The 286,519-nt window shown below is 46.8% G+C and overlaps 5 protein-coding genes, 2 long non-coding RNA genes and 1 pseudogene across 22 annotated transcripts in view; 6 read left to right on the forward strand and 2 right to left on the reverse strand.

Annotated features, from left to right (window-relative positions):
* Positions 1 to 24,882: 24,882 nt before the first annotated feature.
* IL15RA (interleukin 15 receptor subunit alpha) lies at positions 24,883 to 79,873 on the forward strand. Of its 3 annotated transcripts, XR_004287218.1 has the most exons (8): positions 25,080 to 25,422; positions 54,619 to 54,813; positions 58,836 to 58,928; positions 61,078 to 61,272; positions 62,858 to 62,890; positions 69,307 to 69,379; positions 71,978 to 72,251; positions 78,226 to 79,873. XR_004287218.1 is itself a non-coding variant. In XM_032349827.1 (7 exons), the coding sequence occupies exons 1-7, from the start codon at positions 25,311 to 25,313 to the stop codon at positions 72,147 to 72,149; spliced, it is 873 nt and encodes a 290-aa protein (XP_032205718.1). In that variant the 5' UTR covers positions 24,883 to 25,310; the 3' UTR covers positions 72,150 to 72,856. The 3 variants fall into 3 exon arrangements, 2 of the variants coding, with proteins under 2 accessions (XP_032205718.1, XP_032205717.1); XM_032349827.1 differs by lacking the exon at positions 78,226 to 79,873 and having other exon boundaries at positions 24,883 to 25,422; positions 71,978 to 72,856; XM_032349826.1 differs by lacking the exons at positions 58,836 to 58,928; positions 78,226 to 79,873 and having other exon boundaries at positions 25,076 to 25,422; positions 71,978 to 72,856.
* A 7,154-nt stretch (positions 79,874 to 87,027) lies between these two features.
* Positions 87,028 to 135,538, reverse strand: FBH1 (F-box DNA helicase 1). 6 transcript variants are annotated; one of them, XM_032349829.1, is made up of 21 exons: positions 135,373 to 135,538; positions 124,841 to 124,996; positions 122,295 to 122,896; positions 118,326 to 118,456; positions 118,085 to 118,220; positions 115,965 to 116,155; positions 113,073 to 113,165; positions 112,639 to 112,730; positions 110,530 to 110,698; positions 109,619 to 109,841; positions 108,850 to 108,937; positions 108,681 to 108,767; positions 107,828 to 107,964; positions 105,833 to 105,932; positions 105,618 to 105,739; positions 103,615 to 103,690; positions 102,821 to 103,018; positions 102,161 to 102,286; positions 100,223 to 100,329; positions 87,851 to 87,982; positions 87,028 to 87,514 (listed from the first exon to the last, which is right to left on the reverse strand). In XM_032349829.1, coding segments are annotated over exons 1-21 (3,138 nt in total). In that variant the 5' UTR covers positions 135,374 to 135,538; the 3' UTR covers positions 87,028 to 87,343. The 6 variants fall into 6 exon arrangements, with proteins under 6 accessions (XP_032205720.1, XP_032205722.1, XP_032205721.1 ...); XM_032349831.1 differs by lacking the exon at positions 135,373 to 135,538 and adding an exon at positions 135,263 to 135,350; XM_032349830.1 differs by lacking the exon at positions 135,373 to 135,538 and adding an exon at positions 126,736 to 127,320.
* A 655-nt stretch (positions 135,539 to 136,193) lies between these two features.
* Positions 136,194 to 146,365, forward strand: ANKRD16 (ankyrin repeat domain 16). Its single transcript, XM_032349835.1, has 7 exons — positions 136,194 to 136,534; positions 138,876 to 139,096; positions 140,485 to 140,527; positions 142,978 to 143,086; positions 143,382 to 143,543; positions 144,360 to 144,438; positions 145,748 to 146,365. Exons 1-7 carry the CDS (start codon positions 136,215 to 136,217, stop codon positions 145,903 to 145,905), a joined length of 1,092 nt encoding a protein of 363 aa, XP_032205726.1. The 5' UTR covers positions 136,194 to 136,214; the 3' UTR covers positions 145,906 to 146,365.
* Positions 146,366 to 146,495: 130 nt separating this feature from the next.
* On the forward strand, positions 146,496 to 149,177 carry LOC116594437. Its single transcript, XR_004287221.1, has 2 exons — positions 146,496 to 147,072; positions 148,825 to 149,177. It is a non-coding gene; the product is annotated as an uncharacterized LOC116594437 (long non-coding RNA).
* A 1,239-nt stretch (positions 149,178 to 150,416) lies between these two features.
* On the forward strand, positions 150,417 to 151,841 carry LOC116593645 (annotated as a pseudogene).
* Positions 151,842 to 165,880: 14,039 nt separating this feature from the next.
* Positions 165,881 to 170,277, forward strand: LOC116594436. 2 transcript variants are annotated; one of them, XR_004287219.1, is made up of 4 exons: positions 165,881 to 165,899; positions 166,524 to 166,698; positions 166,913 to 167,522; positions 169,425 to 170,277. It is a non-coding gene; the product is annotated as an uncharacterized LOC116594436 (long non-coding RNA). The 2 variants fall into 2 exon arrangements; XR_004287220.1 differs by having other exon boundaries at positions 165,882 to 165,899; positions 166,913 to 167,079.
* An 11,116-nt stretch (positions 170,278 to 181,393) lies between these two features.
* Positions 181,394 to 210,067, forward strand: GDI2 (GDP dissociation inhibitor 2). The gene is made up of 11 exons (XM_032349845.1): positions 181,394 to 181,651; positions 189,574 to 189,681; positions 191,331 to 191,430; positions 194,780 to 194,914; positions 200,046 to 200,244; positions 200,478 to 200,609; positions 206,005 to 206,104; positions 207,407 to 207,578; positions 208,693 to 208,837; positions 209,010 to 209,064; positions 209,150 to 210,067. The coding sequence occupies exons 1-11, from the start codon at positions 181,607 to 181,609 to the stop codon at positions 209,294 to 209,296; spliced, it is 1,338 nt and encodes a 445-aa protein (XP_032205736.1). The 5' UTR covers positions 181,394 to 181,606; the 3' UTR covers positions 209,297 to 210,067.
* A 901-nt stretch (positions 210,068 to 210,968) lies between these two features.
* Positions 210,969 to 286,519, reverse strand: part of TASOR2 (transcription activation suppressor family member 2) — a 76,855-nt gene continuing 1,304 nt past the window's right edge. Inside the window, exons 1-25 of one of the 8 annotated variants that reach the window (XM_032349836.1) lie at positions 277,252 to 278,903; positions 262,440 to 262,573; positions 258,358 to 258,503; positions 257,977 to 258,072; positions 256,880 to 256,952; positions 253,208 to 253,299; positions 251,207 to 251,344; positions 250,934 to 251,058; positions 250,835 to 250,854; positions 250,645 to 250,744; positions 248,620 to 248,720; positions 247,829 to 247,932; positions 244,458 to 244,530; positions 244,301 to 244,363; positions 239,505 to 240,224; positions 235,723 to 235,965; positions 231,655 to 232,534; positions 229,621 to 230,050; positions 222,516 to 226,364; positions 216,501 to 216,626; positions 215,759 to 215,912; positions 214,947 to 215,052; positions 212,543 to 212,724; positions 212,030 to 212,144; positions 210,969 to 211,898 (exon numbers count right to left, since the gene is read on the reverse strand). In XM_032349836.1, coding sequence (XP_032205727.1) covers positions 211,871 to 211,898; positions 212,030 to 212,144; positions 212,543 to 212,724; positions 214,947 to 215,052; positions 215,759 to 215,912; positions 216,501 to 216,626; positions 222,516 to 226,364; positions 229,621 to 230,050; positions 231,655 to 232,534; positions 235,723 to 235,965; positions 239,505 to 240,224; positions 244,301 to 244,363; positions 244,458 to 244,530; positions 247,829 to 247,932; positions 248,620 to 248,720; positions 250,645 to 250,744; positions 250,835 to 250,854; positions 250,934 to 251,058; positions 251,207 to 251,344; positions 253,208 to 253,299; positions 256,880 to 256,952; positions 257,977 to 258,072; positions 258,358 to 258,503; positions 262,440 to 262,573; positions 277,252 to 277,448 — 8,295 coding nt within the window. In that variant the 5' untranslated portion in view covers positions 277,449 to 278,903 and the 3' untranslated portion in view covers positions 210,969 to 211,870. Of the gene's footprint in view, positions 212,145 to 212,542; positions 212,725 to 214,946; positions 215,053 to 215,758; positions 215,913 to 216,500; positions 216,627 to 222,515; positions 226,365 to 229,620; positions 230,051 to 231,654; positions 232,535 to 235,722; positions 235,966 to 239,504; positions 240,225 to 244,300; positions 244,364 to 244,457; positions 244,531 to 247,828; positions 247,933 to 248,619; positions 248,721 to 250,644; positions 250,745 to 250,834; positions 250,855 to 250,933; positions 251,059 to 251,206; positions 251,345 to 253,207; positions 253,300 to 256,412; positions 256,518 to 256,879; positions 256,953 to 257,976; positions 258,073 to 258,357; positions 258,504 to 262,439; positions 262,574 to 265,430; positions 265,526 to 277,251; positions 278,905 to 286,519 lie in introns of those variants that run through there. The other 7 variants (XM_032349838.1, XM_032349837.1, XM_032349840.1 and 4 more) reach the window with 7 other exon arrangements.

The raw sequence follows: 286,519 nt of genomic DNA on the forward strand, positions 1-286,519 counted from the left end.
ACAGAAATACAAGGGATTCGAAGAGAATATCATAAAAGATTACACGCCAACAAACTGGACAACCTAGAAGAAATGGATAAATTCTAAAAACACATAACCTCCCTACATGGAATCAGGAAGAAATAGAAAATTTAAACATACCAATGATCAGTGATGAAATTGAATCAATAATCAAAAAACCCCTAATAAACCCCTAAAAAACAAAAGCCAGATGGCTTCATGGGTGAATTCTATCAAACATTCAAAGAAGAGTTAATAGCTATTCTCAAGCTACTCCAGAAATAGAAGAGGAAGGAAAGCTTCCAGATTCATTCTGGGAGGCCAGCATTATCCTGATACCAAAACCTGAAAAAGACACTAAAGAGAAAAAGAGAACTACAGGCTGATACTTTTGGGATGCAGAAGTCCTTGACATATATTAGCAAACTGAATCCAACCATACAATAAAAGTATCATTCACCAGGGGTGCCTGGGTGGTTCAGTGGGTTAAAGCCTCTGCCTTCAGCTCAAGTTATGATCCCAGGGTCCTGGGATCAAGCCCCGCATCAGGTTCTCTACTCAGCGGGGAGCCTGCTTCCTCCTCTCTCTCTGCCTGCGTCTCTGCCTGCTTGTGATCTCTGTCTGTCAAATAAATAAATAAAATCCTTAAAAAGTATCATTCACCAAATATGTGTGTGTGTGTGTGTGTGTGTGTGTGTGTGTGTGTGTGTGTATACATATATATATATAATATTCACCATGATCAAGTGGGATTTATTCCTGGGATGCAAGGGTAGTTCAACATTTGCAACACCATCAATGTGATTTAACACATCAAAAGAAAAAAAAGGTTAAAAAAACATATGATCATCTCCATAGATGCCAAAAAAAAACCATCTGACAAAGTAAAACATCCAGTCAGGAAAAAAAAAAAAAAAATCCAGACACCCAAAAAAGTCAGTTTAGAGGGAACATACCTCAACATAATAAAGGCCATATATAAAAACCCCACAGCTATCATCAGATACTCAGTGGCGAAAAACTGAGAACTTTTCCCCTAAGGCCGGAAACAAAACAAGGATGTCCACTCTTAACATTTTTATTCTTCATAATACTGGAAGTCCTAACCACAGCAATCAAACAAACAAAGAAAAGGAAATAAAAGACATCTAAATTGGTAAAGAAGAAGTAAAACTTCCACTATTTGCACATGACATGATATTATAAATAGGAAAGCTTAAAGACTCCACCAAAAAAACTACTAGTGCCAATAAATGGATTCATTTAGGGGATAGGATATAAAATCATTACACAAAAATCTGTTGCATTCCTATACACTAATAACAAAGTAGCAGAAAGAGAAATGAAGAAAAGAGTCCCATTTACAATGCACCAAAAAAAATAAAGATACCTAGGAATAAACCCAACAAAGGAGGTGAGAGACTTGCACTCTGCAAACTACAGAACACTGATGAAATAAATTGAAAATGACGCGAACAAATGAAAATATACCCCATGCTTACGGACCGGAAGAACAATTGTTAAAACATCTATACTAGTGCTCGCTTCCGCAGCACATATACTAAAACGTCTATACTAACCAAACAATGAGCTTAATTTAATGAGATCTTTATCAAAATTCCAACAGCATCTTTCTTTTTTTTTTTTTAAGAGAGAAAAAGAGACACCACCAGGGGAAGAGCAGAAGGAGAGGGACAGAGAGAATCCTTAAGCAGGCTCCATGCATCCAGCATGGAGCCCAACACAGGGCTCAATGTCATGACCCGAAATAATGACCTGAACTGAAATCAAGAGTTGGACACTTCACTGACCAACCCACACAGGCACCACCAAGAGCACTTTTCATGGAACTAGAACATATAATCCTAAAATGTGTATGGAATCACAAAAGACCAAATAGTCAAAGCAATCTTATAAAAGAAAAACGAAAAGTGGAGGTATCCCAATATATTTCAAGATATACTACGAATCTGTGGCAATCAAAACAGTATGGTGTTGGCACGAAAACAGAAACATAGATCAACAGAACTGAATAGAAAGTCCAGAAAAAAACCCATGATTATCTGGTCAATTAATCTTCAACAAAGGAAGCAGAAAAGGATGGTCTCTTCAACAAATGGGGTTAGAAAACTGGACAGCTACATGCAGAAGAATGACACTGGACCACTTTCTTACACCACACACAGAAGTAAACTCAAAATGGATTAAGAACTTAAATGTAAGACCTGAAACCATAAAAATCCTAGAAAAGGGCACAGATAGTCATTCATCTGACGTTGGCCATAGCAACATTTTCTAGAGATGTCTCCTGAAGCGAGGAAAACAAAAGCAGAAATAAACTATTGGGACTATATCAAAATAAAAAGCTTCTGCACAGCAAAGGAAATAATCAACAAAACTAAAAGACAAACTACTGAATAGGAAAAGATATTTGCAAATGACATATCCCAAAAAGGGTTAGTATCTAAAACATATAAAAGAATTTATACACCTCAACATCAAAAAAACAAATAATCCGACTTAAAAATGGGCAGAAGATATGAACAGACATTTCTCCAAAAAAGACATACACGTGGCCAAGAGACACAAGAAAAGATGTTCAACACCACTAATCATCAGGGAAATGCAAACTGAACCACAATGAGATCTTGCCCCACACCTGTCAGAATGGCTAAAATCAAAATTACAAGAAACAAAAAGTATTGATGAGCATCTGGGGCAAAAGGAACCCTCGTGCACTGTTGGTGGGAATGCAAACAGTGCAGAACAGGGAAGCCACAGTGCAGAAACAGTATGCAGCTTCCTCAAAAGGTGAAGGATTTCTTCAAAAAATATAGGATTACCCTACAATCCAGTAATTCCACTACTGGGGATTTACCCCCTCAAAATATGAAAACACTAATTAGAAAAGATAGATGCACTCCTATGTTTATTGTAGCGTTATTTACAATAGCTGGATTGTGGAAGCCACCCAGTGTCTATTGATAGATGAATGGATAAGGAAGGAAAGAAGGTGTGGTATAGACAATCGTTAGATAGATCAAATAGGTGACAGGGATTAAGAAGATACTGATCATGATGAACACTGATAATGTAGAGAACTGTTGAATCACTATATGGTACACCTGAAACTAATATCACACTGTAAGTCAACTATATTGGAATTTTTAAAAAGGGGGGGGGGGGTTCCTGGCTGGCTCAGTTAAGTGTCTGACTCTTGATCTCAGCTCACATCTTGATCTCAAGGTCGTGAGTTCAAGCCCCACATTGGGGGGGGGGGGCATAGAGCCTACTTTAAAAAAGAGAGAAGAAGAAGTAACATGTATCATGTGTCATCTCCATGCTGAATGAAACTTTAAGAGAGAGCACATGCCTTACCACAGAAAATTTCCAGACAGAAGTTTCTCTGTTGGCCTGGATTGCGTTGTGAAATCCCAGAACAGAGTCTTGGGCAAACTGTGATTAATGTCGCATGAAAAAGAAACAAACTTGTGTTGTTACAAGACACTACTATGTAAGGGCTGTTTGTCACTGAAGGCTGACCTGTCTGATTCTGACTGATACACTACCATTTGGAGATGCACAGAAATTGTAGCTTTGTATTTAATCGATAACAAATCAGGCCTTACCCACCAGTTGGCAGGAAAATTAAAATGAAGGAAACAAAATATCCTCTCCAATTTGAACAATTCCTGTAGGCAATGTTCAGTCTCCCTTTAATAAAAATGCTCAGTGTCTCAAATATCCTCATTCTCTCTCTGCTTCCTGCCCAAAGATGGCAGTGCGGAGGGGCTGGGGAGAAGTAAAGCTCATTCAGCTTCACAGCCATGGGAAAGAATCAAGAACCCCAAAATCCATCCTCTGCTTTCTCCAGATACTGATACTGATTGCCCAGCTGGAATTTTCAGCAGCAGCTATAACAGTAACAAGTTGTACCCCTAACTTTTTTAGGTCTGACCACCATCCCTGATAGCCCTTCCCTACTGACCCGGATTTATCTGTTCCAACAGGCTTCCAAGATCATTCTGGGGGTTCTGAGACCCACTCAAGCCACCTAGGCTTCCCTCACTACACTCAGCCAGATGCAAAGTTTCCCAGCCAGGCTTCCAATGATTTTCTGTGTCCCAATGACAGAGTCTCTTCCCTCCTGAACACACGGCAGCCTAGGGGGCCACATGGCTGTGCCTCATGGTGGTGTGGGGACAGAGTAAGAGGTGTATCTTATGTAAGTCCCAACAGAACGGCAGAAAGCAGTCATCTTTCTTTCCACAGAGCCCCGCACATCTGACCCCATCATGCACCTGCCTCTTTCTCTGTCTTTCTCACCATCTTCTGATTTAAAAATCATCCCTTTTCCTGGGACAAGAAAAGGGCAAACATTCCCCCCAGATCATGGTGTCTGGACTCCATATATAAAACCCTAAAAAGCTAGCAATCAAACCTAGCAATGTGCTAGACCAGATGATAATTCTTTCTCAAGAACATAACCTGGGGCACCTGGGTGGCTTATGTGGTTAAGTGTGTGCCTTTGGCTGAAGTCATGATCCTGGAGTCCTGGGATCAAGCCCCGCATTGTGCTCCCTGCATACTCTCTCTCTCTCTCTCTTTCAAATAAATAAATAAAATCTTAAAAAGAAAAAAAAAAAAAAAGAACATAACCTGCCCCAAAACCTATGTAATCTTTTGCTCCAAAATCTTAAACTTTGAGATAGTTTGTGAAGCACATGAGAAAAAGCATTTAATGTCATGCTGGGAAGTTCAAACCTACTCTGTCACTAACTAGCTAATGACCTTGGAAAATTTATGTAGCCTCCCCCATGTTCCATGTCGTCATTGGTAAAGTGTGGTTATTAATTTCTTTGATGCCTCAACAAAATGTTTATATGCAAAAAAGTTGATATCTTTGCTATCCAGAAAGTATTCAATAAGTGTTGGCTAAATTGTTGGCTAAAAATTGGCTAAAAATTATCATCAGCATTAGTGACAATAATAATGAATCAAGATCAGCCATTTAAAAGCTTGAATACATTCCTGCCACATAACTCAGCAATTTTACTCCTAGAACAATTTTCAAAGAAACATATACACATGTGCTATATATATACAAATTTATATAGGGAGACATATACATATGTATGTACACACATATGTTAATATATAGGTATGCACACATAATTTATATAAAGATATGTATATTAACATACACAACACACTTACATGTGTACATACATATACGTATATTTACACACACACACAATGTCCATACAAAAATGTTCATAGCAGCTTTATTCAGAGTTGCCCCAAACTGGAAACAACTTCATGTCCATCAGCAAACAGGAAAAAGATGAGCAGATCTGCATATTACAACAATCCTCCCTCTCAAGAAAAAGAAACAGACTACTGATACACACAAAATAAACTTTAAAAACCATTATACTGAGCAAAAGAAGCCAGACATAAAATACCACACACTGTATGGTTCTACTTATATGACTTCAGAATGGGTCAATTTAATCTATGATGAAAGGAATCAGAACAGGGGTGGCAGGGACTAGTGTGGGAACTGATTGGGGAGGGTCACCAGGGAGCTTTCCCGGGTGATGGAAACGGCCCATGACTTGATAGGGATTTGGGTGCACGTGTTTGTCAAAATTTGTTATGCAAAGTCTATCTCAGCTAAAAATGTTAATCTTATGCTGGATATCAGGAACTATCACTGTTTTTCATTCAATCCAAGATGCTATCAGTTGTAAGCCTCATCATTATTTTATGTGCAAGAAAGAGAGAGAGAGAAAGAGAAAAAGAGAGAGGAAGAGAGGAAGAAAGAGCAAGATCACTAAAACTACGACAGCTGTAAATGTTAGGGGACACCTGGGTGGCTTAGTAAATTAAGCCTCTGCCTTTGGCTCAGGTCTTGATCTCAGGGTGCTGGGATTGAGTCCTGCATTGGGAGCAGGGAGCCTGCTCCTTTCTCTCTCCCTCTGCCGTTCCCCTACTTGTGCTCTCTATCACACACATTCACTTGCTCTCTCTCTCTCAAATAAATAATTTTTAAAAATATTTAAAATGTGGGGCAAGGGGCGCCTGGGTGGCTCAGTGGGTTAAGCCTCTGCCTTCGGCTCAGGTCATGATCTCAGGGTCCTGGGATCGAGCCCCACATTGGGCTCTCTGCTCTGCAGGGAGCCTGCTTCCTCCTTTCTCTCTGCCTGCCTCTCTGCCTACCTGTGATCTCTGTCTGTTAAATAAATAAAATATTAAAAAAATAAAATAAAATAAAATGTGGGGCAAAATGTATATTTTAGAATCAGTGACCTTTGGTTGCTTAGTCTTTCTTGGCATTTCTCCTGTAACAATCCTAAACTCTCCTCTCCCCACGAAGCATGTGGATACCCCAGGCCAACAACAGTAAAGATCGTGGTTTCAAAAGACAAAATGGAAAAGCACATTAATTATTTTCCAAATATTATTGTTGTCAAACAGGCATTCTGACCCATGTTCTTAACTTGTCTAAGTTCAAAGTCCTTAATTAATGGCTAAATGATATGGGTTTTTTTTTCTTCTTTTTCCTTTTTCTTTTGTTTAAAAAGGCAAGGTCAAAGTTGTTGTCCTCACTGCAAACTGAATTCCACAATGATGGCATTTAGATTCTACTTGTGGAAATCTCTTTAAATGGGTTTCCTTCCCAGAATAGAAGTCTTCCAGTTACAGTGGCTTGTAAATCAACAGTTTATCTGGAAGGAAGTTGGCATTTGGAACTCAAAATTCATGTTTCCCCATACTTAGGTTTAAATATATTTAATTTTATTTAAAATTATTAAATAAAATTTATTTAAATTTAATAAGATGGGGTTTAAATTTATTTAAGCTTTGGACTCAATCTCTCCCTGGGTGGATATTGCTGGTTGCCTTGGAACAGAGCTCCTCTTCCCCATTTTGAGCCGTTGCCCCCTTTGTTGTACAAAGATGAGGCAAAGCCTCAACTCTGACCCTGGGAAAGTCTATGACAAGACCTCTAATCAATTGGGAAAGGCTTCCCTCCCAACCCATTCAGCTTGTAGAACTGCTGATAGATGGAACGTATATTTCTAAAGGAGCTTTCTGGAAAGAGGAAGCTGGATGTTTTCTCTTGTGGAGTTCAGTGTGTATAGAAAACTGCTCTACTATGTTAAGATGATCCAAACGAAGTACGCGTATGGGAATAGACAGCACAAGCTCCCGCACACCAATGAGGGAATCTGTACCAGGGACCCATGCCCCAAGCTGGGCGTCAGATATTTATGGCAATGCCTGGACCTAGCACAGCAAACAAGGCAGTTAGCTTTGCAATTTCCATCAGTCAGTATCCAGCCTGGAGAACAGATGGCTCTCTATGGATTTCAGACACAGGAGATTTAATATAGGGACTTGTTTGCAAGAGTTTTAGAATGCTTAGCACAGCAGAAGGTGGGTTACCCATGGTTCAGTTACTGTCTCCAGGACTGGAGTTACAGAAGGTATTACCCAGAGCCCATGCGCACATGCTTGCCACTGCTCCTACACTACTCCTGCTGTTAGGGCCACCACTGCTGATGGTGGGGGTGCCTGGAATTCTATATTCCTTCTGAATTGGTTCCCACGAGCAAAATGACTCATGCATTCCTCCTATTTACAACCTTGTACCACTGGGCAGAACCTAACTGGACTCAGTGGGCAAGGGAGTTTAAGAAATGTAATACCCAGGCTTCTAGCCCAAACAGTACAAGAGAGTGTATGGACGGGTGATGACGGAGCTTCGTCCCAGCAGTCATCATCATGATCGTAACACACAGAGATGGGCATGGGCAGATCAGACCATGTTGAAATTATTTTCAACTGTGACCTTATATGATAACATCAGAAGCAACAGAAGTAGGGAACTAATTATCCTCTCAAATTCTCTGCCTCTGCTGCCTAAGAAGTAAGTCAGCGGTATTATAATAACATTGTATGGTGACAGCAGCTACACTTGCTGTGAGCCGCACAGCCACTAAGGCACAGACTTGTCCAATCACTATGTTGTTCATCTGAACCTGTGTGCCAACGATACAAAAAAAATTTTTTTAATTCTCTGCCTCTGTTTTTTGTACGCAAAACCCACTGCCTTTGAATTAAGCCCCTGATGGTCTTGGGAAATTTTCAGGAAGCAGGGAGTAGGTAAGTCTCAAGAAATGGTTAGGGATGCCTGGGTGGCTCAGTTGGTTAAGCAGCTGCCTTCAGCTCAGGTCATGATTCCAGCACCCTGGGATCGAGTCCCACATCGGGCTCCTTGCTCGGCAGGGAGCCTGCTTCTCCCTCTGCCTCTGCCTGCCATTCTGTCTGCCTGTGCTTGCTCGCTCTCTCTCTCTCTGACAAATAAATAAATAAAATCTTAAAAAAAAAAAGAAATGGTTACTTGATTTCCTCCAGGGATGGGCAGTGGAAACTTAGATGATGACATTAGAAAAGTAAATCAAAGTCACACACTCAGATAAAATCCTAGTTAGATTTCTAGCCCACTCATTTTAACCTACTTGTAGCAAAAATGTTGTATATCTCAATTTCAAAAGGATTTAAATAAAAATAAACTAATACTGGTATATTAACAAATCGTATAATTATCCCTACCCCCCAAAATGTCTTTGCTTATCTACAGTGTTGGTACATAAGGAAAAACAGACTTTAATAAAGAAAAATGAGGTGGTAGTACATATTTTTATGGAGATTCTAAAGGGGAATTCTGGAAACTTCTAAGGATATTGGCAGTTGGAAAAAATCTTTATTATGTCAATTATCAGTACAAATTACCTTGCTGTCATTTCAGTGTGTGTGCCTAAGTTCTAGCTGTAATAGACAGGATAATGGTCCCCCCCCAAAACATCTGCATCCTAATTCCTGAAACGTACAAGTAAATATGTTACCATACAAGGCAAAAGAGAATTGAGTTTGTAGATGCAAAGAGAGTCATGAATCAGCTGACCTTACGACGGCAAGACTATCCAGTGGACTCAATGTAATCATGAGAGTCTTGAAAGTGGAGTAGGAAAGAAGAGTCGCAGGGGAGAATGAAAGATGGTGGAAGAAGGGCCAGAAAGACACAGTGCTGCTGGCTTTGAAGATGAAGCAGTTGGACCATCAGCCCAAGAACATAGGCAGCCTCTATAAGCTGGAAAAGATGAGCAAACAGGTTCTCCCCTGGAGCTCTATCAACACCTTGATTTTAAGCCAGTGAGACCCATGTCTGACTTCTTACCTCCAGAACAATAAGATACTAAATTTGTGTTTGTTTAAAGCCACGAAGTTTGTTGTCAAATATTAGAGCAACAAGAGAAAATGGATACACCAGTTCTCCCGGTGTTCCTCGATTCCTCTCTCCTCCACTAAGGTATTATGTTGTAGCTACTAAGTATGCACAGGATAAACACTTTGTGTCAAAATGAATGTACTAGAGGGCACCGGGGTGGCTCAGTCTGTTGAGCTTCTGAATCTTGATTTCAGCTCAGGTCATGATCTCGGGGTCATGAGATTGAGCCCCACACTGGGCTCTGTGCTCAGCGGGAGTCTGCTTGAGATTCTCTCTCTCCCTCTGCCCCACCCCTCCTCATGTTCTCTCCTCTCTCTTTCTCTCTCTCTCTCTCTCCTCTCTTTCAAAAAAAGGAAGAAGAAACAAAGAAAGAGCAAGAAAGAAAGAAAGAAAACTATGATTAAACAAATGGAACTAGAGGAAGCTTCTGGTCTGTAAAGTGGAGGTTTAGATGGCCTCTGAAGAGTAGATCAATCTGTGAACTGCCCTAAAATCTGAAATAGATTTCTTTAAAAGATTAAGTTCTAATGAACAATGAAAAGTAACATGAAAATCAGGGGCACCTGGATGGCTCAGTCGTTGGAGTATCCAACTTGGCTTTTGGCTCCCGAGAAATAGAAGCAGTAGGATATTATGAAGCCCCAAGATCTCTAGTCGGGAAGCTGGACACCCAGGAGAGCCAATGGTGTAGTCCCAGCTCCAGTTAGTGTTGAAGGTGTAAGACTGATGTCCCTGATCAAACATAGGCAGGAAGAGTTCTTTACTCAGCCTTCTTATTCCATTCAGGTCGCTCTGATTGGATGAAGTTCACCCACATCAGGGAGGACCACCTGCTTTTCTCAGTCTATGGGATTCAAATGCTAATCTCATCCAAAAACACCCTCACACACACACACAAGAATAATGTTTGACCAAATGTCTGAGCACCCGATGGTCAAGTTGATACATAAAATTAACCATCACATCTACAATAATTTTTTAAAGAACTTGTAGATTCCTTAGGATTTTCTACATAGACAATGTCATCCATGAAAAAAGACACTTTGCTATTTTCTTTCCAAACCCTATGCCTTTCACTCATTTATTTTTACCTCATTGCATTGGCTAGGACCACCAGGATAATGCTTCACAGTGGTCATGCGAGCATCTTTTTATCCGTTGCTCCTGAACTTCAGCGGGAAAGCACCAAGACTTTGGTGCTCATACCATCAAGTATGAGGTCAGGTGAAGGTTTCCCATACACGCCCTTCATCAGATTCAGGAACTTCCTCTCTATTCCTAGCTACTGAGTAAAAGAAGAAGAAAAGTTTGAAGCTCATGGAGGTTGGCTCATGCACTTCAAAGAAAGAAGCCATCTCCAGAACACAAGAGTGCAAACTGAAACAGTTGTCCAGAAGATGTGGAAAAGATAATTACTGAAAGTTGCTACACTAAACAACAGATCCTCAATGTGGACAAAACAGCCTTAGTGTGGAAAGAGAGCCCATCTAGGACTTTCCCAGTTGGAGAAGAGAAGTCAGTGCCTGATTCAGAGGAATCAAAAAAAGGGCTGACTGTCTTGTTAGGGGCTAATGCAGCTGATGATTTTAAGCTGAAGCCAGTGCTTACTGACCATTCAGAAAAATCCCAGGAACCTTAAGAATGATGCCAAATCTACTCTGCCTGTGCCCTATGAAGGGAGCAACAAAGCCTGGATGACAGCACATCTGTTTACAACATGGTTTACTGAATTTTTTAAGGCCATTGTTGAGAACCACTTCTCAGAAAAAAAGGGTTCCTTTCAAAATATGACTGCTCATTGACAATGCACCTGGTCACCCAAGAGCTCTGATGGAGATGAAAACGAAATTAATATTGTTCTCATGCCCGCTAAAAGAATATCCCTTATGCAGTCCCTGGATCAAGGAGTCATTCCAACTTTCAAGTCTTCGTATTTAAGAAATACATCCCATAAGTCTATGGTTGCCAGAGAGAGTGATTCTTCTGATGGATCTGGGCAAAGGAAATTAAGAACCTTCTGGAAAGGAGTCACCATTCCAGATGCCATTAAGAGCATTCATGATTCATGGGAAGAGGTCAAAATACACACCTTCACAGGAACTTTGGAGAAGCTGATTCCAGCCCTCATGGATGACTTTGAGGGGCTCAAGGCTTCCGTGGAGCAAGTCACCACAGAGGAGGCAGAAACAGCCAGAGACCCAGAATTAGAAGTGTAGCCGGAGGATGGGACTGAACCGCTGTGATCTCATGATCAAACTCAAGCAGATGAGGAGTTGCTTCTTACGGACAAGCAAAGAAATTGGGTTCTTGAGATGGAGTCTACTCCTGGTTAAGTTAACAACAAAGGATTTAGAATATCACATGAACTCAGGTGATAAAGCAGAGTTGAGAAGGAAGACTCCAATTTTGAAAGAAGTCCTTCTGTGGGTGAAATGCTATCAAACAGCACCACCTGCTACAGAGAACTCCTTTGTGAAAGGCAGAGTCCATCACTGAAGCAAACCTCATTGTTGTAGGAGTGTACCTGAGTTATGGGGTACAGACAATCAGGTGAGCAACTTTATCCAGCTGACAAGAGTGGCCTTCAGAATCTAAGATCTGATCTAGAAATGGTATGTTATAGGCCACTGATAGAACCAGAGGTTGCCTCAAAGACCTAAATCATGTAATATTATAAATCAGGTTAGGTAGGTAACATGACCAGTCAGAATTTTTCCCTAAACTTGAACTCACCAGGTTAAATGAAGAAATGACCAGGGTTAATATGCCTTTATAGACAGACTAATTAGAATAATCTTATAAACCTTCTAACCTTAAATTGTTCTTGCAATTGTATTATAAGTTCAATTATTTAGTTTATATATAATAATAGCAGGCTTCTTGGGGAGGAAGCCAGATGGCGGAGTACCAGACTGAAATAGCAATAGGTCGCAGGGGTTCAGCTAGACGGTTATCAAACCGTTCCCAACACCGACAAACTCAACAGGAGATGAAAGAGAGGAAGAGCAGCAATTCTAGGAACAAAGAATCGACCACTTTCGGGAAGGAAGGACGTGCAGAGAAGCGAATCCAAGGCAACGGGAAGATAAACCACGGCGGGAGGGGCCGGCTCCTGGCGAGGGCAGAGCAACGGAGCACACAATCGGGACTTCTAGAAGTCTGCTCCTCTGAGGGACGTCGCCCAGAGGCTAAGCGGGGGTGGAACCCACGTGGGGACAGTGTGGTCTCGGGACATGCAGGGTCACAGAAAGACCGGGGTGTCTGAGTGTGGCAGAGCTCGCAGGTGTCGGAGCAGGGAAGCCGGTTCCACAGACGGAGCCAAGTGGAGGCCTCTCAGCCGGGGCTTACCTTAAACTGTGATCTGAGGAACACTTGGGCCACTGCTCTTCCAGGAGGGACCCCACGTGGCAGATCCGGGGAGACCCCCCCCCCCCCACTCCTCCTCTGGGAAGAGTAGCAAAGGAGCATGCGGTGGGAATCTGCTGGGTTTGGAGACTCCGCACGGGGCTGAGCCCCAGAGATAGAAACGCTCGGTCACAGGCCGGGTGAGCTCGGAGCAGGCCGGAGACCAGGGGAGGGGAGGGACTGACTGCTTTTCCCCAAGGGCGCACTGAGCAGTGGGGCCTGAGCTCTCGGCTCCTCCAGCCGGAGACTGGGCAGCGCCATCTTCAATCCCGTCCTCCAGAGCTCTACGGAGAGCGGTCAGGGAACAAAAGCTCCGAGCGCGAACCTGAGCAGATGACTTAGCCCGGCCCCTGGCAAGGGTGGTGCGGTTCGCCTCCAGCAAAGACATTTGAGAATCACGGCAACAGGTCCCTCCCCCAGAAGATCAGCAAGAACATCCAGCCTAGACCAAGTTCACAGATCCACGAGAACAGCAGGACTCCAGAGGTAGGGGAAAGCAAGGCCTAGAATTCATGGCTTTTTCCCATGATCCTTTAAGTCTTGCAAAGTTACATTTTTTTAATTTTACTTTTTCTTATTCTATTTTTTTTACTTTTCCTCTTTCCTCTTTTAACATTTTTAACTATTTTATCTTGTCAATACCTTTTTTAAAAATCTTTTTAGGGACGCCTAGGTGGCTCAGTTGGCTAAGCAGCTGCCTTCGGCTCAGGTCATGATCCCAGCGTCCTGGAATCGAGTCCCACATCGGGCTCCTTGCTCCGCAGGGAGCCTGCTTCTCCCTCTGCCTCTGCCTGCCACTCTGCCTGTGCTCGCTCTTGCTCTCTCTCTCTCTCTCTGACAAATAAATAAATAAAATCTTAAAAAAAAATCTTTTAAAATTTTCATTGTTATAGTCATATTTTATCCCTTTATTGTATTTAATCTTATTTTTTTTAAGATTTTATTTATTTATTTGACAGAGAGAGATCACAAGTAGGCAGAGAGGCAGGCAGAGAGAGAGGAGGAAGCAGGCTCCCCGCTGAGCAGAGAGCCCGATGCGGGACTCGATCCCAGGACCCTGAGATCATGACCTGAGCCGAAGGCAGCGGCTTAACCCACTGAGCCACCCAGGCGTCCCTAATCTTATTTTTGTATATAGTTTTTTTTTTCTTTAAAATATTGGGATATAATTTCTTTTAACAGATCAAAATATACCTTAAATCTAGCTCCAGCCGGATCACATTCTCTCCTCTTTTTTTTTCTCCACCAACTTATCAACTCCTTTTTTAGAATCTTTTTAAACTTTCATCTTTACAGTCATTTTCCATTCCTTCATCATGTTTACCCTTGTTTTGGTGTATACATAAGTTTTTCTTTCTTCTTTAATATTTTGGGAGGTAGTTTATTTTAAGACACCAGAATACACCCAAAACAAGTGGGTGTCTCTATTTTATTCACCAGTTTAATTATATATATATATATATATATATGTAATTTTTTAAAAAGAGGGGGACCAGAATACACCCAAAATCAAGTGGGTGGCTCTGTTTTATTCACCAGTTTAATTACATATACATGTATATAATTTAAAATATATATATATATATATATATATATTTTTTTTTTTTTTTCTTATTCCTCCTTTCTCCATCTGGATGTCTTCTTTGAAGAAATATCTGTTCATGTCTCCTGCCCATTCCTTGATTGGATTATTTGTTCTTTGGGTGTTGAGTTGAAAATAGAGCTGTCCTATGACCCAGCAATCACACTACTAGGTATTTGCCCTAAAGATACAAATGTAGGGATCTGAAGGGGCACGTGCACCCCAATGTTTATAGAAGCAACGTCTACAATAGCCAAACTATGCAAAGAACCTAGATGTCCATCAACAGATGAATGGATAAAGAAGAGGTGGTATAGGAGCACCTGGGTGGCTCAGTGGGTTAAAGCCTCTGCCTTCGGCTCAGGTCATGATCCCAGGGTCCTGGGATTAAGCCCCACATTGGGCTCTCTGCTAGGCAGGGAGCCTGCTTCCCTTCCTCTCTCTCTGCCTGCTGCTCTGCCTACTTGTGATCTCTCTCTCTCTGTGTCAAATAAATAAATAAATAATCTTAAAAAAAAAAAGAAGATGTGGTATATATACATAGATAGATAGATACACACACACACACACACACACACACACACACAATGGAATACTATGCAGCCATCAAAAGAAATGAAATCTTGCCATTTGCAATGACATGGATGGAACTAGAAGGTATTATGCTGAGCGAAATAAGTCAATCAGTGAAAGACAATTATCATATGATCTCCCTGATATGAGGAATTTGAGAGGCAGGGCAGCGGGGGCCTGTGAGGGAGCCAAACCATAAGACTCTTAATCTCACAAAACAAACTGAGGGTTGCTAGGGGTTAGGGGAGTAGAGAGATAGGGTGGCTGGGTGATGGGCATTGGGGAGGGTATGTGCTATGGTGAGTGCTGTGATTCACAGACCTGTACTCCTGGGGCAAATAATACATTATCTGTTAATAAAAATAATTTTAAAAAATAATAACATCTCTTTTTCTTTAAAAGTACAACATAATTGTATGCATTTTATAAATGAAATATAACAAAATTTATTCTAAGCCACTAACGAAGATATGAGAACAGGCTTAATAGTACCTCAAAATTGATGAAAATAATGAGTATATTATATATTTTTCCATTGCAGAAATGAAAATAACATGGCTAATAAAAGGAAAATCTATAAGGGAAAAAACACAAGTCTATCTGAAATGTAATTTCTCTTTTTAAGTGTGTTGTTACAATAACAGTTAGTTGTTAGTAAGAGAGAAACCAAAAATAATCATGACAAATCAGATAGGTATTTAATATCCCTCAAATTCAAGAGGTCAAAGGAAGATAGTCCAGGCTGATGTGGTTCTCATTGTGTCAGGGACCCAGACTTTTCTATCTTGTTTCTACTATATGGGTGGTTTGTACTTGGATTATCAGGAATCCTCGTGGTCCAATAGGACTGCTGGTGCTCCAGTCATTTTGTCTGCATTTCTGCCAGAAAGGAAGAGAAAGAGTAAAAAAGGCATATCCCCTCCTTTTAAAGCTGTTCGAAATGAGTCACGAGGTATAAAGCACACCTCTGTTTTCAAATTTCTTTTGCAACTAAAACAGCAAACAAAAATTGTCCATTTGTTTTGGAAGAGTGTGTAAAGAGAGTGTCTGGAACATATGAACTATCTTTTAGGTATGCAACAGCTTTGCCTAACTGAGTCTCCCAGTCTACCAGCATGCTAGACTTTAAATCTCTTATTAGTTAATTATTTTGGAAACATTTTATATTTTCATTTTGTTGGAAACATTTTCATTTTAGAAGCTTGTTTAGTTTAGGTATATTATTTATTTAAAACAGCTACTTTAGGGATGCCTGGGTGGCTCAATTGGTTGGGCCACTGCCTTAGGCTCAGGTCATGATCCCAGGGTCCTGGGATCAAGTCCCACATCGGGCTCCTTGCTCAGAGGGGAGTGTGCTATTCTCTCTGCTTCTACCTGCTTGTGCACATACTCTCTCTCTCTCTCTCTCTCTCTGACAAATAAATAAATAAATAAAATCTTTTAAAACAGCTACTTTATACTAAACATCTTCCTAATAAAACGGTCAAAGTTAATTTCACTGGAAAACATACCTGGAAAACTGCATTACAGCTGTTGGCTTGCCATGTTTTAATTTTTAAAAATCACCCATGAATTAAAAGTACTACTTTAAAAATAAGATGTTTGGGCACCTGGGTGGCTCAGTGGGTTAAGCTGCTGCCTTCGGCTCGGGTAATGATCTCAGGGTCCTGGGATCGAGCCCCGCATCGGGCTCTCTGCTCAGCGGGGAGCCTGCTTTCCTCTCTCTCTCTGCCTGCCTCTCTGTCTACTGTGATCTCTGTCAAATAAATAAATAAAATCTTTAAAAAAAAATAAAAATAAGATGTTTAATGTTCTCATGAGAATTTTTGTATTTTTAAAGTAGGTGATACAACATGGTTCAAAACTTTTAAAAAGGAGATTAATATTCAAAAAATATAAAGAACTTACACAACTTAATATAAAAAAAAAACAATTAAAAAATGGGCAGAAGACATGAACAGAAGACATCTAGATGGCCAAAAGACACATGAAGAGATGATCAACATCATTCATCATCAGGAAAATGCGAATAAAAACCACAATGAGATACCACCTCACACCTGGCAGAATAACTAAAATCAACAACACAAGAAACAACACATGTGGCGAGGCTTGGAGAAAGGGGAGCCTCCTGCACTGTTTTGGTGGGAATGCAAACTGGTGCAGCCACTCTGGAAGACAGCATGGAGGTTCCTCAAAAATTAAGACTAGAACTATCAGAATTCCAGGAACTCCTTGTCCAGGTGTTCACGTGAAGAAAATGAAAACACCAGCTCACAAAGACATATGCACCCCCATGTTCACAGCTGCATTATTTCCAATAGCCAAGATATGGAAACAAGCTAAGTGTCCATCTGTAGATGAATAATGTGTTGTATATGTACACAATGGAATATTACTCAGCCGTAGAAAAGAAAGAGATCTTGCCATTTGCAACAACGTGAATGGGACTAGAAGATATTATGCCCTCCAGTGAGGTGAAGTGAAGTCAGAGGGAGTCTGACAAAGACAAAGACCATATGGGGGAACCAAAAAAAAACAGAAGAAGCAAATGAACAAAACAAAATGGAAACAGACTCATAGACACAGGAAATACCTTTGGTTACCAAAGGAAAGGTGGGTGGTGAAGAAATGGGAAAAAAAAAGTTGAAGGATATTGATTAAAAGGTACCAGCTTCTGGTTATAAGGTAAATAAGTCACGGGGATGTAATGTACACACAGGGAGTATATTCAGTATTGTGATAGCTTTGTATGGTGACAGGGGAACTACACTTACCATGGGGACCATTTCATAATGTAGAAAACTATCAAATGACTTTGACGTACCCCTGAAACAAACAGGATCTTGTATGTCAATTATGCTTTAAGAAAAAAAAGAGGGACGCCTGGGTGGCTCAGTCAGTTACGTGACTGTCTTAGGCTCAGGTCATGATCTGAGAGTCCTGACATGGAGCCCACTTCTCTCTCTCTGCCCACCCCCCACCCCTGCTGATGCTCTCTCACACTCTTTCTCTCTCTCTCTCTCAAATAAATGAATAAAATCTTTAACCAAAAAAAAAAAAAAGAGAGACCAAAAAATTTTTTATGACTGGATGGTATTTTCTTATATTCATGTTACATATCCATCCATCCACTCATTTCCCATTAATGGACATTTGGATTCTTTCCAGTCTTCACAAATATTAGGATTTTTAAAATTATTATGCTCTGTTGGTCATTGTATAGTACATTATTAGTTCTTCATGTAGTGTTCAATGATTCATTAGTTACTTATAACACCTAGTGCTCATCACAACAAATGCCTTCCTCAATAACCATCACCCTGTTGCCCCCTCCCCTCTGAAACCCTCAGTTTGTTTTCCTGGGTCCAGTCTCTCGTGGTTTTTAACACATTGTTTATGACATAGCTGTAGAAATCCTTTGAAAGAAAAGAGAGAGATGACTCTAACCACAATTCTAACCCCAGAGAAATAAAGTAATTTTAAGTTCATAAATAGCTTGTGTTTCAACTCAAAATCTGTAAGTTCTCACATTTAAAAAATTATAATGTTTAGGGACGCCTGGGTGGCTCAGTTGGTTGGACAACTGCCTTCGGCTCAGGTCATGATCCCGGAGTCCCGAGATCGAGTCCCACGTCAGGCTCCCAGCTCCACGGGGAGTCTGCTTCTCCTTCTGACCTTCTCCTCGCTCATGCTCTCTCTCACAGTCTCTCTCTCAAATAAATAAATAAAATCTTTAAAATAAATAAATAAATAAATAGATAAATAAATAATTATAATGTTTATGATTTGTAGACATTTTATTCTTAACTGGTTAGGTCAAGGATTCTTTTGAAAAAGCTGATGAAAATTATGGATCCTTCATGCAAAAAAGACACACACACACACACACACACACACACACACACACACACTTTTTGCAAAATGTTCCAAGAGGTGGTCGGCTATCTATTGTGATTGGTCATGGATCTAAGATTTCAAAACTCAAGACTCAAACTCATGTCAGTAAATTACTATTTCTGATTTCTCACATGGTAAAGGAAGAGAAATGCTCTTATTTTATTTTATTTTTATTTTTAGAGAGGGAGGAGGGAAGGAGCAGAAGGGAGTGAGAGAGAGAATCTTAAGCAGACACCACACCCAGCATGGAGCCTGCCATGGGGCTCGATCTCACAACCCTACTATTATGACCTGAGCCAAAATCAAAATGGAAACTCCAATGCTTAACCAACTGAGCCACCCAGGGAGGCCTGGGAAACACTTTGAATGGTTGTCTGAATCTGGGCGCCTGAGTGGCTCAGAGGGTTTTAAGACTCTGCCTTCAGCTCAGGTCATGGTCTTGGGCTCCTGGGATCAAGCCCCGCATTGGGCTGTCTGCTTGGCAGGGACCCTGCTTCCCCCCCCTCCTCTCTCTGCCTCCCTCTCTGCCTACTTTTGATCTCTCTCTCTCTCTCTCTGTGTCAAATAAATAAATAAAATCTTTAAAAAAATAGTTGTCTGAATAAAAAGATTACTATATATTAGATGTTGCAAAACCTGTAGATGGGCTTTGTTTGACTTGTGTCGTGTTTTTCATTGTTTTTTTTTTTTCTAAGACAACATTCACTATTTGTAAACTGGAAGATTTCACAGAAGGATCTATATTTTTAAAGTTTCTTCAAAAATTAAAAATCTGGTGGCACTGGCCACACATTGCCTCCTCACAGTCTACAAGGACTTTCTTCCCACTCTGTCTTGTCTCCTACCCACCAACCCTGCTGTCTGGCCCTTCTAGGCATTTGGGTTTGAGATTCCCACAAAAGTCCTGGGCTTTCAGTCCTGAGACCCTTAGGTTCTGTCCTTTGCTTCCTCGGTTTTATCCTATTTAGGGATGAATCAAAAAAAAAACAAAGCTGAAAGCAGGAGATTCTTTAAAGGTTTTTCTCTTTTTCCAAGTTCTCTTCAGAAGGAGATAAGATCAGGAAGGTAGGTGAGAGTTTGGGAGTGGAAGAGAACGGGGCGACCATCAAGAACCCCACGGGGGAGGGACAAGTTGGGCTCCTAGGTAGATGAGGGTCAGTAGGGGATTCTCATAGTGGGAGATGAAGCTGAATTATCTTGGGGCAGTTCAGTTTATGAGTTTATCATTCAGTTGGGTGTAGTCTCGATGTCAAAAGTGATAGTGGGAACACTGGGAACATTGGTTCCAGCTGTTGGAACATACCTAGGGTGGAGTTTCTCTTACCATCTGCTCATGGAGCCTCCCTGTCTGCCTTCCTGGTGCTCTGGCACCCAGCCTTGACAGATGGCTCTGGCTCAGTATCATAGATAGTTCTAGTATTTCTCTCAACACCCTCAACCCCTAACTTGCAGTTAACATTTTTAGCTGATACCCTTCTGTACAACCATCTTAGGTAGTTTACAAAGAATAAACCCATACCCATGTGTGCTGGAGTAGTGGTAGGAAAAAGAGGTCTGGGTCCACCAAGTGGGAAAGCCACCAGTAAAAACCACAATAAACAAAGAGATCATTACAACGCAGTGAGATAAAGAGCAGAGAGGGGCTGACCCCACACGAGGAAAGGGGGTCAAGGATTGTCTTCTGAAGGAGGTTCTTGAGCTGTATTACAAAGAGCAGGCCAATCCTAGTAGATGTAGAGACAGATATTCCCAGGAAAGGGGACAGTCCAAAGGCTCGACATGCTTGTGATTAAAACGAGTACAGCAGTAATAAGAGACACGACGTGCGTGAGGGAAGAAGGGACCAGGCCAGGAATCTTCCACTCATCACCACGCCGGGGACTTTGGATTTTATACCGAAGTCTATGGAGAGCCACTGAAGGAGGCAGAAATGATGAAATTTAATTTCATTTTTTAAACTTTTTACTGTTTCTTACCTTACATACTTATTTGTGGATCAGTGCAGGAGCCCTCTAATCGGCCTCCTGGCTCCCACCAGCCCCCTGTCTATTCTATAGGAGCCAGAGTGATCCTTTAAAGAAACAAGTCCAAATGCCTCACTCCTGTTTTTAAAACCATACAATGGCTCCCCATATCACACAGGGTAAAAGCCAAAGTCCTTACAGAGACCCCACATAGCCTTGTTCCACGATACCTCCAATTTCTTCCCCTAACACCCTCCCCTTGCTCACTGTTCTCCAGCCAGCCAGGCTCTGGAACTCACCAAGCATACCGATCCTGCCTTAGGGAGCCCATATGGGCTGTCTACTCTGTCTAGAACATTCCTCCTCCCCCCAGTTATCCACCTGCCAAATGCCCTTGTCTCCTTCATGTCTTGGCTTAAATGTCATCTTCTCAATGAGAACATGCCTAAAGTGGCACCTTCCCCATAAAGCATTCTTGGTCCACCTTACCCTTCTTTTTCTTTCTATGTGTATTTTACACCGTCCTATAGAATCTGTCTTTACTAATGTACACACAAGTGTTCTGCATAGTAACAAGCAATTACTTTGTCTTCAGAAAACTATTTTACATTCCATTTTTCTTCTATAATGTCTTTTCATACAAATAATAATGTTACTTTATATCCATCAAGATGGGCCCCAGAGCTGTGGTTTCAAATAGTGTTTTTGTATCGAATTTCTTTTCCTTTCTTTCTTTCTTTCTTTCTTTCTTTCTTTCTTTCTTTCTTTCTTTCTTTTACTTTCTAGTTTCTATAGATAAGAAAGATCATACATTATTTGTCTTTCTCTATCATTTTCCTAAACACAATGCTCTTGAGGTGCATTCATGTTGTCACAAATAGCAAGATTTCATTCACCTTTTTACGGCTGAATAATATTCATGTCCGTGTGTGTGTGTGTGTGTGTGTGTGTGTGTGTGTGTGTGTGTAAGACAATTTCCTTATCCACTCATCCATCAATGGACACTCAGGTTATTGATATATCTTGGCTATTATAAATAATGTTGCAGTGAAGATGGAGGATCAGGTGTCTTTTTCCAGTTAGTGTTTTTGTTTTCTTTGGATAAATACCCAGAAATGGAATGGCTGGATCTTATGGTACTTCTATTTTTAATTTTTTTAAAAAGATTTTATTTGTTTATTTGTTAGAGAGAGATCACAAGTAGGCAGAAAGGCAGGCAGAGAGGGAGAAAGGAGGAAGCAGGCTCCCCACCCAGCAGAGAGCCCGATGCGGGGCTCCATCCCAGGACCCCAAGATCATGACCCGAGCTGAAGGCAGAGGCTTTAACCCACTGAACCACCCAGGTGCCCCATATTTTTAATTTTTAAAAGAAACTTCATACTTTTCTGCATGCCAGCTGCTCCAGTTTATGTTCCCAGCAACTGTGCACAAGGGTTCCTACTTCTCCACATCTTCACCAACACTTGTTATTTCTTGTCCTTTGATAATAGCTACTCTGAAGATGGAAACAGCTATTCTTACAGGTGTAAGGGAATAGCTCATCACGGTCTTGAGATACACACACACACACACACACACATCCTTTCAGCATCATAATTCTCACCCATAAGCTCAAAAGCAGATATCCACAGGACTCCTGCAGGGGAGGAACAGGCAGGTTATTGACAAAATAACAGGTGGCAAACAGTGGTATTTAACAAGTGTGTGTCTGGCGGAATGTAATTCAGCTTTTCTTGAAGACTTGGAAGAGGTCTGAGAACTATTCAATGCTGCTGTTTTATCGGTGTGGCATCCATTCATTGTTGTCTTTTCTGTGTGTACAAGTGCTAAGAAAAGAGATACCTGGTCAATAAAATACAGAACTGGAGAGAATACTGCTTCAAAGTCAATTAAACAATAAACTACCTGTTGACTTTGGCGATTATAACTGGTGTCAGGTGGTATCTCAATGTGGTTTTCATTTGAATCTCCCTGATGGCTAATGATGATGAACATTTTTTCATGTGTCTGATAGCCATTTGCATGTCTTCTTTGGCGAAGTGTCTGTTCATGTCTTCTGCCCATTTTTCAACATGACTATCTGTATTTTAGGTGTTGAGTTTGAGGAGTTCTTTATAAATCTTGGATATCAGCCCTTTGTAGTGTCATTTGCAAATATCTTCTCCCATTCTGTGGGCTACCTTTTTGTTTTGTTGACTGTTTCCTTTGCTGTGCAGAAGCTTTTGATCTTGAGGAAATCCCACAAATTCATTTTCGCTTTTGTTTCCTTTGCCTTTGGAGACATATCCTGAAAGAAGTTGCTGTGGCCGATGACGAAGAGATTACTGCCTATGTTCTCCTCTAGGATTTTGATAGATTCCTGCCTCGCGTTAAGGTCTTTCATCCATATGGTATGAGACAACAGTTGAGTTTCATTTTTCTACACATAGCTGTCCAATTTCTCCAGCACCATTTGTTGAAGAGACTGTCTTTTTTCCACTGTATATTTTTTCCTGCTTTGTGGAAGATTATTTGACCATAGAGTTGAGGGTCCATATCTGGGCTCTCTACTCTGTTCCGCAGGTCTATGTGGGTACCATGCTGTCTTGGTGATCACAGCTTTGTAGTAAAATTTGAAATCAGGCAACATGATGCCCCCAGTTTTGTTTTTCTTTTTCAATATTTCCTTAGCAATTCAGGGTCTTTTCTGATTCCATACAAATTTTAGGATTGTTTATCAACAGGACAGGAAAAAACATGTGTTGGAGAGGATGTGGAGAAAGGGGAACCCTCTTACACTGTTGGTGGGAATGCAAGTCAGTGTAGCCACTTTGGAAAACAGTGTGGCGATTCCTTAGGAAATTAAAAATAGAGCTTCCCTATGCCCCTGCAATTGCACTATTGGGTACTTTGTTACAACAGGTCTAGGAAACTAATGTGTGTGTAAAGGGGGTTACTGGAGTGTAGATGGCAGAGATGCCTACATTTTAGAAAAAGAAACTATCAGTGCTCCTTATAAATGGAACAAGCCACTGACAGGACAGCCCCAAGGGATCTCCAGGGGATTTCACTGGGAGGAAAAAAGTCCACCTCTAAAGGTTACGAACTGCACAGTTTCACTTAAAGCATTCTTCAAGGGACCAAATCCTAGAGACGGAGCATAGGTCCGCGGTTGCCAGGGTGCAGAGCGAGGCTGAGAGAGCAAGGCCACCGTGGCTGGAACAGAGGAGAAGGAGGGACCCTCGAGAAGGTCCTATGCTCAGTCTTGACAGTGTGGTCGCCGACGGATCCGTGTGTGACAGACCTTTGCAGAGCTAAATTCGGAAGTGTGTGAGTGCATGGAAAGCCCACAAAATTTGCTGTAGGCCTGAGGATCTTCATGAAGGTCGATTTCCTGGTTGTGACACTGTATTGTAGTGATTCTGGGTATCACCCCTGGGGAAACAGACTGTAGCCCAGAGATGGCTCGTCTTCCCTAATTTCCTTCTATAACTGGGAATTTCTGACTGGGCGCGCAGAGCTCTCTCATCACAGACCGGGTCTCCAATAATGTCAGGCTTCACTTGAGGAAGAAAGAAAGAAGAAAGAAAGAAAGAAAGAAAGAAAGAAAGAAAGAAAGAAAGAAAGAAAGAAAGAAAAGAAAGAGAGAAAGAAAGAAAGAAAGAAAGAAAGAAAGAAAGAAAGAGGAAGGGAGGGAGGGAGGGAGGGAGGAAGGAAGGAAGAAAGAAAAAGAAAGAAAGAAAGAATATCAAAAACCCACTTGCAAAAGAGGAAGACGGCAGAGTAGATCTCATCGAAAGAGAAGCACCACGGCGCGGAGAGGAGGCCTTCGACCTGCTCCTGCCTCCCACGCCCCCTTCAACTGTCTCGACATTTTCTTGGGGGAAGACATTCGCGACCGGATTCAGACAAAGTGCTGCTCCGGAGACGCAGCAGGCATGAGCAGGTGGCACAGGCGGCAGGACACCCGACAGCCACAGCGCGGCGACACCGCCGCGGTCACCCGGACCGCAGGCAGCCGCGGAGCCCAGGGCCACTCGCCCGCCTGCCGGGCAGCGCCGGGACACTTGTTGCACTGAGGTCGGAGCGACCGGCGGGGACGCGCGCGGGAGGTGACCGGCGCCGCAGACACGGGCTGTCAACGCCCGCCAGCCGCGCTCCCCGATAAGCGTTCGCTTCCCGACGGCGCCGACTCCCTCTGCGACGGGACGCAAGACCAAACGGACTTCTGGGGTCCCCAGGGGCGAGGAGACAGGCGGAGGGGGAGGACCCCAGGCCCCGGCAGGGGACGGTCCCCGCCCCGCGCAGCCAGCGGCGCTCGGGGGACGCGGGCGGCGGCGCGGGGGGCACGGCGGCGGCCGGGGCTTTCTCCAGAGGAGGGGGTGGGGATGCTGAGTCACGGAGCCGTCGCGGCTCCTCACCTCTCCCCGGCCCTCCGGGGGCTAAAGCAAAAGCGAAAGCGAATGCCACTCGCGGGGCGGCCGGTCGCGGCAGCTGCGCCCGCCACCTCCTCCGGGACGGTCCGGCGTCTGCCCGCGCGGCCGGCGGGGCGTCCGGGCCGCTGCGAGCCCAGGGCCCGGCGGGCGGGAGAGCGGCCCAGCGTCCGGCCATGGCCCCGCGGCCGCCCTGGGGCTGCAGGGTCCGCGCGCTGCCCGCGCCGCCGCTGCTGCTGTCGCTGTCGCTGCTGCTGCTGCTGCTGCTGCTCCAGCCCGCGACGCCGGGTAGGGAGAGGCGCGCGCCCCTGGCGGGGCGGGGGGCGGGGGGCAGCGCGCGCCGCACCTCCCCGGCCGCCGCTCGGTGCCGGCGGAAGGGGCGCAGCGCCCGCGGGGAGGGGGACGGGGACACCTGCAGGCAGCGGTCGGGAGGGCAGCGCCGACCGCCCACCGGCCCCAGCTCGCGGGCTCCCGCGGGGCAGCGGCACCGGCGGCCGCGCTTTGAATCCCACGCCTTCCCCATTCGCGGGGCAAAGGCAAGAAGCTGCGTTTGCACTGGGGGCTCCGGGGGTTCCGGCGGCTCCGGGGCGGGGGTGAGGGGTTGTTGCACAGCAATTTCGGGAAACGCGTGAAGGCGGTTCTCCGAGCCCCGCCGGGAAAGCCGCGCACTTGCCGCACGGCGAGCGGTGCCCGCGGGGGTGCGCGGAAAACGACCCGGTCTCTACCCTCGACCAAAAGCAAATACTACGAGTGGGTGGCGGCAGGACAGGACGCGGTAGAGACTGCGTCCCTGGGGACAGAAAACGTGTTGGGCAGGTTGCACTCGGGAGGCAGCGGGAGCCGCTCCACATGCTTGAGCCGCAGGAAGCCGTGCGAGGGCGCGGGCGCTCTGGGGCTGGCGGAGGGCGCGCTCCCGCAGGGGGAAGGAGTCACGGCGGTGGTGGCTCGCGTATTCCAGACGAACGTAGGTCGCAGAGATGTAATCTCGGCAGGAAGAACCGAAGTAGTGACTCATCGGTTTTCTTCCCGGGGAGCTAGGAGGGAGGAGACAGGAGCGATGGACTGGCTTTCCTCTTGTTGGCCCTTCCTACCGTCAGGGAGCTCCGCAGTGTCCGATGAAAGCCAGGAACCCTCTCCCCAGAAAAATGCATGAATGCACAGGATCTAATTTGGGGGCCGGGGACCCATTAAAGCCCATTTATAGATTCTCCAAGAGTTAGTTCACCCCATGTTATGGGGGGTTGGGGTGGAGGGGCGTGTTTTAAGGCAAGACTCCCAGTACTTTACATCCAGTCGGGCCAGTCTGCCTACCCAGGACTTGCCCAGAGGTTCCATCCACAGTGGCCGCCAGCTGGCTTGGTGTGATCTCGGTAACTCTGCCATGTTTCCTTAACCTTTATTTTCTTGAGACTATGGATTCCCTGCGCCGCATCTGAGAATCGGACTTACGCTGGTGACCTGGTCAGTTCCTCTTGTCTCCCTAGCCAGTGTGCCCCGTAGCCAGCGACTAGGGCAGCTGGACCAGGACAGTGTGAAAGCGGCATGAGCTGTATTCAGAGCCCAGGAGGTGCAGAGAACTCTGCAGGCAGGACCTCCAAAGCCCATCACCTACAGCCTCGTTTTTGACCTCACAAAGGTACTGCTGCTGTTCAGCAGCTCCTCGTGTTCCTTAGTAGTTTCCTGAGCCGGTTGGGCGAGATGTAATAGATAATAAACTTCATACATTTAATTACGTGATTTGATACGTTTCGAGGTAAATGACTCCACTCACGAAACCATCATGATCATGAAGGTAAACATACCCCTACTACCAAAATTTCCTCTTGTCCTGAGTAACCCTTACCTCCCACCCAGCCCTATCCCCCAGGCCACCTCCCTGGGATTTCTTCCTCTTGACTTGCTGTCATTTCTAGAATGTTACATAAATGAAGTCATACAAAACGTACTCTTTCTTGTCTGGCTACTTTCCCTCCGTCTTATCATTTGTATCAATGGTTCATTCCTTTTTATTGCTGAGAAGTATTTCATTGCATGGGTATCACACCGTTCCTTCATCCATTTGGTTGTTACAGGACGTCTGGGTTGTTTCTGGTTTGGGGCTGTTATGCTTAAAGCTGTTATGAACATTCATATGTCAGTTTTGTGACAGTTTTGAGACTATGGATTCCCTGCGCAGGGACACAGGCTTGGATTTCTTTTGGGTGGAGACAGTGGGTGCAGAATGGCTGAATCATATGACATGTGTGTGTTTTTTATATTCCCACCAGCGATGTGTGAATTCCAGTTTCTCCACATCCTTGTCAGCACTTGGGAGGGCCAGTCTTTTTTCTTTTTCCCCCTTGGAAATTTTTTTCCAGCTTTATTGAGATGCAATTGATGTATAACATTGTGTAAGCTTAAGATATACAACACGATGATTTAATATATGTCCATCTTGTGAAACGATGATCACAATAAAGTGAACACATTCAATCACCTCATTTGTTTACCAAACTGTGTGTGTGTGTGTGTGTGTGTGGTTGGTCAGTCTCTTTAATTGTATCCATTCTAATAGATGTGTAGTGGATTCTCATATTTTTTTTCTCATAGTTTTAAATTTGTATTTTCCTAATAACTGGTGATGTTGAGCATCTTTCCATTTGCTTATTTGCCATCAAATACATCTTCTTTGGTAAAACGTCTGGTTACACATTTTGCTCTTTTAAAAATTGAGTTGTTGAATTATTACTGAATTTCAAAAGCTCTTTATATATTTGGGACACAAGACCTTTATCAAATACAATCTGCAAATATTTTCTCAGAGTCTGTGTCTTGTCCTTTCATTCTCTTAACAGTGTCTGATGAGGAACAGAAAATTTTCATTTCGAAGTTCAGTTTCTTTCTTTTATGTATTATGCTTTCAGTGTCCTCTCTAAGAAATCTTTGCTAACTCAAGGTCACAAAGGTTTAAGTCTAGACGTTTTATAGCCTTAAGATTTTATATTTCTGTCTGTGAATCATTTTGAGTTAATTTTTTATATAATACAAAGTGCGGCTTTAAAGTTCCGTATTGGCTTGGTTTTGGGATTTTTGCATATCCAATCGTCCCAGTACAGTTTGTTGAAAGATGATCTCAACTGAATTGCTCTTACACTTATTTTGAACATCAGATGTTCATATAAGTGTTGGTCGCCATAGACAAAACATCAGTCCATGAAAATCAATTATATCTCTATCCATTAGCAATTGGTTGAAATTTGAAAATATATGTATCATTTGCAATAGCATCAAAATGTATGAACCACTTATGGATAAATGTGACAAAAGATGAGAAAGACCTGTATGCTAAAAACCACAAACCACTGCTGAGAGAAAATAAAGCAGACCTAAACAAATGGAGATACATACCATGCTCATGGACAGGACAAAGCAGTATTGCTAAGGTAGCCATATTCCTCCCCCACATCCAAATTTCTTGCAAAAACTAACAAACTGATTCCAAAATTCGCATGGAAATGCCTAAGACCCAGTATAGCCAAAATAACTTTGAAAAGCGACTTTCTCTAAGTTGGAGAAGTAACACTTCTGATTTTGAGACTTATTATAAGGATACAATAAACCGGACAAGGTGGTTATAGAGTAAAGATGAACAAAGGGCTAGCAGAAGAGCCTGCACCTAATGTTTTTAAATGAGCTTGGAAGGGAGGTGGATACAAATTATTAAATTTGCTACTTGGTGCTAAGATCCTGATCAGAAATTACAGAGAGAAGCCCATTTCTTCTCATGAGCAGAACAAATAGTGAAGTCTCAGGTAGTTTACAGTGCTAACAGATATAACAAATTGCTGTTACCTGTTCTTAGTCAAAAGGCATTAATTGCAGGGAAAACCGATCATCTTGGGCAGGAAGGAATTTACTTCTTAAAGAGCCTCACAACCTGAAAAGCTGCAGATGATTTGCCAAAAGTAGCTAAAGATGAGGAATTGTTTGAAGATAAATATACCATCTTGGGTTCTGTTACACAGGGTATTGTATGCTTTGAGGTGGTTTTATAATTTTTGTGTAAAACCATTTTTCAGAATTCTGGGGAGTTTTGCCCAAACCTTTCATTTTCGGTTTCAGATCAATTTTATCTAGTTATTATTGTTTTGTACTGCTACTCACAGCAAAAAGAAAAAAAAAAGTAAGTCATAAAAACTTAAATGCACAAAATATGGGATTTATTGAACTCAACCTGTGGAGGATTGCAGAAATTAAATGCAGTTGTTTTCAAGTAATATACATCATATTATTCCATTTTTACCAGAAGATCTAGAAGTAGCTATCACTGAGTAGGGAGACACTATGAGTTGTTAGTGTGTGTGTATATGTCTATAGTTGTCTGCCTTTTCTCATTTTTGTCATAATTTGAAATGACTTTGTAAAAAGAAAATAAAACTACAAAAGAAGTAGCTCAAAAAGGCTATAGAATTTGGAGGTTTTTTTCAGAATCATTTTTAAGTAATTACAGCAGATCTTGTTTGGTAATGTTTCCATGACTTTATAAATTGGAACCAATTTTGGGTTATAGAACTATAAAGTCACCATAGATAACATTTGTGCATACATTTTATACATTTTATATTTTATGCATACATTTTACAATATTTTACAATTTGTTTAAACGGTTCCTTACAAAGCGTAGACTGGATATTTAGGTTGTTTCAAAATGTTTGATATTCTAAAAAGCACAGAGTAGGAACAATTGGATGAAAATAAGCTATATAGAGCAAAAAGGACAAGGGAGAACTCAAAGTCTAAAATAAAGTGGCAGAAATGCTTCTGGGGATATTCTTTTTTTAATCAAATCATCACTTCAACTAATTTGTCTTGGGCTAAAGCACTTTTGCCAAATTGATTTTATTATATAGTGTGTAACCGTGTAAATAAATGTATAAAAATCCCCGAACATGTACACTTGGAGTCATACCCGTTACTCATCATGCACGGTTGATGTAATCTGAATGTTTTCTACTAGGAAAGACTTGATTTTCCTCTGAGAAGTAGGAAGCCCCTGAAGGTCTCTGGGCAGGAGGGACATTCCTGGACCGGCATGGGGGAAAGATGACTGTGGTAAAGCATGTGAAGAGTGGACTGTAGTCAGGAGGGTCTGGGGGCAGGCAGCCAAGTTAGAGACTTTTGCAACAGTTCTTGTAAATGGTGAAATTCTGAACCGAGACTGTCTCAATAAGGGAGAGAAGAGGGGGCGGATCTCCTCTCGAGCCCTGCAGGCACGGACTGGATTTCCACTTTCCCTTTTGCCTGCCCTTCAGCCTATGACCACGCAGCTGTTTCAGGCCCTCGCGAATCCATCTTTAAGGACCCCAACCAAGATGAATTAATCTACAGCACAAAATGTGGGCTGGGAATTTCAGTTAAGGAGCCTGAGAGAGAAAGAACAGACTTGATGAGTCAAAGATAATGACCTGGGAAGAGCGCGTACTGACAGCGAGTGCCAAAAGGAAATGAACGTGTTGGCTTGGCTTGGCTGGCCTTTCGGCTAGAAAAATAATGAAGGCAAATGCATTGCTGTGAACATAGAGGCCTTTATGTTTTCGACGCCTCAGTGTCACAGTGAGCTTCGTGAGGGAGAACTTACATCTGATACTTCCTACCACACTGAGAATACTGTAGACATATGAATGGATGGTAGAATAAGACCCAAAAAAATATTGGAATGGATTTTGAATTCCAGATATGAAACTAGGCCAAGGAATCTCATTATATTAGACTACGTAAGCCACCTTGATAAAGAAGTCTGATTCATGAGTTCTACAAAGTAGAGAAAGCTGTGACCCAGCACGCTATTTTGGTGACTTCATTTATGATCACTAGGACTTGTATATGATTTTTTTTTTTTTTTGGCTACTTAAGAGTTTCTAAAATCCCAGAATCTTGTATTTATAACTATTGACATTACTTCATCCATTCCTGTCTGATATTCATAAGCCACTAGCCCCAGAAGGCACCTATCACGTACTAGGCTTAGCACTGTGGGAGCACCAGAGAATGCTGAGAGACATTCACCGCTTCCAAAGAGCTCACAAGATTGCAAATAAGGCAAATAAGGCACTTGCTTATGTGGAATATCTAAGGAATAACGTTATGGGAAAATATATAGAGAAATGATCACTGGAGTGTCAAAAGACGTGATCAGGGTCTCTAGGAAGAAAGGCTACTGATACAATCAAATGTACTGTCTCCAGTGCCCTCTTTTATTTTTTAAGATTTTATTTATTTATTTGACAGAAAGAGAGAGAGATCACAAGTAGGCAGAGAGGCAGGCAGAGAGAGATGGAGAAGTAGGCTCCCTTCTGAGCAGAGAGCCCGATACGGGGCTCGATCCCAGAACCCTGGGATCATGACCTGAGCCTAAGGCAGAGGCTTCAACCCACTGAGCCACCCAGGCACCCACTTCAGTGCCCTTTTGGAGAGCCCAGCTTTGCAGGGTAAATAAGGGGCCATCATGTGACTGAGGGGGCTGGCTTCAGTATATGGACATCCTTGTGCATTCATATATCAATTATTATTATCAATTATTATCGTTCTTTGAGGCCTGTTCACAATCTATTAGACCACTAGTAGATTTCCTTTTTCAGCAGAAAGATAGATACTCTGAATTGCCACAAAACACCTGGAAATGATGAGTAATAGAGAGTAAATATCTATTAAAATACAGACCCAATAAAGTATGTAATCAAGTATTTAAAGCAAAAAAAAAAGTCTATTTTGGTGTTTATAATATACGTAGAAGCAAAATGTATGACCACAAGAGCACAAAGGCTGTAAGAAGAGAAATGGAAGGATAGTGCTTAAGGTTCATATACTGTATATGTGAAGCATATAATGTCACTTGAAGGTGAACTGTGATGAGATAAAGACATATACCATGAACCCTAAAGCAACCACCAAAATCGTATGATCGAAAGAATCACAGTTAGTGGGCCAACAGAGTGGATAGAATGGAATCATGAAATATACTCAAATAATCACATGACATGATCATCTCCATAGAAAATCCTATGGAATCTATAAAAATGCTCTTAGAATAAGTGAGTTTAGCAAAATTGCAGAATACACAATTAACTTACAAATATCAATATATAATATACCAGCAACAAGCAGTCAGAAATTGAAAAAAATTGGAAAAAAATTGAAAAAAAAAAAACCATTTGGGTTGACATAAAAAAAAAAAAACCAGGAAATATTTAGGAATATATCTGGCAAAAAAATGTATAAAACCAGTAACCAAAAACTATAAAACATTTCTGAGATGAATTACTGAAGATTTAAATAAACTGAGAGAGATACTGTGTTTATAGATATTGAGAAGATTCAATATTATTAAGATATCACTTCTTCCCCAACTTGATCTATAGATTTAATGCAATTTCAATCAAACTTTCAACAGGTTTTTTTTTTTTTAATAGAAACTGATATACTGATTCTGAAATTCAGTAAGGGACCAAACTCTGAAAAAGATTAACAGATTTATTATAAAGCTACAGTAATCAGGACAGTGTGGTGTTGGGGTCAGATTAACAAACAGACAAATATATTGATGGAACAGAATAGTAAGTCCAGAAATAAGCCCTCTCATACTTAGTCCTGGCTCAGGATCTTATCCCAATACTGCTGGAGGTCCACTACAAGGGGAAGGAGGCTTTTTCCTACACAAAACCTGTAAAGATACAGGGGAGAAGTTGATGACAAGGAAGTAAGGAGCAATATGACTGACAGCTCCAAGTCCAAGAGCCAGATACACAGGGCCTGCCTGAGTTAGCTGATGGGACACAGACAGCAGAAAACTTCTCTTGACTCCAGGCCAGCACGCACCGACTACCAGCACAGCAGTCAACCCCTGAGAGTGTGGTGGGCGAGAGTGTGGAGATACCCTCTTGGGGTTTAGATACACAGAGAACGATGAGAGAGGAGGGTGAATTAGGAACACAGAAGATCCCTCGGGCCCTCCAGCACCCACCCTATGCCCAAGATAACACTAGAGGAATTTGAACCCGGTGGTGTTCTTTTATACATTTTTTAAAAGATTTTATTTATTTATTTGACAGACAGAGATCACAAGTAGGCAGAGGCAGGCAGAGAGAGAGAGGAGGTAGCCGGTTCCCCGCTGAGTGGAAAGCCTGATGTGGGGCTCGATCCCAGGACCCTGAGATCATAACCCGAGCTGAAGGCAGAGACTTTAACCCACTGAGCCACTCAGGTGCCCCTTTTTATACTTTTTTAAAAAAAGATTTTAAGAACCCAGTGGTGTTCTGAAGGCAACCTCAGCACAACAAAATCCGAACCTAATTCAACAACTGACTAGCCCAACTCAGTTCCCCCACACCATCAGTCTAGCCAAAGAAGTTTTCCCATTTTCAGGTATAAATACTGTTTTACCTCAGTTCTATACACATAGTCCAGCAGTCAATCAAAAATTAAGTGACACACAAAAACACAACAACACCACAATCCCATTATCAAGGGACAAGAAATAAAAAGATTCAAAGATGACCCAAAAATCAGAACTATGAGACTGGAAGTTAAAATAAATATCACTAACCTGTTAAAGGCTCTGGTGGAAAGGATGGACGGTATTTCTGAACAAATGGGGAATTTTAGCTGAGAGGTAGAAACCATAGGAAAGTGTCAAATGGAAATGTTAGAAATTAGAAAGAAACCAAACAAACAGTAATAGACATGAAGAAAGGTTTCAACAGGCTTACTGGAACACCGGATGCATCCAAGGAAAGAATCAGTAAATTGGAATACAGGTCAGTAGAAATTACTCTAACAGAAACACAACAAGAAAAAATGAGAGAGAAAAAAATGTGAGACAATGTATCCAAGAGCTATCGGACAACAGAAAATGATCTAATGTATGTGTAACGAGAATTCCAGAAAAAAAGAGAGTGGAGCAGAACAAGTATTTGAAGAGGTAGCAGTTGAGAATGTAAGATATTAGATCCAGGAAGCTCAGAGAACATTAAGCAGGATAAACACCCACCCCTCTCCCATCCAAGACACCCTCACATCTAAACACATTGTATTCAAATCACTGAAAAGCAAAGATGAAGAAAAACTCTGACAAAAGTTGCTAAAGATACATTACACACAGAAGAATGAATATAAGAATTAGAGCAGACTTCTTACCAGAAATTATTCAAGCCATAAGAAAATGGATCAACATCCTTAAAATGCTAAAGTAAAACAAACCATAAACACCCCATCAAGCCAGGGTTCTATAGCCAGAATAACCAGTTATCTTTTGAAAACCAAAAGCAAAAGAAAGACTCTGACAAACAAAAAGTGAAAGAATTCATCACCTGCAGACCTACACTCTAAGAAACACTGGAAAACATTCTGTAGGCAAAACGCATAGAATCCTAAACAGAAACTTGGCTCTCTAAAAAGAAAAACACTGGAAATGGTCAAAATGGAAGCCAATAAAACATATTTGTTCTTTAAAATCACTCTAAAAAATCTTTGACTCTCTAAAGCAAAAATAGCAAAGTATTGCTTTTATAAAATATGTAACAGTAAAATGTATGACCGCAAAAAGTGAGAGAGTGATTCTAAGTATGCTTTGGTAGAGTTCTTAACTATATGTGAGTTGATACAGTATTATGTGAAAATAGCCTTTGATAAAATAAAGATGTATTGTGTACCTCAGCGAAACCTCTAAAAATAATCTGAAGTGGTACATAAAATAAGCAATGGGATAAATAATAGTCAATCCAAAGCAATCAAGAAAGAAGAAAATGAGCAAAGAGCAGACGGAACAAATAGAAAACAGCTAGCAAAATGGTAGGCTTACAACCAGCCACATCAATAATTACATTAAATATAAGTGATCTAACCATACCAATTAAAAAACAGAGATTCTTCAATTAAATTTTTTAAAAAGCTCCACTATATGCTGACTACAAAGTAGCAACTTGGAGTACACAGATAAAGATAGGTTAGAAGAAAAAGGATGGGAAAAGATATAACATGCAAACAGTAATCAGAAGAAATCTGGAGTATTTGTATTCATAGCAAACAAAGGAGACATCACAAGAAGGAATAGTACCAGGGATAAAGAGGGACATTACATAATAAGGGGGTTAATTCACCACGAAGACATAAAAATCCTAATTGTGTTTGCATCCACACAAAGGAACTTCAAAATTCATAAAACAAATCTGGTAGAATTGAAAGAAGTAAAATATAAATCCAGGATTATAGTCAGAGACTTTAACATTATTCCTTCAGTAATTTAAAAAATTAAAAAAAAAACTAATAGGAAAAAAACCCAGTAAATATATAGAAGATCAAAACTTTCATCTAAGTGGCATTTACAGAAGACCCCTGTCCAACAAACAGGCGACCCATTCTTTTCAAATACATATGGAACATTCACCAAAAGAGACCATACTGTGGGCCATTAAGCAAGCCTCAACAAATTCCAGATCAATGAAATTACACAAAATATGTTCTGTAACCACAATGGAATTAAATTAGAATGCCTTAACAGAGAAATATCTGGGGCGCCTGGGTGGCTCAGTGGGTTAAGCCGCTGCCTTCGGCTCAGGTCATGATCTCAGGGTCCTGGGATCGAGTCCCGCATCGGGCTCTCTGCTCAGCAGGGAGCCTGCTTCCTTCTCTCTCTCTCTCTCTGCCTGCCTCTCAGTGTACTTGTAATTTCTCTCTGTCAAATAAATAAATAAAATATTAAAAAAAAAACAGAGAAATATCTGGAAAATCCTCAGGTATATAAAAATTCAACAAAGCACTTATAAATAACCTGTGGGTCAAAGAAGAAATTATAAGAGGAAAATAGAAAATGTCTTTAGTTGAATGAGAATAAAAATACACTTAAACAAGTTATAATTTGTGGAATCAGTTAAAAGAGATCTTAGAAAGAAATTAATCATATTAAGTGCTTGTATTAGAGAAGAAGTCTCAAATCAATGATGTAAGCTTCTACCTGAAGAAACCAGACAACAATGAGCAAATTTACCCCAAGCAGAAGGAAGGAAATAGTAATGATAAGAGCAGAAATCAATGAAACTGAATACAGAAAAATAACAGAGAATAGCAATTAAACTAAAGATCAACTTTAGTTGATCAAACTAAAAAATCAGCAACATTGTAAATCTCCAGCCAGACTGATCAAGAAGAAAAATGAATAAACATGAATTACACTGGGAATGAAAAGGAACATCACTGCAGGTCCTAGAAATATCTGATAGGTCATAAAGATTTATTATGCATTACTTTATGGCTATGAATATGACAACTTAGATAAAATGGACAAATTCATTGAAACAATATGAAAGCCCATTCAGGAATAACCTGAGTTGTCTTATACCTTAGAGAGTTAGAGTTGTAGTGTAAAACAACTCAGCAAAAAATTCCAGACCCAGATGGCCTCATTGGCTAATTCTTTAAAAAAAAAAAAAAATCAATAAAGGTATGCAAATTCGAGTGATGGCTAAATCCTCAACAACAGCAGGGGACTATGGAAGGAAGGTATAACTTCTTGCTAACACAGAAGTCCATGCTGCACAAAACTGTCATTTAAGAAAGACAGTGAAATAAAGACTCAAAGGAAGAGAAAATAACAGGTGATGGCATTGAAGTATCTCTAAGGTTCTTGTATAGCTGGGGAGAAGGCTGTAGATTTCGATCCCCTTTTCCATGTTATTAAGGACACACGTTAAAAAGGTCTGACCACTACCCAGAGACAGGCTGCTTAACATGGGATGGTAGCAATTCTAAAGATTTTTTTTTTTTTAATTTGAGAGAGAGACAGTGAGAGAGAGCATGAGCGAGGAGAAGGTCAGAGGGAGAAGCAGACTCCCCATGGAGCTGGGAGCCTGAAGTGGGAGTCGATCCCAGGACTCCGGGATCATGACCTGAGCTGAAGGCAGTCGTCCAACCAGCTGAGCCACCCAGGTGTCCCCGGATGGTAGCAATTCTAAAACACAGTCTCGAACTATATGAGTCAAAGCACTGGGTGTGGTGCATAAACAGTGAATCCTGGAACACTGAAAAAATTAAATTAAATTTTTAAAAAAGAAAATAAAGTAAAAATTAAATTAAAAATTAAAAATTTAAAAATAAAATAAATAAAGTAAAAAATAAAAGAATTATATTTGAGGACAAAAAAAGAAACAAAGGAAAGTATGTGAGAGTGTTAACATCATACAGGGAATATCAAGAAAGACACAGAAATTATTTTGAAAAAGAAAAAATGGTCAGAACTATTATATATAATATATATTAGCAAGTATACAATCATGATGGAAAATTTTAACATACCTCTAAGTATTTGATGGCTCAAATGTGAAAATAAATCAGTAAAAATATAAAAGTGAAAACAATTAACAGGCTTATCAAATTGTCTAAGAAGTGAATAACACAGATTCTTTTCCAACACAGAGAGAACATTTATAAAAAGACTATGTGTTTCCCAGGCCATAAAATCAGCCTTAATACATTTCAAATGATAGTTATCATGTAGATCAACGTCTCTGACCACAAGGAATACAAGTCAGAAAAAAAAAAAATTTGACTTGGACAAAACAACACAAAAGCACCAAACACCATCATCTGGAAACTTAGAGCCATAAGTGCCTACATTAGAAAATAAGGAAAGCTTCACATTATGAGGTAAGCATCCTATAAAGCAGAATAGGGGTAGTGCCTGGGTGGCTCAGTCAGTCAAGTGTCTGCCTTTGGCTCAGGTCATGATCCCAGAGTCCTTTATTTGAGTCCTGCACTGGGCTCCCTGCTCAACAGGGAGTCTGCGTCTCACTCTGCCTCTGGCCCTTCCCCCCGCCCCGCCCCACAACTCAGGTTATCTCTCCCTCCCTCTCTCTCTCTCTCTCTGTGTCAAATAAGTAAATAAAATCTTTTTTTTTTTAAGCAGACTAGGTCCAAAAGAAGTAGAAAAAGAAAAAATAAGGATAAAAGCAGCTATAAATAATACTGAAAAAGATGTACATTAGAGAGATGGCAAGAAATCCAAAAGTTGGATTTTGAAAAATCTACTAAAATGAATAAACCTCTAGCAGAATTAATTGAGAATAAGAGAGAATGCATAAACAAACAAAATTAGGCATGTAAAAGAGGTCATAAATACAACATTTAAAATACTTTCATGCTAAAAAGTTTGCAGTATAGATGACAAATCCTTACCTTTTTTTTTTTTTTTTTTTGACAAATCCTTATTTAAAAACAATTTACTGAGATGCTTGGGTAGCTAAGTGTCCAACTCGTGATTTCCACTCATCATGATGAAGCCTGCATTGGGCTCCAGGCCCATCATGGAGCCTACTTAAGGTTCTCTCTCCTCCCTCTGCCCCTCCCCCTCTAAAAACAAACAAACAATCAAACAAAAAACAATTTAGCAAAAATAACTCAAGAAAAAGTAGGATAGATTCCTGAAGATTCCCTTTCAAAACATGAACAAGGCAAAGTTTCACAGGATAACCCCTCCTCTTCAACCTTATACAAGAAGTCCCAACCAATATAGTAAGACAAGAAAAACAAACATTGTACAGATTGAAAGAGAACTTTTCAAGCTCTCTTTATTTTCAGACATATGATTGTTATTCCATTATAATAATTTGCATATAAAATAGTAAGGATTGAGCTAGATCACTGAATTAAAAGTCAATATTCAAGAATCAATATTCTTTGTGCACACAGATAAAAGGAATTTTGATAATACATATTTCTAAAAGATGACATTTACAAAGCACACCTTCCTGCCCCAAATTAATTATCGAGGAATAAATCAACAAAAGATACATCACTCCCTTATACAGAAAATCATAAAACTTTTTGAAAGAAACCTAAATAAGTAGAAAGAGAAACAAAAAGAAATCCATTCGAAGAACCACTGTGATGAATCTGCAGAGCACCAAAACAGAGATCTTAAGTATCTTGAGAGAAAAGACAAATTGGTTAAAAAATTGCTAACAAAAAAACCCAATAATTTGGCTTTTTAGTAAAACATCAACATTAAAAGCTTCAAAGCATCAAAGTTCTGAGGACAAAAACCATCTGCATAGAGTTGTATACCCAGAGAAACATTTATTCCTAACAGTAGGCTGAAGTAGGATTCAGGGAAGGTGTAGAGTAGGAAGTATGAGGAATCTGTTTACTGTCCTGGACAATAGTTGCACTGGCAGAATCTGTCTGATAGAACTATTTTGGAACTCTGGGGTATACTGAAAGCTTGCAACTTCCAGGGGAGACTTGGAAGGTGAACAGTGGTCAGTTTCAGCTCTAAGGAGCTGCCACCCATCTGCCACCACCAGCTACATGACAGGCAGCTGTGTGTGTGTTCCTGGAGCAGCCTGCACACAGCTTGCAGGAGCCAGGGTAGGGCAAAAGGGAACCTGTCCTATAAATACCAGGGATCTGTGCTGTGACTGCTGATGGTGCTTCTGAGCACAGACTTGCTGCCAAAGAGGTGGAAAACCATTGTTCTGCACCTCTCTCTGTTGTTGCAAGCCCTTCCCAAACCAGTTGATATGACTTCCAGGGGAATTTAGAGAGCCAGCATCCTTTTCCCTCACCACTTCTTTTTCCTATTCCTTCCTTTTGGGAGCCAGACATTAAAGACTAAGACATTCATAAACAACTACATATTCAGGGAACATTAGAAAGTGAGCATACAAGCTCAGAGGAAAAATTTAGAAAGGATGTGAGAAGACCTTAAGATCACATCTCAGGATGACCCCTGGCAAAATCACAGCCTGCAACAGTCGAAAGAATAAACAAATAAATAACAGCAAACCATGCGATATGGGCAAAACTGGAGAAAGTCAAAGAAAATGTATGAGCAAAATGGAAATATTAATAAAGAGAGGGAAAACCTATAAAGAAACCAAAAATAAATTCTGGAGCTGAAAAATACAATAACTCAAATAACAAGTTCATAGATTCAAAGGCAGATTTGAACAGTTAGAAAAAAGAATTAACTAATTTGAAGACAAACCACAGAAATGACCAAGTCTGAGAAACAGAAAGAAAAAAATTGAAAAAAGGTAAACAGAGCCTGAGGAGCCTGTGGGACACCATCAAGAAACCCACATTGTGTGAGTCTTAAAAGAAGTAAGAGAGAAAGAAGCAGAGAGAATATTTGAAGAAATAAAGGTTGTAAATTTCCCAAATTTGATGAAAGACATGAATATAAACCTCCAGGAAACTCAAGTAACTTCAAGCAAGATGAACTCAGAGAGCTTCACCGAGACACAATAGAACCCAACTTTCAAAAGCCAGAGCCAAAGAGAAAATCTTGAAAGCAGCAAGCGAGAAGGAAATTATCATTTACAAGGGTTTCCCCAATAAGATAATCAGTATATTTCTCATCAAAAACTTTAGAGGCTAGGAGGCAGTAGGCCAATATATTCACAATGCTAAAAGAAAAGAACTGCCAACTAAGAATCCTGTATCCAGAAAAACTGTCCTTCAAAAGTCAGAGAGAAATTAAGACATTATAGATCAGCAAAAGCTGAGGGAGTTCACTACCACTGAACCCAACCTTCAGTATATGTTCGGAGTCCTCCAAGGCAAAACAAAAGGACACTGGGACATACCTTGAAGCTGTGTGGAGAAACAAATATCTCAATAAAGGTAAATTCATGGACAATTACTGAAGCTGGTATTACTGAACAATGGTTTGTAACCGTACTTTTTGTTTTCTACATGATTTAAGAGACTAATATATTTAAAGAAAAAAAACTCATGTAAAAGGTAACATTAGTGTAACTTTGGTTTAAAACTCCAAATCTTGTTTTCTGCATAATTTAAGAGACTAATGCATTTTGAAGAATTATTAGCTTATGTCTTGGGGCACCCAATGTATAAAGATATGATTTTGTGACACTAACAATAGTGATAGAGCTATAAAAGAGCAGAGTTTTTATGTCATTGAAGTTAAGTTGGTGTGAATGCAAATTAGAGTGTGATAACTTTAGGATGTTAAGTGTAATCCCCATGGTACCCACAAATAAAATAGCTATAGAATAGACATAAAAGAAATTAAGAAACTTAAACATTTCATGACATCAAATAGGCTAAACATTAAAAAAGACAGTAATGCAGAAAATGAGGGGCAAAAAAGCTATAAGGCACAGAGAAAACAAAGAACAAATGACAGAAGTCAGTCCCTCCTTATTGGTATTACTTTAAATGTAAATGGATTAAACTTTTTAATGGAAATGGAGATTGGCAAAACACCCTTACACACACACACATGATCTGATTATATACTGTCTGTAAGAGACAAACTTAAGATCCTAAGACACAAATAGATTAAAAGTGAAAAGATGTAAAAAGATATTCTATGAAAATAGTAATCAAAAGAGAGTAGGGATGGCTGTACTAACTAATACCAGGCAAAATAGACTTTAAATCAAAAAAGTTTAGACACAAAAAAGGACATTATAGGGGTGCCTGGGTGGCTCAGTGGTTTAAAGCCTCTGCCTTCAGCTCAGGTCATGATCCTGGGATCCTAGGATCGAGACCCGCATCAGGCTCTCCGCTCAGTGGGGAGCCTGCTTCCTCCTCTCTCTCTGCCTGCCTCTCTGCCTACTTGTGATCTCTGTCTGTCAAAAAATTAAATAAAATCTTAAAAAAAAGGACATTATATATTAATAAAAAGTTTGAGATAGCAAGAAGATAAGTAATTATGTATCTAATAAAAGACCACCAAAATATACATTCTTTTCAATCCACATAGGACATTTTGCAGGATGGACCATATATTAGGCCACAAGTTAAGTCTCAATAGATTTAAAAAGACAGATATCATACAAAGTATCTAATTTGATCATAGCAGGACAAAGTAAGAAATCAGTAACAGAAAGAAAACTAGAAAACTTGTGAAAATTAGGCAACACACTTTTTTTAAAGATTTTATTTATTTATTTACTTGTTAGAGAGAGAGAGAGAGCACAGGCAGACAGAGTGGCAGGCAGAGAGAGAGAGAGAAGCAAGCTCCCTGCCAAGCAAGGAGCCCAATGTGGGACTCAATCCCAGGACACTGGGATCATGACGTGAGCCGAAGGCAGCCGCTTAACCAACTGAGCCACCCAGGTGACCCAGACAACACACTTTTAAACAACCAAAGATCAAAGAAGAAATCATAGGGAAATTAGAAAATACTTAGAGATGAATGAAAATGAAAACATGCGTACCAAAACTTATGGGACATAGTGAAAATGGAGCTAAGGGGGAAATTTATAGCTACCCATGCTTACATTAAAAAGTAAGAAAGATCTAAAGTCAACAACTTAACTTTATACATCAGGGCACTAGAAAAAGAACAAATGAAACCCAAAGTAAGCAAAAGGAAGGAAATAACAAAGATTAGAGCAGAGATAAATGAACTAGAGAACAGAAATACAAGAAAATCAATAAAACCAAAAGTTGGTTCTTCAAAAAGATAAAACCAAAAGTTGGTTCATCAAAAAGATCAACCAAAATGACTAACTTTTAGCTAGATGAACTAAGAAAAAAAGAGAGATAACTTATATTATGCAATCAGAAATGAAAGTGTAGACATTACTACCAATTCTATATAACTGAAAAGGATTATAAGAGAGTACTATGGATAATTTTGTACAAATAATTGGACAACCTAGATGAAACAGACAAATCCCTAGAGAAACAAAACCTACCAGAAGGTAGAAAAAAATTAAAGAAGAGAGAACATTTCCTAACTTAGCCTGAGGCCAGTATTACCCTGATAACAAGGCCAGATAAGGAATGTAAGAACAGAACATTACAGACAGAATATTGATGTAAAAATCCTTAACAAAATACTAGCAAACTGAATTCAACAACATTTTTAAAGGATCATACACCATGACCAAGTGGGATTTATTCCGGGAATGCAAAGATGGTTCAACATATGAAAATTGATCAGTGTAATATACCCCATTAACAGCATGAAGGGGGGAAAACACATGAGCATCTCAACTGATACAGAAAAAGCATCTGACAAAAGTTCAACAACCTTTCATGATTAGAGAAAAATACTCAAAATACTAGGAATAGAAGGAAACGTCATTAACATAATAAAAGTCATACATTAAAAACAGTGAACATGACATTCAGTGGTGAAAGACTGAAAAGTTTTCCTCTAAGATCAGGAACAAGGCAAGGATGTCTGCTTTCACCATGTGGACTCAACATAGCACTGAAATTTCTAGCATAGCAGGTAGGCAAGGAAAAGAAATAAAGAGCACCCAAATCAGAAAGGAAGAAGTAAAATCACCTCTGGTAATTTTACCAGATGGTACAGTCTTTAAAATTCCACCAAAAAACAGTTAGAACTAATGAATGAATTCAGAAAAGTAGCAGGACACAAAGTCAACCTACAAAAATCAGATGCATTTCTATATAATTACAGTGAATAATCTAAAAGAAGATTACAAAAACAATTCCATTTTCGATAGCATCAAAAAAATTAAAATACTTAGGAATACACTTAACCACGGAGCTGAAAGACCTGTACAGTAAAAAACTAACAATCACTGCAGACAGAAATGAAAGAAGACACAAATCATTGGAAACGCATCCCATGGTCACGGATTGAAAGATTTAATGTTATTAAAATGTCAATACTACCCAAAGTGGTCTACAGATTGAATGCAATTCCTACCGAAATCCCAATGATGTCTTTTACCAAAATAGAAAAGCCCATCCTAAAATTCATATGGAATCACAAGAACCCCAAATAGTCAAAACAATTTTGAAAAACAAAACTGGAGGACTCACACACATGGATTTCAAAACTTACTACAAAGCAATAGTAATCACAACAGTGTGGTATGAGCATTAAGAAAGACATACAAATGAATGAAATAGAATAGAAAGGGGACGCCTGGGTGGCTCAGTTGGTTGAGCAGCTGCCTTCGGCTCGGGTCATGATCCCAGCGTCCTGGGATCGAGTCCCATATCGGGCTCCTTGCTGAGCAGGGAGCCTGCTTCTCCCTCTGCCTCTGCCTGCCATTCTGTCTGCCTGTGCTCGCTCTCTCCCCCCTCTCTCTCTCTGATAAATAAATAAAATCTTTAAAAAAAAAAAAAAAAAAAAAGAAATAGAATAGAAAGCCCCCAAATAAACCACCACGTGTATGACAAAATGATTTTTGACAAGGGTGTCAAGACGATTCACTCGGGAAAGGACAGTCTTTTGAACACACAGTGCTGGGGAAGCTGGACATCCACATGCAAAACAATGAGGTTGGTGGGGCACCTGGGTGGCTCAGTGGGTTAAAGCCTCTGCCTTCGGCTCAGGTCCTGGTCCCAGGGTCCTGGGATGGAGCCCTGCATCGGGCTCTCTGCTCCACGGGGAGCCTGCTTCCCCTCCCCCCTGCCTGCCTCTCTGCCTACTTGTGATCCTGTCAAATAAATAGATAAAATCTTAAAAAAAAAAAAATAATGAGGTTGGTACCTTACATAATACCATATAAAAAAATTAACAAAAATCAATAAATGATGGAAATATAAGACCTAAAATAAATAAAACTCTTAGAAGAAAACATAGGACTAAAGCTTCATGACATTGGTTTTGCAACGGTTACCTGGATATGACACCAAAGGCACAGGAAACAAGAAAAAAGCAGACAAATTGGACTTCATGAAAATTTTAAAATTTCGTGCACCAGAAGACCCTATTCAGAGAGTAAAATCAAGCCACAGAATGGGAGAAAACATCGGCAAGTCATATATCTGATAAAAGATTAAGGATCATATAAGATATATGTTAAGTCATATATCTGATAAAGGATTAACATCCAGAATGTAGGGAAAACCCCTAACACTCAACAAGAAAAACCAAACACCCCAATTCAAAAATGGGCAAAGAGCTTCTTATATCCCCAAAGATATAAAAATGGAGCTAGGTAGATGAAAAGATTCTAATCACTAGGGGGATGCAGGTCCAAACTGCCGTGAGATACATCTACCCACTAAGATGACGACTGTCAACAACAAAAACAAGAGGATGTAGAGAAAAGGAACCTTTGTGCACCGTTGGTGGGAGTGCAACCTGGTGCAGCCACTGTGGGAAACAGGATGACAGTTCCTCAAAAAGTTAAAAACAGAATTACCCTATGATCCAGCAATTCCACCTTGGGTATACACCCAAACAATTTAAAAGTAGGGTCTCAGGGAGGTATTTGTACATCCATGTTAATAGCAGCCTTATTCACAACAGCTAAAACATGTTATCAAGCCAAGTACCCATCAACAAATGAATGGTGGATAACCAAAATATGATATATACATAACAATGGAATATTACTCAGCTTTTAAAAGAGAGGAAATTATGTAATACCTGTGGTATATATGAATTGCGCTAAGGACAATATTCTGAAGTGAAATAATCAGGTACAAAAAAGACAAATATAGTTTCATGCCAGATGTCTTTGCAATCCTCCCCAAAATGGACTGGTCTTGGAAGTAACTGTATGTGTGGTGATTGGGGTGAGGTAAGGGTTCTTAGATTGTCCCTCCCTTCCAAAGTTTCAGAATAACCCATGGTAGGGGCCAAGGCTGAGAGCTTGACTCTGTGATCTCACAAGTTCCTCCAGACCCAAGACAATGATGTTGTCAGCATCGAAGAGCAAACTCGGCATAAGGAAAGAAAGGGGTAGGTAAGAAAAAACCAGTGAAGTACACTCCTACCAGCTAAATCCAGTCTTTGCCTAGCCTTCCCCTCTGGGGACTTCTTGTCTCTCGTGTCCTCTGGCATCACTGATTTGTGGCTGAATGGAGACTGTCCGGTCACCAATGATGTAATATTACCTGAGAGGTCCAAAGGTCTATGGTCGATCCAGACTTCCTCAGGAGGAAGGAACATTTTATCATAGAGCAGAGTCTAGTGTTTTTACGGGACTATGTGCTCCGGTCTCCTGTTAAATATTACTAGAGTGGAGTGTATTACGATCATTCCTACCTGTTCCACCCCACCCTCCAGCTCTAAGTATTTTCCCATCTATGTTAACATAGAGCAAAGCATCAAAGACACAAATTTAAGATTTTTGGCCGCATGGAGCCAAACCCATGGTACTACCAAACTAAACACATGCCTGTACATGCATGTGCACGGTGGATGGGTACTTTTTTAAGATGGAGGTGGGGGAATTGGGTCAGGACTAGATATTCAGGAGAGCACATCAGGAGCAACCTGTAAAAGAAATCTTCATTGATGGTATCGATACCAACGAAAGGTATGAACAAGCAGTGATTCTTAAGTTCAAGAGAAGCTTTAAATCCACACTAGAAAGTAACTTGATGTGATGCTGGGAGACTCTGCACCTGTGAATGCCAGATATTTTATATGGGGGCACAGGGCACGCTTCCCGCAGCATCACCAGCACGTGGAACTGGTTAGAAATGCAGATTCTCAGGCCCAGCCCCAGACCTATTGACTCAGGAGCTCTGGGAGGGGGTTCCAGCCCTCTGGGTTTTAACAAACCCTCCAGGTGGTTCTACTGTACGCTCACATTTGGGAATCGCTGACATAGAGGGCCCAAGACGAAGATGAAGGCAGTAAGGAGCAGAGTGGATGTAGCAGAACAAGGACTCAAACATGGCCATCAGGAACTCACACACCAAACCAAAGCCGCAGTCAGAATACCGAATGTGGCAAGAGCGCAAATCCTACTGTAGACCCTGGAAATGGAAGGAGGAACACGAAACAGCGTGACTAGGGGACAAGGCAAGAGGGAAAGTCAGCACTTTGGAAATCCCAAGTAGGGAAATAATTCAAGAACGTTTTCCTGACTAAACTGTAATCTTGGCTTGAGTTGTCCAAGGCTCTTAGAGTTTCCTTCAAGAGCAATCCTCGGAACCCGGGTGGCTCAGTCGGTTAGGCGTCTGCCTTCAGCTCAGCTCAGCTCAGCAGGGAGCCTGCTTCTCCCTCTCCCTCTGCCTGCAGCTCCCCTTGCTTGTGCCTCTCCTCTCTCTTAATCTCTTTCTCTTTCTGTCAAATAAATAAATAAAATATTTTTTTAAAAGAGCAGTCCTCAAAGGACCAAAGCACCATTCACCAAGTGGTTTTTGTTTAGTTACTTACTTTGCTTATTTTTTTAACTTATTTATTCTGATGCAACCTCAAACTTAGAGTAAAACCACAAAAACAGAAGAGACCTCTTAATATACTTGACCCAGATTCACCACCTGTTTACACATTGCCCAAGTGCTTTAACATCCCCATCTCTAACCACAGATACTTACTACACATGTGCCTTTTCTTCTACAGCATTTGAAGGTAAGTTGGAGACGTTATGCCCCTTTATGCCTAAACCCACAGTATATATTTCCTAAGAATACATTCTCTAGCATAACTTCCTAAAAACACAACACTCTCACGTAATCACAGAACAATTATCAAAATTCAGAAAATTTAATTTTGACACAATATTATTATCTAACACTCCGGTCATAGTCAGATATTGTCCGTTGTCCCCAAAATGCCCTTGCTCACCATTTTCTCCCTAATTCTGGATCTAATCCAGGGCCACATGGGGCATTTCAATGCCATGTCATGTCTCTTTAGTCTCTCTCAGTCTGGAATAGAGCCTCTGCCTTTCCTTATCTTTCTTTTTTCTTTTTCTCTTTTTTTCTTTTTCTTTCTTTCTTGAGAGAGTGAGCCTGCACGCCCGTGAGTGGGGGAGGGGAGGGGCAGAGGCACAGGGAGAGAGAAAATCCCAAGCAGGCTCCACACCCAACATGGAGCCTGACATGGCGCTTAGTCCTGCAACCCTGAGATCATGACCCAGATGAAATCAAGAGTCAGACACTTGGGGTGTCTGGGTGGCTCAGTCAGTTAAGTGTCTGACTCTTGGTTTCAGCTCAGGTCATGATCTCAGGTCCCGAGATTAAGCCCCAGGTCCAGCTCCATGCTCAGTGAGGAGTCGGCTTGTCCCTCTCCCTCTGTTCCTCCCCCAACCTTCTCGAACTTCTCTCCTCTTTCCCTCTCCCTCTCTCATAAATCAGTAAAATCTTTAAAAAAAAAAAAAAAAGAGCCAGACATAACTGATGCAGCCACCCAGGCGCCCTGCCTTACCTTTCTTGATCTCGAGTACAGGCTGTTTTTCAGAATGTCCCTCAATTTAGATTCATCTAGTATTTCCTCATGATTAGATTCCGATTTTGGATCTGGGGGAGAAATACCACAGGTGTGATGTTGTGTCCTCCTCAGTGAATCGTATCAGGAGGCACATGAGATTAACTTGTCCCAAGATCACTGGTTGTACCACAGGTTAACTGGACACCATGCAGGGAAGGGGATTCAGGGAATGTGTGTCCAGCTTAGCTAAACTGACCTGGTGCAGTCTGCCCCTGTATAAACATCTGTCCCTTATCAACTTCAGTCTGCTCATTCTAGCTTCCGTTGTTTCTTCTCTTACTCCGCCATTCCTTCTATATTAATTAGCTTTATACTGTAAGCGACCTGGAAGGAGAGCTTTCTCTTCTCCCCTGCGTACTTACTTATTCAGTTACTTATTTATATTAGTATAGACTTACGGAATTTTGTTTTATTTTGTTCCATAATCTGTTAGTCTCTTTATTTGCTTTGATACTCAAATGGTCCCAGATGTGGCCAGTGAGAGCCAGTTCAGACGTCCCACTATATCCTTCTGATGATGTTGCCATCTTCCTTTGACTATTTCCTTACTTTCTGGTACAACAAGATATTTAGGCTCATCTTTTGATCTTTTAAAAGATCAAAATGCGGGGCCCCTGGGTGGCTCAATCAGTTAAGCATCTGGCTCTTGATTTAAGCTCAGGTCATGATCTCAGGGCCATGAGATTGAGCCCCAGGTCAGGCTCTATGCTGGGCATGAGACCTGCTTAAGATTCTCTCTCTCTATCTCCTTCTGCTCCTCCCCATGTGCGGTCTCTCTCTCAGTAAATACAATCTTTAAAAATAAAGAAAGAAATTTAAAAAATATTGGACACCTGGTGGCTCAGTTGGTTGGGCAACTAACGGCCTTTGGCTCAGGTCATGATCCTAGAGTCCTGGGATCGAGTCCCTTATTGGGCTCCCTGCTCGGCGGGGCGTCTGCGTCTCCCTCTGCCCCTCCCCCCCTCATGCTTTCTCTCTCAATCTCTCTCTCTCTTAAATAAATAAATAAAATCCTTTTAAAAAAGAAATTTAAAAAGATAAATAATAACATTATTAAAAATTATTTTAAAAATAAAAGAGTAAAAACTGTTTTTCCCCATCCTATCCCTGGAATCGGCCTTTTTTCCAAGTAGTCATGGTTTCTTTCGGCGAAGACCAAGATCTGGGCACCAAGTATGCTCACGGTTAATGTGTCATTGCTTCTAGGTATCGTTAGAGGACGGAGGAGCTAGAGCACGCACACAGTCACACACAGACACACACACACACTTGCATGTCACATTGCCACGTACAGACATATGTGCCCACACACGAACACACACAGATGATCACATACGGATACCTCCGACCCGCTCTCTTCTAACACCACAGGGTACATTGTAGTCATCCTTTCCCCGTTCCATAGTCACAACTTCTTCCTCCGATGGCGAGAAACCTGGACTGAATTCGTCTTTCTCATTGATGACAACTGATTCCTACAGAATATCAAGAAGAAGGGAAGCGTTGACAGTGACTTTGGACCTTTGCCCTCAGATTTAACAGCAGAAATGGACTTCGTTGGAGAATCTGCAGTAGCTTTAAGCTTGTCACTGTTTACTGAGTATCTGTCCCAGCTTGCTTTTCCTTCTAAAACAGTGGTTCCCAACTGTGCAGACAGCATGCCTCCTGTGAACCCTTTCCTGTTTGGTGTGTCACCTTCACTGTCACAAACGTGAATACACCTGCAAGGACACAGTGTTTGGCGGGGTGGGGCGGTGTTGGGCTGAGAGGGGTACTATGTGCTGTGAATCTGAGCCGGGGGAGTAAGTCACGCTACCACAGAGAAGGCTACAGAGTCACTGAAACGTGCAAGAACTCTGAGTTCTCATGTACTCAGCAGACTGTCCCCCACACACAGCCACCAGCTCCAAAGGACGGCCTCACGAGTCACATGTTAGCACGGCTGCCTTCTGCGGTAGCCATGATTCTTTATAACTCTGGCTGACACAGTTGCCGTGTCAGTCCTCCTGAGTGACAGGTCACAAGTGTTTTAACTCAAAGTGTGCCACAAACGCTGAAAGCTGAAAACCACCATTCTAAATGGAGGAGAGTGTTTTCAAGACTTAGGAGAGGTAGAAGAATTTGCTGATGAAAATCCCAAATCCAGAAACAACACAGAAAACAGCAGAGACTGGGGGCAGGTGGGGGTGGGGGAGGTGACAGAAAGAGAAGATAAATAGATTCAGAACATTATTTGAAATTAAAATGGAGCTCGAGCACTACCTGGTGAATGAAAATGTTTTGGAAGGGATTCGGGCAAACAGGACACAACCCCAAGACCAGGCCGATGGGAGAGAGAGAGGCAGAGACGGTGAAGGGCGTAAGTCTCAGCAGATAGATTTCTTCTGTCTTCTATTGACTCTGCTTCTAGAAATAGTAAGAAAATAATGCTTCCAGAAAACTGGTAAGTGAGAATGAAGATTCTCTTATGACCTCACTGAAGAGGAAATGTTCGTGTCCGCTCTCGAGGCCACGTGAGTGAGGAGAGAACACTGACTATTAGAACAGCACAGTGGTATACTGTATCGTGCAAAATGGAAGATTCTATGCCAATGGGATTTGAAAAGAAAAGTCACTGACTGGATTAAGAACAAAAAATCAAACAATCCCTTTCCCTTTCTTGAGACCAGGAAGACGAAAGTAAGGCCTGGGCTTTCCTCACCCAAGGGGCTGTCATAGCTCAGTGGGCTCAGGTGGGAGACATGGTGGGACCTCAGCCAGGAGAGCCCACAGGGAGGCCTTCCTGAAGGAGGAGGGGGCAGTCTGGCCGCTGACCCGCCGGTGGGCTGGACATCTGTAGGCTGCCAGGCCCTTCCAGGAGATTGTTCTGACCACATTCTGAATCTGCAGGGGGATCCCTCTGATTCTAGTATCTGAGGAAGCCCACCTGGCCAGGGGGACATTGCATTAGGGGTCCAGGGGGTGAGTCTGTGTCCTGGCCAATTCCAGTAGCTGTTCTTGGACATCCAAACCGAAGCCAGCAGCTGGGCCGTGTGACAATCCAGGGACTGCTCTCTGGAGGAAAAGATGGGCAAGACCTGGGCGGTCAGGGCCCGAGTCCTGAAAGCCAGGGTTTCTAGGCAGAGACAGGCCAACCCACAGGGAGCCATTTGGAGAAAGGAGAAAGCTGCCATTTGGGGGCCCATAGCCAGCCAGGGCGGACCCCAGATCCTGCCCAACCCAAAGAAGGCTCAGCTTGCTGGAAAGCAGTCACAGGGACGATTTGAGTAAATCAGACAAGAGTGGCTCACTTGGGGAAGACAGAAGGAAACCAGCCCCACTTAGAACACCCAGCTTAAGATCAGAAACATCACATTTGCCAGGACGGGTGGGGATTCATGTTCTGGAAGCCAGAATCCTCACTGGGACATGCGGAGCTGTACAAGTCACGTTTTCCAGAATCCGTCCCCCGGAGACCTAGCACCAAGGTCGAATCCGGGTAGTGACTGAGCTCACCTCAACCACTTGGGGTCCGGACACTATACAGCCCACGCAGGTAGCTCGGTCGTCAGACGTTCAGACTAGAACTCTCTGCTCCTGGTACATTCCAAAACCCAGACGTGAGGATAGAGAACTTCACCAGGTGTCAAGCCCCCAAGCCATGACACCAGCTTATCCTGCAGATCTACCGAGCACCTGTCTGTAGAAACGCCACCAAAATGAGATGAATGTGCACGAGCAGGCACGTCCCAGGACGCTGCCTGCAGCCAGGGAGTTTCATAGTGAGGAAAGTCGTGGGGTCTGAATTTGCTCAAATCTTTCGGATTCTAAATATAAGAGGGACATTTTTCACACAGCTGTACAAGTTAGAGAAAATGCGAATCGTTCTAGCTCTGGCTCTTACCTTCCTTTGGTGACATTCGCCTGAGAAAGGGTATCACTTGACATGCACTTTGTCAGGCTCACTGGGAGTGACTGGGGTGGGGGGCGGGGGGTGCGGGCTGTCTCCCAAAGCGGTCCAGAATCCTCCCAGATGACCTTGCCTTCAAGGTCTTCTCGCCTCAGTTTTTCCCCAAGCTGCCTTCACTTGCTCAGAGAAAGGCAAAAGGAAAGGAAAAATGTCCCTCTTATATTTAGAATCCGAAAGATTTGAGCAAATTCAGACCCCACGACTTTCCTCACTATGAAACTCCCTGGCTGCAGGAATTAGGAAATTCCAGAATCTCCTGCGTTTCTCACATTCATGTAGCAGGCAACGTGGTATGGCCAAGGCACTGAACACCCCCACTCGGCAGGACTTTTCCCTCTCCTGTCCTAGCTCACCCAAGATTTCGGAGTTCCTCTGGCGGCGTCCTTTAAAATCTCCCATCCTGGGGTGCCTGGGTGGCTCAGTGGGTTAAGCCTCTGCCTTCGGCTCAGGTCATGATCTCAGGGTCCTGGGATGGAGCCCCACGTCGGGCTCTCTGCTCAGCAGGGAGCCTGCTTCCCTTCCTCTCTCTGCCTGCCTCTCTGCCTACTTGTGATCTCTGTCAAATAAATAAAATCTTAAAAAAAAAAAATCTCCCATCCCCTGCCTTTCTATTATGCAGTATTTCGTGTATTTAAAACAGTGTATAACATACAGGCACAAGTAATATTCTGCCAGCCTCCTCCGTGTGGCCTTTCATCTGGGGCCAGTGGTCATCCCCCCCACCCCCAGTCCCAATTATCACCCGCAACTGTTCTGACCGGTCAGCATCTGCTTGTTAAATACAAGAGAGAGCACAAGCAGGGAGGGGAGGGGAGGCAGAGAGGGAGAAGCAGGCTCCCCGGCTGAGCCGAGAGCCCAATGCGGGGCTCGATCCCAGGACCCTGGGATCATGACCTGAGCTGAAGGCAGACGTTAACCAACTGAGCCACCCAGGTGCCCTTCGGAAGCATTTTTAACAGGTAAAACCTCTGCACCATGCAAAATTCAGGAAGTATGAAAAGGCCTTCAGTAACAAGTTTTTCGCAGTGTATTCCCAGCTCCCTCATCTCCTGTGTTAGCGGTCTCTTGCGTCCTTCCAGAGATGTTACGTATAGACAAACACTGTGTACAGGAACCATTTCTTCTTTCTTCACTGAGTGTACCATGTAAAACATAGGGTTCTGCCCCTTTTCTTCCTAACTTAAGCACGCATCTTGGAGGTCTTTCCACTCCGGCGCACAGAGAGGTTTCTTCCTCTATGTAAAGAGCTGGTGGTACTTCTTTGCAGGGGTAGCTGTATTGTAATTTATGAGTGAGTCTCCACTGACCACGTACAAGGCAATTTACAGGTACTGGCTATTGTGATTGTCCTGGCTATTACTTTGTACTCTCTCCATAAATACACCAGTGTATCCGTAAGCTAAATTCCTAGAAATGAAATTGCTGGGGCAAAGGGCACATGCAAAACAAGCATCATTGACTGAACAACTCTTTCTTGAACACCTTCGCTTGCCAGCTATTGTACAAGGCTCAGAGAATCCAGTGTTGGGCGAGACAGATGTGGTCCCCGCCCTCCACCGCTCAAAGGGCCAATGATGGGACACAGCCACCACAGCATCTCGTTGTCTTCAAACGCAACCACGAGAGTGGCTGACTGCGCAGGGAGAGAACGCAGAGCTCTGGGACCTGGCTGACTGGGTGGGGAGGGGAGGGGAGGGAAGGCTTTCCTGAGCAAGTCATGTTCACGTTCGGAAGGATGACAGGAGATGGGCTGGGGAGGGCAGTGGGCGTGGTGAGCGGCACGGGTGGCGGGGAGGGGGGCACTGAAGACCAGAGTGACCAGGGGAAGAGTAGCTGGGGGGCGGGGGCAGGTCCAGCAGAGCCTTGAAGACTTCTTGAGCATTTTAGCTTTTATGCTAAGAGCAGCAGGCAACCAGGAAGGAGTGAGTCACCCAGTGCCCATTTCTGAAGATGACTGGCTATATTAAGGAAGTAAATCAAAGGCTTTGGGGAGAACAGGCAGGGAGACCAATTCAAAGGCTACTGCTGCTTTCAGGCCAGAGAGTGCAGAAGCCGGGCTGGAGGGCGCCAAAGAGATAGAGATGGTGAGAGACTGGGGCGGGGGCGGGGGGGGCGGTTTCCACGGATGGCTGCACAGTCCCTAGCTGTGTTGGATGGTGAGCACTTAAGATAAGGCTCCTGGAAGGCTTCTAAATGATGAGAGCCCCTACTGAACATTTTCTACATGCTTAGAATCTGGGGTGTATCCTAAGGGGCACCTCACAAAGCCAGACCCTGGCTACAAAGGCACCGAGTGCCACCCAGGTTGCCCTGGAGAGCGCCCTCTGAATGAGCTGAGATGTGCTCATCCCCCGTCTTATCTGCACCTTTGCAGGCGTCACGTGCCCTCCTCCCAAGTCGGTCGAACATGCAGACATCCGGGTCAGGAGTTACAGCCCGAAATCCAGGGAGCGGTACACGTGTAACTCCGGCTTCAAGCGTAAAGCAGGAACATCCAGCCTGACAGAATGCGTGTTAAACGAGACCACGAACATTGCCCACTGGACAATTCCCAATCTCAAGTGCATCAGTAAGTAGCTATCCCTGAAAGCCTCTCCATACCCCTTCCCAAAGCCACACAGAGCCCAACTGTAGTGTGGGAAGCCCAGTAAGCCCATCTCTGGGGGACAAGATATTTGTGTTAAGGTCTGAAACTAAACAGACCTCTAAACAACTCGAAATATTGTGTAGCCTCTAAACAACATCCCTGGGAGCTGGACATACATAGGCTTTAGGGTCACACCATTTTGGCTTCCTTGAGCAAGGGTCTTACCATCTTGGAAGTCTCTGTCCCTCATCTAGAAAATGAACCCAACATGAACACTGTATAAAGTGAAACCTGGTCAATATTAAGTCCGGCCATTCCTCATTTTGTTGCATTTTGCTTTATTGTACTTTACAGATAATTGTGTTTTTTATGAATTGAAGGTCGGTGGCAATCCTGCCTCATGCAAGTCTACATACGCCATTTTCCCAATAGTATTTGCTCACTTTGTGTCTCTGTGTCACATTTTAGTAATTCTCACAGCATTTAAAACTTTCTCATATTTGTTGTGGAAGCTGGGATCAGTGACCTTTGATGTTACTGCTGTCATTCCCTTAGGGTACCACAAACCCACATAAGACGGTTAATTGAATCAATGGATGTTGTATGGCTGTCCCCCTGTCTCTCTCTCTCTCTCTCCTCGGATCTCCCTATCCCCTGAGACAGAACAATATTGAAATTAGGCTAATTCATAGCCTTACGATGGCTTCTAAAGGTTCGTGTGAAAGGAAGAATCCCATCTTCCTCTTCAAATCAAAACTACAAATGATTAGGTTAGTGAAAAAAGCATGTCAAGCCAAGACAGGCCAAAAAATGGGCCTCTTATGCCAAGTTATGACTACAAAGGAAAAGTCCTTGAAGAAAATTGAAGGTGCTACTCTAGAGACAACACAAAAGGTAAGTAAGCAAAACAGACTTGCTGGTGATATGGAGAAAGTTTGAGTGGTCGGATAGAAGATCAAACCAGCCACGACACTCCCACAGGCCAATGCCTTATCCAGAGCAAGGCCCTCTCCTCAATACCACGAAGGCTGAGAGAGGTAGAGGAGATGCAGAAGAAGCTCTTGAAGCTCATGGCGGTTGGCTCATGCACTGCAAGGAAAGAAGCCATCTCCATAACATGAGTGCAAAGTGAAATAGTCAGTTGTCCAGAAGATCTGGCTAAGGTAATTGGTAAAAGTTGCTACACTAAACAACAGATCCTCAATGTAGACAAAACAGCCTTAGTGTGGAAGAAGAGCCCATCTAGGACTTTCCCAGATGGAGAAGAGAAGTCAGTGCCTGACTCAGAGGAATCAAAAAAAGGGATGACTGTCTTGTTAGGGGCTAATGCAGCTGTTGACTTTAAGCTGAAGCCAGGGCTCACTGACCATTCAGAAAATCCCAGGAACCTTAAGAATGATGCCAAGTCTACTCAGCCTGTGCCCTATGAAGGGAGCAACAAAGCCTGGATGACAGCACATCTGTTTACAACATGGTTTACTGAATATTTTAAGGCCATTGTTGAGAACCACTGCTCAGAAAAAAGGGTTCCTTTCAAAATATGGCTGCTCACTGACAATGCACCTGGTCACCCAAGAGCTCTGATGGAGATGAAAACGAAATTAATATTGTTCTCATGCCCGCTAAAAGAATATCCCTTCTGCAGTAGATCAAGGAGTAATTCCAACTTTCAAATCTTCGTATTTAAGAAATACATCCCATAAGTCTATGGTTGCCAGAGAGAGTGATTCTTCTGATGGATCTGGGCAAAGGAAATTAAGAACCTTCTGGAAAGGAGTCACCATTCCAGATGCCATTAAGAGCATTCATGATTCATGGGAAGAGGTCAAAATACACACCTTCACAGGAACTTTGGAGAAGCTGATTCCAGCCCTCATGGATGACTTTGAGGGGCTCAAGGCTTCCGTGGAGCAAGTCACCGCAGAGGAGGCAGAAACAGCCAGAGACCCAGAATTAGAAGTGGAGTCTGAGGATGGGACTGAACCGCTGTGATCTCATGATCAAACTCAAGCAGATGAGGAGTTGCTTCTTACGGACAAGCAAAGAAATTGGGTTCTTGAGATGGAGTCTACTCCTGGTTAAGTTAACAACAAAGGATTTAGAATATCACATGAACTCAGGTGATAAAGCAGAGACAGGGTCTTAGAGGATGGACTCCAGCCCCAAGAGAAGTCCTGCTGTGGGTGAAATGCTATCAAACAGCACTACCTGCTACACAGAACTCCTTTGTGAAAGGGATACAGTCACTGCAACAAACTTCATCAGTGTCTTATTTAAAGGAATTGTCCCAACCACCCCCAGTTTCAGTGGCCACTCCCCTCATCTGTCAGCGGCCATCAATATCAAGGCAAGACCCTCCACCAGCAAAGATTATGATTCACTGAAAGCTCAAATGATGGTTCGCGGTTTTTAGCAGTATTTTTAAATTAAGGTATATATATTGATTTTTTTTTAGACACTAGGCTATTGCCCACTTCATAGACTACAGTATGGTGCAAACATAACTTTTCTATGCACTGAGAAATAAAAATATTCATTCGACTTGCTTTATTGCCACGTTTACTTTATTGTGGTGGTCTAGAACTGCACGCACAATATCTCTGAAGTATGCCTTTAAGATTATGGTAGCAAGAATTTGGCTACAAAGGGTGTGTGCTCACAGCATGCTTGCTTCCCAGAGAGCTTCCCAGTTTCTCCCTAGAAGACTGTACGGAAATTATTAGTGTTCTTTGTTGTTATCTACCCCGGGGAATGTGGGCTACCTAACTTGGTCACCCATGTCTGGTGTCCAGCCAGCCCTCCAGAGCCCATGTGAGGGATGGTTTTCAGAATCTATTTTTTCTTTGAACCATCCACAACTGGATGACTATGTCAGAAGCCAGCAATCTTGGAGTGGAAGTCAATAGTTATTTCCAGGAATACTAAGCCCCTTAGTCTAGTAAAATAAAGATTAACTCATGGTTTATTGTATATTTGGTTCGGTCCAACTGCAAGCTAGATACTTTCTCATATATGTGAAAATTCTCAACTCCTCACTGGGGAAGTGGACGAAAGGGGTTGTTCTAGAGCAAACTCACTCTGCTGTAAGATTCCTCGAAGAGCCAGACTTTCTCATTGATTTTGTGCACCTGTCTCCCGCACCTGGATGACTTCATGCAGACATCAGAGGCAGGGCAAGGAAGAAGCCTTCTGTTTGTTGCAAAGGAATCGCTCAGCTGGGGAACATAGAGCCACATGACATCAAGTGGGATCGAAGTGATGAGCTAGCCGGGTGAGGACAGGTATGAGCAAGAACACTCTGGCAAAGACACACAGTGGACATCTTATTCTTTCCAGTCTGGACACCCACTGGTACCTGTAATCCAGGGGCAAAAATAAGGACTTTCCAGCAGCAGCAAAGTGACTGTTTCTTCAAAGTCCCAATTCCTTTGGGTGAATGAATCCAAAATAAAGAAGAGTTGGGGGCTCTGAACAAGTTGGGGAGGGGGGAAGCAAGGGGGAGAGACCTTGGGTCATGGATTTTTAGAACCTAAAGACTGGAGATCTTTAGGTTTTGTGTAGTCCAAAGATTCTTCACCTTCTACCATTTATAACTCCCTCCATTACTTTTCCTAACCTCCTGTGCTTGGAATGCATTTTTTTTCCCCCTTACGAAACAACGGAATGTACTGAGTAATCATTTATTTTCCCATGTAAAAGACAGTATCCTAAAACTGAGTTCATCTCATTGATATCATTCTAACCGAAAATAACAAGACATTTGATATGTGTCTTTTTGACAATCTTTTTGAAAGGCTAGAAAAAGTTTGCTGTGTGTTTGCATTTTCATGGGAATTGCAGATTGGGAAACACTGTTTCTTACTTCTTGTGCTTCTGACCTATCCTGGGAAGCCAGATAGCTCTGTTTTAAATTTACATATTTTCTTTTTATTTACATATGGCTTTGAGGCACTCCAGGTTCCACGCCCAGGCTCATGAGTGCCATATGGTTATCCTCTCTCTAGGAGACCCCTCCCTGACTCACCTAAGGCCGTCCTCCACAGAAGTGCCGGCAGGGGTGACCCCAGAGCCAGAGAGCACCTCCCTTTCTGGAAAAGGTAGGGATGTTGGAAACTTTTTAAGGACTCCCATTCCCTGTGATCACACGGGTCCCTCTGAGTCCCTCAGATTCTTGGACCACTGCTGGAGTTCCATGGCCAACTTAAGCAACAGAACCCACTTTTTATTAGCATCAACATTAAATTTTACGATAGCTTAATTTTCTCTTTTAAATCAAAGTTGCTTGATAGCTAGGTTTCAGTTGCACACAATTAATGATGACTCAAAATCCACTCCAAATATGCCGGATCAGCCTCAGACGCACTTCCTCATCAACACTGGGTAGGATCTGTAGATTCGCCTGCCCTGCACGTTAGCCTGCCGACATTCATGGGAGCCAGTGGAAAACAGGGCATTCCTCCTCCAGAGACCAAGGATGTTCTTACTTGCTTGCTTACTGACTTAGTCGGCATGTTTGCCTCAATTCCCTCATCTCTGTGCCCCACAGGGGTAGGTCCCCAAGATGCCCACACATCCAACGGGCTGCTTCATAGAAGAAGAAGGCTGAGTTCAAGGAACTCGTGTCTTTTTCTTTTTAAAGAATTATTTACTTATTTATTTATTTGAGAGAGAAAAAGCTCCTGAGTGGGGGAGAGGCAGTGGGAGAGAGAGAATCTCAAGTAGACTCCATGCTGAGCAAAGAGCCCAATGTTGGGCTCCACCCCAGGACCCCGAGGTCACCACCTGGGCCAAAAATCAAGAGTCAGACACTTAAACCACCTGAGCCACCCAGCTGCCCCAAGACACTGGAGTCTTTTATAACTAACTGACCACGTCTGCCCTTTGCTCCAAGGAGAGGCGCTGTCTCCACGTTCCAAGGCTGTAGGAGCATCTTTGAAAAGATAGTCCCAGGAAGGGCTGCCAGTGCCTCTGCTAACAAGGTGTACAGAAGCATGAGAGACCCACACAGAACTGTTCCCCGAATGGTCCCAACTGTGATCGCTCTGGTACAGAAGCATTGGGCAATGCTGCCAACGTTACCCATTTCCAGGGTCTTAGCTAATCTTCTATCCCCACTTCCTCAGCACTGACCTCATGTTAAGAAAATTTGAAATCGTAGATGCTAATATCTTGGGACAGTGTGCCTTACATCCTAGAAAACCCTTACTTCACACTGACCTCCTGATCTTTTGTGTCCCATTATCCAGTGTGGCGCTTCTGCGCCCTGTCTTCCCCTTCCTGTGCAGTCAGTCACCCTGTGGCCACGGGCTGCACTGCTCCCGCTCACCTTCCCTACGGCACGGCTTCCGAACCGTGGACGCACACGGGGATCTCCCTGGAACTCTGGCGATCTGGGGAGCAGTCTGGGAATTAGGGTTCTAGAAGCTCCCCAAGTAACTCTTAGGGAGCCAAAGCTGAGAACCAATACTGAAGGGGAGATGGCGAGGCCTGAAGGAGGTTTCCTCCTGCTTAGTTAGGTAGTTCGTTGACTACAGACAGGAAGATGTGGTCGAGCGCTGGCTACATTTAAGTTTGGGGTAATTCCAAAACCCCTTTGACCCAAGTCACGGCTCTTTCACCAACTGATGAGAATGACCAAGTGGTCTCTCCAGCCTTGCCTTCGTGCATCGAACACTTGATCAGGTGAAAGTGTGCAGTCAGGATCTCAGGCGTGGGAGTGTCGTCTCCGACACGGGGTGACATGGCCAGGGGCACATGGGTAGAAATGCTCTGAAGGACCCTTCCTTCAAGTGTGCTAAGATTCGGTCAGGCCGCACCTCGGGCTTCCCCTTATTCCAGAAGTCGTGTGCAAACATGCAAAAAAATAAAGAAAATCAGCACGCCGGATGTCTTTGGCAAATAGTTACACTCGGGTTTTGAGAACAGCCTCTCACGGCGCCTCCGGAGCCTTCTCTACAACACAAGCCCGGATCTACTCAAACCCGTGGCGTCTTTAACTCAGGTGCACCACAATAAACAGCTGTAGAGCCTCTAGCATTCTGGAAAGCCCTGTGGCCATTCCAGGAGGATGAGTAGGTTTTACCCACATAAGGGATTTTTCCCAAAAAGCCACGGAGGAGTGCGCTGGGGGAGGGCTGGCCCATGAAGGACTTCACTAGAACAAGTATTAAGCCCGCTCTCTTCTGGAGCTGAGCAGAGACACGATTCTAAACATTTCTGTTCTCCATATCTTGCACTTTCCTACAGAGCCCGCTTTCACTTCCAAGTCAGACACCACAGTGGCCACAAAGTCCACTATGGTGCCGGGCTCCAGGCTGACGCCATCAGAGCCTCCTGCTGCAGGAACCACAGGGCCGATCAGTCAGGAGCCCTCCCAAGCCCCACCTCAGACAACAGCAAAGGCCTTGGAGCACACTCCTTCTGCCTCCCCGGAGACGCCAGGTTAGCACTGGCTTTGCGTGCACTAGGAGAAGTCAGCCGGCCACGGGCTGCTTCTGAGAGGCGGGTGGAGACCTGGAAGGCGCGGACTGCATGGCATTATACCATCGGATCCAAAGTCCGGACCACTCAGTTAACCCTCTGCCTGCTGCTCTGCTCTCTAACCTCTGTGCTCTGCCTGGCTCCGCCCAGCTGGAACAGAAAGTCCATCTCCCGGATGGGACAAGTCTCACCGTCTTGACCTACATGGCAGAGGCTTTGCCAATCTGAGTAGTACCTGCTTCCTCCCAGTATGGTGGGGGGGGGGACAGCGGAAGCCTTCTGCAATCTGGAGTCACAGTCTGTGGGATGGAGAAGCTCTCGGTAATCCGCATCTTCCCGCAAGGCCTATCGGATTCTTTGTGGCGTGTTTTTCTCTACTGCGATACCACTGATCTGTCACCCATGCTGTACCTTTCATCCCCGTGCCTGGATCATTCCGTCCCTGGAAGCCTGCACCTCCCACCCTCCTTCCCCCGTTTTGCCCACCCCCCCACTCCCTGCCCCTCTCGGGCTGTCTCACTTTGTTCTCTGCGTTTCTGGGTCTGTTTCTGCTTTCGTCTGTTTGTCCATCGATTTCATATTTTAGATGCCACCTCGAAGTGAAATCATGTGGCATTTGTCTTTCTCTGTTGGACTCATTTCACTCCACATAATACACTCTGTGTCCGTCCATTGTTATCTCAAGGGGCGAGACTTCATTCTTTCTTGTGGCCGAGTAATACCGTGTACAGACTCACCGCATCTTTACCCGTTCACCTCCTGATGTTCACCTGGGCTGCTTCCATGTCTTGCCTACTATAAATAATGCTGCCGTAAACAGAGAGGGCATGTATCTGTTCAGATTCGTGTTTTTGTTTTCTTTTGGGTAAGTACCCAGCGGAATTACTGAATCTATAGCTATTTCCATTTTTAGTATTTCGAGGAGCCCCCATACTGTTCTCAGCGGCAGCACCAGCTTGCACTCCCACCAATAGTGCACGAGGCTCCCTTTTCTCCACATCCTCCCTAACAATTGCTGTTTCTTGTCTTTTTGATTCTAGACATTCTCACAGGTGTAAGGTAATAAGTATCTCATTGTGGTTTGACATTTGCCTTCCCCTGATGTTTCGTGTGCCTGTTGGCCATCTGCGTGTCTTCTTTGGAAAAATGTCTATCTGGTCCTCTGCCCATTTTTCATTGGATTATTTGCTTGTGTGTGTGTGTGTTCATGTGTGTTGAGTTGTATAAGTTCTTTATACATTTTGGATATTAACCCCTTATCAGATATGTCACTTGCAAATATCTTCTCCCATATAGTAGGTCGCTTTTTTGTTTTGTTGATGGTTTCCTTCGCTATGCAAAGAAAGGGCCTATTTGCTTCTTAAGCATGACCCAGCATCTAAATAAATTACCTTTGTTCTCTGCTAAAGGGAATTCGGTTTTGCCAACCATGAATCTCTCAAGGCTTTAGGATGGAAGCCAAACTGCCCAAAATTCTTCCTGCTTAAGGAGAAATTAATGCCTTTAGGACTACAGCAATAACTGAGCTGTAATCTCTTCTCTGCAGGTACATATTCATACCATTCTGAAGCTATGACTGGTAAGTATGCTTGTTCGTTTGTTTTCTTGTCCTAGCAGTGTTTATGCCCAGAGGACCTCCATTGCAGGGGGTGGGACCGTCCTGGTTTATGTGCTGCCCCAGCCCGGCAGCATCTCCTTCCACTCTAAAGGGTGTCTTGGTGTAGGTAGTAAGTTATAGGATCCCCCTACGTACGGGATTCTAACATGACTGCTTATCTCACTGTTGGGAGCTCTTCACGGTCAGGCTGCTGATGTGGGAACCAGACAGCTGGCGCATCACAAAAGGGTCTCCTTCCACAAAGCCCGGCTAGACTTGCATCCCACACTTACCAGAAAGCCACGAGCACATACTGCTGTCATTGCAAGGATGCTGTCATTCTGTCATAAATGGCATTCAGCTTTCACATGGTGTTAGCACGACACGCTTCAAGCAAGACTGTCAGAGCTCTCAGTCGAACAAGCTTTTTACAGAAGATGCACACAACACTAAGGCTTGGAGAGAGGGTGAATGACCAGGGAGTGTGAGGAGGATTCGCAAGAATTAGAGAAAGAGAGGAAGAGAGGGGAGGACAGAGAAAGGAAGAGAAAGAAGGGGAAGAGAAATGCAATCATAAGAAAGAATCTAAGACTTTGGTCTGATAAGTTTTCAATAAGCAAACAAAACAAAAAAACCACCATAACTCTGTACAGACAAAAGTCATTTCTATTGTCTATTTACTAGTTTTCCTATGGGAGAATAACTCATTTTGTGGCTATATTTTATCTGCATCATGTGTCATCTAGGGGCACCTGGGTGGCTCAGTTGGTTAAGCGTCCGACTGTTTCAGCTCAAGTCATGATCTCAGGGCCACGGGAAGGAGCCCCGCATCAGGCTTTGTGCAGAGCATGGAGCCTGCTCAACATTCTCTCCCTCTTCCTCTGCACCGCGTCCTCCCCCCGCATGTGCAGGTTCATGCTCTCACGCACTCTCGCTCTCTCTCTCTAAAAAAAAAAAAAAGTCAACACAAGTGGGTTCGGTCATTTCAGCAGCTAGTTGATTAGAATGGTTTTAAAATGATCAAAATGTATATGCAAAGGCAAGACATTAAAAAAAAAAAAAGCCCCTCTGGTGAGTATTTTCATGGAGAAACTGTGGGATTTAATGACAAGGACACTGAAACTCTAATATGTTTATCACTTGAGAGGCAACCAGCGAATACGGTAGCTGACCTAATTTTTCTCCTTATGTCGCATATTACATTCAGCTTTCTACAAAGCTTTGCATTTTTTATTCATTTTTTTGAATTGGTAGTATTTGCACAGGGTTTAAAAATTACAGATTACAAAAAGATACAGAGCGAAAAGCCCCATCTCAGACTGAAAATCCGCTTGCAGGCAGAAAGCAACCTCTGCTACCGGATTTCTGTGTATCCTTTCAAGGAGTCAAGCAGCAAACAGCTCACAGAGGACACATGACGCTAGAGGGATTGTGTGTTCACTGTTTTGTACCTTGTTCATTTTCACCTAGTGGTAGCTCTTGGAAATCCTTCCTTATTGATACATTAAAACAACCTCGTTCTTTAAAACAGCTACAAAATATCCTACCAGATGGATTTGCCACAATTTATGTAACCCCCTCTTTGGACATGTGACTCTTTATATTCTGTGTAAACATACAGACATACAGACTATGTTCCAGTGATTAACTGGAAAACCCATCATTTTGCTGTGTGCAAGTATATCTGTAGGATAAAATTCTCCACCTAAAATCTGGAGGGCCACATTTTCTAAATAGATTTATTTTATTTTTTTTAAAAAATTTTATTTATTTATTTGACAAAGAGAGATCACGAGTAGGCAGAGAGGCAGGCAGAGAGAGAGAGAGGAGGAAGCAGGCTCCTGTCGAGCAGAGAGCCCGATGCGGGGCTCGATCCCAGGACCCCGAGATCATGACCTGAGACAAAGGCAGCGGCTTAACCCACTGAGCCACCCAGGCGCCCTCTAAATAGATTTAAACAACGACTTTATTACGGGATATCATCTTATCATGTTTCTCCAGTTCATGACTTTCACTAGATTAAAATATCAGAAACTCCCGGGGCACCTGGGTGGCTCAGTGGTTAAGCCTCTGCCTTCGGCTCAGGTCATGATCCCAGGGTCCTGGGATCGAGCCCCGCATCTGGCTCTCTGCTCAGCGGGGAGCCTGCTTCCTCCTCTCTCTCTGTCTGCCTCTCTGCCTACTTGTGGTCTCTGTCTGTCAAATAAATAAATAAAATCTTTAAAAAAAATATTAGAAACTCCCAAATTCTGAAGTATGATGTCATAAACATTAACTCAACACCTGCAGTAGGCAAAGATAGTTCTGTGCAAGAAACTAGAAATACGAAGATTAAAAAACAAACGAAAAACTTTAAATCTTTCCTGTTACATAAATAAGATTTCCTTCCTCCACGGTGCTTCAAGATAAACATGTTAGCACCCACCTTAAAAGACCGATCAAGTCATTATTAGCAAAGAAATAAAAAATAAATCTGAGTTATATTTCATTAGGTGTTATTTTAAGTTTTATCAGCAAGGAAGGTGTAAACTGAAATTAAAATCATGCTCGTTGTCTACAAACACTTAGTGATGGTGTCTGCCAACGATGTCACAACAGTCCTGGCTACCTGAGACCCAAGAGTTTGCCCCTGTTGGGTACAAGCAGCAGAGATACTGGCTGGCTCCTCGGCCATCTGCAAGTGCTGCCGTTTCTGCGTAAATAAGCAAGCAGTGGACCATGTTTGTAAGCAAATATAGATACTTTACCATAGTGATCACTCAGCAAATGTTAATTAACTTAATATTTTCATCAGCCCATTGATAACTACTGATGTAATTTCTTAAAATGAGTCACATGAATGATTATTGCAACTTCTAAAAGTTGGGGGTTTTTTTGGTTCAACAGAAAATGGTATATAGTAGATGCTCAATAAATAGTAAACGAGCATACGAATGAATACATCAATTTGGGGACTTCAACATTTTGATAAAGGTTTAAGAAGTGTGATTCATCATTTCGGTGTCTTCAGTATCTACAGGCTTGCTTGGCAGGCTTTTTTTTCTTGAAGATTTTATTTATTTATTTTAGAGAGCAAGAGCATGAGCAGGGGGAGGGACAGAGAGGGGAGGGAGCGGGAAAGAATCGGAAGCAGACTCCCACAGAGTGCGGAGACCCACACAGGGCTCGAACTCGTGACCCTGAGATCATGACCTGAGCCAAAACCGAGAGTCAGATGCCTAACCAACCAAGCCACCCATTGCCCCTGGCAGCCCCTTAAATCAATAATTTCATTCCGCGATTCCAATATCCACTCTCTGATCTTTGACTAGGCTAGGCTACTCCTGAGGACTCCTGGCTGTAAAGTAAAAGGCTAGAAGGTCACCTATGACAGTATTTACATTGCCATGTTCATTTAAGACACTAGGAAAGGAAAGTTGATTCTTCAAACTGTGTTATACTTCCCATCTTTCATATCTGAAATGAATTCGCTGCAGTTGATATGCTCAGTCTTTAATAGGAGCTAGCTCTATATTATATCATTCATCTGTTTATTCAATAGATTGAGTTCTCACTGTGGGCCAGGTTGGTTCTAAATTGCAACAAAATGAAGATTTCTCATTGAGAAGCAAACAGCACATCAAATGTACTTTAACTTATGGACTGTGAATGGTTTCGTTCAGTCAGTTAGGTATTTACCAAGTACCTACTCAGAACCCAGCACTTACGATGTGCTTAGTGCTGTAAGAGACAGGCGAGAAACACTGCCCGGCAACAGCAATACTCTTACTTCAAAACCGATTTCATCGGAGGCAGGCACTCCAGCACTCAGAAACAGCACTCCCTGGCTGACCTAGTTTACAGGTACTGCTAAGAAATGATCACCAACCCCCACCCAACTCCACCCCCGCCGCCATGTTCTCAGAGGACCTTTTCATCTTTCACACTGAACAGTGGCCACTGGCTGACTTGGCCACTTTCTTTGCTTTAGACCCAACACATACGGCGGGTTGAAGTCAAGGTGGGGAGCTACTGGCCTTTCTCGCCCTCCTGAGCAATAATCCATTTTTTCTCCTTTCTCCGCCCAGACTAGTTTCCTCTGGCTCACCAAACCTCTCTCTCTTCCTCCTTCTCCAACCCACACCTCCCCTGGGAAACACAAAGCGGTGGGGAACTTGCCAGTTGATTTGTTCAGCTGGCATCTTAGTGATTTTGGTTTCAGTGTCTTTAACTCAGTTTGCCTGGAGGTAATGAAGGAAGAGGCCAAGGTATGAGTTCGTCCCTGGGTTCAAAGTGCTCCATCACATCATTGGCTCAGGAACCCTCCTCTCTCTGGAGTCAGGAGCCTGCAGGCTTGGTTCTCATTCAGGAGAAACAGGAAGAGGCATTATGAAAGCAAAACTATAGTTGACACGAACTGTCCTTTTCCAATAAATCCCTCCAAGGACAGTAAACGCATGCCAAGCTGATTAGTCCATGGAAGAGACTGTTTACCCAAGGGTACACCATTCCTAGGAAGTATTTCTGGTTTTTAGTCATAATGATCACTAATGTTAAGTCTGAAAACTCAAAAACTTTCTTCACTAATTTGCCATGCTTCCCTGTTATTTCCTTTGGGACTTTTCTATTCGTGTTTATATTTTCTTAGGCACAGGTAGTTTCGTCTTGCAACTCTACTCTTTCCTCTGGTGACAGGACCACGTCAAAAATATCAGGGAAAAAGCAAACGTTCTAAAAGAGAAAATAAGGATTATCTACAAGCCCACCATTATTTAATACCTTGGTATCTATTCTTCAAGGCTGCCCTGTGCTACAGGCACACGCATGGCTTACTGGAGATTATTTTTTGGTTCATGTTTATCTCAGTCAGTTTTGTTTTTTTTTTTTCCACTTAAGATATTGGAGACATCTGTCTGTGGTAATATAGATTCATTTTATAATTTTAAAAAGTTGGATGATAGTCCCATGTATGGGCAGACTACAGTTTAATTAATTTTCTATTAATAAGAGATTGAGATTAATATTTTAAGAATTGTTTGAAACAATACTTCCGTGAAAACGCCTGGTGTATTTGCCCATTTCCTTGGAATCAATCCCTAGAAGTGGGACTAGAGAGTCAATGGGTGTGGCTTCTCGGAAGCTGAGAAAAACTCTACCACAGTCCGACCGGAGCCCCCAGATGTTCAGGGTCCTCATCTCTCCTGTAGAGCAGGTGGCTGTTTATCTGCAAGGAGATTTCACAATAGGGAGGCAAATTGGCCAACTCTGCCTGGAGCTCATTAGGATGCAAATGTTTTCGAAATATGTTCGCCCTGCCTGCAGGCTAGCCCTCTGGCTTCCACTCAGAGGTCGCATGCTTCCTGTCCTGTCTAATCTCAAATGCCCTGCAGCTGCTGGCCTCCTACATGCAAGTACTCCCTCCAGGCTGTTCCTTTCTTCCTTTTTTTTTTTTTTTTTTTTTTTTAAGATTTTATTTATTTGACAGAAAGAGAGAGAGAGAGATCACAAATAGGCAGAGAGAGGGGGAAGTGGCTCCCTGCTGAGCAGAGAGCCGGATGCAGGGCTCGATCCCAGGACCCTGAGAGGATGACCTCAGCTGAAGGCAGAGGCTTAACCCACTGAGCCACCCAGGCACCCCCAGGCTGTTCCTTTCAACTGAACCCAGACAGAATCTTTCCCCTCTCCTACGCCACCCTGCCTTACTCTTATCCCTAACACCTTTTACCTCCTCTCTCTTCTTACCACTCTTCCTCTGCCATAAAAAGTTGCCAGTAAAAAAACCAATCATGATGGGGATGCCTGGGTGGCTCAGTCGGGTTAGGCGTCCTACCCTTGATCTCAGCTAAGGTCTTGATCTCAGAGTCATGAGTTCAAGCCCTGCATGGGGCTCCATGCTGGGCATGAAGCCTACTTAAAAACAAAACCAAACAAAACAAAAAAGATGAAATTGGAAGAAACATGGCACCGAATGCTATTGTTTCTCAATCGAGACTCTGTGAAGTTGAAGGAAACGGAGAGGCTGACCCACGGACAACTATTTTCTGACTTGGGACTTAGCGGCGGACCTGGTTTCCCATCCACATACTCCCAACCCCAGCCTGTGAACTCCGAGGCCTTTGCTTTCCCCTCCTGTCCCGTCCCCGGGTCACCCTGGCCAGGAAGGATGGATTAGGAGGGGGGGGTGTGAAAGGGGACGGTTTGACCTGGCGGGAGCGGTGGGAGAAGAACGAGCTTTCTGCCCAGCAGTAGTGAGTGGGGCCGTGCGGACCTCCAGAAATGTTAGTAACAGTCCGCTGGCTGCGAGGGCCTGCCGATCGCTGGGCAAGACTGTCGGCGGTGAAGAGTTTTCAGACTCTTAGACATTCTCACTCCGGCTGCTGGGACTCTCCACGTGACAACTCAGTTCTGTTCTCTTGCAGCGGTGATGGGGAGCGTACTCCCTGTGGTCTGTGTGGTGCTGGTGGGAATTCTGGTCTGTTACCGAAAATCGAGGTGAGTAGCGCGAGAAGCACATTGCATGGGAGTCTTCCTTCCTTCCCAGAAAAGAGCATCATCATGATTCCGCTGTCCCATCGAAGCAAGACGCTCTTCCCTGGCTTCTGAGGCTGGCTGTCAGGCTCGCCCACTCCTGTACTGACCAAAGGGAGAGCCGGCCCAGGGAGACCCCCCAAGGCCACCCCCCGGAGACAGGGCAGCCAGAACCTAACTGGTGACAAGGGGCTGCTCTACCTCCAGGAAAGAAAAGAATGAACCAAATTGTCTTTCCTTTTCAGAAGGAAAGAACCTACCCAATAACCAATCTGATGGATATGCAATTGCTACAGAACAACCATGAATATATTTTCTTGAACGTACTCATTAAAGATAGGGATACTTTCTTATTTATGCACTCATTAAATGTCAGCCTGACTTTTGTATTTCTAATCGTGGAAATTCTTCCTTCACCATTGGTGATGAGAAGACCATTTCCACCACTTGCTAAAATTTCAGTTTTTGTTATTTTTCTAATCTTGAGGCATTTTTATCATTTTCATTAAAGCCTTAAATGACATATTAGCCTTAATTTCATGCTTGTACCAATTAGAAACCAGTAACCAGCATTCTGTGTTCATATGGCTGTTCCGGATCCGTTCTCAGCATCGAACAATGAACAGCAGAAATCCGATTTGCTGAAACAAAACTTTTAGTTGCTAGTTATAAAGTTTTTTCTAAATATACCAGTATAAGGATGATACCCTTCTTCAAGCCTCGCTTTGGCAAAACGAATGTTCCATGAAATGCCACTGTGAAGCTGCAATGAAAGTCATCTAAAAATCACATCCATCTTTGGGAAAGCTGTTAATACCATCCCAACTGAAAGACACGCTATAAACCTCATAGATCATTTAGAAACAAACACACTAAGGTTGATGTGTGACTTGGAAATCTGTCAAAACAGTTCCCCAAAGGCTAAAATGTTGGCAAAATTTAAAAAATGGCTTTTATAAGAACTTTCAAAGTGTCCTTTTAACTAAATTTCCACATGAGATGTTGTATTTGGAGTTATGTTCTTAACAGATTACAGTGACTATATTCATCGATGTTAAAAAAACGCACACCATCTTTCTTAAGCATGAGATGTTAAAAGTAGAATCTTACAAGACTTTGTAAATTTGGTATGTTTGGCCAATAAATATGCTGATAAGATGAAAATAACAATATTCACTGATTATAGTAAAGAAATATTGATAAATATATCTTTTAAGAATTCATAAACCTGAGAAGCAGTACTTGGTCATTTCGTGAATCGATTGTTTGCTGTAAACTTCTTTTTTACAGATGGGTTATTAGGTAGGTTGGTCATTCAACAGCCTGGCTTTCAGCGAATCATTTTCAGTCCACTGGCCTAGAGTCCTGACTATAGCTTCTCTCTCCCTCCACAGAGCTCAACGCGTTTACGTACTTGGTAACGGAAGGGGGCTGACACCAAGGAGCCTATTAGTTTCAGGTGTAAATCCCACTGATTCAGCATTTTCATGCATCACGAAATGATCCCCATGAGAAGGCTAATTACTGCCAGATGCCACCCAAAGTTAATACCCCATGACCGACTCTATTCCCTATGCCGTACGTGACAGCCCCGTGACTTAGTTATTTTGCAACCAGAAGTTTGTGCCTCTGAATCCCCTCCCCCATTTCACCTGCCCCCCAGCCCCGTCCCTCTAGCAATCACCAGTTTGTTCTCTGTATGGCTTGTTTTCTTTGTTCATTTTTCTTTTTTAGTTCCACAAATGAGTGAGATCATATGCTATCTGTCTTTCTCTGTCTGACTTATTTAACTTAGCACTCTACCCTCTAGGTCAATTCATGTTGTTGCAAGTGGCAAGATCGCATTATTTTTTATGGCTGAGTAATATTCTATCTTGTATATATACATCTTTTTTTAATCCATTTCTCTATCAATGGACACTTAGTTTGCTTCCACATCTCGGCTGGGACAAATAACTCTGCAGTGAACCTGGGGAGCAGCTCTCTCTTCCAACTGGTGTTTTTGTTTTCTTTGGCTTCAAAGTATTTACTTTGAAATGTCTTAAAGAGTTGTCTGTCCTCAAGAGGTAGATGACAAAACCCATGGAAGAAACTGCTGACCCAGATACTCGGGGTCTAAAAGCACGAGTCCTTCAGTGACAGGGAGACACGTGGGATTAAGATGTTCTGCCTTCACCATCTTGGTTGCTCAGGGACCGGTTTCTTTAAACACATACCAGGTACCAAGAACTGTTTTGAAAGCTTTGTGCCCATTGCATCATTTTTAGCAAGATGATCGTGTCTGGCTTTGCCGGGCTCCAGGTTACTCTCTCCTTTTTGTTGCCGCCGTCTGAACTACTGCTTTTTAGCAGAGGATTGGAAAAAAGGGGGTATGCTGCTCCGACAGCACGGGGAATCTCTGACGGATGAGTGGCGTAAAATACCAAAGTCATATTTCAATGCCAGCCCTGAATGGAGGTGAGCTAGGCTTTCCCCCATCTGAGTGTTCAACAGGAACCGTCTGTTCACTCGTGTTGAGGGCGACCCTCTCTTTTCAAAACCTGTGAATGATCTGCTTTACAGGCACACTGCGCAGACACCCGGTGTTGAAATGGAAAGCATGGAAGAGATGCCAATGAATAGGGGAACCAGTGGCAGAGCGGAGGACGCAGAAAACTACCCACACGACCTAGGACACTCCAGGGAGAGACTGAGGGCAGCAGAGGCTCGAGCGAAGGCACCGACCCTGCCCTAGCCAAGGAGGACCTGGAAATGACTCAAGATCTTGGGTGCCAGCAGAGAGCCCGTCGGGATGATAAGGCAGACGTCTCGGCGTCATTGTATCGATGGCTCCCAGGTAAGACACCTCCTCTGCTGTCCGGTCTCAGGATGGATGCTCAGGACCCTCCCGGCCCAGCCTCGGGTGCAGGGCTGACTTCCCCAGATCCCAGCAGCTGAAGCTCTCCTGGCAGTGGCTGAAAGTCTCGGCTTTCCTTTTATTTCATGTGACGTTTATGCAGGATAGCTTAGCAGCCTGACCATTCTGCCCCTCGTCCGGACTTGAAGTTTACAAAGAAAAGAAAAATGCCTGAGACGCTAAGACAGTTAGGTCCCTTCTGCTGGCTTAAGGGATGTCTACAAGGATGACAAGAGTGTTGGCAGCTCCGAAACGCTATCCCCCTATGGAGGTGCGAGCATGGACTGGAAGGAAGCAGGGAGGTATCGTGCTGCGTGAATCGGCTCGGCGTAAGGATCCAGAAGGAAGGACATGGAGCGCGGGGACATTTCTCATGTATATGCATTTCTATTTATACTCCCTATGCATCATATCTACATATTTTATGTAACTGTTATTTTGAAACTCTGCCTTGTATAAACAAAATATCTATTTTCAATACAAAAAAAAAAAATCACTGAGAAGAAATGTGCCACAAATAGAAGAAAGAGTGGGAATGCAGAGTCCCAAATGGTTGAGTTTGGCTTTTTATTTTCCTAAAAGAAAAATAATTTAAAAAATAAAAAAAATAAAAATAAAAACCTTCCCTAAAACTGGATCCGATCACAGGTTTGGAGAATCTCTCAAAAGATTTCCCCGTGAGAAGCAACAAGTGGCAGGGTATGGCCCAGGGGTGCCTCGCACACACACCGTCTCTTTCCCTGCACTGTTCTTTCTTTTTTTAATTAACATTTATTTACAAAATCGGGGCCTCATCCCACCTCCTCATTTTATAGATGAGGAAGCTGAGGTCTCTGGAGGTTGACTTGCCCAAGGTCACACGGCTCAGTTAGTGCGGGGCTGGGCAACACTTAGGAAGGGCGACGGGGCAGGAGAGGCGCAGCCCCAGCCAGAACCCAGCCGGGGGCGGCGGCATGGTCAGGCCACCTTCATGGGCCTATGGAAAGTGGGACCCCGGCTCGGCGACCATCCACGGGCCGCCAGCAGGCTCAGCTCGCCAAGGGCCATTCCCTACTAACTTCTTCACATCACCAATCTCTACGGTTTCACCAAAATTGAAGGAAGGCTACGAATTTCCCGCGGCCGGTGTTGGGCGTTTAGAACGACGCCCGCTTTCCCAGCCTGCAAATTCTTGCCCAACGAGAGGAAACTCATTGCTGACACATGAGCGGAGCCGCTGTATTTGTGGGTTTAATCACTCCACTATCCTGAACCTGCCTGCTGAGCTAAATGTTCTGCTTCTCTCTTCAGCTGTTTGCTCCTACGTTTCTTGAGTTGACCATTAACTGGATCCATTTTGTTCTTTATACGTTTTAAAAGTTTGACCCTTGTGATTTCCAAAACTAATTTCACAGAAGACACAACTCGGCACACACACACACACACACACACACAAATGCATCCAGTAAAACCAGAACTTTGCAAGGCTTCTCCTGGGTGTCAAAGTGTTAAGTCATAGGGGTACTTCACGGACTCAGGCTTCTGGTTCACCATCATCTTTGGAAAACTAATATGACGACCTCGGGGTGGGGGGGCGGCCCATTTCGGGGCTGCCTTGACAATTCCAAGCACTACCTCGCATTCGGTCCCCATTTTACCTGAAAATAGTACTTGCTGATGCCAGAGGGTCTCGTTGGTGGGGGGTGGGGGGGACACAGGGACCGGAAGTGAGGAGGAGGGCGCGGAGAGCAGGGACAAGCCACAGGAGGAAGGTGGTGTGAGTTCCACGGGCAGCGAGCAGCAGGCGGGGTGGGGGGGGAGGCACCGGCTCCTGCTGCACCCCGGCCCCTTCCTAGTCCCTCCCGTCTGCCCGCTCTCAGGAGGCCGCACGCCAGAGTTTCCGAATCACCACCTTCCCCTCTCCTACCTGAAAGCCTCTGATTCTTCAGCCTGGGGCAGGGTCCTGCCGACTGAGCTGGAACGGCGCTCCTTGCTCTAGTTATCTGCCGCTGCAGACCCCACCATGGAAACAGCAGCTTGAAACTCCGCTGTTGAGGGTCTCGGCGGGCCAGCGGGGCTCAGCCAGGCGGCTGTGTCTTATCTGGCAGCAAACAGGCGCTGCGTTCAGGGCCGCTGGGCTGAGCCGGAAGGTCTGAGAAGGTTTCCCCGGCTCTTCCCATGGCTCAGCAGCCTCTGAGCGAGCCTGGGCTTCCCGACAGCATGGCGGCTCGGACGCATCCGAAGAAACTGCCAGGCCCCTTGAAGGCTAGGGGAGGGACCGCCACAGGTCACTTCTGTTGCATTTGCTTGGTCAGCACAAGTCCCCAGGCAGCCAGATAAGGGGAGGGGAACAACAAAAGGCATCAGTGGAAACTATCTTTGGAGACTCTCTACCGCAATACTTTCTGGGGCCATCAGAGACACGGAATCTGGGTTCCGATCTTTGGCACTCGGTACATCCCGACAGCTGAATGATCCAGGGGTGCCTGCCGTGGGGACTGGGTCCATCTTTTTATTTTTTTGGTGGAAGAGGATTTGAAAGTTCTTCAACGGACACACCTTTAGCCCGCATCTGTCAGCTGGCTGAGAGCTCCGTAATTCACAGTTTTCTCCACTTTCGTTTCCCGTCGTCTGCAACATCTGCCACAGAGAAAACGGATCGCGCTTTGTCTTTTTGGTCTGCTTTTTCCCTTGCCTCATAAGTAACAATTATCGTCTTCTTTTTCGATCTTTCGGACATTAGGAAAGGAGCAGACACCAAAGAGACGCGTTTAAGGGTCTCTCCGTGTTTCCAACCATCCAATCCATTTTCTTCCTCAAGGAAGGACCGTTTACTATTAGCCTCAGCATGTCGAGAATGTGACAGAGAATCCCGGGTTTGTTTGTTTTCCCACAAACCTATGCTCCTTGAAGACCAGGCCAGATTCAAACCGTACAGGAATTCAACGTGCAGCTCTTTTCCTAGAATTTATAAAGTGACAACACTCCCTTTATAGGGAATTCTGGCTCCTTTCTCCCCTGAGAGCCGGTCTGTAAATCCAGCCCTTCTGCTCTCTCGTTATTTGTAGCTCCCCAGAAGGCAGCATCCTTCTTCTCCCATTTTGGGGACCTACTGTGGCGCTGGATTGCCTCAGTGCCCCCTCACCTAGAAAGGCAGATATCCCGTCTCCTGCTCCCAGCCGGGTGTGGGGCCCTGACCGGGGCCCGTCAGATACCCTCACCCAGTTAGAACTCAGAAGCTATGCGGACCTGCTACGGCGGCAGCCAGCCATGCTTCAAGACCATCAGAAGCTCGTCGTACTGTTTCTTGGCTCTGGTTTGTCTCCGTCCTCCACACCGAATCCTCCAACTTCCCACGATTCTGTGAGCTCCCAACATTCTTTCAGAATAGTTTCTTTTTTCCTTAGAACAGACCCAGTTTCCATTACTTGTCGCTGAAAAGTTCCCAACTGGCAGGGACTCTGGAGCGAGAGCATATTGCAAATGAGAGAAGTAGAGAAATGGGGACGAGCCGTGACAGGCTGAGGGAGAGGGTAGGAAGCAGTGACAGTCCCCCTAATACTCCGAGATGCGAACCCAGCAGCCCACGGCAGGCAGGGAATTAGTTCCCGAAAGTTACCGGGAACGGCACGCCCACTGTGAGGGCCCAGCTCTGGGGGACAGCACTGCGCCATCCTGAAAGACCACGGGGTCAGGAAAGTCCAGGCCGTAGACGGTGGCTGCTGTTAGCGGCAGGGAACAATTTAGAAAACAGAGTAACAAGCTCAAATCCTGAAGGTCTCCATTCGAGCCACAGATGGAAGCCTAGAGACTTCTAAGCCCAGGCTGAAGCTCATCCTTCGGAGAGCAGAGCCAGGAGGGCTGCAAACCCAGACTGAGAGTCTGCGTCCTCCTGCTGTTGAGTCACGTTAGCGAGTTCACAGCCTGCCAGGTTTCGTAGCTGACGCGGACCGGGCAATATTGGAATGAAGGTCCGGGGGAAGTGTGCAGGGCTCCCAAGGATCCCCTCTCCCGCATTTACCCCACCTTGTCCTCAGAATCAGCCCCCAGTTTTGTCTGGTAACGCAGCTCCTCACTTCGAGGTAATACTATTTCCTGAGCTCAGGAGTAATCTCGCAAGAGGAAGCCTGTTCTCCTGGTGACCCACCTCCGGACTCGGGGTCCGCAAGGGAAGAAAGAGACTCGGCTCCCACAGAGGCCGTCCGGAGCCTCGCTCCGTGCTGCCGCCCTCACTGCGCTTGCCTTTGCCTCCCGGGAACTGTCCTGTTGTCTTCCGCGGGCCAGGCACGTTGCTCCTGATCAGCTCATGGTCATTCCTGGGCCATCCTCTCCACACCCAGTCTACTCTCCAAGAGGCAGCCTGGTTTCTACCTTCTCCGGGCGGCCTTCAGTAACTATTCCAAACTACAAAATCCTCTGGCTCTGAGCTCCCGGAACATTCGCTGCGCGCCCTGGAACTGTGGCATTTGCTTACGACTACTTTTGTGCAGCGGAAGGAGCGCAGGACTTAGAAGACCTGGGAAAGCTTAGAAGCTTTCCTTCTGGCCTTGTCAGCTTGGAAGAATCCCTGAAGTCACACACCCTGGTATTCCGTCTTTAAAGAGGAAGTGACAGATGGACGGTCCCTCCCACCGAGGTGAGGAACAAGAGGGATACTTGAAAGTGCTCCATGACTGGCATGTGTCTCTCCTCTCTCTCTAGGCACTGGAGATGCGGAAACTGAAGACCTGGGACTTATCCTTGAGGTGCTTACAGCCCGGCCAAAAAAAGAACCTTCAAAACAAAGAGCTCTTAAGACCAGTCTAGTCAATACCAATGCCACCGGGGTCATGAACAAAGGAATGTCGCAGAAGTGCGGGAAAGGAGGAAAGAAACCGCTAAACGGCCTAGATATGTGGGGAGTCCTTTCTGATGTGGTGGGACTTATGAAGAAGCATGGCTGAGATCGAAGCAAACAGAAACAGGCAGCGGGGGGGTCTCCAAGGGCCAATGATAGAGGTGGGGACACAGAGAGAAGAGTAAGGCAGATGGCACCTGTGAGCCGGGGCCCCAGCATGACTGCTGGGTAACCGCATGTCGAACAGATCAAAATGAGCGAGACTTCAAGAGCAAAGGTCTCACAGGAACTGGACCTAGGGTCTTCTGCTGCATCCCTGGCTCCAACCAACAGCCCGGTAGATGCCATCACCACGAACCGAGATGGTCACCTTTCCAGGGCTCTTTCTTCAGTCCTTAGGCAGAGGACCAAAAGCACAAAGTACAAAAGAAGCGTGTCATCTTCAAAATCGCCTTTGAGAGAAAGGGGATCTAGAAGGCACGCAAGTGGCTCTGCACCCAGTGGTCCGGGGCCGCCTGGCTGTATGTGGCTGTCCATGTTGCCAGCGTGTTCCGAGAAGCCTTCGCTCCCAGAAGCGCCTTGGGTGCTATCCAGGGTGGGGAGCTGAGAAGGATCTCTAGTTGCTGCCCTGAGTCCTGACTAATTAGAGCTGCCTCGCTCTTGTATTAGGAGTCATGTCTGAAGAATGTCAAGGCTAAGAACATCTGAAAGCCTCCTATGCACTCAGTTCCTAAAAAATGCTGTTGTTTTTTGTTTATTTGCACAGTCGTTGTTCCAAGGGTTCCCATGGGGACAGTGCAAATACCGTGGGTTTGGAGATGGCCTGGGAGGTGGAGTCCGAGCTCTGATCTATGTGCTGCTGAGCACAGTGGCCTGGGCCCACCACTCTAGAGCCTTCTACTACCTGCTTTTCCAGCTTTGTTGGGGGAACCACATGGAGTAAGCGACACGAAGTCCTAAGTGTGTCTACTGTGTAGGAGGCATTTCCAAAATGAGATCTGTTTATATGCTGGAGAATCAGCCACCGGCGGCTACCTAACCCTCCCCTTCCTTCTCAAACAAGTCCCAACACTTGGGTGTTTCTTCTCTTCCACACAGCCATGCACATCAGAGGAAGTGGACAACCCAAGCTCCAGGAAAGGAGACTCTGAGTAACTGAACCCATGCCCTCACCAGCGCCTGGCTTAGGAATGGACAGATGACCCAGTTGTCACCATGGAGGTGGGGAAGCTTCTAGGAAAGTGTCCTGGCTCTTAAGAGCCGCAGAAGACGGGCTTCTCACTGCCCCTGCGCGTCTGGATGCCCTGCCCCAAACTTCTGCAAACAGCCTGTAGCAGGGAAGTCAGCCCGGGCAAAGGGCAGAGGCAAAAGAACCCAGCTTCTCCTCAGCAGTGCTGAGCGGCTTCTGTCACCGCCCTACACTCTGTCCCCCTCTGCACTCCTAGGGGAAATCATAGCGTTTATCGTTCAATGCCCTTTGGAGTTTTTGTTTTGGGTTACGGCCAAAAAAGTGATACAAAATCTGATACTGAATTTGTTAAGAGAAAATGGGAGACATCCTAACAGACCCTAAAATGGGGAACTGGCTGCGCAGAGGCAGTAGAACAGAGGGCAGGGGGGAAGGTCCCTACTACTTTCGGCTAGGAAGCCAGGGCCCCTCTATTATGTGGTTGTAAAGCAACGGATTAAAATGTCACCTGTTTTTTGGGGGGTCCAGATTAGGAAAACATACTGTGAGGAAAGTGATGACTTAAAAAGATCCAGAACCGCTGAGCTGGACATTTAGGAAGGGAACACGAAACTGGGGTGCTGATATTGTGTTGGGTACTTCTCGGGCCTTCAGTAAGGCCCTTAGAACATGAGCTTCAGTTGAAGGTAGACCAGACGTCTCTTCTGCCCGAGGTGCAAGTTTGAAAGAAGCCCCGGGGGGTTTTAAGCAGGAGGCTGACGAAACGTCACCTTCTTGCAAGAAGACACTGCGCTTCCTTCGTGGACAGAAGATGAACTGGCAAAAGCACAGAGCGGCCACAGGCCGGGCCAGACGGGAGCGCCGGTTCAAGAGCGCAGGTGATGGAGAGAAATGCGGGGACTTGAGATTCATGGGAGGTCAGGTCAAAAGGATGTGCGCGCTGGTTCTTTCCTGACGTGGGGAAGGGCGCAGGGAGGAGCCAGCCGGGCGGGGGAGGAAATCTAGAGCCGCCTTTGGATGTTTGAGACAGAACCAAACCGTCCCTGGGGTCCGCAGGCCGAGGCAGTTAGGGTTCAAACTGCTCTCCTCACCTCTCAGTCCAAACCGCTAGGAACGGGAAACACATGGAATCACGGGTGGTGGGGAATGTGGGGCAACACCACCGGGCTCACTCGGAGAATCTGCAATTAAGCAGCCCAGGGAGGAAGGCAGCTCCCTCCAGAGGCTCCGAAGGCCCTCGCAGCCCAAGGGGAAGGCCTTTATTGAAAGACCTCAGGTGAGGTCTTCATCTGTCGGGGGCAGGGTCTGGAGGGACTCCAGCCACCTCATTTGGGGCCGGTTCTACCGCACCCATTCGCTGGCAATGCAAAGCAGCCGGCTCGCAGCCCCCTCCCCTCAGTGTACCCCGCACTCCCCAAGCCCAGCGGGGCAGGGGGGCTGGGAAGGATGGGTGGCAAAGACCCGGCTGGAGGAAAAGCATCAGACAGCAAGGGGTCTCGAGGGGCGTCCAAGCCCCTTCCCATGCAGGTGGCCGGCCCAGAGGCAGACCAGTCCCACCACAGGACAGTAGGGCCTGCCACACAGGCTGCGGATGGGGCTTTCCGCGCAGGGGGAACCCCCCCACCCCCCAACCCCCGCCCCAGGCCCTGGTACTGGTGTGTTCAGGGTCTAGTAACTGCATGTGGGCCTAACCGTTGGCCTTCTCTGCGGTCGCGCAGGCAGCTGGGGAAGGGTACGCAGCCACTAGAAGCGTGGTGTTGAGGTCGAGCCTGTGCTGTCCGCCTCCGCGTGTCACCCCCACATCAGCCTCAAACCTTCCACACTCTCTGGGGGACCCGCATGGCGACTTCACGACAAACATGCTAAGATGACTGAGTGACAGCACCTGAAACTTCCTCCTTAGCCATTAGAGGGGCTTTCCTGTCTCCCTCCAACCCCGCCCTCCCCGCCACCCCCCCCAGCCACCCCCCACCGGGGTCCTCCCCCCACTGGCCCCTCTGCTATCTCCCACCCAACACGGAGGCACGCTCACGAGTTTCGCACTTTCGAGACGACCTGCCCTGATGCCACGTCACCCCCATCCACCGTCCTCCCGTTCCCAGCCTCCCTGGAGCCCCGTCTATGTGCACAGTGTCTGGCTTTCACTTCCCGCCCCGACTCTAAAGGTCGGTCATACGGGCAGAGTCCACGCCAATCGCCACATGAGAGACCTTTCGGGAAAGGCACCCCCCGCGGGGAGGACGCTGTTTTGAGAATCTCTGAGCTGATGTCTGCTGTGTGTCCTGCATCTCTAGATAAGCCCTGAGTGACATCTACTTCCATTTCTCCGTTCCAGGCACGGTAGCCAACGTCCTACAACGGAAGCTGAAGGTCAAACACACCCCCCTCTGAACCCGCGGCTCCCCACCTTGGACCCCCGCGGAGGCGAAGAAGCCTGTGCAAACACACCCCTGTGCTAATGCGCCAGGCAGTGAACGACCTGCCTTCCTTATTCCCGTCTACACAACCTGCTGCTTTAATTAGTAGAGTTAATCGTGTCCTTGTTCCTCTGCCCCACAGGCTTAGTTTTTGGTCCGTTTCTGTGAAGTACTTCCCAAGGTTCCAGAACAGGAGGGGTGCCCTCTGCTCCCTTTCGCCTCCGATGGCTTGTTTCCTGGAGGGGAGCCCTCCTCCTGCTTGGTTTGCTCTTGACGTTGTACAATTCAATCTTCTAGAAGCTTCTTGGTAGACAAAATGTCTGTGCCAACGTGCCTCTACGCTACTGCTCATTTGGCTCGGTTCAGAACTCTGCGCTGGAAATGGTTTCCCCTCAGTTGTGCGGGGTGATGAGCTCCGTGTGCTGCTGGCCGTGCAATCGGAAGACATTGGATTTGCAGATGACTTTTTTCTTTCTGGGAGCTTGGAGGATCTTTGCCTCTGCTGTTCCTAAAATCTCACTATAACAAAACTCACTGTAGGTCTGTTTTTCATCCATTTTGGCGACCATTTACTGAGCACGTGAATCTGGAAACTCGTGTATTTGGCTGTGGGCAATTTTGATGATTTTTTTAAAAACTTCCCAACCTCTGTCTCTTTCTTCCTGAAACTTCTATTATTCAGACGCTCAACTGCTTCAACTGGTTCTGACTACGTATTTCCTGTTTTTTCAGTTTGTTTTTGCTCTGCTTTCTGGATATTTTCTCTATCTTTCCAACAATTCTATTGGGGTTTTTTACACTTTCAATGATGTTCAAATATTCACAGATGTCTGTGTGTGTGTGTGTGTGTGTGTGTGTGTATCTTGAGCCTATTATTTCATGGTTGCACTGTCTTCTTTTATTCTCTAAATACACTTAAGAAATTTAGCTGGTTCCTTTTCCCAGCGTGGGCTGTTTTCTCCAAGCTGACTCAGCTTGTTTTGATATGAAAGTTGGATATCAAAACAAACTAAATGTAACCTTCACCTTAGAAATTTTCAGATGTTTGGCAAGTCTTGGCTTATTACTATATGAGTGAGACACTAAAAAATGTGTTTGAAGATCTGAGGACTTGGGTGGTTTGAAGACCATATGCTCTTGGCACTGGGTAATCTGGCTGGCCAATGTCCTTAGGGAGCCCTGATGTCACCGTCAGCATCTCTGCTCAAGCGGGTTACACGCCCCAGCGAAGGAACCGGCCCCCTCCCACAGAGCCTAGGTGTGCCCGCACGTGCGTGTTTTCGTGTGTGTGTAAACTTCATATGTTGAGATTCTAACCCCAAAGGGGATGGTATTAGGAGCTGGGAGGTCATTAGGTCATGATGGCGGGGCCCTCACGAACGGGGTTAGTATTTATAAGAGACCCCGGAGAGCGCCCTTGCCCCTCCCACCAGATGAGGGCACAGCAAGAAGATGGACATCTGTGAACCAAGAAGCAGGAGGTCACCAGACCTGGGATCTGCTGACACCTGGATCTCGGACCTCCAGCCTCCAGAACCCTGAGGAATATGCATCTGTTCATGAGCCTCCCATGAGGGCCTCCTGCTATCGGAGCCCCAGCACAGTCAGGCAACGGCCTTGTTTTCACTCCGGCCCTGCCCTCAGCTACTCTGAGTCTCTTACGTGACAACCGTCCACCTAGAGGTGAAGCCTCTGCCCTTCTGCTACGGTCGAGCATGAAAAGCTGCCCAGAAATCTGAGGCCTTAAACGATTTTTATTTCTTCTTCTTTTTTAAAAACGAGGCTCCATTCCCAGAGTAGAGCCCAACACAGGGCTCTAACCTATGACCCTGAGATCAAGACCTGAGCTGAGATCAAGAGTTGGACACTTAACCAACTGAGCCACCCAGGTGCCCCTTAGCTGGCTTTTAGAAATTCTTTTTTTTTTTTTTTTTTTTTAAAGATTTTATTTATTAATTTGACAGAGAGAAATCACAAGTAGACGGAGAGGCAGCCAGAGAGAGAGAGAGAGGGAAGCAGGCTCTCTGCTGAGCAGAGAGCCCGATGCGGGACTCGATCCCAGGACTCTGAGATCATGACCTGAGCCGAAGGCAGCGGCTTAACCCACTGAGCCACCCAGGCGCCCCTAGAAATTCTTTTTTAAAATACTTTTTATTATTTGAGAGACAGCATGAGTAGGGGGAGGAGGAGAAGGAGAGGGAGAAGCAGACTCTGTGCTGAGCAGGGAGCCCCACACAGGGCTCGGTCCCAGGACCCTGGGATCATGATCTGAGCCGAAGGCAGATGCTTAACCGCCTGAGCCACCCAGGTGAACTTAAATAAACTTTTCTACCAGTCTTCCTGGTTTTCGCTCCGCCTTTATACTCTCCTTCCAGAAAAACCCAGCGCCATCAGTGCCATCAGTGCCCATCAGTGCCCATCAGTGCCCATCAGTGCCCACAACTTCTGAGAGTTCTTGGGCTTAGGACTCCATTTACTCGATGAGCTAAGTCAGTCACCACTCACTTACCTCTTTCCAACTGCCAAAATTTTATAACTTTTATAAAATGTTATAATTTTACCTCCTTTTTGTTTTCTTTGCCCTTACAGGTTTATGCCTTTAAAAAATATATATCCTTTTACTGCCACTTTGGTGTGGTTTCAGAAGACATGTCTTGTCCACCCAGTCCCCTGGAGTCCCCCCCCACCCCCGACCGCCCGGTGGCTTCTGGCCTCACTGAACCAGCGCACGCTAAGCGGCCGCAGACTTTACTGGACCTTCACTTGACCAGGTGCTGACGCGCACTTCCGTTTAAGCGCCGTCCTCGCCTCCTCGTGGCAACTCGGTCTCCGGGAACCAGGTGTCACTCGCTTCACGAGTCCTCCCCCTTACCTCACCCCAAGTCTGGGCTTCCGGCACCTTCTTACGCCTCTGCCCTTCTCATTCCTGTCATTCTGCTGGAATAAGCACAAGACCCTTAAACTGAACGACCTTAACCGCCACTTACAAACTCGCAACCCTAAGACCTCTATTTCCAGCCCGAAGCAGCGTGCTGAAGTATGGATCCGTTTCCCGAATAGCCTCCGGGACTAATCTACTTGGAATTAAGTGCCCCAAATTCAACACACCACACTGAAACCCCACATTCAACATGCTAAACACTGAGGTCATCCCTGCATTCACAAGTCTATGAAATCTCCCCTGGTCTGCCTCTGTGGAGGGTGTCCTCACCCACCCTGCAGGAAGCCAGACCACAGAAGCCCCATGCAGACCCTGTGGCCGACAAGCCACACGACCGGGGGTCCCGCTGAGACCCTGCCACTGTCCACCCTCATCTCAGCACTTTCACGGTCTCGTTGGTTCCACCTTAACATCAAGAACAGGAGTTCTCAAAATTTTCGCGTGCCACGGGATCGCTTGTGGGGCTTATCAAACACCAACGGCTGGGCCTCGATGTCAGTGTGCGACCCAGGCTGAGAATCTGCGTTTCTGACACGTTCCCAGGTGACTCGGTGCAGCTCATCTGGGGACCACACTCCGAGAACCACTTGTCTAGTCACCAGCGCTCCTAACCGTCCACTGCAGTTTCCCTGGTCCGGCAACACACCCTCCGTGCAGAGCTACACCCCCTGCATAGATGGCAGGACGTTACCGCCATGCTCTCTTTCCCAAAAGACAATCTGAGGTCTTAAAACCTTCAGTGACTCCTCAGAGTTTTTCCAAATCACACTCAGATCCCTGGCCTGCTGTTCGAGGCCCTAGACGGCCGGCCTGGCCCCCTGCGAGCCCGCGGCTACTGTGCGCGCACTGGACCCCAGCCACACACCCTCTCCTCTTGACCCAAGCACGTCCCACGGCCTCACACCTTCAGTGGGCACATCCAGCTGTTGGTATGATGTGATATTTGAAAACACCTACCAAGAGGTGTTATAGGTTGCCCCAATACCATCACCTCATTATCTTCTTAGAAATTTAAAATCTGATTTACGTCTTGAGAGTAATTACAAGAAGGAACAAATTAACGCCCGGTCTAGGATACACTGAGGCATCTCGACACTTATACTGCAAGAATAATTTTTATTTTATTTCAAATACCTTCCACACATGACAGCATTCGTGTTTATATCGGCAACTGCATCAGAATCTCTACACACACACACGGTCAACACAGAGAAGGTGGAGGCCAATCGGAAGCTTTCTTTGAAATGAAAAGCCAGAGCTGGCTAGCAATAGACTGAAAATTCTTAAAGAACCAAAAAGATCTCCCCGAGTAGCAAATAAGAGAAATTAATAAAAAATTAATGAGCCAAAATAAAAATTCAGAACTAGCTTGTAACTATTTTCTTACTCTTCCCCCGTTATTGTGGGTCAACAATTAAAAAAAAAAAGACTACAGAAAACCTTGCACAAAAAACCATTCACAACTCAATAAAATCATGAAAGCCTCTTATTTTAAAGACTCACTTTTAAAGAGACTGAACATATTTTCATTTTCATGTGGTGTTTATGTTTTTGAGTAATGCATTTATTTTTCTCATCCAATCGCTCCTATTAAAATGATGATGGATAGTTAACTTATTTTTTAAACTTATATTTTTACTGCCATGTAAAAATTCTTTTTCTATTTGAAACACACCAAATATTCAGCTTCACTCCTTTTTAAAAAATTCTTAACACTTGAGAAGCGCCTGGGTGGCACAGTCACTTGACTCTTAATTTCGGCTCAGGTCATGATCTCAAGGTCATGAGATGGAGGCCCTTAATGGGGCCCCACACTCAGCAGGCAGCCTGCTTAGGATCCTCTCCCCCCTCCACGCTCAGACACTCTCTCAAAACAAACAAACTTAACACTTGAAAAATGAAATCATCAGTATTAATATTCCTAGATTCTGTTATTTTTTAAAACTAGTGCCAAAATGCTAGTCCTGACACGGTGTCCTGGCCGCGCCATCCTTCTGTCCTTCCTGCTGTCCCTTCCTCCTAGAAAAGCTTCCCAGTCTCGAACAGCCAGCTAGCCGCCTGTCCTGTGGGTAAACGCAGCTCCAGCATCACTCCGGTCCGCAGCCCTCCCACCTGCCCTGTGGCTCGCACGCCCGGCCGCCCCAGCGACGGTGCAGCCCTCCCCCCCGCAGCCGGTTCATCTCCGCTACCATTGCACTTGCATTTGCGTCTCTGGGAGCGGTGCCACACGCAGCACGTGCCCCGCCGCTGGCACTCCGGGACAGTTCGGAGACCTGATGATTCTGCAGCAAATGCACGGCTTCCCCTCTGGCAGGCACAACTTCATTTCCAGAAAACACGTGGGTGAACTCTTGCTGACTGCCCCTCCCCCCACGCCCGCTCTGGAAGGACAGTGAAAACTGTGACTAACCCAGATCCACAGTCCTCCCGCGTGCTCTCTTACTCTGGGCCACCCACCGAGCATTACGTAAGGCGAGGCCGGGAATCCGGGCCAGCGGACGAAACAGCCCCGTCCCACGGCCATTAAAGCCTCCCACGTCCGCCTTCGGATTCCCATCGTGTGAACGCTCCTCACTCTTCGATGTGCGGACCTGAACCTGGCCTTCGCCCTTGAGAGCACCCCTGGGCCCCCCCGACAGCGCTGCTCTACTCACCGGCCGGCACTCTGAGCTCCACCAGCCGGAGGAGGCTAAGGGGAGGCTGCGACAACGGCAGCTACGAAGCCCGCTCCAGACGCCGCGTGGTGGGCTCAGGGCCTAGGTGTGCCGAGCTCTTTGGGCAATGCCGCGCCAACTCCCCCACCTGCCGTCTGCGTCCCTGACGTGCTGTGTGGCAAAAACGTACAAATACCAGATCCATGTACATCTGGACGATGGCAGTTCTGTCATCGGTTTCTGTAAGAATTGTCTTACTACCTGCGCCCGGCATCCCCAGGCAGCGAACCAGGTTCAAAGCCCCCATGTCTCCCTAGGCCCCACCCACCCCCACAGGGGCCAGACAGCTCCACTTCTCTGTCAAGCATTTCTGACCCCCAGTTCTACGGCTGGGAAACACAGAAGTCTGGCTCCTGTCACTCTGCACTTGTCATCTCGTGTACTATGCTGCTCCCCCATTGAGACTGTGCCCCCCGTGTAACGAGGAAGGCACACGCTATGTCTCTTCATGTGTGATTCCCCACGGCACAAAAACCCCTTGTGTTTCCAGCCGTCACTCATGGCCCGGCCATGAAGTCTCACACTCTGCTTGGTGCGCCACGTGAGCAGGGACCCAGGTGTGGGAGAGTGAGCAGGAAAGACAGAAAGTCGGAGAAGGTTCAAAAAACCACAGGGCTGCGGCCAGGGGTCACACAGAGGTACGCCAGTGCTACAGTGCCTGTTTAATTGAAACCTTGTAATAAAAGTTTAAATACATAAAATGTTTTTTTATCAAAAGAACATCCCCCGTGCCCCAGCCTGATGTGCACAGAGCAGGGGCAGCGGAAACTGGCTACCTACAGGGAATGGAGAAACGGCACGTCCAACTCTCGTCGGCTTCGTCCTCCTCCGAAGATGCCCTGTGCGTGAATTCAGAGTCCCGGGTGAGTGACGACCCTACCCTGCACGGGCTTTCTTCAGGCAACTCGAGTCCACACAAGGCATTCGGTACCAGGGAGAAAGCGCCTCTCGGCTGTCAGAAGACCAGGAAGAGCAGGGCTTCGTGTCTGGGAAGCACTATGTTCTCGACGGTGCGTTCCATGGCGTGCACCTGCTCGGGGGAGGCCGTCAAGAAGGCCAAGGGCCCGATGCGCTGCTCCGCACACGAGTGGCAGAGGTAGCCTCCCTTGTTTTCCTTCCTGTTGCTCTGCAGGGAGGGGGAAGAGAAAGAGGTCAGGTGGACGATCAGACAGCAGAACTCTCGAGACCCCAAGAGACGAAGCGTTAGCGTTCTGATGTTTGCAGACATGCAACACGGCCATCCAGGGTCAACTCGACTATCAGATTCCCGGGGGGGCAGCAACCTTAACCGATCGAGGCACGGGGAGGAGGACCGAGGGGAACCGGAGCGGGCCCTCCAGGGAAACTGTGGTCCTGTAAGCGCCGGGCCACAGCCCAACCCGCCAGGCCATGCTCGCGCCTGAGCCGCCGCCCACGACCAAATGGAACGCGACAGAAAGCCCAGGCTGCCGAGGCCACATACGTAAGTGATGGGGAGCTTCCTCATGGTGAGCACAGTGTCCACGGGGATGGCGTTGTTGCACTGGCCCACGCAGCAGCGCACCACTCCGGTCTTCAAAACGGCGCTGGTCAGCTCCGCCTGCAGGAAGTACTCCTGCGCACAAACGGGGAGTCGGGGGAAGAGGGTCACCGCGGACCCTGCGCACAGAGGGGGAAGAGGGTCCCCACCACGTCTCCACTGCACTCAGCTCGGAAACTCCGCCGGTGCCGGAGCAGAAAACGCTCTTTGGACATGGCAGAGTCCTCACGGGAGACAAGCACTGACTGTCCGAGCGCCCTTGGCTCTTTGGCGGCCCCCAACCAGTCAGGCCGTCAGCAAGACAGGATGCTTAGAGCGGCTCGGCCAGAGTCTTGACAGAATGGACAGTTTGAAAAAAAGGGCTTAATGGGCAAACTGGAAATAACGATATTTCAGGACTGCGTCTGGATTTTTATCTCACGCCCACCTGTCCCAGAACCATTAAAAATCATCTGCATGCTGCCTTTTCAAGCCAGGCGAGCTGAACCGGAGGCCTTGAAAGATGTGCCCACATGGACCAGCCTGTCCCCTCCTCCCGGGCTTGTGGCTAAGCGAGTGAGCAAACGCTTGGGCTATTCGAGCCTCTCAGTCTCTTCACCTGTCAGATGAGACAGAAGCGCCCGGTTGGTCTGACTGTTGGGAAGAGGAGACACTCACACACGCTAAGTGCTCAGAGCCCGGCACGCAGGGAACACCAAGCCAAATGCTAACAACCTCCCAGACTAGAAAAGTCAGAGGCACAGGGACCAGTGTCTGGTCTGCTGTGCCTGGAATTTAACACAGCTGTGGCAGACGAGAAAACCACAAATACCTGCTGACCGAGGAATTATGATTTCCTGTTTTCTGGATTACAACAGGCTATGGATCTAATTGTGGAAAAACCTGTATCTAGTATCTGGACTGATCTGGCTTTCTCTCTCACAGGATCTGCCTGCCTGCTGCAGAACAGAACAGAAAATACATAAGCACTCGTGTTCCCACCAATAACTGAGGGACAATGAAACCAGGAAATCCTTCCAAAATAGGACAACGGGTCTTGCTGTAATCCCCTTCGTGTCGTCTCTACTCCCCTCCCCGGGGGGGGGGGGGGGGGGGGGGGGGCAGGGCCGTGAACCGGGCGTGCACCCTTTCTGATCCGTCCTAAAAGGGCTTTAAGTCTACACATACGCCCCAGAAGGCTAGGTATCATTTAACAGGTATTTGTTGACATAAATGTTGTACGTTGGGCTGCTTCCCATCTAGTTCACGGAAGTGCCACACCGGGTAGGACCGCATTGCTCTTTTCACGTCTGATTCAAGCCGTTCCCTCCGAGCGGACACTCAGGTTGTTTCCAAATTACTGTCCACAAAGCAGCGACAAACCTGCTTGTACACAGCTTCCCACCCACACATGCAAGGGTTTCTGCATTTACAAACTTTCTGAGCACAATGCACACCAAGAAACTCACTTCGCGTTACAATTCCAGACGCACGTACGTGCGTACATCAAAGGCTCAAAGAACGGTTTCATAAAACAGTATTTAACCGTAAGTGCAGTGTCGTCTTTCTCTTTCAGATTTTATTTCTACCTTGCTTTTTTTTTTTTTAAGATTTTATTTATTTATCAGAGAGAGAGGGGGAGAGAGCGAGCACAGGCAGACAGAGTGGCAGGCAGAGACAGAGGGAGAAGCAGGCTCCCCGCTGAGCAAGGAGCCCAATGTGGGACTCGATCCCAGGACGCCGGGATCACAACCTGAGCCGAAGGCAGCTGCTTAACCAACTGAGCCACCCAGGCGTCCCTTGCTTTTTAAAAAACTTGTCATAGCCCGCTAAATTCGTTTCATTAATCATGAATGGCTTGAGACCGACACTTGGAAAAGCACAGCTCCAAAGCAGCGGTTCTCAAACACGTTGGTCTTGGAACCCCTTGACACTACTAAACATGACAGGTTCCAAAGGAGGTTTGTTTACGTGAGTCTTATCTGTTACTATTTACTACATAAGAAAGGGGCGCCTGGGTGGCTCAGTGGGTTAAAACCTCTGCCTTCGGCTCAGGTCATGATCTCAGGTCCTGGGATGGAGCCCCGCGCTGGGCTCTCTGTTCAGCGGCGAGCCTGCTTCCTCCTCTCTCTCTGCCTACCTGTGATCTCTACCTGTCAAATAAGTAAATAAAATCTTTAAAAAAAAAAAAAAGAGAAATTTAAGCCAAGAAATTCTAGAAAGCTTCTCTTTTTTTTATTGTTATGTTAGTCACCATACAGTAGCAGACCACTAGTTTCTGATGTAGTGTTCCATGATTCATTGTGTGTGTATAACATACCCATTACCAGGTACCTCATCCTCCCCGCCCCCTCCCCTCTGAAACCCTCAGATTCTTTCCCGGAGTCCATAGTCTCTCGTGGTTCATCTCCCCCTCCAATTTCCCCTTCAGTTCTCCCCTCCTTCTCCTAGTCCTCCGTGCTATTCCTTATGCTCCACATATGACTGAAACCATATAATAATTGCCATTCTCTACTTGACTTCTTTCACTCAGCACAATCCCCTCCAGTTCCATCCATGTTGACGCAAATGGTGGGTATTCATCTTTTCTGATGGTTGCGTAATATTCCATTGTATATATGGACCATATCTTCTTTAGCCATTTGTCTGTTGAAGGGCATCTTAGCTACTTCCAGTTTGGCTATTGGGGACACTGCTGCTCTGAACACTGGGGTGCACATGACCCCTCTTTTCACTACATCTGTATCTTTGGGGTAAATACCCAGCAGTGCAATTATAGGGTCATAGGGAAGCTCTGTTTTTAATTTCTTAAGGAATCTCCACACTGTTTTCCAAAGTGGCTGCACCAACTTGGATTCCCACCAACAGTGTAAGAGGGTTCCCTTTCTCCACATCCTCCCTAAACATGTTGTTTACTGTCTTGTTGATTTTGGCCATTCTAACTGGTGTAAGTTGGTATCTCAATGTGGTTTTGATTTGAATCTTCCTGATGGCTAGTGATGATGAACATTTTTTCATGTGTCTGTTAGCCATTTGTATGTGTTCTTTGGAGAAGTGTCTGTTCATATCATCTGCCCATTTTTTGACTTATTTGTTTTTTGGGTGTTGAGTTTGAGAAGTTCTTTACAAATCTTGGGTATCAGCCTTTTATCCGTAGTGTCATTTGCGACTATCTTCTCCCTATAAAACAGGTGCATCTTGCTTGGGTCATGGTTAATACTTTGGCATCTGTACATTCCCTCAACCACCCCTCAATAGATTGACTAAGAGGAAGAACCCCCAATAAAGAAAACAATCAGAGACAAGGCCTCTGACACAGACCTAAGGGGATATGGATATAAGCAAGATGTAAGAGGTAGACTTTAGAGTAGCAATTATGAAGCTGATCTCTAGACTTGAGAAAAATATTAGTGACAATACAGAGTCTCTAAGGGCAGAAATGAGATCAAATCAGGCCGAACTTAAAAATGGTATCAAGGAAATGCAGTCTAAACTAGATACTGCCAGGGTAAAGGAGGCAGGAGAACAAATTAGTGAGAAGACGACAGAAAAGAAGGAAACCGAGGAGGCATGGGAAAAACAGCTTAAAGCCCAAGAGCTCAGACTGAGAGAGAGAAATGATTCCATGAAATATTCCAATGTCTGAATTATTGGGATCCCTGAGGGGGTGGGGGTGGGGGTCCAGAAGATATAGTTGAGCAATTCATGGCTGAGAACTTCCCTATCTGGGAAAGGAAACGCATTCGTGTACAAGAGGCAGAGAGGACCCCTCCCAAGATCAATGACAACAGACTGATGCCCTGACATACAATAGTATGTCAACAAACAAATCTTAGAACTAAAACACTTACTCGTCTTAATAACAATTAAACCTATCACATGTTAATGTTTTTATCAAAAACAACTGTATTTTCAGAAAAAAAAAACAGAACTTGGAAGAGTGACATTGCTTTCATGTCTGGCTTAATGGAAGACAGCTGATTCTGCGTTCAGTCTGTGGTGAGAACACATGTCCCGTGGCCTCTGGAAAACTCCCCCGTGCGCTTGTCAGAGCACTGAGTGAGAAGGGCAGACGACACCCTGATGTCCTACACAGCACAGCGCACGGCAGCCAAGGTCTTACCAGGACTCATAAACACAGCTGCAACTCTTTACCCGGGCTTTTTTCATGCACCCTTCAACTGGTCTGACTCTCCTTCCGGGAGGTGGATCTGAGGCTTGCTCCCAACAAACCCTTTCCTTGTAGCATAAACTTGATCATACTTGATGTCTTGGTCTTCGCTGTGCACTGGGCAGACGAGCTCGGTTCGGCTTCGGATCTGGTGAGCCAGCCAGGGGTTCCTTCCTGAGGGCTTGTGGTCAGTCCCAACCAGCAGCCCCACGAGTCCAAGCAGCTGCCTGGGCTCTCTGTCCTAGGGTCTGTCCCTGGAGCCCCTTTCTGCTTGGGTGCGGCCAACCTTCGGGGCTTAATTTTACTCCTGTGGCAGGAAACAGTTTTAGGGTTCGATTGGGGCAGACGTCTCTTGGTGAGTAGCTACCTGATGGCACAAGAGCTCGTTTCTTCCTCCCATTTGGTTTGGATCTTAGATTTCTTCCTCCTGTTCAGCTGCCTCTTAGCCTCTTTTCCTGCTTCAGAAAAGACTGGCAAGGAAGCAGTTTGGTTCAGTCAGTGGGGCTCTGACTTACAGAGGAACTAGAAACAAGGAAGCTGTTTGGTTCAGCCCGTGAAGCAACCCCACCCCCACCCCCACAACTCCCCGCCCTGACTTCCAGGGAGGAACCAATGGTCACAGAGTCACTCTTGGCTTAGTTTGGTTTGTCTGTTCCTATAGCTTTTGATATCTTTGAATAAAACCAGACATGTTCTACTTGGAAACTTGGAAATGACACTTTGATTCTCCCACATGCAACCTTCTGGGCCATTCTCCAAACCTGGGCAATCACTTTTGGCAACACTGCTTGGCCACAACAGTCAACAGACTCTGGACAGAAATGACCAACTAACAAATCCATAAATTAGACAATACCATCTTGCAATTGGGTTTTGTAAAAGGGGGATCTTTGGAAGTTGGGCATTTAAGATTTTGTCTGCATCTTGTTTGTGTGGTATTGCTAAAGTTAATTTATAAAAGAGCTCTAATTTAAAGGCAAGAACTTGTAAAAACTGGGCATTCTAAAACTCAGAAAGATAGGGCGCCTGGGTGGCTCAGTTGGTTAAGCGTCTTCTTTGGCTCAGGTCATGATCCCGGGGTCCTGGGATTGAGCCCCTCTACCCACCCACCACTTGTGATCTCTCACTCACGCTGTCTCACAAATACATAAAATCTTTTACAAAGATAAAATTCAGAAAGATAGGAATCCAAATGTTTAAGTTCCTGTGACCTTGGAAAATACTTGGAATTAAAAGCTAATTTATGGCTGTTGGTTTACTAGAAATAAGGGAACCAAGTCTGTAAAGCTGTAGAAGTTTTGTGAGAAGGGAATCTTCAGAAAGGAGTTTTGTGCGTGGTCAGGACTAAGATTACGAAGACATACTATATAAAGAGTCTTACTATATAGAGTGCGCAGGATCAGACACGAGTTGAACAGTGACTCAGTATCAACAGGAACCTCAGCTGGTTCTATGCGGAGTTCCAAAAGTTGGATTACTCTTCAGGGCATGCTACACGGGGGCAAGAGTCCTGGTTTGGGGCCATGAGCGTCGAGGGCATGCCCTTGGCAAGGCAGCTGTGTTCGGCCAAGGCAATCCCTGATGGTCCTGCAAGCCAGGACCATGGGCAGTGCTCCTGCCGCTGGGAGTCCCTCATTCCTGATGAAGACTTTCAACTAAGGTGAAGAGTGCATTCCAACAGATTCTTGCTTGAACCATCCCTGGTTCTCTGTTTGCTCTTCCAGATTTAAGGCTATGACTTAGAGAAATTTGGTAAAATATTCCTTTGGAAACAAATATGGAACACTTACCTTCTTCTCCCAATCTGATCCCTCCAGAATTCAGAAACTCTGACTATTCTTATTTTTATAGAAATGTATGTATTTGTATAAGTTTGATGAGAATCTGTTCTTATACAGAACACAACTGGAAACAGTGGTTATATTACCAAGGCTTTGACAGGATCAGACACGAGTTTGTCCTATTTGAGGGACATGTGCATAGGCTCAGATATGACCAGACAGTTTTAAGGAACTAAGGATGACTTTATGGATCCAACAAAACCCCTTGGAAAAATCGGTCTGGTCCCTTGCTTGTAGGGTTCCCAGCAGCCTTACCAGAGGAGTAAAGAAGATCACCTCCCAGCACGTACAGGAACCTCAAGATATTTGGGGGACCTCGAAGATAGGAATTCACCGAAATCTATAGTATTGTAGGTAATGTCTGATGCCAAGTGTTTGGTTTGTCTTCTTAGCCTTAAGAGGCTGTTAGAAGTTGAATGTGAAATTCCTTATGAAAATTTCCAGCAGAGCAAATTTATCCAAAAAAAGGCGGTGGGGGGGGGGGCAATTACTACTCTTGCCATGCTTATGCGAACAAGTAGGCCAACTTTGTTAAAACTGGCCTTATTTTACAAACAAAGGAGTCTTCATTTGGCTACCTTTGAAAATGATTTTAGAAAAACTGTTCCAGTAACACACCTTCGTGGGTGTTAGATTCTAGTTCTGAATGAACAGTCTTTGAGCGATCAGTTTGCCTGTTCAGCCAGACTGAAGCCGTGCCAGCCGCTCTGCCTCCGGTAAGAGTGGCCCTTGGAGGGGCTCTGCTTAAGGCCCCATGCTATAACTAGGATCTTTAAGATGCGGACGGATTCCCACTGGGCAAATGAATCATTTCACGGTCTAACAGTTTCTGAAAGCTAAAAACAAACCAACTAACCACACCTTTAAAACCCCAAACATCATGGGAAAAATAAGTTTTCCTTTACAATTAGCTTGAAGACAATCAGGCACTGTACAGTGAGAGAACAGTGCCCCGGCCATCGAGACGACCAGCCCCCTGGCCCAAGGCACGGTTATACAGCACGTGTCAAAGTGGCAGACTCTCCCCGTCCCCAAAACCCTACCGGTGGATCCAAAACTGCCTAACAGCTTCTCCCCTAGAGTCTAAATTCCACAAGGCCATGGAGTGTGTTACTTGTCTAGTCACCTGTACTCCCCAGCGCGAACTACAGTGCTAGGCACGGCACAGGGGCTGCCAACGGAGGGAACAGTCAATTAATCCAGCCACCTCCACTCTTCCCTGACATCCTGGGGGTCCGCTAGTGCCCCAGCGGCTCCTGGGAAACACCATCGTCCAGGGAACTGCCAAGGGGTTCATGTCATAGTCAAGTGCGAGCAGGAGGACCCGCATAGCCGTGGCAAACGCTATCCCAAGGAAGGAAAACAAAACCTACCCCAAAGCTTTGCTTGAACCCTCAGGCTTCAGGAACCCAAAGGCACCTGACACCACTACCTCTGCATCCCTTCCTTAAATGTTTCCAGGCTGCTTTGGTCCTCGCTAGCGGTTGGGTCCCCAGCTCCTAAGTCCTCACGCACCACCTCCTGGGGGCGATTCTGTCCTCGTCCCCGTTGTAGAGAGGCGGGCACGAGAGTTGAGAAAGGAGGTCACTTATGCAAACGTTGGAGAGATGGGACCACAGGAGATACGGGGCTCCAACCTGGGTCTAAGTCCAGAACCTGTACTCGCTCACCGCCAAGCAACAGTGAGGCTCCCTCTCTCCTGCGATCTGCAGACACAAAGCTCCAGGACAAGGAGGCACATGACGACAGAGCTTCGCCACCAGAGCTGCCGAATGAATGAGTGCATGCGAGCCAAGACCTCCACATCTTCCTCGGATGCCAGTCCCTCTCCCCCATACCTTCCTTCTGGAGCCGAACGTCTTGACGACCAGTAACCTCGAGATCAGTAACCACCTCAGAGGACCCGCAGCCCGCACTCTCCCGAAGCACCGACAGTTACCCCGTCAAGCCACCCAGACCCTTCCCTAACCCCCTCCTCTCGGTGCAGGTGCAGCCCTGGGCCAGCTTCACAGATGAGGACACGGGCGCACAGAGTGATGAGTGACCTGTCCACAGACTGTCTGGCCAGGAGAACTGAGCTGAGAATCGGGCCTGGCCCAGTCCCAGGCTGGGACAGGGGCCGCCCTCATCCAGGGACAAACCCTTCCCGAGCGCCAACAGTGTGCCAGGCGCCGTGCTGAGGATACACCTGTGCCAAGTGGATTAAGACTCGCGGATTCTGGGAGGCCGAGAAGCTATCCCTGAGAAACCACATGACTTCCCCACGCTGCATTCAACAATGTGGTGATTCTCCTCACTTCCTCAAAACTTAAGGAAACAAAGGAACCAAAGGGCTTCTGGGGATTCGCTAGATGTTCTAAGGGGGTGAGAGAGAAGGAGGCTGCCTGACCTGCTCCTGGTCACAGACACCACGGTGGCTTCTCACTCTGGGTCGCAGGAACAATGGCTTCCTTTTGTTCGAAAGCCTGAGCATGCAGGGCTGCCCCGTTCACGTGTTTTCATGTTCTCCACTTCATTATCTTAGTCCCCTGCCCGGAGCCTTCAACACCCCACAGCCTTCCTCTCCGAGCGGAGCAGGGGCTTGGCCACTTCCAAAGAGGATGTCTCCAAACAGAGGCCTCGGCCGTGACAAAAAGCAGAAGTATTTCCTCTCACGGAAGGGCGTTCGGACCCAAACTTCAGCTCACACGGACGGGCCACGTTTCCGGGGCTCCCTCAGGGCCCTTCTGGGAGCAACAGATGTTTTCCAACCCAGCCTCAGCAAGGCGGAAGTATTTCTCTTGATTCCATAACCCTTTCTACATGGGGGAAAATTCACGTTCCCCATAAAATGTAGGTGATCACCAACTGACGAGCTTCCGACTAGCTTTAAAAAGCCTTTCAGACGCTTCTGTGTAACTGGTGGGCTGGGACTCTCAGGTAGACAATCTCTGTGGAAAACCTGGCAGCATCTAGAAAGATCACACACCCATTTATCCTCTACCTAGGAACTAAGATTCGCACTGGCAAACCAGAAAACGATTTGTGCCTTGTGATGCCTCGTGGCATTACTCCTCAAGGCAAGAGACTGGAGAGAACCCAGTGGCCATCAGCGAGGGGCTACACCAGCCATGATACACAGACCCAGTGACGACTCCACAGCGGTCCCAAGGGATGAGAAAGAGCTGCACGCGAGACTAACAGTGAGTGATCTCCACACACATTTCCCAGCGACAAAGCGAGGTTCAGAACGCTAGCTCGGGGAATGTCACCTTTCACGAAAAAGGAAAATAGGAAAATTCATATGTATCTGCTGATACTTGCAAAAAGAAATATCAAAGGATACACTGAACACAAATTTTTAAAAAACAGTTATCAATGGTGCAGAGAGAGAGTCTGAAGGGGACAATGACAGAATGAGATACAAAGTTCTGATGTTGAAAACATAAATGTCTTATACATTCAAAAAAGATAATTAAGTCACAAAGAAGCAAAGCAATCCCTGTAGAGGGACAAACAAACAGATCTATCTTCTTGTAATCACGCTGGCGGATCTAACCCCAGAGGAAAAAGAGGAAAAAGAACTTCCTTCGAGAGCCCTCAGAACACGGCACTCGCACAACACGTCCTAGCGGAACAAGGAGAAGCGGGGCTGTCGGGAGATCTCAAACCGCACTCAGTACTCCGCGGACAGGAGTGCTGGTACTACTCTGTGACTAGTTCTTCAGTAGGACTGTAAATAAGTGAGCAATAAGTACCCTTAGGAACCGAGATCTACACACCCACGTAAGAAAGCAAATCTAGCGAGGCACATTCTGCAGCACACTCACTCTACCACGAGCGCATCCGAAGGAAGGAGGGGGTCTTACACTGCTCTCTACTAAGAAACTTACAAGACTTCACAACCCCGAATTCTGTTTGGACCCTGACAAAACAACTCAAAAAAGGCATTTTTGAGACAATCACAAAAGTACGAATATGGACTGGGTAGCAGAGGCCACGTGGAACTATTATAAATTTTACAACATAACGGCACTATAACTATGGGGGGGTCCACTTTTTTTAAAGAGATATGTATTCCAACTGTATATAGGTATAATTTGCATGTAGTAATTCAATTTATTACTTTCTTGACTTTTAAATATCTCATAATTTTCCTAAGTTAGGAAAAATCCCATTGAGCCGAGCGGAATGTTGCTCCGCAATACCTCGGCTACAAGTCACCAACACGGCAGCTCGGTTCTGTGATGAATCCAGCCTCCAGAGCAGCACCAAGTCTAGAGAAAACCACACTCCAGCTTCTAAAAAGATACTTGTGGTCCAAGTTTATACAAAACTCATATAATCTCTACCTAGAGATTATTTGTACATAAAAATTATAGTTGACCCTCAATTTTGAAATGCACGGGTCTACTTACACACGGATTTGTTTTTTTTATAGTGCAATGCTGTAAATGTATTTTCTCTTCCTTATGATTTTCCCTTTCTAGCTTATTTTATCATAATAATCCCATACAGAATACATCCAACATACGGAACATGTGTTAACCGACTGTTTATGCTATCGGTGAGGCTTCTGGTCAATAGTCAGCTACTAGTTAAGTTTTAGGGGAGTCAAGAGCTACTGGCTGTCAATGGTGAGGGGTACAGGTGGAGGGGAGTGTGGTTCTGTGCCCCTCACCCCCTGAAGTTCAACGTTCAACTGTATTTCTACTTCCCCTGCCCCGGGGTCCTAGCTCAGAGATTAAGAACAGCTGTTCTTATCTCTAAACCACGGGGCCAAGTCCAGACCAGCCCCTGCCACTGTCAGTAAAGTTTTTTAGGGACACCGCCACACTGACGCATTAACGACTTGCCTGCGGCTGCTCTCACACTCTTGGGGCAGAGTTAAGCCAATGCACCAGGGGCCCTAAGGCCTGCAACAGAGACCTGACACATTTACTGTCTGGCCCTTTCAAGAAAAAGCGTGCAAAACTCTGCTCTAAGTCCTCTCTGGAAACCGCTGGGTGACCCACGTGCCAGTAAGGACACAACCCAAAGAAGGGGCTCTGGCTCTGGGATCTGACACACAAGCCATCGCCCATGGTGAGGCCCCAGCAAAGCAAAGATTCCTGGTGAAAAATGCAGCTGATTTCAAATTCCAGAAACAATCTATGGCCAGATGGGCCCGTCTAATAGACGCTTAGAAGAGAAAAGTGCTACCAACACGCAACGAGTCAGTCTCATGCAAGAAGCTTTTGCTTTGGGACAGGTCCTGGAGTACTGGTCTGCAAAGCTTCCTCCTGGGAGGCTCTCACACCATCTTCCTCAAATATGGGACGAGAAATCCTGTGTGTTGTCTTGGTCATCATCCAGCTCTGCGCCTGGAATGGAGGCTGGGGGAGGGCAGGCGTTCTGTTGCCACCATGTCACCTCTGGGGCCTAGAAACGGGCGCTGTTCCGTTCTGAGCATCAGGTTCTGTGTCACCACCACTGAACAACACTAGGACTTCCAGACCATGTACTAAAAACCGATTACTGCCCCACACCACCGGCCCGCCCCGAGGTGCAAAGCCGTTGGCGTTCACAGCTCAGACTCCACAGCTCCCAATAGTCCCAGCTTCTTGAGAGAGCACGAAATATGGTGCTTCGGCTGCACAGTCTTTTCTGTGCTCGAGACAACAAAGGAAGAAAGAGTATTTACAGTAACTTTTACACTGACGTTTTTGGTTTTTGGCTTAAGTATTTTTGGTTCAGGGAAAGATGGACCAAGTAGCCACTGTGAGCTTCTGTTCTCGTTTTCAACAAAACTGACCGGCTTACACCCCGACCTGTGAAGGGCCGGAGAGGACTGGATATAAGCGGGGAGCAGGTTGGTTTGTAGGGTATAAAGCGTGAGCACCGACACTTCCCTGTATCTTAGCTCTTGACCAGACGCCTGGTGCCTGAATATTCCTTCTCCCCTCCCCAAGGACATTTTCCTTGGAAGAAGTCTGTTGGCGGTAGCAGCAGTTGCCGGTTCAAATGAACTGGGGAAAGGGAGGGAGGGAAGCAGACGCAGGACACATTCTGGCTGGTGTCTCCCCAAGACTGTTCAGCACAAAGTGAGCAATTAAGAAACACATCAACAGTGGAGATTTCTAAAAGAACTTGTAAAACTGAATCAGGAAAGAATTAAGAGAACCCGCATTTTTGTCTCTCTGATTACAGCACTTCCTGCAGCAGCCACGGGCCCCAAAAGAAGCCCTTCTCTGCCAGCCCGGGATCCTGAACCAAAGGCCTTCCCAGGTCACAGACTGATCCCTTACTCAAACCCAGCGAACTCTGAATGTTGCCGAAGTAACTTGTGCTACTGATTCCTCTTACCCCAGCTAAAGTCAGAATGTTCTCCAAGGATTTGGTCATGATGAGACGCTTCTTGGCACGGGTTACTGCAACATACAGTAAATTCCATTCATCCTCAGAAAACGACTCTAAAGAAAGTGAAGGGAAGAAAGGTGTCAGCTCAGAGCCTGCTGATGAAATGTGTGTTCGCCTCTACACGTTCACTACCCCTCCCGCCCCGCCTCCCCCACCAAGACCTGCTGGCTGCACACACAAACTCTTCCTCCAAACACCAACTCCAAAAACACACGAAACCCAACAGACTAGTGGCATGAAATACTGAGTTTCAACCTTTGCTGTGACTGGTACACCCCGGGAGCCCGGTCACAGGTTGTCTGACACCTGGGAGGGTCTCGTTCATCCTCAGACCTCCTCATGACAGCTGTGGGGGACTGACAGGGACACTGAGGCTCACAGAGGCCACGTCACAAGGACACATGGGCCGAGGCTGAGCAAGGGTCTGTGAGCAGAAGCCAAGGCTACTTGCCTCCAAAGCCACGTTCTTCCCTTTGCCTGACACTGTCTCTGTCTCTCTCTCTGGAAATGTCTTGGGCTGACATATGACAAGCAGAGAAGACACACACATCCCTCTACTGTGTCCTGGAAGCCTGGCCCCGACAGTCACCACACCCAGCATGGCGGGGAGAACATGGCCCTGAGCCACTCATCGGTGACCACGGTAAAAGCCACCAGACTGTGCAGTTTAAATGGACAGATTTTATGGTATGTGAATCAGACCCTGATAAAACGGTTATAAAACAAAATATAAAAATATGTAAACATGCAATGGCCAGCAAGGAAAAAAAAAGGGTAGTAATATATTAAATAAACTTTTCTTCTCCAATATGGAGCCGCTGTTGCCTTGGGCCACTCCGCTGCCCCACTCTGCTCTAACCTACCTTCAGCACCACGTCTCTCTCTGTTAGGAATACATTCATCAGAGACCAGGAGTTTGTACCATTTCTACTCACAGCCTGCCAATGTAGGCTACACCCCAAATTCTGAGTCCGTAGTCAGCAGAATGTTTGTTTGTTTGCAGAAAAACTTTACATGGTTTAATTCTAAGATTCAAAACCAAAATGACTACACAGATGCTCAGAACATAACAACTTGCCTTGAGTATAAACTTACATAAAAGCAAACAAATGACACAAAGTGCTTACTTTTTTATGAATTTCTGGCCTCTTTAAGTAAAAAGGAGATTTAATTTTAAAAAACTACACTTTGGGGGGGGACACCTGGGCGGCTCAGTGGGTTAAAGCCTCTGCCTTCGGCTCAGGTCATGATCTCAGGGTCCTGAGATCGAGCCTCGCATCGGGCTCTCTGCTCAGCGGGGGGCCTGCTTCCCCGCCCCCCCCAGTTATAATCTCTGTCAAATAAATAAAATCTTTTAAAAATTAATTAATTAATTTAAAACTACACTTTGGGGATGCCTGGGTAGCTCAGTCGGTTAAACGTCTGATTCTTAACTTCAGTTCAGGTCACAATCTCAGGGTCCTGGGGTCGAGTCCCGAGTCAGGGGCTGTGCTCAGCGGGGAGTCTGCTCGAGATTCTGTCCCTGCACTCCTACCGGCCCCCACATGTGCCGGCACACTCCCTGTCTCTCTCTCAGATAAATAAAGTCTGAACAGCAGCACCTGTGGGGAGCAGGTGAATTGTTTCAAAGCTCCGTGAGGCTGGGCAGCCGGCATCTGTGGTAAAAACCCGGAGCTGGAACGGGGCCGCCGCACCCGCACCCGGGGAGGAGCGGACCCAGAAGACTCGCTTTCCTCAAACACGCAGTGTGACGATAAAAAACTGGGAGCTAGGAGGTGTCTTTGCTTTCCTTCTAGAAGGGTCATGCCAAGAGGCCACCACACCCGGCAGAAAGCAGACGACAAGGGGAGCCCCGCGGGCAGGCGGCGCACGGACGTGTCTCACCGACTCGGAAGTGGGGCAGCTGCGCGAGGTTGTGCCTGGCACACGGCACTTTCACAAAATCATCCAACACGTGCACGGTGTCAAACTCCAAGCCTTTGGCCTTGTGCACAGTGCCCAAAATGTACTCTGGGTTCAAAAGAGAGCGCACGGTTAGGTGGGGGCGCGGCAGGGGAGGGAAGGAGAGGGGAAGAGAAAAGCGAGCTCTTCCCGCCACGCTCCTAAAAGCAATGGTGCTGCCAGGACCCTTCCTTGCCCACGTGTTGCTCAGGGGACAGCGGTGGGGGTAGGGAGACAGGAAACGACAGGCGACCAGAAAAGAGAGGGAGAGAAACATGAAAAGACGGGGAAGGAGCAACTTCCGCGCAGACGGGCCCCTACCTGGGAATCATGTTCCAGAGCTGGCGGGGACTGGCCCAGCCTGCACTCTGCAGGCAAAGGGACAGAGCCACGGGAGCCCTGAGCCGCTTGCCCGCAGTCCCTCCCGGAGCAGACCCCACGACAGAACCGAAGGCCCGTAAGGAAGAGCACCAGCTCTGCTCCCCGTCCCCCAGGCTCTGAGGCGGGGGTGCCACAGAGCCCCGCTGGGCCCCCCGGAGACCCAGGAAGAGGACCGTCGGACCGCCCTCCCGCCGGGAGGTGAGGAACCCCCGTCCTCCTCACCTGCGAAGTCCAGGTCTTCTATGTGGCACCTCTCGATCCTTCGCACGAGGTCTGGGACCCTGGTGTTGTATTTCTCCACCACCGCAATCTTGGCCTCCAGCTCCTTGTCCTCGGCCGCCGTCACGTACCTCTTGAAACCACTAAAGCCTTCTTTGTGCACCCACCTTCTAATGAATCTGTCCTTAATAACGAGGTTCTCTGAGGAGAACACACTCGGGTTAACACTACAGGCCACACGAGGCTACGCGGCAGCAGCTCCACATTCCTAGCCAACAGCAGCACAAACCCGGGGGGATCCAGGTTCTAGTCCCGACTGCATCACTAACGTGCTGTGTGACCCTGGGCAAGTCAGAAAGGACCTGTGCTTTAGCCTCTCCGTCTCCAAACTTAGGATCGAGGGCCCGACACTCGACAGCCTCCCCTCCTTCACAGGGCTGTGAAACAGCGCAGTGCGGAAAAGAACTACGCTACAGGATGTTAGAAATGACCGTCTGAGCCCATGCGGAGGTTTCGGCGGGTGAAGGTGCCCAGGCAGACAGAAAGATGGTGAGGGAAGACAGCCTAAGGGACCGACAATAGGAAGAAACGCAGACTCCTGAGAGAAGGGTCTGGAAAGTGCTCTCAGGATCTCTGAGAGGCAGCCTCGGGCATCCCACTCTTGATGGGAAGGAGCCGCCCTGGTCCCCCTCCTCCAGGAGGAAAGTAAGATCGCTGACGCAGGGCGAGCCCGAGCCTTCTCCCGTCCCTGTCCCCGGCACGCTTCTGGCCACTGCACCGGCCTGGAGGCTACTCACGTTTCTTCCGCTCTTCCTCCGGCTGAAGAAGGATCCAGATATCAATGATTCTGTCCAATCCAAATGATTTAATCCCCTGAAAAAGTTTTTTGGTGGGATTTTTGGTTTTTTTTTTTTTTGTTTCCCATTTTGTTTTGTTACTGTTGTTTTAACAAAACAAAGTAAAGCAAACGTAGAGATGGAATTCTGAAATGAGGTGTTTTCGTGGAAACGGACCTCAATCGCACCCAAAGCACACAGCGGGCGACCTCCTCGAGCACGAAAGCACTAGCCACCACGTGGCCTGAGCACTCAGGAACCTCAGACGCTAAGTCTTGGCTGCTACCTCAAACTCTTCTTCCATTTAAACGTTTCTTTTCTTTTCTTTTAAATTTATTTGACACAAAGAGAGCACAAATGGGCAGAGAGACAGGCAGAGAGAGGGGGGAAGCAGGCTCCCTGCTGAGCAGAGAGCCCAATGTGGGGCTCGATCCCAGAACCCTGAGATCATGACCTGAGCCGAACGTAGAGGTTTAACCCACTGAGCCACCCAGGCACCCCCTTCCTCTATTTAAAAAAAAGGGGGGGGCAAGAACCCGCTGCACGCTGCTTTCTTGCCCGAAAGGGGCAACTGAAACCATCCACCTTCCAGAGACAGAAAGATGGCCACGATGGAGGCCATGAGGACACCTGAACACAACATGCGGCATGTGATACTTACCGCTGTGTCCCTGGAGGAAAGGACTACGCTAGAAAATGTCTACAGGTCCAGACTGTTGTATGTTCTGGAAGGTTAGCTCCTGCAGGAGGGGGCCCGCCTGGGTCACAGTGTAGCCCTTTCTACCCAGAAGCACACGTGAACACGGCCTGGGGCCACGGAGCCACGGTGCCACACTCCAAGGATTTGTCCTCATTTGGGCAAGAGACACGTAAACCGTTAACATGAAACAGAGACCAAAATGAGCCCACACGTGTTAGTGCTGGAAAGCAGAAGTGATCCTGAGTGTGGACACATGCTTCAGATGACACGTGGCGTGACGGAGGGACAACTGCCTACGGTGCCATGCCTGGCGCAGGCCATACCCAAGAGTGCTATCTTCTTACAATGACAAAGGTCCCCGCATTACACTACGGTCACTACATGAAATACTGCAGTCATCAATGCAGCGAAAGGGAAGACGCTTACATGTTGAGTAAAAATTGCACAAGTGTGTGTGCCGTTACTGCGATGATGCAGAGATGTGTGTCTGTAAGAACACAGATATAAATAGCAAAAGGGAAAATTATTATCTGAAATCCTGAGATTAAGGGTGATTTTTTTTTCCTTTTAATTTCCAGAACTTTGGGAACTCGGCTGTAGAATCTCTATCGGTAAGAAAAAGAAAACCCCGACCGCCTTCTGATTCCAGTTCACTGGCTGTGCTCACTGGGTGCCCACACAGAGCGAGCCCCCAGAGCCCACTGTTTTTCATAAAAGGAGTGATTGTCTTTTGGTCGTGTCGCTTTGCTCTGAAGAGTTAGAAGTGTCATACACATGTCACTTCCTCCTAACTTCCCCGTGAACCAGGTAAAGGAAAGGCATTATTTTTGTCTTAGAGATGGAGGGAATGAGGCACACGGATGCTGTGACTTGCCGCAAGCCACACAAAGTTAGTGACAGAACCAGATCTAGAACCCAGGTGTGCACACCCTGCATGCGAGCAGCTCCCTCGTCCCTACACTAACGAGCACCGCACACCACCACACTCGCAGGCAGCCAGCCGGCAGCCTCGCGGGGAGAGCCAAAGAGGAGAAGGGCGCTAGTGCTTTTGAAGAGTGGAAGAAGATCCTCAGTCCTCGCTGGGTCTTTGTAGGGACGTTGGGCTAACGTCAGCAGAACGGCCAGGACAACGCCTTCAGCCACGGAGCAGATGACGCCTAAGACCCCAAACGCTTGCTTGCGTCACAACCCGAATGCAGCCGACTATGGTCACCGGCTAGGTCTGTGTCTGTGCGGGAAGCAGCCGACAGAAATGTGCTCTTACCCCGATCAGATGGATCCTTGCTGGGACTTCCCCTTCCGTCACCCGCACAGCCTCATCAAACACGTTGGCATTGGTCCGGGACAACAGGGCCACCTGACCCTTGGCATCACCTCTAATGCCACCTTTTGGGAGAGAGCGCACACTCTGAGGCCAATCCCAATAAACAGGAGAACTAATTTTGGAACAAATAAATGAAGAGGAACCGAAAGCCTTACTCTGATGGTTTCCTCCAACCAAAGTCTTTTTCCTCACTCGCTTGCAGACATCCAAGATGGTAGCTCCCACGTACGCTATTTCCACGCCAAATCGGAAACTCTGTGGGAAAACGACAAAACAAACGGAGTCAACAACCCCTCCCTGAAGCAGGTTAGCACGTTTCTGCCCCCACGAGGTCCCAGCCTTGCCAAACCCCACTGCTGATCCCTGACTCACCCTATCTGGAGAGGGGATTTGCAAAGCCCCCACTGTAAACCCGCTCACAATCCAATGACCACTGGCTTGACTCCTAAGCTTTCGAAACTGCAGCTGCCTTCCCGGAACCTTCGGGATACCTACCTTCCTTTACCCCTTACCCCCAGATCCCAATCTGGGCAATTCTGCCACCGCGGGACCTAGACTGGTTTTCTCACCGCTGCTACCAGCCCAGCTCAGCAACCCGACCTCCACGCCTCACCCACTCGGTCTCCCCCTCCCACTGCCAGATGCGTCTCTGCACCTCTGTCCGACTCTTTCCCACAAAACTTTCATGGGGCCGCACCCTTGCTACAAGACAGGAAGAGCAGCACAGAGGGAAACAGGTGACACACGCCTTCCAAACAGGCCTCACAGCCCGGACAGCCTCGTTTCCCTCCTGCCCCAAGACCAACGGAAGACTTCTGTTTTAAGCAAAGCTACCCTTCCTTCTCAATCAAACCTAATGAAAAAGTGTAAATTATACGGGGGGGGGGGGCACCTGGGGTTTTCTCCCCTCACCTCAGAGACCTCCCTCAACATTAATTTAAAACCGCTGCCCACACGGCCAGCCCCAAGCATCCTTCCTGAACATTCCCTGCCCTCCCCAGCCTCGGCACAGGGCCAAACAGTCTCCTACCCTTCACAGAATGGCCCCACACCCTACTTCTTTGATCAGTGCAGCTGGAAAGACACCATTTGTCTCCAAACTCATGGTACTTACTGCCCTTTCCATGCATTTATGACTTAAAGTAATAAACTACCATGTGCTTTGGTGAACATCAATAAAACTCAGGAAAACACAAGACTTTGGATGAACAGTACTGTGAGGTTATAGCATCACTCCGAGTGAGCTGTAACCCAAAACATAAAATAAAATATCCATGAGTCCACACTGATATAAACAAATGGTTGAGTAAGAAGTAAGTGGGAGAGAAGATACAAATCTTCTTTGCAGAGGATTTCTCCATAATTTATGCAGCTACCCCGGCAGCCTCCCACAGACAGGTACTGGGAAAGGGAGGAGCGTGACAGCTTTCTCAGACAGCCGAGGACGCCCCGAGCTGTCGCGCTCCTAGCGGCAGACACAAGTTTTCCAAATTCTCGTTTCACTCGAAAGCAAGAATTTTATCTTTGGCAACAAACATTTGTCGGTTGTTTTCCTTGAAGTCACAGCTCACTCCCTTCATTTCTGAGAAAATGCCAAAGACCGGAGCCTGTCAGCTGTTCCTTCACGTACCAACAGGAACGACACACAAGCGCGGCGGGCTGAGCTCCCAGCTCAAACCCAAGAGTGCCCTCGGTCCGGGAGCCCGCACGCTTCCGTGCGCAGCCGGGCCTCCGCCACTCTGGCCGCTTCCTCACAAGGATCCCAGAGACGCACCCAAGGGCCAGCAGTCCATGCTGTCCGAATGCTGTCACCGCAGGACGTCCCGGAGCGAACCGCCCTTGTCTGTCTATCTGACCCCGCCGGGTCGCAGGAAGAGCACGATGACGGCCACGCCACGCGGTGCCGCGACCCCCACCCCCGGGAAGGCGCCAGCGGTGCAAAGGCGAGCACAGGACGACGGCACGCGCAGGTGTTGTGAACACAGAGGTGACTCTGCAGACCCCGAGAACCACAGAGAACCAGTGCTTAGAAGCAAGGATCTGCTCCGTACTGGGCGCCCGGCACAGGGGACCCGCGGGAAAGCGAGGGCGGGGAAGCGCAAAGCTTGCTTCTACGGTTCTGGGGACTCGGAAGCAGAGGGAGCTCTTACCTGTGTGAGATAGAAGACGTGCGTGTGAGGGACTGTAAACAGAGCATTGACTGCACCACGGAAGGTATAGATCTGCTGATGTGGGTCCCCTACAAAGATTTTCCCACATGGCTGAGACAGAACTATGTTCATGATAGCTGCAACCAATAAGAGGGACAGTGAAAGAGCTGAAGGAACGCCGACTCAGAGCACAAAGAACCCATATTTACGACCGAAAAAGATGAAAACGCTTCATGAAACGAAGCCAGGGCACGCTGGACAACGCACTTGTCTTTCCCTGCGGCATACGCAGGCAACGCAAAGAAACAACTGTGTAAGGGACAAGAGAAACCACTTCTGAGCCTAGGAATGCAGATTATTTTTAGTCCCGGATAAATGATGGAGTCTTTAAAAAAAAAAACCACATAAGCAAATAAAAAATGAGGCAAATTGTCTTCTCTAACATTGTAACTCAAAGCTGAAAAGGGACCCCCGAGAGGCACGCTAGTTTCTAACAGCCACTTGGAAAACACGCACACACTGTCCGCTCTAAGTTGACTAGCTTTTCCCACTCAGCCTGAGTCCAGGGCCCAGTCGCCGGATGGACTGTGCTTAGTCAACATTTTAAGAGTAACCGAAGCAAAACATTAACAGAAAAATAAATCTGCTTTGAGTTGAGGGGCGGGGTGAGAAGGACAACTGCTGAAATCCACAGTCGAGTAACAACGGATTTCTGTGTGACTAAATTATCATCTGTGCCTCTTCCTTACGACAAGTAAGAATAATCAGCTCGTGTCACATGTGTGTCCTCTTCCATAATCATGGTGCTGCTTCTACGTGTTTGAGACTACTGATGTCCGGAAGAGTTTATCACCTGGGGTACAGTCTTGGGCCTCGTCCACAAAGATGGCGTCAAAAGAGGCAAGCAGAGGCTTGCTCAGCTGCCAGAGTTTCAAGTAGCCTAAAAGAGGGGAGCGGCAAGTCAGAACTCGCAGGCAGAGCAGTCACACTGAACGGGAGTCAAGCAGGGGGTACGGGCATACCATCGTGAGTCATTTGGTAAGCCTCTTCTTTGCATTCCCCCAACTTCCGCATGTTGTCCCAGAGTCGGCTGGCTTCAAGGACACCGTTCTAGAAAGCAAGTGATACGGCAAGTCACAGTTTAAGACCCTGGATAAGACCCCTCCTCAAATCACGTTCACTCTCACATACAGACGTCCGAACAAAGGCGCCGTCACAACACGGTGAGGCGCAGTCACCTCCCTAACCTTCCTTCGGCTCCGCGACAGCCCTAGCACAATGTCAAGTGCAGAGATGAGTAAGAAGCTGGGGCCGTACCAAGCCCAGGGACAGACCATCGCTCAAAGAGTACAAGATCTGGGGCGGGGGTGGGGAGGGCGGGGAGGGGAGGGGGAAAAGCACAAGATATGATGAGCCAGAAAAGCTGGATTAGCTCTCTAGACTTGCGACTGACGACTAAGCCATACAAAGAATGGCCAATGACTGAAAAGACAAGAAAAATCCACAAAGAGATTCCTTCTTTTTAGATTCGAACCCAATGACAAGCTCCTATAAGCCTTGGGTAGGAGGAGCCTCATCTGTTGAATTAGGAGGACCAGCGTGCAAATTAAGTAGAAGGTCTGTGAGTCCGCTTCACAGAAAACACGCCAGCTCACAGCCAGCACGACGGGCCTGCGGTCGGGGAGTCCGACGTGCCGGCAGTTTGGAGGAAGGCAAGGCGAGCAGGACAGAGTATCACGCCAGCTCTCCTCCAGCCTCCGTCCCTGACCTTGAGGAGACTTAGATACTCACCAGCTTTTCACTCTGTTCAACCATGACTCTCTGTCCTTGGCTGTTCCTGCACCAGATCGGCACGTGATCGATAGTGAGCTCTTCGTCGGCCGAGGCGAAGAAGTTCTCTAAGGTCTTACATACGAGCTTGGCCCGTATGAATCCGCCTTTCCCTTCAGCAAGGACAGAATTGACCATGAAGGGCGTCAACTTGAAGAGATTCAGTTTCTTCTTTAATTGGTACCTGTAACACGCAGCCCAAACGAACGGTATTTGACTGTCAGCACGCGGTATTTCGGTCTCCCCCGACTGGAACCCCCTTCCCTACAGTGACACCACCTGGCCACGTTAAATGTCACAAAAGGTTAGGGGAAAGCAAAAGCCAGACAGGTTGAGCAAGGTCCATGCAGGATGTGAAACGGCTTCATCCGGCTTTCAGGGACTCTCAGACAACAGCCCAGAAGAGGAAGTGGCTCACGGCAGATGCCACTGCTCCACGGTGTGGACTAGACTCCAAGAGGTCCCTGAGGGGACACTCGAGTTCCCTGAAGACCTCCCATCCCAGGGACCGCTCAGAGGCCCCAGCGGCCCTGGGCAAGTGCACGACCGCCGAGTCTCCCCCACCTCGTCCCAGGGAAGCCCATCCGTCAGACTGCGGAGAGCCTGTGCGCCAGACCAGTCCTTCGGACTCTCTGCGCCTCAGTTCCGGAGAAATGAGAACGCCCCCTCAGTACGACACTACCATCTGCAAACAACGCATCTTTACAGGGTAGAAGTGCAAATCACTACGCATCTTTCCGTTCCCTGCCTGTAAGCGGAGCAGGAAGCACTCCACATTCCCAGCATTGCTGTGTCTGAGTTTCTATGGAATCATGACGCTCACGACAGGAAAACCAGGAACTGGACAAAGACGGCGGCAGCACAATGCTCACTTCCGCCCGACGTGCCCATAGGCCATGGAATGGAAGGTCTTGCAGATGACGTTGGCGGGAAAGACGAGCTCGGCCTGCTTTGCGATGCTCTTGTTGAACGTCACGTACAGAAACCTGCTCTGGGACCACTTTTCAGCATACTTGACCAGCGTAGAGGTCTTCCCGGTGCCTGGGGAAGCCAAGAGGAAAGGAGGTGACCCTCTGCCCGGGAAAAGCTGTTCTAAAGGATGCCCTAATGAGGTCTTACCCGTGTTTATCTTATCTTCCGCTAGAGACCAGACCAGTGACAGGTTTCTCAATGCTGATAAGGGGCTGTGAAAAGAGCACGAGATTCTAAGCCCGATTAACCTGGGCTTGGCTCTCGGCTCTAGCCAGCTCCGGCTGAGCAGGGAAGGACGGGCCTCCGGACCTCACTGACCATGGGTGTGCCCCTCAGCCATGCCTGGGTAACGCTGACCTTGCAGGTCTGGCAGGATAAAGCCTGCAGGGGAACTCAGTAAGAGCAGCTGCCGCTGTCCTACGCATCAGTCACGATGCAAAGGCAAGAGCGTGCAGGTGAGATTCAAGGATGCTTCTGGTCCATTCTGAGCTCTCCGGCACGCCCTGCCTCTCCACCGTTCGTTTCCTCCGTTACCATTCACTGAACAAATACTCACGAGCACTACTCCACGCTCAGCTGGATGCTAAGCACTGGGAGTATGCTAAAAACAAAACAAAAAAATAAAAACAAAACAAAAAACCCCATAAAGCAAGATTCCTTTACGACAATCTCCTCGGGAATACAATACCAACACAGCTGAAACAGTGAGAACACAATGAGAGCATAATTAAAACGCAGAAAACCAAAAAAAGAATGAGTTTGGAAACAAAAAAATCACCTGTAAAAGTAGAAAAATGGTATCTCTTTCCCTCCCTAACAGGGCTACTGTGAAGTCTAATGACACAGTGCGGAAGTGTTTATGAAATGTGTGTGTTGTCTATACTTATTAAATAATCAGATGCCAAAGAGTTTGTACAGACGATCAGTTACAGCGAGAGTTCAGAGGTTATACAGGGCTCTAACGGCTCAAGAAGCCTCCGCTAGGAAAAAGCCGCAGCGATGCGAGTCGGGGACAGCATGTCGAGGAGGGGGATGGGGGTGGGGGCTGCTCTTGGAGAGAAACAGACCCAGCTGTGGATTCTACCTCCTCCACTTCTGTGCTCATCTAACCTGGGCAAGTCATCGCAACTTCTCTGAGCGTCAAATCCTTATCCATAAAACAGAGATAACCAACCAACCTTCCAGAATGTCCTTAGGACTCAGCACCGCGCCAGGTACTGAACAAATCCTTGCTGTTGTTTATAGCAGGATATTTAGGCAGAAAAGAAAGAGGAAGGAATTCCGGGTAGGAAAGAGTATGAGCAAAGGCTCAGACAAAAGGATAACCAAGTGCTTTGGGAGGCTGCGGGTGCAATGAGCTGACTGGGGCAGGAGAACCACAGCTGGCCTCACGGAGGAATGTAGGTTAGAACCCAGTGCTGGGACAGACTCCCGGACTTTACGCAACAGAAATCGGAGAGCTACGGAAACCTGGCCCGCCCCTGTAAGTGATCCGTGCCTGAGCATTTACAATGATAAATGACCAGCCGGGTCAGTCCTGGTATCATCCCACAAACAAATGCCTAAGAACCATCTGTCCAACCAGGAACGCCATGTGGATGCTCCCTGGAGTGGCGAAAAACAAACAAACAAACAAAAAAACAAGCATTCCTTAACTGCTTTTAAAATTATTTAATTGGGATGCCTGGGTGGCTCAGTCGGTTAAGTATCTGCCGCCTTCCGCCCAGGTCATGATCCCAGGTCCAGGGATCGCGTCCCGCATGGGGCTCCCTGCTCAGCGGGGACCTGGTTTCCCTCTGCTGCTCCCCCTCCTTGTGCACTCTCTCTCTCTCTCTCTGACAAATAAATAAAAATAAAATCTTTTAAAAAAAATAAAAATAAATTATTTAACTGCAGTAGTTGGACAATAGACCAAGGTAAAGAAATTCTGGCAGGGCGCAGGGAAAAGGGAAGCAGGGATGAGAGGCACAAACCCGACGCCCCAGTGCAGGAACGGTGAGCTCCCTCACCTGCAAACGCCATGATCTTTACCACCTGGAGAGGTTCCATCTTGTGGCTCAGAATCAGCTGTTGTTCATGTGTAAGCTGGATAGTTTTCTTGCTGTAATCATTATAGAAGAGAAATCAGAAAAACAAAGGAATTCCAAAGACCAGGTGACGGACTATCACAAAGCAAACAGGCAGACTGGATGAAATTAACCCAACAAAAGGCCTCGCCTTGGGGTGATAAACATGTTCCAAAGCTAGTTTATGATGTTGGTTGCACACGCAATAGATGTACCAAAAATCACTGGACTGTACAATTAAAATGGGTGAATTTTATGTCATGTAAATTATACCTCAATGAACTATTAAGACAAAACACCCCTCCTCTGTAAGTATAAGGAGGAACTGAGAATAGAAGACAAAACACACACACACACACAAGTCCCTATACACATACCCTGGCCAAACCGATGGTTCCTCTTTAACTTCTCTGGCCTGAGGACAGGAATTCTCCTGAAGATACAGGCAATAGAAAATGTTGTAGTGAATCCTAATAGGGAAAAAGCAGATTTAGAGATTTTCAAATTAATTAACAATCTCTATCCTGTTTTCTCTCAGATGTATTTGGACTCCTTACCATTTCTAAAAAGAAAATAGCTACCACCATTTTATAGGGGAAAAAGAAAAAAAGAAAGAAAGAAAAGATGTTAAATACACCTAGAGCTGACCAAAGCCCCCTCGGAAAGTCCAGCTCTGGGAAGGTGCCTGGCTCCAGTGTGTAACGGCGAAGGAGAGAGACCAGGACATGCTGTCTGGCGACCAAAGCACTAACTGTAACCCGAAGAGACAAACAATCACAAAAGCAGCAAAACCGGCTGAAAACAACTGCAAATTCTACTCAGAGCAGTGCGGTCCTTGTGCGAAACCACCTTAATGTCACCGCGTCTTTCTCCGACTCCTTTGCTCTGCTCCCTGCTTCCTGGAAGGTGATGACTGGAGTAGAAGCATCAAGAACATTCAGTCTTTAAAGGTCCCAAAGGAAGGGTGTTACACAGAGAGCAAGATGCGATTACCAAGGACTGGAAACAGAATGGCCTCCAAGCCACCGCGAGGGGCCCATGACGACACGAAGCACTCAGCAGAGGCCCCGGAAATGGGCAAGCAGCCCGCTACAAGCCACTTCGAAGCTCTCTGTGTTCACACTGACCCCAAACTCTTCCCCTCCATCACCAATCACCATCACCCTCCATCACCTGCCCACATTTAGCGCACGGCTTCCCATCCCCAGAGGGAAAGTGATCTCTGAGCACCATCAAATACCTTTAATGACACAATATTCTGTCTCTGGTCATATTACCTCCCAGGTAAAGCAGGAAGAAATTCATCAACACAACAAAACCCAATAGATCGTGCCCTCCATTCCTCTTCTCTCAATGGAGAGAACCTGCAGGTTCGGAATCTGCATGTAAGAACGTTATTCACCATGTGTGTACTGTGTTGTACCAGTTAATCCTAAATCTCCTTGTCCTGTGCCTCAATGCCACAGTAGGGATACAACGTGACTGGCATTTAATAAACTGAAATGTAACTCAGAAACACAGCAAATACTCTGACATTTCTGGAGCACGCGTGTTCCATCCTTGAACTCCAGCAAGGATGCCTCGGCCACAGCTCATGGGGTCTCCCCAGCCATGCATCTCCCCCAGGGCTTACGGATTCCAGAGAAAGGAAATCCTCCCCGGGACTTCTGCTTCCCAGGACCAGCTGTAGTAGCACACCGCCCATCTCCAGGCAGGGGATTAGGGCGCCCTGACAGCTGCCCTCCACAGCCTGGACTTCATGCTGACCTCTCGCCATGGTCCACGTCAGCTTTCCTCGTCTGGCCGCTGCTGGCCTCACGTAACTGTGGATCGTCTCCCTCTTCTTCACCAGTCTCGCCACAACAGACCGCTTCGCCTCCTTGGACATATTACATTCATCCCTGTCTTTGGACCCTGAACTTATCTACTCCTTCTGCTAAAGTGCTCTCCCCTCAAATCTTAAAATGTCATTTTATTTATCTTTTTAAGATTTTATTTATTTGAGAGAGAGAGAGCGACAGACAGCACAAGTGAGCACGAGGGAGGAGCCAAGCAGGGAGCCCGACGTGGGATCACAACCTGAGCCGAAGGCAGCCGCGTAACCGACTGAGCCACCCAGGTGCCCCTTCCTCCCCCAATCTAAGGCCGCGCTCCCCACCTCCCTTGCCCACTTCCCCCTTCTTTCTCTCTGAACCACTTGTCACTCACTACAATGTTCTTTTGAATTTTTTTTTAAGATTTTATTCATTTATTTGACAGAGAAAGATCTCAAGTAGACAGAGAGGCAGGCAGAGAGAGAGGAGGAAACAGGCTCCCCGCCAAGCAGAGAACCTGAGGTAGAGCTCGATCCCAGGACCCTGAGATCATAACCGGACCTGAAGGCAGAGGCTTAACCCACTGAGCCACCCAGGCGCCCCTCTCTCCTTTTTTTTTTTAAGATTTTATTTATTTATTTATTTGACAGAGAGATCACAAGTAGGCAGAGAGGCAGGCAGAGAAAGAGGAGGAAGCAGGCTCCCTGCTGAGCAGAGAGCCCGATGTGGGGCTCGATCCCAGGACCCTGAGATCATGACCCGAGCTGAAGGCAAAGGCTTAACCCACTGAGCCTCCCAGGCGCCCCACTCACTAGAATGTTCTTATTCAGCGTGCTCACTTTCGCAGTCCCTGTCTGCTCTCTCTGGAACACAGTGCTCGAGGCCTGGACCAGCGGCTGACACGCAGCCTCAGATCTGACCCTCCACCAGCTGCCCTGTGCACACATGCTGGCAAGTGTGAACGAACGAACCACCTCCATCTTAGAGACAGTGAGGCAGGCGAGACTCTGAACGAACCACCTCCGTCTTAGAGACGGTGAGGCAGGCGAGACGGTCACTCTGAACGAACCACCTCCGTCTTAGAGACGGTGAGGCAGGCGAGACTCGGCCACAGTGCTTAGCTTCCCCCCAAAACAGAAAAGGAGGAACCGAATCTTAATGCTTCCCTAGGAAAATGAGGCCACACAGCAAGGCGGAAGGCTCCTTTTAGCCAGGGGACTTCACGTCGGGCTTCAGTAGCCTCGAGCGCCCACCGGCCTCAGTGCTATTTCCCAGCGGGGTGGCACTTCGCATCCGCAGAGCATGTCCGACCCTCCCAGCACCTGCCGTTCACCGTGTGGACTTGGGGTGGGGGGCCCCGGGAGAGCCACGGCGTGCCCGGGGCTAGAGCTGGGCGGCGCAGACAGCGCGGGCCGTTGCCTCGCCCGGGCCTGGCTCTTCCTCCCCACGCTTTACCGGTTGCTGATGTTGATCCCCTTCTCCCTCATGGCGTAGAGGAGCACGGCGAGGCAGTACAGCGTCTCCGTGATGTCCGGCACCGTCACGGTGGAGCTGGGTCTCCGGAGGCAGAAGAGCAGCTGCCGGATGTCGTTCACGCTGCTGGACAGGAGGACGATGGCCGCCACCAGAGCCCACACGTTGACACCCTGTGGAGGGCGGCAGACCGGGCAGGGAGAAAGGAACACGGTGAATGAAAACCCATCGCACAACCAGCGAGAAAGCCCGGGCTCGGGCGGCCTGGGCCGAGTGCCAACTGCCCACGCGACCTTCAGAAACGTCAGCCTTTCCCTGCACCCTGGATTCCTTTCTTTCATCGCTTCTGGGTTGGAGTCCTTAGTGTCTTCAGTTAAAAAACATTGATGAAGGATCTAACAGAGCACCGGCCTAGAGGAACACCTAGCTCCCAACGTTCGTCTCCGAGTCGGGGTGAGCTCTCCTGTCCACAGCGACTCGACGGGGTCCGAGAAGCTCACTGGGCAACTGTGCCGGCCCGGGAGGCCAACGGAGGGGCGACACAAAAGACGACAGTGGTCTTTCAGGGACAAAACCAAGACTGACAATTCCCTGGCATTAAGACGTTAATCTACTACTTACTTCGTGTTATTATTATTTGTTAATTGATGTTTTAATTAATACAAATTCGATGTTTTAACTAACATTACGTAAATGACAGCAAATGTCTTATTATGGATCTGCTTAGCATACTCCGTTTAGTAGTATCTAAGAAAATGTTCAGGAGCACAGAAATAGTCCAATACTGGAAAAGTATCTTTCTCATTCTTCACTTGACTACGAGCGTCCCGGTTATAATTTCAGGGTCCTCTCACTCCAACCATCCTGTGAAAGAAATGACTCCCCACCACCACCAGCAATCACGTCACTAAAGGCAGAAAGAGCAAAACACACGGCTGGATTGCCAGCTTTCTGCAGGCTGCAGCCGGGCGGAGGCTGTACGGAGCTTCCAAGACAAAACGGAAGAATCCCTGATCTAGATAAGCCACAAGACCCAGTGAGGTACAACTGACGAGTCACTGAACCTTACCTCTGAAGCTATTATCACACTTTGTTAATTAATTGAATCTAAATAAAATAAAATTTAATTTAAAATAAATAAATAAAACTTTAAAAGAATAAAAGGTCATCTGTCATATCAACACCCGAAGATACAGAAATGGTGAGCATTTCAGCGTCTTTTCATCCTATTATATATAAACGGTATATTTTGTAAAAAAAAAAAAAAAGGAGGCTGAGTCAGGAAACTGAAGACTATTTCTAGCTTCCCACTGACTCATGAGTGTCTGCAGGAGAACCTTCATTTCTCTGATTCTTTCCAATAACCCACTTATTGACAATGGAATGGGCTCCCGTATAAAGAAATCCTTATTAATCAAAGCTTTTAGAGACCAGACAACCATCCTCTGTTGAAGATTCCTCCACAGAATGGGAAATTGGATTAAATGCTTTTTAAAATCCCTTGCACACTGAAGAATCTGTAACAACATGGCCTGTTATTTGCATAACGGGACCAATGATGAAGCTAAGGCTTCAAAGCAGAGATTAAAGGAAGACTTTGAGGAGCGCCTGATGGCACAGTCCGTTAAGCCTCCAGACTCTTGATTTTGGCTCAGGTCGGGACTTCAGGGCGGGGAGATGGAGGCTGGCGTCCAGCTCTCTGCTGGGCATGGAGCCTGGTTAAGATTCTCTCCCTCTCCCCCCAACTCCCTCTCAAAAAAAAGGGAAAGAATTTGAAAATAGATCTAAAATGACCTTCAGCCATGGGACGCCTGGGTGGCTCAGTTGGTTAAGCAGCTGCCTTCGGCTCAGGTCATGATCCCAGGGTCCTGGGATCGAGTCCCACATCGGGCTCCTTGCTCGGCAGGGAGCCTGCTTCTCCCTCTGCCTCTGCCTGCCTCTCTGTCTGCCTGTGCTCGCTCGCGCTCTCTCCCTCTGTCTCTGAAAAATAAATAAAATCTTTAAAAAAAAAAAAAAAAAAAAAAAATGACCTTCAGCCAGACTTCATCTCCACTAGGCTTTCTGGAAGAGAAAGGGAGTGGCGTTGGCCTGCAGTCACTCACCGTGGCCGCCACGTAGAGATCCGGGAGGTGCTGACGCACGCAGGCCTCTGCCTCAGGAAGGAGGAGGTGATCCCTCAGACTCCACAGGGCCCGTCCAGGGTCCACACTGGGGGAGCATTTACTGGTGGCTGCATAGCTGTACGACAGTCACAGCAGAGTCCGTGAGAAAGCTGACCCCGAGGGCTAACAGGCGGGAAAGGACTGGAAACTCCGTCTTCCGCCCCGGAGAAAAGCCACTCACCGAATGAGGTTCAGCACACACAAGTCGGACTCTTTCTCTATCCCGTAGCTCAGCAGGATGCCGTCCACTTTGCTCACAGCTTGTTCCTCATTCATCAGGTAGCGATGATACAGCTTTTTCCAAGGAATGAACTGAAGGGGTTTTAAAAAAAAAAAACAGAATAACATGCAGGCAGCGGCTGTGAGAGCAGATTAAGCCACTACTTATGGATGACCTTCTGACACTTGAAACGCACTTACAGCTCACAATTCCAAAGCTGGGCAAGGAGGGTAGAAACATTACACACGTTTTGGCTGGAAATGAGGAGAACTGGGTCTTGGTTTTGGTTCCAACACTAACTTGACACAGAATCTGGGAAAAACTAGTGCGATTTCCCTGGTCAGGACACTGACAGCTCAGCGTTTCAATGAAGATCAAATAATAGGAGAACTGTAGCTGGGGCACCTGGGGGGCTCAGTCAGTTAATTGTCTGCCTTCAGCCCAGGTCACGATCTTGGGGTCCTGGGATCAAGCCCCACATCAGGCTCCCTGCATAGCAGGGAGTCTGCTTCTCCCTCTCCCTCTGCCCCTCCCCGCTGGTTTAGGCTCTCTTCTCGCTTTCAAAAAAAAAAAAAAAAACAACCCTGTGGCTATACTAGCATCAGACAAAAAAAGGCTCTACATCGAAAACTATTCCAAGAGAAAGAAGATTATATAATAATAAATGGGCCAACGCACCAAGAAGGTCTAATAATCATAAGTATAAATGTACCAAGTATCAGAGCTCCTCAATGAGGGAAGCAGACACGAAACCAAATGGAGGAACAGACAGAAACACGAAGTCCCAGGAGATTTCAGTGCTCCACTTTGAAGAATGAACAGAGCCATCAGACAGAAGATCAATCAGGAAGCAGAGGATAGAAACAACAGTGGACCAAGGGGACCTGACAGACAGATCCGGAACATTTCAGCGCACAGCAGCAGCATATACAGCCTTCTCCAGTAAACATGGAACACCCTCCAGGACAGATAACATGCTAGGCCACAAAAACAAGATGAAATCAGAGGGAGACGAACCGTAAGAGACTCTTGACTCTAGGAAACAAACTGAGGGCTGCTGGAGGGGAAGTCGTTGGGGAGATGGGATAACTGGGTGAGGGGCATGTGCTGGAGTGAGCACTGGCTAGTACTTAAGACTGATGAGTCACTGACCTCCACCTCTGAGACCAATAATGCATCCTATGTCAACTGAATTTAAGTAAAAATTTTTTAAAAGAAAAAAACAAATTTTAAGACATTAAAATTGTAGAAAGTATCCTTTTTGATCACTATCCCACAAGTATGTGGAAATTAAATAATGCTCTTAAAACCAGTGGGTCAAAAAAGAAATTAGAAAAGACCATGAAACAAATGAAAACAAGAAACACAGCACACCAAAACTTAATGGGATGAAGTGAAAGCCATGCTCAGAGACAAGTTTATAGTTGTAAACACCTATATTAAAGAAGAAGAAAGACCACAAATCAACAGCCTAACTTTGTTAGGTCCCTAGGTCTTAACTAGGTCCCTAACTAGTTAGGGACTAGAAAAAAAAGCTAGCAGAAGGAAAGAAATAATAAAGACCAGAGCAGAGATAAATGAAATCAAGAAGAGAGAAGCAGAAAGAAAAAACAAAAAAACAAAAAAACAATGAAACTAAGAGTTGGTTTTCTTAAAAGATCAACGAAACTGACAACCCTTTTGGTAGACTAAGAAAAAAACAAGGAGATTCAAATAACTGAAATCAGAAATGAAAGGTGGGACATTACAACTGATATCAGAAATAAAGGACATGAACCAACTGGACAACCTAGAAGAAAAGACAACCTACCAAGGCTGACTCACGAAGAAACAGAAAATCTGAACACACCAATAATAAGTGACTTGAGTTGGTAACCAAAGGCCTCCCAACCAAGGAAAGTCCAGGACCAGACGGCTTCACTGGAGAATTCCACTGAGCATTAATTCTTTCAGAAGAATGAGTATCATTCCTTCTTAAACACTCCAAAAAAACTGAAGAGGATGGAGGACCTCCAAACTGATTCTAGGAAGCCAGCATAACCTTAGACCAAAGTTAGAGAAAGATACTAGAGCAACGAAAGGGAAAGGAGAGCTACAACAGATCACCGGAAATACGTACGTCGCATCCTTGTTAAGCGATGATGAAAAACAGCCTCAGTCTAACATTTCAGGAGGTAAATATGAGCTGGAAAAACTTGCCCCAGATCTTCTCAAGCAGAATGGAGAAAACTCACTATCCCCATCTGTGACTACTCAGGTCACACAGGATGCATCTCAGTTTGGTGGGTAGAAATACTATGACACAAAACAGAGGTCACACCCAAAGGCAGAAAGGCAGTTCTCAGAAAGTACAAAACAAGACCTCAAGCAAAGAATGAAGCAAGAGTGATATGAAATTTCATCCAAAACCCTTCATTTTTGTAAGAAAAATGTATTGTCTTCATATGTCCATCTTGCCCTCCATCCCTAAATTTTTTAAAAAGATTTTATTTATTTGAGAAAGAAAGAGCATGTAAGAGAGGAGCAGAGCGGGAAGGAGCAAGAGATAGAATCCCAAGAAGACTCTGGGCTGAGTGCAGAGCCCAGTGTGCGGCTAGATCCCATGACTTCGAAACCACAATCTGAGCCAGAACCAGGAGTCTCAGACACCCAACCAACCAAGCCACCTAGGCGCCCGTCCATCCCTAAATTTCTAAACTTCACCATATCTGAAGGGAGAGTTTATCTTCATTTCTAGGGTTTATCCCCAATGGCTAGTTTAAGGGATATCGTAAGCCAAGCAGAACATGCTCCCAGCCCGTGGGTTTACCCTTGAGCCCGCAGCTGGGAGGGAAGATATGTAATCGAAGACCAACAGAAGGGCAGGGTGCCAGAGCAGTGAGGGAATGGACTCAACACCAGGAAGTCTCTCTCTCTTTTTTTTTTGGAAGATTTTGTTTTTTTAATGGACAGAGGGAAAGAAACAGTGAGAGAAGGAACACAAGCAAGGGGAGTGGGAGAAGGAGAAACAGTGCTAAGCAGGGAGCCCAGTGCAGGGCTTGATCCCAGGACCCTGGGATCATGACCTGAGCCAAAGACAGATGCTTAATGACTGGGCCACCCAGGCGCCCCAGGAAGTCTCTTCCAAGAGCATGGGCTGCCCACTGTATCAACGGCCAAGAGGGAAACCTAGGGTGATTCCATGGAAGACTCATTTATGAATCACCTACTGTATATAAAAGATCATGAGGCACAATGGAGAGCTCGGCAGCCTTCTGTCCGTGAGCCAGTAATTTCAAAGGAGAAGGAAGGTGGGCACCTGGATGGCTCAGTCAGCTAAGGGTCCAACTCTCGGTTTCAGCTCAGGTCATGATCTCAGGGCCATGAGATCAAGATCCTGCTCAAGATTCTTTCCCCTTCCCTCCGACACACACTGTCTCCCTTTCTCTCTCTCAAATAAATAAAACCTTTAAAAGGAGGCGGAAGGTTCTCCAAACTGTAATACGGAATGGGATAAGCTTCAAACAGAGGGAGAAATCGCTACAAAAGCACAAGGAAGAGAAAGGGAGAGATTCTACTTCACTGCCCGAGGAATAGAGCGAAGCCTTGAAGACATGAGCCGTCAAGAGAGATACGGAGGGCCCTTTACATGGGGTGGGGTGGGGAGGGGGCTAGGCCAGCCTAGACAAGGGGTATGCGGCCTACGGTCGGGACACAGAAAATCCCTTGTGGTGGGCAGAGTACAGGGATATGCTGGGGAGTGGGCAGTGAGGCTCTCGGCAAATCCTCGGGCAAACACGGAAAGCCGTAAGGGCCTCCAGGGAACTCAGGTATTATTCCCGAGGCGAACGGAAACTACCATTTCTGGAGGAACGTTAAGGTCTGTTGGGAGCGAAGCTAACCTGTGTGCTCTCCGAGAAAGCACCGCGGAGCCACGAGCGGTCTACATACCAGTGGGTCACTGATGATATCTCTCCAAAGGTGGCACACGAGGCTCACGTTCCAGTAGAGATCCTCCACGGGGAGGAAGGCGAAGATGTGCCGGAGGACCTCACTGGGCAGGCTCCCAATGTGGCTCTGGGCTTCCTGGCCAGGCAAGGTCCCCAGAAGCCCATAGTAAGAGTCGGGAATGGGATCAGGCCCAACGTCCTCCACTTCCTGGCTGGGTTCTCCGGACTCCGCAGAGCGCCATGACAGAGAGTCCTCAGTTTCTTGCCTGGCTTCCCTGGATCTTGCGCCCGACGGGGACAAACGATGCCGTGCAGTCTTTCTAGAAACGCCATCCCGCTGACTGGTCCCTGTAGCTTGATTCCTGTCGTCCTCAAAGGACCGGGACCGCTTCCTTGCAGGCAGAGCGGACCCTGCCACGCCCAGTCTTGCTTCTCCACCACCCTCCTGAGGCAGGGCGCAGTGGTTCTCTGCAGCAAAGATCATGTCCCCCTCCGAGTCCTTAGAGGTGTCCTGGCCCACAGAACTGCTTCTGGCCATGTCATTGATGCACCGCTGCCGGGCGGCTGGGAAGAACTCAGTGTTGTACCCTTGACATCCTTGACCTGCACGGAGAACCCAAACACAGGGAACAAGATAGGAAGGACCGCGGACCCACCGCTGAGCCACAGGAGGGACGCTGATTTTAATTATGTACATTAACAGAGAACAGAGACAAGGACATAGCTACCAGTCAACCAATTTCATATACAGATCTTAATCCAAAAAGTATTTCTATTTGGCTCTATCACGTACTCAGACACATGCATGAAGAGACAGACACCAGTCTCCAGATGGTCCGAGGAGCACGGTCTACTTTGCGGTATGTACAAACTGAACACCCGGATGGACAGACAGAAGGTCAACAACTCCTCACACAGACACACCCACTTAGAAGAACTCACTTCTCCTGCCTCACTCGTACAACACAAAATCTAAACCCGACAATGCTTCGGGTTCTCAGGATTCAGGAAAACCTACTCTTTGCCTCAGTTAAAACCCTTGTGACTTATTTTTATCTCCTCCTGTGAAGCTGACACAGTCACTGATTTTAAAATAAGAAGAAGGGAGTCAGAATTCTCTTCATAGGATGCGGGTGGTACCTAACCCGTCCACACATTCCTTCAATGGGCCTTCCTTCGGCACCCGGGATTCTGAGACAAACTGAAAGTGAAACGGCCTGTGTGGTCCCTGATCTCAGACTTCCAGGCACTTAAGGGAGTTCAAGTGGTGATTTCACACAACACCACTGTATTCTTACGCCCTACTGTACAATGCCAGTCAAGTGTTTAAGCGCCTTATCAATATATAACAAAAGACACGGCTCCTGCCCGAAGTGGCTACAGCTGGAATTCTTACTGTGGAAAATAAGAGAGGGGAACAAGACTAGGATTAGCCTCTAATAGAATTCATAGGATTCAGGATTTTTTCTATGTTAGAGGGAAAAACTGTAACTGGTTCTAGGGCAATCTGATAGAAACCCAGGGCTTGGAGGCAGGAGGCGGGGTGAGATCCTGATACTCTCTAACTGTGGCACTCGATGGCTCCGACACCCAGGGAGCCTGCATGTCCTCCGGGCCGGGACTCCACACGGAAACGTGCACACGCTGACCAAGTCCTTGTCAACGAACTCACGACACAGAGAAGCTGCCTTCTACACACAGAACAAACAAAACCCTACCACGGAGTTTAAAACTGCCTCATACATGGGTTACAGTAGTTCCAAAAAGTGACAAACACGTATTACGATAGTTACAGATGACTAGGTAAGATTTGAGTTGGATTCTGCAATTAAATATATCGAAGGGAACTAAGGCAATCGGGACTCTCCTGATGGGTATTACTAACAAAAGGAGGAATTCGTTTGGCACCTAAATGGGTAATAAGAAAAACCGAAGTCCCAGAAGTAGAATTTGCATGTAATTAATAATAAATACCACATGACAGCAAGTCCAAGCTTGCGTCCCTAACAGTAACAGGGAAACTTTTCACGGCACGTGCCTGAGTGATGGGTCAGAAAACGGAACTCAAGGATATTAACTTGACGCTGGATGTTCCAGCTGGTTTGGAAGAAGTCACACCTGAAGGCAAGGAGAAGGGTTCCTGCAACAGGTGGGCACAAGGTGACACAGGGCACAGTCGGCCGTGAAAGCACGGCATGGGGGCATTCTGGAGAAAACTAATGGCACGGAAAACTAATGGGCTCAGTGACAGACCACTGGAGTAGGGGCATCACACAGCTCTAGGGCGGACCATGACACTGGTGCGGGTCTCCCAGCGCACTGTGGTAAAGCCAGCCAATGCAACTCGTTCTGCCACGTTTCCCTGGGGCTTTGGCCAACCGCGATCAGGGATGCCATTTTCACGGAAACTCACACGTCATGAAAAACGTGTCCAACTGTGGCAAGAGGACTAAAAATCACAGCAGCAATATTTACAAATACCAGGAGAGAGTCAAAGGTCACACACACTACAGATTCAGAAATGCAAGGTATTTTTGGAAGACATACCCCTAGTCCCTCTTTTTGTTCTGGGTCTAGGATAGAGACCATGGTTCGGGTCTCTGTTGGTCCATCTTTGACAGAAGGGCTGGGTCACAGCCAAGTGACTCCGAGCCAAATGCTGGCAGTCGATGGCTGTAAGGTGCTTCCGCTTAAACCGTCTCACTGTTTGGTACCAACGGGCAGAAGAAATGGGACACTCGTTAGTCATGACCAACTCTCCAAGGGAGCCAACAGCTTATACTTCATTTTCAGGAATCTACTGACTGTGGACCACCCCAGCCAGCCCTTTCCTTCTTCCCTAAATTCCTACCCACTTTTAGTCATTTCCTAGTCTCTTAGCATTTCCTCCTTAGAATTTAAAAATCCTAAAATAAGATACCAAAATGATTGTTTTTCTTTACTAAATCTCCTGGAAGCCCTGATCATGAACGTTTATTCAAAAAGGGTTACCACTAATGCTTAAGTTGGGATCCAGGATCTTTTCTCTGACTTTACCCAGGCCATTTATGTTCCCACAATAACCGTAAGTATTTCAGGGTTGGCTTAGCTTTGCAAAAATAAACTCATTCATCATCCCCGGTATATACTAGCTTCTCCAGGTCTCAGAAGCACAACGCAGTGACTAATGAACAGTCCCTATAAAATCCCAGAGGGCCCCCCCATGTACGCATCTCAGATCCCAGGGCATCTCTGTACCGGCACTGATGTAAGCGGACAGGACTGATGCCCCCAAGTAAAAGAGAATCAAATCCACTCTCGAGGATCTTCAAGAGGAGGAATTTTCATACCCTCCCTTGGCAACGCATCAGAGCAGCAACTGTACCTAGAATTCTGTCTCAAGAGTACCGACATATGTAGTTTTATATTCATCATTTTCTATCAGGTAATTCCTTTTCATATTTAACCAAGACTTCATGTTTCTGTATCTGGGAACACATGTACGGTCTAGCTACCTCCTTATGGCACTGAACAGAACGGTTACACTACATGTTCAACATTCTGAACAGTCCCACTGAAAAAAGAAAGCAAAAGTAAAGAAAGGACAAGAACGGCTCCGACAGAGTCCGAGTCCTCCTTTACAGAAGGCGGTCAAGAAAGAGTAAAATCCACTCCTGTCAGTACCACGTTTTCACAAGTCCTAAAAATACCGGAGCCAACGCTAGTGTCAGATGCCGGAATCTCACGCAGCATTTCAGCACGAAAATGTCTAAAACCAAGTCATGGATGAGCATAACCAGCACAATTTACTTTTTTTTTTTTTAAACCATGAACCCCCTCGGCCCTTAGTTTCTTCAGAAATGCTCCTTCCAAATTTCAGCTCATTCTTTCAAGGTTTAAACAGAAGTTGTAGAGAAAAAAAAAAGTCTTCATGATATTTTAAGACTTTAAAATAATGATGCCTACATGCAAAAATAATTGTACAAGCCCCTCTAAAAGGATGCTAGAGACCCTTCTACTACGTGAATTTAGAAACTAGAGGCAGACAGAACCGTGCAGGGCCAGAGCTGTTTCTAAAAACACGGCCAGAGGGATCAAGGCAGCAAGCGAAGCGGGAGGAAGGGGCCCTGGTGTGAGCCCTTCACCCGCCACACGGCACCTGCTGTACCCACCAGCTCACTCACTTCTCCAAGACTCGGCGGCACTACAACGCTTAAGTGAGAAAATACACCCAACAGTCCCTGAACTATAGAACCCCACCCAAATACACCCCTCTGCTCACTCTGCTTAACAAAGCTTAGATATGACCAGTTTACGGAAAACACTGAAGTAACTTTCAAATTATAAAGATGCCACCTAATGGGAAGACATGAAATGCGTCAGCAATCCAATCTCACAGCCACGTCTGTATTCCCCGGAACGTCTTTAAAAAAAAAAAAAGGTAATATATCTTAATTACTTACTATGAACTGAAAATATCCCCTCCAGTGTAATGGTTGGTAACTGATTTTTCTGTTGCTGTTGAACACATTCCTTGACCCTAAAAACGAAGTCTTATTCACACTTAAAGGGCAAAAAATGAATGTGCACTCTGTTTACACTAGAAAAATAAAATGTATTTGAAATTTTCTACATTGAAAAAAATAAGCTTAAACTCTATATAAAAGACACAACTTTACCACTTCTGCTCCAAACCCCTCATATTACAAAGTCAACAACCTATTTTGCCTGAATGGGGACCGGCAGTCAGAATGGCAAAAAGTTATAAGGTAGAGCTACAGTGACCCTTCCAGAATGCCGACAAATCCTGGCCCCTAATTCGGGTGCTCCAAGTGCACGCGGTTCAGCTTACAGCAGCAGCTGCAGGATTCCAACCAATGAACCCACTAACACTGTAGATCCCAAATACGTGCCTGGTCTTTGCTTCTCTGGCTCTTCAAATATCCCCAACTATTTCAGAACTGGCAAACAGAACATCTAGAATTAGAACAGGAGATAGGCGCAAAAAGCTACTAACAGGCACTTATTTAAGGAAGATGAAGGTCTAGAGACGCCGAGGTGGGGCTCAGGTCATGACCCAGGCTCCTGAGATCGAGTCCCTCGTTGGGCTCCCTGCTCAGTGGGGAGCCTACTTCTCCCTCTCCCGCTCCCCCTGCTTATGCTTTCTCTGTCAAATAAATAAATAAACTCTTTAAAAAAAAAAAAAAGAAGAAAAAAGGTGAAGGTCTCTTGCCAAACTGGCCTGGAGAGGAAATCCCATCCTGGATAAAAATCACAAAGGAATAGGATTAACATCAAACCCCTCAAATTCATACGATCCCAGGGCCTTGGGGCCAGGGCAGACCTGCTTAGCTTACTGGGATGAGTCAGGTAACACAAGATGTCTAAAAGGCAATAGAGACATAGAACCAATGGGAACACTGGGGTCAGTCAAGGTTTTAGATGCCCACCCAAATCTACAATATAGCTCTAAGTTTGGCTGTGGCAAACTGTTAAACAGGACAGTGGCTGACAGCAGATGTGTACAGAAGAAGTACTTCTTCATAGAGTTGCCACGCGCCCTAGAACTTTTTCTGTGAAAAGTACGTAAGAATGGCTTGATCCCACCCAATCCCAGCCCTCCTCAGCCAACCATCCGCCAGGCCGATGCGTAATGCAAACGTGGGCGGCCCTGATAACGACCACCAACTGGGTGGGAATGTCTTGACCACGCGCCCAGCAGTCGGCAGGCCCGCGTCCTCCAAGCAGATAAGGTACTATTCTGTCTTTCTGACTGCACCCTGTGAACACAGCACAGTACTGGACACACGGCACCTGCGGAGCCAACACTGAGCGGAGAAGAGAGCAGAGAGCGTGGCAAGGCTGGGTGGCACGGGACCCCGAGCTCCAGACTGCTAGGAATTTGCTGTAGAACTCCTTTCAAGGGCAGACCACACGAGAGAGAACATCAAAAACACCCAAAGGAATTATTTTTGGAAAAGTAATTATATGGACAGGGTAGATTCTTAACTTACATATTTATTTTGCAAATACATCAGAATCTTAAATCTCTGTTGAGAAGATGCAATGTTTGCAGAAATCTTACAAAGACACAAGAGCGGAAGAAAGGCGTTACGGGAGTGAGCGGAACTCAGTACTCGGCTTCCAGAGAGTTCGAGTAAATTCCCACGGGTCCCGGCATGCAGCCATCGCGGAAGGAACTAAGGGTAAGAGCGGAAGGAGGGGCCCCTAGGCTGAGCGATCTGGCTTCTGGGTATTGTCGCCTGAAGCGGTGTCACCTCGGCCACCTGTGACTGCTGACCTGGGAGGCAAAGCTACCATTTTCATTGGATTTCCATACCAAAAATTACTTTTCCGACTGCAGCAAGAGATCAGAAAAACTAGACTGCATTTTATCTGACTCTCAGACCTCTGAGAGATGAAGTGCTTCGTTCACTCAACTGGGAGCCAGAGCCCTGCGTCCATCTGCCTCCGGAGTCACACAAACCACGGAACTGTGGTTCGATTCGTTCTCTGCTCGGCAGATGTATTCAACCCTTAAAGCCTTGATTCCCTTTTCATTAAAGATGGGGACGACCATAACCCACCACACTGAACTCACAGGACAGCCGAGGCTCAAATGAGACGATACAGAAGAAGATACTCCGTGACATCCGTATCGAGGCTGACAGAATCGCCGGGCTACGCTGTCAGAACGACACGTCCGCCCCACCAGGCTCGGTGTCTCCTTGAAGGCGCATGAGTTTTATCTTAACAGCACGAATGCTCCAGTAAAATTTTTTAAAAATAGTACAGCAAAATGCTAACCACCCTTCTATTCTCATGAACATCCTTTTCAACCAACAGTTCCAGTGTCATGTCATCGAAACAAAGATGCGCAAATGCGACGTCCTCCTCCCCAGTCACCCGGACCACGCAGCATCCCTCCCTCCCCTAAATGGCAAGCGCACGGAGTCTCACGGGGCACACCTGTCGCCGCTGGAAGCTCTCGGGACCCCTTCGGGAGCAAAGGGGAAGCGGGCTCCGTGGTCAGCGTGCAGTGAAAGGGACGACGAGAGGGCAGGGTCCCTCGTGCGCTGAGCCGCGTGAGGCCCGGAGGGGTCAGTGTCCTCTGTACCCACGCAGGTGCTCTGTACCCTCTAAGAGACTGTCCCATGGTGACTAACGGAAATGTGTCATCCCCCTCATGTGTCAGCCTGGAAAAAACTGAGGATGCATGAAAGCCATTTGGCCAAGCAGAACTGTGCCCGCTATCACACTGCTTTCCCCGTGACGGCTTTCTCACAGCAGGATGTCCCTGCAACCCCCGCTCTGCTCGGCCCCCTTTCAAAAACCCATAGCTCGGCCCCCTTTCAAAAACCCATAGCTCGGCAGCCCAGCAGAGCCTCAGGTTCCCGCCCTGTCTGACTTCAAATGGTGACCGCCTGCAGTGATCATTACCTGGGACACATCATCGAGTCTTCCCCTCGAAGACCAGCGGATGAGCGGCCGTCCCATGCAGCCCCCGCCTCCAGGCCACCCTGCCTTGGCAGGCCCTCGGGCCCAGGACTCCCCTGAGCCACAGCTATTCTCAAGCGCTCCTGGACCAGAAGGCCCTAGAAGGCTGGGAATGTGTCTCACCACGTTATCCCCCAAAGCTCTTAAGATAACACTTTGCAAGTCACAGAGCCTGAGGCACCTGTTGAGTGGGAAGCACAGTCAGGATTCCTTGACTCTGTTCTCACCAGTCAGCTTCATTCCAGAATCGTTACTGCAAAACAACTTACAAAACAAGTCACAGAAAGTGAAACGGAGCGCTCTAGGTTTTGTGGCAAAGACACACAGCAGGCCTACATGTCTCTGGCCTGACGAGTTAGGAGGTCACTGACAGAGCTCGAGCCAGTGGCATGCGAACAAACAGACTACTGCCGCTTGCAGGCCTGGCCCACACGTCCTCTCGGGCTTGTTCCTCCATCCTCTGACCCCCTTCCAGTTAACAGGAACTTGACCCCCCCTGGCATCCTTAGAGGCCCCACATTCAAAAAGGAAGCACCTCCAGCTGCCTGGGTCCTTGGATTACTGCTTCAAAGAGGGTCACTCCCCCCCCCCCCCCCCCAGCCACACACACAACCTGGAGCCACCTTAGATTGTCCTGACCTGGAGACATGAACTTTGATGGTCGTTACATGTTTGACTCTATCTGCTACTGTAGCCAAACCTTCTCCAAGCATTCCAGGATCACTGGAAATTGGTACCAAGTTAATGTCTTTCTTCCCCTCTCATTGCTAATCAGAATTTCTAACGAAACGTCCTCTAAAACTTACAGGTTACAGACCTAAACAGACAGGATGAAGACAGTAAGAACAAACAGTTCCTAGACAGAAAGACTGTTAAGTAACTGCTTAAAAAAAAAAGAAATCGGGGCGCCTGGGGGGCTCAGTCCAGTAAGCATCTTCCTTTGGCTCAGGTCATGATCCCAGGGTCCCGGGATGAGCCCCCCAGCAGGTTCCCTGCTCAGCTGGGGGTCTGCCTCTCCCCCCGCCTGCCATTCCGCCTGCTTGTGCTAGCTCTCTCTGTGTCAAATAAATAAATCTTAAAAGGAAAGAAAGCAAGAAGGAAGAAATCAAGGTTAACTGTCTAGGACAAAGTACCTGACCAGACAGACTGCTCCTAGTAAGAACCTCAAAGGGCAGTTTTGCTAACTCACTTCCTGAGTCACCTAACCTCATCTTGTTAGTTCTCCACAAGCCTCCCGCTGTTCTCGGAGGGGCTCTGCGAAGACAGATGGTGGGCACTTTCCCTCTAGAGTTTCCTATGGAGACTGCAGTGCGGGGCAATGTGGTCCAACACCGCAAGGATCCAGGTGCTTCACAGGCCGTAAGACCTAAGGGCCCAGTTTAACCAGTTAATGTGTTATTTCCCAACTTTAGCCCTGCAGAAAGTACTCATCAATCCGGGAAGCCCTCTGCGGTAATAAAACACCCTGCCTGGCTCTGAGATGCTTGTAAACAATTACCTGCAAAACTGTGTATTTAATATGCGTCATATGCAAATTATATTCCTAGAGTGTATTTTGCTGTTATTATATTATCGTCAACTGTCTGTGTGGGTATTCACATGTCTTCCGCTCTGGACTGAAAGCTCTGTCATCCGGCAGGAGTGAAGGACTCACTCAGCCCAGCACCCAACACACACGGTTCTGTGGGTCACTGGTATTCAGACAGACAAGCGAGCGCCACACTGCTCCCCCACTTCCCTCCACAGAAGCTGGGTTCTTCCTTGGCCTCAAAACCCTATACGACCTAACAGCTCCTTAGTGCCTCGTGGCTCCAGGAGCTCCTGCACACATCCTCCCTGGAACCTACAGGATCCCATGACTGGGCCACGTTAGAACCACGGCTCATCGGAGGTTTGCTTGGGGGTGATGGCACTCAGAGTTTCTGACTCCCCACAGGCAGAGTTCTTTCTCCTGGAACATTCCGCCTTCCATATCCAGAAAGCTTTAACGCAGCCTCTGAAAACGTCAGGCTTCATTTCTAGGTCACTTTTTCTCATTGCTGTGAAATGTCATAACCGAAGACTTAATAACAAGCCAGTATTTAGAAACTGTCACCGCGAGGAAAATCATCACTAACTCCAATAAGCTCAAAATGGAAAAACTTCAAAATATCGCGTCCCCATTAGCACTGCAAGAAATAAACGCAGAACAAAGACGCTGTGGTTCCAGCTCCCTTGATGGAGGTGCCTCCCACGGCCACATCCTGCTTGTCTAAAAAGCCCAAAGGCCTGGCCTCGCAGGCCTGATTGATGCTCCTCAGATCGTCTCACCCCTGCAAACGCCAGCTCCTCCTGAAGACACAGCATTCACTTAGAGCACACAAGGACGGAGGTGCGGGCTTCTCACAAGGATAAGAATGATGAAAAGAAAGGAAAAACAAGAAAACGTTACTTACAACCTAGAGTATATTTTTATATATTTGAAAGGCTTGTCCTTCTGTCAATTCCACATTCCACTTTTAAGTTGTTACGATATCGCAGATTCATTATAAACACCATGAGGGCTTCCTCTCTTGGTATCTCTGATGTCATATGCTGAACACTCACTAGCACACCAAACGGCAAAGATTTTGCCTGCCCATGAGGCGGCAAGCAAAACATTCACAAATCACCAAAGATCAGGCAATCTATATGCTACACAGATACACACAGAAAGTGCTGAGAGTAAAGACAACAGATTAGGGACGTTGAAAAAGACTTCATGAGGAGTTTAGCCTCAGAAGACGAGTAGGGTTCAGTAAGGCAAAAGAAACACTAAGTACAAAATACAGAGAACTAGCACAGCACTGGTGCACTGGAAAGTCGAATTTCATTAGAACAAGAGGTTCACAGATCGGGGACAAGGCTGGAAAAGGGATCTGAAGGCACAGACTGTAAAGGTCCTTAAACAGAGCACTACAGACATCGTGGGCTTTACCATGTAGGCGACTCGGGGCATCATCTAGCTTACCAGCAGTGCTGACACAGGAGTCAGACTCACTCCGCAGCGGTCTCCCTGGGAGCTGGGTAGGGGATGGGTAGACGCAGAGGCCGCGAGGAAAATCAGACAGAAAGTCACTTCCCAGACCAAAACAAGAGTTGGGAAAGGTCTGAGAGCCGCAGCAGCAGCAGAAATAGAGAGAAAGGAACAGGAAGCTCAACACATCTTCTTCTTCAAGACTGAAAAGGACGACGAAGAGCAGTGACAAAGGTAAGTGACATTTCTTGCGGGAACCCAGAGGTCACGTCATTAACCACATGAAGGAGTCAAAGAGACAGCGTTTTTGTTTTACTTGCTCTTTCCTGGAAGGGGAAAATGAACACTTCTGTGTTTTGAAAGCAGCTGTTTGTTTTGCTTCATTTTAAATTTATCTGTGGGATGCCGGGTTAAGCTCCAAGAAGAACTCTGAAATAGGAGACTGGTCCTCAAAAAGCACATGAGTGACAGGTGAAGCTGTAAGATGCTGGGAGAATAAATTTCTAGGAGTCAGTGACTTCCATGCCAGAAGGGCCAAGACAGACTCCAATTCAGTTTTCAAATAAAATCCACCTATGGAGGGTAGAGGGATATGATAAGCAGAGAAAAGAGGACAGCAGCAAAACTGAACTCACAGTCCTATGACCGATACCAACAGTGTTCACACACTCCCAGACCACAAAACACACCAACAATCAGGACACCGACAACCGTAGCTGAATGCTGCAGGAAGACAAAATACAGTGTATGAGAAAGGAGAGAACACAGCCACGTAGCAAATCTCAATGCCAATACTGACTACCCGAGCCACGAGACACTAAACGGCAGACCACAAATTCCAAAAGCCTGCAGAAAAGAAAGAGGCAGCCCAACTGGGAAATCAGCAAGACCCAAGCACAGCTCCATCTGTCAGCTCACTGTACAGATTCCTCCCCTCCACACCAAGCTTTTGATCTAGAAAAACCACAAGGGCCATGGTCAGATGCGTATATGTTACCATCTAGTTATCTAAAAGGGGATACAGAAGCTACGTTCCTAAAGAACTCTGGAGAGGATTTTCACAGAGGGTACCAGGTAAGTAACCAAGCACCTGGATTTGAAGTATCCTTATCGTGCACCCATGTGTCCCCGTTTTCTTTTTAAAAACAGGGGAACTTCGGGGATGCCTGGGTGGCTCAGTGGGTTGGGCCGCTGCCTTCGGCTCAGGTCATGATCCCGGCGTCCTGGGATCGAGTCCCACATCGGGCTCCTTGCTTGGCGGGGAGCCTGCTTCTCCCTCTGCCTCTGTCTGCCATTCTGTCCGCCTGTGCTCGCTCTCTCTCCCTCTCTCTCTGACAAATAAATAAATAAAATATTAAAAAAAAAAATTTAAAAACAGGAGAACTTGAGACATAAGGCAAAAAAAAAAGGCGGGGTCTTTTGTAATTAGGATGGGGCTGGGGGCATGAGCAGCAAAAAAAAAAAAAAAAAAAAAAAGTTACAAGATGCTCAGCTTCCACTGGCACCAAACGAACAGCCACAGTAAGAGCAACGTTGGGCATGTTCTAAAACTCCACGCATTTCGAAATACCTTTATGCCTACCCTTCGCTGAAGTGGCAAGATATAATGGAACAATAACTCGGGCAAAGCTGATATTGGACCCAGTTCTGTCTCCAGTGCCTACCTATATTACTCAGTAAATTAGCCAAATCCAGTCCGCTCATTAGTGAAATGAGCTTGTTTGCATGGGTCCACACCAGAGGCCTCCTTTCCTTTTATCTCCCCTAATTTACAGGCGTGCAGTGCCAGGCCCCAGCAGGCACACACACTAGGTGCCACCGTCCTTTGTTCCAGAGGACTCTATTACCTCTAGCTCCATGGGAAAATCCCTAACTTCTGGAGGCATCCATTTCCCTGCCGGTAATGATGCCTCGCAGAGCCGTTTGCAGATTAATGAACGACTCTGTAAACCGTACGGCGCAACACAAAATGTACAGCCCAACTGCTTCCCGGCCTGGTCAACAGTAGCAACTTCGGGACTGAAACCACCAGGGGGTCTGAACGACTCGCACCCGGTGAGACCGGGCTAAGAATTCAGCACCTGCCCTGGTCCCTCCCATCACCCCATTCAGCTTGCTGAGATCTCAACGTTCTCTGCACAAGCCAAGCTCAAGGCCTTCCCACGTCACCCTGATTTTCTGAATAGTCAGAGAAGGGGGGACTCCGATGAGGGAGTCGGAAGAGGACACGATCAAATGACTCGCCCAAGGTCAAAACACCGGGGTAGAAAAGGAAATGCCGGCTTGTCAGCCACCGGAGGCCACGTCCCCCGCGCCTCCTTCTGCCACCGACGGGGAACGACCCGCTCCCCGCTTCCCCGGCCGCAGGACCCCGTGCGGGGCCGCCCCCCGCCCTCCTCCGTGCACGCCCCGCCGAGCCCCTCCCGCCCGGCCGCCCGCGGCGGACCCGAGCCCCTGCCCCGCTGCGCTCGCCCCGCGCCCTCACGCCCCCCGCGGACCTGCTCCCGCCGCGCGAGGCCGGACCCCCGCTCAGGACCCCAAGAGCTTAAGTGTCCACACGGCAGGGCCCCGCCCGCGCGCTCCCTGCCACGTCCGCGGCCTCACGCACTATGGCGCTCCGAACCGGGCCTCCCGCCGCCGCCGCCGCCGCCGCCGCCGCCGTCTCCGCCACCGCCGCCGCCGCCGCAGGGCCCGGGCCGCCCGGCCTCCCAGTCCCAGCGTCCCCAGGGCAGCGCCCGCCGGAGCAGGCCGCGGACTTCCTCCGCCAGCTCCGCCCTCGCCGCAGCCCCGGGAAGAGCCCGCCGCCAGGGCCGACGGACTGCTCGCACGTCCAATCGGAACGGCACGCGCAGGGGGCGTGCTGACGGACTGCTTCAGCGACCAATAGGAGCGCGCGCGCCCAGGGGGCGCGGCCACCGCCGGCGGACCGCGCCCCGCCCGCGCTTCCGCTGGGGCCGAGGAGGCGAGTGGAAACTTTCCCAGAGTTCCTCCGAGCTCCCGCGGACCCGAGCAGGGGTCGCGGCGGGGCGGAGGGGGCCGGCGGAGGTTGGGCGGGGGAGGGGCGGAGGGTGGGGACGCGCGGGGCCCCACCCCCTCCCTGAGAGCCGGCGGCTGCCCGGAGACTTGAGGGCGGCGGTCCCGGCCCCCTCGGGTGCCGCCCGGCGCCGGCTCCCCCTCCTCCTCGTCCTCCCCGCGGCGGGCGTCTGTCGGGGCCGGGCGGATCGTGCCGCCGCGCGGAGCGGACGCGGCCCGGGGCAGGCCGGGCGGCAGCACCCCTCACCCCTGGTGTGGCGCCCGCAGACGCAGCCCCGGCGGGCGGCCGCCTGCGGACGAGTAGTCAGCTGGAGGGCCGCCCCCGCACGGGGCCGCGGGCGTCGGGGCGTCCCGGGGGCCGCGGGGGGCAGGGCTGGCGGCCCGCACGCCCCCGCCCCCCCACCCGCGCCCGCGCCCATGGCTGAGCGCGGGGCCCCGCGGCGGCTGCACCGGCTGGTGCGGGAGGGCCGGCTGTGCGCCCTGCGGGAAGAGCTGCGGGGAGCCGGGCGCGCGGGCTGCGCGGGGCCTGCCGGGGACACCCTCCTGCACTGCGCCGCCCGCCACGGGCACCGGGACGTGCTGGCCTATCTGGTCGAGACCTGGGACATGGACATCGAGGCCGCCGACCGAGACTACAAGCGGCCGCTGCACGAGGCCGCCTCGCAGGGCCACCGGGACTGCGTGCTCTACCTGCTGGGCAGAGGAGCCGCGGTGGACTGCCTCAAGAAAGCCGACTGGTAGGTGGCCGGGTTCCCCAAAGACACCCCCCGCCCCGTTCCCCGCAGAGTCACGGATCCCCGTGGACTTTTCCGCCTTGACACCGGAGCGTCTGAACCTGGCCCTGGAGGACAGATCAGCCTCTGCGAACAGCGGGGTACCCTTGGGGAGTTAACTGTTCCCAGTCCTGTCCAAACCCTTTCTTTCCCTTTAGAGAACAGTCTGGAACGCGATCGCACCGCGAATCGTCTGTGCTGCCTGCAGCAGGGCCACGCCGGGCTGGGTCATGACTCCGCCAGTAACGTTGTTCTGGCTCGTCCCTCTGGAGCAGAGGCTCACAGAAGGCCGCGAAGAAATGTTCAGGGAAGCCCCGTGAGCCCCTCCCTCAGTCTCCCCCAAAGTTACGGTCTCACACTGCTGCAGTGCAGTACCAAGACGAAGGAACCGACATCGCCACAACCCGTGTATTTTACCGCTTCCAGGACGTGTGTGTGGTTTTATCTCACAGATAGCCTTGCGTGAGCAGGTCCACAGACCAGACGTTCCGTGGTTACCATCACGCACACCAACTGCTCTTTGTTAGACGGACATAGTTTCCAGTACCTCTGTGTGGGGCTCCTGGAAGTGATGACATCCTAAGAGTCGTAACCTAATGAAGTTCCTGCCTGCGGGTGATTTCTGATCTGATGTCACTTTGAACCCCACTGGCTACACGGATAGTTAAGTAATGTGCTGTCTTGCCTGCTGGAAATGGGGGGTCAGCCCGCTTGATTGAGCACAAGACTAGTTTTCTTCTGCTGCTGGCCAACTGGTCTAAAGACCACTCCAACAGACGTAAGACCTCATACATGGCTCAGAACAATTCTGTGGCTAGTGGACTGGCCTCTCTGCAAAAAACCATTAAAGAGGCAACGTTCATTGGAGTCTGTATGTGGGAGGTATAATTGCAGTGAGTTGTTTTTTTTTTTTTAAGATTTTATTTATTTATTTGACAGATAGATCACAAGTAGGCGGGGGGGGGGGGGGGGCGGGGGGAGCAGGCTCCCTGCTGAGCAGAGAGCCTGATGTGGGGCCGATCCCAGGACCCTGAGATCGTGACCTGAGCTGAAGGCAGAGGCTTAAGCCACTGAGCCACCCAGGTGCCCCGAGGTGAGATATTTTTGCCCGTTCTCACCTTTCTGGCTTTGCAATACCTTCCTGCTTTTTTAACCATCCTGCCTTGCTCAGGATTTATTCCCTCTGTGATGTCCTTCTGGAAGATTCCAGCCTTCATTTATCTGGGTTCCTCCCTCTTAATTTCGTATTCACTCTTCTTACTACATCCCCCTGCCAAAAATATTGGTAATTAGTTAATATCATAGAAATCTTAGAAGACAGATCCTAGATGCAGCCTGTGAGGTATCCTCGGTATAGTGAGTTCCTGCTGTGTGCCTGACACAGGTCCTAACCCCAGGAATCAGGAGGTAAATAAGACCTGCCCTTGCTTTCTGGGAGTTATGTCTCCCATGTTTTGCACATGAGAAACCAGAAGCTCATGGTATAGAAATGTCTCACCCAAGAACATTTATGAAAAAAGGAAGGCTAGAATCACTTTCCTTCTTATTAACGTAGTTTATTCCCGTAATTGTGGACACAAGACTGTTCAGAAACTTGTTATAATCACTCTGTTCCATTTGTGTCTCCAAGGTATGCTCCGCGTGGGTAGGCACTGTATCACATGTTCTTTTTTAGCCTTTTTTTCAGCACACTTTAACTAATAAACAATTACTGATTAAAGTGAATGGAGTAAGTGCAGCAGAGTACCTTTAACACAAATATTATTCAAGACGGGGCGCCTGGGGGCTCAGCCGGTGAAGCGTCTGCCTTCCGCTCAGGTCATGTTCCCAGGGTCCTTGAATAGAGCCCCACCTCGGGCTCCCTGCTCAGCGGGGAGCCTGCTTCTCCCTCTACCCCTCCTTCTGCTTGTGCCTGCTTTCTCTTTCTCTTTCTCCCAAATAAATAAATAAAATCTTTAAAAAATACATTATTCTAGACAAACTGCCAATGGTTTTCATTAACTCAGTTTGTCTCTGTCTCAGTTTGGTCCCACAGTTTAAACTGGCCCGGAAGCAGGTTTGCCTCCTCAGTAATCCCCTCCTGCAGGCACACCTACATCCTAGTTTCTTTCCCTTTCTATTTCTCCCAGAGCCTCACGGTGGCCAGAAAAGTTGCCGCTCCACGCAGATTTGCTGCTTCTCAGACCCCTGAGTCCTCTAGGTTTTCCACCCCTGCCAAGGGCATGTGCCTTTCGGAACACCCAGCCGCGCACTTGTAATGTCTCAGCTGCCCTTCCGTCTGACAGTTTCTCCTGATTGGCCTTAGGACTCCTTTGATGATGGCCTGCACAAGGAAGAATCTGGAGGTGGTCCAGGACCTCGTGGAACATGGCGCCGACCCACTGCTGAAGAACAAAGACGGCTGGAACAGTCTCCACATCGCCAGCCGAGAGGGCGACCCTCTGATCCTCCAGTACTTGCTCTCCGTGTGCCCCACCGCTTGGGAGACGGAGAGCAAAATCGGGAGAACGCCGCTGCACACGGCAGGTATGGCCGGCAGCTCTGCAGGGGCGCAGGCACAGGTGCGCAGGCCGCTCCCCCGAGCCCGCAGAACACCTTCTGGTTAGGGGCCCCCACAGGGCTGCAGGGGTCTGTGAACTCGCGGGCCAGGAATAAGAGCAGCGTTGGGGTATTTCGGCACAGAATTTGTTCCTGCGGCTAATGGAATGTGGCCCATAACATGCCCTTTCTCGTATTCGTGTGTATCTGTCCTGTCCACCCCAGTTTGTCGGAAAGCTCATTCTGTTCTTCACTGTCTTTGACCTTGGGCAGGGGACTGAGTCTCTTAAGCAAATTTCCTCATCCCCAAAATAATGATGCTAATGATGCCCACGTCACAGGGTTGTTGTAGAGGTTAAGGAACACGATGTATCTAAGTCCCTTGACACACACTGAGCGCAGAACACACAGGCATGGCTATTTTCAGGATTATGTTTACGTTGTCACTGTTACCCGCAGGAGGAAAAGAGACAATATTTCCCTATATCTTCATCGATACCTACCACAGTGCTAATCTGTTTAAATAAATCCAGGAACTTGTAATTGAGTGCCTGCCTGAGTGTCTTTGACTTATCTAGTGATGATGTCAATAAAGATGTGGGATACAACTAATAATCCTTAAATCTGAATTATCTAGTCATAGATCATTTTAAATTACTGGAAAGCAGAAAGTGCTGTGATGGAAGACCCCATAGATAAAGACCTCAGGAGTCCAGGTCAAGAAATATGAAAAATGATCTGTAGCCTTCTGGATAGTACGTTGAATTAGAGTACAGGGCCTTGGTTTCTCAAAGCATCACTACTTGTGACATGATATAGTTTAGGAAATATTGTAGCTTCAGGGAGCAGTTAGGGACCAAGGAATTCTTTTTAAATCTTGATGGGTCAGTAGAAGAACTTTTCTCTGCTACGAATTGTTTGACTAGTTCCCCTAGAAATGATCAGCCCCTAGCCATTCACAGAAGAGAGTGGAGAACAGATAGTTGAAATCTTTATTACTGAGTGTCATTCTCTTTAGTAGGAGAATTACATTCCTCCTTATTTTCTCATGGATCATTATTAATATGTTTTACATTCCCTGGGCAAAAACTGACCGGCCCTAAGGATTTGCAGCACAACATTGGAGGAAAGTTTAGGACTGAGAATTCGCCATGGACGTGCTCACAAAGAGTGAGTTTGGCTAAGTGCCTGTTAAGTGAAAACATCGTCGTTACCAGTTACCTAGCTAAATTTTTCTTTTTCTGGGATGGTAACAGTGTCCTTGATTTAATTACTGTTTCCCATCAGTCCTAGCTAAAAGGCTGGGGCAGAGAGAGACGGAAGGAGGAGTTTTATACCTGCTCTGAACGCTCTGACTCTCTGCTCTCCTCTCCCAGCGATGCATGGCTGTTTAGACGCGGTGAAGGTGCTTCTCCAGAGGTAAGAACAAAACAGCAAATGGAGGAAAGGATTCACTAATTGTAACGGTTAATGTCGATGCTACAGGAAAAGCTCAGAAAAATAGCACAGAAAGAAACTCAAGCACCCAAAGAGAGACGAACAAAGGACATAACTCAAAGAATATAAAACAAAAATCGCTGAGTAACATGAGACAAGAAAAAATCACCCGTGTATCTGCTCGTTCAGCCAGTTTTCATAGGCTCAGTGCCTCAGCACCCACTAAGCACTATGCCAGATGCACGGGCCGCAAGAGAGGCTGGCCGGCACGGGTCCCCTCGGGGAGCTCGCACGCTGGCAGACGGGAGTCCCCGTTCACACCCTGCGAGCCCGAGGAGAACAAGGAGTCACGGGCTCCCTCCAGGAACATATGCCAGGATGACCCAACTGGGAGGGAGGAATCTTGGCCCCAGGGACAGTCAAGCTATGATCTGAAGAAGGCTGAGAGGGGGAGGCAGGGCCCCTTTCCAGACAGAGGTGACAGTCCCCGTGAATGCTCAGAGCCAAGGGAGAGCCTGGTGCTGTAGCAAACTGAAGGTCCGCGTGTGCGGGCGCGTCCGGAACAATGGGGGGAACAGGGCGCCGTGAGCAAAGGCCGGCGGTGGGCGGGCGGACCCGCACGATGCGAGGACTTGAGACTTTGTTGAGAGTACGCCGGGCCACGGAAGGGCTTTAAGCAGAGTGCAGAGCGGACAGTAATCAGTTTGCATTCTTCAGAGATCCTCGGGTTGGAAAAGAGGGAGTGGGTTGGGGGGGAGCAGGGGTGGGTGTCGCGAACAGCAGGAGGCCGCTGCCGTTCCCCGGGCGAGAGAGGGCGGCAGCTGGGCTGAGACACCGACTGCAGGGGTGAGGAGAAGGCCGCGGAGGTCCTTAGGAACCGAGTCAGTGGGTTCAGGTGAATCATTGGTCACGGGAATGAGGGAAGAGACGTCCAGGATGACAGGCTTCTCGCTGAGCCACTAGGGATGCCATTCGCTGGGACAGAGAGCACTGGAGGAGCAGCAGGTTTGCTGGGGGGTGATCATTTCCCTTCTGGATGCGATGAGTTGCGTGTCCCTGTGAGGCCCCCACGTAGAGATGTCGAGTGCCCAGCTGCCGACAAGATCCAGAGCCCACGGGAGGGGGATGAGCTGAGAAGCAGATGCGGGCATCATCGACCTAGAAATGACGACTGAACTCACGAGAGCGGAAGAGGTTATCTGAGCAGATACTGAGTAGTAAGAAGAGAACAGGACTTCACTGTGAGGTAGCAAAGGTCCTACTGTGGGTGGAGAGAAGACAGGCCTCCATGAGGTCATATCAAAGCTGTAATTGAAGTGAAGAAGGGAGAACCAGGGGCGCCTGGGAGGCTCAGTGGGTTAAGCCGCTGCCTTCGGCTCAGGTCATGATCTCTGGGTCCTGGGATCGAGTCCCGCATCGGGCTCTCTGCTCAGTAGGGAGCCTGCTTCCTCCTCTCTCTCTTCCTGCCTCTCTGCTTACTTGTGATCTCTCTCTCTGTGTCAAATAAAATAAAAAAGGCGGGGGGGACCAGTGCTCCAAGCAAAGAGAACCAGCACGTGCAAAGGCAGCAAAAAGCTGGGAAGCTGGAGGAGATGATAATGAGCAAAAAGAGGGTAGGAGACGTAGGACCATAACAAAGGTAGAATAGGTGGTAAGAGGGGCCCAGAAGGTACAACGGACAGGACCCTGAAGGAAAGGACAGAAGAAGAGAGGAGAGGTAGGAAAGGCAGAAGGTAGGTCAGGTAGGAGGCAGGACCAAGAAGGAAGTCGGACAGATAGGCCCGCAGAGGAGGTCGGAGCGGAAGACGGTAGGTCCACGCGGAGCTGGGACTGCGAGCAGGACCAGGGAGGCGGCCGGAGGCGGCAGGACGGGCGACTGTGAAGAGGGCGGGAGGGAGGGCGGTCCCACCGGAGGCTGAAGTAGGAAAAGGACTGGGAGGAACAAGAAGGCCCGGACAGGGGAGCAGTAGGGAAAGAAGAAGGCAGGATGCAGGGGAAGGTGGGCGGTGGGACTGAGAAGGTGGAAAAGCAGGACTGGGAAGGCGGTGGGAGCAGGAGGACGACCGGGAAGGAGGCAGGTGGCCCAGAGGAGCGTGGGGAGACGGGTCGATGCCGCTTTATCCTGACCCTGGGTCGCGAGCGTTTAGATTTTCCTCTGTGATTGGGAGATAAAGGTTTCAGGGAGGACTGGCCATACCCACGGTGGTCTGGTGGCTGTGAGAAGGGTTAGCAAGGCAGGAGCCACAGCGGGAGAAGGGGACCCAGACCTGAGATTTTGGTGACCGGTCACGAGGGGGAGAGGATGCCCACAAGCAGGGTGAGGAAGTCCGAGGAGGGGCTGAGCTTGGGAGCCAGGGACCGTGCTCCAGTCTCTGTGGCGTGCGTGGGCGGCGGAGACCCGTCTGACCTGCCGCTTTGGGTTCATGTGGCAGGTGCCTGTACGAAGCCGACCGTGCGGACAGGTGCGGGTGCACACCCTTCATGGACGCAATTCAGTGCGGCCACACGGCCGTGGCCAGGCTGCTGCTCGAACAGCACAAGGTACAGAAACAGTCCTTCCCGTGGGTCTCAGATCAGGGGTCAGTGTCACTGTGGGCGAGGAGGAGGCAGTCGTCCTTGTCTGGGGCCCCTGCGAGGGTCCCGTGTCGGGTGTGCGGGGAGCAATTAGGAGGAGGAGGGCCCAGCACGCTGCTGGTGCGCAGGAGTGACTGCCGGCCGCCCGCCAAGGGTGCCGTGGCCGGAGCGTGGTATCCCCCATGATCGGCCAGGGAGGCCGCGGGGCTCCGCTGGAAGGTCCCCGCTCCTCACACACGGCCTCCTCTCTCCGGCCCCCCAGGCTTGCTGGGCCACGCGGGATGCCCTGGGGATGCAGGCCATCCACAGGGCAGCCGTCACCGGGCAGAACGAGGCCCTCCGCTTCCTGGTGTCCGAGCTGGGCGCCGATGTGGACGCCAGGGCCGTACCCAGCCGCCTGACGCCGCTGCATTTCGCTGCTAAGGTTTGTCTCTCCGGGAAGACCTTCTCTCCGCGTGACGCGCCAGCTTTAGTTTGCACACGCCCTTGTTCCGTGTTCAGGAATAACGTTTGCAGCCCTACGAATCCCTACGTAAAGTCCTGCTGCTCTGTCCTTACAGTAGATTCCAGAAGGGAGCATTGCGGCCCCGGACGCTCGTTGCTTACAGCCCAGCTTGGAGTGTTAGGAGAGTTTGGTGGGTCTTCTCCAGCTGCACTGGCTGGCTGCCCCGACTGGCTTTCCCAGCAGCAGGAATAGTTATTTCCCGTGAGCGGCACTCTCCTGTCCCCCAGGAAGGCAGTGGAGAGATGAGGGGACCCACACCTGGCCGAGGCCATGGGGGATGGATGGGCCTCGCTGCCGTGATTCCGTGTCTCTCCGGTCCTCGCGGCCTGGCCGGTTGGACGGGAATCCCGTCAGGTGACACGTGCTGGGATGTGTGCTGTGACGGGCGTCCAGGAGGGGTCACGGTCTCCCTGTTTATCTTTGCTTTGAAATTCCAGCAAAGAGCGCGTTTGCTGGGAGAGATTCTAGAGCACGTATTCGGATGTCTGCTGCCGACTGTAGTCATGTAATTTGGCCTATGGAGTAGATCCTTTGTGTTTTCATAACCAAATGTTCCCAAAATCTGGATTTAACAGTTTACACTCGAACCTGAGAGCCACGTGGGTCTTCCTGTAGTTGTGAAAATTCCATTGTAGCAGCTGAGTATTTTAGAAAAAGTACGTGACCCGCATTAGTTGGTGTTGAAGGGCTCGTCGGGGCCCTCGTCCCAGGATAACAAGTGTACCTCACCCTCAGGAAGGACACGTGAGCACAGTCCAGCAGCTCCTGTCCCTGGGTGCCGACATCAACTCCAGAGACGAAAGGAAGCGATCAGGTACGGCTCCGTGTCCCGTGCGGCCGGGGAGTGACCAGTGATGGATGTATGACGCAGGGGCCTGGCTGTGGAACACGCTGGCTTCAGACGATCCCTCCGGCGGCTCGGCAGCCCGTCTTTGAAACAACGCGCTTGCGAAGCTCTGGAAATGTCGCTGTTGCCATGGCAGTGGCGGGGCCTGTGCTGGTCGCTGCTGTTCTGACCACTTCGCACCATGACCACGTGTGCGCCTGGAAGCACTGGCTGGTGGATTCAGTGGCCCCCAGTTCAGATTCTCCCGAGGCCATCTCTCTTTGGAGTGCGTTTGAAAACTAGAATCACTATAATTTCTTTTCAGGATTTATTTATGTATTTTAGGTGGTGGGAGTGTGCAGAGGGAGAGAGAACCCCAAGCAGGTTCCCCACGGAGCAGTGAGCCCAACGCGGGGCTCCATCCCAGGACTCTGAGATCATGACCGGGGCAGAAGGCAAACGCTTAACCAAGTCAGCCACCCAGCTGCCCCACAATAACCTTTTTTTTTTTTTTTAAAGATTTTATTTATTTATTTGACAGACAGAGATCACAGTAGGCAGAGAGAGAGAGAGAGGAGGAGGAAGCAGGCTCCCCGCTGAGCAAAGAGCCCGATGCGGGGCTCAATCCCAAGACCCTGGGATCATGACCTGAGCTGAAGGCAGAGGCTTTAACCCATTGAGCCACCCAGGTGCCCCCCACAATAACCTTTTAAACGTGAGGCTCAGAAAGCTTTTCAGAGCTAATTCTTTAGACTCGGGTTAGAATAAGCCTCTGCAAACGTTGGGTGCACCACGGTGTCTGGCAAGCGTCTGTGATGCTCAGGAGCCATGTCCAAGGCTACGAGGACGGTCCCTACGTGCAGGGACACGAGTCTGTCTGCAGGACACAGGATCCTAGGCCTCGCAGCACCAGGAACCTGGAGCCCTGATTCCCAAAGGGAAGCAAGTGTCCGTTTGTTCATCGTGTCATTCTCATTCATGGCAGTGTTTTTACTGACGCAGAGAATTCACAGAACCTTTAAAACGGCTTCTGGGCCATTTAAAGTTGCCTGTTCGTGAACCTGCTTCATTGCTTGAGACAAAAATCTCTTACGTTCTCTCACTGGCTGATACTTATAAAGCCATTTCCAACCCAGTCAGGTTAAAAAGGAAAATGCTCTGATCCCGAAGAGGCAGGGGTACCGGGAGGAGTCGCAGAAACATGGGAGAAGGATTGGTTTGGGGATGTAGCCGCTCGCCAGGCGGGCACCGCTGCGGGGTCCTGCTCCAAGTCCGTGTGGCTTCTGTGTCCCCGCAGCCCTGCACCTGGCCTGCGCCGGCCAGCACGCAGCCTGTGTCAGGCTCCTGCTGCAGTCTGGGCTGAGCGACTCTCCGGACGCCTCGGGTGCCCTGGCTCAGCAGCTGGCTCGCCGCGTGGACGTCCTCCAGTGCTTCGACCGCTGCCCTGAGACCTGACAGTGCTTCTGAGCGAGGACGACAGGCGTGGTGACCACATCCTGCTGCTGCGGTCGTCAGGATCCCCAGCCAGCGGGCCGTGAGGACGCCGGCTCCCGAGCCCGTGACCCGCACGCAGAGACTTCGTGACCCGGATTCGGCTTTTTCTGCCCTTTGAGGGGAGTTAGGGGATGTTCTGGAGTCGGTGTCTGGAGCCCTCAGGGAAGCAGGTGGCCCGTGTGACTGTAACACAGTATGAGTTCACGTAACTATGTCATGTGTTTTGTGGGTAATGTCGTGGGGGGAGGCCAGGGCGAGGATGTTGACGGTGCGGGGGCCGGAAGCACAGCTGGCCACTGCTTCCTTCCTTCCTGCCTCGCTTCTTGGTTCATTACGGTGGTTTCGCTCTGGTTTTGGAGCCTGAAAGGGACGCCTGCCCAGACATACATAAGGAAATAATGGAAATATTTGTACTTTCTAAGCGCTGCTGGTTAAGCTATGTTTATTGTTTTGTGTTTTTAAAGATTTTATTTATTTGATAGAGATCACAAGGAGGCAGAGGCAGGCAGAGAGGAGGAAGCAGGCTCCCTGCTGAGCAGAAACCCCCAAATGGGGCTTGATCCCAGGACCCTGAGATCATGACCGGAGCCGAAGGCAGAGGCTTTAGCCCACGGAGCCACCCAGGCACCCCTGAGCTTTTTGTTTTAATCTTGAGGTTACTTTTATTTAGTGGTTCTGCGTGGGCTGTCTTCAGATAACAAACACACCTAAGAGATGCAGCTGCGAGAGTCCCACTGGAAGAATGGCCTTTGTTCTGCAAGCGCTGGCCGCACTTCCTATCCGGAGCCCCTGCCCACTGCAGCCTGGGCGCGTTGAGGACACTTGACTCTGTAACCAAAAGTTCTGGAGCAGTTTACACAAATCAAAGGGAGGCTGCGTGCTTAGACCTTCGGATTCTTTTCCTTTTTCCTTTTGGGGGAAAGTGATAAAAATCATCTTCTCTGGGTCACAAAGAATAGTTAATCCAGGTTGGTCTTTGGAAATGACACGCGTCGGGCACAGGCCAGACTCGATCCTCTGCTGGTCGCGAGCCGGTCAGGACTGACTGCACGCTGGCCCGGCCTGATCGTCGTGCTGGCGGGGGAAGGAGTGAGACTTTCCAGTTCTCCGTCATCGCGGACAGCACAGGTTGGTTCCCAGTGCAACAGCCAGCATTTGCTGGTGTCATCTGTCTCGTGACCTCTGAGTGGCGTCCAGTGCGACCCACGCCAGTCCAAGCTTTGGTTCCTGCTGCTTTGGAGATAACCCGTGTCGCTGCCCTTTGGGTCTGAAGATGGTCCTGCTACCCGCAGGGGGATCAGAGGGGCATTGGGGGCGCCGGCCGCCCTCCCCGCTCACACGCACGCAGCTTCCCATCGCGGCGGCTCGAGTGGGGTCCCCACACACCTCCAGCTGTGTGTCTGCTTCACCAACCAGCATGAGGCCGCGTTTTCGCTCCCCACACGTTCCCGACTCCATTCTGTGGTGTAGACCGTGGCTGCTGAAGCTTCTGGAGGACCAGAGACCACAGTGTCGACGCCAGTGGTGTTGATTGTGGCGAAGGGGGCAGGGACGGTCCAGGAACCACCCGCCCCTGGGGTCACCTCGCCAGGAGTGAGTTGCACCCTCACTTCCGAATCGTGGGAGCTTGAGTCCACCTCCAGGGAGGCCCCACCAGGCCACCCGATCTGAAACCCTGACCCCCCCTTCCCCCGTCCCTGCTTGTTTGCTCCTTGTTAGCCCTGACCGGCCACACGTGTGGGTCCTGCTCTCCGTTTCCTCCGTCTCCGCGACGCGACAGGAGCGTGAGCTCCGGGCGGGACTTTGTCTGCCGATTTTATTGGTACAACTTAAAAGCAGAGGAGAGCAAGCACTTAAATACAATTTATGGTTAACAGAAAAAAACACTGCAGAGAGCTGTTCAAAGACCACACCAAGTTGTCTGCATCATTAATTTCCAGTGTTTCACAATTATTAAAATACATAGCTACATATCCCTGTAAGATAAAAAATACCTTTCCCCCTGAATTACACTGGGGTCAGGGCAGTAACACAAAGCTACTGACCCAACAGTTCAAGTGTGTGCAGCAAATGTCTTAGCCACTTCTTTCATATAGCTATACAATTAAAAACTAAACAAGGAGCTAGGTGGTTGCAGAAAATAAAAATCAAAATATTATTGTGCTCATTTAATAAAAGAAAAACCCTGATGAAAAATTATGTGCCAAGAAGCTTAGACTATAAAGATTTTTATTGCATTTTTAGGTAACCTGGAAGTTCTTATCCTGAAGGGGAAAAGTTGGTTTTCAAAACTACCTGAACAGATACTAAAGTGCTTTATTAATTGGCTGGCTTCACAAAGATTTCCTGGAATCTTTGTTCACTCGCTGTCTACACGGCCCGGACGGTGTTTAAGTTATTGTGTGGCCCATGTGTGAGTGGGGGTTCGTACTTCTGGAACACGTGCTGTGTCCTGGACGCGGTGCTGAGTGCTGGACCCACATGCCCTCTCTGTGCCCCCCCACCCCATTTCAACTCCACCTTGGGCACCCTTTCTCCGCCAGACTTGGGCACCAGCCCCCAACTCACACACACTGCCCCTCCGCGGGGTGACCGGGCCTCACTACCCGACAGGTGGGTCAGTAGCCCTCGGTCACAGTCCTCTCACTTCAGGGGTCTGAGTCCTTCCTGCCCTCTAGAAGCCCGGCCCCCACCACGGCTGATGACACACGCCTGGGTTTTTCTGGCTTTTCCTGTAAGCTGGGATGCCCCTGCGTGTGCGGCCCCTGGCCTTCTGGTCTGTTCTGGGGCCCACCTCTGCGGGGACACTCCACCCCTGTGACCCTGGCCCGTTCTCGACCTTGCCACACCCAGTTTATCCCAAACCGACTTTCTCCGTAGGCTGCTTGCACATGAACCCGACTGGCCACCACGTCGATGTCCCTGCAGTTCAGTGTCTCTCTGTGAGCCCTCCGACCATCATGCAGACCGCGGTGGTGTCGGCCTGCTGACGGTGCCCCCACCCCCTGGGCCCGCCCTCCTCGGCCCCTCCCCCACACGACGGTCCCAGAGCTCTCACCAAGGTGATCGGGGCGCTGACCCCTGACGTGTTTTCCCACCCATCTCCTCAAGGGCTGTTGACTGGTCCTGCACGCCCCCCTGACCCAGCGTGAGGGTTTGTTCCTAAGACCAATAGGGGCAGAAGCCTCTGGAAGGAGATAGAAATAAGTAAAAATTGTAATCCCTTGAAAATAGCCACAGCCTAACATATATTACGGTGAAAAAAATGTGCAAGAAAATATTCACAAGACAAAATAAAAAGGAGATCTCAAAGCAGAAAAGAAATTACACACGTCAGGCCAAAAATGGAGAATTCCATGAAGGGACATCAGGTGCCCCCGGCTTGTGATTCCCACTCTGCCCCGCACTGCTGGAGGCCGCCAGCAGGGGGCAGACCTGAGAGCGGGCCGTGGGGTCCCTCCGGCTGGCAAGGCTCGCCGAAGGTTCCAGTGGTGACGGAGAAACAGAAATCACCTATTTCCCACCGCCCGGAAACAACCCTTACTTCCTCCTGCCTGTACTGTATGTTGGAGGTGAGGCTGCGCACAGTCTCCCCTAGCTTTAGGTCAACAGCATATGCTGACACTGCAAAACTCTGCATACCTTTTATTTTAATCACTAACGCTTCTCGGTGTTGCTGCCGTATCTATTCTGACACTGTCATTCTTGTTTTGCTTTGGTAAGAGCGGAACTGGGACATCCGTGCAGCCCTTGGACTCGGCAGGAGCAGAGGCAGGGGTGTCAGAACTGACAATGGCTCAGGTCTGATCCCAGGTCAGGGCCGTGTGGGGCTGGGAGTTGGAGGGGCCGGTGGGGACAGGGGACTGCTGGGTCCAAGCAGGCCTCACTCTTGAGCTGCTGAGTGGTGACAAGAAAGGAAAGGTAGAAAGACCGTTGAACAGCACAGGTTTTCTCAGAAAGGGTGAGACCCCAGTGTTTCAGGCTCAGATAAGGGCTGAGTTCGTTGGGTCCAGGCTCTGCGGGATGTGGGGAAGGAAGGGGAAGGGAGCCTGAAAGCCCCAGGGCTTGGGATGCCAGGATCAGGATCAGGATCAGGATCGGGAGCACACGAGAAAGAAGACGGGATGACGAGGGGAAGTTTCCAGGGCAACTGCGTGCGTGTCTCGTGTAGCATCAGTATTTTGTGGGTGTGGGGTTGGTGGAGCACGTGTGTCGGTGTGAACTTACAGTCGGAGCATTTATGGGCTTTTCAAAACTGCTTCCCGTGGGGCGCCTGGGTGGCTCAGTGGGTTAAGCCGCTGCCTTCGGCTCAGGTCATGATCTCAGGGTCCTGGGATCGAGTCCCGCATCGGGCTCTCTGCTCAGCGAGGAGCCTGCTTCCTCCTCCCTCTGCCTGCCTCTCTGCCTACTTGTGATCTCTCTCTGTCAAATAAATAAATAAAATCTTTAAAAAAAAAAAAAAAACTGCTTCCTGGAGCCAGCAAGGGTGTGGAAGGCGTCACTGCCTGGAGGCTAATATGGTCCTTACGCAGAGGGGATGAGGTGGAAGTGAGGGCCCAGCGGTGGCGGGAAGGACTTGCTGGGCGTGCGGGATGGAAGCCGGTCACAGCCTGTCCAGAGTCTTGGTTCCAGTGACCGGCCCAGAGAAGAGCCCTGGAGAGAGATCACGTGCCTCTGCTGCTCGCTGGGCCTCTGCCCCATCTCTGAAGGGCCCCATGGACTCTGGTGTGAGGGGCTCCCGGGTCCCTGAAGCCACATCTGGGGATACATCTGTCCCACCCCGTCCTGCCCCGTTCCGGGCGTTGTCACAGGGTGGGGAGACGGCGGAGCGTGGTTTTCGGGACGGGCCAGAACCAGGCTGCCGGGATTCGGATGCAGTCTGATACCACCGTGTGACCTTGGGAAACTCATCTGGAACCTTCGAGGCCTGCTGTAGCAGGGGAGACAGACTGGACCCTGGCAACTAGTTACGGATGTGAAACGTCGGGGAGTGGGAGTTCTGGGAAGGAAAATAGAGCAGAGAAGGGGCAGGAAACGGCAGGGGCCGTGTGGGGGTCGCAGGGGGCCCTGAACAAAGTGTGTGGCCCTCTGGGGAGGACGCTCCGGGGGCAGCGAGACCAGCGTGCGAGACCGCGGCCCCTCCACGTGCAGGGAGGGCGAGATGCCACCAGCTGTGGCCGCCAACAGGAAGCCGGGCAACCAGGCCATTCGGGGCCATTCTACCGTGGGCAAGAAGGAGGAAGCCACAGGAGGCTGTGAGCCGCGGAGGGATGAAACCCTCCTGAGCTGGACCGGGACCGTTCAGAATGCCAGCTGGGGGCAAGAGCCTGGCAAGAGGACATCACACGAGCTCAGGTGAGGTGCCGCGGTGACAAGCGCCGGCCCACGGCCCCGTGTCCAGGGAGATCAGCAGCACTTACCCGTGACCCGGACGAGGAACGTGAGAGAAACAGGAGAGGTGCAGACCGGGCCTGAGTGAACCGAGAGTGGAATCGCCACACATCGGGCCGAGGAAGATGGACAGCGGGCGGGCAGGGGAGGAGTGTGGGAGTGGGCCTGGACGCTTGTTGGGCACGAGCTGCGCGATCCAGTGGGGCGTTAGACGGGAGCCGTGAGGTGTGGGTTTGCACCCCGGACAGGCTGCGGTGCTGGCATGGAGGCTGCCGGTCTGGCCAGCGGCGTGAGAGCCCCCTGCCCGGGAAATGCAGAAGGACATCGGCTGAGGCCCCTCGTCCTGCTCTCTGCAGCCACGTCAGCTGCTCGGCTGCGGGTGCAGAGAAGGCACAACATTGGGTTTTCTCAAGGTGGGCTAAGGGGGAACGCCGGGTGGGGTGGGGGGCTCATTGGTTAAGTGTCTGCCTTCGGCTCGGGTCATGATCCCAAGGTCCTAGGATCGAGTCCCACATTGGGCTCTCTGCCCGATGGGGAATCTGCTTCTCCCTCTGCCTCTGCTCCCCCTGCTTGTGCTCCCTCTCTCTCTCTCTGACAAATAAAATCTTTTAAAAGGCGGGGTGGTAAGTGGAGGAAAGGATGATTCCGCGCAGTATCCAGTTCATGGGGTACACCTCCAGCCTGCCGGTGCCCGCAGCTGCCGGCCGTCGGATACCCCGCCCTCAGGGAGAGGCCCCTCCCGGCCCTGCACACGGTGGTGAGGGCCCACGCCCCTGCCATGGCCTTGACCTCACTTCTTAGCTTCTCCAGACTCATTCCTTCTGCAAAATGAGGCAATAACATGCCAACTTCATGGAGTTGTCGGAAACTTTAACCAAGTCTCTGCGTGTAATACTCCGTGCTCGCCAAGCCCAGGACGAACAGGAGACGTCCGAGGTCCTCGAAGGCCAGGGGAGGCCACGGGAGCTCCCAGAGTGATGGGTCCTTCCAGGCTCCGGACTCCAATCTCTCCTCCACGTCTCTGCTGCACACTTGGTAGCTACGATCGCGTGGTTTGCCGCGTGTGGGGCTGCGTGAGCTCTGCTCGGGCCTGCTGAAGTCGACCCCGGCACCTGTCTCACTCCTGCAGCCCAGGAGCACCCCATGCCTGACCCGTGTCACACCTTCAGGGAATTCTTTGTGGATTTGAAATAAGCTTATCCGATGTAACTCTCATGCACCTTATTTAATGAGTTTTTATGATAAGAGTAATAAGCCTCTTCCTGGTGAAAAAGAATCCAGACAACAAGTAAAAATCCCCCCTCCAGCCTGTTCACTGACCTGAAGGAACCGCTGTTGGGGGCTTCCCAACCGGCGGCGGACCGGCGGGTTCTGATTACCTACCAGACCCTGTGCTTACTGCCGTGCCACTTCCGTGACGTACCAGCGCACCCTGGACGGGGCTTCTCACTCGTCCCCGCAGACCTGCCGCTTCTCTCTCCCACCGTGTCATTCACAGTGCTCCGTAATTTGCCCATAGACATTCAGGAGGCACCCAGGGGTTTTGAGAATCGCCGTTGTCAACAGCAGCACGGTGATCGCGGATCTCTGTGTCCTTCTGTGTAGAAGTGGAGGAGAAATTCCTAGACGCGGGTCAAGGACATGTTGTAAATGTGTGTGGCGGCGTGCAGCAGGGCCTGAGAACAGCACGCGTTCCAGCCGGTGTGAGGAATCAGAGGTTTACTGCAGTTGTGGGCTGCTGTGCAGAAACGTTGCAAGGTTCAAAGACAGGTTTTGGTCGAACATGAGGAATGACTTTCCAGAGCCATCCTGCAGACCTGGGCCTCGAGAAGTCCTACCTTCCTCGTCAGGCAAATCCCTGCTGGCCGGGCCGCTGCCCCTCGCCTGCCAGCTGCGGCAGCGTGCCGTCTAAGCTGCCATCGGGACGCGGAAGCGGTCAGGAAGTCTCCTGGAAACAAATCACTGATGACCGTCTGCTCCCAGGAGCGCCGGTTCCTCCCCAGACTCAAGCAGCAGAATCTAGCTCACATCCAGAAGTCCGGCTCTACCGGAGCCTAGGGGCCGTAGTTTATAACTCTCCTGCTTCTGTGATGTATGAGGTCACGTGAGAAGGAGGTTGGGATGCGCCTGGAGTGCCACACACCCACCACGCTGGATTTTGCCAAAATACCTTCCAGAATCCCTCCGCACGTGAAGGTGACTGAGTCTAACACGCCACCAGCAAAGCTGGGTCACCACACCTGATTTCTACTAACCTGGCTTAATAGCTCATTATTTCAAGTTTGTGTTTAATTATGGGTCAGATCAAAGATTCTTAGATCTGCTTATTGACTTTTTGTGTTTTTTATCTGTATTAGTTAGCTATTACCTGGTAACAAACTACCTCAAGGGGCTCCTGGGGGGCTCAGCTGGTTAAGCGCCTGACTCTGGATCTCAGCTCAGGTCATCATCTCAGGGTTCTGAGTTCAAGCCCCACATTGGGCTCCGTGGCTTAAAGCAACAGCTGTTAATTATTTCTCAAGAGTCTGTAGGTGGGGTGCCCGGGTGCCTCAGTCAGTTCAGCGTCCCACTCTTGGTTTCTGCGCACGTAGTGATCTCAGGGCCACGAGATCCAGCCCCATGTGGGCTCGGCGCTGCACTCAGTGGGGGTGTGCTTGGAATTCTCTCTCTGCCTCCCCTCCCCTCATCTCCGGCTGGCTCACCTGTGCTCTATTTCTCTCTCTCTCTCTAGTACCAAAAGAAAGAAAGAAAGAAAAGAAAGAAAGAAAGGAAGGAAGGAAGGAAGGAAGGAAGAAAGAAAGAAAGAAAGAAAGAAAGAAAACTCCACGGGTCATTGGGTGGTTTTGCTGATTCTGGCGGAACCCAACTGTGAGCTGGGCTCACTCGTGTGTCTCGGGTCAGCGGCCGGGCCGCGCCGGCTGGGACTCGCTGGCCTGATGGTCCTGACAGTGGCAGGGATCCAAGAGAGGAGGGAGGGCGACTCAGTGTGTTCCCCGCATCTGCTCTGTGCGTGCAGACACCCCTGCCACGTCAGCCAAAGCGGGCCCCGCGGCCAGGCAGCCAAGGGCAGCCTGAGTGCGTGAGGCCACCAGCCCACGCACACGGCAGACCAGCTTTGAGGGGGCCATTTATGGAAATCAGTCTTTTGCGTTATCTTTTGTCTCTTGTTTCGTGTCTTGCTGATTTGTAAGAGTCTTTTTATGTGCAGTAGCTTCACACAAAACGCAGAGAGTGACGATAAAATGTGGGCTGGGTGTTTGAAAGTAAAGACAAATGAAACGGGCAGCAACACCGCAGATGGGATGTCTAAAAAACAACCGTTCTCGTGGTGCGGACCCACGGAGGCTCCCTGGGTGGTGACGGAGGGGGCCCAGCTGGGATGCGAGGTGTTGTGCTTCCTCAGCCACATGCGGCCGCAGGGGAGCAACGCCCAGAGTTCTAGAGCTTCCCTCTGCGCGGCCCACGGCAGGCCCACGTTTCCCAAAAATCCACACTCAGCTAAGGTTCGGATGGACGCAGAAGGCCTTGGTGCCAATTCCAGCCTGGGGGCTGCTCCCTCCTGGGCTCAGAGCCCCGGGCCTCGTGCCCTTCCCTCCCCAAGTGACCCTGTGGACGGAAATCTCCCTGCAAGCGGAGAAACACGCTCCACACGCCAAGAAAGCAAGCTCATTTCTCTCCCAGGTAGAGCTTGGGCCAGACCAAGCTCCGACGAGTCAGCTCAGCTCAGACTCTGGGTGTCGGTGACCCGGATCCCCCTCCTGGGGCTGCTGCCATCCCGAACACGCGGCCTGTGTGGGGTCCAGGCCGGCTTACCCGCCTATGACGGGGACAAGGACGAAGGGAGGTCACGCCCCTTTTTTAAGGTGGCGTGTGTGTCATTTCCATTCACACTCACAATCTGCCTCCACCCTCAAGAGTCTAAAATCTGGGGCGCCTGGGTGGCTCAGTGGGTTAAGCCGCTGCCTTCGGCTCAGGTCATGATCTCAGGGTCCTGGGATCGAGTCCCGCGTCGGGCTCTCTGCTCAGCAGGGAGCCTGCTTCTTCCTCTCTCTCTCTCTCTCTCTGCCTGCCTCTCTGCCTAATTGTGATCTGTCTCTGTCAAATAAATAAATAAAATCTTTAAAAAAAAAAAAAAAGAATCTAAAATCTGAAAGCAGAACGACCCTTGGGGCGTCTGGTGGTGCATCTGGGGAACCATCCGACTCTTGATTCGGGTCAGGACAGGATCTCGGGCTGGTGGGCCCCGAGTCTGGCTCTACATTCAGCTGGGAGCTGGCCTGCGATTCTCTCTCTCCCTCTGCCCCTCTCCCCAGCCACGCTCGGGCGCACTCTCTCTTCCTCTCTCGCTCTCCGAATACATAAACAAATCTTTAATTAAAAAAAAAAAAAAAAAAAAAGCAAGCCTTGTTAGAAATCTGCATGGCGGGCGCATGGGTGGCAAGGGCCACTCGGGAGCTGTGGGGACAGAGCGCGGGAGGCTGTCTCCAGGAAGCAGCGGCATCCGGGCTGGGACCGGATATGGGGGTAATGTTGGCTCGTGGAGGTGACGGGAAGGCCTTTCCGAGCAGGGTCCACAGCAAGGATGTGATAGAATGAGATCCGGGGCGCCAGATGCGGTGCAGTAAATTGGAATTTCAGGTAAATGAATTACCTGCATGTAAGCGCGTCCCAAGTGTTGCACGGAGCACACTCACTAAAAATGGTATTTGTCGTGTGTTTGAAATTCAGACTGAACTGAGCATCTGTGTTTTTGTGTGCAGGGTTTGGTAACCCTGAATAAAATGCTAATTCATGTATCAACTTGGCCTCTTTCTATAAAGGGGGAAAACAACGTGTCCTTTAATCCGTTTTGTTGAACTTGACTTGTTAGCTGAACACGCAAAAAAACCCGAGGTGAGCTGAATTTGGAGCCCAGCGTCTCCACCATTGCTGAACGATCCACCTCAAAATCTCAGAAGCTTGACAGAAGAAAGGTGTGCTTCTCGCTGACAGACCTTCTGTGTGTTCTTGACAGGTGCCCCCCCACCCCCACCCCGGGCAGTTTTTGCCTAAGCGGTGGCGCCACCTCCTGGAGTCCTTTGTGGTCTCACAAACCGGGAAGGGGCGGCCCAACAAGCCACGTGGCTCTCCCGTGGGTAGGTCTGCAAATGGCACACATCAACGCTGGCATCTTCCCAGTTGCAAAACCAGACGGGTGACTCCACCCAGATCCAAGCAGGGCCAGGAAACGTCCTCTTCCCGTGGGCCCCGAGCTCGCTGCTGCCAAGACAAGTGCCCATAATGGAAAGGATGTGGTTCTGTTCAAATCACGGCCCTGCCTTTCTGTGTGCACGAGACTCGGGATCAAGTTCCAGAATTTTCTCACTGGTGGAAAGGCCACACAGTACCTCCCTTGCGGCAGTGGTGTCCAGGCCTGAGGCCCGGGTGCAGAAGCTCTGAGGGTAGAGTCGGTATATAGCATCGGCACTTTGCCCCCTGGTAAGTTATCTGCTCCGCTTGCTGCTGGGTGCTGGTTTCCCGACAGCAACGCAGAACAGCCGTACCCAAGGGTTTCCTGTCTTAAACTTTTAAATCTGAGAAACCATCCAATCGAGTCAAGCCGCGGTTCAGTCACGTTGGTAACTCGGCCGAGTTCACACCGCCGAGCCTCTCAAACTCCAGCCGGCGCCATGCGCTCTCAGTAACCAGGGCGCGGAGCTCACCCGCGTCCACACGGTCAGCTGCGGGCATTTCCGCGTGCAGGAGTCCAGCTGCGTTCGCTCCTCTCCTCCGGCAGTCGGGAGAGCTGGGTGCTTTCCCTTTCAGGTATCAGAGCTGGTGCCGGCTGGAACCTGCTGGAAGGCCAGGTCCCCGCTCCGTGCGTGCGTCCGCGTTGCCTGTGTGGAATCTGGCGGAGAGCCTGGGAAGCGCTCCGACCTCCTCTCGCTGGCTTCAGCCCCGCACCTGACCGCTGTGCGGGCCAGAGTCCCCCTCCGCACGCCGCGCCCGCCCCGCCCAGCCCAGCCGTTCAGACGTTCGTCTCTGCGGAAAGCGGGTTGCTAATGACAACAGACCATGAAACAGCCCGACCACAGTTCCTCCCGCTTTCCTTTTTGGTTTTCAACCTGGTTTCATTTTGCCGGTGCAAGGGAACGTAGGAGGCGGAACTTTCAGTGACCCAGCAGCACAGCCTGAGATCTGCTCTTCCGAGCGCCACGCCTGGGCCACTTGGGTGGCCCAAAGTTCATCTTTGCCGTAGTTTCCCCAGAGACAAGGCAGCGTGAGCGAGAGAGAATCATGAGTGCATGAGTTTCCCAGAAATCCCAGCTCTGTGACCTGTTGCCACGGCCTTGACCTGTTTGCTGGCCTGACCCTTCCATCTGCCAGTGTCCGAAGATGGGACAGCGGCTGAAACCAGACGTTCTCCCAGCTCGCAGGGATACACAGTAACTGCCCCCGTGCTCTTAACCCAAAGAGGAGGAGGTTTGCTTCACAGGCCGATCACGGCCTTCAACATGGTTCGCCCACAAAACGTCTCAGACCCGGTCTTCTTCACAGGTTCCCTCCAGCAAGTAGCAAGATCCCCTTCTCTGGTCTGGACATCTTCACAGAGCAGACGCGGCAGGGGTGGTTCCCCCGGAAGACTGGCAAGTAGTACGCTCGAGGCTATGTGATGAATGAAATGCCTCGTTCCATAGAAAGGCTCAAAAAACACCTTTGACCCAAAAGTACGATGAGGTTTATGATTCAGAGCAAATATTTGACCGGGTGCTCCCTGAGAAACGACCAGCGCATCCTGTGTGCTCCGTCTCCCAGGAGGGAGGAACAGGCCCCCCCAAAGTGCGTGGTACCCTCTGGGGGACCCACCTGGGTCAGACAACTCCCAGGCCTCAAAACTGAGGGTTTCTTAGAGTGACCAGACTCACTATAGTTGACTTTTAATAAATAAACAAATAAATAAATACACATTGAGAGAAGCTCCCGTAATAACTCTTTTTTTTTAATTTTTAAAAGATTTTATTTATTTATTTGACAGACAGAGATCACAAGTAGGCAGAGAGGCAGGCAGAGAGAGGGGGAAGCAGGCTCCCTGATGAGCAGAGACCCCCCCCCCCCATTCGGGGCTCCATCCCAGGACCCTGGGATCATGACCTGAGCCAAAGGCAGAGGCTTAACCTACTGAGCCACCCAGGCGCCCCTGTGATAACTCTTAATAGGTCAGCAACTAAGTCCAGCCCCCCTCATGGGATCGTCCCCTCTGGACAGTATGCATCCCTTCCCCCAATAAACAGGAGAAACAGAAGACGGAGGAGGCAGGTTACAGGACGGACGTCGGGACGGCAGCTGAAAATAGCTGGGTGATTGCACTGGTCACCGAGGGAGGGGGAGGAGGGTTTGACCGAAGAGTGGCTCTTTGCATCGTGTGAAAGAAGGTCTGGAAAACTTAACTACGGTGCTGGCTTGAAATCGGGTGTGTGCAAGCCTCAGCTTGAGCCCCAGTTGCAAAAATCAGACTTTTTAAAATGAAATTACAAAAAAAATTGAGCGCAGCTTCAAGAATGATTCACGAAGTTAATATATGATCAAGTGAAGAAACGCCTAAAAATAGGTTTCAAATGTTTATTAAAATAGAAATCTATACATGTAAATACGGCAAGTGATATAAAAACATGAACACAGAAGCCAAAGTTCCTGTTAGCCTTCTTCCCAGAAACAACCAGAGTTAATGGCTTAGTGGACAGCTTTCTAGATTTTTATCTGTATGCAAACGAATACATGGGGGGTGGGGCACTGCAAAAAAAAAAAAAAGTTGTTCTTTAATACTTTATTTTATGAATTTATTAATACTTTCTCTTTAGCGTTCACTTTCTTTTCCCCCCCACAGTATCTGGGACATCCCTCCGTGCCAGTCCTGTATAGACATGCTTTGTACTTTTTAACTGTATTTTTTTTTTCTTTTTAACTGCTATGGAGGATTCTTGCAGGTGAATATTTTCACCCACCCTTTACTCAACAGCATCATAATCACACCGAAAGGCAGTTTTAGGGGATTCGCTCTAATCGTGCTCTCATTCTACAAATTCATGACTTTCACTTTTTCGTGTAGTCTCCCTGCCTGTGCCCATCTGCACACACACTTTTTTTTTTTAATTGCTGAAACTAATTTTTTAAAAAGATTTTATTTATTTATTTGACAGACAGAGATCACAAGTAGGCAGAGAGGCAGGCAGAGAGAGGGGGGAAGCAGGTTCCCAGCTGAGCAGAGAGCCCGATGTGGGGCTCGATCCCAGGACCCTGAGATCATGACCTGAGCCGAAGGCAGAGGCTTTAATCCACTGAGCCAGCCAGGCGCCCCTGCTGAAACTAATTTTGCTTATTTATTTTTCTAAGTATGCTCCACGCCCTTTGTGGGGCTCAAACTCACGACCCTGAGATCAAGACGATGTTCTACCGACTGAGCCAGCCAGGCCCTGCACACACATTTGATCTGTGAATCGGGAACTCTTCTGGGAATCGCTCCTGCCAAGAGCTAGGGCCTGCCAGGTGCTAGGAGCAGGCACTGCTGGTCTTGTGCGAGAATGACAAGATAAGCCAGGGCCAGGCCAAGATGTCCCCTGCGAGCCTCCAGCTGCTTGGTCATCTAGCGCTGAATTTGAATAGATGTCTTTGTAAAAGGCGTAAATACCTTGCTAAAACTCAAAAACTCTCATTTTTGTCGGATGTTTTCTTCAAGGGTAGAATCTTTTATGCCCCTCCTGGGTCTGACTTGGTTCACGTGGGTTTAGGACGGCACTGACCGGTGATCTAACCCCGCTGTTCTCTCCGTTTCTCTGAGGCCAGGCAGGAAGTGAACTGTGACCTACAGACTCTCCGAGCCACTACTGCTGCCACACAAGAGGGGCCCCAAACACGTCCTTCCTCCTTGGCACTGACGCTACAGATGCAGTCGGGACCTGGGCTGTGATGGGGCCAGAGCGGAGGCGTTACGTTCCCCGTAGAGGGGAGTACCATGTGCCTTATGTGAAGAAATTAGAGCGTTAAAAAAAAAAAAAAAAAAGAATTAGGTAGTTTATGTATTTAGAAACCTCAAAAACAGATATGAAATACTGTTAGTCTGTCAAATAAAATAAATAAAATCTTGAAATACAATGTTAGTATTTATTAAAATGCTTACAAGGAGTTTAAAATTCTGTGTCAGATATTTAAAAAACGAAACTCAAGTCATTAAGTTTAATATGAACCAAGAGGAGCTGCAGGAAGGGATACGGTGCCTTCTGGAAACTGAGGAACAGAACAGTTCATGGATAACTCACATGCCGTACAGGGAACGTGTGCAGTTCAGCGGCTTCTAGAATATTCATGGCGACGGGCTGCCACCACCACCACCGTCCATTCCGAAGCATCTTCATCATCGCAGGGGAACCCCGTGCCCCCCTCCGGCTCCCCCGACAGCCCCTGCGGATCCACAGACACCATGGAATCTTTGGGCTTCTGGCACTTGGCACAACATGCTCACGGTTCATCTGTGTGTAGCACGTGTCAGAATTCCATCCCTTCCTGTGGCCAAACGACACCACCACGCGCAGAGGCCGCGCTCTGTGCCTGTGTCAGGATAGGCATCTGATGGGGTTGTTTTCGCCTGTGACTCGGCTTCATGCTGCCGTGAACATTCTTTTCCAGCTTTTTGTGCGACGGGTAGTTCCCATTCCTCTCGGGTACGGAACAGGAGTGGAATTTCTGGGGCATAGGGCAAGCCCCTGTGTACGTCTGATTGTTTGAGGAGCTGTTGGAGGGTTTCCCAAAAGGGCCGCTCCATTTCACGCTCCCACCCACGCTGTCTGAGGGCTCGGATCTCTCCCCACGCTTGCCAACACTTGGGACTGTCTGTCTTTAGTTGCGGCCATCCGAGGGGGTGTGAAGTGGCGTCTCATGGTTTGGGTTCGCGTTTCCCAGATGACTCCTGACGCTGGGTGTCCTCTCACGCGCTTGTTGGCCTTCCGTACGTCTTGCTTCGAGCAATGTCTGTTCGAGTCCCTGGAACATCTTCGAACTGGCTTGTCTTTCTACATCGAGTCGTAAAGCTGGAAGCTTGTATTTCTTCCCTCCCTCTTCCTGGTTGTCCCCCTCTCCCTCACTAAAAGAGCAGTAGACCAGACGACTGCTCCCATAGACCCTGCTCGATAGGTCGCCGTCTACGGAGGGAAAAGCACAAAAGGGGCAGCTCCTGGGGGTGGGGGTGGGGTCTGGGAGCTTCCGAGGACGGAGACTAGAGGCGAGCGCTGAAGAGCATTGCAGCCGGCCTGTGACCTCAGGAGAGTCTTGCTCTCGCTTCCGTGCCGCAGCGTGTACCCCCTCGGGGAAGGAGGCATCGCTCGGTCAGAGTCACCTGTGTGCCAGCTCAAGGTGGGATCCCGCGACTGCACGAGAGTTCAGTGACAGTGATCGACAGCGGCCCTGGGAAATGTAGACAAAGCAGTCACGTGGTGTGGTTTGGGGGTTCCAGAAAGACCCCCCTAACATATATATCCAACGACCTCCCATCTCGCTACAGATACACCAGGACTACCTGGAAAACCTCTTATTTTTAGTCTGTTGAGACATGATGTCACGTGGGAGACAGAATGCCCCCAAGAACTAGTTTATGAGGGAGCGATGGGTTTATAGAACAGGGATCTTAGGGTTTGAATCCTCTCCCCGCATAGATAACAAATCCTAGTCTTCCTGGAATCTGTCTCCTTACGTGCACAGTGGACTTAGTAACCCACTTCGTGGGGCGATCGCAGGACTAAGGAACCAGCATCTGATAAACACATCCTAGGGCCTGGCCAGAACAGGACCTCCAAACGGTAGTTTGGGGTTTTTTTCTTTAAGATTTTATTAATTTATTTGTCGGAGAGAGGAAGCACACAAGTGGGGGGTGGGGAGAGGCAGAGGGAGAAGGAGGGAGCCCGACTGGGGGCTTGATCCCAGGACCCTGGGATCGTGACCTGAGCCAAAGGCAGATGCTTCACTGACGGAGCCCCCCAGGCGCCCCTCCAAACAGTAGTTTGAAATTGTGTCAGGTCTCGGAGAGAATGGAACACAGAACAGGAGGGATGGTATTAGGGAAGCCAGGAGAGGTCTGGGTGGGGCATTGCAGCGGGGCCCCCAAACCCTGGGAGGGGGATGGGCACTGCCTCCTGTCCCACCGAGCTGGCGGCGGCAGCAGCGTAACACCTTCCGGGGGAGGCCCGCCCTGCACAGAATCGCAGGCTCTGCACATTCCATCAGCTTCTGTCTGATTCTCTGTCAGTCACTGGGGATTCCCAGGGAGGCTGGGGATGAGGCCTCTGGGCCCGAACCCTTGGTAAACCTGACAGTGAGGCCCAGAGCCACCCATGCCCCCTTGACCCCCGTTCTCTGACTCTGCAGGGCACGGCCCAGAGCTGAGCGGACACTCGCTCATGACCCCTCGGCACGGAACAAGGCGCTCTGTGAAATGTCAAGAGATGCTCCCCCGACAGCTCTGCAGTCCTCCCCGCAGGAAAATGAACTGTGTAACAGCTTCGCCCGCACCACAAGGCCGCCTTTGTTGCTGGCCTCCAGGGATGCTGTGCGGGGCCGCGGTGACCGCGCAGGGAACACGCAGGCCTTTGATAATAATAGTCCTTTGTCCCGGCCTCCCCCAAGAAGAGCAAACAAGAATGGCTCCGGCGAACACAGCCGAGACCCTGACGTGGAGACCCGACGTGGGGGTGAGGAGCTCCAGGCTCCGTGCGACGGAGGAGGAAACGGGAACTCGGGGCCCCGGTGCACAGCCACTCGGGGGAAACCGGCCCCCAGAGAAAGCCCCTTCCCGGGAGAGGCTGTCCTGCGCCACCCTGAGCTCGGTCACTCCCCCACCCCCTGCCAGGCAGCCTTGTCACATGCTCTCTGTAGCAGATGCACAGCATCAGAGGCTGCTGGGGTTTGGACGGGGGCGACCCTCACGTTGCAAAAGTCACCATTTCACAACAAAGGACGCAGGAGCATTCCGGGCAGTCCCATCGTCATGCAGACACCACCTCTCCCCGGCTCCGAAACCGGTTCCTCGTCCTGGAACAAAACCGGTTCGAGCACGTGCTCCTGGTTCCCCTCCCCCCGTGCCTGCAACCACCCCCTGCTTTCTGGTTTCGTGGATTTACTTCTTCTGGAGACTTCGTACTAACAGGATCACACAGGCCATGGCCTTCTGTGTACGGTGTCTTTCGCTTGCCATAAAGCCCCGGAGCGCGAACCAGTCCTTTCCTTTTCCGGCTGAGTGTCTCGCTGGACGTGCAGACCGGGCTTTGTTTATGCGTTCACCTCCTGAGGGACATCGGGGCGGTTTCGCCTCAGGCCACCGTGAGTAACGCTGCCAGCAGCAGTGGTGCGCCCATGTCCAGTACAGTCCCCGCTCACAGTGCAGGCGACGTGGCCGGGAGTGGACTTGCTGGGTCAGAGGGTGATTCCGGGTAACTCTGGGAGGAGCCCTCGAGCTGTCTTCCACGGTGCCCGCACCATCTCACCATCTCACGTTCCTGCCGGGGATGGACGAGGCCTCCAAGGTCTCCAGCCCTCACGAACACCTGTTGTTATTGTTAACTACGATAGCCCTCTAGGGGGTGAGAGGTGGGATCCGGTGGTTCTGCCCTGCATTCCCTCCTGACTAAGGACTCAGAATGTCTCTCCACTTCTGTCTTCACAGGAGTGTCCATTCAAGTTCCTTGTCCACTTCTTACCTGGTTGTCTTTTCGTCACTGAGTTGTAAACATCCTTCACATATCCTGGATGAATTCATCTGCTTTTTTTTCCCCCCTAAGGAGTTTATTTTTACATCTTAAGTAATCCCCGCATCCAGTGTGGGGCTTGGACTCACAACCCTGAGATCAAGAGTCCCACACCGTACCGACCAAGCCGGCCAGGCGCCCCAAGTCCAAGGGCTCTATCATTGCTGTTAACACACTGCTGTCCCGTACGTGTCTGTCCCCAGTGGGGGGGCTCTTTAAGGGCAGCCCCTGTGCCTTCAAAAACAAAACCAAAGCACCTAGAGTCCCTGAGCCTGGAACGGGGCCTGGCCCAGAGGAGCGATCAGTGTGGGCCAAACCGTGTGTGGAATGAGCCCGTCGTTAGGTGGTCCCAGGAGAAAACCATGACTCGTCCCTACAGGTCACGCGATTCTCTTTCATCTGCACCGAGCCTTGGCGCTCTGGGCTCCCGGCTGCGGTGGGCAAGGGCCCGACGTACGGCACGTGGGGAAGAGCCCTGGCGGCGGGCATAGGTTTTCCCTGATCAGCAGCCTTTCCCTCTCCTCAGCCAACAGAAGAAGCCCTCCTTCCCGTGGGAGCCGACTCCACGTGCTTCCTCTGGGACTGTGGCCCACCCAAGGGCGGTCAACAGGCCAGGCCTCACCCCCACCGGATGGGGTGTGATGGTGAGCCTGGGACCAGAGAGCCAGGAAACCACAGAAGAAGCTCTTTCCACGGGGTGGCTGGCCCGGTCATGGAGTGTGGTGGCCATGAAGCCTGTCCAGTGTCAGGAGAGAAGGACAGACTCCCCTGCCCCCAACCCCCCACACACACCAGTGACCTTCTCTTAGCCTCTAGATCAGCCATGCTGAAAGCCCACGTTTAGACTTTTAACTTGTGTGACCCCAAACATTCTCTTCCTCAAGAGTCCCCGTCTCGGCTTCCCTTGCTGGTTCTGTGTCCACCTTTCTCCAGGGGTTGGGCCTGCAACTGCTGTCCCCGCCACCTGCCATCTGCACGCAGCAGCCACTCCAGATTTCCGGAACCGATGACGTCCCCGCTAACCGACCCTATGGCTTCAACACATCGCTGGCTCCCACGGCAGCCCAACCTCCGGCAGCCCCTGTCCATAAGGCTGTCATGCTCAGTAATGGGATCTGAAGTCCAGCTCTTCTCTGGGATGGGGGCTTAGAGACCCCCAGGTAACTGATAAAACATTGTCCCTGGGGCGTGTCCCCGAGGTTTCTGGAAGAGATGAGCATTGGACTCAGTGGCCCTCCCCGGGGCATCATCTCGCCCGCTGAGGGCCTGAAAAGAACAAAAAGGCAGAGGAAGGCTGAGTCCGCTCTGTGCCTGGGCTGGGACATCCCTGTCCTCCTGCCCTCAGACGCCGGGGCTCCTGGCTCTTGGGACTCAGACTCAGACTCAGACCGGGTGACACCAGCCGGCCACCAGCAGATCGTGGGGCTTCTCGGCCACCGTAACCGCACCAACCCCTTCCTATAATAAATCTCTCCTCTGTATCTCTGTGTATCCTGTTGGGTCTGTTCTGAGGAGAATTCTGACACACAGAATCTGCTTCCTTCTTGCATTTGGTTGTCCCGCAATCCGCCAGTTTCCTGTCCTGCAGTGGGCCCGTTTCTCCGCACTCCCTCTGGGGAGCAATGATCAGTGTCCTCTGAGCTGTTGGACGACCCCTGAGCTGACTCTCCTTCCTGGCGGTCTCCTGGGGTCGCCCGCCCTCTGCCTGGCGGAGGTCCCTGCTGTCATGGCCGATCTTCCTCCGTGGAGGGCTGTCATCCATCCCGCCACCTCCCACCGTGATCGCTCAGCGCCCGGGTGCGGGCCTGGGGGCGGGTGAGAGGGAGGCTCCAGAGCAAATGTCCTGAGGTGCAATGGACTTCAGAGCAGAGCCCAGCCCTCCCCCTTTTAGATCATCAGCCCACAGATTCTTACACTGTTTCAGTCTGACCCCGCAAAGGGGGCATGTCCCCCCGGCTTCAGTCTCGGGGAGAGTGCGTGCCCAGCTGAAGCCTGTTGCCTGTTTGCTAGAAGGGCTGATCGCTCTCAGAAGGTGACGGCTCTGGGAGGGCCCTTGCCCGGCCTGGGTGCTACCAGTCCACGTCCAGGCTAAGCGAAAGAAGGATGAGAGGGGTAGCCGGCTAGTGGATAGAGCCTGCAGGGTCCTCTTGGACACTTTTCCTTTTTTTTTAATTTTTATTTTTTAGGATTTTATTTATTTGGTGGGGGGGAGAGAGCACAAGCAGGGGGAGTAGCAGACGGAGAGGGAGCAGCAGACTCACTGCTGAGCAGGGAGCCTGACGTGGGGCTTAATCCCAGGACCCTGGGATCATGACCTGAGCTGAAGGCAGACCCTTCACCCACCGAGCCCTTTTCCTTTTATCTGACAGCTTCAGCACAAAACCCCAGGAAGTGACCTCATGTCCCTCCCTCTCTCTGCAGCCTCACGTCCAGGCCTCTGCACTTCGGTGGTTAAAGGCACCTCATCGCTCACCTGGCCCCACACGGCTCCCTGCTGAGCAGCACCTAAAAGATTTGCAACACCTTTGGGTCATGACTTTGAACTAGCCAGCTGGGGAAGCCGACTGACCGCCTGGGCCAGGTCCGGATCCATCAGGTGCAGTTCTCGGAGGGATCAGGGGCAGTGGGAGGGTTGGGGCTGGGGGCACACAGAGGCCGTGAGGGATCTACGCTCAGCAGAGCTTTGGACTTCTGACCCCGCCGCTGTGGGATGTGGGGACGGCATGAGAGTGAGCTGGGCATCTCTACCTACTTTTTCAGGGCTCAGGGCTTCTTAATTTGTTTTGTTCCCTTAATGTTACATTTTTCAGAGGAGCCTCAAGGCCCGCTGTCCTGGTGGGTTAGCTCTGTTCTGAACGGCTAGAATGGTTGGAGAGCGTATCTGGCTGGGGATCAGCAGATTCGGCTAGCTCACCGCCGGTCCCACATCACACCCAGCCTGGGCCTGCAAGGAATTCATCTCAGTGAAGAACAAAAGGTCAACACCCCCAGGCAGCAAGAGGGCTCACGGGCCCCGGGGCCCAGCTCTCCACAGCTAATTTACTGCGTCCTGGGCTGGCGATGGGGAGGGGTCTGCTGGCAGCAAGCGAGGGTCCCCCAGAGCCAGCGGCCCTCCCTGCCCCTCCTGCCTCGGGCGCTGCTCTTTGCCCGCCCCACACACATGGTGTCGGTGGGCACCGCCGCTGTTTTCCAAATGCGGCTTCCTCCTTCGTCTGGAGCCGGGGGCTTGACCCACGCCGGGCCAGTCAGAGCCCCTTCCTACATCTGTGCTCGGCGGGCAGAGACAGGATGCAGCCTGGTTTCTCTCTGCACGAGGCCACTAGGAGGCCGGTGTGGAGCAGGTCTCGGTGGAGGCCCCGATCCAGTGCGTTCCGGGGACTCTGGGCTGCTGCTCCGTGAATGGTTCGGTTATACAAGCCGGTAAGTTCCCTGCCCCTGCTAGGATGGCCACAGGGCGTGGCAGGCAGGGGCGCCTTAGGGAGTCTCTGGGTGGCAAAAGCTGCAGAAGGCTGGGGAGGGAAGCCGTGTGGGGCGAAGGGGAAGCCGCACCACCACGCGACCACAAGGACGGACTTGGGAATCTCCCCGGGGTGTGGGAGCGCCAGGGCGGGCCTTCTGAGTCAGAGGGCAGGAGGGCGGGTCTCCGTCCCCCCGGAGGACCCCTCCCTGGATGTGGGCCTGGGAAGGGCATGGCCCTGGGCAAGGTGGCCCTCCAGTCCCCCGGGGGCCGCCAGGGGCACTCCTAGCATTTTGGGTGGTGATTTATTCACCCGTGAACGGGAACCGGGTGGCGCCTCGGAGCATCCATATGCCATATGGATGTCTGTCCATATCCGTATGTCCCCTTTTCCCTAAACGGCTTCGAATCCCATTTTGGTTACAAAAGGAGTCCTGACCCTGTGGGGGGAAGGTTGTTCCTTCCGGTGAGAGGAGTCAGTCCAGCTTTCACGGAAGAGCATCGGGTGCTCACAAGGACAGGAAACGCCCCCACGAGCGAGGAGAGAAACGCTGAGTTGTGGGAAGGGGCAGAGGCAGCCTGAGCTCACATGATCCCAGCCTGGCCTTGAACGAGGAGGCTGTCCTGCAGAGCCCCGAACGTGGTCACAGCCTGTTTCAGACCCTGTGGCCCAACCTTCTCCTTTTTAGACACGAAGAAAACCAAGACCCAGAACGAGTAGGGTTTGTGACATCTAGGTCAGTGCTGTGAATCGGTTTCCTAGGGCTGCCTTAACAAGTGACCCCAAACTAGACACGTGTTCTCTCGCAGTTTGGAGGCCAGAGTCCAAAATCAAGGTGTCAGAGCCACCTTGGGGCTTCCAAAGGCTCAGGGGAAGAACTGTCCCTCCAGCCTTCCAGGGAAGCTGCCCATTCTGGCTCCCAGGGACTCCCGCAGTCACAGGGGGCTGTGACCCTCCTGTCTCTGCCTCCCTGGTCACATGGCCTCTCCCTCGGCTTTCCTCCCATAAGGACCCTCCATCCTAAATCAGGATGATCACATCTCAAAAATCCATAATTATACCTACAAAGACCTTTTTGCAAATAAGTTCACGTTCACAGGTTCCGGGGACATGGGGCTTTTGTGCGGGCACCATTTAACCCCTTGCATGTTCCTTGAGGGGAAATCCTGTGTCCTGCCACGAATGCAGTACTTTGCCAAAGCGGTACAGCTTACCCCCATTTGGTGCTTACATGAGTGTCCCCAAACTGTTTTCCGCCTTCTGTCTTCATAAAGTTTTCTAATATTGAAATATGACCTAACAAATAATAATAATGAAGCTGAATTACAGGATGTCTTGGAACTATTAGAGATGTAGATTTGTATGTACAGAAATGAAACAATTTGTAGAATCTATTGTTTTATTTTTAATTTTTTTATATGAGAGAGAGAGGGAGAAACAGCATGAGCAGGGGGCAGGGAGAGGGAGAAGCAGGCTTCCCACCGAGCAAGGAGCCCAAGGCAGGACTCAATCCCAGGACCCTGAGATCCTGACCTGACCTGTGACACTCAACCGACTGAGCCACCCAGTCGCCCCTAGAACGTGTTGTTAAGTGCAGAGAGGAAGGAGCAGAAAAAGTGCGTTGCCGTCTGTGTTACCAAATGTGTGTGCACATGTGCACGTGTGCACGGACAGTTTCTGGAATGAGCATAAGAAATTTAACAGAAAGACTGGAGGTCTGTGCGCAGAGCTCGTGTATTTTCCCTGATGTTCCCTTAAATATCGCTTGACTACTTTGTCCCAGCTACGTGTGTCACTTTAAAATCAGACATTAAGTACTAGAGATAGATGATCTTGGCTCTTTTTTTCATGTTGGCTTTTTAAGGGTGAAATGCGCAGCACCTGTTTGCTGACAGCGTAGAAATGTCAGGCTCAGAGGTCATGAGCCCCCATCACAGCATCTCCGTCCTGCCGACCGGGCAAAGCCACGGTCACTCAAGGTGAGCTTCGTGGATCTCGTGACGGGAGGGAGGGCCCTGCACACTCCGGTCCTTCCCAAGGAGGAGCCAGGGCCAGGTGACCCCAACATGCAGAGGAAGTGCTAGACCAAGAGGCCAACCTTCGGGCTGTTCGCCGGAAGCAACTTCAGAGCCAGACATCCCCACGGACCCGCATCCCGCATCCCAGGGCACTGTCACTCTGCACGTGGCCCCCGCGCACCGGGGGTGGAAACGACTGTGTCACGCCACCTCTCCCGGCCCTGGTTTGGCGAAGTGTCAAGGTGGCACACGAGAAGAAAGATCTGAGAGAGGGAGAAGGTAGGCCCGAGAAATCGAGGAGCAGGAGAAGAGGGGGCGTGGGAAAGAGCTGACGGGAGAGAGCAGAGGAGGTTCAGAATCCAGAGCAAAGTAAGCCACCCCAGGCCTGTCCCGAGGCCCTCACCATGGCTCCCGCCCGGGGGCTGCTGCTTCAGAACTGGAGAGGAAGAGAGAGTCCTAGGAAAACAGGAGTGCTGTCCAGTTCTCGCCCTGAGGACCAGGCGGCTCCTGGGGGAAGCACACGGGGGTGAGCCAGGCTCGCTGTCAGCTATCAGCTTTGTGGCTCTGAAGGCAGAAGGCTGGAGCTGGAAGAAATTCTCTGGATTTACATCTTTTTTTAAGATTTTATTTCTTGATTTGAAAAAGAGAGAGAGCACAAGCAGCGGGAGGGGCAGAGGGAGAGAGAGAAGCAGACTCCCCACTGAGCAGGGAGCCTGACGTGGGGCTCGATCCCAGGACCCTGAGATCATGACCTGAACTGAAGGCAGACGCTTCACCAACTGAGCCCCCCAGGAGCCCCTCTAGGTCTTCATTTAAATCTTCACAGCATAAAGCAAGGCTTAAGTAGAACACACAATTTTGGCTGGATTCCACCGGAAGAGAAATTTAATTCCCTGAGAGATGACGGTTAAGGGTACAAGCTGTGTAAAGTTCCTCAGCCGGAGAGTCCCTCACCCATAAAATCCATACAATGGGGAGATGAAGGCCTCTAAGGTGTTTTCCAGTCCATTCTAGAATCCGGCAGCTCTAGAGGCTGTGAAGACGGGTGGAGGGGAACCGGCACCAGCGAGTCTCTCTACAGGAGGGTCAGGAGACCCACCACCTTCTGACAAAGGAAAATCCAAACGGGAACATGAGCATCCGTTCCCCTGAACACGGAGGGTGGCAAGAACCGATTGGCTCCAGCCTCGCTCTGAGGACTGATGCAGACAGGTTGCTTCCACTTCCACAGAAGAGGAGGGTCCCCTTGTTCCCAGATGCTCCCCTTAGTAGCCAGGCGTGCGCCTGTGGCCTTAAGGAGCCCGAGGAGTCCGTGAGGTGGGCCCAGAGCTGCCCGAGGCACCTCAGGCGCTGCTTCATTCTCACCTCCTAAGTGCCGTGGGGCGTCCTTTTATTTTCTCAAAGTGAAAATGCTCCGTGTTGTTTTCTTAAAATGAGATTCTATCCCAGAACATTTCTTTAAAACTTTTAGCTGCTTTTTTGTTTGTTTGTTTGTTGAAGTAATTACTATGCCCAACATGGGGCTCGAACTCACCACCCTGAAATCAAAGATCACATGCTGTACTGACGGAGCCAGCCAGGAGCCCCCTTTTGGTTGTTTTTCTTTAAATTTACCCTATTTTTTCATTTTTTAAAAAAAGATTTTTAAAAATCTTTTAATCTGGGACGCCTGGGTGGCTCAGTTGGTTGGACGACTGCTTTCGGCTCAGGTCATGATCCCGGAGTCCCGGGATCAAGTCCCGCATTGGGCTCCCAGCTCCATGGGGAGTCTGCTTCTCCTTCTGACCTTCTCCTCACTCATGCTCTCTCTCACTGCCTCTCTCTCAAATAAATAAATAAATAAATCTTTTAAAAAAAAAATCTTTTAATCTGTTTTTTTATTTAGAGACAGAGCATGAGGGGGGAGGGACAGAGGTCGAGAGAAGGAATCTGTAGCTGACTCTGCTGCATGCAGAGCCCAATGCGGGGCTCGATCTCACGACCCCGAGACCATGACCTGAGCTGAGACCAAGAGTCGCACCCTCAACCAACTGAGCCACCCAGGCGCCCCTAAAACATACTTTGTTTTTAAGAACAATTTTAGGTTCACAGCAAAATCGAGTGAAGGTACAGAGATTTCCCTATGCCCCCTGCTTCCCACACTGTCCGAATCCCACAGCGGAAGCCTGTCTGCTTGGGGATGGCGCGCTTTTTCTTCCCAGGCTCATCTGACTCCACTGTCCACAGTCAACCCCCCGCCTTTCGCTGGGGGCGCGGGGGCGGTGGCAGCGTGGGATCCAGGAACCCACTGCTCCTTTGTAGGCACCTTCAACCGGTGCCGTCGTCCTCACTGAACTTCCCCGCCTGGACTCCGAGGCACCTGCCCCCTTAACTCCTGTGGTCTTCTCTGGAACCTTCTAGCTGGAGTGAGCTTGCTTCTCAACGCCTTGCCTCTGTGACAGCTCAGCTTTCTCTGGGCTATTAGGTCATGGACTTGACGGTCTGCTGTCTTCCAGCAGCTGACTCCCTTTCCGCTCTCTCTGAATGCAAAGCTTCAGACCCTTTTTCTTCCTTTTGTGCCATTTCAGCAGACCCTGGGGCGGGAACAGTGCTCAGTCTGCACCATGCTGTCTCGAGTTCTGTCCTAGATTGTGGTCCCCCAGCCCCTACTCTCTGACGAATGCCGTGGCTGCTACCCTCACACTCCGGCACTCACACGAGTGTGCTTAAACAGCGTGTGACATCGTAAAAGTTTATACTAGTGGATGGGTTGGAAATCTCCTCTTGTCTCAACTAGTTTCAGCCTCCTCCCCTTCGTTACCTTGAGGCTGATTCCTTCTGATCGCTGCTGGAGCTTACCTCCCACTCTTGGCTCCCCTGTATTAGAATTTGATGAACATTTTAGCGCTGCTTTTTTTTTTTTTTTTAAAGATTTTATTTATTTATTTGACAGAGAGAGATCACAGTAGACAGAGAGGCAGGCAGAGAGAGAGAGAGGGAAGCAGGCTCCCCGCTGAGCAGAGAGCCCGATGCGGGACTCGATCCCAGGACCCTGAGATCATGACCTGAGCCGAAGGCAGCGGCTTAACCCACCGAGCCACCCAGGCGCCCTAGCGCTGCTTTTTATATCCCAGAAAACCTTTTCTTCCATGCGACCCCAGGAATAGAGCTGAGACGTAGGGTTTGGCAGATTCCTCTCCATAATGACCGTGGCAGTGGAAATGTCTCAGAGACCTTCCCCCGTCTCCACTGTGACTCTCCCAAAGGAGGACATAATGGGGAAAATTTCCCAAACTTACATGACAGATTGAAGAGAATCTGGAGGGAGATCTTGACAGACCACACAGAAACTGCAAGAGCAGCACGCGGTGTTGGGAACTGGGCAGAGAGGAAACACGGCAAACCTAGTTAGTTTTTAACCTGACAGGGTCCTTCTATATAACTTTCATGCACAGTGAATTCTTATTTGCCAGCTAACATAAGAACTTATTTTTCTGTTATCTGAGAAAAGACAAGATGTTCTTCCTAATACTTTGTTATTTATTTCTGGTAGGAGTCAAGACTAACATTGGAATTCTTTTTTTTTTTTTTTCTTTTTGAGAGCCGTGGGCAACTGAGCTTCAGTGGTCAAAACCGACTGTTCTAGTAACATATGGGCATGGGGTCATGAATAGCAACACTAACAATTCTGACAGGCAGATAACCCCACACTGAAATAAAGAAGACAACTGATTTAAAAACTTTAAAATGAAAAATAATAATTAGATAGGGGCGCCTGGGTGGCTCAGTCAGTTAAGTTAGCTAGGGTGACAATCTCAAGATGATGGGATCGAGCTCCATGTGGGGCTCCGGTTCAGCAGGGGGTCTCCTCAAAGATTCAGTCCTTCTGCCCTTCCCCCCCCTCTCGCTCTAAAAATAAATAAAAAGGGGCACCTGGGTGGCTCAGTGGGTCGGGCCTCTGCCTTTGGCTCAGGTCATGATCTCAGGATCCTGGGATCGAGCCCCACATCGGGCTCTCTGCTCAGCAGGGAACCTGCTTCCTCCTCTCTCGCTGCCTGCCTCTCTGCCTACTTGTGATCTCTCTCTCTCTCTCTCTCTCTCTGTGTTAAATAAATAAATAAAATCTTTAAAAAAAATAGTGATTAGATATCAAAGGTAAAAAGGCTTTGAAATGAAAAAGGGTAACCCAAAGTGGGTTAGCTATCACAACCATTAAGTCACTCTGGAGGTAAAAATGTGCAAACAGGACTCAATCTGCTTAGCTCACCACAGCCTAGCCCAATTCCTGGCACAGGGGAAACACAGTAAATAATTGCTTAAGAGATAAATGAAACAAGCCAGTTATTTTTATTTCAAAAGCCTTATAGTGGGAGATATGAAGTTAAAAATTTAAAGGTATGTGGATACCACAAATCTCTCCCTGAGGAAGTGTCCCCCCAACCACACATAAATAGAGTCTGTAGAGTCGGGCTAGAGCGCCTCACTTCTAGGGTGAAGGAAATGTCACGGACACCTACCAGAGGATCTGTCCATGCCTCTTTTCCGGGATCCGGCCACCACCCCCGTGGATGTGGACTCGTGGTAACCATATTTCCACCACGCACTCTATGCCCCCCCCGCTTGAGTTAATCGGATCAAGTTAGACACAAGACCCCAAGCTCGCCCAACCCGACTCTCTGCCTGGAAATCTGACGTTGGTTATGGAAACCTGGGGAGTCCAGCCCAGGGGTTCTCACCTCAGGTGATTTTTCAGCCCCTGCCTTGCCACTGGGATGCTGGTGCTGTCTGGAGACATTTCGGTTGTCACAGCTGGGGCCAGGGAGGGTGGGTATTGGCTTCTCGTGGGAGGAGGCCCGGGGATGCTGCTACACACCCCACAGTGCCCGGGACTGGCCCCCCACGGAGGAGTGTTGGTGTGACTCTAGCCTGAAGTGTCGGTGTGAGGCTGAGGAACCCTATCGAGAGCGTCTGGACAGACGGGGCGTAGCTCAGTTGAACTGGGCCAGCCGTCCCCTGCCCTCCACGTCTAAGGAAAGCAGTGTCAGGTTGTAGAGAGAAAACAAAGAAGAAGCCATACAGAGAGGAGCTGGGCTAAGAGACGTTTTTCCAATTCCTGACTCCAATTCCTTCCAGAAACCTGACTACACTTATGCCCCCTTTATCCTTCTCATAAATCCCCCTTTATACTTGAGAGAGCCCGACATGGGTTTGGTTACTTGAAAGAAAAGTAACTTAAACTAATATAAGAAACATTCCAGTCAAATGATTTTCAAGTGACCTAAGAAACATGAAGGCTTGGGCAGTTTAGAGTTCATTCTAGTCTAGGATGGAACAAATAAATCGTCATTTCAGTCAACTGTATTGCTTTTCCTTGACAGCCACATTCTTTTCCCACCACTTCTCGACAGTTAGAGGTTAGAGTATGCTCAAGCTTTCTGAGGGGAAGGGACCCAGAACATGCTTGCCCTACACTTATGACGCTTTTGGAAATTGGGACACCTGACTCATCGTTTGGCCACCACATCTGAAACCCCACCCAATTCTACTAACTTGTCATTATATTAAAAGCACTCCATAGATCTGTTACTAATTGCACTTGCAAGTGGTTTATATTTTGCATATGATTTTGTATTTGTAGGTACCTCATCAGTCTCGCCACTGATTTCTTTTCTCTACATACAGAAATTCAATAAAAGTTGTAATGTAGGGTAAGCCACTGAAATGGTCTTTGATACTCGGTTTCTTCCCGGAACTTATATTTTTCTTTACCCAACTCTTAGGAATATTGAGTTCATTCCTCATCCTTACATAGAATTTCTTGATCATTTAGGAGTTGCAGAGCCCTTTTGAGAATCTCAGGGTGGGTCCTCTCTTTGGAAAAATATGCATATGCACTGTTTTCCATACAAATCTGAGGGTTCACAGACCATTTAGAGGCCATCATAATTATCCCTAAGGTTATGAGCCCTTGCATTAAATATTTATTGAGTGCCTCGTATGACCTAGGTGGTAAAGAAAAAAGGATGAAAATGTAGGGGCACCTGGGTGGATCAGTGGGTTGGGACTCTGCCTTTGACTCAGGTCATGATTCCAGGGTCCTGGGATCGAGTCCCCCATCGGGCTCTCTGCTCAGCAGGGAGACTGCTTCCTCCTCTCTCTCTCTGCCTGCCTCTCTGCCTGCTTGTGATCTCTCTCTGTCAAATAAATAAATAAAATCTTAAAAAAAAAAAGGATGAAAATGTAGAGTTCTACCCTTGAGAGGAACACAACTCCATAGGGCTAGCAAACAGTAAGTGCCCAGTTACAACCCAGGTGCCATGTGCTAAGAGAAGGGTCGTAGAGAGCACACACTAACCCAGAATAGAGGAATTTAATCCAGAGGGGGGAAGTAAGGATAGATTTGTGGAAGAAGTGACATCTGCACTGAGAATTCTTACAAGCAGAAGAAAGCAGGGTCCATAGAAGGATAGGGGAAGAATGCTCCAGACTGAGGGAAAGGGTGTCTAGAAGGAAAAGGGCATGGCAAGTTCGTGGAACAGAAAATGTTCGGAGCAGCTCTGCTCCTCATCTGTCTGTCCGTCCTCAGCTCCATCCCTGCTTTCCTCTGGATCGCAGGGGCTGAGTCAGCAAACCACCCCTTCCACAGCCCTCTGCCAACTGGCCTCTGGTGAGTTCTGCCAATGGAAAGTGCTAGGGGAAGACAGGAGGCAGGAGAAGCCACAGTCCCCTGCTGTTGGTTGTATCAGGAGCAGCCAGGAAGGGGACTCCAGGATTCCAGTGGCCACAGAGGCAGTCACGGCTCTAGACCAGCCTGATGGGGATCAGGACGGCCAGGTGGCACCATTTTCCCTCTTGCTCCAGAGTTTCAGGCCGTTCCTAACCTCTGGGGAAACTTCTCTGTTTCGCCTCTCCAGCCCTGTCAAGCTTTGAAACCAGTTCCCTATATTATAGTGCCTCTACTTAAAATACCTACAGTGGCTTGCATTCTTCTGGCTGGACATGACTAATGCGGTGAGGAATGGGAAACTGGCGAGGCGTGGAGGAGGGCTGTGCTGAGGGTCATATCCACTGGGTAACTGAGGGCCAGATCACTGAAGCTCATCTTCGGAAATAATCTGTGTTTGGACTTGATCCTAAGAGCAGTGGAGGCCTAGGAAAGATTTTGAAGATGTGCTCAGCTTGGTCACTTTTGATTTTGGAAAAGATCACTTAGACTAGAATACAGAGAACAAGGTTGAAGGCCGAAGGCCAATTAGGAAAGCTTTTGCACTCATGTAGGAGAGAACTTGACGGTGGTCTATTCCACTGTAGACGAGGTGAGGTTGGAGATTCTGGAGGGGTAGGCGGGATTTTTATGAGGTGGAATGGCCGGAGTGTACTGGGGTATTGTGGCAAGCTGAAGATGACTACACATTCATTGGCGAGTCTTTGCACTGATAGGTGGGCTTTATGGCACTTCCTTTTGAATCTGGGCGTGCTCTGTAACTGCTCTGACAAGTAGAATATGATAGAAGAGACCCTGTGCCAGTCTGTGGGCCCACGCCTTAAGAGCTCAGCAGCTTTCATTTCTTGTTTCTTGGAACTTATGCTCTTGGAACACATCTACCATATTTTGAGAAGCACAAGCCAAGTGGAGAGGATACACCCACACAGCTGCTCTTGTTGACAGCCCCAGCCAAGCTCCCAGCTGTCAGCCATGGAGTGCGCCATGTTGAATGTCCAGTCTAGTCTGGTCTGCAGGCTTCCTGCCCAACCGTTGACTACAACTGCATTGTAGACCCAGGCAATTCCCACACAGCGGAGCCCATTCAACCCGCCGAACCATTAGAGATAATAATACATGGTTAAGTCACTACATTTTGGGGTGGTTGGTTATACAGCAAAGGAAAATAGGAATAGATGTGGAAGGAGAGAAAGAAGACAGAATCAAGGATGATACCTAGAATTCTGCTTTGGACCCAGGGTGGAGCTGTCTCTACTCAGGTGGAGACTGTGAGCAGACGAGCACTTTGTGGGGGTGGGCGGGGGGTGGAGGGTGTTGGGTGGGTGGGTAAATGAATCTATCATAAACTAGGAAATATTTATTTTGGCGATTTATTTTTTTCCTAGATATTTTAATATGTTTTATCTTCAGCATTAGATTTCCAGATGTTAGAGATTTATATTTGATAGATTCCTATCTTTAAGACCCTCTAAAATAAATATCTTAGCATCTTCTGCAGTAAGAAAAATTGCCTTCTCAAAAGTATCAAGAGGAACTGGTATCTGTTTCATCACATGTCGTCCTTGTTGGTCTAGGGATCAACTTCCAGGTCATTTATTCATTCATCAAATATTTACTCATCACGTGTCAGGCTTTCAGCATTGTTCCAGAGCCATAATTCTGCACAAGACAGATACTGTCCCTGCCCTCACGGACTTTACATTCTGGTTGGCAGGCAGACAAAAAACAAGAATGTACCTGCCAATTTGATAAAAATCAATGAAAGAAATGAGCAGGGGGTGATCAGAGAATGAAAGTTGAGGGGAACCTACTTTAGATAAGGTGGTCAGGGAAGACTTTCTTTTCTTTTTCTTTCTCTCTCTCTCTTTTAAGATTTTATTTATTTGAGAGACAGAGTGAGCAAGAGAGAGAGCACATGAGCAAGGGCAGAGGGAGAGGGAGAAACAGTCTCCCCACTGGGGAGCATGATGCAGGGCTCGATCCTAGGACCCTGGGATCATGACCTGAGCTGAGGGACACTTAACGGACAGAGCCACCCAGGCGCCCCAAGGGGAGATTTTCACATGGAAACTTAAGGAAGTGGAAAGAGCCAGCTGTGAGAAGAGGTATAGGAGGGGAAGTGAGGGTTAGTAGCTATGGGACCCACCAGGGTGCAGAGGCCCTTGGGTGGTTAAAAGCTTGACCAGATTCTAGGAACTGAAAGACTAGTGTGTTTGGGGTGCAGTGAGCCAGAAGTATACAAGATGAAGTGGGAGAGAGACACAAAGGTTAGGGTCAGCTATACCTTTAGGCCATAGTAAGGAGTTTGAATTTCATTCTAAATGCAAAAGATAGGCAGAAGCATGACCATGATCTGATTCACATTTTAGGAAGATAACGGCCAGCAGAGACAGAAGGGTTGAAACCGGGTAAGAAACTATTGCAGTGGTTCCGGACAGAAGGACAGCCAGGACTAAGATTCATTCTGATTTTCTTTTCCTTGGACTGTCTCCCTCCATAAAGTGTGGGTGCGGGCTCAGTGCAAACAGATCAGCGACGATTCCCGAGCACCTGCGTATACATAACACTCACACTGGCCTCTTGCTTTGTAAGACGACTTGAAATATCTTTCAGAGGGATGGTATTTTCCATCCTTTCCACCAATCACCCACTTCCCCCGAACCTCAGGTTTCACTCAGTTTGGAACTGAGGCCTCTTCTGCACAGAACCAATGAGTGGCTTTCAAGCCACTTTACCATAAACAGTATTTGTGTTGTCTGCCACATTCCTCGGCAACTTGAATAGATGATGAGGCTCCTAGAGCAGGTATAGAATTTTGGATTAAACCAGTTGGTTGTTTTCTTTTTTTGGTCCTTCCAAAGGGCCATGGGACTTGTAAGGCCAACAAACTAAATTTCAGTGTAAGGGATCAGATTGAGGAGACTCATTAGCCTTCAACTCAGATCCCTTATCCAATGCCTTGAAGTTTCTCATTAACTCCATCTGAATATTGATAAAATAAATACCCTTCACTTTAAACATGGTAACAACTCAGCAGATATGCTTAAAAGCCTCAACATTCAGAGGTTGAAAAAAAAATTCAGAGGTTGATGGCAATACATGAAAAATGCTCTTGGTTGTTATTGCCAGTTTTTAATTTAATTTTTAAAAATTTTTATTATTATTATTCTTTAAGTAGGCTCCACATCTAATGTGGGGCTTAAACTCATGACCCTGAGATCAAGAGTCAAATGTTCTACCCAGCCAGCCAGGCACCTGGAATGTGTATGTGTGTGTGTATTTTTTTTTTTTTTTAAAGTATTCTCAGTGACCAAGGTGTGGCTCAAACTCATAAGCCCTAGATCAAGAGTCACATGGTCTACTGACCGAGCCAGCTAGGTTCATTATTGTTAGTTTAAAAAAAAGAGGGGTCAATATTTCAAGTCAGTTCAAAAATATAGGTAACATCGTAAAAGTAGCCCTAGAGATCCCTTTCCTCTTCAACTACTTGAGGACTAGTGAAGACAGCTTGAACCAGGAAGCAGACCCTCACCAGACACAACTTGATCTTGTACTTTGTAGCCTGCAGAACCGTGAGAGGTAAGTTTCTGTTGTTTACAGGTTTGTGCGTGTATATATATGTGCACGTCCTTGGAGACAGACCTTCTTGAAGCATCATGTTTAGCCAACAGAAAAAGCAGTCACACCCACTGGTACGTTAGGGTTCAGTAGACAACTTGGCACTTGATTTTTGTCTACCCAGAAATTCATTTGGTCACTGATGTATACAATCCCAGTTAAGGTATGTAAATGTAACCCCCCACCCCCACCCCCAGGTCCCGGGTCCGATACAACACACCTTCTTAAACTCTTTCTGGGGTGAAGAAACACGGTACAACACTGTTAACATTATTTCCGGAATCTGAGTGATTTAAATATGAAGGAAGTTCTGGCTACCGAGATTCACTTCGAATAGTCCTTCTCTAGCTGTTTCAGGGGAGCTCCAGAAGGAAACACCAACTCTGGTCTGAGCGCGGCGCACCTTACAGGCTGCAGACCCCGCTGCCCGGGGCTTTGCGGGGACCCCTTGCCCAGACCGCCTCTATAGGGTCCCCTGTCTTTGGTTGAGAACACAAGCCTGTCCTTACATCCATCTCTTTACCCAGAGTGGAGATTCCAGTAGGAATCCTAATAAGGCTGGGGGGTGGGTGGGAGCGGGCCGGAGCAGGGGAGACGAAGGCGCGCACTGCTGCTCCCACCTGCGGGCCTAACCGCACGCCTGCGGCCAGCTGCGGCTCTCGGAAGGCGCAGACCTGCTTCCACATCGGATCCAGCCTTCCCTCTCGTTTGCGCGAAGGGGTAGTTTTTTACAAGGTTTTTTTTTTTTCCCTTCTTATTAAATTCATTCGGGCCGCACAGGGGGCGAGGCGGCAAGCACGACCCAGGGCGGGAAATACGGTGAAGCCTGCGACCTCCGGCCGGCCCCGCGGGCGGCGGGGCTCCCCGCGCTCAGAAAAAGGAGGCCGGATGGGAGGGAGCACAAAGCCGGCCGCCAGCGACAGGGGCCGCCGCGCTGGACGCCGGCCCCGGCCTGCACGGCGCTCGGGCCGCAGCCGGAGTCGGGCCACGAGACGAGCCCCGCGGCTGCGACGCGCGGAGTGCGGGGCCCGAGGCGGCCGCCCGCGTCCCCAGCGCACCCCGCGCCAGCGGCTCGGGCGCACGTGGCCGCCACGGGCTCAAAGTCCAAGGGCGGCGGGAGGTCCCGGGGCCCCGGGCGCGCCTCGGTCCCCCACGACGGCGGGAGGAACGAAGCCGACCGCCGTCCTCCGGCCACCCGCGCGCTTCCACCCCAAGGAAGGCCCTCAGGGGCCCGCGCCCGGCCGCCTCCTCCGCCCCCAACCACGGTGGCAGCGAGCCGGGCGGCGAACCGGAAGCGCCGGCGGGACGGCCCGCCCTCCTCTCGCGAGAGGCGGCAGAGGACGCAGGTTGGTCGGGCGACGGGAGCTCAGCCAATGAGCGGGCGGGAAGGCTGTGACAGACGGCCCTCCGAGCGCCGTCTCTAAGCCCCGCCCCGGCTGCGGAGGCCCGGGTCGCCGCCCGCCTGTCCCTGCCCTCCCCGTCTTCCCTCCCCTCCCCGCCCCGCTCTTCTCTTCCCGTCTGAGGTGGCGGCCGGCCTCCCTCCTCTGCAGCTCCGTCCCGGCTCCAGCCCTGGCTCCCCGTTCCCGTCGGGCCCCGACACCGGCCTGAGCGCTTCCCCCGTGGCTCCAGGGCGGCCGCATCGCCGCCGGCCCCGCGAGTCCCCGCGCTTGTGCTCTGCCTGGGCCTCGGTCCTCGCCGCCCCCCGCCATGAATGAGGAGTACGACGTGATCGTGCTGGGCACCGGCCTGACGGTGAGTCCCCTCCCCCCTGCGCGCGCCGCGGGAGGCCTGGGCCGCCGCGCGGGGCCGCTCCGTGCCGGCCGGCGTCCCCGTGCGCGCGGGCGCGTGTCGTCGTGGGGGGGGGGGTGCGCTGCGACCGGCGGGGGGCGCGACCCGGGGCGCCGGGGGCCTGCGGCGGAGCGGGGCCGGCCGCGCGGGCGGCGGCTGGGGGCCCCGGCTCGGCCCCGGACGTGCCAGGACAGACCCGGGCCGGCGAGCCCGGTCCGGGGGGCGGCCTGCTGCCGGGCGACGGGGAAGCGGCAGTGGGTGGGGGGCGAGGGCGGCCGCCCGCTGGGCGTGGGGGGCCCCGCCGCCGCCGCCGCGGCTGCACGGCCTCTCCCGGTGGGAAACGGAAAAGCACCAGGCGGGGTGGGGGAGGGCGGGAGCGCTCGCAGCTGCGCTTCCTACTTCGGCCCCGGGCGCGGCGCGTGGGTCTCGGCCTGCAGAGCGGGGCGCGGGGTTTTGTGACAAGTCCTTGGAGAATCCCCGGCCTGGAACTGCTGCAGGTCAGTGAACTTAGAGAAAATGAGCTTTTTACCCGCCCGCCCACCCCACCCCAACTTCAGAGGAGGAGCTTGCGCATTCCACTTCCTGAGCATCTGGAGGGAATTGGAAATGAGTGTCCTCGGAGCCTGTCCGTCCGCGGCCTTCTCCGCGGACCGTTGCCGTCTTCTGTTCCCTGCGTCCATCGCCTCCCCTGGGGGCTTTCCCCTGAGACGTGGACCGCTGCTGGGTCCCTGGAGGCCGGGTTCCCTCCTACGGACCAGTCCGAAGCCGGCCTGTGCCTGGCTGGCTAGGAAGTAGTACCGAACGCATGAGGTCACTCACCTAGAAAACTAGTCATTTTGCATGCAAGGGATTTGGTCGAATTTCTTTTTTAGGTGCTGAGTTGGCAAACGGTTGGGTGCCTAAATGAACAGGCCTGCCAGCTGCGGGGCTGGTTTCCCTCAGTGCGTGTTCTTAATTAAGGTGTGTGATTGGGGTTCTGAGCTTCGTAGTCTGTGCAGGGTCGCGCCCGTTGAAACGGGCCCGCTTGCTGCCAGGGTGTTGTAAGAGTCAGTTCTGTGTTTTCTATGGTTCTTGCTGGTCTTTCAGATTTGCTCTTGCTTAGGTCAGTTGGACGTGGACAAAGGAGCGCAGATCTGTCCTGCCGGTTTCTACAGGGCTGGTACAGAAGCATCGCTTTGTGTCGAAGATCAGCATGCTCTTGCTCTGTAACAACCAAGTGAAGAAAATGCACTTTATTTAAGTATTCATTTGGGTTAATTGTGACCTTTTTGATGAGCAGTAGGCACATAACTGGAAATCAGACCAGTTTCTGCTCTCACTTTGCAGCTGTGATAACTTTAATCCCTATGAGCCTTCTCATAAAGCTGTTCTTTGAGAATTCTGTCCATGCAGAGCATTCACAGTCTTCCCATCATTGATAGGAGTAGTGATGGCAGGAGGATTGGGTAGTGCTGAATGTGTACCCTCGTTTCTCGTGACGCAGACTGCTTACCGTTAAGATCAGCAAGGCTAAAAACCCTCAAATCAGAATCTACTATTTCAAGTGAATATACTACTTCATTTTCTTAATATTTGACTTACAAATACCTAGTGCCAGAGAGTCAAGAACCTAAAAACAGGAACACTCTACCAGTTATGGGTGCAAACTATTAGGCGATGGCTGTGTGTCAGGTACTTGTAGTGCTATTAACTTGTTACTTTTAAAGAAGTGTACTGTCAGAGTTACTCTGTTGCCTAAAGTGGGCACTGTTCTGTATCAGTTGTTTCTTCTAAAATGAAGGTCGAGGTGATCCACAAATGTTAATTGTAATTTTAATAAATAAGACATAAAACGTGTAACCTGGAACAAAATCATTCTGTATCCGGGAGAAATGGAATATTCTGTATAATTGAATTTTCTAAGGAATTGAGGATTATCACTTTAAAGAACCACCAGTTTCTGGGAAAAAAAAACAAACAAAAAAAACCCTTTCCTATTGACATCACAACTTCTTTACCAAACTAAGTAACATAATTTGCTTGATTAGTAAGACTTCACTTCAGGAGGAGTATTGTGTTGATGCTGTAACAATGAAACTGCTGAGACACCTGGTAAATACTCTCAGCCTGTGCCCTTTGTGAGTTACTTCTTCCATCTGCTCATTTCCTCCTCCTCCTCTTGCTGTTAGGCTGGTGATTTTACTTTTCTTTGATTTCAGCTTGAACAGACAACATCTGACCACCTAATACACTGCTTCTAATTGACTTTGGGATTGGCAATAAATTCTTCAGTCTTCTTAAAAGTAGTGTTAAAAAAAAAAAGGGTAACTATTTCCACAGCTTATTTGTGGCTAGCAGGTATTTGTGTTGTTTTGTTCTACATAGTAATTCTGGTCTGGAATTACAAATAGAAACATGTACTTTAGTGAGAGTTAACCGGTATTCCCAGTATTAAGATGTTTGGAAATTATTTTACATCCCAGACATAAAATTTTACCCTTTTTCTTTGTTAAAACTTTGTGATTTAAAAGAGTTTTTAATATCTGATTTAAAAATCCTAAATTGCCTCTCAGATTTGCTCTTTGAAAATCCTGGCCATTGCTATGTTAGAGTTTTGTAGGTGAAGGACTTTCTATCCACCGCAGTAGTGATCATAGGGCCAATATGTACAAATGTCTTATTTTTGGAAGGTATAAATGTCTTGTTGGCAGTCTGTATTTTAAATCAATTTCAAGCATCCTGGCCCCTTAGGGTAGAAGTAAAATCAGACACATTTTAGCATCTAGAAGTAGTAGTGAGATAGTTGGTTTGAAAAACCACTAACTAAATGTGTTTGCTCACATCCATGAAAATTAGCAATCCCCCTTATACCTGATTAAAGGCTCTTCCTGGACTACTGGCTTACCCAGTTTCAGTTCTTTAAACTGTGACTGTTGTGATCAGTTATGGGCATTACATTTGCATGAAGGATGGAGCTCGTAAGTACCTCGTGAGGAGGTGCTAGGTGCTGTTGTAGGGCTGCCCACACGAGAATTCAGACAGGGCAAGCAGGGAAACCTTCACAAAGAAGGTATGTAAGCTAGATTTTAAAAATATTGGTCAGCTTTGAGCAGGAGGCACGATTTTCTGGGCAGAGTGAGCAGGGTGGATTGGTATTGAGAACAGGATGTCCATAATGGGGAGCTTTTGCCTGAAAAGAAGGGATGAAGAGGCAGACTGGGAAATTGAGTCGGAGAGAGGCTTTCACTCATGTTGAATGTATTAGGCTAAGAAATTTTAACTTTATCTTTCAGGCAGTGGGAAAGGATTTTGAGCAGGAAAGATAGAATTAGAGCCAATTTCAAGAAAAATGATCTTTTGACAGCATTTAATCACATGCATTCAAGGGACAGATACTTAAAGGAACATTCTGCTGAAAACAATTATTTTTACTGTGTTGTTGCTGACATATAAAACAGATTAACTCATTTAAAAATGTTCTAGTTAATGTATTTTCCCCATAGTTCTAGGTAAGTAGCTTTCAAAAGTCATTTTTCTTTAGGATTAGTGTTCAGGTACCTTGTTTTCTTTATCACATTTTTGTGGGCATTTATTTACTGTTTGAGTTTTTTGTTGTTGTTGTCATTTATATTTTCTTTTTCCTTGTAACTTTGAAAGTCACTTGAATTTAGAGTTCCGGTGGGTGCTTAGTATGGTCACTTGGAGGCTCTATTGGAACACTGTACTCAGGCTCTGTTCTCTTCAGTTTCTGCTCTCTAAGGAATCTCTAAGACCAGGGGTCTCGTACCACTGACCTGGGAAGTACTGTGTAGGTTGATCACGGTTTACACACATAAAGGAACACCGTGCACGCCCCTTCAGGACATTAGAGGTATTTTGCCTTAATGTGTTCAGGTGCTTTCCAAGTAAGTTACGTTGATTATTGCAACTCTGGTGATCCGTGCAGGGTGCTAAAGGGAAGTGACCTTCACACCACTTCACACCACTGATAGGGCCCTTCCCTCACTCCCACATGTGTATCCTTGCTAGGACTTGGCTGCCACTGACCTTTAAACTATTTGATCTGGTTACCTCTTTTTATGTAGGAGAACATGAAATGCCAGGTGAGTGGCAGATGCCATTATCATAAAGAAGTTGTATTCTGAAGATGGTTTTATCAGTTACTCTGGGTATGAGTTTGTGTTATCTCCTCCTCAGGTCATTTGTGGGTGAGTTTGAATTAAATGTGGAGTACTTTAATCTGGTAGATGTAAAACTAATATGTTGGTTAATATTCACTAATAAATAGATTTTTTTCTGGTCAAAGTTATCAGTATTATTGATATATATGATGGGTGGACAGGGTTTTCTAGTGCAAAAAAAGGAAATTCATTTAGAGTATTTTTTCTGGCTTTAATGTGCTTTGCTTGTTATTCTTTATTCATCAGATAGGTAGCAGTACTGGATTTTAATTTCGAGTTAATTTTGTAAGATATTAAAATTTAAGGATCATTAATGTGTACCCGATGCCCAGATATGATTGACAGATTTTATCAGCAAATTAGTTCATCCCATGCTTTAAAGCAAAATGTAAAGTATTACACTGTGCTCCTATGTATTTTATTCTTTTGGCAATGGAAAAGCAATCTTTTATAGATGGGCTTAGGAGAAGCCATGAACCTGCAGATTTAACTAGCTTTTCTCAACATTTGTTCCAAACCGTGCCTCTAAAGGTGGTTTTGTTAGCAGCTCTTTCGACTTCAGTGAATCTTTAAATTACTGAGCCTTTCACTTTAGGCCTCCATCTTTATTACTTGCTTTAGAGCCGTGGTCCAGTGAGTGGATCATGCTTATTTGCAGGGAAGCGTGGAAAGTTATATATAGAAGAGACGCAACACTCAGAGTTGCTTGCTGTGATTTTGCTTCCAGAAGTTAAACTCTGGAGTCTGCCTTTGTTGGCTGGACACAGGACTGTTTCATCTTTCTCTCTTTGTGTCCTAATGTGTTTTTATGAAGGCAGATTTTTTTTTTTAACCTGTGCGTAATATGTTGAACCATATATGTCGGTGCTGCTTTGGATTTTTTTTTTTTTTTTGACAAGTGAATTGCTTTTGAAAAGATTAGGGTTGATTTTTGTAATTATAAAATGCCTTCAGTTCTCTTTATCAAGACACTGTTAAGAAAGTGGACAGGCAAGCAAGCCACGGAATGGAAGAAGTTTGCAGTGCACAGAACCAGTAAGGCACTTTACTCTATCCAGCATATAAAAAGAACTTTAATATAGCTATAAGAAAAAGAAGCCCATTTATTATTTATTTATTTATTTATTTATTTAGAAACCCATTTTTTTAAAAGGGCAAATAATTTGAATAGGCACTTATCAAAAGAAGATACCATAATTATCAGTAGACTATAAACTAAAAAAGTGTTCAACCTCTTTAGTTGTCAGGAAATGCAAATTAAACCACATCCTAACTACAGAATGGCTAAAATTAAAAAGACACAAGTGTTGGGCAAGGATTTGAAACAACAGGAACTTTCATACCCTTCTGGGACGGAAGTATAAATTAGTACAAGCCCTTTGGAAAGCAGTTTGGGAGTTACCTGCTGAAGTTGAACATAATGGTGCTTTCCTTGATATATATCCAACAAACGCATAATAAAAGCAAGTTGAGAATATTCATAGAGCTTTGTTTATAAGAGTCAAAAACTGGCAACTGATCCAGATGTCCATTAATAGTAGGAGGGATAAATGATTGTGTAGTCATTCAAGTAAAGCCTCCACCACTTTGTTACACAAACCGTGGTTCTTGAATCAACTGCTTTGAAGCAACACCTGAGAACTTACTAGAACTGCAGAAGGTTAGGGCTCACGCTGAGTATACTGAATCAAAATCAGATCCCCAGTTTTTTGTTTTGTTTTAAAGTAGGCTCTGAGTTCAGTGGTGGAGCCTGAACTCGCATGATCCAGTGATCACGAGTGCCGTGCTCTAGCAACAGAGCCAGCCACACACCCCTAGCATGACCCCCAGTTGATTCTTAGTAACGTTGGAGCAGTGCTGCTTTAGTAGTGATTCTTGAAATTGGTCCTGGACCAGCCTCATTAACATCACCTGGGAAATCATGAGAAAAACGAATTCTCAGCCCCAACCCGGTTCTGTGGGTGGGAGTTCCACAGTCTGTTTCAAGGAGACCTCTGGGTGATGGGGGTGCAGAGTGAAGTTTGAGGATCTGCTCAGAATTGACATTTCAAACACGCTCACAGGTGGTACTGAATTGGGAAGCACCCCTTGAGATCCAGCCACTGCTTGCAGGGTCAGACAGACCTTCTAGAAAGGTCCATGTAGGAAATAGGTTATGCAGGCGGTACAGCCCCTGTCACAACTGTCCTTCCACTATGAAAACAAATGTGGACAATATATAAACGAATGGGGATGAGTGTTTACCAATAAATCTTTATTTGTGAAATCGCATGTCCACTGGAGTTGACCCCTGTACTTTGGGGACCCCTGCTCTGTAGCAGTAAGAAGAAGTACATCTCAGGAATACACAAAACAGAATTTGGATGAGTCTTGTAAACATAATGTTGAATAAACATGATATATAAACAGGATATAGTGCCTGATGCCATTTATTCAGAGTTTAAAAACAGCAGATCTGCACTTTTAGAAATCATGAGGGAGGGCGTTGGGGGTGTAGTTAGGACTGGGATAGGCCATGAAGTGGCCTCCTGGAGCGCTCCTGGTGTTTGGTGTCTTGATATAAATAAGAAATGACACATCTTCCTAGAGTAAAATTTGACGTTTATACTAAAATGAGTAGATACATTTTGGAGTAAGATTAGAAATAATGAATTTTAAAAATAAAGGTATCGAGTCAGACTTCTAGGGGAGTGAGATTGTTCTCTGCTACCTGGGGTCTTTGGGGTAAATTTGAAAACCCCTAAGGATTAATGAGGATACGTGGAATTTCCGTTTTCTTTTAAAAACCATAAAGCCTTGATCACCAAAACCTGTTTGAGTTTTGAATGAATGTGTATCCCATCTCTGTGATAATTCTTACATAAAAGAATACTCATATTCTTTTTTGATTTTCCTCCCTCTGTCTTGATAGAGTATATCTTAGTATATACATGTTTTATCTACCTTTTTCCTGAGACTGGACATTTATAATCTATTTATGGTTGTCCTGGATGCTTCCTTTAGAGCTCTCGTTCTCAGACTCTTTGGCTTTGGGATATATTCTTAAAAAGAAAGGACCTTGAAGAGTTTTGTTTAGAGGGTTTATATATTTATCAATTATTAGAAATCACTGAAAATTTTTAAAAATTACTAATTCACTTAATGATAAACCCATTATATGTTAACATGAATAAGCTTTACAAAGTGTAGTTGTATCTTCCAAAGTGAAAATATTGTGAGAAGAGTATCATTGTTTTACATTTTTAAAAAGATTTATTTATTTTTAAAGATTTTATTTAATTTAGAAAGTGGGCATGTGCAAGTGGGGGTGGGCAGAGGAGAGGGAAAGTCTTTTTTTTTTTTTTTTTTCCTTAAAGATTTTATTTATTTGAGAGGCAGAGTGAAGGGGGGAAAGAGAGAGAGAGAACCCAAGCAGGAAGGGAGAGGGAGAAGCAGACTCCCCGCTGAGCAGGCGGCCTGACGGAGGGCCAAAGGCAGACGCATCACCAACGAGCCACCCGGGCACCCTGAGGGAGTCTTAGTTAAGCAGACTCCTTGCTGTGCACGGACCATGCCACAGAACTCGATCTCACAGCCCTGGGATCACAACTTGAGCCAGAACCAAGAGTGTGATGCTGAAGGGACTGAGCCGCCCAGGTGCCCTTAAGAGGGGCTTTAAAAAAGTATCTGTTTGAAACATGTGGTAATACTTCACTTCTTTTGAAAATGCTTATGCTTTCCCTGTAGGAATGTATCCTGTCAGGTATAATGTCAGTGAACGGGAAGAAAGTTCTTCACATGGATAGAAACCCGTATTATGGAGGAGAAAGTGCATCTATAACACCTCTGGAAGATGTAAGTATTAGAGCAAATTAGGATGCCTTGCATTCTTTGAAACTTTTACTTGTGAATCTCAACTCTACTCCTTGTAGATAGGTTTAATTTTGTTTTATTAACTAGATTATCTCTAGCATCCTGTTTTTTCCGGGACTGTGGGTTTTAGGGCGTGTGGACATTCAAGTTGTGACCTTTCCACGGGAAGGGTGTAGACTTGACGGAGGTCTGACATAGGCCAAGCGCAGGCCGGCACTGCCCAGCTGGTTTTGCTCAGTTACTCAGAGTTTTATCCCCATTTTTCAGATGACAAAATAGTCTGTTATTAAAATCACAGGATTGTGAACCTAGATTGTAGGACTCTACAGCTTTGGTTCTTTTTGCTCTACTCCCTTGCTTCCTGCTTTTTTAGACTAGACACACGAAGCATTTCCAATATATCAATATTTATCATTTTGCTGTTTTGCTGAATCTTTGTCTGAGGTTTGTTCAGCATCCGGATGCATGGCCGCGAGCTGTGCTGTGTTACTGGGGGGCCGCGAGCTGTGCTGTGTTACTGGGGGGCCGCGAGCTGTGCTGTGTTACTGGGGATACCCGGGCATCGTCAATTGCTGTCCATCGTGACTGCTTAAATGGACTTCATCTTTTTTCCAGATTTGTTTAGTATTCAGGCCTGTAGAAAAGTTGAAAGAATAATACCAGTGGGTCAACCTTCCATCTGGATTTAGCAGTTAACATTTTGCAATACTTGCTTTATGTCTTTTTTTGTTACTGGTTTGAATCCTTGAAAGTAACAGACATCATGATACTGGACCCAAACATTTCAGCATCCACTGGCTAAGAATAACATTCTCCTACGTGATCATAGTATCATTTTTAACACATTTAAGGAAATTAACAGTAATATCCAGACCACAGTCAAATTTCCCAGTGATGCCAAGAATGTCTTACATTGTGTGCGGTGGCAGCGTTTTTCTTTTCTTTTCTTTCCTTTCCTTTCTTTTTTTTTTAACTACTTTAAACACTGTCTTTGGCGTTTCTCTTTATTTTTATAATCTACAGAAATCTCCCCACTTTTTTTTCTTTTGAAAAAAGTTAGCTTCTAATAAGAAAGCATCGTTGTGTAGTTCATACTGCATCACGTCAGGAAGCATATTCCCAAATTTTAGACCATAAGGTTCTTTTTATCCAGAGCTCCTACTCGATTCACATAAATTTTAAATTAGCTGGAGCTAACTTTTTTTTCATTTGAAGAATCCAGAATTTATTTTTGACTCCTTATATAAGTACGGAAGCAAAATTACTTTAGCTAGTAAAGTTAGCTTTTTACCCAGGAGAGAGTGAGTTTAAATGATTTCTACAAATGGTGTATCTGCAGAGTAGTGTATCATTGACAAATTGTTATATATTCTTGCTTATCTGTTAGCAAAAAATACTACCTCTGTAATACTTACTTTAGCATTCATTAGTCTAGTAGTGCATTTAACTTAGATGTGTATTGGAATTTCTCTAAAAATTATATCTAATAAAAAATGAAATGTCGCTGTTATGCTTTACCTCATCTGCTGGTGGTCAGTGACTACGCCAGCACCGTGTCATGGACGAATAGTTGTGTAGCGTAACGAAAAGTAGATTTTGTTACATTATGGTAATTTTTGTTTTGGTCTTAGTTATACAAAAGATTTAAAATACCAGGAGCACCACCAGCATCCATGGGAAGAGGAAGAGACTGGAATGTGGACTTAATCCCTAAGTTCCTCATGGCCAACGGTAAAGCCTTCTCACATTTTTGGTGGTACATTGAATCCGATTTAAAAGTAGACTCTAGCTCTGGACACAGTGTTACTCCAGGGATGTGAAAGATTTTGTTGACGGCAACGGTTTGGTGAGTAGACTGTGGCCATTAGAGGTGTCTGGAGTCAGTAAGAATGGAGGTGGGGTGCCTCCTTCCTAATTGGTTCTGGAGACACAAAGCTAGGACATGGCACAGTGTGTATGGAAACTGGAAATGTCTACAACCTCTTCTCTCGGTGCTTCCCTGACAGTCTGATATCTGGGTCTTTAGAAGCAGCGTTTTCCCTAGTTTGGAGGCTTTTAAATTTATTTTTTCACATTTTTCTCCTTTTTAATTAGGGGAGCTAAACTGCTGTGATATTAATGCCTTTTTCTGAAATTACATTAAAAATTAGGTTGTTGGTATGAAGTCTGTTTATGTCCCATCAATTAAAGTATGAACTACCCTTTGCCGTTTTTGAGTTTTGTTTGTTTCTTGGTTTTGAGTTTATATTCTAGTTTCTTTTAGTGGAAAGATCTTATTTGCATTTTCTCTGAAATTTGTTTATTTAAAAAGATTTTATTTATGTGAGAGAGAGAGCACAAACGGGGAGCAGTAGGCAGAGGGAGAATCGGATTCCATGCTGAGCAGGGAGCCTGATGTGGGACTGCATCCCGGGAACCCGGGATCATGACCCGAACCGAAGACGGATGCTTAACCGACTGAGCCACCCAGGCTAGGCTGTGTGTGTGTTGAATCTCACCACACCCCCCAGACATGTATTGAGGGGAGAGAGGCAGTGAGTTTTTAAGGCTTTTGTTTTCTATTGCCTGATCTGACTCTTGCCAATAGCCTGTGGGTCTGCCCCTTTCCCACCGCCTTTACTAAATCTGAGTATTCTTCATTTTAATTAAAAAACAAATTTATTTATTTGAGAGAAAGAGGGTGCCTGCACACAAGCCGGGAGAGCAGCGGAGGAGGAGGGAGAGAGGATCTGAAGCAGACCCCCCCCCCCCAGCTGAGCACAGAACGGATGCAAGGCTTGATCTCATGACTCTGGGATCATAACTTGAGCCAAAACCGAGAGTTGGATGCTTAACCTACGGAGACACCCCGGCACCCCATCTTCATTTTAATTTTTGTCACTTTGCCATACCTGAAGCCAAAATAATGGATTGATTATTTTTAAGTTGGCTCCATGCTCAACGTGGGGCTTGGACTCGTGAGCCAAGATCAAGAGTCACGTGCTGCAAGCACTGAGCCAGCCTGTGCCCCGTGGAGTTTGTAAAAGTATCTGTTTGTTAGAGAGAGAAATGATTTCAGGATGTTCATTGCCTTTCGTATTGGCCAGCCTTAGGCTTTATACGTTTTTCTTTTGAGGTTTTTACGTTTTCCCTTATCGATATGAAAGAGTTCTTTATAAAGACTGTGAAATAAATACTCTTAATGTATTTGAAGTTACCTTTTCCAGTCTGTGATTGGCTTTATAAGTAGCTGTGCTGTATTTTTCTTTCAAACATAAGCTTTTACTTTTCATGTAGCTATATAGATTGATTTTTCTTCTTTTTATTGTTTTTGATTTGGAAGGCTATGCTTAATTTTCATCTTTACCTCAAGGTTATAAAAATACTAATATTTGCTATTAATGGTTTTATAGTTTAATTTTTTTATTGTAAAAATAAATTCACCTGTTTTACTGTGTAAGTTGATTTATTTGTTATCCTGTCTGAGGCTAAATATCTGTAGTTTTTTTGTTTGTTGTTTTTAAGATTTTATTTATTTAATAGAGATCACAAGTAGGCAGAGAGGCAGGCAGAGAGTGGGGGTGGGAAGCAGGCTCTCACCTGAGCAGAGAGCCCGATGCGGGGCTCGATCCCAGGACCTGAGATCATGACCTGAGCTGAAGGCAGAGGCTTTAACCCAGTGAGCAGCCCAGGCGCCCTGTTGTTGTTTTTAAAGTAATCTCTGCACCCAGCATGGGGCTCAAATTTAGGACCTGAGATCGAGAGTCACAAGCTCTTTCGACTGTGTCAGCCAGGTGCCCCCTCTGTTAACCTGTTTGAGAAGTACACATTGAGATTTAATTTTTCAGAATGGTTAATCAGTTGTCCCTCAGCACCATTTATCTTTTCCACTTTGGTTTGAGCTTTTATAAATATATTAAGTTCTTAGACATGGGTCTCTTTTTTTCCCCACTAATTTAGTTGATTAATCAGTATAACTGTATAATTTAGTACCTGGCTGGGTAAAGCTCTCTTCATTATATTTTGTTTTCAAAACAAAAAGTTGTTTCTAAAAAACACCTTTTTTTAGAGGTGCCTGGGTGGCTCAGTCGATTTAAGTGTCTGACTTTAGCTGACGTCATGATCTCAGGGTCCTGGGACCAAGCTCCACATCGGGCTCTGAGTTTAGTGGGGAATCTGCTTGTCCTTCTCCCTCTGCCCCCCACCCACTTGCTTGTGTGTGCAGTTTCTCACTCTAAATAAATAAATCTTCAAAAAAAATATATATATATTTTTTTAATTTTGCCCTAGTGTTTCTGTCCTTTCATATGAGCTTTAAAGTAATTTTGTTTAGTTTCTCAAAAAGTTTTCTATTAAAAAAAAAAGTTTCCTATTTTAGTATACCAAATTTCTTGGCTTATAGGCAGATAATATTTTTAATTTATATACCTGAAATTCATCTGAAATTAATGTTCATTTTATTTTTAATTTATTTTTAAAAAGATTTATTTATTTATTTTAGGGAGGGAGGGGGTGGGGGAGAGGCAAAGAGAGAATCCCAGGCAGGCTCCATGCACAGCTTGGATCCTGTGGTGGGGCTTGATCTCATGACCCCGAGATCATGACCTGAGCTGAAATCAAGAGTCAGACGCTCAAGTGAGTGAGCCACCCAGGCGCCCATGAAATTAATATTCATTTTAATTAGTACAGGTTGAATAATATAAACTGAATAGCACAAATTCTGGAAAATTTTTGCTATTAGTTGCTTCTCTTTACAATAGTAACTTAACGAAAACTCAGGCCTATTTTCAATAGTACTATAATTCTAAACTTCATACCTCTAATAATAATTAACATAGATTTTACAAAAGCAGGTTGATAAAGTTATTACTCTTGAAGTTGTAACATTAAAAAAGCGCTTCTAAAGATGTTCCGCAGTAGGTGTGCATTCTGATCGTGCCATTTAGAACATAGGATTCAAGAGTTTTTGGAAGGGGTTGGACAGTGTTAGAAAAAACTGGGAAGTGATGAGTACAAGCCAACAATGAATGTACTTGTATTTCTGCTGGTTTTTGAAGATACTAAGATTTAAGTTTCAGTTTGGAGTGTTGGACTTTTTTAGGTCAGCTGGTGAAGATGCTGCTTTATACAGAGGTCACTCGCTATCTGGATTTCAAAGTGACTGAAGGGAGCTTTGTCTATAAGGGTGGAAAGATCTACAAGGTTCCGTCCACTGAAGCAGAAGCTCTGGCATCTAGTAAGTCATTTTATTTTATTTTCTCAGAACCCTGAGATTTCATAACGGAAGGGAATCTTAGAGACCACATTTAATGTTCCTGTCCTGCCAGCCGTCACTCCTCCAGTCGGCAGTATTTACCGAGTGTCTGTTGCTTGCCAGACCCCGAGAGGACATCAGTGAAGAGAATGTTCAAAAACCCCTGCCTCTGAAGCTGGGAGAGGCTTCAGGTGGCTTGTCTCCCCCCATGGAACTTGGTGCTGGTGTGGGTCAGGCAGTGCTCTTCGCATACTAGTAAGAATTCGTAAGAGCTGTTGTTCGGCCGGGGGATGGGGGTTCCTGTGTGCTAGGCTCTCTGCAAAACACTTCACATTCATTGTCTTATTTGACGTTGGAAACAGCTTTACAGGGTAGGATTTCCATTTTATAGATGAGGGAACTCTGGCCTGAAGTCTCGTAGGTAAGTGGCAAGACGAGTGGAAAATGGTATTACTGTAGCGCCCGTGGACGTAAGCCGTGCGCTGAGCGGGCCACCGACCCAGCTTAGCCATCCTGCCAAAGAAGAAGCTCTGTTCTGGCGGAACCTTCTCTTTTAATTGATGCTGTTGTCATTCTGCAGTCTCTGATTTTAGGAATTTCCGGTGAGTAGGGAGTGATTTTATTCTTTGCCCCAAAAGATTTCCTCTCTTGGCTCAAGCTAAGGTTCCTGGTTAACATTTTTTTTTTTTAAGCTTTTATTTATTTATTTGACAGAGATCACAAGCAGGCAGAGAGGCAGGCAGAGAGAGGGAGAGGGAAGCAGGCTCCCTGCTGAGCAGAGAGCCCGATGCAGGACTCGATCCCAGGACCCTGAGATTATGACCTGAGCCGGAGGCAGAGGCGTAACCCACTGAGCCATCCAGGCACCCCTGCTTAACATTTTCTATTCCTACCTCTTTTCAAGAGCAAACATCCCTGAAAAAGACCTTCTGTCCTTGAAGGTGTTTGAGTTATCGCGCAGAGCAGTTTGAGAAAGGGTGAATTTGGAGTGCTCACCAGTGGATGAGTTTTCCGCAGTACAGGCTCCAGGGGGAGCTTAGGAGAGGGAGCTGTTTGGATTGGGCTCAGAGACATGCCCGTAGATTCTCAGGATTCTTTTGGTGGGAGAGTGGGAAAGTTCCCTCACCTTAAAATGTAATTTGAATTACTTTGGCAGCTTCTCTAACTCCATTTATTTCCTTCTTGCTATGGGGAGAAAACGTTGAAGGCACTCTAGCCAGAAAGAAAGAAGTCAGCACAGAGATTGGTGGCTAAGTTAGGATTAACAACCAGAAAGGGAATGGAATGGCTCATACTTAAATTGAGGGCGTTAGTGGTATAATCATGGGTTAGAAATTACTTTAAATGACAACATAAATTTTATTCCAAAGGAATAAGAGTTCAGCAGTTTGAAGACAATCTTTTACAACAGAGTTTGTTCTAAACCTTGGTTTACACTCTGCACTCTTACCTATGTTAGTAGCTTCGCTTCCTGCCTCCATTAAACAAAAATTTAAGGATATACCTCGTAGCAGTTTTATTTTCCCTTTCTGATTTAATTTTTTCAAATATGTAGAACATTTACATGACTGGAAAGTCAGCATTGTATCAAAAGACGCGTTTAGAGTCACGTCCTCATTCTCGTGTCACTTGATTGTGTTTGGTTCCGGTTTGTCCTTCTCATGGCCCCCTACCCCCAAATAAGCAAGTATGTTTATGTATCTGTTTTTATGGTTAGGTTTATTGAGGTATAATTTAGACAGAGTAGAATTTACCTGTTTTAGTACACAGTTGTATGAATTTTTACCAAATCCTTACCTTCTCAGCAGCTGTTTTTCTGTTAATGAATAGGATCTTGAAGTCAGAACGGCAGGCAGGAAAACCCTCGGCAGAATGAACGGGATAAGGGAAGGTGTAGAAGTGGAGAAGTTCATGTGCAACCTCAGGGTTCCAGTAAATATTTGTTTATTGGTCAAGTGTTACTTTAATCACATCAGTGAGAAATATCTTTGGCCTCTAAAGTCATGTTGAACATAGATAAGTTCAGAAATGTTTCGAGACGTTTTCATGAATGGCTTGGAAGTGGGTCCAGCAAAATCTTCTGTCTTAATTTAAATCTCTCGCTTGTGTGTTTGTTCTGACTCGGAACTGCTGCGGGCCCCATGTTCCCACAGGCCACCTTGGCCATCAGTGAGGGCATCCCCTTTCCTGGTGCAGAGCGGCGAGACGTCCGGGCCGCGGCGGCCCGGAGCAGGCGGAGTGAGGTCCGGGCGCACCCGCAGCGGGTGTGCGGCGTGCTCGCCTTCACGAGTGTGCTCTGACGTTGGTCTCCGCTCTCACTCTTTTTTCTTTTTTTATGCTGCGGTCAAAAGTTTGTTCTGGTTTTTTCCCCTTAATTGAAGCATGGTTGACGCACACCGTTGTATTAGTTTCGGGCGTGTAACACGGTGATTCAGCACGGCTCTGCCCTCCGCGCTGCCAAGTGGGGCTGCCGTCTGCCGCCGCCCCGCGCTGGTGCAGCTCTTCCACCGCATTCAGAGTCGTCCCCGTGCCGGAGTCGCGGCGCCACCGAGGCCCGCACCTCCCGCCGCCCCTCACGCATTTTCCCAGCCTCCACCCCGGCGCCCGTCTGTTTCTGTTCTTGTGTCTGTGGGTCTGCTGCTGCTTTTTTAGGTTTGTTCATCCATTTATTCTGTTTTTATGTTCTGCCTGTAAGTGAAATCCTATTTTTTTTTCTCTTACTTCACTTAACATAATACCCTCTGGGTCCCTCCGCGTTGTCACAAATGGCAAGATGGCCCTGCAGTCTTGATTTGCATTTCCCTGATGACAGCGAGTGATTGGGGCAGCTTCTCTTGTGTCTGTCTGTCTTCTGAAGTAGAAGTAGAAGTTCTGTCGAGTTCCTCTGCCCATTTTTGATCAGATTATTACTTTTTCTGTGTGCTGAGTTGTGTAAGTTAAGTTCTTTATGTATTTTGGATTTAGCCCCTTATCAAATACATCATTTGCACATACTTTCTCTCATTCCGTAGGCTGACTTTTTGCTTCGTTAATGGTTTCCTTTCCTGGGCAGAAGCTGTCTGTGTTGGTGTGGCCCAACATGTAGAGGACTGTTGCTACGGCCAGTGTCCGAGAAGTCCCTGCCTGTCTTTTCTTCTAGATGTTCTGTGGTTTCCTGTGTACATTTAGATCTTTAGTCCATTGTGAGTTAATTTTTGTGTGTGGTGTGCATGTGGCTGTCCACTGTTCCCAGAAGCATGTGTTGAAGAGACTGTCTTTTTCCCCACCAGATACCCTTGCCTCCGTTGTCATGGATTAATTGCTTGCACAGGTGTGGCTTTATTTCGGGGCTCTCTGTGCGGATGCGCCGATCTGTGGGTCTCTTCGTGCCAGTACCAGACTGTTTTGATCATTACAATTTTGTCATAAATCTTGAAATCTGGGATTGATTGTGTGATAGTGTCAGCTTTCTTCTTTCTCAAGGTTGCTCTGGCTGTTCAGGGTCTTTGTGGTTCCGTACCAATTTTAGTATTTTATTCTAGTTCTGTGAAAAATGTGGTTGGTATTTTGATAGGGATCACATTGAACCTGTAGATTGTTTTGGGTAAGTATGGACATTTTAACAGTATTCTTCCCATTCTCTGTGGTCAGATCTTAAACCTGTTGAAAACTTTCATTTATTCTCCATGAAACTGCTCTGGATTTTGTCACTTTTTATGTTTTAAATGTCTTGACCTAAGGTTTTTGTTTTTGTTCTGTAAATAAACCTCAGTGTGCAAGTGAATGAAGGAAAGTAAAATATTTGAAATGATGTTAAGGTACTACTTAGGAAACCAAGTAACTTGGAAAAAGATTTTTTTCTAACCCTTTTATGATACAGTTGAACATTTTTCTTTCCAAATTGTATATCCAGTACGTGAGTAATTCGACTTCTGTTACATTTGCTTGCATCAGACAGTATGTGAGTTGAATACGGAGCCCATGTTACGTGCCACGCACCCTTCTAGGTTTGGGGCAGGGCGGCTTCAGCAGAAGGGGAAAGCAAACAACCAGCCTCAGTTAGTGGGAGACAGGCCACGAAAAAGGAAGAGTTCATCAGATGGTGATAATGCTGTGCGGACAGAGGGAGGAAGGGGCACAGTTCACATAGGGTGATCGGGAAGGCATCATCAGAGAGAAGTAGCTGAAAATTCAACTGTTTTCTCTCGGCGATCTTATTTTTACCCTGACAACTAAATGTAAGTTGGTGCTTGTGAGGTCATAGAATATATTTTTTTAGCCTTCTACCATTACTGTGTATGCATTCTGTCCCAATTTTTTGTTTTTTAATTTTTTAAAATTATTTTTTCATTCATCTAAAGTAAGCTCCGTACCCAGTGTGGGGCTTGAACTTAAGACCCTGAGATCAAGAGTCCCAGGCTCTACTGACTACACCCAGGGGCCCCGTCCCATTTTTTAAAATTAGGTTGTAAATACAGTTTAAACATGTTAAATGTAGTCAGCTCTCATTAATGGCCTCATCATCATTTTAATTTTCAGTTTTGTTGATTTCATCTGTAGTCTTGGGGGAAGTGATATCCAAAATACCAGAACAGTGCACTGTTCTGTGAGAGGGTTGTTCTTAAAGCCGTCGTACAGTTCAGGGAAGCAGATGAAGCCAGAACGGTGTTTTCCTTTGGCCTTGTCTCCCTAGCAGCTGTGCACTCCGAGGACTCCTGACTCGTTAAAGAACGGAGCGTTTATAAAGTAGTTTAGACCTGTCTACTCTGCTTTTTTGAGTATGAAGAGCGGTCAGCTGATTAGCTAGAACTTTATTAAAGTAAGCGACTGGCAGCATAATCGTCCTTTCCCGAAATGCTGGAGTGAATGTTAGCATACAGAGAAGGGAGGAGCGTTCAGAATTTTCGGCAGTTGGCGGGTACAGATCACACTTGTCAGAAGGTCAGGGGGGTGCCCTCGCGGCTCAGTCTTCCAAGGTCACGTTCTCGTTGTATCACGTGGTTGGTGTGGAAGCGCGGGGACGGCAGGGCGGCGGGAGAGGGGCCGCGAGCCGGCCTGCGTGTTGAACCTGGCCTCTCTCTCTCTTTTCCTCGGTGTCCTCGTGTGAATGTTTGCTTTCTGACCAATTCTTTAGGCTTAATGGGCCTGTTTGAAAAACGTCGCTTCAGAAAATTCCTAGTGTACGTTGCCAACTTTGATGAAAACGATGCCCGAACTTTTGAGGGCATCGATCCTAAGAAGACCGCCATGCGAGAGGTGTACAAGAAATTCGACTTGGGACAAGATGTCATAGACTTTACCGGCCACGCCCTGGCTCTCTACAGAACCGATGAGTAAGTCTTCCGCGGTGCAGATTTCTGTTTTTCTTGGGATGGTCACTGAATTTCTCAGTTCTCTAAAAAGGAAGTTCTGACAAAATGAGTAGATAGCCATGTTATATTATGGAAGGTTCCAGCTGTAAATTAGTGTTAGAACCTTTTAGGTAAAATACGAAAGTAGTGAAATAAAATGATTTCAGAAAAACATTTAAATACTTATTTTCTAATATTTATTTCCTTTATTTTAGCTATCTAGATCAGCCATGTTGTGAAACCATTAATAGGATCAAACTTTACAGTGAGTCTCTGGCAAGATATGGCAAAAGCCCGTACCTTTACCCCCTCTATGGCCTTGGAGAGCTGCCCCAGGGATTTGCAAGGTCAGTGCCCGTCGCTAACGTGGTCCCCTCTTCTGCAGGAAGACGGGTGCGCGGTTGGGAGGGATGAGAGGTCTGTGAGCTGTGAGGTGCTTTTCTTTTTATTGGAATAAACTTTATATAACGAAACCACAGAGGTACTGTAAGAAGTTCAGTTTGGGTGTACAGACGTGTGTGACCAACACGACACTCAAGAGAAGAAAACGTGGAGTCCGGGAAGCTCGCTTGTGTCCCCTCATGAGTGTCCCCCGCCCCCCTGCAGCTACTCTGTCTGTGACTTCTTTCTCCTCTGTCCCCACGTTTAGTTCTTCCCGCACCATTCCTGAAAAGACTTTTCCAGTTGTGTTGGTGCCTTTGTGGCGAGTCATTTGGCCACAGATACGTACAGAGCTGTTTTGTTCCATCACTTTTCTTAAGATTTTATTTATTTAGTTGCGAGAGGGAGCATGAGCCAGGGGTGGGGGTGTAGGGTGTGGGGGGCAGAGAGAGAGGGAGAAGCAGACTCACTGCTGAGCAGGGAGCCCGCCGCAGGGCTCGATCTCAGGTCTGAGCCGAACGAAGGCAGGTGCGTCACCCACTGAGCCACCTAGGTGCCTCTTAAAGATTATTTTTATTTTTAAGTAATCTCTACACCCAGCCTGGGGCTCAAACTCCAAACCCGCAGATCAGGAGTCACCTGCTGCACCAACGGAGCCAGTCAGGCTCCCCCTGATTATTCTAGTTTTACATTAAGTTGTAAAAGCAAGTAATGAAAATTCGCTCCAATTTTTTTTTTTTCAAAATTGTTTTGGCTCTTCTAGGTCCTTTGCATTTCCCTATACATTTTGGGACAGTTTGTCAATTTCTAGGAAAACAATGCTGGGATTTTACTGGGATTGAATTTAAATGTACAGGCCAGCTGGGGCTGACATTAGCTTACTACCGGTTTTCCAACCCCTGAAGGTGCTGCTCTCTCTGTGGACTTAGGTGTTGTCTCAGCAGTGTTCTGAGGCTTTCATTGTAGGGATCTAGCACCTAGTTCACATTGGTTCATAAGTATTTTATGTTACTTAAATGCTGCTGTTCATGAAACTGTCTCAATTTTATTGTAAAGTTGTTTGCTGTTGAGAATGAACATTCCTGCTTTATTACTAAATTTTTTTATAGGGTTTTTGTCGATGGCTTTGTCAGAATGAATTCCTTCTTACTCTTGGCTGGCTGGGGGTTTTCTTAAGAATAGGTGTTGACATTAAGTTAATAATGCACATTTTCTTTATGCATTACTGTGATGTACTGTGGATTGATTTTGGGATGTTAAACTGGCCTTGCATTCTCAGGGTAAACAACACTTACTCGTGATGTATTTTTCTTTTAATTTATCTTTGGATGTAATTTGCGTGCATGTGCGTACACACACATGAATTAGAAATCAGGCTACTCAGATGTCCCATTTAGTTCATCTCTTGTGTTTTACAAGAAATTTGACCATTTCAGGGCGCCGGGGTGGCTCAGTGGGTTAAGCCACTGCCTTCGGCTCAGGTCATGATCTCAGGGTCCTGGGATTGAGCCCCGCCTCGGGCTCTCTGCTCAGCGGGGAGCCTGCTCCCCCACCCCCCGCCTGCCTCTCTGCCTACTTGTGATCTCTGTCTCTCTGTCAAATAAAAAATCTTAAAAAAAAAAAAAAGAAATTTGACCATTTCACATAAGTTCTTGAATTTTCTGTTGTCCATAATATATGTATGTATTTTAAAGATTTTATTTGAGAACAAGAACACACAGGCATGGGGAGGGGCAGAGGCAGAGGGAGAAGCAGGCTTCCCACTTAGGAAGGAGCCTGACACCACGCCAGACTTGATCCCACAACCCTGGAATCATGACTTGGGCTGAAGACAGACATTTAACTCACTGAGCCACCCAGCCGCCCCATAATATATTTTTAATTATCCTTTCAGTGTCTAGGATCTGTAGTGAAGTTCCCACCTTCCATTGTTGTGATCGGTCATTTGTATTTTCTTCTTTTTTGGTAGGATTTTATCAGCTATGAATCCTTTCAAAGTACCAGATTCTTAGTTTTATTTATTTCCTCTGTGGCTTATTTTTGATTTTATTTTGTTCTTAATTTCTTTTCCCTTCATGGGTTTAATTTTCTTTTTAGTTTTCTAGAGTTGAAACACGTCATTGGTTATACTTAGTCTCTAACATGAGGATTTAAAAGGTTTAAAATTTCTCTCTAAATATGTATCATTCATTATGGTACCCTGTTTCTTCTTCTTTTTTTTCTTTTTGCTTTAATCCTTGGGGTTTTTTTTGAAGGTGTAGTGTTTAATTGCTAAACATTTGGAGATGTTTCTAAATATAATATTGTTACGGACATCTAATTTTAATTCCATGATGATCAGAGAACAAACTTGTAAGATTTTAATTTTTGAAATCAAGGCATAATTTATGGTCAGTTTTTTTTTTTTTTTTAATTTTATTTATTTATCTGACAGAGAGAGATCACAAGTAGCAGAGAGAGAGAGAGGGGAAGCAGGCTCCCTGCTGAGCAGGGAGACCGATGCGGGGCTCGATCCCATGATTCTGAGATCATGACCTGAGCTGAAGGCAGAGGCTTAACCCACTGAGCACCCAGGCGCCCCTATGGTCAGATTTTTAAAAATGGTTTTTAAAAGATTATTTTAGAGAATGTGTGCGGAGATGGGGCAAGGGCAGAGAGGGATAGCGCGGACTCGCACAGACTCCCCGTTGAACGTGGAGCCCACTGCAGGGTTCGCTCTCGCAACCCTCGTAACCAGCTGAGCCATCCGGGGGCCCCAGAGTCGGCGGTCACATCAGTGACATTTTGGGGAGTGAATGAGCCGTTGCGGAGAGCTCGCAGCCTGCACGTGTCGTGCTGCGTGTAGTAGCAGGAGCCCATGGAGCAGCTCCCGTGTGTCCGCGCTGATGGTGTGTCCTGTTTCTGTGGGTGTGTTTCCCGCCTCGGTGCAGGCCCATCCATGCAAAGCTTTTTTGCCAGCTGATACTCCTTTCCACTGTTAGACGGTAAATACCACCTTACCCGTTTGCTTTTCCTTTTGTATTTTTTGTCAATCTTTTACTTTTGGATGCTTGTCTAGTTGTGAGTCTCTTGTAGAAGCAGATAGTTGAATATTGCTTTTTTACCTGGTGCGACAACTCTGGCCTTTAACGGGATTGTTTAGCTCATTTATGTTTAGTACAATTACTGATATTGTTGGGATTAGATCTGTTGTCTTGTTCATTGTCTTTTTCTCCCCCCATTTCTGTTCCTCTTTCTTCGGATTCATCACATATTTTTTACGATTCTAGACTAACTCCTCTAGTGGCTTTGTGGTCTTGCCTTTTTATTTGTCATAGTTCAGTGCTGCGCACACTGTGGCGTGCATCCTGTCGGCTTCTTTGCAGTTAACGCTGTGCTCAGCACCGTACGCGCAGTCGAAGCAGGCTGCCGCCTTCTCGCTCTCTGCGCTGTCGCTGTCGCGGCTGCGGTCGCGTATCCGCAGTCACATCTCCGCGCTCGGATCACTGGCACGGCTCAGCCCCTGGTCCAGCGGTGCCGTTTCTGCCCTGAAGAGTCAGTTTAAGGAAGCGACGAGGGAAGGAAAAGGAACCATTTTCCCACGGTACCGTGTTCGCTGCTCTTCTTTCTTAGAAATCCTTACTCCGGTCTCGTGACATTTGTCTTCAGCCCGCTGTGGCGTTCTTGTAGTCGAAGGGCTGCTGGTGCTGGGTTCCGTCACCTTCACTTCTGCAGGACTTTCCTTGGCCTGAGAGGTTTCCAGGCAGCACCTCCCAGCCGCTGCCCATCACCGGCGTCCCGCGCCGCCGGCGCACTGTCCCGTGCGTGGAGACGCTGCGGCTGTCCCTCCCGCTGCTCTCCGGGAACCCTTCCCTCTCAGGCAGTGGCCCGAGGGGCCGCCTCTGTGGTTTTGCTCGGGCCTTGCTGAGCTGCTCAGGTGCATGTGTTCGTGTCAGATCGGGAATTCGAAAATCCATTATCCGCCTCAGACGTTTCTCTCCGTTTCCTGTCCTCGCCGTCTGGGATGGTTGTGTCCTGCGGGAAGCCGGGTGGCATCCGGCGTCGCTGCAGAGCTTTTCTTTCTTATTTCGTCTTTGGGTTTCTCCGTGCTTCGTATCGGATAATGCCTGTTGATTAGGCTCCTTTCTCTGTTTCCCAAGACTGTTAATCCCATTCAGTGAGTTTTAACTTTTTTTTTCTGGTACTGGACTTTCTGCATGTAGAACTTCAAGTTTTTAAAACACATTGTTATTGAGATTGTTTACTTACTTTGGCCCCACTGAATATATTTGTAATAACGTGTTCTTGAATGCGGGTGTCTGTCTGTCCTCGAAGAGATCTGTAGTAGCTGCCTTTAGTCCCTTCGTATCACAGCATCGCGAATCTGGGTACCGGTTTGTCCCGACAGCTTTTCCCGAATCTACTTTGAATCACGTTTCTTGCTTCCTCACTTGGCTAGTGTCATGTGTGTACGTGTGTGTACATGTGTGTACAGGGCCTGGTGACTGGCACACTCTAGAGAGGCCGGGCTCGCTCTCTGGGGGGTGATTTTGTTGGAGTCAGCCTCACCTGGGACCTGGGGAAGTTTGACTTGACCCCTCACTGGGCGGGGAGGGCAGTGTCTGTTCCGGGGAGTCCTCTGTCGGGCAGCGAGCTGTGTGGCTCCTGGGCCAGAGGGGCCGCTCCCGGCGGGAACCGGCTGTCCGACGCGGCAGCGCGCACTTCCGAGCCGGTAGCAACGCGGGCCGTCAGCTCGCCTGTGCTCAGCAGCGGCCCCGCTCAGCTGTTGCTTCTTGCCGCGTTCCTTGCGCTCTGGCTCACGTATGAGCCCTTCTGCAGTTAGTTACGGATTTGAAGAGATTTTCTAGATTTGGTTGCTCCCCTTTTTGTGGCACCCCCCCCCCCCAGCTTCTCCTGTCCTGCGGCACCTTGAATCCGCAGGACCGCGGCTTCCTGCTCCTGCTTGAGGCGCTCCTGCTGCAGGGACTGGGGTGGTTCCTTCGGGGCAGGCGCCACAGAGGCCATGCACCCAGCTGCCTCGCTCCTTTGGTCTTTTCTCCAGTGTCTGCTGCTTTTACTCCCTCTCCACGGACTCCGCATTGGTGTTATTTTATTATTTTATTTCTGTGCAGGAAGATAAGACCGACACGAGCTATTTCCCCATCGCTGGTCAATGCTTTTTTTGGACTTGGTATTCCGAACTGTGAATGGGAGACTTCGTTTCTGGTTCTCATGCTCTCCTGTAATCGTAGCTTTAATGACTTTTAAATGAACATCTTCTGGAAGGAAATTGAGCAAATATACATTGGCTATAACTCAAGATCTAAGAAAAACTTTAGTAGTTGACACAGTTATAAATGGTCATCTCTAACATTTTTTTAGGCTAAGTGCCATTTATGGTGGTACATACATGCTCAATAAACCCATTGAAGAAATCATCGTGCAGGATGGAAAAGTGATTGGTGTGAAATCTGAAGGAGAGGTAAGTAGCGTTTTCACAATTTAAAAAATACTATGTTCTTGTGAAGAAAATGTGGGCTGATGTAGTGTGGTTTGGGCATCAATGCTGGATTTCACTTTTTATGGTTTGTTATACTAAGGACGAGCTAAAGATGCGTTTTTTTTTTTTTTTTTTTTTTTTATATTACTACTTTCTATAATGTTGATTATTGCTTAAGACTGAGAAATACATTATGGATAAAGTCTTAGTGGTACGTGTTCTGTGTTTATGTAGTGTGGGTTGGTGCCTGTCTCCTGGATTTTCATTTAAATTTAGCTTTATTTATACCATTTAAAATTTATTGGTTGAATTTGGAGTTGATGGTTACTGAGCATTTTATTATTTAATAAGGGTTTTAGGGGCACCTGGGTGGCTCAGTGGGCTAAAGCCTCTGCCTTCAGCTCAGGTCATGATCCCAAAGTCCTGGGATCGAGCCCCGCATTGGGCTCTCTGCTTGGCGGGGAGCCTGCTTCCTCCTCTCTCTGCCTGCCTCTCTGCCTACTTGTGATCTCTGTCTGTTAAATAAATAGATAAATAAAATCTTTAATAAGGGTTTTAGCTGTGGGGCCGGCCAGGTGGAGTTTCAAGTAGCATTTCCCAGATGCAAAGTGAATATTGATGAACTCACAACTCTTACAGATAGTTAGAGCTGCTCCAGAGCTATGGATAGAAAAATATTGGTGTCCCTGAACAGTATTCCATGGTTAGGTCCACGTAGTCTGTACTCACTGGTTGGCCCTCTGAGCGAACCTTCATTACTGCGATCTTTTGTAACTCCCTTGTGCGTCCCGCAGGATGGGTGTTAGGGAACAGGGACCTGTTGGGAGGAGTTCATCTGTACCTGAGGACTTCTCAGTGCAGCGTCATCCCATTTTGTTTCCCACAGCTCTTCCTCTCAGGTGATTAAAGAATTTTTTTACTGGGCGCAGTCACGTATGACGATGGCCCTTAAATAGAGTATTTCATTGAATCCTAACAATGACGTTTAAGGTTAGGGACAGCCGGGATTTGAAAGCTGTCTGCCTGATTCTGAAACCTGTAACTTCGTAACACTGTGCATGGTTCCCTCACACCTGAGCAGGGCTCCGAATCCATGGATCTTTCCCAGGAGAGTTTGTTGGGATTGTTGGCAAAACTAGTTTTAAGTTACCTGTAGTTCAGGAATAACTTCTGGTTAACCTTATGAAGGTGACAGATGGTATTAAAGGGACAACGGCCCTAGTATTCTATCTAGAAACTTTGGACACTGATTATTGTCAATGGGACCTCAACGTTTCGGTACAGATTGCTCGCTGTAAGCAGCTCATCTGTGACCCCAGCTACGTCAAAGACCGGGTCGAGAAGGTGGGCCAGGTGATCAGAGTCATCTGCATCCTCAGCCACCCGATCAAGAACACCAACGACGCCAACTCCTGCCAGATCATCATTCCCCAGAACCAGGTCAATCGGAAGTCAGGTGAGTTTTGAAGAGCAGCAGATGTTTGTAGGAGTTCGTTAGAATTTGCTGTGTGTTTCATCCCAGATTTTTAATTTTGTTTGCTCTGTGAAGAGACCCGTGGGAAACAACATGTGATGGATTTAGCTCAGAGAGATCCTAAGTCCTCTCCGAGAAAGGCACACGAGTCCTGGAGCCCTCCCTGGTCCCCCATCGTGGACCTCCAGTCTCTCGTTCTAGAAGGATGAACTGAGAGGCTGGACTGGATGAGCTCGCAGTGTCTCCTGGCTCGAGCACTGGCCTGCGGGGGTTTCTTGCTTATGAGGTGACCCAAACCCACTGTGGTTTTGAGCCAGTGACCGTGCTTTTAGGTCGTTATTTGTCGAGCTCATACTTAAATTTGATTCTAGCAGTGTGCCGGAAAACAGCTTCCTCTGGTTAGGATCAGGACTGACTTCTAAAACTATTTCCTCATCTCTTTGCGTCGAGCAGTTATTTTCATCTCCCCTACCTTTTCCCACCATTCTTTCAGGCGGAAGCCTAACTTTATTTATTGAAAATTAAACTAAAAAGGGTTATCAGCTTTTAAACAGAGCTGTCTGTATTTATTTTTCCATGTAAGAAACATAGTCACCTAAGATTAGGATTGCAATGAAGGGATGTTCAGGGGCCCAGGCAGACCCCAGGGTGAGGAGAAGCCTCGAGAGAGGAGGAGCTGGCGGCGCCCTTCTGATGGGGGCAGGGGGGTGAGGCACTTACTGAGCTGCGCGCGGGCAGGGAGAACCCGTGGGACCGAAGAACAAACAGCCTGTGCTGATCTGCGGGTTGCTTGAGAAACTTGGTCCTTTATGTAAATCCTTTCTTAGCTGTTGGAAAGCCTTTCTAGATGCTGGCCTTGGGGAGGAAGACTCCAGAGCAGTCAGGTTTGGGCGGCCTCTGGGTAGGGGTCCATGCCCAGCAGCTCCCGGCTTGGGAGAGCCGTGGCCCGCAGTTGGCGAGAAGCGGCTGGATCCGGGCATACTTCCCGGAGGGCCCCGCTGGCCTCCGCGTGTCCTGAAGCTGAAGGCTCGGCTTGATGGAATGGGGTGGCCGGGAGGCTGGGGCCGGGCGGTGAGGTGGCCTTTCTCGCCCGCAGATATCTACGTCTGCATGATTTCCTCCGCGCACAACGTGGCTGCACAGGGCAAGTACATCGCCATAGTCAGCACCACCGTGGAGACCAAGGAGCCCGAGAAGGAAATCAGACCAGCTTTGGAGCTTTTGGAACCAATCGAACAGAAGTGAGTGACGGGTTTCTGGAGATGAGCGCCGACGCGACACAAGTTCGACTCCCCGGCAGCGTGAGCCCCGGTGGCTGCTGGGCCGCCGGCCGCATGCTGGGAGTTGGGATTGCGGGCGGAGCCGAGGGTGGACTTGGTCGGCTCACGCGCGGCCTCCGTTTCCTCCCTCCAGGTTTGTGAGCATCAGTGACCTCCTCGTACCCAAAGACCTGGGGACGGAGAGCCAGGTGAGTGCGCGGGCTGGGGCGGGCGCTGGGTACGGCTGTCGCCGGGGCCGTCGTCGCCAAGTCCGTGTCTCTGATGTCACTTCAGATCTTTATTTCCCGCACCTACGACGCGACCACTCACTTCGAGACCACCTGCGACGACATCAAAGACATCTACAAGAGGATGACCGGCTCCGAGTTCGACTTCGAGGAGATGAAGCGCAAGAAAAACGACATCTACGGGGAAGACTAAGCGATGCGCGCGCCCGTCTCGGACAGACGCAGCTGGCACAGGCCGCGCACCGTCCGGTCGCTGTTGTAACCCCCGCGGCGCCCGCGGAGCGCTGTCCCAGTCCGTACTCCTCCCCTTCCTAATATCATGTATTAACTCGTTCTCAAGGCGTGGCTCCTCCGAATTGGCAGGTTACCACATTCTGTTCAGTTTAACCGATACTGGCTTTTCTCCTTAGTGAAGGATCAGTTTGAAGACGACCCTGTGATCCTGACACAGAGCACCGATACAGTATTTGTATCTTTTAATCAGTGTAGCCTCCGCGGTCGTGTGCTTCTGCCGCTTGAGAGCCGGAGTGGCACCATTCGCGTGCCATCTGTCCCATTGGCATTGAGATTCCCACCGAATAGTCCATGACTTGGGACAGCATCCCCGCGTGGGCCCCGCCCCTCTACATCTGTGTCCCGTCAGCTGTTTGGGCCACGGAACACAGCCACAGGTTGGGGTCACGCGGGCCCACAATTCTAACCCAACTCCAGACCCGAGCGTCATTCCGGGGGAAGCTTGTGTGCAGTGTTTTCACCTGGTAAAATTGGTAAGAGCAAAGGGGAAAGAAAGCTGTGGTACAGCGGGTAAATGTAGAAGCTTCTTTTGTACCCCAGGTGTGGCTTCCTCAACGGACCAAGCTGCGACGCAGTATTGATTTGACAGAGCCTCCGCTTCAGGGATGTCTGTCTCAGATGGCTCCAGATGATTTCTGTACTGCAAAATAAAGCCAAACTCTGGAAACCACTTCCTTCTCGGGTGCTCTGTTTGCGTCCTGGCGTTAGGAACTAGTGAGTATCATCCTGGCCCTGGCCCGGTGGCTCGCGGCCCCCGATCCCACCCCTCGTGGCTGACGGACACCGCATGGGCGGCTGCGCTCCATCACCGACCACAGGGGGAGGCACAAGTCTAGACGGATCCGAACAGCCCTGCCTGCTGTCTGGCTTCGCTGTGAGTAGACCCCAAATGACATTCTTGACACAGCTCTTGAGGCACTGAGCGGCCCCAGTGGAGAAACCTCTGCTTTTACTGACAGGATCTAAAACCCCAGCAAGCCTCTCTTCCCCTTAATTCTTCAAGCTGTCAGCCTGGGATGTAGGCAGAGGCGCACGCCGGGCTACAAGGACAAAGAATAAACAGCAGGATCTCTCCAGTCCTGTGCCACGCATCTTGAACATCTGTTCTACTCAGGTACCAGGCTGTGGGAGCAGGGGCGGCGAGCGCGTCGGGAAGAGCAGACGGCGCGGAGCTACACTCGGCGGCGTGCTTAGTGTAAAAGCTAGAAAAGGCGCCGTGGGGCTTGTTGGAGGGTCTTTGGCAAGAGGGAGAGTAGACCTGAGGCGCCCTCGAAAGATGAGCCAGCAGCAGGTGCTTACGTCACTTGTCCATCATTTCCGGTTCAGCACGCCCCGTTCGGTCACCGTCCTCTCATCAGATGAAGTGACCGGGCTTCTAAGCCAGAAACAGTCACGTGGGCACCACTTGGCTAGCGGGTAGAGAGCCGGCGAAGGGCTAGCCAGCACCTGTGCGTCCCGGCTCAGCGCTCCTGCTCCTGGAGGAAGCAGTCCGTTCCGTTACATGGCCTACAGAGGGCCACAGCATTCCCCACAAACTCAAATTCTGCTTTAAAGGAATCCCAGAGAGTTGATTTTTTTAGTTGTCTTTATTTAAAAAAATGAAACAAATTAGTTACAAAAATTTGTTCCAAATAGATACTATGTATCTACATTTTGCTTGGTTTTGAGTTCAAAGATTAAAGTAGAAATTATTTAATACCATAAATAAAAGATTTTCTTCCTTAGAGGGTTGATTTTTGTAGTGCAATATTTACAAAACGTGAGTAAGTGGAAACTGACAATTTATAGATCTGTAACAGAACTTACTGTAGTGTTGCTAGAACACCCGCGTGTGCACTGCGCGAGATCCCAGCTTGTCCGAGGGCGGTGAAGCCTGGAACACAAACTAACATGCACTACCTACGCCTTTCAGACAGGAACATGCAAAAACAAAGCTATCTGTTAAAACAGACTTATATTTTGCTACAACTAAGTAAACGTGTTTGTAAAATTCTTTTTAATAGTGAGCTTAATTAATAGCTTTGAAGGCTCTCTGTAAAAATGGAAAATAATTTAAACCAGTATGACCACTGCAGCCGAACGCTTGTGGACAGCTGGCGTCCCGCTGTGAACAAAGGCCAAGATTTTACAAGGTATAAAGAAACGAAGGAAAACTCTCAAGTTGGAGAACAGTGATTTTTCAAATATGAGAAAACTGCTGTTTATCGAAAAAGTTTTCAAGTAAAAGGAAACGGAATTGGTTGGTGGCGGCGGCGTGGCCTAGGCCCGCTGATCACCTGGACAAACACAAAATTGATGATTTCATCTTTAAACAGAACAATCAAGAAAGGTTTTTAGAAAGAGGAGGCCGTCTCACGGGGACTTATGCATGTTCTCTTCCGTCCTGGGAACACGGTGAACTGCAGGCGACGACTGGTGTCCTTCAGAAAAAACGGGCTCCTCTGAAGCAGGTGGCTCCTTCCGAAATTCCCACTTAGGCCAAACTGACAGCAATTCCGCCCCTAACACAGACCGAAAATCCACAGCACGATGCGGAAGGAGAAGAGCAGTTCGCCAACAGCAGCTTTCCTCAGACACAACTGTCCGCGCCTGTCATGCCCCTAAATCGGAGTGTTCTGGAAGGCGTCCTTACCAATAGCTGCTCTTAAACGGAGCTGCTATTTTTGGTACGTTTTCAATGAAGTGCTTTACATCTGTAACAAGGATGCCACTATTTTCAAAAACTTCTCTGGAGACAGTTGGCTTTTCTGTGAAGAGAAGAAGAAAACTTTTTTTGGTGAAAAATTCTTTGATGTCGAACTTTCATGGAACTGCATTTAACCCGCGGAGGGAGGGGGGAGGAGCGGCCCCAGGGAGGAAGGTGTGCGGCCTTGCGAGCAGGCACCGCAGGCACCGGGGTGGGGCCGGGGAGGCCGAGCAGCTGCGGAACCGCCGCCTTCCGGAGCTGAGAAGCTGGGTCACCCTCCCCGGGAACCGTCCGTACGCGCGTGGGGGGCTGCACGCTGGGCCGCTCCCACCGCAGCCCGCCTGGGCGGCAGCGTCTACGAGAACACGGCAGGCAAACACTGGGTGGGCACGCATCTCCGGCCTCCGAGCTCCGTGTGCAGACGATTCTAGAGTAGCCAGCCGAAGGCCGTGCGTCTACCTGTTAGGAAGACCGCGAACCGGGTGTGGACGTGCTGGATTTGCAGGTTTAGCAGGCATTTTAAATGTTCGGCTTTCGTGGGTGCTCGGGAGTCACACTGGTGGTAAGGAAGCGGTTCGATGAGACTTGCACTCTGACAGGATTTCAGGATCAAGTTCTTTCTGCGTGCGACCGGGTCCACTCTGCAACAGACCCGGAAATGCAAACCAAAGTCAGGTTCAGTGTGAACTTGCGGTTTACTTTTCCCCGTATCTTAATTTTTAGCTGTTTTACTCCTCCACTTCCTGCCTTCACCATACTTAACAGTTGGACCGAGTCCCTTAAAGCCCTCAGAACTCCTGCGCTGCCGCTAACCTCTGTTCTTCCCCACGACACACTTGGCCTAGCAGACGTCACCGGCGTCCTGTCCGCTTCCCTCAGAACACTGTATGCTCGCGGACTCCCTCTGGCCACGCAGGTTTTTACAGAGTACAGGCCTTGTGCCAAGCAAGAGGGACGTGGACCTGTTCGTGCAGCCGCGCGGCTTGGCCAGCCTTGGGCCATTCCTAGTGGGCCTCCGGCCACACGCTGTACCCTACGCCAATGCCTCCAGACCCTGCTCTGCGGTCACCGCGCTCTTAGATCAACAGCTTCACTAAGGAAATTCCCGCTGCTACATAATTGTCATTTCTCACCTCCCTTAACATCTTTTTTTTTTTTTAAGATTCTTTTTAGAACTCGTGCATGCATGGGCCGGTGCAAGGGGCAGCGGGAGGGAGAGAGAAACTTGGACAGAATCTGTGCTCAGCACACACCGCAAGGTGGGGCTCGATCTCCGGACCCTGAGATCACAACCAGACCTGAAATCGAGTCAGACGCTTAACCGACTGAGCCGCGCAGATGCCCTATGACCTCCCTTAGAATGTTGCAACTACCTCTTTTCGTGGAAAATACTTAACCTGTAAATGTCTCTCCATCTGCTCTCCTGTCCTCTGTCGGCCTCTCTTGCCCACTGAAGGAAAGCAAACTCCCCCAGGTCCCCGCACTCCAGGGACAAGCACTGTCTGGGTCACTGGGCTGCATTTTCCCCTTCGTACACGCACATTTATGTGACTGGCATCACACCGCATGCTTTTATACATACATTTTGCATTTGTTTTAAAATTACATACGTATGGAATCCATGTATCTGTCGTATTTGCCTAGAAATAGATCTGAGGATGGTTTTGTAGTTACTGATAATCACCCATGGCTATAAATATCTTTTAGAAATAGCAGTTTCTAAAAGCTAGGGGTGTTTTTGGTTTTAAGTTTTAGATGAATGTCTCCAGAGGCCACAGGACATGATGTTTTCGGACGAGTTCCTACTACACTCGCTCTCAAATATGAGTCTGGTACCATCTGGAGGGCCTGTTAATGGGGCCAGCAGCAGCGTACCTATTCGTTTACCTAAAGTCCTCTGAATGTGAAATTAATGGATACTTGCCAGTTTTATAGGTGTACTGTGGTACCTCGGAGCTTTATTCGTGAACTTGAACCTTTCCTCTGAAGTGCTGGCTAGCCGCCACCTCAGAAACTTCCAGTTGGCCTCTGCCATCCTCTGCACCACCCCCCAGCTCAACCCGGGCAAATCCCTCCCAGACGTGACAGCATCAGCTCTGAGGTCCACTCAGACCTCCTGGCTTGCTTTTTCTCCCACACTGGTTCTAGGTATTGCCTCTCCCAGACCTCTGCTCTTGGCTACGTCCCTTTTGAGATCTCAGGGTCCAGCTTACATTTGTCCTTGGGAGGGAGGTTAGGAGAGAGCAGTCATGTTAGAGGTGAACACTCTGGGCTCAGAGCCCAGCGTCACGACTCCTTGTCTGACCTGGATCAGCTCTGTTGTCCCCAAACTTCAACTTCCCCATCGTGACAGCGGGTTTTTACTGTCCGTCTCCGCTGTAGGTGGCCAGGCAGGGGCTGCCACTCAACGTCACGGGGGGCGTGTCAATCTCGCGGCCCCACACCATGTCCGCGCCCGTCCTCGCCTCACTGCAGCCCGGGCACCCACACCCCCCGGGTCTCTAACAGCCAGCAATCGATTAAAACACACTCAGGCCAAACCCAGCCGTGTACACTGCTTCCTGAGGGGTAAAACATGCTCCTCTCCACGTTTCCATCCCTGTGACGGTGGCAACCCGGTACTCCCACAAGCCAGCCGCAGCCGCAGGCCTAGTGTCGCGCTCCCTCGGTTTGCGCTAGGAGAGCCAGAGCGTCCGCGGACCGACACGGCGGGACTCGGCAAGGGCCTCAGACTGGCAGGGGCGGCTCCAGCCCACACGCCTTCCCTGTCAGCCCTGCGGCGGCGAAGGCTGGACCCCACCTGTGCACCTGCCCCCGGGCCCCCGGGGGAAGCACGAAGGCAGCCCGCGCCCCGAGGCCTCACCTGGTGGCTTCTCTTAGCTTCTTGTTTTCCCTGTGGTGAAGCAGCCACTTCCACCTCCCGTGTCCGTTCAGCTTCTCCAGGGTCCTGACCACGTCCTTCAGCTGAGCTGCAGACAGAAGAGACGAGGTCTGGTCGGAGGCCGGGAACGGGGACTCGTGGGGAGGCAGAGCGCACCTGCTGCCCGTCGGCCGCCCCAACCCCGGGACACCTGTCGCGTTCATGTGACCAGCGGGAAGTCCAGCGGCAACAGAAGACACTGGTCTAGCCTGCAAAACCTGTCAACTCTGGTCTCCACACGGAACTCACGCTTGTGGGGTCCACACACCTTCTCTGAGCCAGGAGCGGCGTGTGCAGGGGCTGCCCGTGACATCAGCGCGGCAGGTGTCGCTCACCCGCCCAGGGCTGCGCTACCCTTCTTGCCTAACCGCCGCCGCCCAGAAAGAAGGGAACTAGGAGTGTTCGGCACATAACTGAGACTTTTAAGAGCCTTGTTTCTGATTTCCAGAACATCACCAAGACGGCAGCGGAGAGGGCTGCGGGGCAGGCGCACGAGCGGAGGAACAGAGGAGCGGGTGGGAGCCGCAGGCGATCCCGGGACACCCGGGAGGCTCCGGGCACGTGCCTGGGTCGACACCATCCTGACGCAAACTGCTTAGCAGGGCACGCAGCAAAAATGAAGGCCTCAAAAGCTGGTGGTCGATAACTACTTTTGAGTTCATTTCTTTTTGAGAGGAAGTAGTAGTGTTTGGGCCACTGGGTGAAGGATGTACTAGATTTCAGAGACAAACAAGGAAGGGAAATAAAAGACCGACCTAATGTCACGGTTTCTAGGATCTTGTCGTCCGAGACCACGAAGCCGCCCGTCTGGAGGAGCTCCTGGTAGGTGTGCTTGAGCACGTCCTCGGGGCCGTCGACTCCCGCGAAGAGGACGCTGGGGAAGTGCTTCAGCTTCAGCAGGAAGGGGATCTGCAAACACGACAGGACCCGCGGGGAGGAGGGCTTGGTGGGGTCCCTTTTAGCCAAGGGGTCCAAGATTCCGTTAACTGGGATGACTGCAGATTCTGCGACCCCTGTCCAGAGCCCACCAGCACCTCAAGGAACTTGGACTCCGCAAACTCCCTAGAACTCGTGCGTTACCAGCGGCCTCTCGAACCCAGGCTGGAGACCCTGAGTGAGGGCAGAGCATGGCTCAGCCACGGGGCCCGTGACACGGCAAAGCAGGCGACAGGCTCTGCTCCTGCCCCGACGGCGCCGGCCTGGGCCTCAGGGGAGGCGTCTCCTTTTATTCAACATAACTATCCTCACGCCAACTTCAGAAAACCTTCACAAGGCCTTTTAAAGCAAGATTTGCTAGCGTTAGGTGTGAAGAGCTGCAGGTTTATATCTGGGCCGAGGAAATGGCCCCGACTCCCTCTCTTCATGGCTCGTCCCTAGCTCGGAGCCGTGACGTGCCCCACAAATGCCTCGCTATGTACACTGCGGGACGCCCCCTCAGGACACCCCAGAAAATGCCGGGGACACCCTTCTTCGTAAGAAACAGATGGCTGGACGTACCTGGTGCAGGCGCGACGCCACGTCCTCGTTTCTGATGATGACCAGGAGCGTGTCATTCTCTCTGTGGACGGCCTGACAGAAATGCTGAGGTTCAACTTCCGTGTGGCCCCCTTTCCGCAGGACGCTCTGGAAGAGGTGCGGACGGCGTTACTGCAGGAGGCGCCGCGCACAGTCCCCCCCCCAGTCCCCTCGGCAAGCACATCCCGTTCGCTCAACGGTCCCAGCGGGCGGCGGCGGCAGCCAGTCCTGCTTCCAAGTGAGCTTTCACGTGTCGAACACGTGGCTCCTGGCACTGCCACTAGCTGACTGAGCGGTCGTGTCAAAGGCAAAGCACTTTGTAACCGACGCTGTATGCCCATGAAGTGGCCGAGGCGGACTCCCCAAGGCACAGATGCGGGGCTCTCGGCCGGCCCATGGCAGCGAGGTACCTGCGGACGCACATTCACTCTAAAAACGCCACCTCCGGTCAAAAAGTTTCTAGCACTTTTGGAATCCAAGTGACAGCTCTGTGTCACGTGGAGTGCCATGACAGCTGTGGCACGAGCCCCTGGGGGCGGTGGGGAGAGGCGGCTGGCCGCCCACCTGTCACCGGCCTGACTGGCGGCCTCAGCACGTCTGCTGACAGACAGTCCTTCCCTCTGTCCCCCTTCGCGATGCCGCCGCTGCTTCTGTCTGAAGGGTCTGGACGTTTCCACCACACTCTCGGATGTTCCTCCTTGCCGGGGGAACATGGACTCAGACCACACTTGTCACTCCCTTTGTGGAAGTACCGTGTCACCTCCCCTGGACTCAACATGACTCAAACTTGATTATTTCGCTTCTTCGCTCAAAACACATGGCAACGTATCGTCAAAGAAACTCCTCCAGATCTTTTAACAAAGAGCCCGCTGAAACATTTTAAGTATAAATCTTCAGCTCTGACTTAATTTAGCAATAAACTACGTGAATGAATACATTTTCTGAGACGGTCAACACCCTCGCCACGTGCCTCAGAGTCCAGGCTAGTCTGTCACCACCCGGCAGGCCTGCAGTCACAGCGGCAGAGTCGCACAGACCACCCGCAGCGTCATCTCACGGAGCGGTGGGGCCTGACTTCCCGTCTCCCCTGAAGGCCTCCGGCTTCTCCGGGACGCAAAACTTCTCCAGAGTGGTTTTCTAGATTACCTGGCTAGTACTTTATTCCGAAGCTGATTTTATACTGGGTCCCCTTCTCACTTGAGGATTACTTTTTTTTTTTTTTTTTAAGATTTTATTTATTTGACAGACAGAGGTCACAAATAGGCAGAAAGGGGGGGAAGCGGGCTCCCCGCTGAGCAGAGAGACCCATGCGGGGCTCGATCCCAGGACCCTGAGATCATGACCCAAGCGGAAGGCAGAGGCTTAACCCACTGAGCCCCCAGGCATCCCCTGAAGTGACTTTCATCTTTGCATACACTTTGTTATTTTCTGTCGTAAGCAGCAGCCACAGGATAAATAGGTCGTGAGGCACGTGTGCGCTGAAAGGCCGCGCGGCACCCCAGGTCCCGCCACTGTGCGAACGGAGCCCGGCGACCCCGCTCCCTGTCCCGCGCGGGAGCCCGCACCCCCTGGCTCTGTCGGGGCGTGAACGGCTCCAAAACACCGGGTGTTTCACTCACTGTGGCTTGATGCTACGGAGTCAGCCCCGGACATATTTTAGCACCAGTCAAGGCACAGTACATGTCATCAGCCAAACAAAATTAACTTCAGTTCAAGGCAAAAAAAAAAAAAACCCAATTCATTTTGAAGTTACTTTCAGAGGCCAAGCACCTAAAAACATGCTTCATGGTTTGCAACTACACGGCGCACCGCAGCAACACGGAGACTGGAACAAAGACCAACCTTGGAAAACCGAAGGATCCTTGATGGGGAGTAAGAATCTGACTTTAAATAATCTAAAATCATTTAAATGGCACAAAATAGGAGCCACAGGCCATCTCAGAGTAGACGACATGTTTGGCTGCAGCGTCCCGCGCCTCCCCGGCAGCGGCCACGTTTCCAGTCCCTTCCCCACACTGCAGCCAGAGCTCGCTCTCTAACATGAACAGGACGTTATTTTCCTGTAACAAGTATTGTTCGGGGCCTCCCCACCAACCTCAGGCGAGGCTCAGGGCCTCGGGACCTGCAGCCCATGCACACCTCCAGCCACAGCCCTGGACAGCGGTCGTGATGCCTCCCGCACCCCTGGCCGCGCGCCACCTACTGCCCCCCACCTGCCCCACAAAGGCCCGCAGGGCCACCAGGCAGCTGCCACCAGGTCGCCTTCCAGAGCCTCACACCCACAGAACGGGCCTCCCCTACTGCGCCCTGCCACAGTGACGGTCACCAACACCTTCCGATGTTTACTGTTAGTAATTCAACATGCGTAGGTTTGCCAAGCGACACTTACGACAAGACAGACACTCCAGACTCCCTGGAGGTGCTGACATAAGCGAACTCTGAAACAAATCCAGGCGAATGTTTAGAACGACACTTCGGGAGTCTGGCTGTCCACACCTCGTACCAAAGGCCAGCACCGCCTCCTTAAGAAAAAGGCCCTGACCTTCCTGACGAGGCCTGTGCCCCCACATCAGCGCCTGAGCCCCCGCCCTGGCCGAGGCCCGTCCCGGCCTGCGGATCGGGCACTGATTTGGCTGCTTTTATCGGTGCTCGGCAGTTTTCCTTAGTTTACACGACGGTTTACACTGGCTGCAGCGATCAGGCTGGGAACGCGCGGATTTCCCTCCCCCGCACGCTGGGACTCGAGAGTGTGTACGAAGGTTTCTGCCGTCCGTTGAACCAGCTTCTGCTGCGAGTGAGGAGGGCTAAGGGAGGCGGCGTGTTTGGGGACCGCTTTGGGTGGGTGCCCCAGGCCGTGAAGAGGGGGCGAGGTGCAGGTCAGCGGGGGGAGTCGCCGCAGGGGGGCGGACGTGTCTGGGATGACGGGAGCGGCTTTCTGACGCGGGGGGAGAGCTGCTCCTCGGCAAGGGAGCCAGGACAAGCCTCCTGGAGCTGGACTGGCCCCGGGGATGCAGGTGCACGCGTTTCAGTTTTGTGAACACATCCACAGCTTTCCTGCTGCTGCGAGGGCCGAGAGGCAGTGACACCCGGTGCCACGCGGTTCCCCCAGGGCCCAGCTACTGACTCCGGGTGCTGCTCCTCCCGTAAAAGAATCCACACTCCGTAGGGAAGTGGCAGACGTTAAGGCTGGGGCAAGGCAGGCAGGAGGGCGATCTGAACATGGAGCCGTACCACAAAGGAAGAAAGGATGAAGATCCAAACAATGATGGGGACTTGCCAGAAGGACACAGAAGTCCCTGTGAAGGGCTCCCAATGGCTGGGTCTGGGGCAATCTGGCATTACCATAAACAGTGAAGGACCCAAACAAATACTGTTAAAATGTCCATACGACCTAAAGCCATCTACACATTTAATTCAATCCTTATCAAAATACCAACCGCATTGCTCCCAGAACTCCAACCAAGAACCATGGAGCCACAGAAGACCCGGAACAGCCAAAAGCGATCTTGAAAAGGAAAAACAAAGCTGGAGGCATCAAAATTCCAGATTTCAAGTTATATTACAAAACAGCAGTGATTAAAACAAGAGCACTGGCACAAAAACAGACACACAGATCAATGGAATAGAATAGAAAACCCAGAAATAAACCTACAACTATATTATCAATCAATCTTCGATGAAGCAGGAAAGAATATTTAGTGGGAAAAAGTCTCTTCAACAAATAGTGCTGGGAAAACTGGATAGCCACATGCAGAAGAATGAACCGGACCACTTTCTTACACCACACACGAAAACATATTCCAAATGGATTAAAGACCTAAATGTGAGACCTAAATGTGAGAAAAAAGAGAAAAAGAAAACCTAGAAGCAAGCACAGGCAGTAACCTTTTTCACATTAGTCATAACAACTTCATAGACACATCTCCTGAGTCACGGGAAACAAAAGCAAAAACAAACTATTTTGACTACCTCAAGATAAAAAGCTTCTGGACAATGAAAGAAACAATCAACAAAACTAAAAGGCAACCTACTCAATGGGAGAAAATACTTGCAAATGACATCTCTGACAAAGGGTTAGTATCCAAAATATATAAAGAAATTATCAAACTCAACGCTCTAATAAAACAAATAATCCAAGTATAAAATGGTCATAAAGTATAAACAATAATTTCCCCAAAGACATACAAAGAGCCAGCAGACCCATGAAAAGATGCTCAACATCACCCACCAGCAGGGAAAGGCAAATCAGAATGACAAGGAGATACCACCTCACACACGTCAGAATGGCTTGAACTCAACAACACAAGAGGGGTGACTGGCTGGCTCAGCAGGAGGACTGTGCAACTCTTGACCTTGGGGTTGTGAGTCTGAACCCCATACTGGGTGTTGAGATTAATGAAATTAATAATAAAAACCTTAGAAAACAACCCCACAAGAAAAAAGTGCTGGCGAGGATGTGGAGAAAGGGGAGTCCTCGTGCCCTGCGGTGGGAACGCAAACGGTGGAGCAGCCACTCTGGAAGACAGTAAGGAGGTTCCGTAGAAAGTTCGAGCTAGGACTGCCCTCCGATCCAGCAATCTCACTACTGGGCATTAACCTACAGAACACAAAACCACTAAATCAAAGGGACACGCGCACCCTATGTTTACTGCACCATTATCTCCAACAGCCAAATTACAAAGCAGTGGGACGGGTGAGCAGGTGTGTGGACACACGTGCACACGGGGTACGACTCTGCCATGAAATCTGGTCACGGTCCTGACGCGGGGGAGCCTGAGGGTATTACGCTGAGTGAAGCAAATCCGTCCTAGGAGAAGCAGCTCAGGATCTCACTCGTATGTGGGTTTAAGAAACAAAACAAACACGGAAAGGAGAAAAAAGAAACAAACCAGCTAACAGACTCTGGGCTGCAGGGAACACACTCCTGGTCGCCGGCGGGGAAGGCTGGGAGGCGGGGTTAGGGAGCACACCTGCGACACCTGTGACACTGGCGATGAACACACACAGGGCCTAAACGGTAACTCCCAGTAAACGAACATGGAGCGCGGGTCCACGGGGTATAAACAAGCAAGTGGGGGAGACGGGAAAGCTCTTCCCTGGACACCGCCCACTAATAAACGTGCGAGGAAGATGGAATTCGACCCCCCACCATATTAGCAGCTGCTTTAGGCAAGAATCGTCAATGGATATTAACCCGGGGGCGGGGGGAAGTCTGAAAAGAATAGGGTATTTATGGGGCGCCTGGGTGGCTCAGTGGGTTAAAGCCTCTGCCTTCAGCTCAGGTCATGATCCCAGGGGCTCTCTGCTCGGTGGGGAGCCTGCTTCCTCCTCTTTCTACCTGCCTCTCTGTCTACTTGTGATCTGTCAAATAAATAAATAAAATCTTAAAAAAAAAAAAAAGAATAGGGTATTTTTATATATCCTAGTCTACCTCCCCACCCGAAAATAATCATTAATAATTATGAATAATACATAAGTTTATATTATATCATTAATATATTATGAATAATTCCTTTATAATAATAAGTTAATTAATGTAAAGTTATTTATGAACTTTACACTGGAGGCGGAGGAACCTGGCAGAAACCATCTTCACACAAAGGACACGACTACACTGCGATGGGACGAGTCAGCGGCCTGTGCCGCCTCCTACGACGCCCTGAGGAGAACAGCGGACGTGGCTGTTTTCACCCAAAATGCATAAATCCCGCGGCAACAGGAGATGCCCATGAACCGAAGCCAACCTCCCGTCACTGGCCTACACTCTTCCACGCTGTCCAGGGCAGCAAAGATCACAAGGAAAACAGAGACACACGACAAGCACAGGTGACGCGGGCACGGGCCAACGTGGGGCCCGTGACCTCCGCGGCGGAGCAGCCAGCGCGCGGGTGAAGACGGGGCCGTCAGACCCCGAGGCCCCTTCCTGTCACTTCTCTGGAGCCAAGCACGCTGCCCCATGAGCTCGGAGACCGCGGCGGACGGCGGCGGGCACCGTACCTTTGCTCTCACAGAGAACGACGGGTCCTCGGTCTCCACGAGGTAGAAGAGGCAGGGGCTCCGACAGGCCTCCTTGACCACGCTCATCAGTCTGACGTGCAGGCTGGCGCACAGGTCCGTGACCAGGTCCTCGTAGGAGGCCGCCCGCGGGAAGGCGGCGCGCGGCTCGCGAGGGGCGGCCGCCCCGGGGGCCCCGCCGCGCTCCCTGTCCGGGCAAAGCGCCGGCTTGCTGCTCGCCACCGCCTTGGTGAATTCGGCGTATTCGCGGAGGATAAGTGAAATATCTTTCCGGGATTCTCTGAAACCGGTGCTGTACCTCAGCCTGTTGAGGTGGAATGAAGCCGCCTGGTTTGTCTCGGAATCCGCCCGCGGATTTCTCCCGGGGCCGCCGCTCTCGCTCCGCGAGGAAGAAGCGTCCCATCTGCCGGGCGCGTGGCCTCTCCCGCGCGGGCTCGGCGGCCGGGCGCCCGAGTGCACCACCGTGACCACAAGGGGACTCCGGCTCCGGGACGCGAGCTGCAGAGCCGGGGACTCGGGGACTCTTGTCAGAGGGAAAGCTCCAGCAGCCGTCTGGAGAGGGGCCTCCTTTGCAAAGACGCTGGTGGAGGAGGCAGAAGGCTGAGAATCTCCCTTCTTCACCGTTTGTTTTAGCTTATGTGCGAAACGCAGATACTCCAGATCCAAAGTGTTCTGGGTGAGGTCATCGGCCACCTGCCAGGTGTTTGTCCAGGAGCTGAGCAAGCCACACTTCGCAGTGAAATTGGGGTGCCGCCTCAGGCTGTGCAAAGTTCTCGTGGTATCTGTCAGCTCTTTCGTTACGGTGAAATTAGCGTAAGTCCTGGGGATGCCGTGGAGGTCTCGGATCTGGATATACGGGGGCACATACCTGTCTTCTTTCTTGAACCCAACGAGCCAGTGTCTGGGAGCAGTGCCCGTCTCCAGCCCTGGGGCAGGGGGAGAGTAGCCCCACTCTTCATTATCACTGTTATTCAGGCTCGGGAAAGAGTCATAATCATCTTTCGAAGTATCTTCTTCTTTCTTGGTTTGACTACACCTCAAAGGGCAGGAACTCTCTACCTCTGATTTGGGATTTCTACAGCCCCCGCAAGAGTCCTGATCAGACTCTCCAGAAAGCGGCTCATACTGGATCTCAGAATTCACACTGACATGCACGTCTCTACCCACGGTCCCCGAGTCCTCCTCGGCTCTGAGCCCCTCACCAGAGGCCTGACTTGCTGTCTGCTCTTCAGAGACTCCACAACTAAGAGGGGCACAAGTCGGGGGAACAACGGAAGCACAAGGCTCTCTACTGGTATTTTCACCAGTGATGGCTGTTTTATGGTATGAATCCGCAGGTACACACATGGGGAAAAGCCCAGCGTCCAGCAGATCTTTTGTTTCACACACTGCCCGATCTTGCCGCACATGAACTGTGTCTGGTTTGTCTTCCGGAGATGTGGTGCTTGACTGGGAGTCAACACCTCCCAGATCTGTGACTTCTTCATGGAACCTGGCCTCAGCATCACTATTCTTAAGCAAACTGGCCATTTTGACCACTGAGATTTCCTGTGTCTGGACCCCGGTCTCTGTGTCCATGGGTCTGGGACAGCGGGGTAAGGCAGCCCCATCTGAGGGAAAAGCCAGTCTGGGGCTCTCTGAGTGCCCACGCGTCTGTGTATCAGCCCCGCCAGCTGAGCAAGAGCTCAAGGACCGAGCCTGCAGGTAAAGGCCTTCATCTGTCTTCACACCACCGCTGAAGAGATGATTCCCGATACTTTCAGGGCTGGTCTGCTCTTTTAGTGCCACATTCACTGTACCACTTGGAGCAGTTGTAGAAACAAATGTGTCTGCCAAAGACTTATTTTCAATCATCTTTGTAGGACTCCATGGAGGCTCATTGGTCTCCAAGACAAGAGAACTGAAATTCCTGTTTTGGATGCTAACTGGCTGCAGTGGGTTTCCTGATGGCACCAGTTGTTCTAGAGAAAGCTTGACATCCTCTCCGTATCTGGCAGTCACGGCAGGCTGGCCCAGCTCCGGAGCACGGAACGGCAGCTTTTCTGAGACAGAGAAGCCCTCGCCATGCTCCCCTGGGCCAATCTCCTCAGTTAGCTCACCAGGCAGGGTCAGACAGCCGTCTCTTCTTTCTGGATGCTGACTTCCTACGACAGGCATCTCGGCACAGATCTGCAGCTGTTGTACTCCACCTAAGTTATCTTGTTCCACCGGATAAGTAGGACCAACAAAAGAATGTTCTTTCTCCGTCAAGGCCAAGTTTACAGACCCCATCCGGGAGAATCTGTCATTTCCCTCACCCAGTGTGGCCAGCTGCAGACCACACAGAGACAAGGCCTGAGGTGGATGTGCTGCTTCGACCGGATCCTGGCGGTCAGGACTGGAAGCTGGTGACACTTCTTCAATTAAAGAAGCAAAAGGAAAGTCTGAGGTGACATTCACTTCCTCTGCGATCTCAAGGGCGCAAGTTTCTTTAGAAAGTATTAAGGTAACAGTTTGTAAACTGTCACCTTTCCTCTCCTTACTCTCTAACGACTTCTCAGGCATCGTAGGGAACATGGAGGTATAATTCGCAGAATCTACCTCTGGGTCTTCTAGGAGAGTCACCTCTTCTGGCTCAATGATCTCTTCAGTCGCGTCCTGAAGTTCCAAACTTGCCCCGGGGGCCTCCCCCGGTCCCCCCGCCGGCGCCCCTTCTCTGGGGCTGGTGGGCGGCGATATCAGAGTGAGGTCGATGTCGGAATCCTCCTCTGAGAACTCCAGGCTGGCCTCCTCTCTGCTCCCTGAGAGGCCGGTTTGTTTGGTACAAGCGGTAGGAAAGGACTCAAAGTTCCTCTGCTCACTCTTCAGCCCGCGCCCGTCCCGCACGGGCTCCGAGGAGCCGACTGCGGCGCCACCCGCCGGCGGAGCGCGGTCACGCACGGAACCGTGTCCCAGGGCGGCAGAGGCGGCTGGCGAGACCGCGTCTTTCACCTGGGACGGCTCTATGATCTCTTCCGCAGATATGCCAAGGAGGCTCGGGGTGTGCAGGAAAAGCTCTTGAGAGGGCTTCGTCTCTTCTCCGGGTGCCGGATAATTAGAACCTTCAAAGGACGACAACGCCTCCGCCACCACCAAGCTGCCGGATGGAACCGGAATCCCTTTTCGCAGCGAACACATTTCTTCCGCAGGTACCTCTTCGCTGAGTGAGGCGGCGCAAAGGTACTTAGTACCTTTCTGCTTGGACACTGTGGGAGAGGGACCGTCCCTAAGGCCCTGTGTTTGTGCCTTTTCAAAAGCAGATGCAGGATGCCTCAGACTCCCCGTAGGTGACACCGGTGTAATCCACTCCGGATGAAAGGCTGTCGGTTCGCGGCCTGTATTTACAACGTCCGTCTGCACTGGGACGTCTGTCTGTACTGGGACGTAGGTATTTTTTTCAAAAGTGAAGGTAACTGGTTCCAGATTAATCATCACATACTCTGGATCACCCTTCCTCTCCAGGGCAGGCTGACAGTCTCCGCTCAGGGGGCTGCTCTGCCGGATGAGGCCCTGGAGAGCACTGGGTTCTATTTGCGACGCTGTGTGGAAGACATCCCCCGCGCTGTCAAGGGCACCGTATGCAGATTTCTGACAGATCACCAGCGGATCGCCGAGCCCATCGTAAGTCCTGCTGAATGTGGTCTGTGTGACAGTATCGTTGTAAGTCGCTCCTGTGCTATCAAGTGGCTCAAAGGTTTTGTCTGCGCCGGGAATGGCAGGTCCATTAGCTTGGGTACTTCCAATACTAGCAAGAACAAGACCGGAAGTCTCCAGCTTATCTGATGGGCCTCGTTCAGCTGCTTCCCCAATGATCTGAAATGACAAAAAGAAAAATCAAGAGTCAAACAGACTCTTTTTCACGTTTACGTGTGGAGAAGAACAGAGTGGACGAGAATCAGTGTCAGTTTGTTCTTTCGAATCTTCTAATTTTAAAGACTATCACAGGGTAGAAATCAAGCAAACTGCTCTTTTTTTAGATACTTACAACAGCCCCAAATAGGAATTTTTCTCTAAATAAATATACACACAAATGAGAGCTTCAAACCTTCAACTGCATAGCCTTCCTTTTTTTTTTTTTAATTGCCTTTTGGGAAGAAAAGCGGCCAGACCAATGACAATACAAAGACCTGAAAGTGCAGCCTGTTTGCTAACCTCACTGCCTGATGCAGAAATGCAGTACTAGAGAAAAAAGGACTCAGTTTTAAGTGCTTCTTTTTAAGATTAAAAGATAGTTTTTAAAGCCAAGAACAACTTAAACACCAGCTTTCAATCAGAATAAAATACACTGCCATCTGGAACTTTCCCATGAGGAAAGGTAAATTAGGATCCCTTGTATGAAGTAGGACTGATCGGCAGTTCTTCCGAGTGGTCAACCTCTGTTCTGGTAAATAAAGATCTACTCTTTAGCCTTCTTCTTTGCTTGTAACTGGAGGTCAGGTCTCGTTTTAGTGCCTCCTACTCAACAGAACAACAGAAAACAATGCAGCCTGCATTGCCGAACTGAACCAAAAGGACTGCAGGAAGGATTTAGGTTAAACATCAGCAGAAAATCTCTGGGCATTCCGATGACCTCATCGAAATGGGTCTGTTTTAAGGCTGAAGCATGGTCTTGTCCAGAATATGGTAAAATGGACTGATCATCACTGTCCATATACCTGTAATTTTTGGAACATTATTGGTCACAGATTTCCTGCCACACCTTCAGGCGATCATGCTGAAAGTCAAGACCTGGGCTTCAAAGTCTGTTAAAAAGACCTTCTGTCTTACAGAAAGGCACTGACCCACATCCATGGCAGGGTAGAGCGAAGACTCCATTTTTAAGAGGAACTGACTGACCAGACACAAAGCACGGGAAAGTCTTGATGGTAAGAGTCATTCTGAAACCTTCCCGTGACCCTTCAGTCACAACATGGCTGCCAATCCCACTGTGCCTGCAGATTTAGTGAAATGCAAATTGTCACCAGCTTCCTGTGTGTGTACGGACACTATTTAAAAAGATTTTACTTATTTATTTGACAAAGATCACAAGGAGGCAGAGAGGCAGGCAGAGAGAGAGGAGGAAGCGGACTCCCTGTTGAGCAGAGAACCCAATGCAGGGCTCAATCCCAGGACCCTGAGATCATGACCTGAGCTGAAGCCAGAGGCTCAACCCACTGAGGCATCCAGGTGCCTCAATACTTCCTTTTTTTAACTATTGGTGAAGTATAATGTGTTTAAACATAAAGAACTTTTTATTTTATTTGGTTCTTTTTATTCACACACAAAATCAAACACATGACTATGAGCAACATGTCAACGGTTTCTCACGCCTGTGGTGCTGGGGTGTTTGACACACCTAGTGCGCCCATGTGGGGAAGGTGCAGGGGGTAGTGCCTGTGCACACGCCCTTCAAGTACAGGCGTAGCAGCCAAGGAGATGATGGGAAAAAACTCAAGTATATGCCACAGAAATGAATTTTAATGCTCTTTCTACTTCTTAATTCTTGGTTTCACATTTGCAAAAACACCATTTTTAGAATTAGTAATGATGATAGCTAATTACAGATTAAAACAACAAAAAATACTTTATCGGGTAGTAAACAATCTTCTAAACTTTATTTTCTTATTCTAAGGTAGAGATTCTTTTATTTTTTTAAAAGATTTTATTTATTTATTTATTTATTTATTTATTTGACAGAGAGAGAGAGAGAAAGAGAGATCACAAGCAGGCAGAGAAAGAGCAGGAAGCAGGCTCCCCACAGAGCAGGTAGCCTGACCTGGGGCTCAATCCCAGGACCCTGGGATCATGACCTGAGCCGAAGGCAGAAGCTTAACCCACTGAGCCACCCAGGCGCCCCAAGATTCTTTTTTAAAAAAGATATATTTACTTATTCATTTCAGAGAGCGAGCACAAGCGGAGGAAGGGGCAGGGAGAGAGAGCAGCAGACTTAGTCTCCTTGATCTGTGAGAAAGGGGCGCGGTCCTTTTGCATCAGGCTGTGTGAGACTGAGCTCACGTGAGCAGAAGGCGCAGACCAGTGTGTGGCGCGCAGCACGCCACTCCTTTCATTTCCATACAGACAAGCATGGCTCTCTGAGGCTTGCCCCTGGACCCGCAATTCCCCAAGTAATCCCAAGGACAGAAATGCTGTCGACTCAATGTTAAACCAGGCACTGCAGGGCTCAAACCACGGCAAAAATATTCTGGAAGAGAGGGACACTGAGACCTTAAAGAGGCCCATGTTTTGTCAGTCCATTTCCTTACAGACTTTTGATACAACTCTTTTATATCTGTTCCAGTTAAAATGTGATGATCTGCTGCTGCTGAACATTAGCTGAGAACAATGGAGGAAACAAAATATATTTTCCATATTTATAAATAGTTACTGACAGACCTAGGGGAGCCTGACATTGTACTTTCTGTTCCAGCATTTGTTTTCACAAATAATTTTTAAATATTCCATTTCAGTTTGAGGTTTATCAAAGACTTCTAATATTTATTATTGCATTTGATCCTTAAAAACTATTCTACGGTGTCTGAGTGGCGCAGTCGGTGAAGCGTCTGCCTTTGGCTCACATTATGGTGTCACGATGTCACGGTCCTGGTATCAAGCCCTGTGTTAGGCTCCCTGCTCAGTAGGGAGCCTGCTTCTCCCTCTCTCCCTGCACCCCCCGCCCTGCTCCTACTCTCTCAAACAAAAAACAAACAAAAAAACTATTCTAAGTAACAACAGGTATTATTTAACTTCTTTTAAAGGATAAGACAGTATGCTCAGAGAGAACAAGTAATTTGTCCCAAATTATACAGCTAAGAAGTGATACCATTATGGCTGGCCCCACACCCATGTGACTTCCATGGTTTGTTTCTACGTCTGCTTCTTCAGTCAGGATGGAGAAAATCTCCACCTGCAGACAATCCAGAGCAATATTTATGGAAACTAAGTTTTTGGTATTATTTATCCTTTACATAGATATAGAGAATACACCTTCCTAAAAGAAACCAATGATATGTTTTGAATGTGATTTTACATCAAGGAGAAAAAAGAAATTTCTTAAAAAATGTGAGCACGTAGAGTGTTGGGTTTTACTTACCTCGTTATGACAAGAATAAATGAAATTCTGGCTTCCTGGGGGATCTGGATGCCCTTCTCTGGCAAACGTGTCTTTCTGTTCATTCTGTACCCAGAACTCCAAGCCTCCTGCGGGCGGTGGTTCCATGAAGGGAAGCAAGGAGTCCGCGTCCGGGAAGGAAACGTCGGCAGCGCGACCTCTGGGAGTTTTGCTGGTCTCCAACAGAGGGTCTACAGAATATCTTTCCACGCTGGAGGACTCCTCGATTTCACTGAATTCAAAAGATTCTAATGTGCTATTTATAGACACGTATTTTGCTGGGTTGCTGTGTTCTACCACTTTTCGGGATGACCGGAGGACTTTGTTTTGATTGCCGTAGAACAGAGCTACCCACGTGTGCAGTAAAAGCTTCACCTCTTCCACATTATCCGGCAAGTCAGTGTTCCAGGGCCTGAGATTTTAAAGAGAAAACATGCAAAAAAATCACTGAAACCGGTGATTTTAATCTTAGTTTTAAAGGTGCTCATTTTTATATTAAAAATACAGGGACATGAAATAATGAATAAGATAAAAATGAGGTTAATGTAACAAATAATGACAGTGAATCTAATTCCCTCACTTAACAGAGGCAGAAGAGGGAACTGGAAATCAGAGCTTTGAAAGGTAACTTCTTTTAGATCATAAAACCCTTACGCAGCAGAGCTACGAATGGAGCACAGGCTCCAGGGTCCTCGTCTAGGATTTTTCTTTTACTCCACTCTAGCCCTGTCTGGACACAATATACCTATTATGTGAAGCATGGCTCCAGCAACCACCCAAATCCTCATTTCTGGCAAGCCTGGCCAAATCATTTCTTTTCTATTTCTGTGTGTCTCTTCTCATAACTGGAAAGTCTAAAAATTAAAATATCTCTATAGGCAATTCAGCAGAACTACACTATTTTCACATGATAGTCCTGGAAAATCTCCTGAAACCACACAGCGAGAAAGCGTCTCTGGCCACTGGCCCGGGGAAATTGTTAGCAGAGAGCGCCCACGAGAAGAGTCAGAGGGTCGCAGAGCTGGGCTTCAGTTAAGCAGGATGAAGGTTAAGGAAGGACCCCAAGTAGATGGGAACAGTAAGTGTGTGCTCCCGTGAGTGCGAGCTGGTAACCAGTGCGCGGAGAGGAGTCTGATACGACTTAGTCGCTCCTCGGGAACACTCCACAGAGAGGTAACCGAGTGCCATTCCCAGCCGCGAGGCTCCTTGTGAACAGTGACGACTAGCACTTACTAACAGGTGCCAGTCACCACGCAAAACCCTCAGGCACACAGCAGCCTGACCTGTAGCTATTACTAACCCGTCCGTACTCAAAGGGTTCCCCGCGGACACCCATCCTCCACTGGCATCCCCTGGAAATGTTAGAAATGCAGACTCACAGGCCCTGTCCCAAACAGACTTGAGTCACAATCTGCACCTCAGTGAGGTCCCTAGATAAGCTGCATCGAGAAGCACAGGAACCTCTTCCAGGTCACAGAAGCCAGGTGAGTGGGAGAACCTACGCTAAGCCCCGCGTCAGCCCACATTCCAAAGCCCGTGCTTCCAGTCCCTCTGCTGTCCCTGCCTCGCCCCCTGAAGGCTTTATAGAACAACCCTATGTAAACCTGCTCACTCAGAACAACCTGACCAGCTTAACAAACCAGAAGTAAATCTTGAAATGTTTCTTCCAGAATTCAGTCTGTAAAGCATTATTTCTCTATCTCACGATTTTACATTAAGATCTCACTTAAATACTGTAATTCAAAGACCACAAAGGCTTATGTAGGAACATCTCAAAATAGAAAACTGTTCACAGGGCCCATGTCAGCTTGCAAAAGGTCTCCATGGGACCACCGACAGCGGCAAAAACAGCGTCATTTTCTCGGTTGTCAGTAGCCACGCCTGCCTGATACCAATAAGTTACCGGAGTCACTACAGTACTTCTCTTTCCCCAACGTCTGACGCGAGGGCTCCTCCCCACTGTGCTCATCTCAACACCAACGTCACGTCCACTTCATGGAGCGTCCCCCTACTCACCCATGCAGTGCTCTGATGACAGTCTTCTCCAGGGGGTTGTTGGTATATTTGCTGTCCAAGCTGAATACATATTCTGTGTCACATTTGAAAGTGACCTTATAGGAGCCGTCACAGCTGAACACGGTATGAGAGCAACGGGAGTCCCTCAGGCTGGAGGACAGCAGCCTACCCCTGCGCTTGAGCGCCGGGTCCTCGCACAGCTTCTGCAGCGGGGAGGTGCTCTGCTGGTGCCGGAACGGCATCACTTTCCCCACGGGGGTTCCCGCTTCAGGGCCTTTGGGGCCGTTCTTGGCGAAAGCGGGGCTGGGGATCCCTCTCTGCTGTAGATATCTCTTCGAATGCTCCGCAAGGAGCAGGGCATAGGAATGTTCCACGGCAACAAAAGAGCTTTGGCTTGCATCATGGGTTTCCAGTGTCTCCTCGGGAAGGGCTGATGGGACTGCCACGGGGGCTGGACTGGCGGGAGCCAAGCTCTCCTCCTCTTGGCTGACGGGACAGTCGGACGCCGGACTACTCTTTTTCTGAGAGGCAGGCTTAGGTAACAGTCCACATTTTTGATTTTTAACTCCTCTGTGATATTCATGGTCAGATGTACCACGTACAGAATGTTCTTTAGAAAGCAAAGCATCATTTTGCGGTGATTCAGAGGAACAGGGCAAGTGTCTGGGTTCAGACGGAGGCGTGGCAGATGTAGCGGCTCTCAGTGCTAGGTCAGCTAGCATATTCAGGGCTTGGGAGTCACAGGTGACCATGGAGTTCTCAGGCAGATCTCTCGGAGCCACCGAGCTGTCTTCCGTCGGAGCTGTCTCGGTGCTAATAACATCCTCCCGGCCAACCGACGAGATTTCTGATGGAAGCTGTGAACCAGCTTCTCCTTTTGCTTCAGTATAAAAGGAAAAGACATTTAACATTTGATGGCCATATACTTTCTCCACTATATTATTACTATGGCTTAGCGAAAATCAGGGTTAAGTCAATATATTCAAGAACCTCTGGACAGGTTACACAGATTATATGTTGAGATTTTACTATCAGACAGGTTTGTTCCAACTACCAGTTCTAATGTAATGTATTTACCATGGGAACAAATCTTAAGAACTGTGCATATTGATTTAAGAAGAAATCACCTTCAGAAAGGCAGGTGCTGAACTACATACAAGGTACACTGCTCAGCTAGAGAAATATACAGAGGGGGGAAAAAAGAATAAAAAACAAGAGGCCTGTCCTTAGAGAGCTTACAGTGTAATGAGAACATAAGAATTTCTAAGTTTGAACTGGATAATATCGTACGTTAACACGCTTTCAGAAATTGTGCCCCTTAACAAGTGCTTTGTTAGAGAAATCACCTAAGTTCAACCTAGAAACAACTTTTCACCACACTGATGTTTCATTAGAGCATGTAATGACACAAATAAAAAAATCAGAAGAGTCGTAGGATCATTCATTCAGAATCACTGATTTCATCACCTAAAACGAATTTCTGTCCTGAAGATATTTCCTCTCCTGTCTGCAAAGAGCGAATCTCTTTGTCTGTCGAGAATTCTCCTTCCCGCAGGGGATCCAATCCACCCACCTGCCTCTGAGCAGAAAGCCAGCCTTCTACCGTGGCCTACTTGCATTCTCAGGAAGTCAGTCCGGCCTCCTGAGACGCTGCTATCATGAAGGACAAAGTTCACAACAACACTTGGCATCGATTCCCTGCAGCACGTGCACGAACAGAAAAGCCAACTGTGTTCTTCTTTATAACATCGGCAGCAAGTCTGAAATGAATTATTAACCTGCCTGCAAAGACCAATGACGAATCCATTTAAAGAGAAAACCCTGGCCTGTGCGGTCATCAAGCAGAATGAGAAGGTGTGTGCGTGTGGTGGGAAGGATAAAAGTAATCAACCACTGTCCGCTTATGTAAAACAGCAAAACTCAACGGGATTACGTAGAAAAGAATGACCCAAAGCAGAGAATCACCTCACCAGCCCCATGGATCTACTGGAAACATAAAATCCATTTTGTGATCTGATGCGCTTATTCCCACTCACTACATTCCACTGTCGTTGATCTTACGGCTCTCCTACGGGTATCATGTATGAGGAAAGCCTGATATAAAGAACAGCACACTGAAGAAAAAGGCTTCATTTTAACAAATATATGTCTCAGGTCAATCACTGAATTACTGACTTCTCAATCAGTTAAAAACAGAATACTGATCATCTCTATTAAAAAATACAAGACAACACCAAATAAAATATATAAAAAATTCAGAGTTCAATAAAGAAAAGCTATGCTGAAAACTTTAAAAGGGGCAGAAAACCATTCGTTTCAGTATCAAAAATGAACTTTCTCTAAATTCTGTACTTGAAGTATCAGAAATGATTAAACAGATTAGTACAGGTGACTAAGAAATAAAAGAAAAATTAATATATTTAAAAGGTGGCAATCTTAACATTTTAACTCGGAATGTGGCTGCCCAATAAATATAGACGTTTATAATACAAACCAGCCTCATTCGGAACACATATTTTAAAAACTTTTCATTTTCTGGGCGCACCTTTCTGCCAATACCCAACTGCATTCCTCCCATGGATCCATGAGTCTACAAATATCTACAAATATTTGTACCAATTTGGTACAAATAATTCGAATGATACGGCTAAGCACACAGGCATTTATATGTGTATCTATGCTCATAATGTTTGTAAATTCATTCATAATGTTTACAATTTCATTTGAAATCAAATTACAAATTCCACTGGAAAGACAGGACCAAGACACATCAAATGATTAGGGAGGAGTATGGACTCGGTTCCACAGTGTTCTCAAAAACCCAGAAGGAACGAAAGAAACAGAGAGCTGAGGGAAGATCAGAAAATCGGGAAAGGCCTCCGGAGGGCCTCGCTGTGCAGAATGTGGTGCACAGAGCAGAAATCGGACGACGCCTGAGGGGAAGTGCAGAGTATGTGGCCGGGCGAGCGAGAAACAGCAGGAGGGAGGAGGGGAGGTGTGGGCAAGGCCTCCTTATGAACCGCCCAAGAGACGAGTGGAGTTAGCATTTGGTAGGTGTGTGTCTCAAAACCGCAATCATTGGGTTTTCAAATCACAGGACAAGCTCTTAAAAAAAACTGTCACTCATCGAAAACCAAACAAAACGCACAAAAAATCCTTCTGTCATAAAACAATATGAAAGATACAGAAAAAAACACAGTTATCCTTAATACCCAAACCAGCAAAACAATGTTTTCTAAATTCCCACTAACCATGAGTTTTTTTTTTTTTAAACTAAAAATAGGTGAGGGAGAAAGCACAATTAGAAAATTGATAGGTATACAAAGGTATAAGGACATTACATTTTGTTAAAACAAGAAAAACCACACACATGCACCCAGCAGGCCTCAATACGGAAGATGAAGTAGAGTTAGAGACGCCGCAGGCTGGAAGCAACACGCTGCACGGCCACACAGATGTCGGGGAGATAGGACAGGGACGCCACGTGCATCTGCGTGGGAGGTGAAGTCTACGGGGACAGCGGGGCTTTCTGTCTGGCAGTTGAAAATACGGAACTGGAGCAGTCGGGCATTTATTCATACAACTAAAACTTTATTATTCACTGAAGCAAAACTAGGAAAGTAAAACTGCTTTTAAAATTAATCTAATGCCTTTTAAAACCAAACACAGGGTTCTGGATCACTGAGTGTCTTCAATAATCTCTAACTCCCTTTGGACACATAAACTCAACACCTTCTACTTTTTTAACTGATTATGGCCCAGAAAAATATTGTCAGCTACTGCCTGTGTGCATTTAGTTATAAGAAAGCCTCTCTACCCTGACCACTCACATTCAGGCTTTATGCAAGCCAAAAAGCAGGTTCTATTTTGTGAAGGCCTGAACCTGCTTGTAACAGATTTATTTACAACAGGAAGCCCACCTACTTAGCCCATTTAGCTTCCGAACTCAAGGAAATAGCAGGAACTGTTGGTAAATTTCAGCTGTTCTTAGATTATGTCAATACACTATCTTGCGATCTCAATTAGTCCGCATTGCGGTGTTTAAGTTGAAGGAAGAGTGTTTCTTACCAGGTTGTGGCTGCTTCCTGATTCTGGGATTCTGATTGCCTTTTACTAGGTTTACCCTCTGCTTTTGTGGAGATTTCTTCACGGGAGGCTTAGGCCTTGGAACAGTTTTGACTGGAGATTTCTCTGGTTTCCTTGCCCTCTTAGCATTCGTTGCCACTGGAGCATCATTAGAAATGTGAGCGTCTTGGTTTTTCCGATCCAATTGGGTTGTCTGTACAAAGTGTGCAGCCAGCACGTCAGCACCTTATGTAGAAAACATAGCGTGTTTTAAGGGGTACGGGCTCCAATATTTATCAGCAATAGCTTCTCCTTTGACTTCTTTTGTTTTCACAGGGAGGGGGTAACTTTAGCAATAGAGAAGAAAATATAAATTTGGGGTATTTCATTAAAAGATTTTTTTTTTTTAAACAAAGCATGAGTTAAAAGATCTCAGATAAATGGAAGAATAGGATTTTTCTAAGCGTCCAACTATACATATAAGCCTGTCAGGTGAAGAAGAATGTCAAAGTATTAATTTTATAAAAACAAGGCATGACTTAACTAAAGGAAAAAGTTCTCCATAATCTTTCCTGACTGCTGGGGCAGGTGAAGGCTGAAGAAGGTAGCTCGCCGCACTAGAAAGCAGAGAATTCAATTTATAGAAGACAACACAGCTCCCACAAGGTAATGTAGATGAAACTGCGATTGCACTGCAGAGAAGGGACTATATATATTCATAAAGAACCAACTTCCAGACTTCACTTGACTATTCCTAAATACCCAAGTCTTAGCACCACTGGAAAAATCATCTTTACTGAGCAGACAGAGGAAGCTCCACTAAAGAATCCGTCACCTGATTTTCAACTCCCTGTAAGTCTCTTATGATGGCTCATCTCTCTTACAAGGTGCTTCGCTTTGCTTCTCACACGGAAGGGAACAGCTAGGAGGCAAGTACCAAAAAAAGCCTTGTAACTACCTGCTAATTGAACAACAGAAAGTGTTTCAACCTTTTAAGAGTTAAAAAAAAAAGGTACCAGCTGTTGCCACCAAAAAATTTAGTCCCAAAGGTATCAATAAAAATATCACACAATTGTTGGTAAATATTTTAAAATTACGTTGTACAGAAAACACTGCAGTTGACCCTTGAACAACAAGGTTTGAATGGATTCCTTTTTAATAAATCTAAGTACACTGCTATAAATGTACTATCTTTCGAGTTTCCTTTTAAAGATGTATTATTTGAGAGAGTGCACACGCAGGTGTGCAGGGATGCGACGGGAGGCAGAGGGGAAACGGAGAGAGTCTCACGCAAACTCCACACTAAATGCAGAGCCCATCGTGGGGCTCAATCCCATGGCCACGATCATGACCTGAGCCAAAATCAAGGGTCACGTGCTTAATCGACTGCACCATCCAGGCGCCCCCCCCTTATGATTTTTTTTTTTGAAGATTTTATTTATTTATTTGAGAGACAGAGAGAGTGCAAGTGAGAGCGAGGGGGCGTGGCGCAGAGGAAGGAGAGAGAGAATCTCAAGCGGACTCCCGCTGAGCGGGGCTTGATCTCTGGACCCTGAGATCACCACCTGAGTTGGATGTTTCACTGGCTGAGCCATCCCAGGGGCAACCCGTCTTATAATTTTCTTATAGCACTTTCTTTTTTCCAGTTTACATAATTTTAAGAATACCATGTATAATATATAAGACATACAGAGTACATGTCAACCAGTGACTTGTATTATCAGTGAGCTCCTGGTCAACAGGAATTAAGTTTGGGGACACAAAAGCTATAGAGATCTTTCCACTGCATGGGAGGTCGATTGGTGCCCCTGAAGTCCATGTTGTTCAAGGATCAACTGTATTTCTAATTGAGAAAAGGGAACATGATACTAGTTTAGTAAGGTGTGATGACTGTTAGTGAAATGTAGAAAAAAGAGACCAATTTCATTTCATTCCTTTGGAAACTGAGAAAGGAGTGTTTTTTTAAAAAGAAAAAAAAAAAAAAAAAGCTCACACATTTTTAATGTGGTACACTTCCCCGGGTCCAGTTCCTGTCCTCCCTACTCAACTATTACAAGTAAAAAAGCAACATGTGTTTCATTTTCAAGACTTCTCATTCTACTCCAGCTATTTTCTAAAAATTTTAGCACAAAAAAGGCAAAATATAAATCAAGTAGGGAAACAGTTGAGAATAAATTGAGAAGAGAAAGAAAACAGGATGAGAGGGCCGAGCGCTAGCGGAGGCACCCAGCAGCTCCACAGGCGGGAAGACCGCACACAACCCAGGTCTGGGCGGGAAAGAGAAACACGGCACGAGGTGACCCTACAGGACCATTTACATCAGTCAACGCCATGTTTCTCAAACTTGCAGGGACAAATTCATTGGTGGACTGTAAAATAAGTTTAATGGGTTGCAACCAGAATCCTTTCTTAAATGAAACAGAAGAGAAAATGCTAGATTGGGGTGAATGTTCTTTGAAATTTTTTTCAGTGAATCATGTACGTATTTGCATGCACTAGACTGTATGACATAAAACACTTCTTACAGGGATGAAATTAAAAACACTAGAGAGACAGTGACAACATGTATGCTGGTGACAGACTATCTGGCAGCTCGGAGGAAACTGGTTCGTGCGCCGCAGAAACCCAGCACGGCGGCCGGGCGCGCACTCGGAGCAGCTGTACAGTCCGAGTCACTGCTTTATGCCGCCGTGCCTGCCGTCGTCCTCACACACGTGTGCGAGTGCACACACACGCCTCATCTCTCAAGCTACAGTAAGCCAGAAATAACTGTTAAACCGCAGGGCACAGCCTGGATTATCTAGAATCCTGAGGATTTAGATAGCTCTGATGTTTTCCTCTTTAGTCACCAACATTTCTAAACCCAAACATTATGCGTCCAGTTAGCACGCCTTCTGTGCGGAGGGCCGCCAGCACGCACTTTCAGCTTTGGTCTCAGTCACAGCTGCTCGTGTGTGCCAGCAGGTGTGCAGTGGCCAGAGACAACAGGTAAACACTTGGGGGGCCGGTGCCACAGTGGGTTGACCCCTTCTGTAAGGGGCCACGAAGCATGTGGTTCCCTGCTTTTAAGCAAACTATACTGCACAGAACTAAGACAACTCTGAGCCAGAATCACGTGGTTTGCTGCGCTGTTTGCCTCGGCACATCTGACTAGACACTAAGTGGCTCTAGACGCTGGTTCTTGCCCGACTGACGCGGGGAACAAGCCACTTGTAGGACTGTGTCAACATACAGGTCTCTAGGCCTGTTTCAATAGGTCTATGGCAGGATCCAGCTGACTATTTTTAAAAGTCTGATACACAACACACTAAGGACAGGATATCCTGCCCCAGGCTGCTTTAGGTTTGGAGAGTCCAGCATGCAATTTCCCTCTTGACACAAGCGCCAACTTCCGGTTCTGACGTCCCGCCGCGCTCGAGGAGCCTGGTCTGTGAAGACCCTCTCCTTCCGCCGCTAGCCCTCTTCCCAGGACAGCTCGGACACGGAGCCGCCACAGCCTAGAATGCAGTGGAAACCAGGGAGTGAAGGCTGGAACCACTTCACAAATGAAACACGAGCCTTCGGTGAGGGCGCTTTCAAGGTATCTAACAGTTTTTCTTGATCTTCATCTGCCATCTAGATCGGTGCTACTCAAGTACACAAATCCCCCAGAGAGAAATGCTGGTGTTTCCACCAAACTTCTACCCGCTACTGCCCAGCTGGGGGCGCGCCATCAGACAGCCCGTGCTGAGAGCACCATAGCTACTACTCATGCTCATTTCATAGCCCACAGAAACCGTACTGACCTCTTTTTCTTTTCGGAAGCAACGGTCCTTTAACTAACTTGAGAGTTGTTGGAGAGCTCGAACCCTTGCTCGCTCCGGCGGGATTTCTTTTGGGGAAGGGACGGCACAAGTGCACCCTTTTGCTCGGCACAGAGGGCGGCGTGCTTGCCTTTCTCTTAGGCTGAACTCTCAGGTTGGATGCTGCACTTAACGGAACCAGAGATCCCCGCCTGGCTTTAGACATTTCTTCAGGGTTTTTTTTGGTTTCAGTTTCTTTTCTTACTTCCACCTCGGAGTCCAGAAGTTCAGGATCTGGAGTCACAACTAAAGAGAACCCGGCATCACAAACTCCATCTGAGATGCAAGGGGACTGAGGACGCTCTGCCAAGAAATCTAACGCAGCAGACACTTCCAAAACGTACCCACTGGGATCTGAAAAATAAGACTTCAACTGAGTTAAAGACTGCAAAGGGCACTTTTCTGCTGGAGGAGCCAAGTCAAAGCCATTGGACAGTTGGCCAAAGAATGTAGTCTCTTGAATTCCATCTTGGGAAGCAGCAGTCAACGCAGGGCCTTTGTCTGCCTTGCACAGTTCTTGGAAACTATGCTTTATTAATGTGTTTGGACAGACTCCTTCTTCAGTAAATGACTTCTTTGCTTCTAGCAGGGCACAATTAAGGGCAGGTATAATAGGTGTCACCTTCGATGAGATGTCATCTTCACCTTTCAATTCTTTCAGCCCTAGAACATATACACATATATTCAAGCCTCAAGTTTTATCTTTTTTTTTTCCCCCAATTTTATAAAAGCATGCAGGAAGAAGATGCTTTAGTTTACAAGACTATGGGATGGTTAAATATGGTAGTGTTTCAGATGGGAACTTAACTGACAATTAACAGAAGACCTATGGGTACATTTAATGAATATATGTATCTATTTACATGAAATCACTCTCACACACGCACGCATGCTCGCGAATCAAAAATGACTGATTCCAGTGCGACCACTGGGTTAGACTGAGGAAGGCAGCTCCATTTCATCTGACCAGGAGGCTAGCATGAGCTCGGGGGCCATTCCAATGCTCATTTCCTGCTTTTAAAATCGGTCCTACCTATTTAGCTTACTTCAAATTCTTTTTAAAAAGTTACAATGCAAACTTACTGACCTACAGAAAATAAAATCTTTAAGTAACCCCAAAATATCATGGTTACTACTGGCATTAAAATGAAATAAGCATTTTTAAAAAAATAAGTTAACTAAACTGACTAGTCTTGTGTTCCACTCTCTTTCCTTGGCTCACTCTGACTGAAATGTTACTTTTTCAGCAAATCAATAACCTAAAGGAAAATAAACAGTAAGAGGGGGGAAAAAGGGAAAAGGTCAGATCACTGGGGAAGTGGCTCATCAAGTCCTAGAAAAGGTAAGAAGACATCAGTAACTCTTAGATTAAAAACCAAAAACAAAAACCAGAGATGGGGTGCCTTGGTGGCTCACTCAGTTAAGCTTATGCCTTCAGCTCAGGTCATGATCCCAGGGTTCTGGGATTGAGTCCAGCACTGGCTCCCTGCTGAGCAAGGGTACCTGCTTCTCCCCCTCCCTCTGCCTGCTGCTCTGCCTACTGTGCTCTTTGTCTCTGTCAAATAAATAAAATCTTTTTTTTTTAATTGTATTTATTTATTTGACAGAGAAATCACAAGTAGGTAGAGAGGCAGGCAGAGAAAGAGGGGGAAGCAGGCTCCCTGATGAGCAGAGAGCCCAATGTGGGGCTCTATCCCAGGACCCTGAGATCATGACCTGAGCTGAAGGCAGAGGCTTAACCCACTGAGCCACCTAGGTGCCCCAAATAAATAAAATCTTTTTTTTTTTTTTTTAAAGATTTTATTTATTTATTTGACAGAGAGAGAGATCACAAGTAGGCGGAGAGTCAGGCAGAGAGAGAGAGAGAAGCAGGCTCCCGCTGAGCAAAGAGCCCGATGCGGGGCTCGATCCCAGGACACTGAGATCATGACCTGAGCCGAAGGCAGCGGCTTAATCCACTGAGCCACCAAGGCACCCCACCAAATAAATAAAATCTTAAGGAAAAAAAAATCTTAAGGCAACAAAGGCCTCGTGTTAGTTAACTGAGTCATGCCACTCTTTTTAAAGAAAAAGTAACTGCAAAATTAAGAAACACCAAGTTAGTCCTAGCTGAATACACTTGACCTTGAGCCTGTATTATGAAAAGGAAAAGAAGAGCAAATAAGAATAAACAGGAAAATGTAGCTAGACATTAAAATAAAAACCCCTTTCTTTGAGTAGTTCATCATTTAAAAAGTAACAAGTGAAGGAAACATAAAAAAGTTCTTACATGGAGCTGACAGTTCAAAGTCAAGTAGTATTTTTCTAGACAACTTCATTATTTCAAGAAGGAAACAAAGTAATCTGTAATAAACTTGACAAATCTACGAAAAGGAACTTTTAAAGTCTGCTAGGCAAAGTGTGCATTTAAAACCACCACAGGATTGGGGCGCCTGGGTGGCTCAGTGGGTTAAGCCTCTGCCTTCAGCTCAGGTCATGCTCTCAGGGTCCTGGGATCATCGAGCCCCGCATCGGGCTCTCTGCTCAGCGGGGAGTCTGCTTCCTCCTCTCTCTGCCTGCTTGTGAATTCTCTCTGTCAAATAAATAAATAAAATCTTAAAAAAAACAAAAACAACAACAACAAAAACCCACCACAGGGGCCGCCTGGGTGACTCAGTCTTTGAGCATCTGCTTTCAGCTTGGGTCATGATGCTGAGGTCCTGGAATCAAGCCCTGCATCAGGCTCCCTGGTCAGCGGGGAGCCTGCTTCTCCCTCTCCCTCTGCAACTCCCCCCTGCTTGTGTTCCCTCTCTCGCTGTGTCTCTGTCAAATAAATCAATAAAAAATCTTTGAACCTCTGAATGCTCCCACGTATCTCAAGGACCACAGAGGAGAATGTGAGCAGAGCAGTGCAGCCACTGTGCACCGTCAGGAGCCCTGTGCTGCGCCACTGCTGGTGGCGTGGGGACCAGTGTTCCTCATTTGGCTGGAAGTATGTTTAAAAATAAGGTTGGGGGCGCCTGGGTGGTTCAGTGGGTTAAGCCTCTGCCTTCAGCTCGGGTCATGATTCCAGGGTCCTGGGATCGAGCCGTGCATCGGGCTCTCTGCTCTGCAGGGAGCCTGCTTCCTCCTCTCTCTCTGCCTGCCTCTTTGCCTACTTGTGATCTCTGTCTAATAAATAAATAAAATCTTCAAAAATAAATAAGCAAATAGATAAAATAAAAATAAGGATGAAGTCCAAGCTCTCGCAGGCGACAGGGCACAGTGCGGGATCGGAGCTGGAAGGCAGCTCAGGAGTCTGCTGTCTGACCGTGGGCAAAGCCAGGTCTCAGTCCGTCTGCTCTGCACAGCCCTTATGCGCAGACCTGTTGTCAGAGGCACTGAGCCAGCCAGCCCTGGAATGACGGCAGACACAGCTTGAGAACGGCGCAGAGCTACTACTGTTGTGTTCTTATACCTGGTAATGTTGGTCTTCGTCCAAACTGATGCCCAGGATGGTACAGTTCTCTGCTTTGAGTAACTGAACACAATTTCTAACAAATCAACTTTAAAAACATTTTTGTATTGGTTGTAGCTTTATAAATGCTATATAGAACTTTGTGTTTAAAGATATACAATGTGGGGCACCTGGGTGGCTCAGTGGGCTAAGCCTCTGCCTTCAGCTCAGGTCATGATCTCAGGGTCCAGGGATCGAGCCCCACATTGGGCTCTCTGCTCAGTGGGGAGCCTGCTTCCCCCCGCATCGCCAACCCCCTGCCTCTCTGCCTACTTGTGATCTCTCTGTCAAATAAATAAATAAAATCTCTGTCTGCCTACTTGTGATCTCTCTGTCAAATAAATAAATAAATAAACAAATAAAAGATACACAGTGCGATTATAAAATAGGAAGGAAATATCCTCATAGGACAAAAAGAAGTGACTCATTTACTTTCACTTATTTGTTCAGCAAACATGGTTTTTTTTTTAAGCTTATTTACTTTTTTTTCAGTACCCTACACCTAACACGGGGCTTGAACTCACAACCCTGAGATCAAGAGTCCTCTGCACTTCCAACTGAGTCAAAAGGGCCCCGACATTTGCTATTTTTCAGCTGCCTGGCACCAGTAGGTGATAGGGATACAGTAAACTACAAGAAAGGCAAGCATTAAATAATTATACAAAGATACACTGAAATGATACTACTGATAAGCCTGGAGGTCGCACTGAGGGAAGAGTGGTGGCAGGAAGCAAGAGTGCAATATTAAGGGGGCCTGACAGACAGAGTAACAGGCTCAAGGGGTGCTTCTCTGATTTTAGTCCTTATCTCCCCCTGCCGCAGAGCCCTTTCAGACTTGGGTTTCCTGACTGCCCTCTGAAATTTCAATACCGCAGTTACACCTATTTATACACTGTAGGAGTAACGTTTTTTTGGCCCCATGAGCCCATCTGTGGTCCCATAGGGCTCAATTCAGCTGACGAAGGGGAGGGAGAGGAGGCGTCTGGACAGAGGGAGCTGTGTCTGTGCTGCTAACTCGCAGGGAGATCCACTCAGGGCGTGCTGAATTTGAGGATCACCCGCGACATCTAAGCGAACGTGTCAACAGGCACCTGAGTTTGGGCATGTAAAGCTCAGAGGAAAGACCGGGTGTGCAGAGGAGAAAGAGGGATCAGCCCGGGAGGGGAAAGGAGCGCGGCTCAGAGCAGCAAACAGCAGGGCCAAGTGGTGCTAAAGAGTCACGATGAAGACTGAAAAACATCCCCCAGACCGCGAGTGTTCTTACCTGCTGGAAGGGACGGATGGGATAAATGTAACCCACGCAGACCCATCTGCTCGTCTCTGAAATCTACACAGAATGAACATCATAAGAAAGTTAGGCTGCTGATCTTATAAAACAAAAATGAACATACTGAAAATGTTTTCAAAAAAGTTGTCCTTACTTGTTTCTGGTATTAAGGCTGACGAAGTAAATAAGATAAAAAGCCCCGAATCTTCTAAGCATTTGATGATTGCCTTAAACATTGGGGAAAAAAAAAAAAAGGTGAAAAAGGTTCAGTCCCTCTCTCCTTCTCCCTCTACCACACTCTACAAAACAATTCTTGAAATGTTAGTGTTTGTAAGAATCAGGAGAAATTTTGTCCCCAGTAACAGAAATTGCAAATTCCTCACTGCTCAAATAATCTTGGCCCTGTGAGACCTACATATAAGAACCGGAACATCAAGGCTGGTTTTAGCACAGTGTTCAACTCTGTAACAAATCAATTAGAAACGACACTTCAGGTTTTTCATTAAGATGCTTGACATTTCATCCTGCTGTCCAAATAGTCAATCTGTTACCTTCAGCCACAACAAATTCAAGGTGACTCAGACCTGAGATTAGCAATTTAAGCTCACGTTTACACAAAAAATATCCCAGAATCCTGGAACTCAAGACTGGAAGACGCCATCCAATAAAATAATTCTTTCTACTGCATCGTTAAGAGAAGAAAATAACATAATTAGGTCCTGTGGCAACACGAGATGCAGATAAAAATAAATTCTTCTTGTTTCCCTCTACGACAGTCTTCAGGGATTCAAGGAAAAAAAAATCCTGAAATTTTCATGTTTCCAGTAACTCTGGGAATTTTCCCCCAGATAGTGGGGAAGTTACCTAAAATCTGCCATTGCAAATCATAAAGATAACAGCTTTTCCATTCATCACCATCTCAAAAGTATGTCCGTAACAAAGAGAAAATCCAATATTCATATAGTAATTTTTCAGTTAAAAAAGAAACCTAAACAAATTACACCATTTTGTTTTTTCAGAATACAGTGAGAAAACATTCTTTTTCAAAATTTGATAGGTCATAAAGCCTACAAATATGGGGAATCAACACATTACTCAATAACAAAGTATGAAAAAAAAAGACTTCTGATGATTACATCCACAGGAATAATCACTTCATAGGCTTCTGTGATAGTCCCTGGACACCTGACATTTTCTGTTTTGTTTCCTCCAGTCTTACACATTCTTTGATGGTAGGGACTGTGTTTGTATCTGTGCTTCTGATGCACAGAAGGGGCTAAAGAAAGAATTACTGAATAAATACACCAGTAGTTATATATACACAGAGCTTTGGTATCTAGTAAATTGCAGGTATACTTCTGGCTTCATTTTCTACTGCTGTAAAAAGTGATAAGGGAGTTAGCTCTACATTGTTCTGCATTTTAGTTTTGGGATACAGATGAAATGTGCAAATAAAACAGAATTATGTATCTTATTCGTCTCTCAGAATATGTACTGTAAGGGCTAAAGTTCCTATTTTAACCTTTGTGGGGAGAAATCATACAATCTTTTATGTATCTACTGGACTCTTCTATTTACACACAGAAAAATACAGCCATACATGTCCTTAACACCCTGTTAAAAAGAGGCCTTGGTCTGTACCATTCTTGAAGGTCAGTGTTCCAGGTACAAGCCCACATACACTTTATTTAAAGGGCATCTATTGCTTACCCTCTATATACAGATACTTAAGATATGATAACTGCCCTTAAGAAGCTCAATGTCTAGGTGGGGGCCAGATATGTAAAAATTATTCATACAGTGATGAGGCAAGAAAAAAAGCATGGGAGCTAGAGACTATAATGCTAAGTGAAGTCAGTCAGAGAAAGACAAACACCTAATGATCTCACCCAACGTGTGGAATTTAAGAAACAAAACAAGTAAGCAAAGGGGAAAGAGACAGAAACAAAACAAGACAAGAACCGGACTCTCAACGCTAGAGAACACACTGCTGGGTGTGGTGGGGGGAGGGGAAATCGGTGACGGGGATGAGGGAGCGCACCTGTGGTGACGAGCACCGGGTGTTGTATGGAAGGGCTGAGTCACTATATTGTACCCCTAAAACTAATATTACACTGTATGTTAACCAACTGAAATTAAAATAAAAACTTAAAAAATATTAAAAAAAAAAAAAAAAAAAAGAAGAAGAAGAAAAAGCATAGACACTGAGGAGGAAGGACCTGATGGGACTGCGCTGTGATGTGTGCATCAGGTCGCTGCTACTCTGGATATCATCCGCACTAAGAAAGTCACTTCATAAATGTTCTGAAAACATCCCGGGACTCCCTTCCGTTTAATTTCCAATCAGAAAACAGACTGTGCTACTGCAGAACAACACAGCCTCCGTCCCCTGGCAGACACTCAACGGCCACCCGCTCAGCATCGGCCGTGCCCACCGGTTCCTCTGTGCTGAGGGGCAGCACCACAGATCCGCAGGACCGACCCCGGACCCCGTGTTGGCAGGTGGGCTCGGATGCCCTGCGCAAGTCAGGGCACCCCACTCCCTGTCAACTACTGGACGAGGGACATGCAGATGACACACACCGGCCTAATGAAACTGGAGTGAAGGGGGGGGGCGGCTCCAGTGCATCTCCGGACGCAGAGGAAGCATGTGGCCCCGGGCAGCAGCCGCGGGACAAACTAGCATAAGAGCAGGGGGAGGTGAAACCCAGAGGCCTGAGCAAACTGTGCTTGAACTGGCCTTACCACCTAGAACTGAAAAGAAGCCTCTTCAGTCCTGTTACTGTTTAAGCCAGCTTGACTCACCCTCACAAGTAACTCCAAGTGGCCCAAGACCCTTTATCTTCACAGCTTGTCCACGGGTCTTATTGTCACTTCTGATTTCTTGCTATCTACTCCGGGGACAGTCCAGCCTGCCACTAACGGGCACACATGTTTAGATCACCATCCCACACTCACACTATCTTCCCTGGGACGCTGAGGTCGCACCCATAAAAGGTCAGCATCTACTCATTCCCCACACTGAGAAGCCCTGGTTCACAAAAGGGATAGAAGTCTCCAGATTGTTACATACGTCTCACTAGCATGTTACTTTCTACAATAGGGAAATGGTGGGAGCACCAGCGTTTGATTTCTCTTTTTTCCTTACATACCTATAGATCAACACAGGTCACTTTTAAAGAAGCATCTCACAAGTGGTCCTTTAATTAATTCAGAAACGCCAGGGATCTACTCAATTCTTCTGTCATAAAACAACAACAACAACAAAGGATTTGGGGAAAACTGTCCTCTTATTCTTAAAATCAGGAGTACAAACTGACCAGCGAGACACAAAAGTAAACTGACACACAAAGACGGATGGAAATATTGGACAATAACTGTTAAGAATATGTCACATACTGAATGATGAAAATCCTTTCAGCAAACTAAAATAAGTCACTCCAGGCATAGTCAATGAATAATGAGATAGCAATTTCTTCATTCAAGGAAAAAATAATAATTACATTTTAAATCGGCGATTCTTACCAATTGCTTATTTTTGATGTACTCTGTTAGTTTATCTACTTCTCCCCCGCGTTTGTTCACCAGCTCCACCTCATACGTCCTGAAGCACAAATCTCGGCAACAGACTACGGAGCGAATCAGAAAAATGGAACATTTCTTACTTTAAAATGCTATTATGCTTTTTTAATAATGAAGATTTTCATTTTATATGTTAAAAAGATGAAAGAACTAGAAATACTCCTTAAAAAATATTTAACATTCAATGGTCTTTGTTACAAAACTCCTCAATAAGAAGTTACTGTGTCAAGTATATGAAACAGTGCTTTCAGTAACATGGACTCTACTGTAGCAATTAACAAGACAGATATATACTATATAAATAAGATAAACATCAATGTTCCATGAATTAATCTAAATGACCAGGAAATTTCCTTTGCATGTTTTCTGCTTTTTTTCTTCAGTTAGAAGTACATAAATAAAAAAACACCATCACCAGAAAACTTCTGTTCTTCTTCAAAGGCTTTGTTATGAGTTTCCAACTGTTTTAAGCATTTCTCTGCTGAACTCCCTCAGGGTCCTTTAGTAAAGCTAGTCTCTGCCACCTTAGATGAAACTACCTTTTGGTTTCTAGTTAGCCTCCAAGGAACTAAATCACGGCAACCCTACAACTCTAATGAAAGGCCCTTCTGCAAATCACTTAGACCTTAAGATCACTTAAAACCACAACGGAGTGTGTATGCATGTACACGTGACCTAGGAAAAAAACTGAACAAAGCCCAGGGTGTACAGTGTATCATTACATCTGAACAGACCTTTTTGCTCCAGGTAATTCTGTTTTCTAAAGGCAGCTTCTGGTAGTTTTTTCTTCAAAGATGACACTTTCATTACATACTTAAAATCTAGTTCGTGTGGTCTAAAACAAAACAATACCATGCAATTTAATAAACATTTAAACCACAGCTTCACAATTTTTTATTTTCTAATATAAATGCAAACAAAAATATCATAACAAGAAAGTCCTTAAATTGATAAAATCTGAATCAAATGTGAATATTTATAAGTATTATACATTTTCAAATATATGACCCCACAGATCATAGTCTTCAAATATGTTTGCATTTTTTGAATGCGTGTATTTTTGAGATTAACAAAATATCTAGATGAATCAGAATTACGCATACTAGAATGAGAATTTTCAAATAATTACACTATGTAAGAGTTAACAACTTTTGACAATAGTGAGCTGCTTACCATGCCGTACCACTGAATGAACCACATCCAGACTTTTGTACCACTTCCCTGACTTTTCTTTGAAAACTCATTTTCAAATACTTGTAGACTTATAAATGCCCTCCCTTGCTCCCTAACTATGTCTCTGTGTCTTTAAAAAAGGACATTTGCTTATGTAACCACAGAACAATTAACCAAATCAAGAAATTAATAATGATAAGGTTCCATTAATTAACTTATAGACCTAATTCAAATTTTGCCACCTATCTCACTAAGGGGCTTTATAACAAAAGAAAACGAATTTTCCTCTGTTTTACCATCCAGTCCAGGATTACACACTGCATGTAGTTAGGTCTTTTTAATCACCTTCAATCTGGACAGTCTCTTGATCTTTATCTTTAATGACCTTAGTATTTCTGAAGAATAGACCGTGTATTTTGCAGAATGTCTCTCAATCTGGGTATGTCTGATGTTTCCTGCTGATTAGATTGGCAGGAATACCACCTAAGTGACACTGTGTCATTCTCGATGCATAGCTAGGAAACACAGGACATTTATTCCACTGCTGGCAATGTCAACCATTTAGTTAATGGTTCTAGCCACTTCTCCCTATACTCATTAGCTGTACTCCGCAGTGACAATGAACTTTCCCAGCTCTCCCATTTATTTATTTACAGAATTTGGTTGTTTGTTTTGCTTTGTTTTGAGGGAGAGCGTGTGCTGGTGCAGGGGGTGGAGAGTGGGAGTCACGGTCGGAGGGAGAGGGAGAGAATCTTAAGCAGGCTCCAAGCACAGCACGGAGTCCAATGCCGGGCTCGATCTTACAGCTCTGACATCATGACCTGAGCCAAAATCAAGAATCGGTCAGCCATATGAGCCACCCTGGGACCCCTATTCACAGAATTCTTACTTTACTCTCTGGATTATAATAATCTTCAATCCTCCCTCTTAAAACAGGTCAGTCAACAGAAAGAAAATAAATTCTGATAGCACAACTGTTTTCAGCTTGTATTTCAACAAAACAGGTATATCGTTCAATAGTTTCGGGTGCAAACTAAGAATAGACTAAATAAAAACATTTCATAAGATGCCCTCCACAGTGCCCCAGAAGCACATAAGTCAGTAAAATGCAAATATATGTAATAGCTACCCTACTTAATAGTGGTCTAGGAAAATCAGCTCCTGCAACTCTTAATAAAGAGCCAATAATAGGGCCTAACCGCTGCATCTGCTATCCAGGCAAATCCAGTCTGTGTCTTGGGAAAGTCAAACATCTAGCAACAATTCAGTTCTGTCTGTGAGGTCATATTCTCATGAGTGGATTAAGACACTAAAACTTCCAAAGTGACTTGTCAAAGATTAACAGATTACAAAATAGATTAATAGATTACAAAACTAACTATTTCAAAGCCAAGGTCAGAATTTGGACCTGAATATAAGTTTCCTGTGCTCTATACATCAACCCCAAAGCACTCTAATTAAAAATCAAGTACCATCGCTTTGTTTCACACCAGTACCGACAAACAAGACTTCAAAATGAGAATTAAAAAAAAAAAACAAAACAAAACCAAAAATAAAACAGTAAAGGACACGGACTCAATACTTACAGTTGTGTTGGAATAGCTGTACCGTCAGAGGACCAAAGAGTTATATCACACAGTAGACAGCCTTGAACAATTAATTTGCCTTGCCACGAAGAGGACAGAGCTTTAAGACATGAGGAAGAAAGAAACTGATTATTTATGAGCAAAACACTTACTTAAAAAACATAAAAGAACCAATTAAACAATGTCTTACCATTTTCACTGAGTTCAAATCTAGGGAAAAAGGAAAGGCATGTTTATAAGAGCAAACAGAACAGATCCAGTAAAACAAAGTATGTGCATAATTACTTACATGCTTTTATGGGCTGATGCTGCCATCCTTTTAGGCTCCCTGTACTGGAAAGCTACAATAATATAAGGACAGACCTGCCTGGGTCGCTCAATAACAGAGCTGCCTGAAACTTCATAGAGGTAATACTGAAAGAAAAGAAATACGGATTATCAGAGTAGCACTGTGGAAAACTGTAGGCACCAAGTTTCTCTCTCAACTCCACCCAGTCCTGACATTTAATACATTAGATTCAGAAATGTAACTTGAGAATAATTTATTCCCAGGTGACTATACCTGACTCAGTTCAAATGCGCGAAAATGACTCGTCTTGTGAGAAACCTTGTTAGTATTTGCAGCCACGTGGCAATCATAGCCAGAAGATGGGCTAGTATAGTTAGTGGTATAATTCTCAGACACAAACTTGACTCTTCCCTAGAATAAAAATATTAAGACTAATCAGATGGCTTCAAAAGGCAATAACTTACTCTAGGATTCATTTAAAAGCAGCCTAATAAGTAAGGATGTGGATGTGTTTCAAACAAATTGTGTTAACAACTATGGTTCTTAGAGAATTGTCTTAAGGCCAACAATAGTTTTAATTACCTGTTAGTCTCTTAAAACTGCATTTAAAAATTTGGTATGTATGGGCATCTTTCTGAGGTAAATGATCACAGCTTTTATCACATCATGAATCATCCCAAATTTAAGAGAACCATTTCAGTAAAAGAAAAATTACAGAGCCCACCAACTGAACAGATTAGCTTAGTCGATGACTGTAACATAAAAGGTGACAAATGAAATCTAAAATTTCACAAGATGAGTTCTCAAATTGAAGTATTAAGATACCAATTGTAGTTTTTAGATAAAGGTATTTCTATCATGCCAGGACCCAGTATATCAGCAAGGAGCAAATATACAGTAAAGTGCTTAGCCGGACCCGATAACTGAACAGTCGATAGTTCTTCCGATTACAGATTTCTCTTCATCAAGAGTTACGTGTCTTTTGGAGTGAGGAGGGGAAGGCAGTCAAGATTTCCATACAATGAAATAACATACAGTGATCTTAAAAGCTGTTGTGAGTACTATGACATGGAAAATACACAAAATATATACCAAAATGAGGTAGAATTATAGGGAACTTTTATTTTTATCTTTATAAGAAGAATCTAATTTGGAGGTGGAGGGGTGTTAAGGTCGTGCCTCTTCATTCACAGGACCACCAGGGGCAATAATAAGAAGCCAAAGAATATAAATGGTAGTTCTCAGTGAGCAATCACAACCTGTATCTTCACCCTCTCCAACACTTTATGATGGCCGGTATGTCGGGCATGGCTGGCTTTTGAGCAGTAAAGTAAGGAGAACTGAGAGCATATAGGTAAAAACTGACCAGCAGCAGCCACCAGACAGGGGTTACAGGGCAAGGATCCCAGCACGAAGCCCAAGTGACAGAGGCACGACAGCGAACGAGGATTGTGGGAGCTGCAGCCCATCTACTCCACTCGCCCCTGCGGGAGGGCAGAGGGAGCAGGAGCAGGGATCCCCCGCCAGTGTGATCCCACCGTCCCTCCGGTTCTCGGGGACAAACTTTAGAATGTGAACAGTTCACATACAAAAAAACACATCAGTAGTATTGGTTTATAATCAGAGAACTCAGGACAGTAAGAAAACTAAAAATGAAGCAAAAAACAAAATGAGACCAAAGAGTATGTTGTCACAAAGCGCACCACTCTCTAGGGTCAGAGTTTTCCTAGCAACTAGTTGAGTAAAAACTATTAAATTTTGTGATTCACTCATACTAAACTATTTGAGGGTATTTAAGAATTTCTGAGATCAGCAGTTATAGACACCACATAAAACTGGGAACAGGTCTGGATGCTGTAGGGATAAAGGAAATAAGGTTCTCTTACATCAACAATTTAAACCAGAAAAGGAAAAGTTCCTTTCTAAATTCCTCTTGTAACTGTAATCACATTGTTTTTACAGGTTGCAACTTATGCTATTTAACATTTAAAAAAGTGACCACTGTGGGCCAGGATGAGAGGAATGCTTTTTACTGATTACCTTATGTATTATTTTGAAAGCTGTTTTGGTTTTTAAAGACATATTCATAGATCATCTATCAAACGAACAAAAAAGCTTTATCTTTAAAGGAAAGCAAGAACAGCAGTTATCTTTTCTGAATTTATAGCTGTCTCTGGTGACTATGATGCAAATGATCTGCAAAGAACATTATCACAGACTGATAACCTTTAGTTTTTAATAGAAAAATTACATAGAAGCGCATTTGGGCTTTACCTTAATTAGGTTAAAAATTACAACATAACCAGACTTCCCATGATACCATGGTCTTGCATGAAGATAGTCTGAGTATTTGGAAATATACACACCTATAAAAGTATAAAATAAAGATTAATTCACACTTTAAAAGGACTGTTTACGCAAGTACATTTCACACGTAGGGCTACCTTTAACTAAACAAGACAACACAGAAGACAAAGAAAAGTCAACAGTAAATTGTTTTGAAACTGCTTACCTTTTAAAAACTGTTCAAGATATTCTAAAGGTATGGAAACATTAGAGCTAAGACAAGACAGGATGTTATCTGACGGACAACCAATGCTCTAGCTGGGTACAATAACTAAAAAGGGATACAAGTATCACAATTCTTGGTAAATTCTAAGTTTTGATTTTTTTTTTTTTAAGGCAATCATTCGACGAAAAGTCCTAACTATAGCACTCCGATTCTCAAGCTATTTTTTGCAAAGAATCTCTTACAAGTACTCTTCTTTAATAATTAGCGCTAAGGTCTGCTACCTGGCAGGTTGTGCTGGGCAGCAGTGCCACCGAAGTAAAGAGAACAAGGTCCTGCCTTGCAGCAGCGTATGCCGCTAGTCTGTGAATTTCCAGTTCAGGCGATAATCACATTTGTTCTATCCTCCACTGCAGCCCGCCGCAGCCCAGCATGTAGTCGGTACTTAACTATCTGTCAGACACACGTAGCCGAGGACACAAAGAAATGGAAATAAGCATTATATCTCCTTAGAAAAGGAGCTCTTGAAACAGAGGAACGAAGTTCTCAGAGAACAGTGAGCAAAGTATGGAAGCGTAACCGATTATCAACTATGCAGGAGGGCAGGCCGCAGTGTGGGGAGGCGGGGAGAAAGTACAGGAAACTGAGGCTGAAGGGGAAGCGTGGAACTGAGCGGTGATCATCTTTGCGGGACTGGCTCTTCAGGGAAGACCTCGCCCCGACGGCAGCAGAGACCCGCAGGCGTTTTCAGGGCAGACTGCCAGACTGCCGCTTCCAGGACACTGGAGTCTCAAGGCGGGAGAGAGGCTAGAAGCAAGGCCAACTGGGAAGCTACTGTCAGAGCTGAGACAGAAGAGGAGGGTCCCCAGGGGGCAGCAGCAGGGGAATGGCGAGGGAAGAACACATCCCACAGAGATTCCTAAACTGAGGCAGCTCTCGAAATACGAGACACCGGCGAGACACCAGCGAGAGCACTTGGATATCCTGGAGAGATCAATGAACTTGTGGTCCGAAGCTTGGGTTCCGGCACCAAGTCATTCACTTCCTACTAATAACCATGCGACTGAGAAGCAGGTAACCTGGTTGCGGGGCAAGGAGGCTTGGACACCTAAGCTACAGGGTCCTCAGGAAGATTTAAAAGATCCATAAACTTTTAAAGCTATAAGACACTACATTCGTAAAATATTACTATGATACACAGAACTAACCATTTCTATTTGAGCCCCAAACTATAAAATACACATGGGCAGGGGCGCCTGGGTGGCTCAGTGGGTTAAGCTGCTGCCTTCGGCTCACGTCATGATCTCAGGGTCCTGCGATCGAGTCCCACATCAGGCTCTCTGCTCGCACGGAGCCTGCTTTCTCCTCTCTCTCTGCCTGCCTCTCTGTCTACTTGTGATCTCTGTCAAATAAATAAATAAAATCTTTTAAAAAAATAAAATAAAATAAAATAAAATACACATGGGCAGCAGTGCTATTTTCTTACCCACCCCGGAACGTGGTTAAGAAGAAATAACGGTACATGTATTTGTTAGGAATAATTCGGTTTCTACTCCGGCACCCCACTGAAGCCAGCCTCTTAAACATCAACCATATAATCAGGGATTAGAGTCATGTAGAACAAGGGCCTTATGTTTTAGAGATGAAAGCTAAAGTATTTACTTGTAATTTACTTTCCCATTCTTTAACAACAATATTTTGTTAGCCAAATGGAGGAATAATGCAAACCAGATAAGTCAAACCTAGGGGATCGGTACACTACACCATCCTCTCTTCCTGCATTAGTTATGTCTTATGCGTTAGTTATGTTAGTTATGTTTCAATGAAAAAGAGTAGGGATAAGAGAAGGTTTTATGGAAGATGTTATCAGGGTTATGAACGTATTCCCCGTCACGGCCTTTGGAAGACGTGAATGTAAGTTTTAAAGCATTTTTGTGTCACACAAAGTGACCCCAAAACCCAGCAATCCCACTGCTGCGTCTAGACCTCAAAGACAGCAAAACACACGTCTCCACAAAAGCCTGTACACGAAGGCACACAGCTGCGCCTCCCTGATGGCCAAGAAGTGCAAACCACCACAGGTCCCTCGAGCACTGAAAGAATAAAGAAAACGTGGTAAAACCACACAACGGAATATCACCCAGCCAAAGGGCAGATGAAGTACGGATACGAACTGCAGCGTGGATGAGCCCTGAACACACTGAACCGGGAAAAGGAGTCACAGAGCATCACGGAGGAGTCCGTTCATGCGGAACGTCTGAATGAGGCGGACCCGGGGTGCTGGAGAGCAGGTGAGCGACTGCCTCGGCCAGTCGTGGCGGGGAATGGCTTGTCAGTGCGAACAGGCACAGACTTCTTTTTCGGGGACGAAAAGAGTCTGTGCTAAAAGTAGCACTGCTCTATGAATACATTAAGAAAAGCTGACCTGTATACTTGAAATGAGTGAATTACAGGCTGCGTGAATTCTATCTCAACAGAGCTGTGAAAAAGTCAGCAGGAAGCAAGCCACTCCTGACCTCCACACTGGTAGCACCCAACCGTGCTAAATACCCGTGCTCCTCCCCAGTTCTTCCTCCACGGGATTTTCTCCCTACCCCCTGGCCCCCAGGTCCCACACCCACCCACAGTCCTGTTCTTTCCCTTCAATACTGTCTCACACAACAGGACCTTTGGCTTCAACCAACACCTAGTCCTGCCGCTTTGCCTCCATCTCCAGTTCTAATCCTTTTTTCCAGCTTTTTTCCTTTTTAAACCATCAGCAGGGTATCTCCCAGAAGACCTAGGAAAATCCACTATTTCTCAAATTTAATTCATGGAAGTAGTAGCGTCCATTTACCGGGAGCTAAGTGCTTCCCGTAGCCTCCCATGACCCTCCCAGCAGATCTCAAAGACAGTTTTATCTATTTCACAGATGAGGAACTTGAAGCTCAAAGAAATTTAGTGCTAATCCACATTCTTAACGGTGATCACCTTTCCCGTCTACTGCCTCAGCTTCCTTCGGTGTCTCTTCTCCACCGACAACATCACCGCAGAGTGAGCTGACAGGCTTATACCTGATTATTCCTTCTCTCACTCCTCACATTCCACAGTTGCCAAGTCTGGCCAGTTCCATCGATTCTCTATTCCTGCTGCCATTATGATAGCTCAGAAGACGTCCTCATTAGCCCGGGATGACCGCACTAGTCTCTTGGTACCGAAAGCTATTTTTAGTATCTCTTCTAGGCCAACCAACCTTTAAGAAAAAGTTCTGATCAGGTACTCCTACTGGAAAATCTTAGGTCTTAGACTTGAAGCTCATTTCTATGTTTAAAGCACTGATTCTAAAGATTACGATTTATCACTAATGAAACTGGCTTTTAATGTAAGTATCCTATGAAACGAACCAAACCTCACTTCACCTCGTGAAAGAAGAGATTCTCTTTTCCGCTCAGACTTACCTTTGGCTGGGTCACCAAGCGTGGTAACAGTACTGCAGCCCACACAGAGTCCGCGCTGACATACTGACTTTGCCTTTAAATAAAAGACAGTACTTTGGTTATCATGTCAGTCTTAGGAGAGACAATGAAATAACACTATGATCTACGAGCTTTCCAATAAATACAGAATCTGTACACAGTATCTATGTATGGCACAAAGCAAGCTTGTGTGAGGGAACTGTGTTTGGTTAATAGTTCACGTAATTTTAATCATTTAACAAAAGCGTCATCAGCAAAACCTAATTAAACAAGCTCCCTCTCTTGAAGATCTCGATTATAGCTTTGGAATCACTAAATTTGAGAATGTCTTATCCACTAGTGCCTTTTTTAGTATGAATCCATAATGTATTTTATTTGTAAGTAGATGATTAAATAAATGAACTCTTCTGGTATTACTATATAATCCTTATGTTATATGCTAACGTTAAGTATTCTGTAAGCAAGTCTACCCTTGCTCTTTAAAAATCATGAACTCAATCAAAATATTAAGTTATTTAAGTGAATTATAAATTATGGTATTATTAAAACTGCACCTAGCAAGCCACATACATCTTTGGGGACACGGTCCACCCAGTAGTTTCCTTCTCTCACAATCTGGGTACAAGCAACAGTACAGAAGCTCCAATTTCAAGTAAGGCAACTGCTGGAAGTTTTCACCTTATCCCCAAAAACCATGTAGCTGAAACTTGAAAAACCTCTACAAGAAACAAAGGATCTACGTGAACAATGATCCAGAATGAAGAAATATCATTTACTCCATTAAAAGGCATTACCAATACTTAGGAAATCCGCATTAATTCAAATCTCACCCTGAGGTGACAAATGTATTTACAATGAAACTACAGAGGGCCTGTGAAAAGGCGCAGGAATCCAATCACTTTCAGGACTAGCTGTCACAATCATTCCCACTGCCACCAGACTCAGCAACAAAAAAGACTGGAGAACTGGTAATTTTATAAATCTTAGAGAAGTGAAATGCCAATATTTAAGTTTAATGAGATCATTAATTTTGCATATTAATATCACAAAATTAATGTTCTGTGACCCAATTCCCTTACCTGATTTTCAGTTTCAAACAGAAGAAACCCGTAAGTCTCTTGAAGTTCTTCCTGAGTATAATTACTTGCTTTTTTTTCTTGGTAGAAAGTTTTGTACTGTATAAAAGAGAGAATAATCAAATGCTATAAACATTATTTTGCCTTGCAAATTAATTTTTAAAAATGCATCATCTGAATTCCTCCTGTTAAAGGACTACCAAAACTTATTTTTCTTCTATTCCCTAGAATATATTCTTAATTACCTTCCAAGGATTTCTCATCTCATCTGAAAGTGACAGCTGAGAAGAATTAGCTAGGCTTTTATACCAAAAATGATGGGTCTATTTCTTTAGAACTAAAATAAAACTAACACACAGACACAGTGTGTACCAAGCACCTCACCTCATTTAAGAAAATGTCATTTTTCACCAAAGTCACTTGACTGTACTGAAAACCATGCTCAGATGCAGAGTCCAAGTAAGAAGTATGAAGAATTGAAACTGCCCTCTGGAAGAGAGAGTCTGAACTCAAGGACACTGTCTCAAAAACTGTAAAACACAAACAAAAATAATGCAACTGTTTAAGATAACCAAAGGATGGGGTTAAAACCGGCATACTAAATATCACTAAATACTTCATCTATTTCCTTCCTGTAAAACTCAGACACATTGTGTTTGGGCTCCATTACATGTACTATCTTAAAAGACCTCTCACGTGAAGAACATGATCTACGGGAGGTGAGTTACTGAGGGTGAATCACTTTCAATACAGGAGTAAAATAAACCCTGCCAGATGCCTTGGGGCTTTTGGTTGAAAGGCGTGTGTTGTAACCACAGTGGGGACAAGCAGATCAAACACGGCAGCATCAAGGTAGTGGTCAGCAAATCAAAACAATGTTCCTCGTCTACACTAATGCCACATTTTGATAAACTTACCCTTCCTGTCTTCATATCAAATCCCCCAAGTAAGCCCGTTAGGTTTTCTTTTAAGGGGCCTACTACTGCATACTCAACACTCAAACACATTAGAAATTCTTCTGTCTTTGGGGCTTCCTCATGGCCTAGACACATCTGTTAGACTTTACCTTGTATGGGTTATATTATGAAATCATTACTTCTTTTCATTTCACAAAAATAAAACTTTATTACTTTTAGAAAGTGCTTTTTTCAAACCCTACCCACGTGCTATCCCAGAAATTCTGACATGACCCTCCTGAGAGGCATGTTCCCTATTTGAGAATTACTGACTTGACCCAATGATTCTCTTGATTGAGGCTTTGTGCCTTTTGTTTTATAAGTTTTTATTTAGCAAGACTTGAGCCTAATGAATTCTTGTAATATTTAAATCTGATTTGGCTACCCCCTTATATTTGTGTCTTCTCTATGCTCTTTAACCAGGTCAAGACAGTGAGGTAACAAACTATTTATAAATAATAAAGAGTATGGACTAATAATATACAAGCACTGGAAGTTTTGGTGATCTAATATAAATAAATAAATAAATTAACATGGCTTCCTGCTTTTACCAAAACTCTGCCAATTACATTAAAGTTCAAAAGCTAAAGGAAAGAAAAGCATTTTAATTAAAATTAACTTATGAACAACAGTAAAAAACTAAACTATCACAGAAATGAAAACAAACATTTCAGTGAAGTTAATTTGGACGAAACTGTCCTAACACTTCAACTATCCAAGTAATTTAAACATGCTTTAATAAACTGCCTAGTATCAAAAGTCAAAGACTTAAGTAGCAAGGAAGGAAAGAAAAGAGGACGAAACATTTAAGAATATCCTGAAGTTCCTACATCTGATCCATATAGATTTTTTTTTCTCAGTTTCACTTTTTCCTTCAAAATCAGTATATGAATGCTATTAAAAATACGGATATTCTAAAGAGGTTCAAATAGCAAAACAATAGGCAGGATAATTAAAATGATGCCTTTTTAGCTGCATTACCTTCTTCAGCTACATTGGCTTAAAACAAAGTAGGAGGACTATGCACTTATGACTCCATCTTTAAAATAAGCTGCACCACTGGCCCAAATGCAAGTCAGGAGTCCTCTAAAAACCCTAATATGGGAAACCTTGTATTTAATATTTGTAAAAAGTCAAAATAATATTTAAAAATCTAAGTAAACTCTGAGGCTCAATATTTGAGAAATAGGTTGCTTACAGAGAAAGATAGAAGTTGTCAGAGCTTTGGAAATGACCATTCTATGGCTATCAACTCTTAAATTCCACACGATGTTAATACGAAGACACAGGTTTTAACTTCTGGAAGTACCAAATACGACATACATCCACATTTTTGATGGCCAATGCACAGTAATAAATGAAAAACAATGTACTCTGAAAAGCAAACAAAAACAGCCCATCTAACACTGTGTCTGCCAAATACATGTGGTCAGAGAACATTTTATTGACCAGTATGAGGAATACTGTTCTCATAAAGCAATGACCAGAGATGACAGCCTAAAATAAACATAGGAAATGATTTTGTGCTAACACATTTTTATTCCTAAAACTACTGATAGTTAAAAATGCTTCCCCTTTAGGTCAGCTTTCTCCAAACAGAAGTTATTTATACAAGTAACCATTTTACAGTTAGCAGAAGGAAAAGCATGTCCAAAGCGAAAACTGATAGAAATCCACGGTAAATCTGGACTCTTTCACGATTTCGTAATAGAATGATGTCAGTTACACCCTAGAAAGCACAAGTTTCCTGCTATGTAACTAAGCAGATAGGTGAACATTTTATCAAGATATTATCTCTTCTTACACAATCATTTAAGAGTCAAACTAGTATACAGAAGAGTATGGGCACTAAATTAATGGGCGGCTGCATTTTTGTTGAGCAATACACGTGCTTCACTTAGACATTCAAGATTGTCAGAATATTAAGAGAATGAGGAGGGGGCTATTCTACAGAGAAATACTAAAACAACTTGAAAAGTACCTGTCTGTAAAGTGTAAGAGTGTCCCTTAGAGCTTAAGTGACCAAGAGAGAACAAGTAGGGAAAATTCAAGTTCAATAACAATACTTCTAGAAACTGAGTTAATATTCTTTCCTTTAACACCTAGCTTTGGGCATATTTCTCCGCTGTTTGTGGATTCAGTCTTTAAAAGTTAAGTCCAGCTTGACATAAGCTGGATTCTGTTCAAAGTGCCCTGAGATAATCTCCCCTTTCTCAAAATCCATCAGTGCTATGGAATGTCTGCTTTGGGGCACTTGTTTCTCTACTTAACTTCTAATAAGTAAGAGGGATTAGAAAATTATAAACTGATCTCTGATGCTATGGCACATGTATGTGTTTTCCATTATCTAAGCACCTGGTCTGAAAGAAAATAATGAGATGAACTAATGCCAACAACTTAGGTGTCCCAATAATTCTAACAAAAATTAGCCACTTCTACCTCTCCCTGGGACTTTCATGACCATTTCTCCTATTTGTACATTATACAGTAGCACTCATCAAAGACAGAAACACTCAGAACCCAACAGTATCTGCCATTATAGGCCCTTATTATTTTTTCCTACAGACAGACTGCAACCCACCTCCATTAACACTGCCGATGCCTACATATTTGGCCTAGTCTAAGTAGGTCCTTTTATAGTTGTTAGAGAGCCCATTCCTTAATCATTTAATCCCAGAATGTATTGCCTTTATTTTTAAGACATTGAGGGATTGCCAGTTGAAGGTAAATACAACCTTTTTACAGCACAACTTGGAAGACCTAACAAAAACTTAAATGTGTGTACCTAATAACCTTTCCATTTCTGGGAATCTATTCCTTAGGAATACTAGCATGAGTACACAGGAGATAACGGACAAGGCTACTCCACGCACTGGCATCTATAAGAGCAAAAACACTTGGGATAACCCAAACTGACATCAATAAGGAAACACCTTACAACTACTACATAAATACCAAGTGAATCTATATACTTTGACATATAAAGATATCTACTCTACCACCGAGTAAATAACACACATCATATAATGTCATTTTGGTTTAAAAAAAAAAAAGAAAATTATGTGTTTGAAAATTTACAGAAAAAGATCCAGAAAGATGGGAAACCAAATTGTTAATGGTGTCTAAACCAAAGGTTATTCAAATAGAAGTGGATAAAGGTGAACTCAAACATTTTACCTTATATATATTACTATAATTTAGGTTTTTCTTACACAGTATGTATTACTTCTAGTATTTAAAATATCTCAACTCAAAATCAAGTAAAATGAATCATAATTTCAAAGAAATACAAATAGGGAAATGTGACAATTTCCCCTGAACCTTTTCTGATGGAATTTGAAAATTTAATCCCCTATTAATTTTGGATCAGTGAAATTTGTAGTCACTGGAAATTGTAAATTTTTTTTAAATGTCCTTTCATTTTACATGATCTAAATTAAAAATTTTAAAATTGTACTGCTCTACTTGAATTCATTAGTAATAACTCATAGCATTTAGTTTAATACCCACTCTTTTCTGATATGAACCCTGGCTCGGTCTTCTCTAAGAGAGAATGTAGCTGGGAGGGTGGTCTTAATTCATTTTCACCAAGTATACCCCCAGAATTCTCGACATAGTCCTGTCCTCTGTTAATGTCATAAATGCTAAAATGAGAAAAGAAAAAATTAAATCATAAAGTGAATAGTTCTATTTACGGTGTATTTACCACACACATGTCTACTGAACATCTGATTTACATTAGGTACAATTCTATAATGTTTACCTCCTTTGACAAATCTCCAGAGCTAAGGCTAAATTTATTTTATAAGCAGTAACACATAAAACGAAATGCTTTTCCTTTGATATTTAAAGAAAATCTTCACAGAAGATTCATAGAAATAAGATATGCTTATTGGAATCACTATTGCCTCAAAATAAAAAATAGAGATTATAGAACCACATTCATGTTCTACTGGTTGAAAATAACAAAATCAAATAGAACACAAATAAAATCTCTTCCCACCCCAAATTAGCATTTAACCCATCCATTCTTTTTTTTTTTTTTTTTTTTTTTAAGATTTATTTAGTTTAGAGAAAGAGATGGGGGAGGAGCAGAGGGAGATAATCTCCAGCAGACTCCCTGTGGAGTGTGGAGCCTGATACACGATTCAATCCTACAATCCCAAGATAACAACCCAAGCTGAAGGCAAGAGTCAGAAGTTCAACTGACTGAGCCACAAGTGCCCCGACCCATTCATCTTTAAAAACAAACAAACAAACAAAAAAACACAAAAAACTACTAGTGGTGCCTATTACATATACAGTACCATGCTATACCCTGGATTCATCAAGACAAATGAGAAACCATCTCTACAACAGAGGCTCAGACTAGAAAAGGAAGACAAACCTATACAGAAACCAGTACTATAAATGCCGGGGGGTGGGGGAGATCTAGAACATGATGCAGTGGACGCAGAATAGGGATTTCATTAAGACGGGGAAATGTCGAGAAGTTTCAGAGGCATCATACTTGAAATCTGAGTAGATATTCAAACAATAAAGGAGGCAAAAAAGCGGCCAGGCCACATGTTCTCTAGGCAACAGAAACAGTAGAAGCAGAGGTAGAAACATTATACATATAAGGAACCCCAAGCACTTTATTTGAAGAATTCAATATGCTTCACATATAAAATCAGCATGTCTACTTTTATAATAGTATACCTCTTTTCAAAAAGGATTTGACGCAGAATTATATGTATATATTCAAAATTCTAGAGAAAAGGTAGCAATATTGGTAATATTCATTCATTAAACAAATAGGTTATTGGGCGCCTGGGTGGCTCAGTGGGTTAAGCCGCTCCCTTCGGCTCAGGTCATGATCTCAGGGTCCTGGGATCGAGTCCCGCATCAGGCTCTCTGCTCAGCAGGAGCCTGCTTCCTCCTCTCTCTCTCTGCCTGCCTCTCTGCCTACTCGTGATCTCTCTCTGTCAAATAAATAAATAAAATCTTAAAAAAAAAAAAAAACAACAAATAGGTTATTTATGTCAAGAGGGGAAAATTAAACTGGGAGTCAGGAGACCAGGAATCTCATGTAGGTCCGCCACTACCTTGTTCTGAGACATTAGTGTGAGGACACTGTGGACTGCCTTCCTAATAATCATGCTCCATTTTCTTTTCATCCCCCAAACCCTAATTTTGTTGAGATACTGGGTGATCCGATGCTTTAGGAGAAGCCTGGGAAGGGTGTGTGTGCGTGTGTGTGTGTGTGTGTATTTGAGAGAGAGAGAATTGAAGCTTCTTATGGTTTCTGGCCCGGGTGACGTGAAAGGACGTCAGCAGAGAGAACTCTGGGAAAGCTTTCTTACAAAAGCACTGGAAGAAAAGATGCAATCTCCCTGTCTCCATCTAGCCTTTGGCCTTGTCTTTCTTTTAATCTAAAGATTTTATTTATTTGAGAGAGAGAGAGAGCACGCGCACACGAAGCAGAGGAGACAGAGTGAGAGGGAGAAAGAGGCTTCCCACTATGCAGGGAGCCAGACGCGGGGCTCGATCCCAGGACTCTGGGATCATGACCGGAGCTGAAGGCAGCTGCTTAACCAAGTGAGCCACGGAGGTGCCCCTGGCCTTGTCTTATATGTGTCCGTTGCCTGGAATTCCTCGTAACCAAGAGGGGACTGACCAGCCGACATACTGAGAGTGGAACAAAACAGAAGATCCATCCCTGATGAAGTCCCCGAACCGCTAAACAAACTCACCTCGAGCGGCCGTGCCTCTGAGTCTCCTGAGATATGAAATACTTTTTTTAGATTTTATTTATGTATTTGACAGAGAGAAAAAGATCACAAGTGGGCAGGGAGACAGGCAGAGGGAGAGGAGGAAGGAGGCTCCCCGCTGAACAGAGACCCCCTGATGCGAGGCTCGATCCCAGGACCCTGAGATCATGACCTGAGCCGAAGGCAGAGGCTTAACCCACTGAGTCACCCAGGCGCCCCTGTTTAAACCACTTTTGTTAAACACACTATGAACTTTGTTACATTATTTACTCCAAGGCCTCATGCAGTTGGAATTCTCTAAGACTCCTTTCAGTTCAAACACAGTGACTTTCCAGACTGCCTTCCTTAAGACCTCTTATGTATAAGGCTTTATGCATGGCACCAGATAATTTATCAAGTCCCTCTCTTATCTGCTACCATGCCTGGAGACATTTATCCTAGTATTTATTGGTAAGAAATCACAAAAGCTTACATAACTGCTGTGAAAACTCGAAACCTAAAATATAAGGATATTTAAAGCCTCTGATTCCCACCTACTCAATAAAGTCTATCTCCCTCTCACACACAAAGGAAAAATGCCCAACTCAGAGCACTCCTGATGTAATTTCCCTCATTAGTTCCACAAAATCTGATACTCACACTCCTCCCCCACTTCACGTCTAAATAGTCCTCACGTTTAAAGCCTCCCCCCAAATCTAGCTGTTCTGATGACTTAAGATTTCTCCACCCTGCATTAATCATTCTTCACCTGTGTCCCGCAGTTCTTTACTGTAGTCCTGTTGTATGTATGGCTCTGGGCTAGAGCTAGGGAATACAGGAAAACAAAACAAAACAAAAAACCAAAAAAAATAGGAGACCATGTGTCTATCTGAAAGAGTGATCTTTTTATTTTTTTTTTAGATTTATTTATTTATTTGACAGACAGAGGTCACAAGTAGGCAGAGAGGCAGGCAGAGAGAGGGGGAAGCAGGTTCCCTGCTGAGCAGAGAGCCCCATGTGGGACTCGATCCCAGGACCCTGGGATCATGACCTGAACCGAAGGCAGAGGCTTAACCCACTGAGCCACCCAGGCGCCCCTGAAAGAGTGATCTTTAACACTGAGGTCATAATTTCAGAATTGTGTGTGAAACAGTTATGTTCAGGACAAGGGCTTCTTCAGACTCCAGGAAGGGAGTAGAACGAGTGGTCAAGGGAATAGACTCTGTAAACAGAAGGACTTGGCAAGCCAGGACTTTGAACCTAGGTCTTTCTAGCTTTGTGACTTTGAGAAAGCTACTTGATCTTTCTTCCCCTTACTTTTTAAAATAAATTTCAACAAAGCATAGACACAAAATAAAAAGCCAAAGACCACTAGGTTTATCAATCACTGTCCCCACCCTCCCAGGGAGCCCCTATTTCCATCCCTCTTAGTTGACCACTTTCAACTTTGGCTATATCTTCTGGTGTAACTCCATGTTTCTAAATAAAATGCCATATAAACTCATATCACTAATTTTGCTGTATCAGTATTCAGTGTTTCACTAAATTGTATGCACTAATCACAGCTGGGCCACACTGGGTAATTTCCTTTCTTACAGGATGTTTCGTGTTTTTTTTTTTTTTAAGATTTTATTTATTTATTTGACAGACAGTGATCACAAGTAGGCAGAGAGAGGGAGGGGGAAGCAGGCTCCCTGCTGAGCAGAGAGCCCGATGCGGGGCTCGATCCCAGGACCCTGGGATCATGACCTGAGCCTAAGGCAGAGGCTTTAACCCACTGAGCCACCCAGGCGCCCCAGGATGTTACGTTTTATTCAATTTCAAATTGCTTAATTTTCAGTTACCAATCATTAATTCAGCCTAGAATTCTAGAGAACTAAAAATCTCCTCTGAACAGATAGAAACATCAAGTGTTTTTGGAGACATCCTTTGTGGAGCATGCTATTATCCAGCTTCGGTCTGAACCTGTGCTCTCCAATAACTTGGGAGAGCTTTGTGACCTTGCTGGGAGATGCTGAGATACAACACTGAAGCATAAATGTTCCCCATATTCCCAATCTGCAGAAATTGATGACCTGATTCTAAACCCATATTCCCAATCTGCAGAAATTGATGACCTGATTCTTTGCAATCAAAGGATACAGAACAGCCAGAACAATTTTAGAAAAGAACAAAGTTAAAAGACTCACCACTTGATTTCAAGAATTACTACAAAGAGAAACACAGTCTAGATTGCGGTATTGATGTGTAAAGATAATATATACAGATCAGTGGGACAGCATCAGAGTTCATTTTTGGCAACACTGCCAGTATCATTCAAAGAGAAAGAATATTTTTTACAACAGACGGTTCTATAACAACCCAAACAGAAAAAAAACAAACCATGAACTTCAACCCCTACCTCAAACCATAAAATTCAACTGGAAATGAATTACAGACATAAACGTAAGAGCTAAAACTGTAAGACTTCTAGAAAAAAATCACAGGGAAAAAATCCAGACCATGAGGCAGATGACAATTGCTTAGGGTACAAAAATCAGTTGCCATTAAAGAAAAACTCATATACTGGACTTTATGAAAATTAAAACCTTCTGAGCTTCAAAAGGCATCATTAAGAAAAATATCTGCAAAGCACTTGTGTCCAGAATATACAAAGAACTCTTAAACACACCACAAAGGACAAACTAATGGTAAGTAAGTACATAGGAACATAGTCAATGTTATTAGTTATTAGGGAGGTGATGCTTGCCCAGTAGAATGACTAAAATTAAAAAGACAGAAAATACTAAGTGTTGGCAAGAATGAAGAACTCTCCTAGATTCCTGGTAGGAATATAAAGCTATATAGTCAACTGGGAAAAGTTTTGTCGGCTTCTTATAAAGTCAAACATACACTTAGTTCACAGCCAAGCAGTTCTACTCTTAGAAATCTACCCAAGAAAAATGAAACATTATGTCTGTAAAAGGATTTGTACATGAACCTTCAGGGAAGCATTATTCTCAGAAGGTAAAACTGGAAATCTACATGTTCATGATAGGTGAATAGATGGATAAACAAACTGTGGCCTATTCATGTAACATACTACTACTCAGCAATAAAAAAGGAAAACTGCTGAGGCATGCATGAAACTCAAAAACGTAACTTGGACAAAAGAAAGCAGACATTAAAAAAGTACACAATATAGGATTCCATATATATTCAATTTATATATGTGCACGCGTGTGTTAAAGTTCTAGAATTGGCAAAACTAATCTATAGCGATAAAGAGCCCACCAGTGGTTACCGAGGTAGGAAAAAGAAAACTGGAAGTGAAGTAGGCACAAAGGAACTTTCTGGGGTGAGAGAGTCTATTTTTATTGGTTTGCTGGTTACAGGATACACAGATTTACCAAAATTCACTGAACTATATATACTTAAACTGTGTTTGGCACCAAATACTGATACAGTATAGAAAACAATTTCTGACCAAGATCTAGTAAAATTATAATGTGACCATAGAAAAATTAATCTCCAGAGCCCTATGTTAAAAAAAAAAACAAAACCAGGGGAGCCTGGGTGGCTCAGTGGGTTAAAGCCTCTGCCTTCAGCTCAGGTCATGATCTCAGGGTCCTGGGATTGAGCCCCGCATCAGGCTCTCGGCTCAGCGGGGAGCCTGCTTCCCCCTCTCTCTCTCTGCCTGCCCCTCTGCTACTTGTGATTTCTGTCTGTCTGTCAAATAAATAAAATCTTAAAAAAAAAAACAACCTACTTAAATATGACTCACAAGTTAAATTATAATGAAATTTAAAATGGCTGAATGACAATGAAAATTACCATCTAAATTTAGATACATGTAAAGTGTAAGAAAAAAAATCTACCAAAAAAACCCTATTAATTTTAAATGTAAATATTAAAGAAAAACGCTGGAAAATCAGTGAATTAAAGTCAATTCAAGAACTCAGAAAACATACAAACAGTAAATTAATAAGAGAATAAGGAAAGGAAATAAATGATAAGGATCAGAAGTTAATTAAACAGAAGAAAAAAGAACCAGAGCAGGGAAAAATAAAGATTACTTCTTCGAAAAAAAAAAAAAAAAATTTGGGGTTCCTGAGTGGTTCAACTGGTTACATGTCCAACTCTTGATCTCTGCTCAAGTCTTGATCTCAGGGTCAGTTCAAGCCCTGAGCCTACTGTTTGCTGGCATTGTTTCTGTTCTGCCACCAAGCTGATTTTCTTTCCTTTTGTCAGTCCCCAAATTTTTACCAGAGTATGTCTCAGGGCTGGGCCAGTTTTCCTTGGAATACATGGTGCATCCTTTCAAAATGTACATTCAAAAAATAAATTATTTCTTTTTACAGAAATATTTGAATTATACTTTCAGATATCTGACTAATTATACTATTTTGATTTTCTTCTTTGGGGGCTCCAAGTTTGCAAGTATATTTTGGATCTCTTTTGGCGGTCTCCTATATTACTATCTCAGTATTTTCTTTTTAGAGATTAATTTGTTTGCTTTTAATCACTTTTCTCATGTTATCTTTGGTTCTGTTTTACACAGTAAAAATCATGGTAAAATAAGCACAACATTTCAAGTCTAATCTTTAGATTTGCCATGGGACCTAGTCTCTCATGTGCCTCCTATTTTACTCTGTTTCTGAAACAGTTTAATCTTTTTCTTCCTTTTCTTTTCTGTTCTGCTAGTGCCCATTTCACATCCTCCTATGGTCTGGCTATCTCTTCCTCGAATTCTGTTTTTTTTTTTTTTTAAGATTTTATTTATTTATTTGACAGACAGCACAAGTGGGCAGAGAGGCAGGCAGAGAGAGAGGAAGGGAAGCAGGCTCCCCGCTGAGCAGAGAGCCCGATGCGGGGCTCGATCCCAGGACCCTGGGATCATGACCCGAGCTGAAGGTAGAGGCTTTAACCCACAAAGCCACCCAGGCGCCCCTCTTCCTCAAATTCTTGTAATTCTGCTTTGTGGTCTTCATTTTTTGTGTTCATTTATTTTATTTTTAAATACTTTATTGAGATACAGCTCACGGCATACAATTTACCCACCTAAAATGTACAATTCAATGGCTTTCGTCTATTCAGACCTGTGCAAACATCACTACTATCAATTTTAGATCATCTCGTCACTCCAAAAAGAAGCTGTGTACCCCTCAGCCACTATCCTCACCCTTCAATGCTTCCTATCCCCAGGCCCAGGTAACCATTATTTTACTTTCTGTCTGTATAGATTTGCCTATATTGGACCATTTCATGTAAATGGAATCCCACAATGCGTGGTCCTTTGTGCCTGGCTTCCCTCACACAGCATCGTGTTTTCCGGGTTCATCCATATGGTGGCATGTGCTTCACTCACATTTCATTTTCCCTGGCTCATTCAGAGGAAGATGATACTTTCCGGATATACCACATTTTCTTTTATCCAATCACCAACTGATGGACATTTGGAATGTTTCAACTTTTGGGGTATTGTGTACAATACTATGAATGTTAATGTACAAGTTTTTGTGTGGACATTTTTTCAGTTCTCCTGAATATATACCTAAGAGAACGGCTGAACCATGATAAATCTATGTTTAACCATTTGGAGAACTGCTATTCTGTTTTCCAAAGTGACTGCACCATTTTACCTTCTCATTAGCAGTGCACGGAAAGTTGTACTTTCTCCACATCACTGCTGAGACTTGTTACTATCCTTCCAACCAAATAAGTGTGGAGCTTATTTTTAAGTTTATGTTGGGATTTTAGGTCACTTTTCATCTACTTCAAGAGGTCCACAAGCTTCTTCATGAAGGGCCAGACAGTAAATATTTTAGGACTGTGAGCATACAGTCTCTGTTACAAAGACTTAGTTCTGCTGGTGAAGCATAAAAGCAGCCACAGACAATGTGTAAATGAATGGAAAAGTGACTAGGTTCTAATAAAACTTTATTTAAAAACAGGCAAATGCAGTCACTTGCCCAGCCCTGATCTACACTGTACCAGTATTCGGGGCTTTTCTTGTCATCTGTAGAAAACTGTGTGATGCACATCCCTCCCCCTTAGCCTTTTCTTATACATTTCTATCAGTTAACTACTGCTTAGTAACAAACCATCTCAAAATTCAGTAGCTTATAGCCACAATCATCTACTACTGCTCACACTTCTACAACGTTGGCTGAATTAGGCTTAGCTCAGCTGGGGCAGCCCTGCTACGTCTCCTACGTTCCTTCAACCAATAAGCTAGGGAGGCATGTTTTTCTCGTGGAAATGGCAGAGGTACAGAGAACAAGTGGAGAATACCCAAGTCCTTTTAAGATTTATTAGGCCTGAAACTACTAAACTATCACGTCTACCTGACATTATTGCCCAAAGCTAGTCATATGGCCAAACTCAAAGTCAAGGGGGAGAGAAAAAAGCCCTGGGGTTCACAGCGCAACTGATCGTGGTAATGACTGTACACCTTGTGAATATACTAAAAACCAATGAATTCTACCTCAATATTAAAAATATTATGTTACAAAAAAACAAAAACAAACCAACAAAGAAATGCAATTGCCACTGTATCGCTGTAAGGATGCTGTACATATTCTTTCTGGGGTTTTTTGTATTTGAACAAGAAGATTCAGGGTGTAGGGAGGGATGAGAGAAGTTCTGAGGTTTCTTAATGTAAGAGTTCCCCCTTCTCTGTTCCCGCATCCAAGGATTTTTGAAAAAATAATACTTGTTGTCGCCAATCCTCTTGTAACCTGCAAGTGTAATCTGGTTCAGGAGGGCCTATTAATTCCAGCTCAGTTTCCTCTTCAAGACTACTACAAGACCCACATCCCTTGCTTTCCAAGGTCATATACTCACTTCTAGGGGTATTTTGCTAGCACATACTAAGATCTCTGGGCCACTCAGGCACTTTCCAATTTCTCTCTGCTTTCCTTAATGTTCAGTCTTAGCCTGGTACTTAGCAATTCTCTCTTAAGACGGGACTGTTTCTGGACTAAACAGCTGCTGGTCATCTCTGAGCTATGCCCCCTCTGCACAACTCCACCTTTCTCACAGAACTGTTGGGGCTTCCCAACAGTACTTACATATAATTTCAAGTTTACAGGGTTTCTTTTATTCCTGCCCTTGTTCAAAGTGTAGTTTGGGCACGACACCTCCCCTCCTTCCCATTTTTTTTTTTTTCTAGAAGTACAATGATGAAGAACTAATCTGGTCTTCTTCCTTCTGGAACTAAAGGTTTGGTCTGGTGATTCGATTTGGTTTTGTTCCCTGTTTTCTTCTTCAGGACACCAGACAGAAGACCCATTCAACCAGACGCTCACCTCTTCCAGTTCCGGGATTTTAATAATGGTTTCCTCCCACTGTATAAGACAAAAGACCTCTTTGCTTCTCCACTTTTATTTACTCACTCTTATTTTCTAATTCTTGTGGCTATTTTATTTTGGGGGAGAATTCTTCAGCTTTATTATCCAATCATTATATATTTTCTTCTGCTCTCACAGAGACCTTTTCTGTTTCCTGAATAATTTCGCTTTTTAAAAAAATAGAACCTCTTCTTTCACAGATGTCATTTCTTTTCTCTTGAAAGGTACCATAGTTTTATTTGGTTCAAGTTTCTTCTGTTACCTGCAGTAAATCTATTTCTACCAAGATCCTTTTATTTCCTACTTGTTTATTCCTGTTTGGTTCCTTTCTTCCTTCCTTTTTATTTGTTTGAGAGAGAGAGTGAGTACCAGCAGTGGGAGGGGCAGAGGGAGAAGCAAACTGCCCACTGAGCAGAAAACCCTACCCGGGCTCCATCCAGGGACCCTGGGATCATGACCTGAGCCAAAGACAGAGCCTTAACCGACTGAGCCACCCAGGCAGCCCTCCTGTTTGGTTTCTTTTATATTAGAGACTCCCACCAAATGGCTGGTGATCCTTCGTTGTCCGCATGTGAGGCACTTAAAGCTGACGACGAGGCTGGCACATGAACAGTGTCTCTGACCAGGAGCTCTCTCGCACTTTCTTTTTCTCTCTCTCCTGTATCTGATGGTGATGCAACTATTTAATTAGGCGAACTCCCAAAGTCTGTATCTGCTAAATATTTTACCAGGGTTGATGTTTCCCCAGGAAAGAATCCTTTAAGATCTTGTTTAGGAGGAGCACAAGCTCGACTCTTGGCTCTGAAGAGTCACGCAGCCAGACAGCTCTGGCTTCCCTACTCAGTACGGCGACTTCCACTTAACGCTCATCCTGGTTTCCGTGCTCTGCTCCACCCCAGCTGCCTCAGCCTCCTGAATGTGATCACCTCCCGCAGGTGAGCTGTCAGTGCCCTGTCTGGGTAGAAGACAGCTAAGCAACTGTCTAGAGGCGAGGAGCAGGGAAGGGAGTCTAGAGCATCAAAACTACCAAAATCACCACTTAATCATTCTACTTCTGTGCCACCCTATCATCTTGCCTTGAGAAATACTTGTAACTTCCAAATCCTGAGCTGCTGCCGGACTGCCCGCTGGGAGTCCGCTGGCCTCTTGCCCACTGACTGCTCTTCGGCTTTCAGCAGCCCCACTCCGTAAAGCCACACAGGACTCGCCATCTTCGTGCTAGTTCCCCAAAGCTGACTGTACCTGGCATCTACTTTTCCATTCTTTTTGTCAGTTTATATCTTTACTCTTTTACTGCCACCTCAGTGGGATTTCCAGAGGGTGTATACAACTGGACATGTTAAACTAGAAGTGTCTACTTAAACTAAGTCTTAATTTCTTCATTTAAAAAATGTGGAATATACCCTCTAACTCTGGTAGCTATGACTACCAGTATTTTTTATTTTAACTTCTACAATAATGAAGACTTCGTTTTATTTACCACATACCAAAGTGCACATCAAATCTTCAATAAATGTTTCACTTAAAATGAATTACCTTTTAGTGCATATGTACTCAATAAGCATGTCCTCAAATACAGAAAAAGTGTAATCTCCAGAAGTTCTTCAATGACATTTCTTTCGAAAGCACTCTGTTCCTTTCTTTGAGAGTACTTGTCATGATTTATAACTACATATTTATAACTACTTCATTAATGGCTAATTCCCTAATAAACCTGCCCCTGTAAGGGCAGAAACCATTTCTGTTTTGTTTACCTCTGACTGCTTAGCAGCCAGCCCAATGCCTGGCATATAGTGAACATGTATCTGGTGACTAAATGAAAGAGTAAATAATATTTATGCTATCTAATCTGTATCAAAACTCAGTAAAAGGAATAAAGCTTCCCAACTTTTTAATAAAGCAGCTAAATGTAGTACCAAAATCTGACAAAATCTAAAAAAGGAAATAAAAAAGAGTTATCTCTAGTATGAATATTAATGCTAAAATTCTAAAATATATGCATTGGCAAAGAGAATCTATCCCGAGATTAAAATAACAGAGATTAATTCAGATTCATCACAGGATTGTTAAGAATTGGTTCAATAAACAGGAAATCCATAAATTTAACTAACCACATTAATAAATCAAAGTAAAACAATCACAGAGGGGCCACTGATTGTGGGATAAGGTAGGAGAGCCAAATGTCAGACTGTCAAAACAAAGTTACTATATACGTATTTATATTACAATGCCTTATAATGTGTAAATTTTTGTTGCTGCAGATATTTTTAAAATTTATGCATTTTTTGCCATACTTAATCTAAAAATCAAATTAAGATGCTCCCAAATAAAAGCTGTTGATTTAATAACGTAGAAAAATATCCTACCACACCGAAAGAAAGCTGGAGTAGCCAAATTTATATGGGACAAACAAGATTTTAAGCCCAAGACTGTAACAAGAGACGAAGAAGGGCCCATCACGAAGCTATACCAACTGTAAATATTTATGCACCCAACTTGGGAGCACCCAGATATATCAATCAATCAATAACAAACATAAAGAAACTCATTGATAATAATATAGTAATAGTAAGGAACTTTAACACCCCACTCACCATAATGGACAGATACCTAAGCAGAAAATCAAAAAGGAAACTATGGCTTTGAAACATACTGGGTCAGATGGACTTATGAGATATATTTAGAACATCATCCTAAAGCAACAAAATATACATTCTTTTTAAGTGCACAAGGAACTTTCACCAGAACAGATCACATACTGGGTCACAAATCAGCCCTCAACAAGCACAAAAAGACCGAGATCATACCATGTATATTTACAGACCACAACACTATGAAATTTGAAGTCAACCACAGGAAAAAACTTTGGAAAGACAGATACATGGAGATTAAAAAACATCCTACTAAAGAATGAATGGGTTAGGGGTGCCTGGGTGGCTCAGTGGGTTAAGCCGCTGCCTTCGGCTCAGGTCATGATCTCAGAGTCCTGGGATCGAGTCCCGCATCGGGCTCTCTGCTCAGCAGGGAGCCTGCTTCCCTCTCTCTCTGCCTGCCTCTCCATCTACTTGTGATTTCTCTCTGTCAAATAAATACATAAAATCTTTAAAAAAAAAAAAAAAGAATGAATGGGTTAACTGGGAAATTAAAGAAAAACTAAAAAAAAAAAAATACATGGAAGCAAATGGAAATGAAAAGATGACAGTCGAATACCCTTGGGATGAAGCAATTCTAGAGGAGAACACAGACAGCAACCTTTTTGACCTCGGCTGGAGCAACTTCTTACTAGACACATCACTGGAGGCAAAGAAAACAAAAGCAAAAATAAACTACTGGGACATCGAGATAAAATGCTGCACAGCAAAGGAATAATCAACAAAATTAAAAGGCGGCCTATGGAATGACATAATGGAAAGTACGTATCTGATAAAGGGTTAGTATCCAAAATCTATAAGGAACTTATCAAACTCACACCCAAGAAACAAATAACCCCATTAAGAATTAGACAGAAGACATGAATAAACACTTCCAAAGAAGCCATCCAGACGGCTAACAGACATGAAAAGATGCTCAAATCACTCATTATCAGGGAAATACAAATCAAAACCACCATGAGATGGGCACCTGGGGGGTTCAGTCAGTTAAGCGGCTGCCTTCAGCTCTGGTCATGATCTCAGGGTCCTGGGATCAAACCCCGCGTTGGGCTTCCTGTTCAGCAGAATCTGCTTCTCCCTCTCCCTCTCCTGCTTCTGTTCCCTCCCCCGCCCCCTCTCAAATAAATAAATAAAATCTTAAAAAAAAAAAAAAAACGATGAGATACCACCTCACACCTATCAGAATGGCTAAAATTAACAAAACAGGCCAACAGGTGTTGACAAGAATGTGCAGAAAGGGGAACCCTCCTACACCACTGGTGGGAATGCAAACTGGTGCAGCCGCTCTGGAGAACAGTGTGGAGGTTCCTCAAAAAGTTAAAAATAGAGCTACCCTATGACCCAGCAATTGTACTGCTAGGTATTTACCCAAAGATACAAAAACACAGATTTGAAGGGGCACATGTTTATAGCAGCATTATCAACAACAGCCAAATTATGGACATTATGGAAAGAGCCCCAGTGTCCACCGACTGATGAATGGATAAAGTTGTGTTATATATATTTACAATGGAATATTACTAAGTTATCAAAAAGAATGAAATCTTGCTATTTGCAATGATATGGATGAAGCTAGTTTATATTACGCTGAGCAAAGTAAGTCAAAGACAAATACCATATGATTTCACTTGTATGTGGAATTTAGGAAACAAAACAGATGAACATACAGGAAGGGGGGAAAGGGGAGAGAGAGGGGGAGAGGGAAGCAAACCATAAGAGACTGTTCAGAATAAAAAACGAACCGAGAGCTGATGGAGGGAGGTGGGTAGCAGATGGGTATTAAGGAGGGCGCTTGTTATGATGAGCACTGGCTGTATGTAAGTGATGAAGCACTGTATTCTACCGAAACCACTATTATATGTTAACTAACCAGAATTTAAATAAAAATTACAAAAGAAAAAAAAGATTTCTATAACAACATTAAGAAAATAAAGTAACTTAAGACACCTGGGTGGCTCAGTGGGTTAAGACTCTGCCTTCAGCTCGGGTCATGATCTCAGGGTCCTGGGATCGAGCCCCACATGGGGCTCTCTGCTCAGCAGGGAGCCTGCTTCCCCCTCTCTCTGCCTGCTTCTCTGCCTACTTGTGATCTCTGTCTGTCAAATAAATAAATAAAATCTTAAAAAAAAAAGAAAATACTGTAGAATAAGAGTTTCATAAAATTTTTAAAAAAAATATAAAGAAATTTGCCCTGTACAAAAGTTTAAATGTTTTCTAAGGCACAGATAATCATACACACAAGGAATAAAAACCAATGACCTTTGCTATAAGGGCAAAATACGGGTACTCACGGTTTGACATTTCAAAAGCTGACCTAGAATACTGTAAATCTATACCCCGGCAGAGCTGTAAGGAGGGATGCCCTCTCTCCGGAAGTTCTGCAAGGCTTTCCTCACTCGGACACCCAGAGAATCCAGTGAGGAGTTGGGAGCAAAGGAGTTGGGTAAACCTGTCCGTACCATCCAACCTGTCCTGGCGGCCCCACCGAAGTTTCACTCCGAAGGTCAAACACCGAGTCTGTCCCCCTCCCAGCCTCCTCTGCGCCCAGCTCTAAGGAAGACGGCCCGCTGGCGGGGTCCGGTGCCCTGGCAGCAGCGGGGAGCCTCACCTCATGGTGCGTGGGGGAGGGGGCTGCGCCTCTGCCGCCGGCCTGTCGGCCCCCTCCCACCAGCGAAGTCCAGTGCGGTGGCCGGGGCGGCGCGGGGCGGCACCTTTTAAAAGCCAACGAGGGCCGCCGACCGCGAGCCCGCGGAAGGCAGGCGCAGACCCCAGAACCTCAGCCACAGAACCGGGTCGGGGGTTCATGGGAGCTGCAATCTAGTTCGAGGGTGGTCGAACAAGCAGAGCGCCCTTGGTCTTCCTTCCTCTGAGGTCTTCCAATGCCCTCTCTCCGGTGTTTGCTCTTTTACGGGGCGTGCTCCCAGCTTCAATTTCTTCGAGGATCTTGCCCACAGGCTCTCAGGAATGATGCTGTAATGATGACGGATTGCAAGTCCCAGACCTAATCTGACACTCACATGTGTACACTACAGTGATCCCCAATTACTCTGAATCGGTGCCCCTATAAACCGTTCCCATTGTCGTCTATATAAATGCACCAGCTACAGTTTCATGGGGCTTTGCTGTATGATTTACAAAAACAGAAGGTCTACTGAATGATTCTGAGTGCTCCACAGATCCCTGGGAGATGCTGGTATCAGCACTTGTGGTCAGGATGGGGTGCTCACCCACTAAGCCAGGCAGCCCCAACAAAACCTACAAAAAATAAAACTATTCTGGGGCATGAAGTATTTGGTCTGACCTAAGGACATCTTTACTTTTGGCTCAAGCTTTAACAAAGTTACTAAAGACATGTACCTGCATTTCCCGACCATATCTGCATTTGCTAGAGGAAAATCTGTTCAGGAGATCCTAGAAAATCATTACCACCTTTATGTTGTACATATAGAAAACATACAGGAAAATCTTAACTCACAAAATTCACTTAAATTCATAAAGAATCATGTAGACTGACTATGTACTATTTAAAATAGCAAACACACTTTGAGTATTTAGTATATCCAAAGGAAAAGAAATCGTTTTTTGAAAAAACATTTCCAGAGGATTATATCCATTGTGTAAAATGAGACATACCCATGTACTATGACTTTTTCATTTAACTGTGGCATATTTACTTTTGGACTTAATATTCAAATTTTGAAGATTGTTTTAACAATCCTCAGAATCCAACCTCACAGTAAAAAGTATTTTTATATAGCAAATAGATGCTTATAATCTTATATCTGCCAAGTTTTCTCTCTTGCTATGCTACGTAGACTCTTTAGAGACCATACTTTCCACATTCAAGTTATGCACCTTTCATTGGAACTATTTCAAAGTTTATATGGTGTCATTTTTAGACAGTAACTGACCTTTTTCTGGCTCCTTATCAAACTGGATTTACTAATTTGTGCTTTATTTTTTTTAAAGGGGTTTTATTTATTTATTTGAGGCAGGGAGCACAAGCTGGGGGAGAGGCAGAGAGAAAGGGAGAAGCGTCTGCTTCCCCACCAAGCGGGGAGCCTTGAGATCATGACCTGAGCCCAAGGCAGACACTCAACTGAATGAGCCACACAGGCGCTCCTAATCTGTGCTTTAAACTATCAGCTTGCAGTGAGATGGCTGCATTAAACGCACTACTGTATTTTATTACAAGGACACTGTTAAGTAATTTTGTACCTCTTTTTTAAAAAAAAAAATTTATTCATTTGACAGAGAGAGACACAGCGAGAGAGGAACACAAGAAGGGGGAGTAGGAGAGGGAGAAGCAGGCTTCCCACTAAGCAGGGAGCCCGATTCGGGGCTTGATCCCAGGACCCAGGGATCATGACCAGAGCCAAAGGCAGATGCTTAACCAGGCACCCCAGTTTTGTACCTCTTAAAAGAAAATCCTAACAATAAATTTTTCTCAGGGACAATTACATTTTAAAACCTGCTTTGGATTCTTTTGATTTCAGATGATGAAAGAGAAAGTGACCTAACCCATGCCATAACAGGATGACTTTTTTTTTACTGCTCACACCCCTAGAAATATCCCATCCTGAAAGTCCTGGGCAAATAGGCCTGTTCACTGACAGTGGCTCCCAGAGAAGTAGGGGATCACCTAAAGCAACCAGTAACACTGGTCAAACTAAATCCCGGAAGTTGGGGCCTCGAGCATTCTTCTAACGAGGCAGGGAGCAGGTGTGTATTCAAAGGTTCTAAACAGGGTCTATTTCACCATGCCAAGGAAGGTAGTGAGTCTTTACACAGAATATAAGCAAGGGATTTAATTCTCCAATTCTCCTTTCCTTGTTAAGGGAAAACAAAGTAGGCTCCAGACACATTTCTTATGCTAAAAGCAGTAATGTTAAAAAGAGAAGCTAAATTTAAAACAAAAACAAAAGGACAACTGAGTTAACCAATAAAAATAAAAACTGTTACTTTTAGAATAAATGAAATAATCTCTTAGCAAATATATTCAAAAAAGAAAAATTAAAAAGCAGAACAAAAAAGAGACTATTACCACAAACACAGAGAAAGCATTTCTAAAATTATAAATGTCATACACAATTTATACTAATTAATTTGAAAACTATAAAAATATAATTTGCCAACACTGATCGAAACAAAAGAAACATCTAAATAAACCAATTATGATGAAAAAACTGAAAGAGGAGTCCTAGTCCTACCCCTTCCCCCAAAAGACTAGGTCTAGAGTTTTATTGTCAGATTTTACTTCTCACTTACCAGATTATCAGGTATCTACAAGTCTGGCAATGCAGTCTGTTGGTGGAACTGTGGGAAACAAAGTGAAGAGAAAAGCAAAAGGACAGGAAAAAATACATACTAGTAGATGAAAAAAGACTGATTTATACTTTTATATGGACAGGTCAGCAGAAATGGAAATTCACAGTTCAGGATTTATGAATAGCTAATAAACACATTTCAAAATACCTCCCGTTTACAGATATAAGAAGCCAAACAATCCCCAGCAAGGTAAAGATACACTGCATTGAACTAGCACAGCGCTGAACACAAAGAATACCAAAGTAGCCAGAGAACAAACAACTGAGACACAGCTGACCTCTCAGGGGCAATAATGGAAAAGACAAAGAAAAGAGGGATAAGATGTGCAAATATGCTCGGCAGCGGCCAACCTAAACTGCATTACTTAGCAGAAGCATCTTCTGCAAATGACAGTGAAACAAAGATACTTTCAGGTAAACAAAACTGGAAAGAGTTCATCACCAAGCAATTCTTTCAACAACAACAAAAAAGCCATGCCAAAGGATATGCTTTGAGCAGAAGAAAAATGGCCCTAAACTGATGTTCTAAAAGATAAAAGAAGCCATAGAGAAAAGAAGTTAAAATGTGGGAAATGTAAATAAGCACTGACTGTGAAACACAACAATAATTCTAAACAGGTCCCCTTCTGTCCAGTAAGAATAGTGCTTAAAAATATTAAAACATATGATAACATATAAGCCACGAAGGGACTGAATGAAGTCAAGCTTCTACAGTTCTGGTACCATCTAAGAGGAAGGTAAAACTATTGGGTTTTTTTGTTTGGTTGGTTGTGTTTTATTGTTTTTGTTTTTGTATTTTTAGATTTTTGAAAAGTCAGGGATGCATGATATTTCTAAGAGAATCATAAAAACCAAAAAAGAGAGCCTATTTTCCAAACTAGTACATGGGGAAAATGGAATGCCAGAGCTATTAAATCGATATTTAAAAAATAACAGAAGGGGGGGCGCCTGGGTGACTCAAGTCAGTTAAGTGGCTGTCTTGGGCTCAGATTGTGATCCCAGGGTTCTGGGATCGAGTCACACTTCGGGATCCTTACTCAGCAGGGAGCTTGCTTCTCCCTCTGCCTTTTGCTCCCTTTGCTTGTGTGCTCGTGCGTGCGCTTTCTCTGACAAAAAAATTTTTTTTAATTTCAAAAAATAAAAAAATTACAGGAGAAAGAAATATAGACTAGCCAGTGAGTGTAAATTACAGTGAGTGTAAATCGGCTAAATGTCTCAGCCGAAATGCTTTAAAACTGCATTAAAAAATTCCAACAGATGCTCTTAAAAGAGACATCTAAAACATACAAGTGCGTGACTCTACAGCTATTTCAAAATAAATGAATTTAAAAAACACAAAAAAGAAATGCATTAAAGAGAAAATTACAAAGCACAAGTGATAAACTACAAGCAAGATGAATTAACAGCACAGAAGGGAGAAATATTCAATATCAAAACTGAAAAAAGGAGACATAATTACACATGCTTCACACATTAAAGATAGCACAAGCGCACTGTTAACAACCATAAATATTAAAAATTCAGACAAAACAGAGACCTAAAAAAATCCAAGTAACTGTGACAATTTTTTTCAAATCTTGAGTAAATCATGTAACCACTAAAAAAAATTAAATCACTAGTCAAAAATTTGCCACCAAAAAAACTTCAGACCTAAATGGATTCAATGGTAAATTCTACCACAACTGGTTATCTACCTGAGAATAAAGTTAAATTTTATTTATACTCTTATCTCCCCACGATTAACAATTCCAAATAGATAGACACAAAATGAAAATCTTTAAAATTAACTTCAATTCATCAAAAAACATCACAAAGAGAGAGAAAAGGTATTTGCAACCCATTTTACTACCTAAGGATTAGTAACCAGAGCATGTAAAAAAGTCCAGGGATAGGGGCGCCTGGGTGGCTCAGTGGGTTAAGCCACTGCCTTCAGCTCGGGTCATGATCTCAGGGTCCTGGGATCGAGTCCCACATCGGGCTCTCTGCTCAGCAGGGAGCCTGCTTCCCTCTTCCTCTCTTTCTGCCTGCCTCTCTGCCTACTTACTGTCTGTCAAATAAATAAATAAAATCTTTAAAAAAAAAAAAAAAAGTCCAGGGATACTAGGTGGCTCAGTCCATTAAGCATCTGATTTTAGTTCAGGTCGTAATCCCAGGGTCCTGGGATCAAGTCCTGCATTGGGCTCCTTGCTCAGCAGGGAGTCTCCTTCTCCCTCTGCCTGCTGATCCCCCTGCTTATTCTCTCTCTCTCTCTCTGACAAATAAATAAATAAATAAAATCTTAAAAAAAAAAAAAAGTCCAACAGTCCAACGACCCCAAGAAATGGGGGCACCTGGGTGGCTCAGTCGGTGAAGCGTCTGCCTTCGGCTCGGGTCATGATCCCAGGGTCCTGGGACTGAGCCCCGCATCAGGCTCCCTGCTCTGCAGAAGGCCTGCTTCTCCCTCTCCCGCTCCCCCTGCTTGTGTTCCCTCTCTTGCTGTCTCTCTCACTGTGAAATGAATAAATAAAATCTTAAAAAAAAAAAAAAAGAATAGAAATGGACAAGGGACATGAACAGTACACAGCGGGGGGAAAAAGGCCTCTAAACATAGGAAAAGATGTTCAAACTCAGTCATAATTATCTGTAAACTGATTTATCAAACTACCAAAGAACACAAGTTGAACAAGGTATCCTGTGAGGGACTTTAGGAAAAGAGTCATTGCAATACACTGCAGGTAAACATGCAAAATTCCAAGAAAAAGCACTTTGGCAGTATTTCTCAAAATTTCAAAGGCATTTAACCTTTAACTCAGTACCACCCTTCTGGAAATTAATAGTACAGAAATAGCTGCTCACATACAAAATGACAACTCTACAAAAATTCTCCATGCACCATTGTTTTCAACAGCAAAAGACCAGAAACTGATTATCTACTACAGACCAGTTAAATAAACTGGTACAGCCACACAATGAGAAACTGTTTTCCTATGCTGTAGAATAAGCATGCTACCTATACACTGCTTTGTGAAGATTTCCAGGATACACTGATAAATGGAGGGGGAAAAATGCAGCATAGCACAAATCAGGTTAAGAGAAATAAAAAAACAAACACTGGGGAATGAGTTGGATAGGCACAGGAAAGAAAAGATTTTTCTTCGTATGATCTTTATGTATTTTTTAATTGTTAAAATAAATTATTCTAGTAATTTTTTAAGCAACAGGAAGAGTTCAACGTGCATATATAACAGATGTTTTAAAAATTCATACAGGGGCGCCTGCGTGGCTCGGTGGGTTAAAGCCTCTGCCTGCGGCCCAAGTCATGATCTCAGGGTCCTGGGATCGAGCCCCGCATCGGGCTCTCTGCTCAGCGGGGAGCCTGCTTCCCCTCTCTGCCTGCCTCTCTGCCTATCTGTGATCTCTCTCTCTGTCAAATAAATAAATAAAATATTAAAAAATAAAAAATAAAAATTCATACATATTAATAAAACAAGTACCCAACAGAAAAAGTGGCAAAAACATGACTAAACATTACACAGAAGAAAACATTTAACTTGTTTTCTGTAATCTCAGAAATGCAGTTGAAAGCCACAATAATATTTCCATGAGACCAGCAAAAAGTAAAAAGCTGGACAATGCCATACACGGAGAGAATGGGAAGTAATTGGAGGTTTCATTCAAAATTAGTGGTGTATAAATCAGAAATACCATTTGGGAAAAGTTAGATATTTATCTAATGAAATTGAACATGCACATACCCTTCTAACGGATCCAGCAATTCCACTACTAACATGTCCAAGTATCGTATATATGCAGTTGAGGATGACAAGAACATTTATGGCCGCACTAATTATAATAGCCCCATGTTGTAAATAACCATTATGTTCATAAAGAATAAAACAACTAAGTATATAATCCATTTATAATATGTTCTTAAAGTAGACCATCATACTACAATGAAAATTGTGAATTGTAGCAGTGGTTCCCAAAGTGGTGACGGTACTTGGGTGGGTTTTCTGATCTCTACTGAAATCTGTCATTATCTGAGAGAGCTACAGAACTCAAAGAACTAGTATCTACCATTTGACCAATGTGTGGATGAAAGAACCCTTCAAAATGCAAGACAGACCAATGGGTTTTCATGTCACAGAGTTTGAGAATTTCACTGACATGGCTTCAAATTTTACATTGCAGCTAACCTTTAAAGAAACTGTTAGTTTTATTTTTATCTGATATTCGCTGAAACCTATCTTATAAGTTTATGAAAACATGCCTCCCTTTTCTAAATACACAGATGAGTCTGGATTTTCTTCATATACTTTCAACCGTAACAATATATTGCAACAGACTGAATGCAGAAGCAGACATGAAACTGAATCGTTAAAAATTTTTGTGAAAACAGGGGCTCCTGGGTGGCTCAGTGGGTTAAGCGTCTGCCTTCAGCTCAGGTAATAGGCTCAGGGTCCTGGGATAGAGCCCCGCATTGGGCTCCCTGCTCAGTGAGGAGTCTTCTTGTCCTTCTCCCTCTGTCTCTCCCCCTGCTTTTGCTCCCCCTCTTTCTCCTTCACTCTCTCAAATAAAATCTTTATTTAAGGGCACCTAGGTGGCTCAGTGGGTTGGGCCTCTGCCTTTGGCTCAGGTCATGAGCTCAGGGTTCTGGGATTGAGGCCCCATCGGGCTCTCTGCTCAGTGGGGAGCCTGCTGCCCCCAACCCCGCCCCGCCTGCTTCTCTGCCTACCTGTGACCTCTCTCTCTCTCAAATAAATAAATAAAATCTTTGAAAAAAAATCGTGAAAATGGGGTACCTGGGTGGCTCAGTGAGTTAAGCCTCTGCCTTCGGCTCAGGTCATGATCTTGGGGTCCTGGGATGGAGCCCCGCATTGGGCTCTCTGCTCAGCAGGGAGCCTGCTTCCTCCCCGCCCCACCTGCCTCTCTGCTTACTTGTCATCTCTGTCAAACAAATAAATAAATAAAATCTTTATAAAATATATATTTGTGAAAATGTTAAAACAATGCCACTCGTGACTAATTTTTTTGGAAAAGTCTTTTCATTAAAATGTTATTTACATTAAGATGTAACAGGTGTGTCATTTTTTAAGAGGTACCAATAAATACACCAATACATGCCATATCTACCATATTTAAGATCAATCAGTTTTAGTATCTAATGATATAACCAACATAAATGAAAGATCTTTAGGGTTCTCAATAGTTTTTAAAATCATAAAGGAAGTCGTAAGACCAAAAAGCTTCTGAACTGCTGAACTACAGACATATGCTTCAGCAATGATGAATCTCAAAAACACAATGTTTACGTAATTCACAGATAAAGCTCAAAAACAGGGGAAAGAAAACAAACAGCTTGATTTAAAAAAAAAAAAAAATATGTGAAAAAACTGTACAGAAAGGCCAGGGAATAATTAACACAAAATTGAGGATGACCACTGTGATGGCAGCAGCAATACACTGCTTCTGGGGAGAGGTACATACCAAAGCTTCTAAGGCACTGAGATATCCTTTTAAGCTACGTACACAGAAATGCTTAAAACAAACAAATAAACAAACAAAAAACTGGTACATAAAAATGGTATACCTCACAACAAAAATTTTAATAGAAGAAACAAAGAGACATGCCTACTATCCTAGAAGGAAAAACTCAAAGAATGCTTCTTCTCAAATTAATCTATAAATTCAAAGCAATCACAAACAATATCCCAACAAGATTTTCTACAGAACTTGGAAAGATGGTTCTAAACATCATCTGGAAGAAAAATGCAAAGAACGCCCAAAGCTTTTTTCAAAAGAAAGCAGCAAGATATATTACAAAAGTACAATAATTAAAATGGTGTGGTAATAGGTAAATGGGTCAAAAAAGAATTTACAATGCAATTTTTTTAAAAAGGATATGACCCAGTCAAGATATTTCTTTTTTATCACCCAAAGAAGATAAAAATTAAAATGAGAAGTTACTTCCAGTTTTTAGAAAAATTAGTAAGATGTTAAAGAAATACTGTTATCATTCGCGCTGGCTAGCAGCGAGATAAGGCATAGCTTTTGAGAGTGGATTTTATTAAAGAGTAGGATATTCGAGCAGAATTCCACAGCATTCTTCCCCAGCATTCTCATAGGGAACCAACTCTACAGAAATACTATCATTGTTCGTTTTGGAGGAAAACTGGACAATAAATATCCAGCAAAAGTTAAAGACTGGTTTGGTAAAGACAGCATACCTACTTTATTATACTAACTACATTTTTAGAGGCTCCTGGCTGGCTCAGTGGGTTACAGCCTCTGCCTTCGGCTCAGGTCATGGTCCCAGGGTCCTGGATCGAGCCCCGCATCGGCTCCTTGCTCGGCGGGGAGCCTGCCTCCCCCCCAGCTCGCTCCGCCCGCCTCTGCCCACTTGTGATCTCTGTCAAACAAGTAAAACCTTTAATAAAAACACAACACAACACAACTACACTTGTTAAACACTACGTCTCCGGCAACTCTGGGGCACTCTGGGGATCTGAATGCACGCACGCATCTGTTTGGAGCGCAGGAGACAGAACTGGTTACACCGGGTCCACGTCC

Source organism: Mustela erminea, chromosome 6 (assembly GCF_009829155.1).
Source record: "Mustela erminea isolate mMusErm1 chromosome 6, mMusErm1.Pri, whole genome shotgun sequence".
NCBI lineage: Eukaryota > Metazoa > Chordata > Mammalia > Carnivora > Mustelidae > Mustela > Mustela erminea.

What these genes read in the sequence shown, in the direction of transcription:
- IL15RA (XM_032349827.1), top strand. Translation starts at nt 25,311, where the DNA reads ATGGCCCCGCGGCCGCCCTGGGGCTGCAGGGTCCGCGCGCTGCCCGCG. An exon ending in TGCCTCCCCGGAGACGCCAG is followed by an intron (nt 61,273 to 62,857) that starts GTTAGCACTGGC and finishes TCTTCTCTGCAG; the next exon opens with GTACATATTCATACCATTCT. An exon ending in GTCTGTTACCGAAAATCGAG is followed by an intron (nt 69,380 to 71,977) that starts GTGAGTAGCGCG and finishes TCTGCTTTACAG; the next exon opens with GCACACTGCGCAGACACCCG.
- FBH1 (XM_032349828.1), bottom strand. Translation starts at nt 125,042, where the DNA reads ATGACTAACGAGTGTCCCATTTCTTCTGCCCGTTGGTACCAAACAGTG. An exon ending in GGCCCAAGACTGTACCCCAG is followed by an intron (nt 107,965 to 108,680) that starts GTGATAAACTCT and finishes TATTGGTTGCAG; the next exon opens with CTATCATGAACATAGTTCTG. An exon ending in AGAAGACCTGGACTTCGCAG is followed by an intron (nt 102,287 to 102,820) that starts GTGAGGAGGACG and finishes TTTTGAACCCAG; the next exon opens with AGTACATTTTGGGCACTGTG.
- ANKRD16 (XM_032349835.1), top strand. Translation starts at nt 136,215, where the DNA reads ATGGCTGAGCGCGGGGCCCCGCGGCGGCTGCACCGGCTGGTGCGGGAG. An exon ending in TGCCTCAAGAAAGCCGACTG is followed by an intron (nt 136,535 to 138,875) that starts GTAGGTGGCCGG and finishes GATTGGCCTTAG; the next exon opens with GACTCCTTTGATGATGGCCT. An exon ending in AGACGAAAGGAAGCGATCAG is followed by an intron (nt 144,439 to 145,747) that starts GTACGGCTCCGT and finishes GTGTCCCCGCAG; the next exon opens with CCCTGCACCTGGCCTGCGCC.
- GDI2 (XM_032349845.1), top strand. Translation starts at nt 181,607, where the DNA reads ATGAATGAGGAGTACGACGTGATCGTGCTGGGCACCGGCCTGACG. An exon ending in TAAGTTCCTCATGGCCAACG is followed by an intron (nt 191,431 to 194,779) that starts GTAAAGCCTTCT and finishes GGACTTTTTTAG; the next exon opens with GTCAGCTGGTGAAGATGCTG. An exon ending in AGCAGAAGCTCTGGCATCTA is followed by an intron (nt 194,915 to 200,045) that starts GTAAGTCATTTT and finishes CCAATTCTTTAG; the next exon opens with GCTTAATGGGCCTGTTTGAA.